The following is a 288,358-nucleotide window of genomic DNA, read 5'->3' on the forward strand; positions in this document are numbered from 1 at the left end:
AAGTGAGGCTCGACACTTAAATACTGTCTATATCAACACTTAAATACTGTCTATATCAATTTATTGGCTTCTAAAGCCACCTTTTCTGTAGATATCAACTCACTTCACTAAGCTTGTGTACAGTATAATAATCACTATAAATTTTAGCCACAAAAAAGGCCCGATTTTGGGTTTGTTATAGACCACTGTACTAGAGAAGATGACATCTGGAACAAACCACAGAAGATCAGCAATATACTGAAAAATGGCATGTTATACATGTTTATTATCAAATTTACATTCCACTATGAAACAACAGTAAGTGCAAAAAGCAGATGGAAAAAATACCATGAAAATCCCACTCTTCAAACACTGTGTGTAATCCCCTTGTGTAACAGCCAAATGAAGCCCAAATGCAATTATTTTCCTTCCCTCTCTGTTGCTATTCAACTGCAGTAGATGTTTAACTTTGATCACAGGTATTTTGAGCATGCAGGTATCACTGAGTTTATTAAAAACTAACAGTGAAACTAGAAAGGTTTAAGTTTGTGCTTTAAGACAATTGGAATAAGGTAAATACAAGAATTCCCTTCTGTTTCTTGTAACTTGCACAAGCATGGTAAGTCCTTTCTAGCATCTGTGTTTGACTCAAACCTGCAAGATAACAGAACCCTGCCAAAATGTAATTCTCAATTCCTTCTAGGTCTACCTCTACTCAAACAAAAGATCTGGTGCAGGATGTTAGCCATGTCAACCTCTCACCCCTCTTATAGGAGACAATGAAAGCCAAATCATTCCTAGAATCATGGTAACTTCTAAAATGTTTTCAGAAACACATGTTGTTTAAAAAAAGTTTATCTTCTAGGTTTTGGCACAAAATGGTAAATTTGGAAGAAGTATCAATTTTCCCTGTTACTGCAAGCCAGGCATGTATATCCAAACTGTGCATGACGATCCAAAGGCATAAATGCATGACAGAATTTGAACAACACTGCACCACAGCATCAACCCATTGGGTAAACATACACAAACACCATGGTATAGAGATTCTTCCATTTTCTTTTTGCCTTATGTAAAGTATCTGATGATACACCTCAGCTACAGAACAAACTGACCTCTCAACATCCACAGCATTGTTTGAACTGAGCCAGTTTGTATTGCTGGGCTATGGAATAGGGAAGCATCCCCAGGAGACACATGTATTTCATTTATATGCTTGTAGATTAGTTTTACCTGAACCATGGTCTGCCAAAGGAATTCTGCCTCAGCTGATTTGCTACTCTGCCGATCCAGTGCTGGAGTTATCTTATGAAGCGGTTAGAAACACAGTGTAGTACCTTCAAAAATTTATCTGTAACTCAGGTATTCCTACAATAAACACATAAAATGGACGGACTTTTGACATGCTACACACTTCTCTGTTGGTACCAAACTGTCTAAGCTTTTGCTAACTCGTTTCCCTGGAAATTAGAGATACACTGCAGACATACCCGTCCCAGGCCACTGGAGACCAACATGGCACTCCCTCCTTTCACTCTAATCTTATGTAGCTAGGCAAGACACCATGCGCAGCTAAGTATGTACAACATAAATACTTACATGAAAAAATTAAATATTTTTCACTTAAAAAACAAAATTAACCCGTATATAGTCTTTTAAATAAAATTCACCTTTTGTAAGTTTAAGATTTTGCTTAGAGAGCAAAAGGCAACTCCAGGAGTTCCAGAATATTTCTGTGCGCTGCTGACAGACAAGCTTCTGCTAAGAATCCCTGTGCAAGTTTGAAGTGGTTACTCCTTTTCCTTTTACAAAACAAAAATATCAAAAATCATCACAAGATCTAAAGAACTGTAAAATCAGAAAGGCCACGTTACAAATTTCCTATAAACAAGGTTAAGAAGCTTTCTTTTCCTGCCCTACTCCATTCACCCCTGCAGCAAAGAGGGTGCTGATTATGGAGACTGTGCCTAAAGGCAAATGCAAATCGGTGTGATTGCACTGATGCTTCACACCACACCCCCAGACAGCTGCCAGCTATGGTAACAGGCAAGGTAAACTTAACTGCTTAATCTAATTCTAAGGAAACAAATCATTTTATAATGTTGATAGGTACAGTGAAAATTTATATGATGACTAAGAAGCTGTTTCTATTCAGGTCACTAGCAAAGACAACTTTTTCTAAAGCTACACAAAACATCTGTTGTAGATTGTTCACTTATGAACCTTGGACAGGAAGGAATCAAAAAAGCAGCATGGGCAGTAAGATTTTTATAATTAACACCCAGAAATCAGATTTCTGAAATGAAGTTCTTTTTTGAGTTGGAAAGTCTGCTCCAGCTATGTTCAGAACCACACTCCCTCACTGATCACTGGATTTCAATATTCATTAAAATGCTACAAAGAACACTAGCTTTTTTCCTCCTGTTTCTATATAGAGACTGGCAAATTTTGCTCTTAATGAAATCTTTTAAACAAAATCCTGCTTGAAATGAGAAATAATTGAATGAAAGGCATAAAGTTTACTGAGAACTCTCAAATATACAGAATGTGTACTTGGCAAGACAAGAGGCAGTTTGCTAAACTTCCAACAATTTCCTTGAAGTAAATGCTCTCCATTTAAGTTTTTAAAAAGAAACCCTGAATCAAGCACCTAGGGTAATATTTCCTTTTTCAATGCTGAAATGTGCCTGAGATATTTGTGTGTGTGTGTGTGTGTGTGCACAAAACTATCCTCATTTAAATAGATGCACACTACACTTTGGAAAGATTTCTTAGCTGGATGTACACACTTTTCTGCTTCTTAATTCTTATTCATTGCACATTTCTCTGTGTGCTTTGCTCACAAACTCTGGAAAGAAATTAACTTCTGTTAATACCTACCTAACACAATTGCACTCTTTCAAAATATAAATCCTGTGTTTGTAAACGGAAGTATTTCTTTCTTACACAGAGCTAAAGATTCTCTCCCCTGCTTCTCAAAGTGAGGAGGAGTTCAAAAGAGCAGTTTCTGAAATGGAAAATAAAATAATGAAAAAAAAAAATCAAAGTTTTCATATTTTTTTGCTACTGAGAGGAACTTGGGCTGCTAATGCTGGTCAGACTGATTGTTATTTTAATATTATATTTAAATTATGTAGTCTGACTGCAAACAACTAGTAAATACTATGGGTGTATGATGGAAAAAAATAAAATGCCTACACGTACAGGTTAAAGGGTTAAAACACTGAAAATGTCTACAATAGTCTTCACTTCTGACTAAGTTAAGACAAGATGCTGAAGGGGGTCTTGAAATAAAGCTTTGGTTTTACCTTTCTATCTCCCACAAAAACCTTCTTCCTCAAACCCAAGCAATGTTCCTTTGCTCCTTGGTCCCAATGCTTGTCTCTCCCACATTTTAACATGCACATGCCTTCTCCAACACTTCTGTAACACACCTAACAATGCCTGTACTGGATGTTCATCCCTCAAATTATTTACTGTGCTCTAAGTCAAACACCTTTCAGGCCAGTTAGTCTTCCTTTAGTATATCCATTTTTGATGACTGTGTGCAAACAGGAGCTCCCAGTGCTCCAATCATGGCTGGAAGACTCTGGTTTCTTCTCAGTCCTGCCATTAAGTTGCCACCTGCATTTAAAAACCCAGCTGAGTCCTGCCTCTGCAAGCCAGCCTCTGGCCCCTGATTCTTGCCATGGTGCTGTGTTTCAGGGGGCTTGATCACCCTGGCAATGCCCAGCCTCTTCAGTCTGTCCACGAGGCTCATCTTCAGCTGGCCTACGTCCGGGACGTTCCGGGCGGGCTTTAGGCCATACATTTCCTGCAAAAATGTTTCTGCTGGCCGAGAAGCCAGGAAATTCTCTGAGTGATGGACTCGAGGCTCAAACAGAGGTGGGGAAGGACAAGGCGAACGTGAAGGAGAATTTGGTGGAGTAGAAGGAATGGGAAGAGTTCGGGAGGGTTGCAGCAAAGGCGGTTTTTCTAACATGGGGCTGTCGTAAACCTTGGCAGAGATGCCTCGTTCTTGCAAAAGTTTAGCCAGGCTGCTTGTGCTGCTGAAAGTAGTAGTTGAGTCTCTTCTGTTGGTGAGAAATTCTCCAATACTTAGTCTGTAAGGAATGGCTGGAGTGCTCACTGCTGGGTTTCCAGTACTGCTGCCAGTATTCCCCAGTGAAAATGAAGCACCCATGGAGCTGAAAGAAAATAAAAATTAAACAGAGAATATACACACATTAGACATTTTTATAATTTTTATACCTGTTCTTCATTTGCCTTTTAGTATACAGAAGACTCAAGAAAAACCTTAACTATTGCTATCAGCTGTGACAGCTTCAGTACTCATAATTATTGTTCTGCAAATGTTTTTCTGTTCTACCAATGAATTTACCTTCTGTGATCACCTATATTCTATTAGCTAAAATATTAACATACTTGTCCCATTAATAAAAAAAAATAGAATCAGAAAATAAATCATCATGGAATCTTTTTTTCCCCCCGTCAGCTGTATGATACAAGGCAACTGCTACTTAAGAGTTAAAATTTACCTAAAGTTACCTTGTTTTAACTCTCACTCCAGAGAATTCCAAGTTTTCCTTCATAATTACAACCATTTTTATTAGTAACATCCTATATGTTGCCTAACTGCCTTAGTATTTTTAAAACTGGTCCATGTATCAAAAGCCAGAAAGTAACTGTTTAATCCCATACTGCAGCATTCAGGATGTTAGCAGTCCTCATACCTGGGAGTAACTTGAGTGACATCAGATGGGTGAAGGATCCTACAGGTAGTGAAGGTAAATGTGGAATTTGTTGAAGATAGACACTTCCCTGGATTTGAGGCTGCAATGTGAAGAATTTACATCCGTTAAGGGTAAAAATAAAGACATACAAGAATGAATCAAAGTTTAAGACAATGTTATTATCACTGTTAATTTTTTGAGTCCTCTTTTTTGAAGTAAAGAACAAGAACAGCAAAGACAGCATTACCACACAGGCTAATACTTTCCATAGAGAAAAGGACACTGCTAAATAGACTCAGGAAGAAACACTAACCATGCTTCTTACCAGTGAGTGGTACTGCTGCTGAAGTAATAGGTGGCAGGAAAATCCCTGCCACTGGCTTTGCCAATGCACATTTCTTTTCCTCTGGGAAGGACTGTTGTGCTTGAAATGTTATACCTCCTTCACCCTCTTCCTCATCATCTTCCTCCAGGTCAGAGATGTGGTGCACAGATGTAGTATCATCAGACAGAGGGGTAAAGCCTTTAGTAACAACACCTGGTCTTGGGTCAAGAATGGTGCCAAGGTTGGGTCGAGCAAGCTGCTGCCAATGAAAAAGGGTCTGAGATCCTGGTGTGACAAAAGAGAAGAGATTCAGAGAGCCATTACCTACTACTGTATCAAGTTACAAGAATGCATTATAAAACCAAGTGCAGCTGGCTGGTGCCTACACTGTGGGCAATGCCGTCCAGTGAAGAAGCAGCCTAACACCAGCTTGGAGCCCACCAAATACTACTGCTTCCTGTTACTGCACATCACACCTAGCTATACACACCATGATTTAGCTGGTAAATATAAAATCCTTTTCTGATAATGAGAGAAGGAAGATCATCCTCTCACCTTCAATGGGTTTGACAATTTGTAACTTCTCCGGTAGGAGAACACGGAGATTACTAGAGCTGGCGGAGAGATCTGTGAATTCTGAGTTTGTACTTGGGGAAAAGGAGCTTTCTGTTGGTGTACTACAGCCACTAGCCTCTTCCTTCTGCTCAGCCAGCAAATGCATTTTTCGGTCCCACTCCTCCTCGAAGAACTGCTTCTCACACAGGTAGTTCTGACGACGCAGGGACAGCCTGTGCAGAGCTGTGACCAGGTCATTGTCTCCAGGGGTTCCCGGCTGGCCAGGACTGTGAGCATCTCTGTGAGAAACATCAAATAATAACAGATATTAAACACATGAAATGAACTATTTCTCTATTACACAGCAGAAGTCCAGTTCTTTTCAGAAGAAGGTAACAGGCTGTGCTTCCTACTTTAAATTCTTCTCAGAGCTGCTGCCTGGGACCATCCGTGCGTGGCTCTCCAAGTGGTGCACGCCAGACTGGAAGGGCTTTGCTGTCATAACAGCACTCGAGCGATTTGATCCAGGGATTGGCAACGGGGCAGGAAAGGACGGGGAGCGGCCACGGATGATATTAGCAACCTTGACAGTGTCAAACACTCGCTTCTGTTGATCCCTGTGGAAAAGACAAACAAGCTAACATGGTTTTCAGAAGTAAAAAAGATATAATAAAGAAAAATGTCTGAAACCCAAAGTTTGAAAAGTTTGTGGAGACCCCACTAAAAAGATGTTTAGAAAAACATGATTTTCTAAAACACTCATGTCTTCAAGAGATCTACTCTATTAAGCATCAGAATTACCACTTCTTTACCTGAAAGACCTAAACCTCTACTGATAACGGCTTTAGCCTATTCAAAAGTATATATTTTATTTCTTTAATTTGTATATGCTTTCAGAAACACATATCCAGTTTATTACTCCTTACTCAGAATTATGAGATCCAAGAACAGTCTTTAGGGTTTTGAAAACTCTTATGTATCTTTCAGCTATAATGTCAATTGTCCAGCAATTTTTCTATAAGCATTAAAAGGGGTAAAACTAGTACTGTGCATCAGAGAATTTGGATCAAAAAGCCTCAAACAATGAATGAAACAACATCCTTTTAGCAAGGATGTTATTTTGATTCTCATTATTATTATATAATTTTTATTATATAATTTTATAATTTATAATTTCTATTATTTATAGTTATATTTAGTTTTCTATAATTTATAATTTAATTCATTATAATTTATAATTTCTTCTTTTTATATAATTTTTTTATTACTTGATTCTTCATAGAATCAAATAAGAATAGCAGGTTTCAAAATTGAAAAGACTACCAAATACTACAAACCTTTTTTTATTTACAATGAAAACATTATAGAGGGAATAGATGCATTTATGAAGTCCCAGAAATCAGTTTCACCTTAATTAATACAAGTCTATGGATAAATATCAAAATAGCACATGGAGATCTGAAAACATACTTTTGTTTGGAGAGAACAGATTCATCAGACTGACTCAATTCCTTCCTCATTGTCCCTTCAATTTCTGCTGCAAGGGAATCCTAGAGAAAAACAGAAACCGTAAGAGTTGACAAATTAGATTCAAGTCTTCCTTCTGACAATTTCAGTAGAAAATATCTGTAAAAATTACTTTTAATGATCAGCATTTGTTTGCCCAGTATCAGTATGCTTTGGACAAACCCTTCTGCCTCTGAAAAAAGGGCATGTGGGACAGTTTTCCATAACTACACCCATGTGTAACCAGGATGGGTTCAGTTTTCATTAGCAACAACTGCTTTTTCTTTGTGTTTCTTTATGTACTCTGTATGTTGGTTGCTTTAGTTAAGCTACAAATTTTAAGAGCACTTCTTACAAGTGTACATGAGTGATTCTGTACACCAGAGCAACCAACCAAAACCTGAAGAATTCCCAGATATTTTGAGTATGTGACATGCTCTGTTTCTTTAAGAAACACTGCTGAGTTATAAAATTCACACCCACATCAAACAAGACACTGGCACAATTGAGCATAAGCTATAGAACATGCCAATTCCCTTATTAAACAGAAATGGCATATAAAAAGGAAAAATAATTGCAGTGTCACAGTATGTCAAGTGAACAGTTAGTTTCCCAACTAATTTCCTCAATTTCTCACAAGTGTACACACTGAAGAATTGAAAAACCAACAGATCAGCTCCTTTGCTACTACAAAGTAGTTCTGGCTGGAGTAGTTCCTTTGCAGGAACTGCTCCTAGAGCAGTGGTGCTGCTGTGCTCCTAGAGCTGCTCAGTGCCACAGCGGTGTGTGCCACGCTAGAGGTGTTGGTTACCACAGGAAATGCTCCACGGGACTGCGAGTGGCACAGACAAGCGACAGAGCTAGCTCTGCTGCGCAGCAACTTCACTTCCTCCTGGGACTCGTGCAACATGCCCAGACACTCTGCATTCCGGTCCTGAAACTCATGGAGCTGCAAGAGAAGAGAGCCCATCACATGATCTCTTCAGAGAGAAGACAAAGTGAAACTGAATGAACTCCTACAGTAACCTAGAATGGCTGATTGGACACTGTGAGATTCTTTCAGCTGCGGGGCACATGCCCACAACTAGAATGGACAACACTCAGCACCAGCACCCGTAGCAGTTTTAGTGACAAAGCACAAAGACTCAAAAGAGGAAAAATATGATGAAATTCAAAGGAAATTACATTGAAAAAATGCAAATACACTAACTACTAATGCAAAAGAAGCAAAAAAAAGAGAACTGCCTTAAAATCTAATGAGCCACAGTACTGTTGATACAATCAGTAATATTCACACTAAAGCACTCTTTTTCTCATAACTAAGAATAGTAAGACCTCCCTATTTGAAACACGCTCCTTGCCTTTTATACTCCTGTGAACTGCAAAAATATTTGTGTAGGGTTAAGTAACATAAGTATTCTTTCCCTTCAATCATATGACTTAACAGAATGAAAGATTAAAATCCTACATAATTAAAAAGCAGTAGTTCCCACTGTCTCTCTGCTTTCTTTCTCATGTATTCTATGCCAAACATTTATCTAAATGTATGTTTATAGAAGTCTTAAGTACCTCTGCTGTCAGTTGTCTCTGAGCATCTTTGGAGGCTTGTAAATGAAGTTTCAGCTCTTCCTTCTCAATTACATTCTGAAAGCACAAAAAGGTGCTCATCATTTTCTCAGCTGATTTCCCCAAGAGACTGATCCTCTGCCAGACTTTCCTGGAACAGCCACTCTCTTGCAGTGCAACCCCGTGGCTTGCCAAGTCAATTTTTGCCTGCTGTGAGCACTGGCACACACATGCTGCACAGAGACCTGTGCACACACGGACACTTTATCAGCATTCCCTTACTTCTTTGAGTTTATGCTGAAGATCAACAATCTGGGACAAAAGGGATGAGATCTCTTCCTGGTAGCGAATCACCTCCTCACTCTTCTCTGACAACTCCTCTGTTATCCTGGAAATCTGAGCATTCGTTTGCCCTACAAAACACAAAAGGAACTTAGTCAAGACCTTCTCCCACCAAAAAAAAACCCGACCAAACAAAAACAACCCCAAGCCAAACCTAAATCCCAGAAAGGATGAGTGAAAGACAACAACAATCTGCAAAACCACCAATTCTCTTAGGAAATCAATTCATAACACAGAAAAGTAGGTACTTAGAACATCCATAAGGAAAAGACTAACAGTGGGGAGAAGGAGGAAAAAAAGTTGATTTCAAATGCAGGTATAACACATTAAGAACTAAGCATGCAGAATCTGAAATACACATGATCAGTATGTGAAATGACCACAATAAAACAATATTGTTGATTTTCTAGTGTCTGTAGGCTTCAGTTTAGAAAGTTATGGACATCACCTTTTATATTCATTTTTCCTTTCTAAACACAACACACAGAGCTGAATTTGAATGCCAGAGTGAAACTTGATGAAATACAGAAACAACCTTGCACTTGGGCAAAGGGTAAGACTTCAATGATTGGCATAAATTACTGAAGCCCATTTTTGGATTCAGGATTAACTAAGAAGGTGTAGGCACCAGGTATTTCACCTACCATCCTGCCATTGCAAAATGCAGCCTGGATACTCACGGAGTTCTTTGACACAGTCATTGACCAGCTGCTGCTCCTTCTCTTCATATGTAATGGTTTCTGACTTCAGATGGCAAGCCTTTGAGAAAATTATTCATTTATCAATAACAATTTCAGTTTATCTATAATGTTATCAATTTTTACATCTAAAATTCTCGCAACTGAAGAGTCTCCCCTCTCCTTAAAAACTCTACGCAACTGTGTTTTCCACCATAACCTGTTTCCCAGAATTTTACAGATGTTTTATGTGAAAGACAGACAGACACATGAACAAAGCCTGATGTCTTGTCTCTAATAAAAAAAATTGTTGCAAAAAGACAAAATTTGGGAAAGTGCTCAGGAATGATTTGCATACAGTGACACAAAATAGCCCTGTGCTTCAAGAGAAACCCTGCTGCTGGATTTTGAACACCCTGATTATTTGTTTCACACTCAGCACATACAGCACGTGCTGTCAGTCGGACATACCTTGGATCGCAGAGCCAGGTTCTCCTCCTCCAGCTCCCTCAGTTTATCCTGCAGGACATCCAGCTGCAGCGGGTCATGGCACACAGTGAAAGACTCGTTGAAACGCAGTGGTGTGGAACAGCTGGAATCCGTCTCGCTCTCCTCAGAAGCGATGGAAACGATTCGCAGCAGGTCATCCTTCTTTGCCAGCTCATGCTGCAGCTGGTTAACCTAGGACAAGTGAAGATCACCACCACGTGAAATACACTTTACATACACAATATCATACTGTGTTATTTATGCAGCCTCTGGAACATCACCGCTCTGGAAGAGCTCACACCTCCATTTGTTCACAGGAACTTCGCAAAATCGTAATTTTACCACAGCAAGGGAGACAGAAAATTCAAGACACCACAAAAATGAACAACAGAACCTACTTTTTAAATAGTTTACTGCAAAATCATTTTCCAGCTGTCTCATACATTATCTCATTTTAACATGCTAGCTATCATTTTGATTATGACCATTACTCTGAATTGTTGAGTTCCTGGAGAAAAGGATTGAGAGACAACTATTTACATGTACAGAGTGGTACCTTCCAGTTCTGCACATTAAATGACCCATAGGACAATTAAAAACAAAAGAAGAGATAGATCTCATTTAGATAAAATTTATTTTGCATATCTACATTTTTATATGAATACCTAAGTTTATGCAGTCCTACAGCTGATTATGAGTACATCATTGTCACCAGCATACTGTTTTATACAAGCAGCTAAACCCATTTCACTGTAGATTACACTACATATTTTTTAAGAAAAAAAAAAAACAAAGAAAAGGTTAGATCGAGAATTTGTGCTTACAGGAAGAGATGGAGTGAAGATCTTGATCAGAATTCACTTTTCATTACATTTCATTTATTCATTTGTTTACTCTTAGTGTAAGCACCCCATTAACCAGCTCACTTTCTGTCTATTTCCTCACCTGTGAAGTTATGTAGCAGCTCATGTCAGATATCAATCTCTTATTTTGACTTATATTAGTCTATTTTTAGTTTAATGGTCTGATATACCCTAATGATATCTAACATTCTCATAATTTCTCAGTAATTACAATATGTTGTCTTCATATTCAATTCCTGGACTACAAAAAGTGATTCAACAATGATTAGGAGAATGACATCTAAGCACACTTCTGTAGTCCAAGAGCACAAATCACCCCAAAATTATATATTTCTCTTAATCCTCTTACCACCATCATAAATGGGAAAAAATGAGATAAAAAATGGAAAAAAAACCTAAATAAAGGAAAAAAAGAAAGAAAAGCAACTACTTACTCTGTCTAGAGTTTGTCCTAACTGTTCTTCCAGTGCTTCATTCTGCTCCATCAACAGATGGTTGCGCTTAAGGAGGGCTTGTCCAATTCGTGCTGCCAGTTCCAGGTCCCGATCCTTCTGCTCTCAAAATGAGAAAAAAATGTTTCCTTTTGATCATGTAAGGTTTAAATTCAGAGTAGCTTTAGATTGTCCTAGATTTTGCTCAGTGCATCAGCACTCTGAGATCCCCCTTCACTCTCAAATGGATCAACACTGTTAGAAAATTATTAACGCTTCATCACTTGGATCCAGAACACACCCATAACTGTATTTTTTGATACAGCATATTCTCTTCCACAGCCATTTGCAGTAACAGAAGGGGAAAGCACCAAACCCGGGGACAGTTTTGGGTTTTGTGCTGAGTACAAAGATTATGTGGGTTCTGTTGCATCACACACACATACACACACACAAACACAAAAATCACACTTAGGCCTGTGGCCTTCCCAGTGACACTTTCTCAGAACAGACTGCTCAGCCTAAAAAGTGGTGAAAGGGTGGAAGCAGAGGAGCACCAGGAAATCAGAAGAAAGCCGTTTCTTTCTTATACTCACTAGCTTCATGGGTGCCCATAGTTCTGTTACATTTTGTTTCTGAGGTTGTGCAAGCAAATGGGTGGCTTCTCATTACCCATGTGTTTGATAAGCAGCTCTTGAAATAACTGAATCAAAATGGTCAGCAGCTGAATAAAACCCTCCCTTAAACACGCTCCCTTTACTGTATTAATACAGCAGAGACAAGCATACCTCAGCTAACAGACGTTTGACCATGTCAGCTTCACCGTAGTCTTTCTGCTCCACATTATCTGTGCCACGCACTGAAGAGAGACAAACATGCTTATTTTACTGAAGGAAAGATAAGGAGATTGTGGGAAGGGGGAAAGCTGAACTCAGAGGGTGTTGTTATATACAAATACAGTACTTGGCTGATGAAGCTAGCAGAGGCTATGAAAATGCATCTTCAATTTCAGAAATGTGAAACAATATTCGTTTGGGAGACTGATAAATGAGGTATTGAACATTTGCACCTTTCAGCAATGTTAGCTAAGACTTGAGGTGCTCACATATCTTTCAAATTTAGAAAAACTCCTAAGAGCAACTTTTTGAATACAGCTAAGCAAATGAATCCTCCAGCCTGCTGGGGAGAGAAGGAGGAGTATACTGGAGAATATCCAAATATAGTTAAACACATACTTTAACCCTGAAGCAAAATTCCCACTAGGCTGTGTGACAGCTGTACACAGGAAGTACAGAGACCCCTGAGACAAGTAATGAAAATGCATTTATTAAGGGCTTGACCATCTTGGAAACAATTAAGAAGAAATGAGATCATGTATGTCTGGGGTTTTCATGTAGCAGTAAATGCTATCTTAGTAATCAAGTAACTCCAATGTTCGAAGAGTTTGCAAAACTATTAAAAAACTGAGAAACAGTAGATTGGAAAAACAAGACTGAGTGAGGAATAAGCAAAGCGTGAAAAATTTGTGACACCTCTGAACAAAACACAGTGCTGGAACTGCAAAGCATTGGTCTGCTTTAGTTCATGTCCTGATAAAAAGATGGTAGTAACAAAGGCATCTTAATTACCTTGTGCAAATTTGTGAGATCCATCCAAGGAGGAGGAAGGAAGTTCAATAAGAGCTAGAGTGACAGATAATGAAAGATATAGAGGGGAAAAAAGAGAACAAAGAAGAGAAAGAATTAAAATGTAAGGAAATAGGTAATTTTGTGCCATGCATCTACCACAATCAAAAAATAAATGCATGTGCAAACATAGTTTTTGCACTATTAACACTTTCTAAGGCCATTTAGGGAACCATTTAAATGTAATATTCTTAAAAAGCAGAATTATACATCTCTCTATCAGGTGATGAATGTTTGTGCTAAGATAAACAGCAATTTGCTATTTTTGCTTTATGAAGTCAGGATCATTAAAGTGAAGAAGGCAGCAATATAAATTTAAGAATTACAGAAGTAGCAGCTTCAACTGACTGTTTAAGTTAACCTTTTTCATAATTAATTCCATCATCACTGAACTGCAAAATGAGATTACTATAGATTTGATCTCAATTTCCTTCACTCTTTCACCTTGTTTAAACCTCATTCTTACCCTGAATACACAGTGGTATCGATTACCAGTTCTTTTCTTTGTTCTGTTGAGGACTGCAGACCCAGTTATGAGATAGTAAAGTGCCAAGCTAAAGTGCACACTAACTTTATTTATATATGTTATATAAGCTGTCTATGCCCTTTACATACATAATGCCCACAATTAACCTTTTAAAGCATAACACTACACCTATACTAAGATCAAATCCAAGTTGCATTTAAGTAACAAAAGGAACTTTTTTGTAATTTTGAAAGACAGGAGAACAGGAAGAACAACACAGAAGGGAAAAGTTTTACTGTTTCTCTAAAAGCTTAAAAGTAAAATATATCAAAGTAACAAACCAAATGCTTTTCATCAAGTAGATCAGTAAGCATAAAAACCCAACACATGCTGTTTAAGCATGCAGGAGCCTTGAACTTACAGAACTGTCACTTACTAATTGTATTTCTTAGCAGGGAAAAAATAGAAACCCTACTAAATTTTAACCATGTATCTATCAGTAGTATAAAATGCCTTTGGAAGACAATTTTACTGTACTACTTGGTTGGTGATACTGGCTGCTGAAAGGGGGACTCCAAACTCATCTAGCTTATTAGTATTTGGAAAATTAACTGCACATACATAACTAAGTTACAGCCATTACATGCAGAATATTATAGCCAGCTCTCCTGTGGTAACTGTTCTTAGCAGGTGATTTCAAGTTGTAAGTTTCTATCCAGTCCCTCTAATAAAAATTTACACTAATTCCGTACTAATCCCAAGGTTACTCAGGTAGGTAAGTTCCGAAAATCAAGAGCAAATATCCGATAACTAAAATCACAGAACCAAGAGCTTTAAAACTTAGCTCTATACAAATTCCTGTGTTTTCTCCCCGTACAGGAACAAAACTATACACAGTTTATTAAAATTCTCTCTTGAGAAGACACGCATGTGCAATACTTACCTTGCCAAGTGAAAGTTGCAATTAACTCTTCATTTTGGTTAAAATTCTTGTTATGTTGTGCCATGACCCTTTATTCACACATACAAAGTAGTTTTAAAGAGAGACCTCTCGTAATTCAGGATTTCTTATGCTAGCACAGTTGAAGCAGAAGATATTCTTCCACCTCACTGAAAACACTGCCAATGTGAACCCAGCTGACAGACCTTCTTATAGGCAGCAGCAGCCATAAAAAGAGGAGGAGCTCAAGTGCAGTAACTACTGTGTTCTTTTGGGGCTTTTTTCTCAACTAGAAATTCACTCAAACCATATATTTAGCATTCTCTCTTGGAAAAAGTTATAAAAATGTTTCCATACATATATATAGGGGGAGGAAGATACACAGCTAAAACCCCATGTCATGCTTCATGTCACATTTATTCCCAATTCCGGGCAACAAAGAAAGATTAAAATTTCACCTAACAAGTTATTCAACAATAATTATAGCTAGAATTTGATTTATATCTGTATTTGTCTGGGACTCTCCCAGTATGTCCCTGTAGGTTACTAGTCTCAAAAAAGCTACCATGATTTCAAGTGTCTGGACAATTTCTAGGTGAAACATAAACCATATTTATCTTGAGTTTACAAGACTCAGTAGTTACAAAAGTGGTCTTAAATGATACAAGAATTAGTTTTATACGTTATGCTTAACAGCTATCTTTTAATTAAATTTCAGTCATTGTTACAAAAAAACATTTAAAAATACTCAAAAAACTCCTACAAGCAGTTTTTTGTTTTCAGAGGACACCTTCTCTATTTGAAAAGAACTTCCCTCTGGGAGAACTAGGAATACAGCCCTTTCTGCAGTGCCTTCACAGCCAAATAATACACAACAGGTTTCATGAAAGCTTTGTTGATAAAACCCCTCCCTTTCCTGCAGGCTGAAAATGCAAGCTCACCCTGACTGAAGGTCCTTTGGAGCCCTGCGCTTCGTCACGCAGGTGAGGCACTGAGCCGAAAGGTCCAGCAGAGCCACGTTTCATGTCAGGCATGGATAGACTCTGATCCCACCTCCTTATAATTAACACTGACAGACAAGTGCACACCCCTCCAACCACATGACTGCTTCCAGTGAACTACAAAAGCATGCACTCGACTATAAAATCATTTATGCTTGCAATATAAATATCAGAAACAGTCTGAGCAATAAACATGAAGAGACTTTCCAATAACTTTCCACAGTTAGGAGTTCAAAGCCTTCAAGTTCAACTCATAACAAGGTCACTCTAAATTGTTGAGTACTGCATTCTTGGGAGGTGATATTCTAATCTTTGTTATTCCTTTGCTAACCACCCTTGGGAAGTTTAAACTACACAGAACAATGACAAAAAAACTCCCTTTTAGAGGTGGTGTGTACAAGGAAGAAGTAATCATTACAGATTGTACATAAATAACAAATTCACTCTTCTCTGTGGTTTGTTCCAGTAGTTCCAATATATGGAGGAAACAGGACTTCCCCATTTCTCTGAAGAGATTACAATGCATTCTCTTCACAAGAAAACAGTTAGAAATTACAGGCAATTAAGTGTTCAATTATTTTGGCAACTTTCTATTCATTTGATTTTAACATATTACAGGTTTTTTCATGTGACTGAAGCTGTCCATTTTCCTCTTTATCACTTGATAGATTTAGGAGTAAGTTACTTAGTATTTTCAGAACTGGAAGGCAGTGATCAGCATTGATCTAGTACCCACCTATCTGCCATTTATTCCTTTTCTATCTCCAGAAGAAACCACCAACAGCACTTCACAAACATTACTGACATAAAACATCACCAAATCAATAACAGCACCATCAACATTCCTGAAAACAGAACTGCTTCACACTTGTACCTCTTGTATGAGGTATACATCTCTTCTAGCACAGTTCTAGGTTCCTGCCTCTTTTTCACTATCACATGATCCCATTCTTACTTCAGTGTGTAATCTGATGATCAGGCAGTCATTAAACATCCTAAGTCAGCCATTAGAATTGCAGTGTGAACCACAAGCACGTCCCCTGAAATCAGCCTTTTCCAGATTTGACCATTTCCTAATACTAACACTAAATGTGTATGGAGATGTTTATCTGCAGTATTTGGGGCAGTAACTCCTGACTCACTCATGTAACGGAAGGAGTCCTCCTCACGAGCTGGAGAAGCCACCTCTGGCAGCCGGCCGTGGGCAGCCACGGGCTGCATCCAGTCTGCATTCTCATACAGGTACAGAGAGTCCACCCGTAACTTGTAATCTGGCAGCTGCTCTTCCAGCATGCCCACCAGCTCCACCTCAGGAAGGTCCTCACTGGAGCACCCATCTGAAAGAGTAAATGTCAGTAAAGTGCATTGTTAAATAGATGGAAAATTTAATAGTGTTGCCACAGTACTGTGCAGTTTATGTACTATAAAATGCTTCATAAATCTTTGGTAGATTTGGTAATAATTATTCTCTACCAGACAAAATACCAGAATACTTGCTGAATCAATGCTTGATTTATACTGCAATACTTGTAAGTTCCTCACCCCCAGCTGATCCCAAAACTTCCTGAAAAGATGGTATACTGTGTCCCTCCAACTTCCTGAATATAATGTATGCAATAAGTTTGAACTTCTATCTTTGCCTCTTCATTGAGCTAAAACACAAATCTACATTTTACCAGCTAAAGTCTCATTGACTTTTCATAGTTGTTACACTTCCCTTTTCTGAATGAAATTCACATTTTTCTTGTTCTTCTGTTTTATGCATTGGTTTGATAATGAACGTAGATGTAAACAATCTTAAAAGTAAGAAAAATCAATTGAATACTGCTTTGAAATCAGGGAACAAGTATAAAATTTCATTATCATCCTTTTGGAATCCCACTCTGAGAAACATTATACCAAACCCCCTGCAATCCAAGTGTATGGTACCTGGATTGTCACACAGTAAATTGTGACGAGATTAAGGTACACACAATCTATGTTGCGCGTGTACCTTAATCTCATCACAATTATTGCAAAAAACCCCACATTAATACTAAATTGGTAAAATATCAGTGGTATGCAATGATTATCTTTGCAAGATTGCCACTCAGGATGAATACTATCTGCAGTACCTTCCAATGGAAAAACACCAGTGTTGACTCTTGACAGTAAGAATTTTACGAACAGTATTTTACAGTGCACAGTGACTTTACAAGTGAGTAAATGTCACTGTTTTTGTTGCTCTGCAATATCACATAAGCAGTACAAAGAATGTGAAACATAAGGTTGTCTTCACATCGGTGCTTTATGACATGTTAGACACATTCAAGATTTGTAATAGTAATTCTTCAACTTACCAGGGATGCTGTCCAAGCCCCTGGGATCAAAACTCATGAGTCCTTCCTTCACAGTTCACTTCCTTGCAAAGAGCATTCTGTAATCAAGCTGTGCACCATTCCTTTATTGCTTTGGTAAAAAGATGCCTTTGGTTTAGAGACAGAGTAAGTGAGAGCCATCCAGCCACAGAGACTCACAAATCTGGCATCAACTCACTTCTTCAGGCTGGTTCAAACTCCAGATCTACTGCCATCTTAGGACATGCCTATTTCATCTGGGCTACTGATCAGTAGAAGTGTTTCATGTGAGCTTCACCAGCTTCTCAGCTCACCCATCACCTAAATATAAAACAAAGAGAATGCCAAGGTTTAACAGATTTCACTCATTTAAGGGAGACAGGTAAATTGGTGTGACTTTGTCTTTTTCAGTCTGAATTTCCCCTCTGTACTATAATTAATTATTAAAAAAAAGCCAAAGATGCATTTTTTTTCCAGTTACACAGTACATGTAAAAGGTACCATTAAAATATGTTTTCTCCCTGCAGACATCTCACCTTAAACATGGACTTGGTCAGATATCTCTTTGTCTGTACTATTCACCTTCTTTCATATAATATTTAGTGTATTCAGGTCATTCACTGAAATGAGGCATTTCCTTTTTATGCTAACAGACAGCAGCTCCAAGTAAACAGAGATTTTCTTCAGGCCACTACATTTATTTAAAGTGATGGATTCTAAAGGCAGGATTTTAAAAACATCATCCTTAACATTTCTATTGTTAAAAAAATATAAGTTTTACACAACCATTTGCTTGGGTCTCTTTTCCTTTAGGAGTCTGTTAATTAAAAATTGGACCTATCAGAAATTTACTTTGTGAATTGTGATAAAATTTGTGTTTTCTCTTCAGCAGGGACTCAGGTAAACCAGAAATGAAACTACTGTAACTGATTCAGATGAGCTATCAAAAGAGTTTAATGAAGTTAAAAGATACCTTTGCTTTGCCAAGACTGATGAATCACCTTCCACATAAAACAGTAGTTCTAGATGACAGATATAAAACTGAAGAGAAAACAAGTGTCCTTTTCCCTCCTTTGGCATTCAGTTAACATAAAATTCTCTTAAAAGCCTTCATTAATTTAAAATTTGCTCTTAACAGCTTCCCCAAGATCTCCAATCATCAAGAACAACAATCAGAGGTTTGTTTTGCTGTCTGCAGCAACCTCTTATTTGACAAGATTAAAATGGACAGTGCAGGAGCTTTTTAAAGCAAGCCTGGAGCCTGCCAGTTCATCTGGTTGTAGACTTTGGCAGGAGATCAAAAAAGAACTTTCTTCCATTAAGGTCAACTGATACTTGTGTGCAGTATCTTCTTGTTTTGTCATTCATTTCTTTATGTAGGTAGCCTGCTTATCAGTTGTAATTATTATGCATATTAAACACTTAATAAAAAAGAAACACTTGAGATTTCAGAAACATTTTCTATCTGAATGTGTAGATGTTTCTAGCACTTTAAAAAAAAATTCTAGAGGCTGTTTTTTAAATGGATTGCTGAAAAGCATAAACTATACATTTCCCCTTGTCTAAAGCAACTTAATACAGCATAATAAAAGCCATTTAAGAAGACTGCTGTAGATCCACACATGCAAATGACTTTATTTTGTAATAAGAAGAGTCACTATACAACTAGACAAAGTTCAGCAGCATAGGACAGTTTCTTCACAACTCTAACTCAATCTTTTTCCTTTGAGTTTTAATAATGTAAAAATGAATACTGCTACTTCTCAAGATTGGTTTTAATCTCTCTTCTCAGTGCAAAGCAGAAGCACTATTTGTAGCAGGTCAATCTCAGTTCAGCCAAAGAGAGGGGGGGTGAAAAAAAGGTGATTTGGCTAAATGTTTTCTAGAGCATCAGGCCAACACCAAGCTATTGAATTGAAAGGGCAAACTCATTTGTAAAACCTTTGAGAAGTTTACTACATAAGCAAACACCATAAAAGTTAATGCTTGCATTTCCAGTGCTTCTCATAGCTTTAGTTTCCTGTACCATGGGGCAACTTCTGTAGAAATTCAAGCACTGGGCAGTTCCACTCTGAAAGTGACTCCTTGACCCTTCTACACTGCAGCTATAAAACTATTTCCTAACTGCAGATTCCTCCTGCAAGTCAAAACTATGATTAAATACATTTAAATAAACCCCATAAAATTTATAATGTGACTTTAAAATATATGACCATGTTATAAAAAGATGGACCAGAAATTAAAATGGTTAAATCATGCAGAAAGACATGTCCAAAAGAGAAGCTAGAAAACTTTCTCAGATATTGATTTAAATCTTTATTTATAAAGATTATTTCCACTGTCAGTTTACTATATTCATTCTACACTGATCTACATCTTATCAGTTTTGTTCCCCTACTCCCTCAAAGGCCAATTTCCCATTGATGTTCACATCTTTTACTAATAGGTTAACTGAAAACAGGAAAAACAAGGCAAATTCAGATACTGGAGAATAACCCATATGCAGGGGTGGTGCTCTCAGAAGGCTTTCTTCAAGGAGGGTTCATGAGAGATGAAAATATCAGACAACATTTTACATACACACCTATCCCAATCTTAGTGCTTCTGTACTCTCTAGATTAAATTTTACTTCCCAATATGTGTCTGGCATTTCAGCTATCATTTGGCTCCAAACAGTGAGCAAAACCTGGAGTACATATAGCACACTTCTTGTAGAAGTCAAAACTATTCCTGCACCTTCTGAATCGGCCCAAGTTGCTCTAAAGAGATTTTATAAATTTTTCCTTCAGTGAGTCAGAAGACTCCAGTGAAGGTTAACTTGAACAAGCAATATGGACTAAAGTCTTAGAAAAAGATAATATAGTTATAAAGCATTGAAAATTGTTCTTGTCTTTGTAAAAGTATCACTTTGAGCAATTTCAGATGGATGCAGAAAGAGTTGGGGCACCTCAAGATAGAATATAATTCTGAAGACATTCTACTTCTACCACTAGAGAAACTCTAATTCAAATCTGAATTATGAGAAAGGTGAGGGACTCGCCTTACAACTGGAAACCACAGACAATTGTATGTGTTATTCCTTTGCTAAAAACATATGCAAAATATTGGCACCTATATTGACAATATCCAAACTTCAACATAAATAAACTGTTATTCCTGCTCTTTTTCATTTGTTGAGAGCAGCTGACTCCTCACAAGTACTCGGAAAGACTAAACTAGGTCTGCTCCTCTGTACAATTCCAGGATGCAAGACATTAGGCCACAAGTAACACAAAATTTTAACAAAGAAGGGTCTAACAACAAAGAAGATCCTAACTAATGATTAAGAGAGAGGACAACATTCATTTTCCAAAAGCAAGCCAAATAAATGAGCATACTTTTCTCAGATGCCAAATTTTAGTGCCATGTAAGTATGCAATTTAAAAAATTGTATCAAGTCATTAACACAGTACTTTTTCCATTGCTAAAATTGGAATGCTGTCAAGCCAGCTAATAGCAATCAACATATTTTGCATCTCAAGGTTAATGAAACAGTTCTATTCTTATAGCAAACATGACCACACTGAATTGCTGCCAAAACATTCCTGGGACCAGTGCTCAGAAGCAGAGGCCAAATTCTTCAATACCATCCAGCAGGAGATGAAGGACAAAGGATTATCAACTGAAAAACAAATCTATGTGAACACAAACATTGCCTATCACAATTAACATTTGCTGTGTGCCTAACACCTGCTATTTTCAGCCAATACTATCCCTACAGAAAGCTATTTAGTGCTTGTGTTTCTCTCATGTAAAGAAAAAATAATTTAAAAGAGTATGCCAACATAATCCTAAAACCAACTGCAACAATCATAAACAACCCTGCAACAGACTTTCAATCATTAAAAATGGTATAAGAAGAAATTAAGAAAACAAACAAAATAACCCCGCCCCCATCTTCTGGATTGTTTTTCTTCTGGGATGAGGGAAAGGCTTCAGAGGGGAAGCTGGAGAACACCTCCGGGAGAATCATGAATCACATGGGGATCATGAAGCCGGCCACAGCATTCCCTCATCCTGTTTTATCTACAGTTACACCAAACCAGGCTCACTTATTCTCTTTGTCTGTCATTTGTAACAGCTTATGTTCTCTGAAGTGGCAACACTACCTGTTAAATACATGTATATATGCTTTATGTACATGTATACATGAATGCTGTTGAATAGCACAGCTTGATAGCTAGGATTTAAGTCCTACCCATTTGGAGGTTGTCTATAACACCCTTAGTACAATGTAAAAACAGCAAATGCCTAATTGAAGTCTCCCTTAGTCTGAAACTATGAGTATTAAAAACACACACTAGGTTTTATTAATTCCTAATTTTTATGTAAATACACAATCAAAACATTACTATGTGTATGCATCTTTTCTCACAAATTTTCTTCTTTCAGAAGAAATGATGTATATGCGTAGTTATGTTATGATCTCAAAGGAATCAAGAACTATCATGAATTGCCTATTTGTTTGTTAGACTATAAAATACAATAAATGCTCTTAAGGCATTCTGCTAATGTCTCATTCTGCTAAGTTATCTGCTAATTTTCATTATAAAGGTTGTAATCAGCTTCTTTTAAAACTCAAGCTTATTTTGTATAAAGTATACTTGAAGGGAATTTGAATAAAATTTAACTGAAATCACCAAGTTGATCCATGGCTGATCACCCAAAAAAGTAGTTTCAGTTCCTTGACATACACCCCAGCCAGTGCTCAGCATTTTAAGTCATAATTCTGTATTAGAACTAATCAAACTCCTCTATATGACTCAGTCACCAGAATATCACTAGCAATCAAACAAAAAAAAATGATGCCTTCTTTTTTGTAGCCATATCTGTGAAAATGCTCTATTTGTGTCTTCTTGGAAAACTAATCAACAAATCACAGTTATCATTGCTGAAAGACAGCACTTCTACTACACAGTATTAATTCCAAAAGCCCGCTATTAGAGGCAAACCACCTTCAGGAAAGTCTGTGGTTTTCCAATGCTCTTCAAACTACATTTTCAGATACTCATAACAGAAATTCAATAAACAGATACCGCTCTAATAACCACACTGCCATTAGAGTGGAAAAATTTCAGGTATTGGAAAATATGGTTTTTTTAATTTCGCTCCAGTGTCAGCAATGTAATTAAATAAGTTCTGCCTATTTTAACAAAGAGCTACATCTTTTGAAAGAACACAAGTATCCAAAAACAAACCTAAAATCCACTGTTGCTTTCTAATGTTGCCTTAATTTATTAGTGTATCAAATATCTGCATCAGACTGTCATAATCAGTCAACAGGAACTGTGAAACATAACCAAGAGATAGGCACCTATGCAACAGCTGAAGATTGCATTGAAGATAAAAACACGAGCACGCCACTCCACATACATTTCACCACTAGCACGGACGACAGAGTAAACGACACTTACTGACAGACATTGGTATTCCAGTTTAATCAGCTGATAAAAATGTAACAATGTGATTAAGAAGTTGCTAGCAGTCAAAATTTCCTTCCATAGCCTTCCATACACAAGCAAGACAACAACTAAGATGTCACCGAGGGCTGTCTCGTGTTGCGGTGACACGACCCTGCAGGGAGCCCGCTCGGTGAGGGCACCCCGGGCCGCTGAAGGTCACCCCGGCACCGCCCGCGGGCACCGCCGCCCCGCTTACACTGAGCAGACGGAGCACAACACAGCGCTACGCTACATTAAAGCATCACCACCGCCAAAAGAGTCCTGTCAGTCGCCAACCCGGACAGGCGCCGGAATTCCTTCTGCCCCCGGGACCGCGGGGCCAGCCCCGGACACCGCCTCATGCTCGGGCCCCGCGCTCCGACCCCAGCCAGCCTCAGAAAGCCGCCGCACGCCCGGCGCGGCCCGCCGTACCTTCCAGCCCGGATGGTGCCGCGGCCCGCCAGGGAACGACCCCAGGGGCGACAGGAGGAAGGGTTAACCCTGCAGGGGTGTGAGGCACGGAGCGCGCCGCTTGCCCGTGAGGCGGCAGAGCAGCGCCGGCCCGGCGCCGAGTGCTCGCTTACCCAGCCCAAGCTGCGCTCCCTCCGGTACCACTCCTTCCCGCCGCAGCCCTGCATGCAACAGCGGCGACTGAGGAAGGGCCCCGATAGCTTCCGCTCGGCTCCCGCCCAGAACTACAGCCCCCGACGGGCCGCTGCCAGTGACGAGCCCCACAATGCGCCGGGCCGCGTGGTGCGGGGGGCCCCCGCCGCTGGGCCCGGCGGGGCCGGGAGCGGGGCGGGGTTCTGGCGGGAGGCGAGGTGGTGGCGCCGGCCCCCGGCCCTGAGTCCGGCGGCGGCGGGCAGGAACGGGCGCTGCCGCCCTGTAAGGCTGCTCGGCTGCGCCGAGGCTCCGCGCCGGCCGCGCCCTCTGCCCCGCTGCGGGGGCCGCCGGGCGGGCCGGGGAAAGGGAGCGGCGCCCACCGAGCTCGGCAGGCGGCTGCGGGAAGCGGAGCCCTGTCCCGGCCACCGCGGGAGGCCAGAGGGAGACGGGGGCCCAGCGAGGAAGGCGAGGTACGAACTTAACGGAGCGAGTGAGGAACTGAGGGGGAGCCTGCGGGGCGTCCTTCCGCACACTGCGGTGCTTTGTCACGGACGGATCATTTCACTCGAGATACACGACCGAGAGCTGCCTCAGTCGCTGCGAACGCTGAAGTAGGAGCTGCAGCTCAGCGTCAGCAGAACTCAGTAACGCGCGTTCCCCGTACCAGGGCTCGGCTCCGGAGCCTTCACTCTCCCCTAGCTCACAGACACAGGTTTCTGTGGGTTTTTCTGCCATGCACTGTTTGCTGGCTGAAGCTTTGGACAAAGAGCGATGAATGTATCGTTTTACCTGTACAACACTGTCACTATCTACAGTACAAAAAAAAAAAAGTCTGCGATACAGAAGGAAAAATGTGGGGACAGGGAAAAAGTTTATGTGGGGATATGATCCAAAGTCATATTGAAAGATGGAAACAATGTCAAGCTACGTAAGAAAAAAAAAATAAAAATCTTAAAATTGTAGTGTTATTTGAATAAATGTACATCACGGATGTTTCTGTTGGCTGCCTATACATCTTTGAAGCAAGCCTACAATAATTTGACTTCCCTATATTATAGTTATTAAGACTGAATTCTTTAGCTGAGCTTTCATGGTTTCATATTGCAAGCAGCAGACTAAATTGTCTTCTGTAGCAGAATGAGGCATCTTCTTTCCAGGTAGAAGGATGCTGTAGCCATTACAGTAGTAGGCAGTATCCTGAAGCACCTGCATCCTTTTTTTTTTTTTTTTCCTACTCTGCTACAAACTTCCTTAGTGAAGTTGTGAAGTTGTTTAACTCAAGCACAGATCCTCTGAAGATGCCCAGTACCTGGTAGGGACTGACTTTTACCAAATGGATGTCTCCATTTGGTATCTCTAATAAGGAATTACAGCAGATCTTTGGGGTAAAAATGTTACTGGAATGGCTTGGATATTTGGCAGTGAATGGAGTGGAGGGGGCTTGTTAGCTTTTCAAGAGTGTTCCCTTGATTAAGTAGCATAAATAATTTAAATGCAGGATATACTCAAGCTTAGCTCCTTAATAAACAAAATTATCAGTTTCTGGTATAGTTCTTCAGCTTTTATAAGTTAACTCTCCTACAAAAACTGCGTATTAACATGGAACTATTACCTGTATTTGACTTTTTGTCAGCCACCAAGTAGGATTCCTCATGGTGGCTGGAAAGCTACCTCTCAGGAAAGGACCTGGGGTTGCTGTTTGACAGCTGGCTGAACATGAGCCAGCAGTGTGCCCAGGTGCCCAAGGCCAGTGGCATTCTGGTTTGGATCAGCAGTAGTGTGGCCAGCAGGACCTGGGAAGTAATTGTCCCACTGTACTCCCTGGTGAGGCCAGTTTGCATCTCAAGTTCTGCATTCAGTTTTGAGCCCCACACAAGAAGAAAGACATTGAGGCACTGGAGGGTGTTCAGAGAAGGGCAGCAGAGATGGTGAAAGGAGTGGCTGAAGGAGTTTAGCCTGGAGAAGAGGAGGCTCAGTCAGGGGGACTTTCTTACTTTACAGTTACCTGAAAGGAGATTTTAGTGAGGTGGGAATTGGCCTCTTCTCTCACATAACAAGAAATGGGATGACAGTAACTGGCCTCAAGTTGCACCAAGGGAGGTTTAGATTGGATGTTAGGGGAATTTTCTTCACTGAAAGGGTTGTCAACCATTGGAACAGGCTGCCCAGAGAAGTGGTGGAGTCACTGTCCCTGGTAGTGATCAAAAATCATGGAGATGTGGTGCTTAGGGACATGGTTTAATGGCAGGCCTGGCAGTGTTAGGTTAATGGCTGGATTCTGTGATCTGTGAGGTCTTTTCCAACCTTAATGATTTTACTGTTGAAGACTTGCTTATGGCTAAGGTAAAATAGTCCCATTCCGTACTTATGGAAGCTTTGATATGCTTACCAGACATCTCTCCCACTGCCTAAGCCTCCAAAGCATAAATTAAGTTTGCTAGAGGAGTTTCAGAGAGGCTACTCTGATCTGTGAGGGAATTGCTTCTCTTTTTTATTTTTTTTTTAACTGAAATCCCTTACAATACTATTTCCTACCTCACTTGTGAAATGTAAAGTGCAATTGCTTCTGCCTTGCTTTTTTTGTGAGCTAGTTCAGCTGCTCACAGCCAAGCCAAGATCTGCCTAGCACAGCTGTGCTCCTTTAAAACAACAGACAATGATTTCTTTTCCAGCAAACTGCCAAGGATTCATAAGTCTGTGCTTTTTGACTTTTTGCACTTGTGCAGTTAACTTGCAATTAAATTGTTTGGTCAGAACTGGCAGTAAAATTTCTAAATCCATAAATTAAAAAGGAACACCTGAGTTGACGTGTAGTCCTCAGTGTGGAGTTTGAAATTGATATGCTACTTAAATAGAAGCAGACTTTTGCTGAGCTGGAGTTCTGGGGTTTTTTGTGTGATAGCTGACAGGAATGCCTCACAGTTCTGATTAAGGAGATTTAAGTTTATCACAGGTTTATGTATCATCTTACTTTGCCACTTTATTTTTTACTTTGCCACTTTATTTTTTTTCTAGGATAAATGGGTGTGTATGACTTTTCCCCTGATCTAAAGCGGTTCCATGTCTTGTTTGGTAAGTTTGTCTAAAAATTTTGGCTGTTTTACCTTGTTACCCAGCTATACCTCAATATGGAAAGTCCTGGTGAAATGTCTTGTTTGTGGGGATTTCCACAGTGCTGACATGTTTGAACTTCATTGTGTCAGCTTTTGGTGAAGGAGACTTTAATGTCTCTTCTCTCTAGGTCTGCCATGTGTGTGCTTTATGCTATTTCTTAACCTCTTGATTGATTGACTTGCAGCAGAAGACTTTCTGAACTGCTGCTTATAAGACCTACTTTTTTACATTTTTGCACTGCCATATTTAATAAATTGCAGCAACTGCACCAACATTCACTTGTTTCTGTTCTTAAGGACTGCTCCTGTATTCTGCGTACACCAGTTGAATCAATCAGACCAGAAGAGCTATCTCAGAGCAGCATCCATGAATGTCTGGTAAGAATAGAAACTTTAACCCCCCAGGTTAAATATAAAGGTGGTGCATATTAAAAATAGCCTTATTAGGGAGTACTTCTTGAAATGTTGACAATAAAAATAGAGAGTACTTTGGAGTTTCCACTTTGGTAGAAGACCATAGGTATCTAAGTGTTAATCTTGTGCCAGTTTGAAAACAAACACACACAAAAGTTGTAACTCATAAAACTAAGTCTTAATAATGGTAGAAGTACCGGCTTGAATGTTCTTATTTGAGTACTGGACTTTAGCATTAATAATATTTTTGTATTAATTTTAAAACTAGAAATGATTTTAAATTGCATAGTCATTTTGAGAACTGTTTCTTCTCTCTATTAGGCTGATTCTGATCTAGCCTGGATTCCCCCATCTACAGGAAAGAATGAAATGGTATTTTGCTCTTCTAATGTCTCTCATTATGAACTCCAGCTGGAAATAGGTAACATAAATGAACCTTAAAATATTTCTTCTTCCATATCAATAGTTTATTGCTAGCTGCAGTAAATATTAAGTTTGGAACATGAAGGACTATTCCTGTGTCTTCTTAGTTGAGAAAAGTGCAGAGCATTGCTTACATTTTAGTAATCTCTTGTTTCAAGATCTAAGACAAATCAACAATTACCTGAAATTGTCTCTTGATGTTTGTGCATGTACTTATGTTTTCCAAATCTGTGGTATGTGACAATAAATACAGCCTTAAGTAACATCATCATCTTGTAACTTGGGTACCCATGTTGGTTGTTCTAAGGATGGCTGCCTTAGATCCATATGCCTGCATATGTTTATGTGAATATGCATACTAAGTGTTCATTTGGATGTATAATTGATGCTGATGTATGTTCAAACACTTTTAGTTGTTCTCAAAATAGCAGAGCCATGCTTCAACTAATTTGCTGCATATATTTTGCTGCAATTACTTAAGGTCTTGGCATTCTGAAACAAAAGGACACACTGCTATCAATTGCAATTTTAAAACTGGAAAATGATCTCTAAACATGAAGAAGACCATGTGATGGCTCATTATGCTTTCCAATGTTAAGGTAGCCATTTCTGGTTTCAGGAAGGAGGTTCAACAATTTAACTTCAGTCTACCTTGCACGGCATACACCTACAGACAGGCAAGTTGCTGTAAGGATCACAGACCTTGAAAATTGCTCTGAAGAGCACTTGAAAGCCTTACAGGTAAAGGAACAGCATTTCTGCACAAAGCCCAATGAAGATAGTGAGGAATACATATGAGATTACTGAGCATAGGTAGCCTTTGTTTGAACTGGGTAATTTCAGTCTAGTATTTCCCTCCAAAGGATTAGAATATAATAAACATAATGCATGTGTAAATTTGAGAGTTGCTTTCTGAAGACCACAGCTGACAATTCCTTTAAAAATTGCTTCTGTAATTGTACAACTTATTTGAAACATCTTCTGGACTGTTATTTAACACCAGAAGTTTGGACTATGAACAAACTAGATTTACTTCTGACAAATGCAATTATGGACAAGCTATTTACATTTCTGTTGCAGGCTATGCACATCACCTGCAATCATAAATGTGTATAAATGCAAAGAAACAGTTCTCTTTACTGTTTACTAAATGTAGTTAATGCTCTTGGTAGGACTGCTGTTCTGTGGTTAACACATCCACTTTCATTTAATTCCATAGAATGAGGTGGTTTTATCACACTTTTTCCAGCATCCCAACATAATGACATTTTGGACAGTGTTTACAGCTGGAAGCTGGCTTTGGGTCATCTCCCCATTCATGGCCTATGGTAAGAACTGTTAACTGCAATTTTGGAGTAGGAGAAAGGACTGATACAAATTGGACCACGTGGTCCGTGAGAGGTTTCTCTTTAATCATCTCCTGTCTTGTAGAAAAAACAGACTCTCCCAAACCATTTGTTTAGAGATTTCCTCCCCAGTGAAGACCGGTACTTGAACTGCATTAAATTCCACTTAGCCCTAGCACCCACCATGTGAGGAGTGGTAACTGGGAGATGTACTTGACTTTCTACAGCTTCTGCTAACCTAAATAGAAGACCTATTTACATTGAATACAGTTTGGGCACAGACTTGCAGTGAGCAGAAGCATGACATGGGGCATCAGTTACATCCATGCACCAGAGTCAATATAGAATGCTGCTCTTGATGAGTCTATACAGTGAAGGAAACACAGACAAGTCATTTAATGAGACTTGTTAGGCCTAGCTAGGCTTTTTTTTTCACTTCCAGGTTCAGCTAGACACCTGCTGAAGACTTACTTTCCTGAAGGAATGAGTGAAGCTTTGATAGGGAACATTCTGTTTGGTGCAATCAGAGGATTAAATTACATGCACCAGAATGGATATATTCACAGGTAGGAGAATGTCAATAGGTAAGAACTAGGACTAGGACACAAGAATTAGAACCAGCATCTTACCTTAAGTATTCTTTCCTTCCTTTTCCTCTATACCTTGTTATATCAGACAGTGCACAAGTAACAATTCTTTCAATAATACAGCAGGATTAATTTTAACAGGAAATGTGTTTAGACATTTCTTCAAGCCACTTGTTACAAGGATTATACATCTGCCTGGCTTTGTCTCTTTGAAGCAGAAGAAAACCAGAGTTATAGAAGGGGTTTCCTTAGTTGACACCCCTTGCAGGGAAGAAGGGCCCTTCTCCAATTTCTGGCACGTTTTTCCTGATCATCTCTCTTAATAGAGACATGAACTCCATGCTAGCATCTCACTATAAGTCAATGAATTTGAAAGCTTTTTTGTTCTAGTAGTACTTAGAGTAATTCTTATAGCTAAAATGTACCACTTTATGTTACAGGAATATTAAAGCTAGCCACATTCTGATTTCAGAGGATGGGCTGGTTTCTCTCTCTGGCCTAAACAACCTCTACAGTTTAGTTAACAATGGACAGAAGTCAAAGGTGGTGTATGATTTCCCCCAGTTTAGTACATCTGTGCTTCCTTGGCTGAGTCCTGAACTACTGAGACAGGTTAGTATAAATTACACATAATTTTTCCAATTCAAAGTTAGTAGCAGTACTCGATTTCCAACTTAAGTCTGCTTGTAGAATTGCAATGAAATATGTTGAACTGTAACTTCTAAAAATATATGTACATCCTGAATTTTTAGTTCTTCTAGAGAGAACCAGTTCTAAAGCTGTTGGTAAGGTGATGCTGTACTAAATCTCTTTACCCAAACCTCCTGGAAACTACTGCAAATCCTGAAACTTGTGTTCAGTACAGCCACCAGATTTCTGAAAAAAGTCTGGGGTTTCACAATTCAATTGCTTCAATAGTGTGCAGGTTATGGGGTATTAGAATCTTGTTTTGAAGCAGGCACTTGTATTCTTGTTGGCACTGCTCAATGGCCTCAGTGATCAGTAATGTCTTTCTTCTCTCACAGGATTTGTCTGGCTATAACATGAAGTCTGACATTTACAGTGTGGGAATTACAGCATGTGAATTAGCCAATGGACACGTTCCATTTCAAGATATGCCTCGCACTCAGGTATAATGCTAAACTTTATCTCTAATTAAAAACATGCTGAGAATTTTTTTGTTTGTTTTACTCACAGGAACCAGTGCTATTACTGCTGAAGTAGTGGCTGCTTTTTGTTACTTCAAATACACATGCCTCCTTCTAGAATAAATAATCTCTCCATCCCTGGAGTTTCATAGCTTATCCTGAATAGGTCTGGATAGCTGTTGAACTCTCATACTGCTCTGCCTTCCTACTAGATGCTGCTGCAAAAGCTGAAAGGTCCCACCTACTGTCCTTGGGATATAAATACCTTTCCCCGGGGGGAATCCAGGATGAAGAATTCCCGATCAGGTGTTGATTCTGGAATTGGTGAGAGCATGACACGCACAATGACCAGTGAAAGACTTCAAATGCCCTTTTCCAAAACATTTTCACCTGCTTTCCACAACTTGGTAGAACTTTGCTTGCAACAGGACCCTGAGAAAAGGTAATGTCCTGGTGAAAACTAATTTTTTTGTCACTTCCATCTAAGACCAAGTACAACTCACAGTTTAGAATACAGTAATCAGTTGAATGCTGTTAGAGTCAGAATTTCAGAGCAGATGTACTGTGTGAAACCAGACTTGTATTGTAAGAAATGTCTTGTCTGATAAAGGAATCAAACTTTTAAAGTCATTTGGCCCCTGAATTTCTTGTAATATAACTGTTCTTTGTAACAAGTAAAATTAACTTTTAAACATTTACTTTGTCCAAGGAAAAAAACCCCAGAAATCTGAAATATATGCTTTCAATTCTATGTCTCTTTTGAATGAGGCATTTAATTCCTTGTTAAGTGGAAACATGAAAAGGCCTTTAAAAATAGATTTCTTCAGTAGTGCTTTCACTACAAATTGAGGCATAGAATGTAGGAATTGTGTGCTGCTTTTCTCATTCTTCACATTTGTCCTGTGGAGGAAAAACCACAGGGCTTAAATTTATTTCTCAATCTGGCCCATTATCCAAATGCAGTATTTTACTTTCCAAAACATAATTATATTGTTCATTTTATGATTCAGGCCATCAGCAAGCAGTTTGCTTTCGCATACGTTCTTCAAACAGGTGAGTTTACTATATTTCATTAAATGACACAGCTATAACCTAAATAAGCCACAAAAAGAGCTAGATTATAAAGTAATGAAGTTACCTGGAGCTAAAAGGCATCCTATAAGAGCATACCTGCTTCCCAATTTTTTTTTTAACAAAATGGTATTGATAGAGTATAGGAAGCATAAGATTAATCAATTTCCCCATTGATTAGGTGGACTTAACTTAACTAAAGGCAGCCTAACTAATTTAAAAAAAAACTATTAATAGTCTTAATTTAAAGCAGAAATGCACAGCTGGTTTCATTAGTCTTGAAAGGCTAATGGAGTGGTGAAAGAAAAACCTCTCATCCTTTTACTTTCAGTATTGTAACATGCAAGAACATGGCTCTGATTTCACATGCTTTTAATGAATTCAGTTGCAAAGTTAATGAGACTTTTTTGTGCAGCTTTATTTTAACTTTTTTTCTTTCTAGGTAAAGGAACAAACACAGAATTCACTACTGTCCCTATTACCACCTCCTATTCAAAATAACAGATCTGAGTTCTTGGCACTGCCCTCAACAGCAGTTGGAACTGAACTTGGACGTATTGCTACAAATCAAGATGATACAGACTGGGAATTCTAAATAAATACCAATGATACCTCTCCAGTGTTTCAGACAAGGAAAATGTGATTTGTACTTGCTGCTTTTGTATGATTAAAATACAGTTAGACCAAGTATACTTGAAATGCCATGAAGTGGCTATAATTCATTAACTTCCTCTTGGCATCACAAAATGCAGCATGCCTCACTCTCTGACTGTAAGGAAAACTGTGTATAAAGAATGGCTGAGTGCTCACCTCTCTCTTTCAAAGTCTTCCTTAACAAGAGAGTCCCTGCTGTAATCTTACTCTGTATTGTATTATCAGCTCACAGTGCTGCAGTCCACATGCCTTTCTGAATTCAGGCCTGGGATTTGGCTGTGATCTTACCTAAACATCTATTTGTCTTTTCATTATGACCCAAATCATTTTAATAAGGAGAAATCCTCCACTTCCAAGTTGAAATTTGAAATTGCACAGATTACTTGCTTATGTAAATAAATGTTTCTCTCTCAAAAGACATTTTTCTCACTTGACATGCTGTCATATTTGCCAAAAGTTAGGTATGCATCATTTTTCATGCAGTTCTAATACTTGTGTGTTTCCCAAAGAAGTTAAGCTGCTTGGAAGTGGGACTCCATTCTTAGAACAAATCTGGGCTTTTGCACCTCTGTTTATTGTTGTGTCATTTTAGCAGTTAATCTGAGGATGTCTCACTATGCAAAGTCTCAAGTTCTAGCAGGTACGGGTTCATTTTGAAGAGTCATATTAAATAATCTAAAGTTACTGTATGTATTTTTATTTATACTGTATTCCTGTTCACCACCAGAATTTACCAGAACCTAATACTGTTTTCTTAGAAGAAAAAGGCAACATGCATTAAGGTTCACTGGCCCTGCTGCTGCCAAACAACCCTCTTCTGCAAGGCACAGTTAAATTCCCATGGATCAATTCAGCCATACTAGGATTCTAGTGAGTTTACCTGTTCTAAGTCAGATGAAAAATCTGCCTTCTCCCTACAATTCGATAAAATCTGACCTCTCATACTGTACCAGACAACTCAAACTGAACAAAACCAGCTTTTTTCTTTTAAAAACCTGGATATTCTCATAGTGTTGTAGCAAAAGTTGTGTCCCAAAGGCACTAATACTTTGCTGATGGAAGCATGATGGTAGTAAAAAAGTATAAATAGATATTGAAAGGATATATTTTAAATTTTCAACATAAACAACATTCCACATAAGTCTTCAAGTCTTCCATAGCTGAGCAGGCCTGTAGCCAACTTTGAGAATACTGCTGTATTGCCAGCAGCTTTGCTACAAGGCCTTGAAGACCAAATGACTCAAATACAAGCCTGAGAGACACATAAAATTCTAAATGACCACATAAAGGTATCAGCAAAAAAGTTGATTCTACTCATGCTGTGAAGAGAGCTCTATATTCCTAAACTTAACATGTGAAACTTGATATTAAAGACCTATCAATAAACTTACCCTATCTGCCTCCATTTTTATCTGTAATTCTTGGACTTCTGTTTTCACCATAGTCCAGCCATACTAACAGCTTCTTGTTACTACAGGGAAAAAAAAATCATATCTATGTCAATCGTTAGGTAAGGAAATAGTTGTTGAAACTAGAAAATTATTCTGATTAAAAAATATTAATAACTTAATTGTCTACTCTTGGAAAAGATACTATTTTCATGTGAACCCCATATTTTTGATTCTTTGCCATTATAGATTTGGACTGTTTGCAAGGTGAATACGTTAGACAGCATCTACAAGTAACTTTTGACTAACATAGTACACGTAAAAAAAGCAAGTCAAATAAGTGAGAACACACATGAAGTTCTACATATGTTAATTACACACCTCTGAATAAATATTACTTCTATCAAAACATGTAGAAAATTTCAGGCAGCTTAACTGCTAGTATTTCCAAGCTTCTCTTGCAAAAAGTGCCGTGGACTATGAACTTGGATACTAATAACAATGTCAGTACAAAGTTATTCAAACCACTGCGTGTTCCAGTGGAGTTACTTTGCTGCCCTCTCTGTGGAAAAAAGATTAAAAACATTTCTAAACACGTTCCAATTTCTGTACTGACATTAAGAAGAAAAATCAAATATTTTAAAGCTAAAAGCCCACAAGTCTTTACTCTTAGAACTGCTTCTCAACAACTGTGTGTCTTCAAAGAAAACAATTAAGAGGCACTGTGACTTCTTAAAATAACCAGAAATACTTGAAAGTACTCCCTGGATTATATTTACTGAAAGGTTTGATATAATTTTGCTCATTAACTGTGATGCTTTCTATTAATCTATAATGCAAAATAAATATTATTAGGAAAGAAGATGTATAATCATATTTTTAAGGTTTCAACTACCTGCCACTGAAAAGATGATCTGGGAAACAATTGTTCTGAAAGTCTGAAGTTTTTGCATACAGTTAAGTTTTCAAAATCTGAGGTTGATGATCTGCATTGTTAAGATTCAAGTTGCAGAGACTTTCTATTCCAAGCTGACAGTTTTAAGCACAACAGTTTTTCCTTGGGTTGTGTTTTTTTCCAAACACTTGTTTAATCTTGCTCACACCAATGATGTGTGTTATCAGCATGTGAATTAGAATTAAACTTCGACTTGAAATTTCCAAGTATCTTGCATTTAGGCTCCATATGATATATTTTCAAAGGGGCTTAGAAAACCTATACATTTGCAAAATCTCATGGCCAATGAAACAGAAACCTATCTAATCTGGTTACTTTTGAAATACTTGTGAAAACAACCCAAATGGTTTTTTTGCAGCCACCTTTCATTATGCTAGCATTTAGCACTGTATAATAATAAATACCTGTATAATAGAAATCCTCTGTTAATTAACATTATCCTGACCATATGCTCAATGCTGTTGAGTGTCTCACTGTCTTGATCTGATACCACAGCAGTTTGTGCATGACTGAATGGATGAACACAGAAGAAAATGTGATCTACTCAGAATCAACTTGCTCTGATACATTAATTCCTCACTTTAAAGAGCATCAATGCAACAAGTACCCATTGAAGACAGAACAGTTTCTTCCACTTGATGAACAGAAATAAATATTTTTTTAAATAACAGTTTTACCATACTTCTCTCTTTCCCCTACCCCTCTCCTTCTCTTCAAGTGCTATGAAAGTACTTTTTAACCCAGAGGATGGGTAAAAATATGGGAAAGCATTTGAAAACTACCGTTCTGAATGTCTCTTGACAAGAGGAAGGTACCAAAGTAGGTGATTTACATACCTACTTAACATGCCTTTCATGCTATCAAGTAGCTTTCCTCAAGTATATTAGCTTGTCTAATAAAACTCTGAAACAACCAAGGTAGCAGTAATGGCCTGTCCTAATTATAGCCTACCCTATCCTGTATGAATGAGAAAAAAACTATTAAAATTCAGAAACAGTACACATTACAGCAAAGACCTCAAAGGACTGTAAGAACCATAATTTGAAATTAAACGATCGGATGTAACAAACAAAGAATTGAGTTTATAAAAGAAGAAACCACTGAAAATTGAGGTGGTCTACTAATAACCTGATAGCAGAATAACATTTGGTATTTAACATAATTAAATCTATCCAGGAACTTGAGGTAGGATGAAGGAAAGAATATTAGGTTTAAACAGGTGCCTGTGGAAACCTCCATAATTCCCAGATGAAAACAACTAGTTCTACTCTATAAATTAGTTACATATATGTTTTGTTTCTTATCTGAAAGACTATCCCAGAAACTTATGGAAAAATGCCCCCAAAGCCCATATGAATTTAGCTGCAATCAAGTGGCAGTTTTATTTTTAGATATGATTATAGAATAGACCATTATTACTGCATTTACCTACACACCCAGATTCATGGAATTCGGTTGTCCCCTCATGAAATCCATCTGCAATGGAGGAGAATGGATTGCTGGCAGGATGCAGAGGTTTTCCTCTGTTTTGTCAAAATTTACATGACATATGAGTCAAGAGTATCATTGCTGAGTTTATCTACTACATTATATTTTAAAAGTTTGCTTATTCTACATTCAGTATCAATTATCTTTCTAATTCTCACATTTCATGCAGTCAAAAGAAAAATATTCTTACAAGCAGATTTCCTTTTTCCCATTGGAAATCTGGCAAGTCTATTATGGATGAGTTTTTTTAAATGCTTTCCAGGTTTGAGGTGGCTGTTGTTCTACAGTAGCTAATGGAGCCATCACAGACTTGTGGAATTATATATTTCACTGGCTGTCATGCTTTTTTCTGCTCCACTTTCTGCTTCAAGTTTTCCTTATCATGGGAGAACACATGATTTTGAATCCTTGGATTCAAATGTGATGTTGAAAAAGGTGATTCAGCATATTTCCATGATTTTTCTTCACTACATTACTAGATGTCCTCAAACTAGTTTTGAGAACAAAGTAGTTTGGTTTTCCTTCCTAAATAGCATATTTATTAATATTTGACCCAGATGCTAGTGGCATGGCAATGCACATTTCTCTACATTGCTTCTCTTTTGATATCCAGTCAGGTTTTTTTGGGCAACTTTTCTTTTTCCTTATGTTGGACTTGTAAAATGACCCATTTTCGGCAGTTTGGTGAGCCATGGCCTACAAAGGTGCTCTGCTTGAATATCAGCATGACAAGCATTTAAAATGGAAGAATTTTACTGTTTCAGACTTTGTTCTTACTCTTTTACTTTGAGACTTTTTAACAATTTCAAATTTACAGTTATTTATTTTTTTCTTTTTTTTTTTTTTTTCCCATAAGTGGTTGTTGGCTGATTTGGTTTGGGATTTTTTGGGGGTTGAGTTTTATTTGTTTATTGGGGTGAGAAGGGGTGGAGAGGGTCATCTCCCCCCCTCCAAAGTACATTAATCTGTTTATTTTCACTGTGGGGATTAACTATTACATCTGGCAGTGGGTATGGATGTTTATCCGTTTATCTTGCTTTTTGTCTCTGTATCACTGTTTGAGGCCTGCTTGTGTAATAGCCGTGCTCTCATGGGTTTTTTACTGAATACAGCACAGGCAGATTGTACAGGCAATTTTCAGCTACGGAGAGCTCTACAACTTGTACAGTTTGAAGAAATGGTTACATAAATTTCAAATACAGAATTATTAAAACCTACAGCTTGCTTCGTGTTTAGGAGCACGGGAGAAGTTTTCCTTTTTTGACTGGGTTTCCCCCTCAGATCGCATTGCCCCAAACCACCGACCGACGAGAGCAGCGCGGCCGCTTCCCTCAGGCCCAGTCCGACATGGCGGCTCCGACACCGCCCCCTGGCGGCCGTTACCGCTGCCCGCGCGGCGCGAGGGCAGGGCGGGAAAACGGCTGAGGGGAGAGGGGGGCCGGGACAGGGCTGAGGGGAGAGGGAGGACAGGGGCAGTGGTGAAGGGGACCGGGGCAGGGCTGAGGGACAGCCAAATGACCGCGAGGGAAATAAACGCACCGGGGACGGGGACGGGAGGGCGACACACGGCAGGAAAAAACATCCCCTAAAGCACCTGTCCCCAGAAGCAGCAACCGGCGGGTTTCAGGCTGGGAGGCCTCCTTGCCCGCCGTGGAGTAATACAAAAGTAGTACAGTACAAAAATAACACCCAGGGAAAACAGTCTGTCTGCGAGTATCTGGGGACTTACACAGCAGCTTCAAGCACAGCCGCCCTGAGGAATGCAATAGCACCGTCCACACTGCTATGAGAAAAAAGGGAGACATGTAAGGCTTAGGCTTAGCTGTAGGTATTTACCTGATGGTTTTCTCTGATCTCCCAAAGTCTTCAGTCATTTAAATTAATTCTGCTGGAAATATACAAGCGAGTAATTCTCAACTAATCATAACCCTCCTAAAGTTTACCTCAGCAATACCAAAACTACTTTAAAAAGACACTCTGCAAATTAATGTCCCCTTGGGTTCATTTTGAGAAAACTGCCTTGAGAGAGTAACGTTTAAACCAAGTTGAAATGAACCAAATATTAAATTACTAGAACAATTTAAGTAATTAAAACAATTTAGCTTTGGCGTCCAGCCTCTGATCAGGCTGCATGGGGCTTTGTCCACCCAAGTCTGGAGCAGCCCCATACAGCCCCTCAGCCTCCCATCCCAAATCCTCAGACAGAGTGATTTATTTTAAATGGACTAAACAACTGAAAACAAGACAAAGTAGTACCATCATTTCTAACTAGTTTACAGCAATTGTTTAATATATGTTTCATATATGTAAAAACAAGAACTTGGCACCAACATATCTGAAAACTTCATTAACACAAATGCATTAAAAACAATGATATGGAAATGCACTAAGGCATTTCAGTTAAGGCTTCTACAAATATTGTGTGTTCTAGAATTAAACAATTATTTTGTAAACTTGTTCTAAGATTTTACAAGAAACTAAAAGAAAAGCTCACTTAAACTCATATTCCACTGTGAGGCTTAATGGAATGAAAAGTATTTTGTAAAATAGATAATTAGCCATCAAACTGTTTATTGTGCTTTTTATATGGCAACCTGAAAACTCATTAATTTAAATATGTATATGCTCAGACCCTCCTAAAAATATACACTGGAAAGGCAAGCCTGGCTTGAAATACTGATTACATTAAGATCATTAATTCAATCCCTGCTCAACCATATAAAAACTACTATATTTCACAATAAGAATGCATCTGGCTCTTGGCTGGCACCACTTTGTCTAAGGGATAGTTGGAAGGCCAGTTCCTAGTGTTAATGTTAGAAATCAAGCAATGATGTTATCCAATCTTTTCCTGTACTGATATGAGTACATATAGTACTTAGCACAGTTCTGCTCAGCTCTGTATTTTATGGGCAAAATTATACTTCTGACCATACCAAGATGAAAGCAAAATCATGCAGCCATGCCATTAATAATCTCATCTTCAGGAGGTGAGTGACAATGCAAGCAAACACACATCATCAGCAGAAAGCATGGTGGCAAACTATACAGGAACACTTCCTACCTCATCCCTCATCTCCTACAGCCAAATAAATCATGGCAAGAACATCCAGTGCACAACTGAAGGAGATCAGCACCCTGAATCTCTCCATTTTAATGCACAATGCAGTGCCAGCCCTAATTTAGCTCTAGTTTTACAAAAACACAGACACAAGAGCCACAGCAGTTCACTAAAAAGGCTAAGGGCTCCTTCCCACAGCAAACTGAATGCCTCAGAATGCAGCCAACAGCTGTGGAACATCTTTTAGTTCTCATAGATGGCTTTTTCCTCCCTGCCAAGATTACCACAGCATTTAAAAGATGTCACAAACACTGAATTTTTGAATAACTTAAATTTGCTGAATGGACACAAGTCCTCAACAGGGCAGCAACAGCTGCCCTGACATTCCCATGTTTGTTTTGAAGCAACTCGGGTAACAGCACAAAGTTAGCACAGAAAGCATTGAAAGCTCTTTGACATCTCCTTTCAAGTCTTATCTGGCTACTCTTAACTTCACTACTAAAAAAGTTCAGTAATTCTTCAGTGAACTTTGACAAGTGCTCCCCTTTTACAACCACCCACAGACACACTTATTAAATCAAACAAGGCAAAATCAATATATGTTAAGTAACACATACAAAGAAGTTTTGGGCTTTAGGTGATCTTTTCTCGATAAATGGTTTTCAAACTAGACCTTATCTGTTTACTAAGGAGATTGTTTCTTCCTGCAATATATCTGTATTTTTTCACATCTGCAATGCTTTCATTTTGCCACTTTAATATAAAGGAAAAGGGTGAATCTTGTCAGCAAAACCCACTGCCTGCCACAATTACTGCTACGTCACTGCATAGAAGGTGGGTTGCTGCAGACACTTTGGGTTGATTTAATAAGCATTTTCTTGTAATTGTAGGAAGAAACTTCCCATTCTATCCTAACACAAAACAACAATTTGGAAGAAAACAATCTCCATCAAAATAGGTAGGAACATTTTTAACATCTGTGAAATCCAAGTTTGTTTATAAAGAGCAGTGAATAAAAGGATTGCTCTTGCCATACCAGATGAGGAGAAATTAGAACACTATTCTTGTGAGTGGCTTTGGAATAGTTACACTTCCTGACTGTAAGAAATTACAGGACACGGATACATCCTATTGGCAACACAAAAACACCCTGTTTGATGAGAAGATGTATTTAGCTGACCAAACCTTTGCAACATTAAAACTTCTTTGTCTTTTATCTACATCAGCCTATAAGAGCTTGTTATCATCAAGATTTTTGTCAAGATTAAAAAAGTGGATTTTAATAATCCTCTTTTATAGATTATTTAAAAAAATCCCTGTCAATTTAATCTTTTATTCTAGAAAAATATTTTATGACAAATAAATGTAGATTATTTTAAGATTACTAACTTGGTGGGGTTTATGCTTGCTAACTGTTTTGTTATAAATTTTCCTTAGGCTACTTTTATTGTAAGATTTTTTTTAATCTCTAGAAAATGTTTAACCAAATCAGATAAGCTAACTGCAGTTTGCATTAGTAACAAAGCAGGTTGTTGAAGAGTTTACAGCAGTCAAAAAAGCACTGAGCACCTGATCTGCATCCCTCTAGTGTCTTTGGCTATGTAGGTAGCAGTATTTACAAAATCACCTTGACTTTATGCACTAGGGATAATCTACTTTGTAAAATAAAAACCAAAAGTATAAAAGTTTTCAATCACATTTGGAAACTGTAACATACATAAAAAGTTCAACATTAAATATATACAATATAAAAATACATTTTTTCTTTATGAAAATTATAATACATAGCTATAATATACAACATGTTGAGCCATCAGTCACAGCTACAATATATGCAGATTATTGTTCCACACTTATGGCTGGACTCTGGGTATGACATCTCCATGAGGAAATTCCTCAATTTCAGAGTGAAACATCAATTCTAAAAGAGGAAGGAGAGAATTATGTTTTCTTTGAAAACTTTCACTGAATACAATTCTATTACTCCTGAAAAGTACCCTGGCATTCCCCCAAGCCTCCTGCTTTTCTTCCCAATGATATCATCAACAACTCAGCGATGGCAAGGGCCACCAATATTTTTAGAAAACTACTGCTGCTCCCCAAAATTGACAGAATTGGTGACAATGTTAGCAGTAGATCATGTGTAGTACCATTGTGCACTCAACGTGGACACTGAAACACAACTCTGAATTAGACCGAGGGATTATTAAAGTTTTGAGAGTGTCAGACTCAGGAAGGAAAGACTTCTCTTTAGAGACTGGTTCATTTTTACAAGTCTTTGCTCTGTGTCTGACAGTGGTAAATTAGCATATCCTATCCTTAGCAGACTAAACTTTCTCTACTGTTTGGAATAAGTACTAATCAATTTCTCTCTAGAAATTTCTCAAGTGATTTTCCAGTCTTAGTAGGCACATGTAAGTATCAAAAAATTTAATCAAAACCTGAGTAAAATTCTGCCACTAGATTGTGTAGGTCTTTATTATTTATGGGTTTAAAATATGATTTAAACATCTATCATAAATTTTATCATTGAGGACTGTAAAGGCTGCCACTTAGTTGTCTGGGGTTTTTTAACTCATTAAATGATTTCTTAGAAATAAACACAGTAACTGGAGCCAGCTGAAATACAAACGCCCGTACATTAAAATTCAAAAGTAATTTGAAAAGGCCTGTTGAATCCTCAGCCTCCAAACACATATCTGTGCTTCAATTCATGGTGTTCTTAGGATACGTTTTGACTTTAAAGTTGAAACTTAGGATTTTTATGTACAGCATCCCTTCAAGTGACAGGCTGCACGCACTTGACAGGAACACTGAGTTAGGACACACCTTTTGGACCCCAGGTGGAACACAAAAGGAAGAAGGCCCAGTTTCCAGCCAAGTTTATTCAATGAGAAGAACTTGCTTCCCCCTCCTCCAGCCTGGACCAGCACAAGCAGTCCTCATCTGAAGTACTGTGCTGCAAGCACAAATCTAACTTTTCAAAGCTAGGGAGTTCCCAAAACTACTGCAATGTCCTATTGAAAATAATACTGAACTTGTATCCCATTTAGCACTTGCAGAAGGAACATTAATAACACTAGGGAGTTTTCTAAGACACACTAGGGAGTTTTCTAAGACACACATAGGATAAATACATTTCAAATACTTAAAATACTATTAAAGTATTTTAAATTATTTTTCTCGTCATTGAAAAGAGACATTCTGTAATGTTTCCAAATTCACGTTGCTTCAGACAGGACAAATAAAACTTTTCTTTTTAAATTAATGTTTGTAATACCAAACACAGACACCAGCATCCTAAGAAGCATTTGCCGTGCAAGGTTGCTAGGAGATACTTGTTCTTCCTCAGTCACAAAATTTCTCAGGACTAGTCCTGAACACCAAATGCATAGCACAGCAGATAAAAACTCAACAACTTGAATAAACAACATTTTGCCTATTAATGTGTCCTACCTTCACTGTGGTCTAGCTCTGGTCGGGAACTTAAGAAGATCCAACTCGTCCCAACTAGAACAGACACTACGAGATTCACCACAACCCACGAATGAACAATTTCTGCCTCTGTACCTGCGGTCCTGGGAAAGGCACATCAAACCATCAGTCATCACTGGTGCACAGAAACTACAATAAGAATTGCAGCAGAATAACATCAAAATAAGTTTTCTAAGCCAGATGTGAAAAGAGAGCTACTCGTACCATCTTTTACAATGCAAGACCATCATGATGGTCTTGCATTGCAAAGGCCTGGTAAAGAGAACAATTACCCAAGATCACAGAAACCCTAAACCTCCACCGCCCCTAAAAACTAACTGCCCAAACCAGCAAATTTTCACATAAATGCTTTTGTTCTACTCCTCCTGGTTTACTTTAAAAATTCCTGCTACCAGAATTTGAGTCCATTAATAGGTACTCAGAAAGGAACAGCTTTGGATGGGATCACCTAACATGAAAGGATGGTTTATATTTAAATGCCAGCTGTGTCTGCTAAGCCCATGCAGCCTGTGGCAGACTCCTTCAAAGACTGTTGACTGTCTACAGAATGTCCTGCCCTTGAACCCAAAATGGTTACTTACCTCAGTAGGGTCCCACTCTCAAACAAGAGATTCTTAAGGTTCCTGCCAGATGACATTTCCAGCATCTTTCCAACTCTTGTTTGAGGTATAATGGATTTGCAAACAACATGACCAAACTCATCCCTGAGTTTTTAGTTTTCAGTGAAAGTATCAAATATTCAGGACAATCTCAAAGGTAGGTTCAGAAATAAAATCCTTCAATAGTTTCTTACATATCTTGTACAATCTCTTCAATCTGCCAGTTTGACAAGGTCCCTAAGTGAGCTATGTTATAATTTATGGATTATTATTCCTTGTTTCCTACCAGATACTGCCATTTTCCGAAGGTGGCGTGTAGAGGTGGATTCTGTCACACGTCATCTGCTGGCTTAAGGATAAGATAAGAGCAGCAAAGTACACTGGAAGAAATGGAATTAGTAGTGTCAGATATAAATCCCAAAATGCTGTCTCATCATGACTTGGCACTAATCACTGCATTTTCTTTCCTTCTACTCCTCTGCCTCCAATCATAGTATGCTTTAATTAATTCTCTTCTCTTTAACATTCCCCTGACCTATCAAAATCTGGTTTCTGCACCTTTGCAATCCATGAACTAAATCAGACTTACATTTTGTGATTCTGTTTTTTTGCTAGTTTTGTGTTCTATATTCAGAAATGGAAAAGAACTACCTCACTAACAATCCCACTAATGCTACTATTGGAAATGCTTTTAAAAATATGGAACAAAGTGTTTATGGCCATTGCTATTATCAACTACTGAGCAAGTCATTTATTCCAAAGCAGAAAATAACCTGGGAGGAAGATTGCAGTAAAAAGAGTATGAAGGAGTTTTACATTTACCATATTTTCTGGACAGCTTCCCATCCACTTCAAATACTTACAGAAAGAAGCTAGTGCTGCTGGGTCTAGGGTCAGAAAGCCCCTCAGTGCAACTGATGCTTTTGCCAGATCAATCCTGATAACAAAATCAAGAGTCATTAACACAGCCCAGTAAGACAATGATATTGTTCCTCTAACAGCATTCTATTGTTCTTTTACTTTTTGCAAGGTATTTTTTTCTGCCTCTGTAACAGTGCCTTAATCTACAACTATATCCACCCACATGGCAATGGTTCCCGTTATGTCAATTCCAGAACGAAGGAGGATGTTCCATGAGGTTTCCCACTGCAGACCTTTCTGAAACAGGGAGAACCTGGGGACATCTGTCCCCTCTAATCCTTGCCATTCAGTTCAGTGGCCATGCTAATGTAACTGCTTACAGGAGCAAATGTGAATAACTTGGGACTCCTCCCTGCCATCCTGGGAGGGAAAGAAGTCACAATTTTTTCATAGCACCAACTCCCCAGTGGCTCATCCTACCTGTAACTAAAAGAAACATTTGTAACATCCATTAATTTAGTCTAGTTAATGACCTTTTTTGAGCTTCTTTCTTTTCATTCCCACTCTTAGTCTGTAATGCAGAAGCCCCAGCTAAGCCAGGGAAACTGTTCACTCAGCTGTGCTTCACACCTGACTAGGCAATGGATTCATATGAAAGTGAACCTGATAGAAATATTTGTTGCACTCCACCCCTTTTCAGAGTCCCACCACAAAAAACAAGTCAGCTCTTACATTTGTTTCACCACCTCATCCCACTAACAGCAGGGTGACATTGTGACATTGAAGTAGGGTGCAAGCACCAGACAGAAATGATTACCACAGGTCTGGATGCACAAGTACACCCTTCTGTGTTTAGTCAGCCATGTGAAAAATCATTCATTGAGTATATCAATTAAATCATCAACAGCAAATCAACATGTGCCAAAGGAGAAAGGAACATAATGTACACAAATTATATATATACACCTTTCAAATACAAATATGTTTTACCTGTCAAAGGCTGAGACTGTACTGATAGACAGCAAAAAGTAGAACAAACTTTGAGCTGGGTATGCTATTGTCTTATACTGCTCAAGCAGGTTAGAAACCATGGAAAGCTCATTTCCTGCCAAAATGTAGATAACCACGATGTTCCATACAGCATAACCAGCAAGGAAGCCATGGGTGAAGAGGCCCAAGACCCTGAATGGAGGAAAGAACATTAGACCAGTTTTAACATCTTGAATTAGCTATAGACAGAAAAGGCCCATGAATCCATCTATTCAACCCTGCTTTTCAAGGCCTTTCAGAGATGCTTTTTCTGATCTAGTTTAAAAAAGTCTAAGCAAGAGTTCTGTTTGCTCCTGTCACACCAGATGCACCAGAATCTGAGCACTTAAAGAAAACAAACATGTTTTGCCTTCCCTTCATTACAGCCACAGGCATCAAATACTTTCACCTGTAGCTGTCTGTAGTTTCCCAAGACCACTGTCCCTTGCACTCACACAACATTCTAACTTGTCTCCAAGGCAATCTCTTCAATATCCTCTTTGCTAAGTAAAAGCTTGAGCACAGGCTCATGCACAGGCTTCCAGCTAAAATACACCACAGAAGAACATGGCTGTTATCTTCCCATTTCTCTATTACAAAACAATTGCATATTTAAAAAGTAATGGTTTTGCTATTATGTGCAAGCTTATTCCCCCAGTTCAATTTCACTCCTCCCTCTTTCCCCCCAGCCAGGATTTTTATTTGAGAACTATCTGAATTCAGACATTTTTATTCTGGTAATACACATGATGGGTAAGTCCTACTTTCTAACACATTTCTCTAGGTAAATAATGCTTTGGTTATCAGCTCAACCCCTTGCTATTGGGATTTTGTCTGAATCTTTGCAATATGGCTTTCTTGGTTTCTTTCTATAAGCTGTATTTCACATGTGATGTCTACACTGGAAATTCATAATCTTGACAACAAATACCAAAAGCTAGAGGACTGATAAACTTTATACCTGTTGAATCCAGAACGACCATTTATTAGGAATATCCCAAAGAAATAAAAATACACCACAACTGTAGAGGAAAGACACTAATTTTCAGGGAGGAAAAAACTGCCAAAAACTCAAGCCAAACCCCTGATTTATGTTTATTTACATCAGAACATTTATCTTTCACCTGAAACTTCGGTGCACTGAGAGGGCAACATCTCTAGTAGTCCATGAAGCCTTCACATCCAAAAGTACATTGATATTTTCAGTGGTTTTAATCAATTCTGCACGGTCAGTTGCATGAAAACGCCCTGAAAGGATAAGGAGATCAGTTTTAGAGAGCTCTGTTTCCTTTCACCATCATTTCTACATTAATGCTTATTAGTGTTAAAAAGCTGCTAAGAAGCATCAGAAATTTCTTCTCCCCGCTTCCTGCCCTTTGTCAGCTTACACTGATACAGGATGCCTCTGGTCAAAATGATGCATCCTGGTGGGTCAGGTTATGGAGTTAACAATGTGCAAAGCACTTTGGGAAACGACTCAGTGTTCCCTGGGACAAAAAACCCCCAAACTAAAACAACAGAAAAACACAAACGCCCTGCAAAAAACTTCCACTTGAAAGAATTTTTGTAATTGTTTCTTCTCAAGGTACTGTGACAATATTAAGTCAAAAAAGCTCAGCTGGGTACTTTGAAACCTTTTTCACTCCCACCGTGGAATTAAAAAATCAAACAAATAGATCAGCACAGCAACACCACTATTCACTGTTGAAAAATTATCATGTGCATTTATTTCCAAATAATTTCTGATTTGGAAAACTTTTTAAAAAATTCTTCCCAATACTACAGTATTTAGATTTTAGATACAATAATGCTTCTTCTAATTGCAAGAATGTTCTTAAATTACTTAAATCACAATATGAACTCACGATTTTTTTCAACAAACACTTTGCTAACAGGCTGACTAATTCCAGTGGGAGCAGCAAACACAGGCTGCTGATCTGGGCTCTTTCTGTGCTCATCTTCAATGATGTCTTCCTCCTCCACTTCCAGCTCATTGGAGCTCACTTCGGCTGGCCGAGGTTTCCTGTTGGCACAAAACACACAGTGGGACAAAGAATAGGAGATAATGTGTAAAATCCAAAGGCTCGTTTAACATGCCTAACCTGATTGATAAGAAGCCATCAGACTATGACCTGCATAATATTATCCTGTTCATAATTTTAAGGACTAAAGTTCCCATGGAGGTAGTTGACTAAAATCATAAGATTAATTCCATATCAAGGGATTAATGATTAGAACATATTAAAATAAAACATATTAGAATAATTGGGAAAAAACTGCTAACTTTGGTATAATTAAGATAGTAAGAATGATAGAAGGCAGTTCCAAATTCTAATTTCTTCATGTCTGTGACTGAACTATTAGGCTCATGAAAATGTATTTAGAGCTGTGATGCATCCAGGTATGCATAGAATGAAGAAGTGAAAAAACCCTTAAGCCTGGAAAGAACTGTGCACAGGCTGAATGGTACTGTGGGCTGCAAGATTTTACATTTTTGCCAAATGACAATGTAAAATACTCCTGAGCCACATTCACTGCTACAGTTAGTCCAGACCATGAGCTCTACTAGTTTTGTCTCACTTTGTCCTTTTTCTCTGTTTGCGGATCACCGTTTCTTCAGCTTCAGGGACATCCATGCCATTTCCATTCTGAAATAGGGATGCCACATTCTGCTGGGTAAAAGAGGTCTCAGAATCTGAAGATAAAAAAAACACAACCCAACATGAAAGTTTTAGAGCTTTCATAAAAATGGAATACATTCACCTAAATACATAAATAGCTATGATATAAAAGGAGTGGCAAATAAATAATGATGTGAGCTTTGAATGATGTTAAGTACTACATAATTTCCAAAACTGTATATCCATTATTTTCATGGAGGTTTGTACCCTATGAAATCTGAAACCAGAAAGTGAAACTCTAAGCTACCACCGACCCAGAAATTACTTTCAGCTGTTTTAGGTAAAGAAGCACATGAAGTGTTTCAAACCTAAATACACGTGGTCCAGTAATATTTCTGTGTTCCCAAGTTTTATTCACTTCTCTTTCCCATCTACCACTATCTCACGTACCAGTAGGTACTTTCTTCTTCTTGCGTTTCCTCTGAGGAGGGGCATCAGGGGGCTCAGGGGTCAGGGGCTCGCTGCTTTCAGACTGCCGACGAACTGCTGCTTGCACAATGCCATCTACAAACCACAGGAAAAGAGCCAGCAGCCTGAACTCAGAGCCACTGAGAAACAGGCAAAAGAAAGTACCATTTACTACGGTACCTTCAACATTTACTATGTTGTCGCCCAGCTGAGCAACAACTGAGATGAAAATTGGCTACAGAAAATGTAAGAGATGAGAATCAATGATGAGAAGTAGAAATATACAAAGGTATTTCACAGTAAAACAGTATCATGTTCAGGAGAGAATTTAAGTATCCAAGAAGCTGCACAATTCCCATTTGGGCATACAGCAGAGGACTGCCTGAAAAGAATCCATCACTGGAAAGAACTACACCTCTGTATTTTCTTTTCTATGTGCAAAAATTATAATGCAAGAGGCAAGAAAAAAAGTAATAGTTTATTACAAGGTGATCCACACAGATATGTGCTAAGGCGAAATGGCATCACATCAAAGGAAAATTTAAATGCTAAACATACAGCACAAGAATAAAAAAAGGAGCAGAAAAAATCCACTGAAGGATATTTACTCCAGTCTGAGCGATTAATTATTATACTTGGAGAAATTATATTTCTATGAAAGGTTAAAATAAATCCATATTATAGTGCAGTAACATCATGATCAGATGCAGAAAGACAGAATTACTTCTCCATTTTACATCGCACCTGCTTTTTAATACCACCTTCAAGGACTGCAATTTTTATGGTAACAACTGAATCTTTATATCCACTTCAAAGTCAAGTTTACCCACCTTTTATAAACCGTTATTCTGCAAAAATGTAAAAGCAACCAGCAAATAATAATCTTTTACAGTCAAGTCTTCAGTGATAATGAAGTGATTAACTTGTGACTTTATTTGGCCAAGAGTGAAATTGAACCAGACTGGTAAATTAGTTCATTCAAAAATTCAATGCTTGACACATTCAACATAAGCAGTTTACAGCTGGAAATGTCTACTTAACGAATTATGCAAAGAAGTTAGAAAGGAAAAAATGGAAAGAATAAAAGAACAGTTTTTAGTCTTGGCAGGACCTTACCTAATGGAGTCTTTCCTTTGGGTTTCCTTTTTTTGGGACGACTGAGTGGAATTTCATCTGCATAACACAAAACAGAAGTATGGGAGCACAGCAAGGAAAAACCTCAATTTCCTTTTTATAACAGCCATCCTATTGCAAGTTAAGAAATACATTCTTTTTTACAAGTTATGACATCCTTTGTTTTTACAGGTAAGATGACAATTCACCAGTTCACACAAGGAGGAGTACAGAAGATGGTAGGAGAACAGCGTAAAAAAATCAGAGTAAGAAGTCTTACATGCAGAACAGGCACAATACATACATGCATGTGTGTTAAGTGATAAACTGAAATACTCTGAATAATGCTCTGAAAAAGAAACTTATTCTTTAAAGCACAGCGACAGCACTTCAATTACCTTGATGGAAATAGCTAACAGTAAAGAGAGCAAAGAAAAACAACAGTTCTAACAATGCACAGGTATCCAGTTTAAATAATCAGCCTGCATTCAGGAAAAGTATAAGGCTCTCTCTATCTTTAAAGAGAGAATGAGTGGCACCAAAAGGAACTACCAATGTTTGTAGCTCTCCTTAATAACTCACCTTGGCTTCCACTTCATATTGAAGAAAGAAAGTTGTTGACAAGCAGCGTAAAAAGATGAAAAGAAAGTTAGCTTTGAATCAATTACAATTCACAACCATGAAATTCACACTGCTTTATGGTTAATTTATGGTTAATTTCCTTATCCCCCTCCTCTTTAGGAGCAGATGTGTATAGCAGGGTTAAGGGTACAAAGCAATCAGCAAGATTCAACTTTGTTGGTGACTACGCACAGTTCCTTGATTGGCTAGCTGTGGATCAGATTAAAAGCTTTAATCACCTGGCTAATTAAAACTTGTCTTATTGCCTGGTATATAACAAACCAACAGAAGTTATGAAACATTTGAGCTCATACATCACTAAAAAGACATTATCTGTCGACAATCATAAAACATCACATTTACTTGCAGGTACTTTGAAGGAATTCTGAAGTACCATCCCATAAAAACTATATAATTGCTTTTCCTTTCACACTGAAAAAAAGCCCAATTTTTTCCCTATACTACATCAAACTAATAGAGACCTAACTCCCTAATAAAGAATATCTAGCCTAATTCCAGAAATTCCTGGTTTTAAGTATTTGTGATTCAAATAAACTAAAGAACACATAATAAAAGAGGGATGAAGAAGAGATTAAAGTTAACAACAATTAAGCTATACTAGACATTCAAATTGGAATATTTATCTAAAAGTTTTTAAAAGGTTTATCTCTCATGAGTATTAAAACTGAGGTAATATGGTAAAATTTCTTGGCTTTTATAAAACTTTAAAATGTTTTGCATTCCATGTAAAGCATTTTGGGACAATAAATTAGCAAGAGAAGCAATTTTACTGCTCAGATGTTGATGAAACTTATTTCTTTTAATGTTACTACTTTCAAAATCTGCATTACAGCATCATGATCAGTTCCACAGAATGCAATGATTTTACCTTGGCACTGGAGGAAGGGCACGAGGTGGGCACTGAAAGACAAGAGAGAGACAAAAGTCAGCTTCTGCCAGTATGAAACCACTTCTGAGAAAACAGCTTCAGATCAGAACATTCAAGGTATGTTTTGCTCTGTATGCCTCCTAAATGGCCAAACATTCCTAATGGAGATGTGATATAAAAGCAGGATGTAAAAGATGCTGGACTAATATGCCTTTACCAGAGTTCTGATGAGCACTGCAGTAGGAAGATACAGCTAAGCTTTGTGTGTGAGAAACAGCTTGCATTACAGCTTCAATAATTTTCACTTTTCATGTCAGGTACCACTTTCACTAGAAAGCTTATTAGTCATTCTATTTAAATAAATATAAAATATTGTAATAAATTATGCATTCAGTACAATTTTACAGTATACGACATGAGCTGAGCATTTTCTATTAATGAAAATGTAAATTCAGAACAATAAGAAATAAAAGGAAACAAGCTCACTTATGAAAATACTTTAAAATAAACTTATGAAAATACTTTATAAAATATCATTTTTCCATATAATTTTGAACATATTTACCAGCAGGTCAAACACCTAAAATCTAAAAGGATCTCCAGATAATCTGAAACTGAGCTCGTACCTTTCTCTTATCCAGAAAAAGGAGTTAACTTTCAGATTTTGTATTACACAATTATATTGGAAGAATATACACAAAAAAGTATTTCCCATGCTCAGAAAATTCAGATACCAGAAATAAAAAGGGCCGTAAACCTGGTAAGACTCAAGGATCCACAAACTCACCACTTGTTTCTTTCCCATATCATCTGAAGTCGTTCCCTGGAAGAGGCACTGTGAACTGGTCTAGGCTCCCTCACGCTGCTCACATTGAACCTCAGCTAATTCTGAACTAAAAATAAACTTCAGGCAGCCAGGATTAGCTGGAGCTGAACCCTTCTGCCCCGGGGTTAGGACCCAGAACTACTCCCATGTGAAACAAGGGCAGGTTGTTCAATGGCAGCAAATATTACTTGCACTAACAAACCCTTCACTCTGCATGCTGGCACAGGTTCCTATAAGCAAGTTTTACATTGGTTTGTTTACCCAAAGCAAAGGAGATGCTTCGTGCAAGGCAGGGTTTGTGGGATTAGACCTCAAATCTCTCACTTGGATTTTGGCCATGCTGAAGACTGACAGCAAGTGCCACTTACACAGGTAGAGAACTGCACACCCTAAGTGGCACCCTGCAAAGTGGTGGGCACTGGTCACACTATATTGGTGCACCATAAGTGAAAAAAATATTGGTAAAGGTCAGATCGCATTACTTTTATTGTTTTCAACATTCTTGTGGCAGTAAATAGTAAATATTTAGGATACTTGGTATTTAAAAAACCCTAAAAGCTAAAAACCCCATAAAAACAAACAAAAGCCACAAACCTTTTATACAGCATTCACTGCCTATGCAGTAGTAATTCTACACTCAGTAGTACCTCTTTATTTTATTGCCTTCTACAAAACAACTGGCAAGTGCATTGATTTCTGTATCATTTATTCCTTGCAACACAGGAAACCCTATGCAAGCAGCCAGTCGTAAACACTCATCTGTCCATCTGTGTGCCAGTCCCCAACTCTGCCATAGAGCTATCAGCTTTGCCTATTTGAAGTTTCACACAGAAGTAACTCACCCCAAATTTCACAGAAAGGGTGAGTTTGCGGACAGGTTCCCATGGACATTTTGTTATGGGCAGAAGAGCCGCTGAGTGCTCTAAAGTGTCCCGAAACCAAGAGACTCCGACAAACCAGGCAGCCACTGCCTCGGTCAAACCCTGTGTTTGCAAGCCTGAGCCAGGCTACGAGACAGTGGGACGCACCTGGAAACTCGGGGAAAAACAAACTACCCAGCTCCCCGGGTATCCTTTCCAGGATGCGGAGAAGGAAAGGTTTAAATGTCCAGAAGGTTTAAAAACCCTGAAGCAGCCTTCACAGATTTGTTAAAGCCGTGCAGATTTTTTTTTTTTTGAGAGGTTTATATGAAAAAATACAACGAGGAAATGCTTGTTTGCTTCCGCAACAAAGATGGACAGAAAAGTGCGACCCTACGGCCGGTTACATTCCCCCCCTCCCGCGGGATGCAGCAGGGCGGGCATGCGGGAGCCGCGCTACGAGGGCGCTCCGCTCCCGCGCCGCGCTTCAGCTCCGCCTCCGGAGCAGCAGCTGTGGCGGGGAGCGCCCCGCCACATCCCTTCAACAACAGCGCTCAGGTGGGCCAAGCTCCCGCCGCCGGACCCCCCGCGCTGCAGCCCCACGGAGGGGTTCGCGCCCCCCTCCCGCTCCGGCCCCACCACCCCCTCACCACGCCGGGGCCCGCCCGCCGCGCCGCCATGGGCCGCGCCCGCCCAGCTCCGGCTCTGCGGGGAGGAGCCGCTGCTCCTTCCGCCCCGCCTCGCCCCGCGGCTGCGCACCCCAGCGCCGGGAGGGCCGGCTTCCCTCTGCCGTGGCTGCGCGCGCGTCCGCCTTGGCGGTGTTTGGTCGGAGTGAGCGCAGCTCCGCGGCCCCGAGCGGTAGTCGTCGTCTCTCGGCCTGCAGACAAGCAAAATCAAGGGGAAAAGGGTTCTGGACTACTTCAGCTTGTAGCTAGGGTCTCAAACTGATAAATGAAGTAATCGGAAAAAACAAAACAAAGCACCAAAAAAGTAAGAAATAATACATGGAAAAAAGACAAAGAGTCGACAAATGCTGGACTAGAAAGAAGTGGGGAGCCTGGTCATGGACCACCAGCAGAGAGCTGGCTGCTATCTCACCCTCTGTCAGTACTTACCCACATCAATGACATACTGGGGCTTGGGTCTCTCCCATTTTACCTCTAAACAGGGAATACAAGCCCTGGCTCTAGAACAAGCAGGGTGACTGTAGTACTTATCTTTAAATAACCTCTTTTTAGACTGCTTAACTCACTTTTGTTGGTTTTCCTCCAGGATGAGGTAGGCCAACAAAATAACCATCCATGTACCTCAGGCAGCAAGACAGCTACAAATAGGAGGTGGAGTGAGGAGCTCAGTTGCCACAAGCATTGCACCCTTTGATGAGGAGACTGTGCTACCACAGACCAAACCAAAAAGGGAAAGGTTTTCTGATTATCTTCCTCTTTGCTAAGTCCACATTCTATCAGTTTGTACTCACCTAAGTTGATGGAAGAGCAGAAAAGATATATTTACACGTATTATGACGATAACTGGGTTTTGGAGTCATTCATATTATGCCAACACCGCTCCTAAAAAGGTAAAAAGGATTAGCAGCAAACCAGTACCTTCATAAATAACACTCTGTTGACAGACACCATGCAAAAAAAAGCACATTCTGACTTAATATAGTTTGTAAGGCTTCCAGAATGTAAAGGCATCACAGAACCAGAACAAGCATAATAAAAAGAGAGAAAAGGACCTTTCTGAACTTATGTGTAAGTAAATAACACAGATACATGCAACAAAATAGATTTTTCTTTATTCTTGTAATTGAGTACTCACAGTATTTCCTTTTTTTTTTTGTACAAAAGTGGATCCAAGTGTAACATAAAAAGCTCAAAAGCTACACAGAACATAGTATGATTATATCTCCCATTGGAGCTTCCTTCCTAATCCTCTTCCAAATCCCTCACGTACAAAGATAAATTCTTGCAATCCTGACATTAGGATTATTCTTGAAGTAAAACATAAGCTGTAATCTTTCTGAAGCTGCCTGCTGCTTAGAATTAGGGCTGATTGTCTGAGCATATCCATACTGCAGGGACCCACTGGGGCTCATCCTGTGCACGATGTACTGCAGAGAGCAGCTGCGCAGATGCTTCTTGTAAATTGTCATTCACAATCACGTGATCAAAGAACTGACCAAACTGAGCTTCCATTTTCTTAGCTGATTCTTCCATCTCCTGTAAATCTTCTTCCTGTGAGACAGAGTAAGTCCATAAAACTGCAGTGTTGTGTAGAGAAACATACCTGCACAGCATCTGCAAGACACCTTGGTCCACATAAACAAGAGGTGAATAGATAATGTCAGTCTGCTTTATTTCATTTACAGTTTGCTATAATAAAGTACCTCTGCTACAGTCAGTTCCAGGTCTCAAAAACTGAGCTGCCTGCCATATGCTTCCCAAGGAAGTACCTTGTGTCTCAGGATACTCCATTTGCCCTAAAACAGTTACTCTAATGATAAGTGCTGGCAGAGAATGTTAGGGACTGGAAGATAAATCTACTAATGCTTGTGTTCTTACTCCAAATTTTAGTTTATTTCCCCCTGTCCATGTTGCTTTCTGTCATAGCAATCATGAATCATTTCCATATAGTTATAGACGGAGGTCTCCAAAATGTTAAGATGCTAAATTTGATGATGATTTGCCTGGAAACGATTGTGTCAAAGTGCTGTATATATTCTAAATATAAGAGATGCATTTCCTACAAGCAGGATCGGTGTTTTGTCTACAGAACTTAATATAGGATTGATACTGGCACTAAGCATACATTCTTATAACTGAAAAAAATAATAATACTACTGAACAAAGCACATTCCAAGTATTTCAATCAAACAGTAAATATATGTGCTGACTCAAATATTGACACAAGACAGCTAAATAAAACAAAAATATGCAAAATAGTTTCTCCTCTAAGACATTTTGAAGCAAAGTGCCTCAGCCCCCTAGGTTACAAATTACAGCTCTTATGCTTCAAAGCCAGTCTGGAAAGGGAAAAGAAAACCCAACAAAATCCACAGAAAAAGATAATAATTAGATTTGATCCTAAAGACACAGTACTGTTTTTTTAAGAGTTAACAGCGTAGCATAGTAGAATGCATTATGTTCTAGTAACAGAATCTCAGATTAATAAACTCAATCTCTTTTATTCCCAAATCTCACCTTGAACTTCATGTTCACATAATAATCTGTAATGATCCTGGCATTTTTACGAGTCTGCCTCATGCAGCCTATGCTGGGTGGCTTGATGAATATAATGTAGGGCTTTAACTCATGGGTCCGGGCTATTTGTATACCCTACAAATGAAGAGCAAAATAAAGTATTTCAAGTGCATTCATCCCAGCTTTACTCCCATAAAAAGCCAGTTGTTTACAACATACTGTGATCCCCAGACCTAGAAGACACTTTTTTTCAGGAACACTTACTTGAAAAAGATCTCACTTATAATCCCTGGAGCAGACATTGTTAAGCAACTGTAGCACACAATTACTTAATTCTGCTTGGTAGCCTCATTAGGAGATGCTTTCAATACCAGTGAATGATGGAACAGTGTCACTAACAGATCTGTACAATCAACCACATAAAAGATGCATTTGAAACCTATTCTTTTTTGACTCTAAGGGAGCTACTTTTGGAACAAGTACCTCTCTATTGTTCCATGCTGGAAGAAAGTATCCTGCTTTCAGAATTCCTTTACTGTGTAACATTTCCTAATGCTAATAAGTATTTTTAAATTACTGCAGAGCGCTATAGGGAATGAAAAAAAAAAAAAGAAAAACTAAAGAAAATCATAGCATGTAGACTTGGTCAAACCACCAGATTTAAATAAAGTATGCAACACAGCAGTAGTTCTGCTACCTCACTGGTCTTACTTAATACTCTTTCTAATATTTTTCCTTTAAACTCGCACCCTAAAAAAAGTCTTGTCCAAGTGGCAAGATTACACACCCCACACCACAACACCCCTCTTTTACCCCTTTGCTTAAAAATGTAACAGAGGAAACCCAAAGGACAGTTTCTAAGGTGTGACCTCATCTACCTCGTACAGCAGTTTCAGTTTTTGAGTAGTACAAATCTTGTAACTTAATTTTTATTTTAAGCAGCACAAGCCACTGCCAGCCTAAGGCTCAGACACATTGGCTCTGCATAATTAGAGGGAAATATCCAAGCAATACTGAGTTATGGTGTCGCTCTTTACATTCAGTTAGAGGAGATGCTTAAACAGCATAGCCCAAACAGCTCCTATGTACTAAATACGCAAGCAATTCAGAGAAGGTTAGCAAGGTTTAGCCAGACACAGCTCTAAGTATCTTAGATATTTACAAGCTCAGGCTTTTATTAGCCTTATCTTCATCAGCAAATTCAGTGCAAAAATAGAAGGAAAAAAAATACAAAGAGAAAGAGTATCTAAGTGAAGAAGCAGGTTACTAAGTGCTGTAACTGCTGGAGAGAAATGCAGGCACAAAGGCACACTAAAATTTTCAGCATTTACTTGATTACTTTAAGTGTTGCTGCTTTTACCAAAGGGTGTTCTGAGATTGCTAATACAAAGACAGAACTCTCAACAGTAGGGCTTGGAGGAGGAATAAATCCCATGCAACAGGTGTCCATATGAAAGACTAATCCTTACTTTAAGTAAGTATGAAAATTCATTTCCATACCATCCAAACTGATAATGCAGCTGCTGGCTTGGTAAAAAATGAACTGTCTTAACATACTTGTCACTGTAGTACCACCACTGCCACCCCCCTAAGACACATTAAAAGAATAATCTGTTATTAATAAGCTCCATGAGGTAAAGTGAAAAACAAGACAAAGCAACTAACACTGTTCCAATGGCAAAAGAATGTAGAGAAAATTATTTTTCCTTCCAGAAGATTCCCTGCCCCTTTACCACTCACCTGTGGTTCTAAATCTATGACACAGATCTTCCCTGCATCAAGGACTGTTCTCACTGCATCAATACTGGTACCATACAGGTACCCTTTGTACTCCCCATATTCCAGCATTCTGCAACAGTGGTGAGGAAGAAGGAAAATGAAAGAGCATTTGAGTTTCAAAAAGATTCCATTTAAAAGTGAAATCTTCAAATACAATCCAGTGATCAGGACTGAATAATCATAAAATTCACTGAATACTGTTCACCTTTGCTCTTCCCTGCTACACTAGGCACAAAAACCATTACAATTCATGTCCAAAAACTGCATTTTTTACTCATCGTGGTTTTATGAATTTTGTGTTTAGAGGCTGTGATTTTACTTGTCAATGTTTGTCAATTTCTTTGTCAACATACTACAAATAACTTCTTAAGTCTGAAGATTTCAAAGCACTTGGCACAGTTCAATGAGTGTCTCTTCCGTAGTGCTGAGCTGGTCTGTCCTAGAGAGATGATTGATGCATAGAAAGGAGCAGACACTTGTGAATATTTAGCCCTTACAGTTCAACTACTCGTGTGTCATCACTGCAGAGATCCTGCAATGGAGTTGCAGGTCAGGAACAGGTATGATTTACTGCTCAATTTTCAAAAGCAGTCTGGTTTCCTGGAGAGTTAAACTCATAACTTACGAGCACATTTAATGAGCTCAGGACTAGAGGGCCCACTTCCTTTTAGAAGGATTCTGAGATTAATTGTGGAGGAGCTATTTGCAACTGCACAAACACAGTCTTTGAAGAAACAGTCTCAAGTAGTTTGACACAAATTTACACCACACATACACAGTAGAAGTGGAGGAGCCCAGACTTGGGATCAACTACAAAACTGTACTTCTTTGATCATGTTGCATTTTAGGTAATAAAGATGTGATTCATCTCTTCTACTCACCTGTGACTATACACCATGTTTTCAAAAGTTTCCTTCGATATGTAGTGATATTCACGACCATTCATTTCATAACTTTTCTGAACACGAGTGGTGTCTGAAGGATGATATAACACACAAAAAAAACCCAGCTGCAACTAAATTATTGTAACTTTATTAAGTGAAAATGAGAACTTCATGAAGAACTATCAATCAGTATTTTCATAAATAATATTAGTTATTTCCATTTGTTAATCCAGAACAAAAACCCCATATCCTGTAATGGTTTGCCAGTGACAAGTCATTAAAAGTTATCAAGGCACATCTGTATTTCTAGGAATGGAAGAGTAGTTTAATCCAAATAGTCGTGATTCAAAGCAATCAGGAACTGCCTTGGAACTGGTTGCACAACTCTTTATTCTTCAGAGGCAATTTTTTTTAAAGTTCATTCAGAAAAATCCCACGAGTTTCCCACACTTGCACCTTCCCCTCATCTGGGACCTTAAGTGCTGAGTCATGACTTTTCAGCTAGCTTCAGATACATAATTTGCAGTTTGGTTATCTAAATTACAAGAACCAAATAAGCACAGGTAGAAATAATTTCAGTTGTTACGTCAGAAGTTAAGCTGCATAAGTCTCATCTGAGACTAGAAGGCTAATAAGGAAAGCTGCAAAGCCTATTAAGCACCAACTTCTGTTGTCTTCGTTCTCATACCTGAGTACTTAAACCCTAAGAACTTGAAATATCTCTAAGAATTTTTTTTTTAAATCTAGGAAAAGCAAACACTAAAGTTAAACCAAATCATGCAGATAACTTTTAATCTCCATAAAGCTTTTAATGGTTTCAGAAGCTGGAACTTGAACATACCTTTGTCTGATTTGCCAAAGTGAGATAGATAGTATTTTAAACTAACCCTTAAGAAAGCAAACAGTACTGGCTTTCAGCAGAGCTGAAGAAACAGCCATAGAGCAAAGAGTGTATAAATACCAAAAGCAAGAGGAAGGTGCTTGGCATTTCCTATTCATGTTTGAATTGGGGTAGGGGAAGAAAGAAGAAAAGCATTACATACGAGGTGTGGCACTTTGAAACTCTCGTGGGTTACTTGTGATTAGCCTTCGCCGTAGCTCATTCACACCAACTCCTGCGGGACCTGGAAAGTTGGAAGAGCAGCTAATATTACTGACAGGGTAACAGCAGCTAGTGTTACTGACAGGGTACAAATCACTCCACAGCAATATAGCCACACCCAGGAGGTAAATCAGCAGTACTATTTTAAAACAAAAAACTTATCAAATACTTCCAGACTTAGAAAGGACAGTGGATTTGCCTTTACTCAGTTTGCTTTATCAGGATCATAGAACAGTGCAGAACAGCATCCTCCCTTCAGTCGCTACAATTAAAGTCTCTTTGAGAGCCTGCAGCCCACTTAATGCAGTATGTCCTACAACAAGCATTATTAAAGGTATCTTTCCATACTGTCCATATTTGAGATTGTGCTAGTCTGGAGTTAAATATTCTTCTTATTATTGTCATATCTATACATTGAACACTGGTTGTAGAAATGCTGCCATGTAAAGAATCTTTCTATTAAATTACCAATGACCAATGTTTTCTCATCATTTTTAGTCCCAGCTGAGTATAAAACTGAACCACTTCCTTAATAAAATCCATTATCAACCAGCATTCATAACCAGCTTCTTCTAAGGACTTTATTATTACTGTTTTTTACCACTCACTATCTCAAGCAGAGAAGATGATACCTGCATTAAACTTTAACCTAAATAATGGGGTCAAATGACAGTAATTCTTGAAGTGTTGCTTTGAGAGCTGCCTACACAGCCAGCACTGCCATCAGCAGCAGGAAACCCCTGCTGGAATGTGCCTGGCAAGGGTTAAGCTCTTACCCACGAGGATAATTAGCCGGTGCCGGTCTGTCGGGTGCCGCTGGTACCTGACCACCTCTTCGTAGGGAGCGGCCAGGGCGCTGTAGCAGCTGCTGGGGCAGCGGGAGTAGCAGGACTGCTGCTGGAGCCGGGCCTTCCTGCGGCACAGCCGCATGCTCCTGCGGAATCCAGCTGCAAAGGGGGCAAAGGCATACCGCTGGAAAATACAGCCCACGTGCAGGCAACTGGCTCCTTAGCCCAGAGGGCCTCTTGCTAAGGCACACAACATATTACCTCTTCTGAGGTTTTTGCAAGGTGAAGGGTAGTGAATTTCATTGCTGCACTTGATATGACAGCTTGGTAGAATCTCTGAGCATTACATGACAGCTACAGAGTTGGTAAAATCCCATTGAAAGTCACCTGAAAATTAGCCTGGAATTAAAGACTTCTGAAAGATCCCCCAAACAAGCTGGAGGAGAAGTTTCTGACTACCTGAGGCCTCCCTAGGGAACAGGTCAACTTTTTTTGATAGTGTAGGTGATTCACTCTCATGAAGCAAGTCTGGAACATTTGCTCCAGCCTCCAGAACATGTATTTTAAAGGTCACTATGGTTTAATAACCACAGAGGTAGGTTTGTTTCTCCACTTGACCATCCAACTCTGAAAACTTCACATATAGGTGCACTTTTCTAATGAAAGCCCTCATGATTATTCTCAGTGATGACAGACATTACTTTAGAGCAAAATTAATCATGAAGTCAAGTTGAAATAGCAGTGGCCAAGTCTCTGTAGAAACCTAACAGGAAGAAAGATTTAAATGGAGAGATTGAGCATTATTAGGAAGAAAGAGACTTCCTGATGTTTGCAAAACAGAGTAAGCTGTATTCCATTTAGTAAGTCTTTAAGTGATATAAAGAACAAAGATTTTTACTGAACTTCATTAAGCTAGATCAAGCCCCAAACATTTCACTTATCTTTAGTCATTGCATACCAATAAAGACTCGTTGACCAAATTCACCAAATTCTTCCTCTTCTAGAATACAAAGAACAAATAGCCATAAAATAAAAAAGAAAAGAGAAAATTAAAAGCTAGATGCAAACAATTATTGCTGATCCTAAGGAAAAAAGGAGTTTCAGTAAATATGTGGAAGTATGATGCTTAATATAATTTTAAAAGCATGATACTCTATAATATCAAAGTATTTCACATGACCAAGGACCAATTCAAAAGGGTTACTGTAAGAAAAAATAAACATAGAACATCTTCCTAAATGAAATTTGAAACTTAACATTCTATTTGTTTCATTCCCAAGATATCTACATGCCAGACATTGTTTTGAAATTGAAATTAGTGAAAAAAACCTCCACATAATTTAAGCTTTTCAGGTGAAATCTGTCTTACAAGAAGTCTTTAGTTAAAACAATAGTAACAAGTCAGTAGCTCAAAATTAGAAACAAAAACTGTGTAACTCAGTTTGTGCCCCATAGCATGTTTGGAAAATGCAACTTATGTCTGCTCAGATATTTCAGGCAAAACGAAGACCTGATTTTATTACTTCTTTTTATTGATTGGATCAGTGATATCTGCTCCAACCTGTGAGCCTAACCTCTTTCCTCTAATTCTTTTTGTCCTCGTTCTCATGCTGTTCATCATGAAGGCTTTACTATTCAGGTGAGACTTCTAAAACTCTGTATTTTTTAAAAATTAAATCTCTCATAAAAGGCTCAAACATACCAATTTTCCAATAAGCCAATGTTCAGAAAGTATAGAAACTATTTGAGAAAGGTGATTTGAAAACAAATCAAGGAAAAAAATTGTGCCAGTGTTTAGCTTTCTTTTCAAAAAGTACTCCTTATTTTCCCCTAACTACACATGTAGTTATCCAAACTGTGCATTCCCTTTACTTAGGCCTTAAAGCAAGAATGAGATACAGAAGACACAGGCATGTCTTTAAAAGCAGTATTTGTTCCAAGGAAAAACATTATTTTCATTTGCAAAGCTTGGAAATACTTTTAGCACTCTTTGATTTACAGTTATCTCATAAGCATGGAAGTATTGAAACAAAATTAGATGCATGTTAATTGCCCTTTCACATCTATACACTCTTCATTACTTGTACCTTTACAATACAGTTTTTTTCCTACATTTCTGTATGTACTAACAACTAGTTAATGACTATGGGAAAAATTCCTTATCACAAAACTGCTCATTCAGGGCAATGTTCAGAGTAATGTTCAGCTGATACATGCCCATCTATCTTCAAGTCTCTTGAGTCATCATTCAAACATGTTTAAATCTTTCTGCTTTATCTACCCTGTCTTCTGTGGTATGGAGTGCAGTGTAGAATCCTACAGGGAACAAGCAATTCAGCTACCAGGTATTGCAAGAAGAGTGGTAGTTCCTGCTAAAGCATAAACACAGATAAATTCTATTAGATTACTGCTACAGGAGACAGGGAGAAAAATGTTAGTGTTACCTTCTTTAAGCTCCTCTGCAGATTCAGATAGAGACAGATATAAAACAATTAGCTTTGAGAAGACAGTCTATACTATGTTCTAACAAAAAATCCAACCAACATTGTCCAACACATTTAGGGAATGTAGAAAACAGGTACTACAGACATTAAATCTAAAATATGCTTCTTTGAGCATGAATTCCTAGTTCCCAAAGAATGCAAGAACTGCAGCATCTATTTCAGTATGGTAGTGCAAAATCTGCAACTACTTAAAGTGGTTAAAGTGGAAGGTAGGATAGCAAATATTTGCACCTTTATTCCTCTGACTGTGTGGACACAGCAGACAGCTGACTCAGCACTGAGCAGGATTTGCAACAGTAATCCCCAAGTGCAGCTATCAGAAACATCCTAGCCTGAAAACAAAAGACTGCCCTGCAGACCTGCTGGTTATGCCTAAAAGCCTTGGGCATTGCTTGAGAGGTAGAAGAGAACTAACGCCTGTGATAAGAGAAGAAGGTGCAGAAAGAAGAACTGGCAAGTAGAGACCTTGTGGAGAAGAGCAAATCTAAGGTAAAATTACACTCTTCTCCACAAGATTACTGAATACTTCAAATGAGAAGTTTAGCAGTAGTTTTTTAGGGGAGAAATTCTGTATTAAGAAAGATTTAAGTTTTGCAGAACTGTCAACATGCTGTAAATAAGCAGCTGCTTCCTAAATGAATCAAACAACCAACCAAAAACCCCCATATCAGCTTAGTCAAATAAAGACTGCTTATTGATTGTATTTTTTATACATAAATAATGAATTTGATAAGCATTTTTCTTTCCTGTATGTCAGCCATGCCCACAATCAGGAATCCAGAAGCAGCTTTCCTCTTTACCACATCAACTCCTACAGGCACTGGGGATTCAGGCCTGCATATTACTGAAGGTAATCCAATTATCTGCTGACATCAGTGCAGCCCCTGCTGTCACAGCTTGCACGGGTACAGCTGACGAGGGTTGGATAAATAGGTCTGCTACTGATGCACGAGAAGAAACATTCACACTCGTGGGATAAGAGGACAGAAACCTGACTACTAAGGTAATCAGAGAATAAGAGGAAGACTTAAAGCAACAGGATTTTACATAATGGCTTTTCAAGCCAGAATGGCTCCTGAAGCTGAAGTGGCATTTTGGTTTTTGCCACCTGCTTGTTTCTAAGATGCTCCTCTCTGGACACCCTTCTCACAGCAGAACAATTGCAAGGAACTCAGAGTTAGGTCAGAGGAACTTACCTGACTCAAATGTTTCTTCATCTTGTTTAGTAATCCAGATAGCAAAGATATTAAAATAAATTCAAAATTTAATTCTTTTCCTTCTAATGAATATCAGAAACAGAAATCAGTTTTCCAGCTTCTGTCAGTCTGTCTCACATATACTTTCCCCAGCTGCTTCTACCCCGAGGCGGCAAAATACAGCTCACTATACTTGAATTACCTGCTTCATTTCTTTTCACACAGTCCTACAGGATCACATCCCTCCATGAGAGCTTCTCAATTACCTTGGAGAAGGAAGAATGAACTGCACTGCTTTAGGGAGCAACTCAAGCTACCAATTTTTACACTCAGTGTTCACAAGCAAAAACCTATTCTTGCTCCTTGTTCTCCCAAGATCAGGGATTTCTTGACAAGGAATTGTGTGGGTTCTCCAAGACCACAACAATCCGTGCCATTAAATATGCAATAGGCAAAAAGGTATGGTAACTTTACAGCCACAATCCAACACCTGAATCAAAGCAGTTGCATCTCATTCAAGCAAATATTTTTGTGCTGGTCAAAGCACTTGACTATAAGCACTGTACACCAGAACTGCAAACAGCTCATTTTAATACACTAATATGAGAGGAGGTTTCCAGGGTAAGAAAAATAGAGTTTGCTCCCATTAAGTTCACTAGGAGAATGAGTGGTTTTATCTAGGAAATGAAGCTTTAAACTAGCTACTGCCTTGAAGCAAATAAAATAATCTCAAGTGAATTCAGTTACCTGTTTCCACACACTTTTCGTCAATCTGCATGTCATCCTCTACAGATCAACACAAGGGAAAAAAATTCATCTGAATCAGAAAACCACCAGAGAGGAAAAGCACCCTTACAGATCTTACAAGACTGAACTCAGACATCAGAAACAAGATAGGTGAAGCTCAAATCATCTTTAGACATCTCTAAGAATTTTAACTCTTAACTCCAATTTAGTGAAGTTCTTTGTATTACAGTGAACAAAAACTCTTCAATGAGTGCTCTGAGGGCAGAGAGACAAATGCATCTAACTTGAATTCTCCTCTTGAAATAATGAAAGGTTTAACATGCCTGTCAATCTGTTTATCCAGTAGATATCTATTTATTAAGTATTACCATGAGGGAATATAATTTTCTGTCTTATAGCTTTTAAATATCTTTCCAACTTGCTACACTCAAGGAAAAGTATTTTGCTTTTTATTTTTAATTTTTATTTATTTATTTTTATTATTACTTTTACAAGGAAGAAAAGGAAAAGATCAATTCAGCTCTTTCTCAATCCCCAGACTACATCAATTTATGTCCCAGAAATGTGATCACATGAGCTTGGGCAATCTCACAGGCTGACAATACAGCTCTGTTTGTGTTTTGTTCTTGCACATCCTTCCAGATAGGCCCAGCAGGAGCTATTTTCTAGTTACAGGGCACTTGTCAGGGTATCTGTCAATCACATTCTGCCCACATGTATCCTTTAAAGAAATTCTCTCTTCGAGCTGCTCTAGGAGAGAAAGAAGGAGAATAATGGAGAAAGAGGAAATTTTGTCTTTCTTTCCTCAAAGAACCCATTCAAACTGTCACTTCCCTGACAGATAATGCACAGCTAAGGTTTCCACTTTAAGACAATGTATGCATCTATAGGTGAAAAAAGGCTGGATTTCAATTATGTTAAGCACACAAAATGCCAAGAACTTGGGCTTCTTCCACATGTATTTATCAAAATGCTTAATTCCTGACAACTTTTTAAAAAGCCTGTAAAACCATGTGTCATATTGGTTCCAGGTACAGAAATGCAGTGCTGTCCAGGTGTGATTCCCTACCTTCTTCCACAGTGCTTACTGCTCACAGCATATCCATTGAAGCAATTAAAATGCAATAAAATTATGGTGAAAGAGAGCCTCAGCTCTAGCAAGCAATGCAATCAGTGCAAGCAGAATCCTAGGGAATGTAACACATGCCCCCTGGGATTTATCATGAGAGAAAAATTTTATACTTGCATAAAGAGCCATAGAAGGAAATGGGGGCAGAAGAAACAGGAAGGACTTTTTTTCTGGGAATAATTGCATATTTACAGAAAATTATAGTTGGCAGAAGGTAATATTTCTGGATTGTTACCATGAATAAATTCAAGGGCAGCATAGCTTATCTTAGACCTCAAGAAAATAAGTTCTATTATTTTCTCAATAGCTTTGATGGCAAAGAAATATTCCAAACATGGCACTTCTCAGTGGCAGAGCTGGTATCTGTGTCCCCAGAAATCCAGGCCAGTACAATTGTCACCTCAAGACTTACAGCTAATTCTCCTTGAGAGAACTGGCTGGCCTAGTGAGGTCCCAGAACGTAGAGACTTTAGAAGAAGTTGAATTCACAGCTTCTCTTAAGGTCAGATCTCAGGTACACTGGAGACAACCATCTCCACCATCAGTACTCCAGGTACAATTATCAGTAAGTATTTTCTTTTCAGTGGATAGTTAACACAGTTGAAGGTTACAATATGGCTCCAGAAACAATGTGTTTGAACTAAGCTGAACTGCATGAGCTTTTATTTCACTGTCCCTGAAACAGAGACAAGATCTTTCTTTCCTGCTGTATTGCTCAAGTAACTTTTCACTCACACATTGATGATTTGAGACAGAGGTGGGGCTGGAAGGGCTGACACCACCAGAACTCTCGCTGCTTCCTACATAGAAATAAATTTATTACAGTTAAAGAAACAAAACAGTCCACAAGCACATTATGCTCCAGTCAGATTCACTGCTTACATGTAAGATTGATCAGTACTGAACTGAGAGAAGACAGCAAGAACTGAAACATTACCAATGTTTTAGCCCACTGCAAAGACCTAAAATAAAACCAATGTGCTATCAGAAGTATTCAAATTTCCAAATCAGCAGCCCAGAAGTACTAAGAATTTATACAAAAGTACAGGAAGATAAGCCATACAGTGGTACAGACTCCTGGAAATAGAAGAGTGTGCTACTGGTAAGAGTAGTAGTACTACTGCCTCCATTACTGCACAGAGCCTCTTGCAGCCTGAGTCACAACCCAGTTTCATTTCACCTTGCATTATACAGACTGCAGGTAAGCTTATATTTATTATAATAGTCAAGTTTATCATGTGCTAGTGCATGGCCTTACGTTATCCTGGGGTTACCACAGGACATGTGGTTAAAGGATCAGATTGGAAAGTTTGCTACAGCAGTGTAAGAACTCTGATTCTGAATTCATGTAGCGTAAAAATAATGGTCTATTTATGCAGAAAATTATGAGCAAGAGACCCTTGTTCTTTCTTGAGTGTTTGTTTTTCTCTGTTTCTGTAATCTGCTCTACTCAGTTTTGACCAAAGCTGAAGAGGTTACTCATGCATCAAAGGACATCTTTAAAAACATACTATGCTTTAAGTATCCCTCTTCCCCTTGCTTTTTTTTTTTCATCACAGATGATGGTCATTTAGTAGTCAGGGCCCTCAATTTCAGCTGCTACACTCCACCAGATGTCTTAGCAACCAGCATGGAGACTGGATAAGTGCTGCAAATTTCCTAAATGGAAATTTGAGATTATACAAGAAGCTTTCAAAGCTTCTTCTCACACAGGTGCTCTTCCGGGAAAAATAGCAAGAAGTCAGAGATCAGAAAGAGGAAAGGTGTTTGTCAGATGTCACTCTGAATCATACTGCTACAAAACTTAGGAAAATTTTGAATAACTGGCTGATTTTTGAATCAGAAATCAGGAAAATGATGATTTTTTTACCTTTTAAGAAGATGATTTGAGGGTATGAGTCCAGCACAGGCACTGAGATCTGAAACTTTCCTGGCCTGCCACCAGAGAGCATCATTCTGATCCACAATCTGGAGTATTTCACCCCTCTTGAAAGGCAAACCTGCATCAGCACATGGTATGGCAGGATCTTGCAAGGGCCAGTAATCTGCCATTGCTCGCACGTACACCTAGGAAAAAAACATACAGGAGTGAGCAGAAGCCAAGTCTAGAATGGATACAACACATGATTTACAATTTTCAGTCTAATGATGAAATCAAGTTTTAAAAACCAGATCAAGCCTTAAATGCTCTCTGTTCATTAAATGAGGAAAAAAACCCATTTATCTCATACATTATGAAAAGAACTGACCTTCAACTTGTAGATCACTCAGAAAGTGCCTTTATTACACAGTTACATCTCTTACTGTCTTTACTGCTTCAGCAACACCAACCACATTGATGTCAGCTGAGAGGCAGCCATAGAGGCAAGGTAACACTTTAGGGATTGCAACAAACTTCCAGGTAACACCATGTCTTTGTATCACACAACTGGGCACTACTGCTATCAGTCTGGGAAAAGAAAAAGAATGTTTCTTACTGTTGTTTGGTTGCTGACAGGCCGATCAGAAACTGGAATTAATTTGAACATAATTGTCCCCTGAGACAGGGCCTAAATGATTAGAAAATAATTAAAATATGGTTGGTATTCAACACAAGTAAACGAACATAGGCAAGACAGAGCATGGCTTTGAGGATACTGCAATTTTTGTGTCACAGATAGAATTCAGGTAGACAGAGTCAATGTGATAATGCTATATTTTTTCCAAAAGGAAACTCAAGAATGAAACATCAAAGTTTTGTTAAATATTTTTAAATTTAATGCAACATATGTTTCATTGTAAGTATACGTAATTTCAGCATTGATTCATACCAAACTTTTCTACTGAAATCTTATTTAAATTAGCAGCAGAGTCTGGTTAGATGGGTTATATAAAGGGGGAGGAACTTAATTTAGTAATTAAACATTTCCAATGGCGTTTGTATTTCTTATACCTAGAAATGGTACAGCCATGGCAATGGCACAGAGACTTGGTATGATTACACACAGAAATACCTCACTGGCTGGCACTTAACAGTTAAGAACCCTGAAAAACTGTGCACAAAATGACAAAACAGGGACACCTCAAAAGATTTCTTCATGAGAATTTTGACAACAATAATTACACTGCCCTTTTCTTGCAAGGTAAGGTGTGTAGCTTACAAGCTCATTTACTCTGCTTTAGTGCATTTTGTAACATGGACTCTTACTAGAATAGCAGCTTTCCACTACTTTCTTGTGGAATATTTCTGAGTGGCACTTCTAGAAAAAGTTACGAATCAGTGAAGGCTGAATAAATTAGTATTTTTCCCAGAAGCTGCAGATGGAATGGTAACAGTTAAGGTAATTTCTGCTCAGAACAGAAGTTAGATTTAATTCTGCTTTCATATATTCTGATTTCATGAGCAGTTGGGAACTTCATTCACAGTAAGGAAACATCTGAATTTTCTGTTAAAAATTCCAGGCTTTCTCATGTACAAGAGCGTGTAAAAGAGCGAGCATACAAATAATCTTAAGGTACAAAGTAGAAAACATATTTTAAAAATATTAAATACCAGAATATTAATGACTTGCTCAGGCTCAAGTCCCTCAACAGGAACTCCATTTACTTCCACCAGTTTGTCTCCAGCATACAGCAACCCTACCATGAAAACAAATATGAAAACAGCAGCAGGAGTTTTATCACAGCATGATTTATCTCAAATAGGCAAGGCAGGGTCACACAGAAATATCACAGGTTTTAAGTCAGCATTAAAATTTTCCTGCACCCTGTATGGAGGAAGGCATTTTGGATATCCAGGAGCTGCACTGCTCCTGGATAGGACTGCAGACTGCTGCAGGTCACAAGGAGCTTGCATGCTTCAGCTTTCTTAATCCTTCCCACTCCCCCATATGACATCTTTGCAATCTACTGATTATATGCCTTAAAATTAGCATAAACATTTTAATATTGCTCCATTTCTCAAAGTAAATTATGAACCTATATTAATAGACCTATCCTATATTAATAGACCATAAGACTTGGAATCAGACCCCTAAAAACTCCAGGTGCAGTGGGAGCTCCTGGGACTCCTCTCTGTCCTTTATGGTAAAGTCTTCACAATATTGTTTTCTTTTCCATGTTCCTTTAATTCAATAAAAATATTAGTCAAACTAGGAACTTAATCAACTATTTTCTGAAAGTTGAGATTTTTTCTCTATACAAAGGCCAGAAAATACTAAAAGGAACTATTTTATAATGATTGCAGTTGAATTTTACTTCTGATGTTTTACATTTTAATTACATTACATTTCCTAAGGGACATGGAACACATTCAATTCTATCACCAATTATTGATGTTTACCATTTCTCCATTAGGGAATGTGCTGCATTTCATACTACACTGCAATTTGGGATATCCAGGTACTGGTGCCAAGAACATATAATGAAAACTGGATTTCTTCATCAACTTAGTCTAAAACAGCAAATTCATCTGAAAATCTATGAAGTCAGAGTGAAAGTCACTGCAGTGCATCACTGCTTACAGTGCTGTCCCATGTGCACATCATCTTGCTCTGTAATGGCAGATTAACTGTAGAAGCTAAGGTATTGTCTTACTTCAAATATCTTATTTCAAGTTCAGTTTTATGTATCACTTTGTTTCAAATTCCACCTACCACTTCTGTCTGCCAGCCCACCATGGATCACACGGGCAACCGTTATGTCACCTGTTATCTCATGGCGTTTAATGGTGGCACCCTGGCAGGTAAGAACACAGAAAAAACACATTGATCACCAAAGGACCCCAGTAAGTTTCCTTCCATATCACAAGTCTGATCTTCAGGCTGACACAAAGATATTGAAGGATACAGCCTTTTTACCACAACATGGATATAGCAGTAACCACAGAATCACAGAATAAGCTGAGTTGGAAGGGACCACAAGGATCACTGAGTTCAACTCCTGGCCCTGCACAGCACCATCCCCAAGAGTCACACCCTGTGCCTGAGAGCATTGTCCAACTCTTCCTGAGCTCTGTCAGGCTTGGTGCTGGGACCACTTGCCTGGGGAGCCCATTCCAGTGCCCAAACACCTTCTGGGTGAAGAATCTTTTTCTAATATCCAATCTAAAACCTCCCCTTACCCAGCTTCAGGCCATTCCCTCTGCTCCTGTCACTGGTCACCAGCAAGAAGAGATCAGTGCCTGCCCCTCCTCTTCCCCTCACAAGGAAGTTGTGACTGCAGTGAGGTCTCCTCCAGGCTGAGCAGACCAAGTGACCTCAGCCACTCCTCATACAGCTTCTCTTCAAGGCCCTTCACCATCTTCCTGGCTATCCTTTGGATACTTCCTAATAGTTTCATGTCTTTCCTATATCAGGGCACCCAGAACTGCCCCCAGCACTCGAGATGAAGCTGCCCCAGTGCAGAGCAGAGCAGGACAATCCCCTCCCTTGCCCAGCTGGAGATGCTGTGCCTGATGCCCCCCAGGACACGCTTGGCCCTCCTGGCTGCCAAGGCACTGCTGATTCATTTCCAACTTGCCACTGATGTAGACCCCCAGGTCTCTTTCCACAGCACTGCTTTCTAGCACCTCATTCCCCAGTCTGTCCATACATCCAAGGTCGTCCCATCCCAGGTGAAGAATCCAGCACTTTCCCTTGTGGAACTTCACATGCTTGGTGATTGCCCAGCCCTCTCCTTTGCTGAGGTCTCTCTGCAGGGCCTCCCTGCCCTCAAAGGAGTCAACAGCTCCTCCTAGTTTTGTATCTCCTATGAACTTGCTCAGAACCCTTTCTGGTCCTGTGTCTAGGTCATTTACAAAGCTGTTGAAGAGCACAGGGCCAAGGATGAAGCCCTGCAGAACCCCACTAGTGACAAGTGCCCAGTCTGGTGTAACACCAGTCACTGTAACCCTTTTCGCCCAACCCATGAGCCACCTGCTTACCCAACCCATAATGTGTTTATCCATCTGTGTGCTGGACATTTTGTCCAGAAGGATGCTCTGAGAGACAACATTGAAAGCTTTACTGAATTCCAGAAGAATTACATTAATTGGCTTCCTCTGATCAGCTAGCTGGGTTACCTTGTCATAAAAGGAAATCAGGTTTGATAAGCAGGACTTTCCCCTCACAAAGTGCTGGCTGTGACCAATGACTGTGTTGTCCCTCAGGTGTTTTTCAGTACCTCCCAGAATACTCTTCTCTGTAACTTTACCAGACACTGAAGTGAGACTGACAGGCCTACAGTTTACAGGGCTGTAATGTTTTAGTACTAAGTCCTTCAATGTCTTCAACTTCCATCACACTAAAATAACCACACTGATTGGCAGTTAGAAATCTTTTTTATCTCCAATATTACAGCTATCTTTCTCTAAAACAGATTAGCTAAGCTATACAATGTTTGCTGCTTATAAGTACAAACTAGTTTGGTTTTATCTCATATAATGAAAATACATCTGCCAAATGTTCAAACACTGAGCAGACAAGGCACTGAACAACCTACACCCACACCATGCATGGCTAGGTCCTTTCTCAGGTCCTTTCCAGCCTCAACAATTCTTGTGATTCTGTAAAATCTGGACAAGAATGCACACAATCCCCATGACATTCCTGGGAAGAAACCAATAAGCATCCAATGCATTATTAATTCTTTCTAACTTAAAAAAAAATTGACAGACACAAGAAAGGTCCCTCACCAGAGGCTGGTTGTTTTTCACTAAGCAGACAATCCTCATAGCTTCTTCATTTTCAGGTATGTTTTCTGGCAATGGTGGAAGGGTTGGTTCAAAATCTTTCTGGGCCACAGTATCATGAGCAGATAGCAAGGCCTGTTACAAATGGAAACAAGCAAACCAACCAACCCATAAGCAAAGATCCATAGCAGAGCTTTAAACAGTGACTGGTCAGAAACCAGATATCACTGAATGTGTTCCTTTGTGAACACAGATTCCTTGCATATATTGACATTTTATTCTTTCACCAATAAAATCAAACCATGAAAGTTTTAAGAACAGTTCCTCTATTTCTTGTGGAAAACCTTCAAAAGAGGAAAGAAATATTTCTATTTGGAGCTCTTGGGTTAAGAATGCAGGTTCTGCAATTTCAAGGAAAATTTGATTTATATATCTGCATTAACTGCCCATAATTAAAAACTTTGTAAGAAATGTGTTTCAAAGACAGCTTTAAGTAAAATGCAGCCCACTGCAGGTACTTCAGATACACAGTCCACATTTGATCTCATGATCAGATTAGTTCATCATTAGTAAACTATGTCTCCTCTGGCCCCTTTACCAATTCTTGTGAACAGCTGCCCATCCATTTCCATTCCCTCTGCAGAGACCTCCATGAGCAAACTTTTTCTTTCCTTATGCAGGACTTGCCTTGAAGTGTGGAGAACGCAGTAGCCGTCTTAGCTCTTTGACCTCTCCTGACGGAGGGGCTTCATGCAGCAACTCTACCACCTGATAAATGTAAGAAAATAAGCACAGAGATGGATAATGTAAGAAAATAAGCACAGAGATGGATTCTAGAGGACAATTCTTTTAGAAAGCTCTACACTGAATGTAAAGGAATGGAGACAGTGTAAAGCCCCCCCCCCCCCCCCCCATTATGTGAATCAGGAGATGTCCATATGGTATGCTCTAGAACTGGACAATATGACCACAGCTGCACAACACTCAGCCAGGCTTAATTTAGTTCAGGCACAGTGCCATGTGCTCTAAATCAGTTTTTGCTCCCTTCTCTCAACCAATTTCATCACTAGTCTCAGTTTCTCTACTTCATCATTAACTCTCCCACTAATTAAAAGATTTAGAATTCAGCTATTATAATTAGAAAAATCTAAAAAGCTTTTCAATATCCTCATGTCAGTCTGCTTGATTGTAGCCATAACACTGAACCACAGAGTTACATGGGAAGAAAAATACATGGTCAGTGATGAAACAATTAACATGTGTGTTCATTACACTGGCCAGGATTTGCGTAGACCAAGAGCCACAGCTGTGCCCATTTCTCATGCTGCCCCCAGTAAGGGCTGTTGAGTAGTTTTACAGATGTGTAAGGAGAGTTTATATACTGTGCTTAGACCTGAGACACAGAATCAATACCAGAACACTTAACTGCAGCAGAGTGCTTTCATTTGGGTAAATAAAGCAATAAACTGTGCATAAAATCTCACCTCACGACTCAACGCACGTGCCTGCAGCGTGACTGGAGCTGGTCTTTTTCCAAGATATTGTTGGAGGCATTCATAAATCTGTTGCATGCCATGACAGACAAAACAAGGCAATGATGACATTGACCAGTTCACATGACTGTATAGATACATACATAACAGGCAATGGACAACACTATTTCTGGAAACTTCTCGGTCCAACTACAGCTCCAGAGTCTGCAATCTCAATTCTTAATATCTGACACATCTGAAATTGAGTCTTGAACTCAATGTCTTTCCATATTATCAGGTAGCTAGCCAATTACACTGTAGTTTTGAATTTTTCTAGAAGAAAAGCTGTCTACACAGGTAAATAGCCTAATAGTAAATTCTCTGATTTGTAGCCTCTTTCCTTCCTCTAGTTGAAGGCATAATTGCTGCATTTAAAATACCTTTATGAGCATTCTTATCCAGTAAAAGCTCCTCTTTAAAAATCAAAGACTTTAAAAATCCTTCTTAAAGAAAAGCAGAATTTTTACAGAATTTGTCTCAGAGATAAAATTATTTTCAAGATAGAAAGACTAGTCAAAACTCTGTTCTCTAACAATATGAGATCTTCAATTACACATCAGATGAACGGAATGTAAAATAACATACAGTGTCACAGGCCAAGAAGTGGGATCCATAGCCATACAGAAATTTAAGAACAGGAAAGACAACTGTGCAATGATGTGTTCAGTGTCTGTCCCCTGTCCTTAATACAGACAGGTAAAGTAGAAGAGCCTAAATGTCTAGGATATTATGGAAGAGAACACTTTATTTTCCTTAAAAGCATAAAAGGTTTCATCTACTGTGACTGCTGATGTTAGAACTGACATCAGGACTATCAGCACTTAGTGTAAATAAGCATTTATTGTCCTCATATGGCAAAATCAAGTGCTATTCCCTAGAGATTGTTCTGTAGGTGACCTTGCTCTCCCAGCTGTGTGGCAGCTTACCTTGAGCAGTGCTTGCAGCCAGCGAGATCTGAGCAGCTCATAGAGCATGCCCACGCCATTGACATCCCTCTTACAGAGCAAGCTGAGCTCTTGCAGCGCTAGAGTCAGAACATGAGATACACCTGAGCCCAAGAAACAGAAAAGCGCAAGACACTTCAGTACAAAGAGAACACCAACCAAAGCCAAACAGTGACCCAGACCTTTGCAATGCACCTTTCCTCAATTTGTACTTCTAAGAAATGCACAGACATTTCCTGTCTGCCTTGCCTTTTTTCCTGCAATCGGCTCTGTTGCATAAGAGCTATTTTACCACGTTATTAGCCAGCAGGTTAGGTCAATGCTAGCAATTTGCAACTGACCTGGGAAAAAGCCATGCAGGCAATCTCACATGTAACAGTCTGGGTTCAAGCTCATACCTCCTACCGAAAAAAGGTGAAACAACAAAAAACTCCTTGCCTTTATAAGCCAGAAACAAATGCCAGGTATTCTCCTCTGATGCTCTCTCAAGTTAACTGCATACCACCACTGAACATCAAGAATCATTCCAATTGTTGAGTAGTAATACTTCAGACACATTAATGTCTCTCATGACTCAATGGAAGAGTCACAGATCAATGAATAGAACTTTTTGAAAAGAGAAAGAAAACTGAAAAAGAGATGCAAAAGTTACCATTATCTTTACTGCTGACTGGTGGCACCTCCATCTTCTCCTTAATTCAAGGAGATTCCACTCACTTTGAATACTGCATTCACACCAGGTTGGTTTCACAAAGAAAGATGATGAACTAGAGAAAAGAGCACCCTCATATCAGAATACTGTCAGGTATTTTACACTGATAAGAAAGCAGAATTCAAAATAAAGGAAAGGGTGGGCAATAATTTGTATTTAAAGTGCACCATGGGTATAAAAAATAAATATATGAGTCCCACCTGTAAATTCAGCCACCCAGTAGCACCCAAGATGCAGACAGACAAAACTCAACTGCAGTATGGCATTTTAATGTCTTTATAGAATTGTCATTTGCTTGCGTCATTAAGTCATGGAAAACAGAAAGCTGTTTGGTCCATCTTCTAGCTCTCCAGTTTCTTAAGTGTACCACCATGAGAAATTGTAATTTTTTTCTAAAGACTTATATCTTGTTTTATACCCATATAGCTTGGAAAATAATCATATTCAAGGATACATTACATTTAATTCCTCTTAATATTGACACAATATTAAAACTGAAAGACTGGAGTTCCTACTGAATTTTCATTGAGCAAAGACATGATTTTGAAGAAAGGGATCCCTGTCTCTATCACTATTAGAGTTTAAGGTCTTTGAAGGATTTGTTCCACAGAGATTTCATTATTTTTCTCTTATTTCCTCACAATGAATTAAAAACCCAAAAGCCCAGAGAGAAAACCCTATTTCTTACCTTGCTGGTATCATCATCTCTCTCAGGCAATTTATAATAGGTTGTTACTTTTAGAAATAGAATCAAAGAAGTTATTTGCTAAACTAAAAATGTGTTGCTGATTTCTTTAATTACAAAAAGCAGCATATACTTATTTTTTTCTTTAGATTTTAAAATCAGCATTTTTAAGCAATGCAGGAAAGCAGCACTTATTAATTAATATGTATCCATGTTGCATGACCTTTCCACAAATAAAATATGCACCTTCTAAAATTTTCTTTCAAATTCCTTCACTCCCTTAAAATTCTGTGGCAACCTATCTCTAGCCTATAATGTTCTCTTAAAGTAAAACTGGAAGAAGTTCTTCAGTCTGCTGTTCATGGCAAACAACACAGGATTGCTTCAGAGAATTCTTTGAACCCTTCTTCTCAAAGTAGTATGGAAATTCCCCACGGAACACCACACACTGCAGTTACACCCTAAAGCATCAAGAATCTATGTATGAAAACTCGTAGGTAGTTCAAAATCTTCATTACATCCTAGCTGATTCAACTTCACACTTGATACAAGTGTAAAGGTATTGTCCTGGTTAGCAGTATTGTAGATTACTCTTAAAGAATTAAATATTTCAACTGGCTGCTCAAGAGATAACTCAAATATCTGAGCATCTCAGCCAATAGTGAACCCCCGTGTGGCACCGTGAATGTGTTACACCAAATTCTGCTAAATACACAGTAGGTTATCTCCTGGATGAATAAAGTAAAAAGGCAGCCATTTTCCTCTAGATTGCTCTGTAGACAGAAAACAGCAAAGGTACAAGCAGGAAAAGTATTATCTTGATCTGCTTACAAAAGCAGAAGGCATTACTGTCACTTTTACTGCATTTAATACTTATTTTCAGAACACACTTCCTCTCTCTCCTGTTAAATCATAAAACTGCTTTCAAAAGGCAATGGAAATTAAGGGAGAAAAAAATCATAAATTATGAGATTATGACTCAAACATCTTATTACTGAGCCTGGGCAATTAATTTCAAGTTACTTCTACAGGATACTCAATGGTACATCTTACTGAAATTCTAACCTGAAGACTGCTTTTACAATTACGATTTTTTTTTTCGAAGATCCACAAAAATATAGTTTGATCCTCCCCCAGTACAACTGGGGTTTGAGCTGCAATTACTTAATATTTTTCAGTAGTCTCAGTTCTTTTCCTTAAAGAATCTGCCTTCCCCATTTTTAAGCTTAGTTGATCTGCCTAATGATGGATTTAACAAAGCAGGACATATAAATCTAGTCATGAAAACCTGTTTCTTAATGGAGACAAAGCATTTGGAAACAAAAAACATTTCTGGAGATGCTAAAATATTTCAGATTCTGCTAAAACACAAACAAGAACATTGCCACTTAAATATTTTAAAGGTATTGATTTTTTTTCCCCATAGAGCATTGCAGCTTATGGTATCAGTACAGCTTCCATAGACAACAGATTTGGGAGCAACTTGAGTGTGTTAGCAATTTTGGACACAGTTTACCTTGAAGGTGAACCTCAGATTTCCCAAAAATCTGGGAAAGCTGCTGAAGGTTTTGCTTGCCTTGTTGAGTGAAACCCTCAGCTACAGCTATCAGAGTTCTAGGAATAAACCTTTCCATCCATTGCTGTCATCTTAAACCACAGAGTTTATGCTCACACTAACAGAAGCAGCATTTGAACATGAAAATCTGACCACCACGGCTCACCTCAGGCATAAATTAGTAGCTGTTTTGTATTTACACAGCAAAAGGAAAGCAGCTTCCAACTGTGAAGCCTGGTTTTAGAAGCTGTCAGTAGCAACAGATGCCAAAAAAATCACTACCAGAAGAGAGGAAGAGTTGCTTCTTCAGAAAGAGACCTACTGGATTGCTTGCTCAAGGGCAAAGGTCAGAGCTCAAATAAACACAGAATTACTACTGTGCCTTTATTTCCTGAGACTTATATCTATGTAGACTCCAAGGCCAGAGCTCAGGGTCTCCTCATCTAGGGATCTAAATAAATTAGATGGAAATTCTTGCTAAAAGGCTTACCTGACTAATCTCCCAGGCAGTATAAGGGCCTTCCCATTCACGTGTATTGCATGCAACTACAGACGCTCATTAATAGAAAACATTTCTCTTTGCCTGTTGGTAGAGAAAGAACTGGATATCCACACTGAGTGTGCCAGAATTTGAGTCAAAATGAGTCCGTCATCTCAAGTCTGCAAACATCAGTTATCCCAAATCTGAGCTACTCCTTCAGCAGCAGAGTATAAAATTCCTTGACCCTAATTGTCAGACAGACAAGAAGGTCTTATTGATACAAGGCTAGAGCTGCAAGGGAACCTAAGCCCTGTTTTAATAAAGTTTCAGAATTGTCTTTAAGCGGACAATTTTGCATCTTGTCAAGCCTCTGAAGGGGACAACACCAGAGAACCTGACATCCAGAACATCACACCTCTGCTCTTATACACTGCTTTAGTTAATATGTTAAACTTCAGCCTTTTACAAGGAAAACTACTCCTATCTTTACATTTGCCAAAATTAATGATTTGGTATATTGAAGACTGCAAATTAGCTTGAGGGAAGGAAACACTCTGTGAAAGCTTTTGTTGCCACTTTAAATCAGCAAACTGAGTAGGCAAAAAAAGGAGGGAAAGATTCAACAACTCAAACCACATGTCCGGTTCGGGACTTTTTTGTTCTGCATTAAATAAGCTTAATTAGGCCAGTATCATTACTGAAGCCTGACTGCTTCTTTTCTAGTCAGTGTAAAGAACCATTTTGCTTTTTGTATACTTTTTGAGACACTAAAATGTTTTAGCTAAAGCAGCAACCCCAAATATTAATGGAATAAATTGACACAAGCCTTTAAAACAATTTATCCTTATCTCATACCCAAGTACCTCTTAATAGAAGTCAGAGGCAGTAGAGTTTTTTTAAAAAACACCTGAAAAAATGTTATGTGTACACCAGGCATTCAATGAGATTTCACAGAATCACACCTGCACGTGTGAGGTAATTTGTGCTGTTACTCTCTGTACTCAGATCTATTCAGTGGTGGTTCATTCTGCCTCCCTCCAACAATCTTAGAGCTGCAGTGGAGGGGAGAGTGCCTTGTTTATATGGGCTAAGAGCTGCCAAAACATCGCTCCCCAAAAGAGCAGCACTCAGACAACACTTGGATGCAGTCAAGAGGGGCAGTCAGCTTTACCTCCAGATATTTACTGCCAACAGCTTGGGCTTACAGAAGAGAAATCAAACTACCAAAAGCCCCCTAAATAAACAACCAACCACTGTATTGATATTAGATCAACTTAGAAGTACACAGCTAGGTTGTTCAAAAAAGGATTTGTTTTACAGTCCCATATCAGTCGCACATTTTTCTACATTATCTCTCAACATACCAGAACAGGTAGTTTCCTAACCTGTTTCTAAAAACAAGTATAGTTTTGTGAAGATTAGGACTGAGGAAAAAATTCCCTTTCAAGCTCCTGCTCCACATTCATACACCCCTATAATGTTTAGTTAACAAGAATTAAACAGGTATCAGAAGTTTAAATAGCTTTGCTATAGCTATGAGAGGAAACTAATTTCACATTTACATGTGGAAAATGCATCCTTGCAGAACAATGGTTTCAGTACAGTGCAAATTTTCTTACCTGCAAACCCCACAGAATACGCCATGTTCAGCTCATGTAGAATTTCCAGAGGGAAAGAGTATTTGTTGGATGTTAGTACAGCAAGTAACCTCACTGCCCCAGCTAATCTATGGACATCCTCTCCTTTCTAATCCGCAGAAACCTAACCTTAGAACTACTCATTACCAGGGAGAAGAGAACAAATCCCCTTAACCCTTTTCTTGCATAAAAAACTACTGTACATCGTCTCTCACCTAAATAGCTTCTTATTCTCATCAACTTTCCCAGTCAATAGGGTGCTCATCACTTGGGGTCTGTCTGCAGCTACTGTGCCTGTGATTGCAGTGAGAATCTGCAACACCAGGGTTGATCTTCTGTGGCTGGTTACAGGATTTCTGCTGCAGCACAGGAAATACCTGGCTTTCCATTAAAGAGGAAAAAAAAAAGAGAAAAAAGTAATTACCCTGAAGCAATCCAGCTGGAAAGGTCCTGCAGGTTAACTCATTTCTTTGTTAGTTACAGCAATACACAAATCAAAGCTGCTCTGTACTGATTTCCTAACGCATCCCAGCCCAGATCGGCTGTAAAGTGGAATCTGTGTCAGAAGCACATTTAATCCAGGGATTCTCTTCAGCTAATAACTGAGCTATATATCAGAAGGACCAAAAATAATCCAGCCCAGACTGTCTGCTTCTCTAATTCAGCCAAGCTCAATTCATACGTGATACCACTACTTTTTCTAAGAGATGGAGCATATACATACATACCCCTCTCTGTGTTTATATATGTAAAGGCAGATGTAGCCTTTGGGTTTTGTAGTTCTCAGCTTTGCACCATTCACAGCCAATGAAGTTACACCATTTAAGTTGCTACATATTCGTAGCTACACCTTGTTCTTGAAAAGCAGAAATAATATGGAAGAATTTCTCATTTCTGGTTACATTTTTTCTTTAAGGCACAAAATCAATCTGGGACTTCATATGAAACAAAATGTAATATTAAAATCCTTTCTTCTGAAATATCCAAATTTTAAAAAAAGCTAATTCAAAGCAGTTACAGGGGAAAAAACCAATTCCAAATCTGTTTTTCATGGTTATGACTCCCACAAAAAGCAAATAAATCCTGAACTCAGATCTTCTACAGATGAAAATTGCCATTGCTTTACTCAGCTGTTCAGCATAGCCCCATTCTAAAGGGCAGGTCTGCTCCTACAGGCTTCAGTTATTTTTTTACATGGAGTTACAAGAGATGATTGCATGGAAAGGCTAAATCTAGTGCAAGATGAAGTGTTTGAATTCTGCCTTATCCTTCATTATGCTCTTCACCTCTAGTTGTGTCTTCCCCCCTTCTCAAGTTAGCTTTTTATAGCATCCCTTTTATTCATATTATTGCTTATCTCTCCTTGAATTATTCAGTATAATTTAAAAAATAAGATTAAGCCAACACTAAGTTGTTTGTAAACATGAAGTCCACTCTGTATTTTCTCATCACTATAGTCAGTTGCAACCTAACAGTAGTTTTAAATATCATCATTCCAGAATTACCCTTTCCCCTTCTCTGATAAAACTAGAAATAATTTTGAAAAGACCAACTACTTTTACTTTATTATGAAAACTACTACATTGCAGCTGTTGTTCAACACAACAGTATTTTGGCATACGGGTTCTTTCCATTTAGATGCCAATATACAAGCCATGACCACTACTTCAAAATATGATAAGCATTATCTATGGAGTCTAACATAACTTAAGCTATTATAACATTCTGTAATCTCCATTTCCCCTCCGTTTTTTATTTTTTTGAGTCAGTCCTGGCACCTACAATACTCTAGCTATCCACCAGTGTTATTGGTATGAGTGAAGTTAGCCATAAACCACAGAACACACATACACACACTCACAGATTCCCCAGGGAAACGACTTCTTCTCTGCAGCCTCCGAGGTGAAGTGCTCCAGCAGGTGTGATCAGGATCGTGCTAAGGGACTGCAGGGACCTTTCCCAAAGGGGAACACCTTGTAATTAGTGCCAGGAGAGACAGCCTAGTGTGTCCTGCTCCGAGTGGGAAGCATGGAAGCACTGAAGCTCTGCCTCAGAGGCAGCACTGGCTAGGCACAGGCAGAACCAGGAGTGACAGCAGAGTTCCAAACCCACTGGAGCAGCCACCCCAATGCAGCCTGCAGGGTGAACTGCCCAGGAGCTTCCCTGTAGTGGAAGTGCTTGGCATTGGTGCCAGGAGTTCGCTTCTGAGGCAACAGCTCTGCATGCTAAGCCCTGCTTCCCAGGAAGGGACCGGACATCACCTGCTGCTGAGGAGAGGAGTGAGAGAGGAGCCTGGTGGGCACCTGGTGTTAACCAAGGCCAACCCAGCACATCTGTGTAAGAGCACCCTTCACCCTTCTCACCTCTCCATCAGCCCACAAGGGCTGACAGGGACAGCGTCTGTCCTCAGGGTAAGCAAACTGAACACTGCACAGCATTTCATTCAGTGCCAAAATCTGAAGTGGTCGGTGCCTTTTATTTATTTCATAAACAGAAAGAATGGTAAATGCCTGTATATTTACAATTCTAGTAAATAGGGAAGTCCATAACAGTGTGATTATTTCCACAACAGCACATGAATACTGCATTCAGCAATGCTGTTCAACACAGATACCTCAAAACCGTTATCGCCAAACAGACTATAGGTACCCATTATAAATACTAACATATTTCTATTTTCTTAAATAAACAAACATACAACTTAATTCAGGAAGACCAAATGGTTCTGTGGTGCAATTCATTCCCTTTAAACATTTCTGCTGACAAACCAGGAATAATAAAAACAAACCCACTGCTTTGGAAGCCATGCGGTCCAGACTCTCACATGTGTTCTATGTAGATGCCATGCCTTTGTGCAGCACGGTTAATGTAAAAGGAGTAAATTATCTTTCTGTTAGAATAGGAAAGTATTTCTTCTTGGTAGGTACTTGACAAACCAAGTTTTTAACTTCATCACCACTTCACAGAAAGCTTCTGGCTGCAGTCTTGATTCAGTTGAATCTTAGAACTGAGAGTTCAGAAGAAATAACTGAATATTTTCATCTGTAGCAGCAAAATTATAACCAAGTAATTTCTAAGGGCCATTTCAGGAAAGAAGTGGTTATTAGTGAAGTTCCACTGAGCAGATTATCCCACAGAGGCAGGTTGTGAATGATGGTCTAGGTAAGCTTTTCGTGTTGAATCTGGTAGTAACATGCCTGAATTAAAACAAAGTTCAGATTAGCACAATTGCCAGTTCACAGCAAAGCATCACACACAAAATGGTTGATTTTTTTTCTATGCAAGAAAACGGAGGACAAGGCTCTCTACAAGCAGTGATGCTACAGTGGCACTCAACACATGAGAACCTTCTGATACATGAGCTAGCAAAATGAGCAACAAGAGACTAAGTTACAAGTTACATCCAACACCTAATCAAGCAAGATAGCATGATTTGGGATTTAATACTTTCACAGCTCCCACTATGCCGAGATGAAAGCATATTTTTGGTTACAAGTCTCTCTTTGCCCTTTGACAGAAGGACTCAAAAACAGAAAATATTTTTTACAGGACAAGGATGCAGGGATGAAGCATTTCAAAAGCACTCAGAGTGAAAAGCAAAGGTTTCCATCACCCTGACTGCCTGTTGAGAGTTATTCACTTCTTGATGCTGGTTCAAATATGCACTGGGTCAGGTCAGCCAGGATCAGAAACTTAATATAATGTCTCAGACAACATTTGCACTCATGGCGAAGTAGATTGTACTTCGGCTTCCACCATGTAGGTTCCTTAGTAAATTTGAACCAATGCAAACCTTCCTTTTTGGTCACTTTATGAAACTAATAGGTCTTTAAAAAAATCCTCTGGAACTCAACTTTTTTGAGTTTGCACAGACAGAAAATACAATCATGATAACCTAACACTTCAGTTTAAGATTTTTCCTTAAACTTGAGATTAACAGCCTCCCTCCAAAACAACACCACTAAAAGGCTCCACACTGCTGACTTGTCCCAAGATCCACGTGATAAACAGTTCTGAGGTACCAAAACAATGTATTTCTATTATGAATGTCTTAGTGTATAAGAGGATATTCTTCCAAACACATTCTCTTCCTTTTCCCATACTTAAAAAGATAAGAATACTTAATAAAATGTGGAGAGTGACAGAGTGGATTTTTTCCCCCTAAAACTGCATTCTTGGAAAGTCTTGATGTAATGTTAGACTTAAACTTTAATGGAATGGCTAATCTCCAAAGAAACACTTCATTTCAATTTTTATAGGGAGAGTAAAGCTTGGTAAGTTACAGGGGAATGACAAGTGAGCATTTAGAACACTCCAGCAGTAACCAATATTACTTTTGAGTAATCCACATTTGCACATTACACCATTTTTCTTAGAGGTACCTGCAATTAGGAGGTTAGCCAAAACTTTACATTAAATTTCCTTGCCTATCCTAGTAAAAAATTTCAATTAAAATCAAAGAAGTTATAGCCTAATGTTCATATAATTGTCCTAAGCTGATCTTCATTGCTAAAAGCTGATTATTTCCAAAGAAAGCCTTTAATAACTCTGAATAATTTTCATACCTTCAAGGTAGTGAACATGATGCCTTGCTCCCCATGCTGGAGATAGGGATCCATCAGATCTTCGATTAAGTGCACCTCAGACCCCAAATTCCTTATCCTGCCACATGTGAGAGTGGGAAAGTGAACATGGGAACACAAGTTGCCGGTATAATGCTTCTTAATTCTGAATTCGGGGCCTTTTCACAATAAAGACTGCTCAAGACTTTTTCAGACCAAAGCAAACAGTGAAATCGGAGAATTTATAGTTACAAAAAGCCAGTAACAAATCCTATAACAAGCAGCAGGAGTGTTTAACACAGAAGTCCTTGTCCTGTCTATGCTCACCACTTATGACTGATGCCACCCTTGGTGCCTACCTGGCTCGTAGCACCACATAGAGGAAAACAGGAAATAAGTCATCCATGGACCACAGAAAATCTTCCTGAAGGGTCTCAAGTACACTCTGGGAGATCTCTTCAAAAGTCTGCTGGATCACCTTCAGTTTGTCAGCTGGGGTAAATGTGGTACTGTTTGGAGAGCAAAAGCAAATCAGGATAACAGTAAGAAGTGAGAGATCTGCATCTAAATTAGGAAGGGTTTGCTGGCCAGTGTGGCCCTCCCTGTGCCCATGGAGGTCAGTCAGACATCGACACTGCAGCAGCCAGGGCTGCCAAGGCTGCACAGGACCCATGTTACAAGCACCACACCAAGGCAAACTACTGCAAGGGAGACTCTCTTCACACTTTTATGGTGTTTTAATATAGTAGTAAAAGGGGAAAAATTCCTTTCTAAAATATTCCTAATTTTCTGTGTCTGCATGTTCAGAGGCAACACTTCATTCCCCAGCAGGAGAAATTGCACCTTTACTCAGAACTGGAAGATGTCTTAGTGACTTCTCTTACAAAGGTGAACAAAAAAGGGTGACATGTAAAGGATCCCAGTCAATAAACCACATGCTACTGTAGCAGGAACAGTGAAACACTGAGAGACAAATTACAAAGAATTACCTGATTTGCTGTAAACATTCAACAGCAGAGGCAAAGCAGGCATCTTTTGTGTTTGATGATACCTGTGTAATCATGGTAAGACTTATCAGACAGGTTCAGCACCCCCACTGTTCAGTGTTGAGCCTCTTTCAACAAGATAATGATTAAGAATGTAAACTATACATTTTTTCTAATTAGAAAGTATATAATGATATAACTGTCTTAATTAAGCAGCTTGAAAATCTCCTAGCTAGACTTTCATTCTCACACTTTCATAACTGGAGACCAAGCAAAGGTCTCTTGAATTCATTACCAAGTCAGTGAGTGAGTAACAAAGCTGGCCTGATGGCCACTGTAAGAAATCACAGAATGGCTGGGGCTGGAAGGGACCTCTGGAGATCAGCCAGTCCAGTGTCCCTGCTAAGTCATTACTATAGTATTTAAATAGTAGGCAAACTTAAGGGAAATATAATAACATGGCATATCTTAAGCAAAGACCCTGGCCAAAAATTCTTTGATCACTTTGATGATTTCAGTTTCTTGAAAGAAGCACCGGGCAAAACATGTAAACAAGGCCCAATGAACATACCTTTCTACTCTCTCCAAGGATGGACACAGTTCCTGGCCAAAACTTCCTGCAAAAAACCGAACAGAGTCCACTGAGAAAACGTAGTCTTAACGTATTTTTCGCATTACAGGAATGAAGTCATCATGTTCTGAGACACAACAGCCCTTCCTCCAGGATCAACTACACCTCCCACAGGTACCCAGGAAGCTGTAATTTGAAATGTCTCTGATTTTGGAGCAACGTCAATCTTTACCTCCTTCTCATCCCTTCCACCTCCCTGTTTTGGAAGAGGGAAGGTCTGATTCACTGTCAACCCTTCTAATTAGCTTGAAGATGTGTCTAGATGCATTTAAATCAGAGAAAATACTTTAGAAAGCTGGGGCTTTGTTTTAGTTGCTTTACCTAATGACGTGCCATAACCTGTTCCAGTTTCTGTTTTGCTGTACTCACGCTTGCACCCCCAGGAAGCTGAGAAGAGCCAGATCAGTTTGTTTGTTTAGGCGCAAAACGCATTCCCAGTAAATGTCCTCCTCACGCTCGTTGTCCAAGGCATACAGCATAAACAGAGGGGGATAGAGGCGTGGCAGTAAAACAGGGAGCAGCAAGCCAAAACTGGTTACCACATAGCTGCAACAAAAAAACCACAAGGGGTGGTTTGCAAAGGAAGACATAAAAAACCTAATTATCTATAAAAATTGAATGAAAATCATTGGAACAAATCTTTCATGTAGCACAAGCCTATTCTATGAGGGATAAGAGTAAAAAAATAAGTACAAATCCATCAAATAGCAACTCTGATAAGATTGTAAATTATCTCCAGTGCTCTTATCCAAAATGCTTTTCTGAAGCCCAGGCCCAAGCCTTAACTTGCTTACCCATAACAGACAAAAGCAATTTTTGTTTTAGGTAAAGAACCACTGCACGGACAAACATGAAATGCTTATTACAATCATAACATGGAAGTTTGCTTATCAGAATCTGTCATCAGAACCCAACGGGAAGAAAAACCACTGCTTAGATCCATCAGTTGAATTATTGTTTATCTTTCTTCCCCCAAAGATGAAAAAAAAGGCAACAAATAAAATAAAGGCTTTGTTAGTTTTTATTTGTTTTTCCTTTATGTACCCTGGCTCAGGAGATTCTGATCTGGAATCAGATTTCCCACTGCAAAACGATCGCCTTCCTTTTGGCTCCGTTGTCAGAAATGGAATTGTGCTGCCCTCTTCCGGGAGATCAGGAAACAAGAACCTAAAAGGCAACACACGTACAAGCATTTGAGGTCACATCAACACGTTTCCACAGATCTCAGCACAAAGGCAAGACTAGAGAGAAAAAAGACAGCAAAAATAATATATGGTGGGCTAAGACAGCACAGGTAACACACACAGAGTACCAGCTTCCTGGAGGAAAACGTAGGAAGGCCAACCCCTACAAGGACACCTTTCCTACATTAACATCACTTCCCTCCAGATGAGGCTTCTAATTGTTAGTACTTTGGAGTATTTCTGCTTTCAGATTGGCAGGACACAATTAAAGCTGTAATTATTCTCAAGAATCTAAGCCAGCTCTTCATAGGAAGATTGTTCATCCATTGGTAAGAACTGTAATGCCATATTGGCAAGAACTTCACGGAATACACTGGGATTCCGTATCCTCACTAGTGTTCTATACCCTTTGAACACTGTCTTTGCACAGCACCAATATCCACAGACACTAAACTGTAAATCCATACTCCAGGTGAGCTGCTTACAGCCACATTTTGAAATACAATGTACGATGTAACACACTAGGTGTAAAGAGCTTAGCTTTTCCATTTTCGACAAAATATTCAAGACTCCTTAGAAAGATAGGAAAATACAAGCAACCCCCAAAATAAAGTAACAATGCCAGCACCTTTGAACTGTACAACACTAGACAGCTTCAGTACATGGGGCAGCTTTCATGAATTCAGCAGCAGTTTGACTTGGAAATGAGTCTCATTACCTGACCAACTGGAAGATGCGTTTGAGGTAGGACTTGATCTCCCTTACAGCCTCCTGCAGCAGTCGTCGATTGGCTCCTACACCAACATAGGTCATTCTGTAGACAGCCACCAGAGTTTCCACCAGCTTGCCCAAGGGATGCAGAGGAGTATCACAAGCCTGAGACAATGAATATTAATTGGCCAGTCAGATAGGTCAATGGCAAACAAGTTAAAAAAAATGGAATCCAAGACAGATGGGTAAAAGATCCAACAACAGGCTTTCAAGAAAATATTACAAGTATCTCAAAAATGAGCTATATTTAACAAATTGCCATTTGGATTATAAAATTTCTGTGTCATCTAAACACAATTTATAGGAGTCAAGACAGTACAAGAACTTGTGCTACTACTTGGACTAGTCATCTGCCCAGTACTCTTAAAATCAACATGCTAATTAGCAAGTATTTCAAGATGCTTTGCTGGGATCCAACATTAAAGAATGAAAACAGTAACTGAACAGAAAGTGACTTTAAGAGATCATTCATTAGGTATTCAATTATTTTAGTCTTAGTTGTGGACTTCAATACATTAAGTGATGAGCAAACATGAACTATGGATTACAAGAGTACAAATATGGAAGTAATTAGGAAAGCTATTACAAAGTGAGCTTGTCATGCCTTATTATGTGAGCATTTCAGTCACAATACCTTTATCAAATATTTTTTTATATTTTCATATTTTTCCAGGGTGAAGGCACCAATGTGTTGTGGAATGAACTCCAAACTTTCCAGTGTCTGAGTATGTGAGCGGCTCAGTAATTCTGGGCTGCAGTTTAAAAAGACAGACATTGTACAGGTTGAGACACACAATGGGGAAAAATCCCTGACATTAACAACTCAACTAGTAATAAACATCAGCATGTCCCTGAAAGGGTTTGTAGTGCAGAGCAGTAAGGTTATGATTTCACTTGGGATTTGCTGCTGTTTTAACTAAAACTTCACAGCCAGTTTCAAGTTTAGAGCTGAGTGCAATTGCAGTTTCCCTGTCCATCCTCTTTTGCTTGGTGACACATTCTCTAGGAGCCAACCTGTCTTTGTGCTGCCGTCGGTTGGTGGTCAGAGCCACCGCAATGTTGTCCCAAGCCTTCCATCTGTCCCCCTGGCCAGGGCTCTCACAGCCAAGCTGGTTCCAGCACTCTTCAAATACTGCCTTCCATTTCTCATCAGGGGACACTGCCAGGATCCCAAGTTTCCGCCTAATAAAATGACCAGTGGGTCTGTTAAAATCAAATAGCAATGAAACAACACATTGAGCTTGAAAACCACCCATGGCTAATGGCAATCTCATCTCTCACACTGTTTTACCAAAAGCTGAGAAACTTAACAGACTCTACTGTGAACCAAGTTTTATCACTAAGAATAAAGTTAGAGCCTACTACTAATACCTACATTAGAGGACAGCTATGAGCCTTGTTAGTTTTACTCTTTCTTGCAGCCTTCCAGGAAATGGTACAACAAAGGGCTGGTGCTTATCTTTATCACTGGTATTCATTCAGAAGTCTCAGGACACATTTGTACAGCAAGGACACAGCACAAGTAAGTCCCAAGTATCTCTCTGTCCTGGAGTGTACAAGTAGCACAGCTACCCACATAAATACCAAGGATGGCTACACAGCTTCTGACCCTAAAGTAGTAGCTACACATAATGCTGCAGGGCATGTTAGGGATGTGCTGATAGAGAGCAAAACCAGTTCAGGCATCCTTTCACTGCCAGACCATGCTCAGGGATCATCTATAGCCAGAAGAAAGCAAGAGCTCTTCTTTGCATGTATATAAAGATATCTCAGACATATAATGAAATTTACGGCTTTGAAAAGCTTTCTCGAAACAAGTGCTGTCAGGGTTAACAGGTCTATCTTGATTTAAATCAAGTGTCAGAAATTGTCAGATCTCTCATTAATATTTCTTCCAGTGTATTTGAGATGAGAACTAGCAACACAGGTAATTTCCCCATGCTGCCAGTTTCACAAAGCAGAAAACGTAGGCTCTAAGCCTTTTCAGAAATTATACCAGAAGATTTTCAACTTGAAGACAGTCAGAAGAGGATAGATGAAACCCTTATTTCACAAGCAATCCTCAAAAATATGTATATACATTTATTCATAGACTCCCTACTGGGGTAAAAAGCAGACAGCTGCAAAAGCTGCAAGTGTTCAGTTCAGCAGGGAGGCCTGCTTAACTTGCATGCTGTTGTAGGTGTCAGCACTGTCAGAAGAAATTACCAGTGAAAGCTTCAGGAAGCCAACTGACAAGTAATCTATGTAAAAATATTAGAGCTGTGTTTCCCATTTTAATCTGAAATTTCAGAGCATGTTTCCAAGATACTGAATCCCATACAGCAATGGCAAAACCATTGCATGGTGCTACCACATAGCAACATCTCACCATCAACTCTTTACTTTGCTTTCTTTTACTCAAAAATATATCAATTAGAACTTCAACATGTTTTGGTTTTTTCCCCAGAAATAATTAAGCAAATTGCCCTAAGGCATCTGCAATACAGAGGGGTTTATGGATACTTTTCAAAGTGATCTTTGCCAAGGTATTAAAATGCTCTTCAGCAAATCTGCAACCTTCTATTTTCTTACACACTGTTTGGAAGAGGTGGAGGATCTAGTCAATTCTGTCCAAATATATCCCCACTGGCATTATAAAATGACACACTTAATTCATTAATTTGCTAACTAAGTAACTGGCAGAAGGCAGGGAGGTCTGTGATTAACTTAACCATTCTAAGGGAGCTTAAGTCTTTCTCAGGAGCTCAGAAGTCGGCAGCAGCTGTGAACTCAGGTTCTATCAGTCAGCTCCAACATAAACAAAAAAACATTTAGACTGCTACAGCACAGTAGCAGCACATCAGCTGTCCTGTAATTTCATGCCACCATTTGCATATTCAAGTAGTAATTAAAACAAGAATAACTATAACAGTATGTTTATCTTACTTTATTTCTTGAGCAGCAAGAAAGAGGAAAAATGTTTTCATAATGTTTTCACTGTTTCTTTGGAAGAAGTATTTTTGACCGGTCTTTGAAAAAAGACAATTGTTCTGTTCCTAAGTAATACTGAACCATATTTATTATTTAAAATAATAATTATTTATTATTCAACACTCACAGTGCTTTAGGCTTGTCCTTCTCATTCTCATACAAACTAGGTTTGAAGTAGGTTCCTGTGATTTTTATTCCAGATCCCCACTCTCCACTGAAGAGACCTTCAATATAATCTCCATTTGGCAAGGTCAGTGTTCCCTTGAGAAAAGATAATAAAAAAATTTAACTAAAATCCATTTGGGAACCAAATGCCAACCTTTTTATTTTCTTGGATGGTTAACAGTTTACAAGTGACAACTGTAATACTGACCTTTCCACTCAGAGTCCAGTTATCTGAAAATTCCCCCTCATAGACTGTATCATCCTCAGAAAGCAGAATTCCAGTCCCCTACAAAAAGAATCACAAAGAACACAAAGCAGTAATTATAACAGAAGGGCAGACCACAGATCTAAAGATGCACTTTAGAAAACCTGTTATTAATTCTTAGCAAATGGTAATTTTTAAGCTCTTTCTGAAGTAGTCCTAGGTAAGAGCAGGAACAATAAAGGCAATTCTAAAAGCATGGGCAATAGAAGATTAGAAGAACAGAAAGCTTCCACAGCCTAACACACGCTCATGTGCCTCAGAAAGCTGCCACACTTAGAGGAGAAGTCCCTAAGCCCAGGGTCTGGTATCCAACTCACCATCATTTTGTTGCTGCTGAAGGCTCCTTCGTAATACAGTCCAAACTGAGTAACCACAACACCATTGCCTTGGCAAACATCATCTTGCCACATTCCCATATACTTTTCTCCTCTGAAGAAAAATGAAGTGGGAAAAACAGAGCCTAAATAGTACATCTCTAGTCTTTCTTTGGCTTTACAGCCACAATGACCATTACAGAAATCATCAGAAGAGCATCATAGAGCACTTGCTTTGGGTCTGTCAGTTGAGGTTCACCAGACTCTTTTTGATACAAATGAATTAGAGTGAACTTTCTTTCCCAATTCACATTTCAAATTGGCCATATCCAAGCAAGCTGATAAGCGAAACAGTGCTGCAGCCCTGTTAAGCCCACTGCACGCCCCAAGGAACTTGAGCAGCTTGTTTTGCCAAAGTTTTTATTTCTTTTACCTAAAGTCTGATGGCTCAAACTGAAGAGAATAAAAAAATCAAAAGAAACCAAGCTATTCTTCTTGGGGAATAGGAGGGAGACCTAGAAAGTCATACATGACGTTTTTGAAATATTAAGAGGACAAATATTGTAAAGAAACACATCATATTGTACCAAGTTTCTATATAACAGCCTAACAAAGGTCACAACATAAAAAATTTATTATACAATTAAAGATTGCTTACAAATAAACATCATACTCTTTCAGACTATTTAAAATACTTTTTTTCTTTATAAGTGCATAGATGTCAGGCTAGAGTTGTTTGAAACTTAGTGCAAGTCTCAAATATTTCCAAACAACCTATTTTTCCAGTTGTTCTGAAAGAGAATGTGACATTTTCCCCATGCAATTAATAAAAAATTAACTTCTCAAGGCCTTTTTTTCTGCTTTTAGAGGGAAACTAGTCATTGATTTGATACAATTCTGCTTGTTACCAAGCATTTTCCTTTAAATGTACCCAGGAAAAACTATGTTTATAGTAAAGAAAGTAAGCCAACTATAACTAAGCTCAGGAGTGTTTCCCAGCTGACTGGCCCCATAGGGTGGCAGGAAGCTTCTCTGATGATTCATCCTGCCAGCTACAGAGGCCTCTGCTGGGTGAAGGCCCCTTGGAGAGATTCTGCATGCTCAGCTACTGGGATGGAAACTCAAAGTCCCACTTGTTCAAATAACTGTTTTGCAAAAATGACAGCAGGCAATAGCGTCTGCAGATATTCCTTTTTTGTCTGGGCTGCAGAACAAGTGCAGAAAACAAATCCTGAGGACACAAAGATACACAGATTACCTCCCTGAGACCAGAAGCAAAACTACATCAGGGCAGCTCACACATGTTTGAGTAGTTCTGGAGTGAAAAGCAAATGCCACACTCCTCCTTCACCATGAACTAACATTGCATTTACAAATTCTGGAGGTGAGAGGATTTGCAAGAAAAGCTGGTATCTATTTGTCCTAGGAAAATAAATGACTAAAGAAAGTACGCAGACACGTCTTGGCACCACAGAATAAGAACAACCACCAGCCCTGAGCAAGACTAAGTGCAAAACCAACATGAGGAAATACCTAGAGATGTTACAACAGCTCTGTTCCAGAAAAACATCTCCCCTTTACACTCCAGACTTTTGCCTGCTTGGGTTTTCAAGTGGGCATTCAGTTAACCAACAACAGTTCCCTGGGCATTCACCAAAAGCTCTTTCCAGAAAAACAACCATTAAATTGGTGACAGAAAGACAGATTATATTGATGTGTGCTCAGGGTTCATTTACTGCAATATTTAGTGCGAGTCTGTCTCTGAGACCATCATTTCAGTAATCTGCCCTGAGAGGAAGCATCTTCCCTCCACTGCATTGGCAGAATAAGCCAATGGAAAACCTGAGCATGAGTTGAAGTTCATGAGCACCATTATCTGCCACTGAACAACCCAGTCTCATAGGCCTGAGATGAAAGAATACTCCTCACATGAATTCTTAACACTTTCAGCACATGCACAACACAACGCCTCAGTAAGACACCATACTCAGAGCTAGTTTTCAGGCAGGAGTACGAGAGAAAACAAGACAGAAAAAAACAGTGCAATCCCTCCACCACTCACTCCAGAAGCAGCACCAAAAAGCAGTTCCTAGACTCATTTCTTTATACCATCAGCCCAGAAAGCCCAGCAATTAAGAAGAAAGAAAAAGACATGCAGTATTCCTGGTACTCACAAACCAAATTCTTTCCTACTCTTTTTGCAATTGCATACCCAAGTTTTAAGGATTTCCAGAAGCATTACCTTGTGATATCATCAAAAACTCCATAACCACTCTTCTTGTCCATTATCCACTGTCCAATGAACATACTGGGAGAAGAAGAGGTCAGCTTCCCACTGCGCAGCAGCCCATGCCCGTGCCGCATGTTATCCTGGAAACACCCTTCATACACCTCACCCGTGGCATAGCTGCAACAGCAACAACACAGCAACAGCTAAGAGTCCTTCAGCTACTGCTCTGCTGGGGGGCTGGTTTGGGAGTTCTTGGGTGCTTCCCCCAAACAGATAAACCCTCTCTTTTTCCTTCTAGGAATTGCATTACATCCACACCAAACAGCAACTACAGTTAAAGTATGTTTGGGATAAAAGTGATCCTTGAATACAAGTCTTTGGATGCTTTATTGTTTTAAAGCCACTCTCTGCCCAACAAGCAAGGCCACTGGAGGTGATACTTATCTCTCAGAGTAAAGAATCCTCTCTTATTGCCAGGTGGCAGCAACATTAGAGCAGACATTAATAACTGACCACTGTACAAGTAGCATTTGTGAGCAAAGCAGAACATAAGCTACACTAACTACAACCACAAGTCTGCAACGTCAGAAAGCTACACACAGAGCCTTGGTCAGGGCATCAGCCCTGCTCTCCTGCAGCCATGCAGTGCCAGCAACACACGTGCCACAAGTTACCTGTACACTCCATGCCCACACATTTTGCCTTCTTTCCAGTATCCCACATAATGGTCCTCTTTATTCAGTGCTTTGTTAGGCACTCTGTACTCCCCATACCTGCCAGGGCAGAGATGGAACACAAGCAGCTGTAACACCAGCACATTTCATTAACAGAGCAGATACACATCACAGAGCCATTCTAAAATCAGAACGCTCTCTCTCATTTTTGTGCATCTACAGCAGTCACAGATGATAGTTTTTACAAAAGAAAGTAAGAATTCAGCATCACTAGATGGTCAATTTAGTCCATACTGCTCTCTGCTGTTTGATTGTGACATGTTATAAATACTGCTCTCACAGCCACAATGCAGTGTTTTTCTCAGGCCATGAGTCTTTTCAAATCATAAGACTGCTTCTACCTTTATTATTTTCTTCAGCTCTTGATAATTCAAGTACACTCTATTCCAGGGAAAGATAAGGGCATGTATTACTATAGAAAAAATTTTTTCAAAATATGCTAGCTTCTAATAATGCTCAGTGACAAGGAATTATTCACAGTTTCAGTATGCCTGAAAAGAATGAGATACACAACTGTATTTATTGATTTTCATCTCCTGAGGAGATCAAAATCCAGTTCTGAAGGTTCTCCTCAGAATATGTCCTCCCAGTATGACACTGCTCTTAACTGCTGGGACTATAACATGCATGCTGAAATACAAGTATATACATTTGATAATTTCAGCAATTACAGCTAAATACTAATCCATTTCTTTCTGGCTGGGACTTGTTTGCAGTATTTCCATCTCCAACAACCCTAAAATCTCCAGGATTAGTTACTTAGTTACAAATGACCAAAGCTCTAATCTTGTTTTATAGTTTGACATTACACCAATAGGCCAGAGGAATTTTAAAAAGCAGTCTGCAGTCAGACCCCATTTCAATTTCCCCTCCAACCCAGTATTTTGAAAATACATCTCAAAGTCAGTAAGACTTCTCACATATTTTTATCCTGCCCAATACAGGCATGTCTGCTCACAAGATGCATATAAAAATGCCTTTGGAAATAAATTAATCTCTCAGCCTCAACGGTGTTCTAAGCAGATTCTTAGCAATGAAGTCCAGAGATTAATTCAAAGCTGTGTAATATATTGAGTTATTTTCAAGTGGTTTTATTTGTTTCACCAGATAACATGATAACGTTCAGACCTTCCATTCAGCCTATTTTTAGTCTCCTCTGTACTAGTTATCTTCATCATCAAGATCACATACTCTCATTAGTTTTCACCCAAACCCTGAAGTCTCAATTCAAGATTTTGTCTCTTTGCTAAATTACTAAACCTTTGCTCTACCAGAAATATAGCAAAGAAAACACTAGAGAAGATGCATCACTATGTTGTAAGACAGGCCAGTAAGATTCACTGCAAAACCTTTAATTAAAAAGGTTTTTTTGTTTGCTCCTAAAACAAAAAGTATTTCTTGCTTGGCTCCACAAGTACTTAGGATATCTTACCCATCCTCCAGCCCAGTCCGGAAAGTCCCAGAGTACATTCGTCCATCTGCCCATTTTAGGATCCCTCTAAAATACAAACCCATGCAAATATGTAAGATAATCTGTTCATTTTGCACTTTACAGATACCTTCTGTGAGTGAGCCTACTTATTGTTACAGCAACCACCTCATTTTGGTTTCAACAGCTCCATTCCAAAGCTTTTACCTTCCATGGGGTTTTCCTGAAAGCCACCTCCCATCATAAACAGCATCCTTGAATCGAGGGTCCTTGTAGAAGGTGTATTTGGCACTACGAGAAATAGGAGGTTCCTGTCTTGGCACATTCCCACCAGCTCCATACAGGATCATGTCAGAAGTCCCTCTAAGGGCCTGATCCACTGCTTGGCTTATTGCCCTCAGCCACTTGGTCTGAAACAGAAAGTGGTTCATGACAGAATTTAGCCAGCACCTGTCTTTGCACCGGCTCTCACCTTCACAGCAAGCACAATCATGCCACTGGCACTGCTCAGCACAGTGCTGTGCACTGTAACAACTGCTACACTCAGGCACCATGTATAGCCAGCCTGCACACTTGGCTGCAGAAACATTTCATTACTGGGGAATACTCAGGCAATCCTTCTCCAAGTTTGATTTCACAGCAGGGGAAAAAGCCTCATCTGTATCACTAAAGCTCTGTTAAATTGTAGAAATGCCCACCTTTTCCTGTGGAGTTGAAGAAACAAGAACAAATTGCTCTTCAGGTGTTGTAATCTTCAACCCGTTCCTACACAGGGAAAAAATACTTTAATCTGTGAAATTCCATCCTGAAACCCCAAGGTTTCTTAGAGCATTGATATTGTGTTTTCTCTTCCCTACCCCAGCTAGCATTCCCTTTAAGTTAGCAATAAAAAGAAGCAGCAGAAAGAAGACTTGCTTCCTTCTCGACCACCTTATTCTTTCTGATGTTTACACAACTTTTTTTTAAGACACAGAAATACATTTTCTGAAACAAGAAAAAAGGGTAGATATGGCTGCAATCACTGCATTTCACTCCAAGTTCACAGTAATTGATTACAAAATGCTCATCTTCTCTCCCAAAAGATCAGACTGTTTCAGCATCACAAGCAAGAATACTCACACATTACCAGCCTCTTCTGAAAGAGCTTCTACCCACAGTGTGGACAAAGGAAAGATATGGTGTGTTGAGAACTGTAGGAAAGGAGAAGGGAAACATCACCAGTTACTGATCCATTAACGCGGCCCCATTTTTTTCCAAATGGTTTATTTTTTCCCCTTTGTTTGAGAACTAGGAAAAACTGAGCATTAGGGACTCTTTCCACCACTTTGCTTCAAGCAACAGCCAACAGAAACCATGCCAGCCACACCACAGGGCAATGCAATCAAATGTTAAAAAGACACATAATGTCAGATTTATTTTTACACTATATGAAAAATATGTGGTGTTGTTTTGTTGCTGGCTGCAAGCTGGCTCACCTGAGCATGTACCAGAGCATCATTGAAGAGGATGAACCAGTTCACAGAGAACCTTCCCGCGTGCTGCAGGGACAGGGCCCGATTGCTGCTCTCACAGATCAAACGCCGCTCTGGCTTCCGCAAGGAGTCCTGCAGGGAGGTCAACACAAAGTGACACAATCCCACTTCTCACTGACTGTGACTGAAGGCTGGTGCTTTAGTCTTTCACAGTAAAGCTTTCCAAACCTTTCCAAAGTAAAGAACCCTACAGCAACACCAGCTGGAAAACACAGCAAGTGCAACTGGGACAGCAGCATCACTAATAGACACAGGCACTAAGAGCAAGAGACTCAAGCTGCAGATGGACCAGAAATGATCACCATACCGTCATTTTCCCAGGAAAGGTCTTCCAGAAGCCAAGGGTGTATTCTGCTTCTTTCATTTTTCTGCTAAGATGGACAGCAAGGTTCTCATAACATGAACTAGAATCCTGCAGCTTCTGGTATTCTGGAGATGCCTGTAGGGCACAAGGTAAGGCAGAGCTGAGGGTGCTGCTGATCCCCTGTACCAACACCACCAACCAAGCTGCAGCACAACTGCTCATTTCATTAAATCTGCACTAAGGGCATAACAGTTGGTCTGGGTAATAAGCAGAGCAGACAGTGATTTTTTTGGTCACGTGTTCTGTTAGTGTCCTGATAGTTTTTAAAAATCACAAGAAGGTCCCTGAATGTTACAAGGAGAATGATTAATACACAATTGCATGATCTACTTTCTTGCAGCTTAACAACCTGTCCCAGAAGTAGTGCTCATAATTGCAGGAAAAATACTCCAAATTACTAATTACAATATTGGGCTAAATGTACAAGTAGTTACTGTGCCTGTTTAGTCATCTTTTATTTCAAAACAAAGTAATTATACACATCTAAATGGGTGGTAAAAGTCTACCTAATATATATGTAGTGTTTTTTGTAGAGTATTACAGCCAAGGGTAGCTGCAATGATGCCAGATGAAACTGAAAAGCAACAGGCAAACATCAAAACAATGTATTTGCAATTAAGCACTCAGGCACACAAACAAGCTCTGGCAGAATAACGAGTTTCTACCTGTCATGTGATTTGTGCAGGTGGTGTAAGATTATGCAAATAAATCTACAAGATCTTCCCTGCAGCAAATACAAGTTTGAAGTAGCTCCTCTGAGGAATAAACTGGTTTTAATTACCTGGCATTTGCTTCACACAGTTACTTCCAAGCTATAAGTTTCACGTGTTTATTTATTGCACTATAGATAGAAAAACCATCCTACCACTTCAAAACACGTGGCAAGCTTTAGCAAAGTTCTGGCATAATTATGAAGTCGTCCAAATGGCATGAAAAACAGAGCATTCAAAACTTCTACTAGCTGGAGGTTTTCCTCATTCTTCTCAGACAGTTTCTGTAACAACTCCTGGTTTTTACTCAAGAAGTCCCTAAATGATGGGACCATTGGGAAACAGAGGGATGAGAGAAGAAAAAAGACATTAAGACATCAGTGATGTTTTATGTAAATGAGCCCAGATTTCCCCTTTTTGAATTATCATAAACCAATAAAAATTGTAAGGGCAAATGCACACTGCTTATTCATCTATTTACAATTTAGTTTGAGGAAGTACAGCAGTAAAGATATGTAGCTAAAACTGCAACACAAGACTTGTTTTTTACTTCTAATTTCATATGCTCAGTCATCAAATTAGCTGAAGGAAGTTGACTATGTTGCTCACTTGGAGTATAACCAATTGCCTTTTTCCTCTTTACCACTTGATGAGTAAAGAACAAACAGGTGGGAAAGACATCCCCATTGCTTTTAGAGGAGTAAGTTTCTAATGCTCTTGATTCATGCAAGAAGGCCTGAAAGAATCCTAACTTTGCTCTAGTGCACTTCCCTGAATGTACTGAAATAATTTCTTCTCCCTCTGTTGTTCAAGGCAACTGAGCAGTTCTTCCCCTAACTACAGAAATTACATCCTTCCCTCAGAGAAAGATAGGAAATCTGTTCAATCCTCAGTCTGATTTCCAAGAGGGAGAACTAATCTAGTTCAGAGAAGAAGAGGGAAATGATTCTGAAGACAATACATTAGCACACAAACCCAGGATTTCCTCATTAAAAGGAAAGCACACCTATTTTTCCCTCTCCTTTGCTGTAGGTGTGTGCTCACCAGTGCTAGCACACAGGACAGGTGCACTGAAACACATCCAGCTGGCAAACAGTTAAACCACAAGTTGCAAGAATCAGCTGAGGCTGAGAAAGCAGGCCCCAGGGACAGCAAAACAAATCAGAGTTCACAGCAGACTCCCTAAGAATGCTACAGGATTAGTGAGATGCCATCTCACACTAACTACTGTGCCTTGTCCAGGTCTGCTAGTGGTACTTAAGAACTCTGTCACTGAACAAGCCTTAGGAATAAAGTCCTCCTTTGAGAGAAGACTGTTTTTCCTAATTTTAAATTTATGCCTCTGGACAGCTTGATATTTTTAATTTTGAGATCCTCACATGGAGGTTTCTCTGTTGAAAAGCATCAAATAATAACAGACAACACTCATTACAGCTTGTCTACTCTTTTAGAGGACTTCTCAAAAACCTGCCAACTATGGAGACTTCCATTGAAGCTGGCACCTTTTTTAAAGTCAGGACTACATCTAATGCATTCATGCTGCAGAACATCCATAAAAGATGGGCTGACACCATTAACCATTTACTTAAGACAGTACCCCTCAGGGAAGGAGTGGCGGGAAATTCATCATTAGCAGCAAAAATATTCTTAACTTTCCTTTGCAAGAAGCAGGACAAAACTTGCACACATCTCTTCCCTGAAGTGTTATTTACCTAATGAGACCCTGGTTGCAGTAGGAGAAGCTGTGACACCCAGCAGTGACAACTGATGTGATGAATTCAGCACTGGGTGATTTCAGTATGAATTATAAACAAGCTTATACTTGAACTAAGATTTCCTCTGAGTCACCCTTAAATTCCTGACCAATGAAAAAAGATTCTCGGTGTCTCTCAGCAGGGTGATTCTGTATTTAGACTTTGCAGAATCTTCTTCGTCCTAGGTACCAGCATTTCCAATAACTTCCAGTCCCATAATTTACACTGCATTCAAAGCGCTCCATAAATGTTAACCGAATTAGTCCCAGTTATAGAATTTGTGAAGAAAAGGCAGCAATTCCACAGACAAATTAAAAATTACCCTCTGTACAACTTTTTCAAAGCACTAGGGTGAGAGACCCAGCGTGATTACTTTATTTCCTAGGCAAAAACTCTACAGAAATAAGAAAAAAGCTTCAGGATCTGGAAACCTCAACTGTACTGTCTCAGGCCTTAAAATACAATTCCTTCCTCACATTTACAGCATCTATGCATGAAATAGGGCAAAGAAACCTTGAGAGGCAGAGAAGATGCACATGCAGAAATATTTTTGCATCATTTTAAAGCACTTCCATAAACTTAAAGAATTCAAATGAAATTAATTCATCTAATCTACTGGAGCTAATTTTCTTTGGTATTTTCTTGACAGCAACATTTGAAAGAATAAACACTAACACTGAATAATGATGAACATTTAACCTCATTTATCTAAAGTTTTAAAAAATCGTGATCTGAACTCTGTTTCTTTGAAGGACCTCCCAATAACAAGCTTGTTTTTCCTCCTTTCTCCACCTTCAAGATGAACTAAATGAACTCAGCAGCATTTTAACCTAAATTCTTTATCACAGTTAAGAGGAGGTAGCTTTCTCTTTATTTGAAGGAAAAGGAATTAGTGTACTTAAGTATGCTGACAGCAAGTCTCTGCATGGTCATTACTACACACATACACTCTCCATTCTTTACAGTTAATTGATAAAAATGTTCAAAAAATGGTAAAGGTTTGCTTACATTGCTGGCTTTGCAAGGAGCATAAATCCTCCCATTACGAGGAAGTTTGTTACTGAAGTACAATACCTAATATAGGGAAGAAAAAGATTTTCAATTAGAAAGTGAAAACATCCCAGAAAGCAGCAACTGTTGAAATGTTTCTGATGACCTCTGTAATATCTTTTACTACACAAGTTACACAGTACTTGAGCAATACTCTGTTACTGAACACTTGGCATTCACCTTCCACATGGAGCACTGAACATGCACTACTACACATTTCTGCTGCCATTAGCACAATGCAGAGGGCTTACTTAAATTTTATTTTTGTTTCTCTCAGATTTGTACAGAATAAACTACCTGTTTGAACCATTTAGTACTACTAGCTTCTAGTTTGAACCATTTAGTACTACTAGCTTCTAATTACAATCAGGATTGAAATTTCAAGAGAGGAATTTTCTCTTTTCCTGCTATTCAACATTCTATGACTTCTCTCCACCATCATTAGAAAAACAAAACAAAACCACATTTCTCCAAGGGAAGAGGTCTCTGCTTAGCCCATTTAACAGATTATACTTGTGTTGCCTGACTGATCCTTGAAAGATACTCATGGTGTAACACCAAGGCTCTGATGCCATACACATAAAAACATGTAAGCAATAGGGAGCAAAGGGGGAGAGCAGAAGACAAGCAGTAATGAGAACAGAGATTAGGTACTTCAGTCTTTGAGGAAGAAAAAATTAAAACCTTCTATTCTGAGTAATGAGAACCAATTTTGAAAATCTAGGTTACAAGAAAAATTCAAGTTGAAGACTAAGTAAGAAAATGAGAAAACACATATTTAGAATTATGAACAATCTATATGATAAAGATGGAAGCTTCTTTTAGGGTGATACAGCATAAGTTTGTCACTAACCTAGCAAAAACGTTCTTGGTTGTGTCTGTGTTCAAAAAAAGTGCAACTAGTTGTCCATCAAACTGCTACTGCATAACAAAGTTGACAACTACTGCATAACAACTGAAGTAGATAATCTCAAAATTTTGTTTCCTTAGATATTTTCAGATATCTGGTAACCAAGGCTACATTCAGATACAACACTTTTAAACTTTCTGTTAAACCATTATTTTTCACAAAAAACTGTAATTATTAAGTATGATGAGACTTCTGTCACATTTAAATAAAATTGTCCAGAAACTAGAAGTTACTGACGGGAAAGACAGAGAACAGGCTGACTGCACAGATCTTCTCTCCCAAATGCATTAAGCCAATAAAAACAGTAACTAGGAAAATCCAGACTTAATTCTCAGTACTAAAGCAGCTCCAGCTTTTGGGTGACAGGTGTAATGTCAGCTGTTTAGCAGGCATGAGGACAGAAGAATTTTCATCTGGAAGACAATCTTTAGTTAATGACTATTGAAAAAGCATTTTGTAACCTCAATAAACCCCACAGGTAGCTTGAATTAGCAGCCTAGCAATGGTAAGTCTTATCACATTATACTACAAGGTTCTTAATAAGAGATGAATATTTAGGCTTATAGGCAGCAATCAAAGAAGAGTCTGTACCCAGAGTTTTACACAAAGGAAGGTGAGGCTGTTCATGTGCTCCACTGGTGAAGACTGGGAAATACATCTCACTACAAAATGAATCCATTTGTGTAAAACTCCACACATTTCTAAATCACAACAATGCAACAGTCACATAGCTTTCCTTGTGACCTACTTTCCCTTAACTCAGGGCTTGTGGCAGTCAGTAGATTAAGCCTGCAGAGACTCAAGATGAGAGGGAATTGGATACTTGCTCAGTGTAACTATCCAAAAAGAGACTGGAATGCTTCAGGATGGCCAAGCTCCTGGCTTCTTTTACTCCATGAAGAAAACTACTTAAAGAAGCTCCATGTTGACCAATGAGATAGCACAGCTTGCTGAACCTGCTTGCCATTTCCTGCAACAACTGGATTGTATTTGCATTGCCCAAATTATCTGTAACAGACCAGAAAGCAATTTAGCTTACCTTATGAAAGAGCAGCACCCATTAACAGAGAGAATCTCAACATGGTGCTGTTTAGATGTTTTATCAACACTTTCATCTCATGGATACATTATCCAGAATCAGAAATTCAACAGTTTTGGACTAAATACAGATCAAATAATGAAGGTATTTCAGGTGAAACCATCAGGAAAGTGCAAATATTAACAGAATGAACACTGTCAAAATGCAACTGTCTTTCACCTCTTCATCCAAACAGGGGAGAAAGCAAGAGCTTAATTTTGTCTTGAAAATATCTTATTAGGTTTAAATTTTGCATAACAGAAACTGTAGGGGGAACAATATCAAGGAAAACATTAAAATAAGGTCTTACCTAAACCTAAAAGAGGTCTAAGAACCTGAGATTTGATCTCACTCAGTCTGAAATAAAACCTTCTCTCAGTAGCAGCCAACTCATGCAAACTGGCAATATATCCCATTACATTTTTGTCAACTAAGGCCAGACAGTTGTCACCACCAGCTATCACATTGCTTATGTACCCTATCTGAAAGATGAAAAAGAGAAAAGAAAAAACAGCAGCTTTAATGTTTTTCTTTTTACACCCCAATTTAAAAATAGAGTAATGCAAATAAAGCATATTTTGAAGAGCTAAGTGGTAGTAATTGATGGTAAGCATTAATTACCTTCAGTGACAAACAACCCATTCAATACAGGAATGACAAAAGTTGAAGATACATTTATAGCCACTGCTGTTCATTTTCCTGACTCTGACAAAACCAAAAGACAATAAATACATAAATCACCTTTTAAGGTGGCTCATACAACCATTCCATGTTTAAGAGACAGTGACCTTCAATTCCGTACATCATACATTTCTTCTATTAAATACAAAGAATACAATTTATTAGAACTATGACTGTGCTCTAGACAGGTCCTTTCTGGACCCAGAATATGCCAATTTATTGATAAGAGTCCAGTTTATTGATACTGCAATATTCCTAATAGTAGTACTTGCTTTCCACAGTAGTTCAAAGCAGAATTCTTATCTAGGGTCAGCACAAGTGCCACTGATGCATTGTGGTGCCTCATGAATTTTGGCTCACATGCAAAAGTGAGTAATTCAGAGTTTGAGCTCTACTTTTATTTCCTTGATTGCTAAATAGAGGATTCCTTTGAATCCTGAGCCAAAGAAACACTGAGCCAAAGTTGTTCTACAGGCAACCAATTCTTATATGCAAGAGCCTGCCAGTCACCCTTGAAGAGAAGGGAATGGCTAGCAACAATCTTACAGAAGGCATACAGGTGTGTGTGTCTGCATGCACAGACATAGACCCGGTGTCTAAGTCTCTGTCCCCCCTCAAAACACTTCCCAAACAGCTTTTCTGCTCAATTTAGGGAAATGGCAGTCATACCCAGAGGAGCTAAGGCAGAGACACTCTCTACCCTCACAATTCCCTTTTTGTTATCTTAAACTCATGTTGGTTTGAAACCATACACAAACTGGAAGAGGACATGTAATCACAGTTCACACTGCTACCTCATGCCAACCTCAAGGCACATGTAAGATTCAGCTTCATGAAAAAAGCTGTGAGGGGCACCTCCTGTCTCCCATTGACATCAAATGCACATTTTTGCTCAGATCCCCCTTTGCACTCATGTGAAAGGGAAGGGTAGGAAAGGAGAAGGTGCAGAATTCATGGGGACCTTCTGCCCAGTCACAAACAAGAGGCAGAATGGAGTTACAGAACAGAGCAGCCCGCGGCCTCAGCCAGTTGAGAGACAAGCAAGTGAAGAGCAGTAGCAGTGAAGCCTGGACACAAAGACTGGTGAAGCAGAGCACAGTAAAAGTGTGCATTTCTGCAGCACACACAGACGGAAGGAAATGGATTAACACACTAGAAACACCTCCTTGTCCTTCACACAGAAGGGAAGGCCAAGAAACAGGCAGGGGAGAGAACAATACTAACTCAACCTCCCCTCTGCCCCCCATCCAATGTGCTCCTCGTTTGACTACTAGGAACCAACCATGTGGCTTGACACCCTTACAGCTCATCAAGCCACCCGCACCGTGCTGTTTCAGAGCAGAGCACCAAGTATGATCTGTACTGACTTAAAGGAAATAACACTCACCTTACTACAAGCTACTAACAAAACTGGACTCTTAGTACAGCTATTTTCATTCAAATTATTTTCTGTTGATGTCTCCTGGCCACAGTAATATAATCCAGGCTGGAAGTCTTTCTCATCTGCTAAGAAGATAGAATAATCTAGTCCTGCTGCTGTAGTCCAAATACCATCACCGCACACCTAAAATTCAGGAGGAAGGAAGACATCAAAAATCATCACCCAAAGCTGGAAGGAGAGAAAAGTATGTAACTCTTCTAGTCACACATGTACATAATACACCTGCCAAGACAAACTACTGCAATAACCAGCCAATTTTTCAGCTTCAGTGTCTCATAACAAATAAACTCTTAGCACATATACTGAAAACTCTTTCCAGTTTTCTTTCTAATGGCTGATTTTTTTTGCCTTTCAGTTACAAATGAGTTTTATTTTTAAATGGGCATCAAGTCAGTTTGATTAAAGTGGAACACTATTCTCCCCTCTACATTTAACTAGGATATCTATATAAACTTGGGAGACAGTTAATCTGCTGTACATTAATTTCCATAAGGCCTAAGCAGAAAAATTATGCAGCTAGCTTTCCATTAAGATGAGCACTAGAAAACATGGGAAAGGCTGTGGTCTAACCCAAAAATTGTTACTTTGCTATTCACTCAATGTGGTGAAAAGTTCAAAACAAAGAGAAAACCCACTGCCAAAATTCTGCAAAGCTCTGGAAATAAGGAAACGAACAACAAATGGGGCTGTGGTCCAGCCAAGCTAAAAAAACTAGAAACAATTGTTTAGAATAAAAACAGAGTTCTGAAGTATTCAGAAGTTTCAACACTGCAACATCAATATCAGAGAAATCAAACATAAGGTAAAAGTGAAATCTGATAGGAAGATACAACAGTCACATTTCTCAATTCTAGAACTTCGCTGTGGTCAAAAACCAGAGGAAGTCTGTGAAAATGATTTCTTGGGTAGATTTTCACAAGCTCACCTAGAGATCATTTCACAGCATAAGCCAAAGAAAATCAAGGGCTCTATTATTAAATAGCACATAGATCCATGAACAGGTCCTTCTCAAAATTATTCTGCATTCACTTGTACAAGAAGAGACCCTAAACTGAAAGAAGAAAACCACAGAAAACAAAGTACCTTTGCAAGACGAGGGACGGTTGTTGGGGAGTTCAAGTGACCAAGCTGGCCAGAGATATTACTGCCCCAGGAATACACCTGCAAGAAGCAGTGCTGAACATCAGAACGTACATTTCTATACATGGAAACATACTGAACTGTGGTAGTACAACACATCAAGTGCAAACACACAAGTCAAGGCTATAGGAGTCATGTACTGAGAAGCATTTCCTTCATTTTCACTGCCTTCCTACATTCTGAGATTGTCTTCTCACATTCAGAAATAGAATGCATCAAATCAACTCACAGCAATCTTTAAACATAATGTTGATGGTACATGCAGAACTTGGGCAGAAATACAATTTACATTCCACAACACTTCCATGCTGCCTCCCACAAACAGGAACAAAAGTTTAGAAGCAAAAAAAACTAAAAACTAGAAAAGACCAAACATGATAATTATGTCAGAGAAACAATAAATGGTAACAGTGACTTGTACCTGGGATTTGGCAGTGAGTGCTAAGGAATGATGGCCACCAGCAGAGAGGTGAATCACTTCCTTACCATCAAGGCTTTTCACACACAGTGGCTGAAGCCTGTCATTCCCCAGAACCCATAAGGTGAGGGAAGAGGGGTAGAATGTGGGAAAAAGAAAAAATATTATCAGAGGTACTGTTAATGTGGAAACACTCAAGGTTTTATTTGCTTCCCCAAAACAAATTAGAAAAAACAAAGATATGTGGAACCTTCTGGCAATAAACCAGCTTAGTCAAAATGATCAGGAAGGGCAAAAGTTGATGACAGACCTCACCCCAATTTGGACAAAGCCAAAATATCATCAAAACTGTTACTGATTACAAAGGGTAAAATTGGAATTGATTGATGCTCAGTAACAATACAGCATAAAACATGTGACTTGGAGAAACTTAGATCACAACACCTGAAAGAACAAGCAGACACTGCATGGCAGATGTTTAAATTTGAGAAGCTGAGAGTGTTCAATACTCAAAATTTTCTAGCAATCTACTGAATAAAAAAATATTTTTCAAAGAAATCTCACCTTGGCAGAACATCACCATGCCCTAGCTGTCCTTCCTTGCCCTTCCCCCAGCTCCACACCTCTGTTCTTAGAGAGGGCAAAAGAGCATCAGCTTCACCACTGTAGGTTGGAGTCAGAGCCACAGTCCTCATTTTTGCCCGTCCTACCTTCCGTAAGAGCCTTGGGGAAACTGAGCAGAGGCAAGAATGAGAAAAATTTCTGATCATTTTGGTAAATGTATCACTCAGACTGTGCATTACACAGTAACAGCACTACTTAATAGCAAGTGATCAAAACTTCTTGAAGCAGTTTTAATTCAAGCCTGAGAACAAAGGTTGACAGGCAAGACAATAGGTTATGGATACAAAGAGTACCACAGATGCTAAAACCAGGTAGATATCAAGTAGTTTTTACCATCTTCAAAAGTATAGCAGACATATGAAAACCGTGCAGTTATAATGAAGCAAAGGAACCAAAACAAACTATACATTAAAGTGTTCTGAAAAAAAATATATCCTTGGAGTGAACAGAAGACTTCAATCCTTCCTAAACCTCCCCTCAAATCCAAGATCAATATAGAACTAAACCATATATACATTCAGAGCAATTAACAGCACTAAATTCTGTGAGGGAACAAAGTCATTAACTTTGAAGTTCAGCAGTGGGAACTGGAATACTTATAGGTCTCTGGCTCAAAACCAGCTCAGTGCAGTGCAGATTACAGACCACAGATTTTTATCTTTGGCTACAAAACCACCATGAAAGATCATTTGGCAATATGACTCCTCCAATGTGCTCACTTTACCTTATTTTAACAAGAAAGACTATTTGTAGACCCACTGTTTTTCGTTTTTTTAGCATGCAGTATCTGCTAGTCTTCACTCTCTCCACTGCTTTCAAGCCTTAAGGTATCATTTAGAATTTCATACACACCTTTGAGAGATCATTGGATTTGTGTTTAATAAATATTTGGGGTTTTTTTCACTTACAAACCTCCACATTATTATAAGTTTTCCAGTGTTTTTTCCCCCAACATGCTTGTTTACCTTGTGACAACAAGCCAGGCAGGGAAAGCCTTCGACTCCCTCCTTCAGATTCCTCTTCTCTAATATCTACTAAACTGGAACTCTTCTTCCCCTGCATGGATTCCAGCCTGACTTGCTCTTCTCGACTGTCCTTCAGAGCTTCAGGCCCCGGGGATCTGCTGCCTGACTGAGATCCCGGCTCACTCGAGGATGTGCCATAGAAGTTCATGACTTTCTTCAGGGACAAGGCTCCAGCCTCGTAGGTGGCAGCAACTCTGACCCCAACTGCTGAGGCACACGAGGCCACCAGGCTGTTCAGGGTGGATGTGCTGCTACCCGGGGGGCCAGGGATACAAGCACTGAGCTGCTCCTCTTGAGATGGCTAAAACCAAAGGGAAGTGGGAAACTATCAGAGCAGGCAGCACAGTAGGATGATGATACACATTCACTATTCAAACCATGGGCCAGACTGAACACCATATAGTATCTATTATAGATGTTTACTGTAAATTATAGATGTATTTTAACTGTATATAATATAAATTATCTAAGTTTTTTGTGCTTAGGTGTACATCTATTGCTCAGAACGATTTTTTAAAGGTAGCACCAAGCACCATTTCTAAAAGGACTCAGCTTTGTCTGTTGCACCTGCCTTGTAGCTCATCTGTAAGAGACTGTAAGTCTGCGGTTTTTAAATACCAACAAAAAAAGGATCTTTGCACACAAATATAAGAAGGGATATAATGTTAAGCTTACTACCAACTTCTCTGCCCCCAATGAAAGTGCATCCGTGAGCACGCTCCATTTTGAGAGAGACAAGTTCTCTTTTCAATACGGTAAAAGGTAAACAGCAATTCATGGATTCATTTTGCAAGGCCTATCTTAAAACCAAACTGGGCTGTGTCTCCTTACACCATTGTTGTATCCATATAAAGCTTAGTCAATAACCATCAGGTCACACAAGGGACAAACTGACTGAAGGCAATTATTAGCCCCAGCACACCATTACCTGTAATTGCCTGACCCACCAAATAAACAATGCCCAAAATGACCTCTGACAAATAGTTTGAATATTAAAACAAAGACAGCAAAGTCCCATTTTCCCATCTAATGCACAGTGGAAAATGGTATTATTGCAAGTACTACAGCTCATTTTCTTCTGCCAAAATAAAAACAATCTTTGATTTTAAAGTTTAGGTTAAATGACTGAGATTGGTTCTATTTACTTCATTCTATTTCTAAAAGGTATACCTAAGCAAAACAGGAAGGAAAACTTCTTTTGTGTAGGAAAGCAAGGAAAAATGAAGGATTTTACTAATGCTGAAACGTTACATTAGACCTCATCTCTGCTCTTCACCTTTATGTCAATAGTGGAAGATTCAGTGAATCAATTCCAGTCTTGATTCCTGAAACTGTGCAAGGAAAACAGTACTCTGGAAATATGCCAGGAACAAGGAACTGAGAAAGGAAGCATGAAACTATGTGTTTCAGTCATTTCTCAATGCTGGAGCTCTTGCAAGAGTCTGAGGAGCCCATAACTGCTAGAATGCATTCATAATAGCAAAAAGCAAAAGGAAGAGCAAATGTATTTACACAACATTCATTTCCCTAAAGGAAGTTTTTCTCAGAGTAAAAAAGCATAATTTGCTGAACTACTAAGTTACTGGACAGATTTTAAAACTATGTGGTTTTGTTGCCATCAGAGGCAGTAACAAAAATCAATTATTTTTTAGGTATTGTGAAATTTATTTCCCAGAACCACTGTGGAGAATACTTTACTGCAACTACTAAAAAAGTAAATAAATTTATGTCTGCACAACACTTTAAATGACAAAAGAAATTTTCAGTGTCAGTTTTGCAAATTAGGCCACAGAGCAGCAGGGCTCCTCACAGGACAGCAGTTAAGTAAGGACTGCCAGACTGCACTGTGAGACTCTGGATTAGTTTTCTGTCTAGTAACTTTTGGGTTCTATCTTCTTCCCTTTGCCTCTAATTACATTTTCTATTTTTTTTTCCCCTCTCTAAAAACCAGAAAACAGTATTTTGTTAGGGAGCCACAAAGCTCTTAAACCATCATGTCAAGCATTTTCTGAAGCTTACTAAGAGATGAGTACTTGACTGTTCTGCTATAGCATCAAAACAGTGTTGTTAAATCATTTTCCACACTGCAGAGTAGTACTTACACATCTCCCACCACTTACGAGTTTGTGCCACCCCTACATTATTACCATTAGAAACCTTTTGGTCAAACCTTTTAGCAATCTGCAATCCAGAATTTTAAACTGATTGAGAAATTAGATGGATTTGTGAGGGATTTGTTCCAGGTACAGAAATTAAACCTTTACCTTAAAGGTAAATGGGATGCGTACCAGTAAGATCCACTGAATCTTTCTGCCCCACACAAATGGAAACCCATGCATCAGGAAACAGAGCATGGAAATTGGCTTATGTGGTTCTGGTACTGCAGACCATGAGGAGGAGAGATTAAAGCACTGTCAAGGCTGCCCACAATGAAGGCTCACAATTGAACAACAGTGGAGAACAAAAAAATCTTCCACTTAAAAGCTGAGGACCATCAGTGAAAAAGCCACTTGGAAACTATAAAAATACCATAACTATATTAAAGTAAATTTTTCATTTGTAAAAAGAGTAATGTTGTCACACATGCAAGAGAAGTTATTGCAAATTATAACTGTGCTGTGATTTGTGATTAGGTACCAACCTGTTCAGGCTCTGTAGAGATGTTTTTATTCAGGCTCTCATTTAATGAGTTATCTGACAAACCAATTAAGTACTCTTTCCCTTCTTTTTTGTCTGAGAACAGAGTATTTCCTGAACTTGAAATTCCACTATCTTCCCGTCCATCGCTGCTGGAAAGGCCACTTGGTCCATCAGATTCTAAATCCACAAGCCTGTGTTGTTCCACAAGTTGTTTCTGACAGTTTTCACTTTGGCCAGCTGTTACACTTTTGCCTCCAGGGGTGTCCGATGAGGGACAGAAAATGTGGTTTTCTGGCTGGTTATCAGACAGTGCTACACCCAGTGGGCAGCAGTGACTATCTGAAATGATGACATGATCTTCCTTGTCTGTCATGGTAATGAGAGGCTGACTGCAGTGATTGCATCTCTCTGGGATAGGCTTCATTTCCTGCACGGGGAGACATTGTACCAGAGCCAGGCTGTGGTAGGCTCCACAAGCAATCTGGAGCACCACACGTCCTGCCAGGTGCTCTACCTTCTGTGGCTTTGTCACTGGGAAAGTTGTTGTTATGAGGCCGAGCTGGCAGCCACTCCCCCAGGCCCATATCTCTCTGCTCAGCGACAGTGCCAGCGTGTGCTCCTCTCCACATGCCAGCTGCAAAATCCGCACGGACAGCAGAGGGCTGGTTTCAGAGTCACAGATACTGACCAGCTGGGGCTGGGGCACACAGGGCTGATTGGCAGCTGCACACTGGCCAGCAGAGTTGTCCCCCCACATGTACACCACTCCGCTCTCTGTCACTGCTCCATTGTGGAAGCTGCCGGCTGCCACTGTAATTATACGATGGCCAAGCAAAGTACTCTCCAAGACAGGACTGTTAACACATTCCTCAGGTCCTGATCTCCAAGGCAGCTTTCCAAAACTGTAGACCTCTCCACCTGGGAGGGTGGAAAAAAGAAAAACAAATCCTAGTATGAGTGTGAAACCAATTGTTAAACCAATGCAAAAATATGAAGACTGCTTCAGACAAACGGACATGAATTCCTAGCTTAGTCCAAGCTTGGCAAAACTATAGCTATTGATATAAGAAGGCTGCTGGTTGCTCTCTGCAATTGCTGTTGTTAAGTTCTACACCTCACATTAATGTTACCCTGTGCATGCATGCACTATTAAAGTAAGTAATGCTTTTCTGCTAAAAATTCGATTATACTCCAGTCAAGTGAGTTAAGTGGTTTCGTTGGTCCTTTCTAATTTAAGAACATACTAAAGGACATACAAATGCATATGAAAAGCATAAAGTACAGTCCTCATCTTTCCAAACACAGATCTAGTATCACTTCTAAAAGAAAAAAACTTGACAATAACTGAAGATTGTTACTGCCCCAGATCATTACAATAAAAGTGTTTATTACCTTCTGTTAGAAGTAACCCATGATGGATTCCAAGGGCTGCCTGTAACACTGTCTTTCCACTGAGGCCTGGAAGCCTTTCTGGAGTCACAGAGCAGGAACCAGCCTTCCAAACATAGACCAGGCCTCTCTCTTTGGCTCCTTCTGCCTCTTCAGAGCTACAAAGATTGCATGAAATTGCAACACAATCAGGATGAAGTTTTCCATGGTTCAGTAATGCCTCTGTAGGAAAGGCTTGGTAGTTCAGACATTAGCTTTACTTTCAAGCCAACATATTTAAATTACTATTATCAATTTGTAAAGTAAATGCTATTTAAATGAAAAGGTGTCTTCTGTTTGAAACCATAAGCTTTTTTCTCATTTGTACTTGACCATGTACCAATTGCTCCCATTAATAGTGTGTTTAAAACATTACACCTGTAGGAGCTCATCCTTTATACACTTTCATTTCTACCTCTAGAGATAAAAACGAGGTTTTGATTGTTTGGGTTTTTTTCCTTCTTTGTAAATTCTTAATGAGTGTCCCAGATTCAAATGAGCCAGCTATTCAAATCAACTGAATCATGAAAAAACAAATATCCTGAAATAGTATGCAATTATCAGGGCTTGCAGGAGTGACTGTAACTATGCAAACTTCAACACACTGTGGTTTGAATGCTCAGTCAGCAACTTCTCCAACTCAGCACAAAGAAATTCCTCAGAATTTTGACAAGCCCACAGTTTTAACAATTTGCAGAATCCCTTGATTTAAATACAAAAAATTATGTTAAGCATCAATATAGACTTGCTTAAATTAAGACTAGACTTAAACTTAAATTGAGTCATGCTTAATTCCTTAGAATTTTATATAGACTAGACTGTTATCTACTCAGAAAGAAAATAATAGGTTTAGATCCTAATTAGACAACAGCCAAGTCACTCACTCCCTGCATAAATCAGCTCTTGCAGCTTGACGTGAACTTGTGGAATCAAATATATTAAGATGGCAAGGGAAGCTTTGACAGAATTACAGTCTTTGTCTAGAAGAAAAGGCACAAGAAATAAAATGTACTCCAAACCTGTAGCAAACCCATAAAAAAGCTATTCTGATACACAACACTGCAGGCAAACTCATGCAAGTAGCCTTATTCCTGCAGGCCATGGATTTGTTAAACTATGTATTTTGTTAACTGGGGTGCACAGGATGAACATCTTTATGCAATCTGCCTCTGAAACATTCAAGTTAAGAATAGCTAAGAAACCAAATTATCTCTCCTAGCTCCAGTGTCCATCCCAAATATCTTTATTTTTCTATAAAATAGAAAGAAAAGAAAGAAAAAAATTGAAAAGGTGACAGGCTAGAACTCTTCTAGAATTCAAGTAAATAGTCCATAAAGCAAACAGATTTAAAATGCAGAGTCCATCTTGCACTTCAAATACATAGGACTTGTGTTTAGAATAGAAGTAAATTTAAAAGGAACCAATCAAGGAATATATACACAAAGAAAAAAAAAGGCTTAAAGTTTTAATAACAATATAAGGATATTTCACCTAAGATAAAAATACAGATTTTACACAGATGGGCAAAGCACTCCAAAGGACACAAAATTATAATATTGAGAATTTTCATCAACATATTGTACATCAGATCAGTTCAACACCCGATATTTGTGCTTTTATCCATTTAACAGGTCTTCAGAAAACAGTGTAAAACAAATCTGGACAAAAAGATCTGACCTCTACCAAGTGTCTCAGTGCAAGAAAAGTCTACTGGAGGGCTACTGATCCAGAATCAAAATTCACAGGGGCAGGTACCAGACAGGATGTACTGTTCACTTGGGACTGTTACTTTCAAGTTTGTAGCCTGTGGCTATGGCTCCAGAAATTACAACCATCAGCTTAAAAAAGAAGTTGGAGTTGTAGCAACTTTAGTGTTCCAGACACAACTGAAGCGAAGATAATAATCTTCCCTTTAGTGGAAATTTTAGTACAAGTTACATAAAGAGTATGCTGATATCACCTAATTTTCCAGGATGGCCATGAGCTGCTCTATTCCAGGGAGCCTCTATGGTTTCACCTAGCTGCTGATTCTCACCTTCTTTCCTGTGAGTCCATCTGTCAGTGGCAGCACTCCATCACCACCAAATTGCTCCTCTTTCAAAAGGAACAATATAATCTTCACAAACTGAAAAACATAAAAACCAGCTATTTAATCACAAAGAACATAAAACAATAACAACAACAAACCCCCAAAAACCTCCAAAGGTTTAGCTCCTGCATTCAATAAATAAACACTTCCACACTGCCAGAGCAATTCAAGTATTTATATTTAGTTCACTCACACTGAGTTGGCAGACAGAAGCTAAACAGCCAGACTTGTCCTAACTACTCAGCTCACAATGGCTCTATTGTAAGGACAGAATGAACAAAACCTTATTCAAAGGCAAAAATTCACATCAATCTCTCTATACAATTCTCATTACACTACTCAAAAAACACCAAATTGATTCATTTTCAGTCATAAGATAGAATTCAATACTCAGCTAAATTTAAGGTGAACAGATTTGCATGAGCAGAAAATGATTAGGAGTTGAATTTGTAACTTAATTCCTGAACCAAATCACACATCACCATTAGCAGGTGTAATAGTGCCTGGGCAGAAATGCAGAAAGCAGAGTCCAAAACATTTCTTCATGCAAACTGGTAGCAGAGTGCCCATGGAGATAAAGACAACCGTGGAAGGCAAGGGGAAAAAAGTGGCTGCTCTAGCTACAATTTCATCCTTTCAGATTTTGCATTTTGCAAGTTCACCATCGCTCCTTTCCATCCTCATGAAGATAACTTTGTACTACTTTTCTTGGAACAAAACAAAGCTACAGTTAATCTTTGTTTCCTATGAGCTGTTTGGTTTCTTTTAGTATTAAAAGAACTGTGATTTGTCTTGATCTACTGCCTTACTATATGAAGTATTTCAAATTTTAGTTACGTTAATGCATGTGTATAATCACATTTATTCAAAGTTTCACATATAAATGCTTTAGAGCTGTTGCTTTATTATAGTTGTGTCTGATATACACTGTAACAAAATCAGAAAACAAATAACATAGTATAAGAATTAAGACCCAGAATAAGTCATCTGAAGCTTTTGTATGCAGAAATATATATGGCCAGTCATGAATGCAAGAGACAAAACATATTCAGACCTGTAACTCTCATACAGAAGTTTCAGAGCACACTTGGAAACAGTAATCATCAAGTTGATAAATCATTAAAATAATTAACAAAACCTCCAACACTTTCAGTGGAGTGGTGTGAATAATGAATTACCAAGGAGACCTTTACATATAGAAACAACACAGCATACAAACAATTCCAGTCCTTCAGATATAGGACCCTAAAAAGAGTGATTTGGGCTTCAGAGCTGGCAAAGAACAGACCTCAAAAAGATAAAGACTTGATAACATGGTATTGTGATAAGTCATATGCACCCTGCTCTAAAAAAACCCCCAAAAACCAGAGCATACTTTCTAGGAACACAGACACACGAGTCACCAGAAAGGTACTGCTTTCAAGACAGCCTCTCCTTCCTCAACTACAAAACCACTTACAATTGTAAAAGTTAACTTTTAAAATATTAACAAAGGAGTCTCACAAATACAAGGGAACTGTCTTGTGATGCTTCAGCAGCAGAGGTGTTGATGAAACATCAAAGGAAAATGGAAGTGAATTTGGAACCATAATGTGTTCTTGCTCAGAGCAAGTAAATTTAGGGTTTTCTTTAGCCTACTCAAAACCACCTAACTCTACAATTCATTCTCTTGAAAATGCTAGCACCTCACCTTTGTGAAGGACTCTAGCTTCAAATAAAATGACTCAGTGGATCACTGAATCAAAGAGATGAACATTTGATAGAGTAATTGAAGTATCAACAAATATACCATTTACATAGCATATAGTTATTTGAGGTTAAGGAACTGAGGCCTAAAATTCTTGACTTCTAGAATTTATGGACTTTTTTAAGGACTCAAAGAATTTTTTTCATTTTCATGAGCCTCAGCTGCAAAAAAAAGTATTGTAGTTGTCATGAAACCTTCTGATTGTAACAAAATGTTAAAGACAGGCATTTGATTAGCTGTTTTGCAAGATCTCCCTTCAAAGCCAAATTGAAAAACTATTTACATAATTCTTAAGTAAGAAAGCTGCAACAGTGGCAAATTAGAAACTAAGAGCATGATAGATATTCTTTTCTTTACAGAAGCTCATACTTGGGGTTGCATTACCAAGCATTTCTGCATATAAGGGAAAACAAGAGTCAAACTGTCTTCTTTCCACAGATGCAACATATTTAAGGCATTTTGAAATCACTTTCAAGTTCAGTTCAAGTTCTTATTCACTCCTAGGACAGCACAACATTATTCCCATTTCGCAGCTAATGCAAAATGCAAGTTGCTTTGCCACAGCTACAAACTAAGTAAAGTAATTGTAATAGACGGTTTCTTCCTCCCAACAGAAACATGTCGTTTTCCTTGTTTACTCTCACATCACTTCTACATTGTTTCCCTTCCACTAAGTTTACCTGAATTGTTATTAGCTGTAGCACTCATGGAGGTGAACACCCAGGCACAAAACAACCCTGGTGCACGGAAGCTCAGTGTGATACCAGCACCTTCACTGCTCGGCCCATACTTTTCCTGTTACATTTTTCTTTCAACGCTGCAAGTGGAAAGCAGCAAGGAGTGCCAATTACGAAATGGATTTGTGCTACAGACAGATGGTCGCTGGCATGACTCTGATGTCATACTCTCCACTTCCAAAGTTAAAGGCTAATTCTCCAGAAATCCAACGCTGCCACATCGTAACAACTGCCAGGGTTGGGAATGATGTGGAGCAAACACTTCTCTCATTATCATGGACTGTGCTCTTCGCTGACCAGTTTTAAGCAAGCACCACAGATATGAAGGTAACCTCACACTCACTGCTGAACAGCAACTGCTGGTATGCCCCTGACTTTGAGCAACACTAGAACTCTCATGAGCCTCATGTGCTTATTTGCCTTCTAGCCAATAAACACTGCAAATATTTCTACAGCTTTCGTACATGTTTACTTACGTATTTCCAAGCACATTTTTAATACATTTGTTGCATCACATTTAGCAATAACTTGCAGGACCAAGACTGCACGTTTGTCATACAGAATTACCTACTCAGGTTCTGAAGAGGTGATCTCCAAGCTTCCTCATTCAAAACAGAGTTGTCAATATTATTTACTGTTGGCAACTGCGGCTTACATACAACGTGTGACTAGTTAAAGAAGCCCTTGTGTTTTGGTCAGCATTAACCACTGCTTTTAACATTGTGTGATTAAGATCTGCTCAGAACAAAACAGAACAACTGGCTACTGAGAGACAGTAGAGATCCCTTTGGATGAGGGTGCAAAGCTTTTAACGCCAGGTCCAGTGAATACAGGATGGTAGCAAAATAAAGCAGTAAAGGAGCCAGGGAAAAAAAACCACTAACACAGGTGAAAATTATCTGCTACAGCATGCAATTAAAAATTTAAAATTTACAACACTCGTAAAGAGACAAAAAAAAATCTGAATCTCCTTCTGCCCCTTTTTCTTTCAAAATTATACCTTAATTTTGCACATTCCCATGTGCTTCCCTGTCTGAAGACGGTTCACTGTGCAGAAACTGAAAGTGGTAAGTACAGCTACTTTACATAAGCTGCTGTCCTACAACAGCAGTGATTAACTACAAATCATCTCCGACCATTCCGGTTGCTCCCTGTTTTCGTTCTGGAAGAGGAGGCCTGTGACAGTGCCAGGACACCATGTCACCTGTACAGGATGCTGCAGCCGCAGCAGTACCATCACCCAATACACTCCAAAAGCCGAACTGCATTAACCCCCGAGCAAGCAAGGCACGCATAGGGACAGGACCTTTAAACGCAAGTGGGAGGAGATGAAGGGCACGTCAGTTACAGTTCGGGGTCTCTTTCCACCAAGAGGGAGGGGACCTTTCAGACCCGACAGAAATACACCTCGATATCTGTGCTGTACCAGCCCATCACAGCGCGGTTGGAGTTGGACACCCAGGGTCGGTCAGAGTTGCTCTTCGGCTTCTCCCCAAGTCCCAGGGCGCAGCCGGGGGCAGTGCAGGGCCTGTCCCGTGTGTCTCCGGTGCCGCCGGCCGCTCCCGTCCCGCAGCGCAGGTGCGGCAGACGCGGGGAGCGCGGTCGCCCTCAGGCGCGGCTCCCCCCTCAGGCGCGGCTCCCCCCTCAGGCGCGGCTCCCCCCTCAGGCGCGGCTACCGCGCGCAGCCCCGCGCGCAGCCCCGCGCGCAGCCCCGCGCGCAGCCCCGCGCGCAGCCCCGCGCGCAGCCCCGCGCGCAGCCCCGCGCGCAGCCCCGCACCTGTTGCCGCTGCGCCGCCCGCAGCCGCGCGCTGCCCGCAGCCCCTCGCGCCGCCCGGCTGACTCACGCGGGGGCGCACGACGCGCAGGGGGCGGTGCCAGCGCCGCGCGAACGCCGACGGGTGCCTGCCCAGGACAAAACAGGCAGAGACCGGAGCGACACGTGGTTGTGTGTCGGGAAATATTCGAGGCGCAAATAAAGAGCCTGGGGCCGGCCCATGCGGGATCGGTGACAGTGACAGCGCCCGCCTAGCCCTCGCTGCTCTGCAAACCCGCCCGACACCGCTATTTAGCTGGGAGCGGGTCTGCGTCACAGCTGCCCCAGGCCCAACGTGGAGCAGCCAGGTGTGAATAGCTGTGCTGCCACGTGTTTGTGCGAGCCATGCACACACGCCTAGGTATGCTTTTCTATAAACATAGATTGCACACAATACATTTAAATATGTACACATAAATAGACCAATACCTGTATATATGCAATATGTATATACACCTATGTGTGTATATACACACATGCTATATATATATATACACTTTTTCTTTTTTTTAATAACAACAATCAGCAAGTATGAGCATGCTTTCTTCATTTATCATCTCTGGCTACCTGTCAAAAGTTGGATTACTTGTCTTTGTGACAGTATTTCCATTCTATTACCCAACTTGCAAAGGCTGGGTGGTTTGGTTGCAACAAGCCACGGGAATTGTTCCTGCCTTCCCAAGACATTTTCACTTTAAAGAAATAATTGTGCTAAAGCAAAAAGTGTTATTCTTGGACATCTAAACAGTGAAGCAAAGGGAAGATTTCATGTGATACATTCAAATGAAAACTGAAGGACCTAATAGGTCAGCATAAAAATACCACAGGACGATGTCTGCTCCCTCAGCCCTTGTCATTTTCCCCGTGTGGGTTGGGTGTTAGTCCTAGGAAGCTGCACAGTGAGTCCTGCTCATGCAGGACCGTAAGAAGGGGATTTTTGGCCATCCACATCCAGAGTAAATCTACTGTGCATTCCCTGCTCTACAGTGGGCAGGATTGATCACTTTGCTCTGGTTATTCTGACATATGGACGAGACCATCAGCTACAGCTCATTGCATCCCTTGGATGCATAATCCAGCAGGGACAGACAGGTCCCCATGCTGATGGAAATGCCAAAGCAAGGGCAGTCAATGTACAGCTCCTGCAGAAAGCACAGCTCAGCCACAGTGCTCAGAAAGCTCACCCAAGACCCCAGAAGCTGAAGTCTGAAGCCTAGAACTGCTACAGGCAGGGAGGGAAGTCAAGGTCTGCTCCTGTGTGAAACCTATCCCTTCATTATCCAACTCACTACACTGAGAGTTGCTTAACTGAAAGAAATGTGTACAAGCAGAAAGTTTGGATTTATTAATTCTCCATCTGCAGGTATGAAAAATGTTGGCTGTTTTTGGAGGGCATGTACCAAAGGAATTGAAATCAATGGAACTACTCCAGAGGTGAATTTGGACTTTCAGAAATCACAAGACTCTTTGAGGCAGAGACCTCATGCGAATCATATGAGCTGTTATTACAGACACAGAGGGATGAGGAGGAACAAGAAGAAAAAAAGAGATACAGTTTAATTTAAACAGGACAACATGGGAGACATGCTGTGTGTAAGTGCTGTCAGACCAGGATGCAGCAGCTGCTGTTCAGAGAGAAGGAGCTCCCAACAAATCCAAGGCCTTCAGCACATGGAAGCAGTGACTACAGCAGAGGTATTTATGCCATATTGTCATACTTCTGCATTGAGATAGGGTAAGCCTGGGTGCTTCCACTTGTGGGAGTGCAAAGCTGACACATTTGCTTTTAACCAGACAGCATCAAACTTTGCAGCTTCAGGCTTGTGAAGCTACTGAAAGAGGAATCTACCTTAGATGACAATAAGTGCCTTTGATGTGATGAGCAGGGAGAGAAGATTGCACTCCAGCAAGTTCTATGCCAATGAGAGATTGTACAACAGGGAGGCAGCCAACAACCTACAGTTCTGGAGGAGGCAGCATGCCACAGATTGCAAATCCTGTGTTGACAAATTATAATCCATTCAATAGAGCTGCTTGGGAGAGCTTGAAGCCTGCTTGCCATTCACTGCTATCTTTTTATGGTTGAGTAGTGTACAGCACTGTTATGCTGTGTGGGCCAAATTAACAGGCTGTGTAAATTATACAGTGGTGAGGAAGGAGGTGAGGGGTGAGGGATTAAGGGGGAGGAGAATACATAAATGTAAACTTCCTGAAATTTCACTCCTGCATTTGAGTTTTGGTCCCTGCCCTAACAGGTTATTTAGAGATGAATTAATGCAGGGTGAGGGGGAATAACATGCATTTAGCATGATGCTGGCAGAAGTACCCTCTGCAGTTAAGGCAGCTTTATCTTTGTGTGTTCTGAGTGGGTGCTACCATCTACCAACACAGGAACACACAGACAGTTGCTCCCCTTACAGCCAGTACTGGAGATCTATGACTGATAGAGAGAGAGATGAAAATGATGTGCATTGCTCAAAGTCACTGCAGTCAAGGAGAAAGAAAAGAAACTCATCAGTAGAATGGAGCTTGCCAGTGACACAGTTTTGTCCCCTTTTCCTATGCCAGCTGTTAGATGTAACCAGAGCATCCCTTTCTCTACCTCCTCTGCAGCCCCTGCAGCTCCACAGCCTCCAGAGCTGGAGGTACAGCACACAGGGACCTTGGAGTTACACTGATTCTTTCCAGGAGCAGGATGTTGTGGAGGGGTTCAAATGGGTGGGGTGCAGCATCCACAGACCCAGAAAGGAGATATTTTATCCAATGGTTATTCCAGCCATTAATCAGTCCTTAATTACTGAATGACCTGCTGGTAGCTTCTTGTTGTACCCAGCAATCTAAAACACATACCAATTTCTTCATGAAGCAGAGACAAGGCATCCCATTTGGAGCTGCCACATCCTATATACATCTAGAGAAGCTGTGTGAAGGATCCTGTGCAACTGTGTACAAGGGGATCAGCAGGTGAGCAATACTGCCTTCCCAGTGCTTGCTGAAAACACCTCCTATGGCAGACAAAGGCAAATCAAAAGTCCAGTTTTGCCTTTAACATGATATTTGCAAAGCCTCATCCCCATTTTTCAGGAACTCCTCCACTGCAGCCATGGAGGCATCACAAAGACTCTTTGATCCATAGCATTGTGCCAGGAGATTGTCTGGCTGAACCAGGGAGGGAGCAAAGGTTTTCCTTGAAGTGAGTGATCTCTGCATAGTTGAAAAATTGGGCATGAGCTCATGCTGGCATCACAGAGGGACAGGAAAGCTGTGAAAAGGTGGAGTGGGGCCACTGCTCAAAGCCATGCTCTAGCAATACCTGGACAACAGCACAGTGCTCCTTTAGCCAGGTGGGCTGGCTCTCAGCTCACTGCTAAGGAACACAGGATGGAGGAGGTCTGTAATTACCTTTGAGTTTGGCCTGGGTGGGTCAGCAAGCCCCAGAAATTTTGCTTGGGTGTTTGCTTGGGAGGTGGTTAGTGTTATCATGCCAAGCACTGAGAAGCTTCATGTGACTTTCTACTATGACCTGACAGGATCAACAGCCAGGTGGTGGCACTGAAAGTGATCAAGCTGGAGGCAGAGGAGGGAGTGCCCTTTACAGCCATTCGGGAAGGTAAGACATAGAGGAACATCACTCTTGAAGAGCATTTGTTTTAACCTGGAAAAGCTGCATGATGTCTCCCTCAGTCCTTTCTTGCTTATTCAGTGTGCCAGCTGTCCTTCTCCCAAAATTCTCAGTTTCCTTATCCTCTCATGGAGGATGTCTTCATGCTGGGGTGGACAGGCATGCAAAGGACAGAGAAGGAATCTCTAGTGTATGCACTTGTGAGAGATGCACCCGTGCCTGTGATAAGGAAAGTGCCAGCTGCAGCCAGAGCATATTCTTTCTAGCAGTGTCAGGGCCCCCTTGCACCTTCTGCTTGCTGCCTCCTTCACAGCTGCTTTCTCTCTCCCTCTAGAAACTACACAGCCTCTGCCACTGCTGCACTGAGCAGTTGTAGACTTGTTACTACTGCCATAACATTTTCCTAGCCAATTCCTGGAGCATCACAGATCCCAGCCTGAAGAGAGATACTTTCAATAAAACTGATGTGTAATAACATCTGTTATTTCAGTCCAATGAGAAATTCTTCTTATCAGTCAACTTTGTAGAGCACTGGGCAGATTTCTCAATTTCTTGGAGAAAGAAATGCTTTTGTGCAAGTACTTGATTTTGGCTGAAAGTATTTACATTTCCCTACAGAATAAGTTCACAAGCCTGCTTGACTGAGACTTCTATTTTCATCTGCTGTACAATCCCAAGAAGACCATAATCTGTTTTCTTCCATGCACAGAAATATGCAACTTTGTGCCAGTCTGTTTTATGGTATTAGTGAAAGCTATCCATGTAGGATGACACACATGAAGGTTTTTTAATTTCTTGCTGCACTTGTGAAACTAGGGTTAATCTTGTGACAGGGATGAAGAGTCAGGGACCAGAAGTGCCAGCTTTCACAGAGCAGCACCAGCACAGGAGGACTCTCATAGCAGTCAACTCAGAATAATGAGAGAGGTTACTGAATCCACTCCAGGTTTATAACTGTAATTAAGACAAGAAAGTCCTTAGTCCAATTCTGTGTGAAAGCAGAGACACACCTAAATATGCTTATTTAAAAAATGGCTTGTGTTACGTTTCCTCATTTGCTGTGGTGCTTTTGCTCTGCATTTACACTTGTAGCCCACCAGTAAAATAAACCTTAAAAGCTTTATCTGCATTGAACTAATGATGCACCAAAGATCAGCACCCCTTTAACATGCTCTACTGGACAGGCTGAGAGCCTTAACTTCATTCATTATGAGAGGAAACAAGGGTGATCCTGTGAAGGGTCTGCTTTAAGTAGGTCTTTTGTGCGCTGCTGAGCTTTGCAGCATCTGACACCTCAAATTTACAATGTAAGTCAGTAGCAAAAACAAAGCACAAGATTTATTAAGGCGGCGCATTCTCTGCTACCCTGGAGGAATGTGCTCCCCTGTCAAAGAGACGCTTCACCCCAGGAAGCCCCGCAGAGACAAAATGCGTTTAAAGCTCGGTTCTGGCAGTAGCACCTGACACCCCAGCAGGGGGTTGTAGAAGCAACAAAGTGAGGAGCAGTTCCCAGAAGCCTGATTGAGGCACAGGCGCTGAATCCTCCATTTTACTGTGGACTCTCTGTGCTGCCCCTCTGGAGCAATAACTCCGGTCATATGGAATTTTTGAGGTATCACAGAGTCAGATTATCATGTTCTGTAGCAGATGGCTCTAGCTAGAGTCTTTTTACTAGATTCATAGGCAAGTGTGAAGCATGTTTAAGGTCCATACTGCTATGCACTGGGAACATACTGGTGGTAGCTAAATGGACTAATATCAGTGGCAGAGGCAGTTTAGCTGCAGCAACACCAAGCTCTGTGCAAGAACTACTTTGCAATCCAGTAGTGGTGCTGAATCAGGCATCCCTTACTGCTCAGTAGTCTCAGCAGTGACACAGGCTTGGGCCACAGCTGTGTCACACAGTGTAACTCTGGCAGTAGGGCTTTTAGAACCAGGTGAGATTGTTACAGTCACAAAAGTCAAAGTGCTAATCCAGTATTAATTTGTTTTGCCTGCATGAAATCTCATCTTGTGTGAAAAACAAAAAAGCAGCTTTTAATTGTGACCAAAACTATGCCTCCCACAGCTGGCCCATGCTCTGTATTGTGTGCTTCAGCTAATTCAGCTGAAACAAGATTGTATGCCATGCCTTATTTGAATGAAATTTGTAGCACTGTGTGGTCTGACAGCAAACTAATTTGGTTTTAATCAGCAGCAAAAAGTGGGTCTGGAATAGCTCTGAGGCTATTCTGCTATGTCAGAAGCAGAACTAAAATCTCAAGTCAGGGACATCTGCTTTTTTGGGGCTTTGGGGCTTCTCTCTGTGTAGTTTGTGTTCCCTGTCTGTGAACATCTGGGTCAGATTATTCAGTTGTGCCAGTGACCTACAGGCAAAGTAACCCCAGCTTCACCTCTTCCCCACATTCCTCCTCTGTACAGTTACTGCTATATTGTCTCACCCCTAAGGTAGCAAATGATTAAGCTGTGCACCCTGAGAAGCTGAGTTTCTGCTGAGAAGCTCCTTTCATACGTGTTCTGCCTGGAGTCTGCTCTAACATAGCAAGCCCAATGCACAGCCATAAGGCCCAGAAGGCTGCAGCTCCTGCCTTAGCACAAGTCAGTGCTCTGCGGTCTATATGGGGCCAGAGACTCTTCCAAGTGCTGCCCCCTGCACCACCACACCCTGGATGTGACAAGGCTTGGCAAAGGCATGTCAGGACCTAAGGACCAGGGACACACAGTTGCAATGATGCTTTTGATAGTTAGGCTGAAAGAAAAGTGTGCCTAAGTTTTACAAATACATACAAGTTACTATTCACTCAGTAACTTCATTCTGCTGCATTCTGTCTCAGGGAACTCCCAGGTCCTCCCTCTCAGCATTTGCCTTGAAAAAATTACATCTCCTCAACTTATAAACTGACACATGGGAACTGTTACCTGCTCTTTCTGACAGAGGCAAGATCCCACCTCTGAGAGATGGATGGGCTTTGGCCAAGCCTGGAGCACTGATGCTTGCTTCTCTGCAGAGCTGTTCCATCCTCCTTCAGGCTCAGTAGCTGCCACTTCTTACAGAACTGCCAAGTCTGGACTATTGCTCCCCAGTTTTTTATTTTCGCTGCCTTATTTTGTGCACAATCTCCTTCCACTTCCAGCAGCAGTAAAGTTGATCTTCCTTTTGTGTTTTCCCAGCTTCTCTTCTCAAGTGTTTGAAACATGCCAACATTGTACTGCTTCATGACATTATCCAGACGAAGGAGACACTAACATTTGTCTTTGAGTACATGGTGAGTTCATGTTTTTCTAGCTTCCTGTGGAGCTAGTACTGGGAAGTATTGGGAAGTGGCTGCAGAATGAATTTACTACTCTATGAGACATCTACAAAGAAACAAGTTGTAATGCTGTAGTGCAATGATTGATTTTCCTTCTTGATCTCCTGCTTTCCAGCCACACAGCCTTACTCTTTTCTTTCTGCATACGCGACAGCTGTATGCAAAAATAATTCCATGTCTTGTGTCTACTGGGGTGACAGACATTATTTACCTCCATTTCTGCCTTGCCAACACAATAAAAGTACTGTTTTCAGCCACAGCAAGGATAGGAAATAATGATATGAGCTCACATCCCAGCTGGGGTCAGATTTGGCACTGACCCCTGTGGCTTACCATGACCAAGCTGTGGATTGCTCTCATGGGGAGACCAGGATACCAATAAAATTCTCCACTTGAATCTTGCTACTTCTCCTGCTTTTGCAGATAGTCGAACAAATGATAAAGAAAATACAGAGGCTATGTCTTCTTATTGCAGCTTTATGGTTAGTTCTGGCACAAGTATGAATTCTGTTAACCAGCAGCTTCAGGTCACAAGTGCTGGGTGAGATAACAGGTCAGCCAGGTCCCTGGTGTGGCCCAGAACTTAAGCACATGCTTGTGGGCTGCATCAGACCAGATGTTCACCCACGTGAAATAGGCAGCTTTCTAGCGGTTGCATATTTTTCCTTTTACAGAAGAGGCATTGTTGGTAGAGGCATTTTACAGCAGAAGCTTTGCCTCAAGTTTTTCTCTTTTATTTAGCACACAGATCTAGCACAGTACATGGGCCAGCATCCTGGAGGACTCCATTCATGCAATGTTATGGTGAGTTCCTTAGAAGACTTGTATCCCTTAAGGCATGAGGAAGAGTTATTTTCCACTATGTATGGTCACTGTAAATTACTTACTAATATTTGTTACCTGTATGACAAAAACTTGGGAGAAAATCTACGTTTGATGATATAACAAGCTCCCTCTCAGTCTCCAAACCTTTTTTCAGTTAGCTCCTCTTCCTATTTTCTGAGCCAACAAGCAGGCATTCAGCTTTTGAGAACAACGACATCTTGTGGCAAAGAAACCTCTCTCTACACAATTTTTTGTCCTTTTATTGTTACAACACATAATTAATCTCTCTAATTAAAAACTCTCACATCTCACTCTCTTCTCATTTGGAAATATCTTCATATTTGCAGTCATTTAAGTCCCTTTTGTATCTCCCATACCTTTTGTGATTGACTGGATCTGAACACAGCCAAACATGTACCCTTACTTTATAGACTGATGTTATAATAGTATCCTGCTCTCCCTTGTATGCATCTTCACATTTAATTAACTTTCAGGACTGCTGCTGCATGCTGGCTTAAGGTTTCAGTGCAGATGTCCTCAGTTAATGCCTGGGCCCTTTTCCTGAGCAGCTTCAGTTAATTTATCTTACAGCTGTCAACAATAACTTTGTATCTTATCAAACTGCCTATTCATCTGGCTTTGTCAGATCTCTCTGAAGTTCCTCACTGTCACTTGTTATCACAACTAATCTAAATACTTCTGTCATCTTCAAATGTTGCCACATTGTTCACATCTTTTTCCAGATAGTTGTTAAGCAACACCAATTCTGATGAAGTTTTTTGGGGCCTCAGATTTTAAACATCCTTAAAGCTCAGCTACATCGGAGATGCAGTGTAGTAGTTTTGGCACAGTTCTCAAGGGTTCTGCTACCAGACATGCTCATAAAGCACATGGAGCACATGGCTGTAATATGTACTCCCTGGCATTTCTGTGAATAAACACTAGCCAGCTGCTCTGCTTTCCTGTCCGGAATACTCACTGTCAGCAGGAACTGAACTGCAAATTATTTACTGCTCCTTCAGGAGGGTCATCTAGCTTGCTTCATTTTTGCTGGCAAATGCAGTTTGTTTTTTCTGAGTGATTCCTGTGGAATATAAGTATGCAGTATGTTACAGGGACAATTGTCTGGTACAAAAATGACCTATGGGTGTCACTGTTTTTCCTCCTCTTCAGGTTAAACCTCTGGTGAAAAATATCTTTTCTCTGGTGAAGTCTTACTACTTTTGCTTTCTATCCACTGTTAAACTTCATACCTTGTTTCAGCCCAACTTATTTTACCCCAGGCTTATTTAGACTACCATGATGGTGGGGGTTAGATATTTATTTCTTGGCTTCCTTTCTTCCTTGGTTTCCTTCTTCCTTACTTGCTTTGTTCATCATATCTGATTTGCTGTATTTTTAAAATCAGGTCCTCATGTTATCTCCCAGCTTGAAGCCAACAGTTCCCATTGCCAGGTCAGTCAGTTCCCTGCTCCACTGCTGGCATGTGCAGTGGCCATGGAACCAGTCAGCTGGTACCATGTGGCTCAAGGGGGCAAACCTTCAGCTCCTTAGGTTTTCATTTTGTTTGGCTGTGTGTCTTTGTGTCTTTGTCTTGAGCACTGCAACCAGCACAGCTGCTGTTCTGAAAGCTGGGGTCCGTGTTTTGGCAAGCTGACCTCGCTCCTGCAATCAACAGTCCATTTCTAAAGAAAAGTTAAATTTCCAAAATGAGCATTTATGGACTGCAGTTAAACTGCCCTCCTGGCCAAATATTCCACCCTGAAAACCTCAGAAAGCTGTAGGGCAGTCATAACCCACCACAATTTTCTCCTCCTCAGCCAGCTCTACTCATTTTTGGGATTTTTACTGGTTTCTTACTTGCTTTTTCTCTGCTTTGTTCCAGGGTTCTCCTAAAGTTCAGAGTTAATCTATCAATGCAAAGTCACACAAAATCATTTCAGTTTTTTTGTTGGCTTTTTCCAGCTCTTCATGTTCCAGCTTTTGCGTGGCCTGGCTTACATCCACCAACAACACATTCTTCACCGAGATCTGAAACCCCAGAACTTGCTCATCAGTTGCCTCGGTGAGCTCAAATTAGCCGACTTTGGTGAGTCACAGTTTGGATACAGCTGTATATCTGCTCAGACCAAAGCTGTAGCATGCATATAGATCTGTATCCACAGCCAATTAAGGCAGAGAAACATAACCTTTGCTTGAACTTCAGGAAACTATTTCTGTGGTCAGTCCAGCTTTTCTTGTATTTATACTGATAGGTGCAGGGATTAAACTCATTTAAGTCAGAGCAATTACTGCCATGTAAAACTCGTTCAAGAAAACAATCAGCCCCTCTCTCTTCAGAAAATAATGTAATGTGTGGAGTCCACAGCAATGTGTGACCCAAAAAGCTTTCTTGGCATTGGTTTGGGATAGCTGTTTCAGTCTCAAATGATAAAGCCCTGCAAAACACAGCCTATTACTTGATTTGATCTGCCCCAGAGGTATATTCAAGAAACACTTTCTTTGTCAATTGCTTGTAAGCTGCATTGAGATTACTTGTGTTTAAAGAGAAAATGATGTCCTGTTTCCAATTATTATCATCTATGCACTCTACAGGTAGAAGGACTGTCCTAACACATTTTTTGTTGGTTTGTTGGGGATTTTTTTGCAGGCCTTGCTCGTGCCCAGTCCATCCCCAGACAGACATACTCCTCTGAAGTTGTGACACTCTGGTACCGTCCTCCTGATGTGTTGCTTGGAGCTACAGCTTATTCTTCTGATATAGATATCTGGTACTGACCAATATCAAAGCTCTGGGGTTCCCTAGGAAAAAATATTTTTATCTGAACTAAATTAAATCAGCCAAAGTGACACTAGTTACGGTTGTAAGTAGAGGAATTAACACTTCTGAGCAGTAAATTTGTGAGCAGTGTGGAGTTTTGTAGAAGTTTCATAGAGGGTTCATAGAAGTTTTTGGGAATTATGTCACTACATCTCAGCTATGGATTGATACAAACCTCATCTGATAATATTTATGAGAGATATGCATCTTGTCTGGTAACATGTATGGAGCATTTTTGTGTCTTGCAACAGAACATTTTGCTCAATACAAGTGTATCTATGTAGTCAGCTGAGCCAGTAGTAACTCTCTGCAGAAATGGCTTTGTGTGAAAACAATGGATCAAAAACTGCACCATCAATTACTTAGGCCTTGGTAACAGAATGTGGCATTAAAGGGTTTCTCGATGAGTCTGGAGATAGAAAGGTGTCTGGGATTTTAATTATTTCTGTGATACTGTGTCCTTCTTCTCAAAGACCATGTCTCAGATGCAGTCTGTATTTCACTCAGGAAAAGGGCTGTGTCTGTTAAAGCCTTGTTTCCTTATGAGCTCTACCCAAAAATCCTGATGTGTTTGGGAATCAAAAGGAAACAAGCTGCACATTCATAGATGGGAGAGGAGTCTCTGAGAGTGGGCAGAAAATAGCAGGATGAAGGCTTTGCAGGGTCCCAGTGGTCTTTTGGACTGGCTTGAATGGTAGCTGGGCTAACTGTAAGGTTCATCAACCTTCTGGCTTACTTCTGCACCACCTGAGCCCACTTCCAACAACACAGTCCTGACATGCTCATGGGCAGCGTGCAACTCATGAAGTTGCAGGAGACCTTCCTTATTCTGGCAATTTTACATCTGTAGATGGTATTGCTGCTTCATCCTTCCTTCAGACAGTTAATCTTCTGCTTGTACCTGTCCCACCAGGACTTACTCTTAACTACTGCAGAGTCAAAGGCTGGGAAAGGGTAGGAGTGCAGCAGGCTGAAGAATGTGCAAGATGGCTGGCTAAGTTTACAAACAGCAAAGCTCCAGGTCTTCACAGGCTGTATCTCCCTCCAGAGGTCTGCAGCTTATCAGACACTGCAGTGACCCAAGTCTGGAGGGTAGGTCAGGGAAACGGAAGTTTTTAGATTGTTTACTTCCCTAGGACTGCTGCTAATTTAATTATTTAAAGACTTCTCTAAGGAGGAAAACCTTGCTAAATTCTAATGGCTTCCAGCTGCTAAGCCAGTCTAAATAGTCCTGTCTACTACCCCCACTACCTGTCATTTTTCCCTCCAGACAGTCTCTCAGAAATGTCTGCTGAGTTTGAAGAACATGTCTGCCTAGCAGATTAGAGGGCTTGTGTCAGGCATAAGCCTGTTGGTTTTTTTCCCTGAAAGCTGACCCCTGTCCAAAGGCAGCTATGCACAGAAAACATGTCATTTCTGCCTATGCAAAACCAACATCCTCACTGCATAACTGTGCTCTGGTGTAATGAATAGCAACGTAGGAGTGGTGTACAAAGATCCCAGCCCTAGCAGCACAGTGCTCTCCATCTCACTGAACTACATCCACACTATGGGCACCTTTGTTATAACGCCTCCTTATAATAACAACATTCCAAGTGTTTGCCCTGAAGAAAGATGTCACGCTGAGAGAATAGAGAGTACTTCAGTGAGCTCTATTCAGTAACTTCCTCTAACAAGAGTCATTTATTATCTTGATGTACACTGCATTTAAGTTCAATTTTTGTCTATTAGGAAATAATGTGAATTCACACAGATGTTACTTGTCTATTGGGAAGAAAGGAAAAAAACCCTATGTCCTTTGGATGCTGCAATTTACATGAAGGCAGGTCAGAATGCCCTTGGTAATGGCATGAGACAGTGGGTGTCAAAGCCTTGGTTTAAAGAAACCAATTATAACAAAATAAAACATTATTGCAATTCATGCATAGTGTGCTTGAGCAGCAATACTGTCAGTGGGAGGCACATGGGAAGTGAATGAGGCCTTGAATAGATGAAGAAAGAGATATAGAGGGAGACTTGGTCGCTCTTGCACTAACTAGAAAAGCTGCTTTAATCTCTCTGTATCTCTTTTCTCTTTCTTTCTCCCTCACTATCTCTTCAGGACTTTAGAAGATTCAATTAAGGGATTTCAGGGAGATTACACTGCATATCAGAAGGACTTTTCTTTCTTTTGTTGAAAAACACCAAGTGCTTTATATACAGCCACATTAATGGCTGCAAACATCATGAGTGCCTTAAAATGTCTTTTCAGTCAGTCTTTCCTTGTATAATCTTCCATTAAAAAAAAAAAAGGGAGAAAAAAAAATCACAGTGGTCTTCCCTGGTAGATTCATGTAGAACAGGAGTTTACATGCAGTCATTTAACATGGACCTGCCAGGCTTACTACAGCTTTCTCCTCAGCCTGGTTCACAGTGCCCCACTATGGCAAACTGGGAGATATTGGCTAAGGGCTCCTCTGTACAGAGCAGGCTTGGTGATGAACAAGAGGAACGATATATTTCTGGTTGAATATAAAATTGCCATCTCCTAGTGCCAACAAAAACTCCCAAACATGGAGGGGGAGCTGTGGGATGCCGTAGAGATATCTTAAATCTTAATCCTGATGAGCACCTTTCTGCTGTGTGATGCAGCACTGCAGACTGAGGGCAAAGTGCAGTGTTCAGACCTTCCCCGGGGATTGCAGGTGGATACAACTGTACTGTCTGAATCAGTCTGCTTATGCTCCCTGAATATCTCTGTAACGTCTCCTACTACTTTAACTGTCAATGTTTTGATTCATGTGCATATCTGGCACTTGCTAAAATATCATGTCTAGGCCTCTTCCCAAAAGACCCCTCCCTTGCCCTATCTCTTCCCAAGGCAGTTTTATAGAACTGAGACCCTCTTAAAAACTTATAGACTGGAAGGAGTAAGAAGACTTGAGAAATTAATATTAGAGGAGAAAGAAGGAAAAGGGGAAAGCAAAACAACCCCATGTCTAAGTATTTAGAAACATTTAAAATTAAATGCTTTTGAATCATCCTCATTATCAGAAGGATCCTCATAATGCCATCAGAGCTGTAACTGTCACTCTCAGAGGGAAAGCTGAGGCCTCTACTGCAAGGCAAATATGAGTACCATTACTTTCCAAAGTTCCTGCTCTTGCCAGTCTAATGGCCCTTTCTAGCTAGGATATCAGAACGCAAACTGTGGTAGAAAATCAGCATCACTTGTTCCAAAACCACAGACAGTTGTTTCTCTTCCCCCTCCAAATCAAGAGTACCCAAATTGCTTTGACCATGCACAGTTGAACTTGCGCAATGCAATCGGCCGATTACAGCAGCCCCTGGGGTTGCAAAATAGGGTGAGCCACTTGGACACATCCATCAGCTGTGAAAACAGTCTTGGTATGCCACTGGGCTCAGTAGAATCTATCTGTGGGCTCCAAAGTAATGTCTAATCATGTGGTAGTGCTGTGAAACACCAGGAAAACTCTTTGTTGCAAAAGCTGTGGATTTAAGTTTCATGATGCCTGGACTCTGCAAGAGGATATTAGACAAGCAAAGAAGCTCATGTCACAAGTCTTGCCAAGGTTAGAGCACAGGAAGCTAAAGGAAAATGCAGCAGAGATGTTTATGAAAACAGTGTTAGATATGGATCTGCAAACAGGCTTGGCACCACCTGGTGTGCAAGGATGACCAAAATAAATACCGCAGATGAATTCCGTGCCAGGGTTTCAACTGACCACAGCCAGGTGGGAAAAGCAACTACAGTATTGCAAAAACAAGGTGCAAAGGGTAACACAGGAGTACAGGCGACCAGAACAGATTACCAGTTATTGCTAAGCAAGTGAAAATAATACTTTCAGAGCTTGTAAGACAAAGCTGGGTTGTCAAGAGTTGAGCCTAAAGGACTCAAATATGATATAACCAAAGAAGAATGAGACTGAAACCTGAAGAGTTCAATGGAGCTTAGTGAAAAGACAGAAAACGTAGAAAAAAATTGAAGGAAATTATTAAAAAGTAAATGAGTGCAGTTTTACACCACATAGTAAGTGATGAGAATAGTTGCAAATAGGCAATTCTACCTTGATCACAACTATTTCATCTTTAATGCCATGAGGACTAATCCACCTTAGCAAAACGAAGCAATTTGGCAGGTGTTGGGTTTTTTTAAGCTGTCTAGTTTGTTTTAGAGCAAGTGTAGAGCAGGGGATGACATAAAAATAAGAATATTTTAACTTGCTGTTATGACCAGGTTTTTTTTGCTATGAAATCTTACCTTCAGCTTTCCAATGAAGAGCTAATTGCTTCTGAAGGAAAATGGCTATAGTAGTGAGTGCCTCTCAGTTCTTTCTGCATCTAATATATCCTTCAAGCCTATGAAATGTGTAGTACCTCCCTGTTTATCTTTCCTACTGTAAGTACTCCAATTTTGTACCCTTTTCTCATGGAAAGTCCATGCACAGGCTTCTGCCATGATCCTTTTTTCACATAGTTTGTAACAGGATTAATGGACAGAGACCTGAAACCATTTTTTGGTACTGGAAAAGAAAGATAGTGCTTAGTGGGCTTCTTTTCCAAGGATATCACCTGTCTTGTCTTGATGGTGAAAAGTGAATTTTTTTTTTTTTTTAGTGGGTGGTGCTGATGAGAAAAAGGAGATGGAAACAGACATGTATGGAACCTTGACCCCTTTGGGTTTTGAAATCCTGGAGGCATGTGAATGTAACTTATCTTTGGTCTGCTCACTTCCTGTTTCTCTTGTGCACTTGTATCAAGATTTCTGCATTTACAAATCAGAATTCCTAAATTTCCATAATTTCCATTCCAACAATTATCTCTGCCTCTCTCCCTGCCCATCCTAACAATCATAATATATATATCATTTATGTGAATGAGTTAATACCTTGGCTTTCTTGCAGGAGTGCAGGCTGTATATTTGTGGAAATGATCCAGGGTCAGCCAATATTTGCAGCAACTTCTGGTACTCATGAACAACTGGAGAAGATCTGGGCGGTGAGTAAAATACACTCTGAAATGGAAGAGAAAAGGAATCCATTGCTCCAGCCTAGTTAATTTTGAAGTCCTAAGCATAGGTCCTGTGAATAGCAGAAATAATTTCATCTAATCTGCCAAATTCATAGCAGACTTTGTAACCCATTTTATATTTGTCAACTTTCTTACAGACTCAGGAGTAAATCAAATCACTTCCTTTTGATGTTTGTCATCTCATCAAAAATTTAAAGCCAATTAAAGTGACATCAAATTGGAAAAGGCATAAAAGGTGTGCAGGTACTGCAAATTCTGTTGCTTCTTTTTAAATCCTTTACTTACTGTAGGATACAGCACACCACATTCTCTAATACTGCTCCAGAATTACCTTGAAAATAGCAAGACCCTGAGGTTTGTCAGAGATCCTTCTTCATTTTAACTTGGCACATTTTGTATCGTTCAGTTCATGGTACGGCTCTAGAGACTGATTTGGCATAATGGAAAGCGTGAAATGACTTTATAAAGGTAGCAGTGAGTGAGAGCAACGTATTTGGGACCTTCCTAAGTTGTTTTCCCTGCTGGGGAAGCAGCAACACAGAGGCACGTTCCGAGGGCAGGTGGCAGAACTGAGGCAGTCAGCAGCACTGACAGGTTCTGTGCACTCCTGGCCACTCGTGCTGGCCCTTTTACTGACTCAACAGCGAGGTCATCCTAAGCATTCATCTTAGGTCTTGCTGTAGCTATCACTTGGTCTGCTCAGCCTGGACAAGAGGAGTCTGAGGGGAGACCTCACTGCAGTCACAACTTCCCTGTGAGGGGAAGAGGAGGGGCAGGCACTGATGTCTGCTCTGTAGTGACCAGTGACAGGACCAGAGGGAATGGCCTGGAGTTATGTCAGGGGAGGTTTAGGTTGGATGTTACAAAAAGGCTCTTCACCCAGAGGGTGGCTGGGCACTGGAACAGGCTCTCCAGGGAAGTGGCTGCAGCCAAGACTGCCAGAGCTCAAGAAGTTTTTGGACCACACTGTCAAGCACACAATGGAATTCTTGAGGTGTCCTGTGCAGGGCCAGGAATTAGACTCAATGATCATTGTGTTTCTGAAACATGGGTTTTTAAAGGAGAAAGTACAGAAAAAATAAAATTCATTAAAATAATGAGAAATTACTTCATAGCCATTAGACTGCATAAGTCAGATTTTTAGACTTGAGTTCAGTCCATTTAAATAAATGCTGAATTTCTCTTTCATAGAGAGTGGGGGGGAAAAAGAATTATTGGAGGGGGGGGAAATCCATACTTGGCCAACTAACAAGGTTCAAAGCCAGGGCAGGGTCCAGCTTCTCAGAGTGCGAATGAAGGCTATCCTTACACTTATGTCTCTGAAATCTCTGGATACATTTCCTGTGGGTTTGCATTAGAGGATTATAGCATTATCGTAATTTCTCTGGTATTATAACTAATACCATGATTAACAGGATTTGTGCCACAGAAGGCAAAAAAACCCCTTATTTAAAAGTCCTGAGGAAGTTTAAAGAGCTATGAAATAATTAGTGCTTTTCACAGGAGGTTTTATGATATTATACAGCCTGGAATGAGGCTCTGTGTTAGACCAAGATTTCAAAGCTCCTTAGAGGCTTTCGATGTCTAGCATGAGAAATTTTGCTGAGTGTGAGGTTCAGAATGGAGATTCCTACTGTTTTCTCATAGTCAGCTCCTTTCATGTACTACTAGTAGAGGCACCCTGCACTGGTAGAGAGACCATCTGCATTTATGTGCATGAGTCTCTATCACCCAGTATGCTCATCTCCATGTGGGACTGTTGGTTTACACACCATATAGATACATAGTTGGAAAATCCCCATTCTGTGAAATGTGTTTGTCCTGTTGAATCATCAGGACTGACTGGCTGTCATTTTACCAAAAATTGTTCTAGAGGCAAGTGCCACCTAAAGCAGTCTCCATCTCCCATCTCTATCCCTGGCTGCTCATTGCTGGTCTGTGTCACCTCTCACTTGTGGGGCTACATGAACTGGGGACCCTGCAACTTTGTTTCCTGCCTGGCTTACTCTAAATGAGAACAGCTTCTTTGCCCTTCTCATCCTCTGGCTGCACAAACAGTAGCCCTAATGAGCACTGGTACTCATGAAGGCATGGCCCAGGAGCAGGGCCAAACGTGAAGAGAAGGCTGGCAGTGTTGGTTATGGAAGTGTGGCATGAGTGAACAGGAACTCCAGCATCTCCAGTTTGCTCATGGCATGGAGAGCAAGCAAACCTGACCAACTCAAGATTCATTACTCAAATTTTAAGAGGCCGGGCATAGGATTTGCATGCAAAAGCTCCATCTTATTGATTAACATCATGCTGAGCTGGACTTCATGAGGGCTGGATTAGGCTACAGAATGGCACCAGGGTGCTTCTGCTGCTGAGCCAAACATTGTGCCAAATGAATGACTACAAGGCTCCTCAACACAAAACATACAATAAGACTTCCCAACAAAATTAAACAAAATCAGCTAGGTTGATTCCTTCAGCTAAGTCATCACAAGAGAAGCAAGCAGTTAGAGGGCAGAGAGAAAGAATAATGATTTACACCATCTTAAAGCTCTTGCTGAAATACAAGCACTGTAAAAATGTTTCTGGCTGAAACTGTTTCTTCCCCAGTGGTCTGAACTGACCTGCACCAAGACCTTTCACTATAAAGTGTAGAGAAGTTGTTTTGTTTTTTTCTGATGACATGGACAAGAGAGTTAACATCTAGATTTAGGGTGGATACACAACAGGTAAAACAATTGTCAGAGTATAATTAATTTCAAATAAATAACTGTAACACATTGTCTGATTTGGTAAGGAATCTCACTAAAGGTCCAGGGTGGGAAAAAAGAGAAGAGAAGAGAAGAGAAGAGAAGAGAAGAGAAGAGAAGAGAAGAGAAGAGAAGAGAAGAGAAGAGAAGAGAAGAGAAGAGAAGAGAAATCATTTGCCCCATTTGTTTTCCATTGGAAAACAAAAAGAGATGCAAGTTTACAGGTTGGAAAAGTATCTTTTGTAATGAAAAGGATCAGAAAATGCAAATATACATTCATATGGCACTGAGTGATTGGTGCTCTGAACACTTTCACTCCCCAATGCAGTAAAATGTAACATTTGCTGTAATCCTTATGTAGAAAAGTATAAGCACACACAAATAATTATTTGTTTAAATTCTTCACCAAAAGAATCAGAATGCTGAGCTGACCCTGTCAAGTATGATTTTACCATGCACTGAACTTACCCAGTTTCCTCTGATGCCTGTAGAACTGATGTTTGACAGCTCACAAGAAACCTTGAAGAATGAGGGCCCACTGAGCAGGGCTTCCTGGAAAGCTAACAGGATAGCAAAAAGAAAGCAATTTCTGTATTCAAGTTCAAATTCCAACTCTCTCTTTCCTGTGCATACAGAGTTTGCTTTGGGCAGACTTGTCCTAGTCACATAATATACATACCAGTCAAAAAGGCATCCTCACCCAGTGCTGCCAAATTACCCATGGTGCAAATCAGCTTCCAACGTCCCCAGCTAGCTGAACACTGCATGACACCTTCTCTTTGGGGAGCTTTCAAGCTTCCAAGGTGATTTTACAGGTGAGCAGAGACAAGGATCATCCCCCTTAGTCTTTGCTGTGGCAGACTGAGCCCATGAACAGTTTGGAACCATGGGCCACAGCAACTGCATGCCGTGCTAACGTGTGCCAGTGATGAGATGCACACCCTGTTTGTGGCTGTCTTCTCCAGGCAGCTGCAATTGTCACAGCTGCTTCCCAGCTGTGAGTGAGAAAAATAATCAACTACCTGATGCTTTACAACTGCCACAAGCTGGCTTTATAGTTCTTCCTTCTTTAATGTGTTTTTTCACTGATGCCTGTTTTCTTGCAATCTTAATACAAATTTTGGGGAGGCCAAGTTCCCCATGTCATATATCTCAGCTCACACTTTAAGAAACAGGAATTGTCTATCATATGCAAAGGGTAACTAATGTGAGACAAATCTAGTGTTGGAGAATAGAAAGTAAATAAAAACCCTGAAACTTTTCGTGTTAAAATTTCACTGCTTTTTAAGGAAACCTGATAATTCTGGGTGTTGTCTGGATGAAAGCTTTGAATGCTTGGAGCTAGCAGTACTGATTTATACTACCAAGGCACATGCTGTGAACTCTTCTTAAATATGTGGCTTTACTGCTTTAGCACACATCATCAATAGGCACAGGGCACTTTGCATGCATTAACTAATAATAATAACAACAACACTAAACATCTGCAATTGCAGAAATCTGGATATGTCACACATTTCAGCAACTAAAATGAACTTGAAGGAGGCTTTACTGGCCCAGACTTTGCTCAGTGAGCAGCTGCTGCTGGAGCCCACAATCCTCAATAAAAGCCAAAGACACTGCTGAAGCTCTGTATCCTTCAGAGTGAGGCTCTGCACTGCTTTCTAGCTCCAGCTACTAGACCTGTCTGCCAGCTTTACTTTTTTACCTCAGAAGGCAAGGGTTTCTCTCAGAGCTCAGAGCCTGTGCTGCTGCTGAACATACCAGCTGCTGCCAGTGCAAGTGGGCACAGTAAGTCCCCAGTGCAGCTCTGGTGTGGCAGGACACCTTCAGCACTGAAAAAGGCTCAACTGTGTGACACCTGGGCTGGCAAACACAAGCAGCAGTGACACCTGGCAGTGAAGCTGCATATGCCTTCACTGATGTTCCCAGGAGCAAGAGCATTCAATCTCAGCAGGAGCCTTTCTGCTACATAATCAAGTGCTAAAATGTCAGTGCCCTTTATGCACAGTGGTAGATCCAGCACCAGCCAGGGCAGTGTGATTCTGCTTTACAGGGAAGGCCAGTCACTCTCCACTGAGAATGATTCCTCCAACTCCACACCAAGGCCAAAATGGGCAAAAAGAGGTCATTGTTCTTCTCACTCCTTTTGCAGGTATTGGGGGTCCCAACTGAAGACACCTGGCCAGGATTTTCCAAGCTCCCCAACTATAACCCAGGTAGGATTTAACTCATGAGAAGGCCAGCTTTTTCTCAGGGCCACTAGCCACTCCATTGTTGGGTCAGTAATTCTTATTATGAAAAATCCTGTGCTTCGCTGTTACTAAATCCCTTGAGCTACGTAATGACAGTGGTGTAGGACCTACAACAGGACTGGGACTGGCTTAGTTTACAAACAGAGGTATGTGTGTGCCAAAATTGCTTCACTGAGTGCTGGTGTATGTAAGTCTAATGGAAGATTTCAGTGCTCCAAGTCTTACAGTGTATTTAGTCTCCACTCCTCAGTGGAGTGGAGCAAAGGACCAATGTCTCCTGGTTTAGACTGGAAAAGTTGACAAGCACCTGGAGATACAGTTTATCTGAACTTTCCTTATTTTTATGGAGATTGGTTTGGGGACCTTTAAACCTCAGCTTTAAAGGTCACTGTCCCTGATTTTGATGTCGGCAAGGTGAGAAATCTGTGTGATTTACAAAGCTGGATTCTTTTATTTCCACATGAGCTGGTAGAGAAGTCTGTGTCCTGAACTTCAAAGGGCCAGTTGTCTCTTATTTTGATGTGGGCAGGTTGAGAAGTATGCTTTGAAAAGCTAGCTCAGTCACTCTCCCTCTCCCTCTCTCTCTCTCCCTTTCTCTCTTTCTCTTTTTGTTTAATGTTTTCTCCTGGGAAAATATATTCAAGTGTCAGTGAGGGGAAAATGATGAGCACTGATTCTCAGCCTCTCAGCAGGATCATTCTGTAAGAGAAATATTAAAGTGAAATATTAAAAACCCTAGAATGTGAAATTCAGCCATCCAAATCTAGCCATTCTCACTCACTTATACCATAGGAGAGTGGTGGGGGGAGCCTGTCTATCTGGACAGGGAAAAAAAGAACAGGGGGGAGAGGAGGAGGGAGAAGACGTGCTTTGAGCAAGAGGTTTACAGGTTTAGTAGAGCATAGTAACATCTTTTCAAAGAAGTGGGTGTTGCTCTGTGACCCAGTCCAAGATGCCCCTCCTTTGATTCTGGTGCATGAACACTAAACAGCCCCCATTTTCACATGGTAGCCGAGATTGGCTGAACAATAACCTGGTCTCACAGTCGAAAGGACTGGAATCTTTCACACAATTAGCTGAGACACATTAATCAAACCAGCGTGAAATGGGAATGTGTCGCTGTCCACAGCAAGTTTAATTTGGATAGCAAGCAAGCACAGAGCAGACAGCTGGAGGAAGCATTTTCTTCTCTAAGTTGTAGAAGGCCTGGCTGGATAGTCTACAAGTTGAGAAGAGTAGTCTGGAAAATACAGAAATGCTCATGTGTGGGAGGAACTAATCACGAAGAAGTTTTTTATGCCAGCCATCTGCTAATACAAAGCCTCAAACATACAAACTCTGAGTGATGATGGTTAGGTATCCTGGTGCTAGGTAGAGGCACAACCTGGAAATGCAAGCATTAAGGCTATGTTACCAAAGAAACTTGCACAGACAACAAAGAATGTGAAAGCCTAGAACTGCTCTGAGTAGTGATTCCCTCAGCTCTGTTTTGTCTGAGTAGCAGTGCTATCCTCTGCTGCTCTGGAGGGTGCCAATGGCAGGGCTGGGAAGGAGAGGACAGGCACCTGGACAGCAGGGCAACAACCCCAGTGAAGCTGAGACATCATAAGCAGTTTTCAAGCCTGACTTGCTTTCAGACTTGATAGAAAGTTTCCCTAGAGGACTCCAGAGGGCCAGAATTGACCTGTGCTGTGCTGTGATACTGGAATGCTGGTGCCTTTGTGGCAGGACCAGGCAGAAATGCAGGACTCAGAGGACACTTCTGTTGGAGCACCCCACAGAGCTGGCAAACACATGGAAGATGCTCTGTCAGTGTTCGGGGCAATAGCTGTGTTAGCTGGAGAGGCAATATCCCTTTCCCCTCTTGAGAGCCTAAGGGGCTGCGAGCTGTTCCAGACACATATGGGAGCCAAGCACTTGGCTCACACCTGGATTACACAAGCCAGTCTGGAAGAGGAAGGCTAGGCTGAAGTTGGACTATTTGCCCTACTCATGAACTAAATCAATTCACTTTTTGATGAGACTGCTGGTAAAAAGACAATTAGTCTCTTTGTTTAAAGTAAAATGCCATTTATATGCTTCTGGGCACTTCCCCTCTCTTCCCTGAAGCACAAATGCTGTTCCCCCCCCAGGACATGCTCAGCCCCAATACCGTCTGTGGAGTCAGCCTGAGCAAACCTTCTCTCCTGAGGTTTTTCCCAGACCATTTGTGCGAATCTGGGTGCCTGGGTTGGTTCAGATAAGCAAACAAACTTTGGAGCTCTTCTCCAAATCTGATGGTTTGAATTCTTTTAGCTAGTCCTATTGATGTTCACACTGAGCACAGGCAGCAAACAAACAAACAGGTTCCTGCCCGCGGCAAGGAATGAACACGGGCAAAACAAAGCACTGAGGTGTGATCCTATTCTCATTGAAGTTGATGGTAAAACTCCCACTGGATTCAGCAGCAGTAGGCGCAGCCCCAGACTGAGACTGTTACTGGAAGGGTTCCTGGGCCAGGTGGGTTAGTAGGAATCTTTGAAATGAAAGCTGGAAACCTTTAGATGTTTTCCTGTCACTGCTGTGGGCTTGAGCACATCCTGCTGCATCTGGAAAGGATACAGCATGGGCTCTGTGAGTCAGGCACACACAGGGCAGCTGGAGGAAAAGCAGCTCCTCTGCCTCCTCTATGGGCAGCTGGCAAGGGATGGAATGTGCAAAGGCGTTTTTGACTGCCCTGTGCCCTGGTGTCTTGCACAACGTTCAAGAACACCCTCATGCCCATTCCCTACAGTTTGCCAAAGTCTCAACCTGACTCCAGCTGAATGGGAAGGATGGGTGAGTAACCTGTTTGTGGCCAGCCCTACAGCTTGTGATGTCACCTGCTCTCTGCAGGAGTGGCACTTGGGATAGGGAATTATGTGCAGTCATAGGGCCTGCAAGCAGGTTGGAGAGCCATTCCCTGGAGAACAGGAAGGACTGGGAGAGCTCCTGCCCCACATCTCAGCACAGTTGCTGGCTGTCTCCCTGGCTCCCCGGGCTTACCAGCCCTACCCATAGTGACAAGGCTTTGCCCTGTGTTTGTTCATTTGTTCTGTTCCCTCATTTTGCTTCCCCTGAAAGAGGCAGTTGCAGCTCTGTTAACACTATTTTTGAAAGCTCTCATGCTGAGTGAGCTCAAATCCTTGCATTAATCTACTGCTGTGTTCATTTCACTGCGCTGAAAAGCAGTGAGTTTAAATCCCCTCTAAACACCATTGGTGACACCAGAAGGCCAGTGTTTTGATCCAGCCCCATTAATGGTTACAAGTTTGAATCTAGACAGCAGGGGTCAAGGGCAGGAAAGGATTAGGAATCACAGCCCATGACATTAAGCTAGTGCTTTTGCCAAACTGGGAATGCTGGAGCGCCCAATGTACCAAGTTAATTTTTATTTCCTTTTCCTGAAATTTGGATTCCAAAGAATGGGAAGCAGTGCATACCTATCTATAACCTGATGAACTGAGAGTGAGCTTTACTCCTTGATTTATTGCACAGCCTGAATGATGAACTTGCCTGTGCCAGGTAATATCACCTCACAGAGCAGATGCAGGTTTCACACAAGGCCTTTTCAGATGCATCAATGACTTTCAAATAAAACCTAGTTTTTAATTTTTCTGCCGGCTTTGTTGTGCTGAATGAGATTTAGAAGCTTTCCAGAGTCAACTTGTGCTTCCAGGTATGTTTTCAGTATCTGCTGCGTTTCCAAAATGTCACCAGCAGATGGAGGCAACAAGCAGCACGCCCTGAAATACAAACTTCCCATGTCATTTGTGAAAATGCAGATGAAGTCTGCATTCCGAGTGCTTTGGGGTTTTTTTGTAATCTCACTTTTTATGTTGATGTTTCATTTAACACATGGGATAGTTGAAAACTGAATTCTAAAACGATAAAATTTTTATTGTCATAATAAACTGCATGTGGCTTTGATCTCAAAGGGAAGAGCAGCACTGTAACTAATGTGCAATGTATGCTAGCCAGGGTGTAGGGAAACTTCCCATCTGTGTGGCAATGGGCACAGCCTGCAGTTTCCAGCCTGCCACACAGACAGAGCTCTGCTCCTGTCCTGAAGCCACAGAGATTTCACTAATGAGAGAAATTTTCTCTGTGAGCCTGCAACCCCACTGCCTTCATCCAGCAGCACTTGGCATCCCTTTTCTCTCTCTTCATCAATTAGGAAAGTTTAACTTTTGTCCTCTGGCTTGCTTGCCTCATTATCAGTTCATTAGCCACTTCCACCTGGGTTTTCAAATAGGAAGGTATTTCCTCATTAGCACACTCTACCTTGCATAAGGATAGAAAATAACAAACCTACCGTGCTACCTTTCAGATCTACTCATACTGTTAAAAAAGCCAATCGGCCCTACACAATCGCATCATTTTATGTCTACATCATCATTGTGAGAAGATTAAATCAGTAGTTCATCCACTTTTTTGAATGATCTAAATATTCCTTATCTCTTACCTTTATGGAGTAGCTGTTTACAGTGTTTTACAATTTTAGATTGCTCTTAATCTTACAGTAGGGGAAATATTTACAGCCCTGTTTTTACCCTGCTCAACACAATGGGGCCTCGGCATTCTCTAAGGATTTGTCTATATGGGGTCAGTCAGGAGATTAATCTGAACTGATTTAAACTGCATTAGTTAACTGCATTAAGTCCTTGAGCAGAGACATACTGTTTTCTTACCCATATCTTCCATTTATAATCAAAGCTCTGTATACTCAAAGTGGCAAATTTGGCAGTCCTCACTCAAGCTGAATTCTTCACTGAGAGATGAGTTTGGACAGGGACAGGAGTAGCTGGCTCGCTGGCTCTTACGCTACCCCTTGCAGATAATTATTAATCTCCAGGTTACATAAAAGATAAATTTAAGTCAAGAGGCTTGCTCAAGACAGCAAACTCTAATTCAGGTATTCCTTCCAGTTCCCAGTAAGCAAGCTGATATTTCTATTTCTAAGACAACTCTATTTCCTTTTTGGAATGTTAATCCTGAAAATACACTCTGCAAAAACAAAGCGACATTTCACTAAGATATCATTGAAATGTTTTGCCCTGCTGTTACCAACTCAACATGCATTTTTAAAATTCTGTGTTAAACTCATTAAAGAATATTAATGTTAAAAGATTTCAGTACAGTACTTAAATAATCTTGGCATTTTTACTAATATTTAATGAAATTGATATATTGTCATAAAATGTTTTTATCTCACAAATCAAATTTTTCTGACAGAAAGTTACCACATCTGAAAGTTTTTGGCCAGCTCTGTGAAGAGATAAAAATTTCTACCTCACACAGAAAAATTTTTTGCCTTTCCAAACCATTTTTAAAATTGTTTTTCTTCTATTCTGTCTGGAAACTTTACATGGGTAATTTATTTTTAAACTTTTGTTACAGTCAAGGGGGCAAAAAAAAAGGAAAGATGATCAGTGAAAATGTTACTAGTGATCCAAGAGCAATGTTCTGCCAGTCTTGGTGACTTATTTGGGAAGGGAGTATTCAAGATGCTAATATATAACTTCTATATATTGGTGATATTCTAGTGCTGTGGCACACAAACAGTCATAAATCTCATCCTAAGTTATATTCCCATTTACTGCTTTAGAAATTACCTTAGTATTTGGGTGTAGGAGAACAATTCAACTCTGAACTGTTACTTACCCTGTGAGAGGTTTAACAACCTGGCTTGCCTGGTTCAATGGTGCAAGATTGCTGCTGGAAAGGTCAAGGGCTGGAAGTTCAGTCATTTGCACTTTTTCAAGTTGTCTGTGCATCAAGTCAGACATAGGGTCTGGCACTCTGGAAATGGCCGTGCAGGCAAAAGCAGAGGGGACTCCCACCTGGACTGCAGCAGGCAGCTCCTGTCCCTGAATGAAGTGCCTGCTGCTTCCTGGCAGGCAGGGAGGGCAGATGCTCTGGAAAGGTGCAGCATTAACCCCAGCCAAGCTCTGAGGCTGCTGGCAGCAGACCAGTGGTGCTTGCCTCCTGGTGGTCTCCCTGCTGTGGGGAGTGCTTGTCCAGACTGAGCTGGAAGAGAGGTGGACACCACCCATCCTGCTCTCCTTCCCATGACTAGAGTGCCACTGTTCATTCTCTGCTGTCAGAAACAGTGCTCAGGAAAATGTAGGTGGGTAGAAATTGCAGCCTTTCTGATTGCAAAAAAAAAATCTCTGTTCATCATCTCCACGGGGAAATTTTCCAGGCTTAAGCCATTCATTCATATCTAAGCCTGAGAAAACTCATGCTTTACAATAAAGCTTTTGAGGAATGTATTCCTCTATATTTACCACAATGTTTAGAAATATGTCCTTGAAAAATATCAAGAACACAGACTTCACAAAACTTCAAACTCTGCTAAGTTCCAGTCTAATAGAGATCACAATAATCAGTGAGTACAAAGCCTCCATGAGCATGGTTAACTGGGCAAACCACAAACACAGTGAGGGCTGTGGGCAAGAAGAGAGTGGGATCAAAGTGCTTCGTCTCCATCCCCAGTGTTACTGCTGCATCCATGTAGAAAAGCCCCATGTACCCATGGGGGCAATATGTGAAGCTCAGCAGCCCCTTGGAAAGTCAAGACAATTGACTGGGGATTCAGGCCTGCAAACTTCTTTTTGCTTCCTTTGTGTGAAGGCTTTAGGGACTGATACTGCTTTTATTGATGTCAAAGCTAAGACTCACACTGTAACAGGAGGAGGTCCAAGGCCTATACTCACAGATATATGAAAGGGTTCCAGAACTGGAACAGCCTTATTAAGATCAATGCAGGTATTCAAGTCCTATAGGAATAATGTATATTTATAAACAATAAGATGATAGATTCTATAGGGCCCTTTGAAATTCTGAGCACATTTTTTTGTAGGGGCTCAGAGAATGGGTTTTGGCTTGATTTTCATTTAATCTTGTGATTGCATATTACACTTTCTAGAACTGGTTGCTTCCAGGAGACCTCAGAGACTCCGAGTCATCTGTGACAGGTAAGCTACCTATAACAGCAATGTCAAAATTGCCTCTGGGTTTATTTGTTTCTTTGTGCAATCATTTAACTTGAAATGAGCTCTTTTGGCAAGCTCAGGAAGAGCAGGGTGGCTCTGTAGTAACAAGCAGATCTAACATCAGTTAAGCAAGTGATTTTGAGAGATCTCAGCAAAGGTAGACACATAGTGGGTTTATTATTCTCAGAGGAGTAGTGATTATTCTGAGATAAGCAGTGATTCAGTGACTTTGTGTGCAGCTTTCTGTGGGGCACAGTTCGATTGAGAAGGTCATACTTTCCCAGGCTCTCTTGCCCAGACTGAGGACAGACTTCACACTGTCCCAATTTTCATTTTTGAAAACAGACTGTAGGAATGTTGCTCAACAGCAGTAAGGAAGACATGCTAGGACAGCATTTTTATGAGACAATGAAATAATCTTGTGATTAGCTAGGAGGGGGAAAATCACATTCTTAGTGGCCAAAGCTATGAGATGAAGGCCATGGTTACACTCACAGCTTGACCAGAGACACCAGCACTGCTGAATCACTCCCTAGTGTGCTAAGGGAAAGGAGTGTTTTTTCAGGCACATACAGACACACACACACACACACACACACACACACAGAGAATGTATATATGTATCACTGAAAGAAATTTATAATCAGACAAAGTGCCCTAACCTAGCTAAAGGGAGTCATCCAAATCAAATCCCCCTAAACTGACTTTGAGGCACACAGCAGGTTTTATAGATATGTAGGAAAAGACAAGACAGGATTTGTCCTCAAGATTGTGTACATGAAGATGCCAATAATCAAATATCCTTTGAGGACATAACCACATTTTTCATTGCTGTTTATTATCTGTTCAGCTGATTGCTTGGGCTCCAGCCCTGCTAGGAGGGAAGTGTGCTGCTCTTTAGAGCAGGATTTCCCAGATGCTGTTCTAAATGGCTGAACAAACATGCTAAAGTTTTCAGCAAAGCACAGGTTACTGAAATGCCAGCCATTGTCATGCACAGCTTGAGAAACACAGAAAGCTCAGTATGTCCCAAACCCTTATAATGCAGGTCCTGGAACAGAACAAATTCTCTCTCAGCCTGAACAAAGAAATAAGTATATTCCTTGTGACTGTGCTATACTGCACTTCTGCTTTTTGGCCATAATCCTTTGACAGACCCCATTTCAGGTCAAACCAAGGGGCTGGCCTAGCACCTCCATAGCAGAGCTCTGGGCTGAATATGGGCCAGCTCCAGCTCTGCCTTAGAGTCCTGGTGCTGCCATGGCCAAATAACTGCCTTGGAATGCTCAGCTTGGGAGAAGGAAAGAGCTGCTTCATACAGACTGCTCAGCCATGACTCTCCATGGACAATTAAGAAATCAAAAGGGAGCTCTCCACAGAGCTTGGCCACCACCAGGAAGCCTGAGCCATGGTGGGAGACACAGAACTGTGTTGCTGCCCAGAGTGGGAGCCTGCAGCAGCAGAGACCAGGGGGCAGAAGGTCTCCAGCAAGACCCTGCCAGGGCAAGGGCAGCCTGTCATGCACTCTAGCAAGAGGCCTCAGACAGGATGCTTTGGCTCCCTGTCCCATCCCTGGTCCCCAAGGAAGGGGAACTTGAGTTGTTTTTCTGGAGGTGAAAATTCAGCGATTATCTACCACAGTGAGGCCAGATACCTTCTACAAATTTGTTTCTCAGGGTCTCTTTTTCTCCTTCTGTCTTGGTGTTTTTTCCTCTTCTTTTATATTTTACATTTTATCTCCTCAAAACAAAAATGTCAGCATATCAAATGTCCTGTATAGGGAGGGGGAGTGCAGGAGCAGGGGGATCCCAGCTCCTGATGTCACTTGGAGGGGAAGCACCGCTGGGGGCAAGGGAGGAAGCGCAACAGGCCATGCTCTGAAGCTGAAATGTGATCAGAACAAACAAACAAAGTAAAAGCTGTAAAACTAAATGACTATTTTTATTTGTTTCCTTGTTGGTTTGTTTTTGCTCTTCCACTTCCTTGTCCCCAGCTGTGTGCTCCTCTAGGGAGCAGCCACTTGGCATTGGTGTTTGCTGGGCATGGAGCATATGTGTATTACATTTATTTTAAGCACTCATTCTGAGAAACAGATTCTTCTCTGTGAATCCCCAACACAATTTACAACCAGCTGCACTACTGGTACTGGGGTAGGAGAAGAGGAAATGGTATTTTCTTTAGGTTTATTAGGTTTGACCTCTAGTCTTCTCATTGGGCCAGTCACGTTATTTTTTTACATTTGTATTGTCACTGTAAACTGATACCACCAAACTCTGATATTACAGTTACAACATGTAAAATATAGTCTCTTCAGCATCATTTCCCCTTTCACTTACAACTTTCTTTTTAAAAACCAGAAATTGGTTTTCAAAATTTGTCTGTAAACATGAGTTTGAGCTGAATGCATATGCCCCAACGTAGTCAAACTCAGATGGAAAAGCAAATGTCCTGCAAAGCTGTGTAGCTGGGGTGGGTTTATCCAGCTCCCCTGTGTCCCTCCACTATCTTCGCCTCAAGCTGAGAAGGGCTGGGTCATGTTCTGGTTCCAGCTTTCTGGCTCATCCTCATCTCCTGTGCTATTTTTTCTTCTGTTTCCCTAGGATGAGCAGGGTGCCAGCAGCAGAGAATTTGGCCTCCAGGATGCTCACAGCCTTCCCTCGAGGCCGAATCTCTGCACAAGATGCGCTTCTTCATAGCTTCTTCAGCCCTCTGCCTCCTCATCTCTACCAGGTTCCTGCTGGTAAGTTAACTCTCTATTTCACCTCACCAAGAAAGAGCTGCTGCACGTGCTATTTACTGTGAGTTTCCTCTCTATTTTTGAAAGTCTCTGTCATTCACCTGGATGTCTCTCTTTTCTGCCTGCACTCCCTCCCCACTCCTATAAGCTGCAAAGTTTATATCCTGTGCCAAATTTGACAACTTGTTTTTCTGTTTTCTTCTACTTGACCACTGTGTTAATACTAGAAGGAGACCTTGATGGGCTGCTACCATGGTGCTCTGCAAAGCAGAGGTGTATATGCTTTGACAGGTTATCTCTCCCCCATTCTGTAACCCCAAGGGCCTGGACATTTCTCAGCTCACACTGTGTGTTCAGTGTAACTCACCCGCTGGTCCCTCCTGATGTCCTGAATTCCCATCTGCTCAGCATGGTGTGCTAGCCCCAATTCCCTCGGACTGCTCCTCCCACTCCCTTTTGATGTTGAGACAGCTGTTCCTTGTACCCTGTCACACCAGCTCTCCCTCAGTTTTACCTTGCTCCCTTCTCTTAAGCACACAGCTGCACACACAGCTGTGCCTCTCCTGGCCTGAGCTGACAAAAAATACAGGGTCTCCAAGCTGCAGTTCGGCTCCTCACGAGGGAAAGCAAGGTCCAAAGGGACCTTGCATTCCCAGTTGCCTCCTGGGCACCCTGTACACTAGTTACTTTGGTGGTGTTTTTAAAGATAGGGGCAATTAAGAAAAAGCCTTCATGGACTGTGTTGTCAAGCTATTGGAAAACCAAATTTCTGGCTCCTGCAACACATCCCAAGTGGAGAAGAAGCCAGCTAGCATCTCTCCCAGTCCCCCAAACTGCTGCCCTTCAGAAGGTGCTCTGTGTGTGTATGTGCTTGAGTGAGAGACATCTGCATTCCTTTTCTGTTCACCCAGCCACAGAGCACAAATCTACTTTGACACTTTTAGAAAAATGAAAAGATGGAATCTCACAGGAGCCTGCCTGTGCCGGGGGGGGAGGAGGGGAGCACGCACAGCAGGAGGGAAGTTGACTTTTCTTTATACATATAGGGTTTTTTCCATGCAGAGTTTAAATTATGCCTGATAAAAGGAGTTTCGTGGATGTTTCAGTTCTTTCAAACCCTCCTGGCTTCCTCCCAATTAAATGAGGTTTGTCAAAGCCACAGGGCTCTGCTGCTGCCAGAGAGGCGGACAAGCACTTCCCGCAGTGACATCTCCAATCCCCAAGGGAGAAGATGAAAGTGTCAGTGCTGAGAGAGAGAGAAAGAGGGAGAGAGAGAGAGAGAGAGGAAAAAAACAGGTACAGAGACAGACAGTGTGAGAGAAAGGGAGAGAGTGAGGAGAAAGAGAAGGAATGAGAAAACAGATTGGCATAATGTGTCAATCTCTCCGATATGCTGCCAGTGAGGGCACAGATTCCTTTCACCTGGGTTTAGGCACCATCCCATATTTATTATCCCCCATATTGCAGCAAGAAGTGTCGTGTGGACAGGAAACTGCATGGTGTTATCATAGCAACCAATGTGCTGAGAACAGAATCAAAGTGCACAGGGCTGAAACAAGTACAGTACGATCATGCAAGACCATATTCATGAGTGACTCATTAAGCCTGTAAAATTTAGGCTATTCTGAATAATTCCCCATGTAGCCATTCCAATTGCCATAATTGTTTAAGACATTTGCTCTCTTGTGTCACTTTGGCATAACACTCTTTTGGAATTTAACTGTATAATTTTAAAATTCTTGTTGCTATGATAACAGTGCAGATTTTAAATATATTCTGTTCAACTTTGTTCTGGAGGATGCTGGCTACTAGTTGCCATCCTCTGAAAGGGAAAGTTAAAGCAGAAGGCAGAATGTGATCTGGAGATGAAAGGTGAAAGAAGAGGGGTTTAATCCCAAGGTGTGTAAGAGAGTAAGAGGGAAACAAGGTTTGAAAAAATAAAAGGTTCTCTTAAAAAATTATTCTCTGTTTTTATGAAATAATTGTATCCATAACTGTCCTTTTTATAAGTTGTTATGACAAGCTGGAAGCTAGAGGATATTTTTCAAAGGTCAGTTCCTGGGAAAAAATAATTGGAGAAATCACTGTTTTGAAGTTAAGTACCCCTCCAAATAGCAGGTTTCTGATTCCTAGGGAGAATGTTAATGGTGAGGCTGGCTGCTGCCCCTGGGAATGGGGAGAGGGAGCACAGGGCTCTTTGCTTCCTCGAGAGCAGCTCCTACAGAGTGGAACAGGTTGCTGTTGCTATGCTCATCTGAGCACAAAGTGCTGGGAAAAAAGAGTAGCCCGTGCTCTAAGGGAAGAAGAAGGTTCTCTGTCCTCTGAGTGGGACTGGCCCATAGATGGGCCTCTCCCACAGCTGCTCATTCCTGTGCCTGTAGCTCTAGGAGGGGATTCCTGAGGTCCAGGTTCAAACCTTGCTCATCATCTCAGTGGCCTTAATTCTACATGTGCCACCAGCACCTCTGCATATAAAAAGAGAGAGAGGTGCAGGGGTTTCTTCAGCTTCCTTTCCTTTAGGCTAGTAGCCTAAGGGGTGGCAGTGATGACCTTTGTAAAACCGGAGCATTTGCTGTCCTTTTTCTGGCCAGAGCCAATCCTGAGACAATTATCTTTGTGCAGTACAGCCCTGCATTGCAGCAGCTCTGATAAAACTTCATTCTAACCCTTTGCCACCTGCTAAAGCAGAATGTTTTCTGTCCAATTAATCCCTCCTGGAAGAAAGATGAGATCCTTGAATCAAGAAAGCATGAGCAGTGCTCTCAACTCAGTGTCAGTCCTGAAGTGCAAAAGGGCCTTCTGAGGAGGTATCTCACTCTGTTGTCAGACAGGTCAGACACAGTAACAACTGCAGCTTATTATTCTTAGTTAGAGATTAGGTTTATTTTCCCTCTCTTTTTCCCTCCAATGCTTTAGAACAGACTTGCAAGAAGGGAAGGTAAGCAGTGGGATTTGGGGTTATCAACAATGCACTCCCAAGAAAACACACTGCAAGAAGAGCTCTGGCCAAACCTCACAGGCACAGGGGCCAGGGAGGCCTGAGCTGGCAGCTCAGATCCTTTCCCCACCAGACCAGTGCCCAGTCTCACGAGAGACCTTTCTCTCAGTGTAGGAGATGCTCAACCCTGGCTGTACCCTCAGCACAGCAGTCAGTAAATTCCAGTACATGCTCCATCAGGATTGTGTGTTGCATGGATGGGATCCCGGCTTTGACGAGGAGGTACTTGCTCTTTTGGGTACAATTGGTCTCTAATTGTTATCGCCCCAGCAACACAAAATCAGTGCACCAGGTGATGAAGACACCATACCATTTCTGCTGAAACAGCCCACTATTCAGCCTTTCAGGGACAAGGAAGAGGAGGAGGGAGGCTTGATGTTGACAGTCATTTTAATGTCTGTTGCATCTAAACTAAGACAAAGCAAGTCAGTAAGTTTGGGCAATGAGGAGGTTAAGGCTGCAAGCCATTGCCTACTAAAAATCCCATTACTGTTGGGATTAGCCAGCACTGGGAAATGTTATCGCAGGGGACATATAAAGAAGAGCTGGCTTTCATCATCCCTTGTTTGGGTTGGCTGGTTTCCCTCAGTTCTCCTACATAACTAAAAGGTTCATACAGTTCATACTTGATTTTTTTTACCACTTTGCTTTGTGACCTCTGTACACAGCAAACAGATATCCTTCACTGTAAGTCAGATACAGACACCTAGAAAATTCCTACCAGGTGTATGAGTCTGGTTTATAATGTGTTTTAATATGGGAATAAACCAAAGCTGGTGATGAGCAGGAAATCAGCTGCCCCTCCTAAGCCAGAAGCATTCTTATCTGTGAGGTGATAAAACAAATCTTCACTTAACTCAGGAAACCACCCCCCTTCACCTGGTGTGATCCCCACAGTGGAAGATGTGCTTGCCTTCATACTGACAGGACATGAAAGTTTTGTATTGTGTCATTAAACCACCACCCTAGGAAAGAGCTGTTGCAACATCACAGCAGATGCTTGCCAAGTGCACAGGGCCCTGGACATGTTGCCCTGTTGAAGCTTTTCCCTGCATGCTGTCCTGGGGCAGCCATTGTGTTGGACACTGTTTAGGAGCACGGAGCAAAGGGGAAGATGGGAAAAGGAAAATTTCCTTTGCTCACTCCCCAGCTCCTGCTCTTGCAAAAGCAACTGGCGCAAAGTTTGGCCCACATGACTTGTGGAAACAAAGTCCTACAGACATGGATCAAATGCTCTGACTCCCATTGATCTCAGGCCAGAGAATCTCTATAAAGGTCTTATTGTTCAGGGAGACAAACCACTCTTGGGGGGAGTGCTGTTAATACCGTTCGTGGAGGCAGACACTATTGCATCAGAGGTTAGCAGATGTTTTTCTGTGTTTTGTCTAATTGCAAGTTATAGCTGAGGTTTCTTTAACTTCCATTTTCCCTTTAACACTCTTAAATGCAAATCTGAAAAGATTTAGTTGTCTTGTTTGCTGTGAAAAGACATCCAGACTGGAAGTCTCACATAGTCATTTCCCATCCTCAGGTGCACTTGTGACTTCACCCAGTTATCAGCAGAAAAGAGTAAATAGGGAGGTAGTGATCAGATTTCTAAGGCACAAAAGTTAAAGCTAAGTTTGAGATTGTGACAGCAAGCAACCATGAGCATAGGAACTCAATTAGCCTGAAAGACAACTATCTCATTATCTTTCCTAAAATGATATAAATACATAAGAATATAAAAATTTAAAATAAACTCTCTATTGACTGTCTAGATGACTGAATTTCACTGCTCAATTTCTTTAAACACCCACTTTAGTATTTATTTATTCTAAGCGTGAAGCAGCTACGATAATTAGACTGTCAGATTTGGTAAGTTAATGAGGAGTCACTGGAGTGGAAGGTTTTGCATTTGTGAGATTGCTGAAGGAGAGAAGCTCTGTGCCTTCGCTCTATCTCTTTTTTCTTTTTCTTTTTTTCCCCTCTGCTGGGTGGGAAGGAGAGAGCTTGGCAGTGCGCAGATCCATTTGAATCCTTTTGATTAGTGGGTTGCATTCCTACCACTGTTCTACCAAATAGTATTTTGCTGGTTGCTCCAAGAAAAAGAAAAAGAAAAAAGAAAAGAAACTGCAGATGAGATTTCTAGAGAAGAGTGTCTAGATTAAAGAAATAATTTTCCAAAAACAATCAGAAGGAATGCAGCTGTAAGAAATGAATTCGTTTATATTGCAGCTAATGTCACAGGAGAGCATTAAGAAAGTAGCACAATGAAGGAAAAGGACCCTTTTGCAGCTTTCTCTTTAACCTGATTTTTCCACAGGACAATCAGTGCTCACAGTTCCAGGGGTGAGACTGCAACCTGAAATCTGTGACCTGTTTGCTTCTTATGGAAAAGGCCGTGTCGCAGGAGGTTTGAGCAAGTTTTGGTAGAAACCATGGATGATTGAATAATTGTTGGGTAAGCATGTAGTTGCCATTGTCAAAGCTGCTGCCATCACCCTTAGGACATGAATTCCTTCGTGTATTGAAGGTGGGAAAACCGATTTGATACTCAGGGCACGATGATCACATCCAGAGTGAGAACAAAGTGGGAAATTTCATATTCAGAGAGAAGAGATCAGCAAGCCAATGGCTCCCAATGAACAGTGTTCAGTGGTATCATGGGAGGTTTGGATTTGTTTTGTCATATTGCCAAGTCTCAGACCAGTGCCCTTTCCTCCAATGCCTCTCCAGTCAAAGTATTGCTTCATTTCCCCATTGCTTAAACTGACCAAATTGCTTTGTTCTCCTTTGTCCTTGCCTACTGAGTTCACATTTCATACCTTACTTGTTTTGATTTCACACACATTGGAACTTGAGTGGAGCTAGGCAAAATCTCCTTATCTTGTAATATCTTTGGTTTTAATTAATCACTATTTTAATGTCAGGTTTCAAAATTATGCTTCAGCATCAATATTTTTCATCTTTTTGTTACAGAAGACCTAAAGGTCGCTTAAAATCACTGTTATTAAAAGAAATTACCAGAAAATATCCTTTTATTATATCCTGTCTCTTTGTTTACTTTGTGCATTTGTTAGCAGCGTGTGTCCTGTCAGTGCCACTGCTGGGTCTGTGCTTGCAGGGCAGACCTGGAAACTGATTTTGAGGCCAAATTAGTTTGACTGTGTTATTGTCTGCCAAGCTAAGAGGCAGCCTTAGGATAGCAGGACACACCTCAGCTACCCATCTGTGCTTTCAAATGCATGTAGATGCTGTACCTGCTATAGGATCAGGTCCCAGCACACAGTGCCTGGTCTCACAGCCTCTCTACCCCTTCTGCCCACACCATGTAGACAACAGCAGGCAGAGGGGCCAGTCTGGAATCCTTTGAAGAAAGACCTGACATTGCCAGTGCTGTGACCAGATTGTGTTTTGGAAGCAGCTTGAATGCCTTCCCTGCTCACCTGCTCAACTGTGTGCAGACAGGATTGCTTTTCCCTCTCTGTGATCAGAGAGGAACTAATCCTGCCAGAAAAGCTGGCTGTCAGTTCCACTAAGGCTTCTGGGGCAACTCACTTGAGGAGGGCACTCATGCATCAATGTTCTATGAACTTGGATTTGGCCCATTTTAAATGATTTAGAGAGCATTTCACAAATATATCATTTAAAATAGTGAAAGCTTGCAATAGTAGGATAAACTCTTAACATTTTTTGTTATATATTAACCTGTCCTCAAAATGATTGTGTCCCTTTTTTTTAGCTGCTTACAAAGCATGCTAGACAAGCTTAAATGTCAACTCAAGTTTTCTTCTGCAGTTCATTGCAGGAAAACATTCTATATGTGATGGTGTTCATATTATTAATTCTCTTTTTAAAAAAGGTATCTAGATTCAGACATGCAAGCAAGGTCACAGTATTTTTTCTGTCATTTTAATAGGCTACCAATGGAAAGTGGGGGCTTCTGTATGCTTTTTCAAATCTAATGAGAGGCAGATAGGCATCTAAAGCACAACAGCCTCATGCTGGCACATGAGAGAATGGAATTTCCTGGGAACATAATGAAATTGGCCAGCCTTCCTTCCTTTGCCAACCTAACTTAAGTTACAAAAATAGACAAAACCAAAAAACTAAACATACTAGGCTCCATCTTGAATCCATGGGCCCTGAGCAACACAACAAGGGACTAAACATCATCACAGACTCCTCCTTGTTCTCCTTCTGGTTTCAGGAAAAGATGAGATATTGTCAGTTGTCTATCCCAGGGTGATATATACTCCATGCCAACACTCCACCCATTTTCTGCCCTATTCCACCCACCACTTTCCCTCTACCTGCTGAGGAGGAACATATGGGTCATTGGAATCTGCTACTGTTCTCGTTCTGCCTCTCAAAATAAATATTCAGATATCTAATGCTGCACCTCCTACATGTGTGTGATACTGTACCAGCTAAGTGTAGTTGAATCTACAGGAAGAGAAAAGCCTGTTTTAAACCAACTGTTGACAAGCAGAATAACTGAAGGCACTAGCCCTGCAGAATATTTGTAATTGGGATTTATTTTTCTTTTTGATTCAGGACTTAGGCCATGGATCTTTCCCCTCATAGAGTTAGTTCCTCTGCAATAGGGGCAGATTGTACCCTCCCTTACACCAAAGACCTTTGAAATAACTCCTTATGTTGAGAAAATGAAGAAAAGTCTTTGAGATTATAAAACAAGGACACAGTTTGAGGGGTGGGGTGTGTGTTTTTCAAAAGTCACCTTTCAGTAGAAGGGAATGAAATTGTGCAGATGTCCTGCCTTTTGTTTTTCAGAAAGCAATGTCAGAAGGATTGACTTGGCAACGAAGAAGCAACAGCACAGTCTGGACACTGGACTTGCAGAATATACTCAGCCATGTGTCACTTAATAGAGAGCTCCCTGGACCAGAAGATCGATGTACAAACAGGACAGATGGGGACTGACAATTGAAAGAATGTAGAGGCTCATCCAAGGCTTACAGAGACCTGTCATTCCTGGGGTATGCCTACAATCTCCTTCAACAAAAGAGCTCCTGAGGGAAGGAGGGGATTAGTCAAAAGTTGAGTGAAGTCTCCAGGGAAGATGGTTTCTTGGATAGAGTTGTCAACAAAAGGAATTGTTTAAGACTATTTGTGATAATTTCCTAGAGGGAGCTTCTGCCATTACTAACAGGATTACCAGCATACTGGTTCCACACCAGCAGAGCATTAGACATGTGCATTGCAGACTGGTTGCTTAGAGCTGAATTCAGGGGTCTTATACAGCATCCCAAATGTGTGCAGGTGTTGATGAGCAGAGGGGAGATGGCAGAGAATTAAGATGCAGCCAAATGCAGTCCATTTTCGGTCCAGCTGTTGCAGAGAGTCCTGGCTCATTAATGAGTTTCCACAGTGTTTTAATCTCCTTGATCTCAAGGCTGCTGACAGACCATAAGAAGGAAAGCTAATCTGAGGTGAGTGCTGATGGGGATACATGGGGAAATCAGAGACCTCTTTCCCAACTGCAGTTACTGTGAAATTTCTCATAGAATTCTTCCTGGAAGAATTGGGAAAGCAAGTAATTTACTGTGTTCAAGTACTAGTCTGCTTGGTTTCAGTTTTCTCAGATACTTTTTCTTAGCTCTGGGACATAGAAACCAGTAGCCTTGGTGTAACCTCACAGTACATCTGGGAAGAAAAGGAAGACAAAGATAAATTGCCGAGGTGCAGACATATAAACCTTCTTGGATATTTTTATTCATCTGAGTAGTGTGTCACTGGCATGGCTGGAAGAACTCTGAGCAAGAATTATGCAGAGCTTTGAGGCACTGGAACAAAACCAGTCAAGGAGCCATGAGTGGCAGCCATAGAAACAGCTGAAAGGTGAAAAGCTGAAAGGAGCTTTTAGTTAAGAGAGCTGCATCTCCAGCCCCACTCCAGTCCATCATTTACCAAACACACACTGCAGATCTGGGCAGGAAGCATCACAACAGTTTATGTTCCCCTTTGCCCTTGCTACAGGAATGTATAGATTAGCTATATTAAGGGGGACATAGACTGTCTGCAGGCACTGCTCAGTTAAGAGGACAAAATTTTCCTTAGGTTATGTTCTTTAAAATTCTCTGCCTTGATGCAAAGGCAAGCTATGTCCCAAAAGTCTTTCTACCTGTAGATTGCATGGACTTGGATCTCCCAAACTTGGATCAGCCACTCTCAATGACCTGACCTCTCTTTGCAATACTGAACAGAGCAGCTGTACATGATGCCCAAGTTGGGATAGAGGTTGTTTTACATTGCTTTCGCATTCTTGGAGATGTCTGGACTAAGAGCAGTGAAGAAGCAGGGTCTCCATGGTCTGCACTGGGCTGGTTGTGGCTGAATGTCTGCTCCTAATTGAGAGCAACTAAATGTTCAAGATATGTTAAATGAAAGGATTTGTTATGCATGGGCAGTGAGGAATCTAATGATGAGAACTGAGTCACTTTTCCTCATGGCCTATCCAGAGCATCAATTGTAAATTTCTTCTGCCCTGAAGCAGTGGGACAGAATGGCTTTGCTGTTTTACATAGCTGCCACCCCATAATGGCCATGCCATTGCTAAATTTAGCCATATGCTAAATTGCCAAAGAGTCAAATGATACCTTATAATTCTGTATCTAGAGGGGCAGAAAGCCAGAACCACCCTGGATATGCTGCAACCCAGCAGTCTTCTGTTCATTAACTCAACACTGTAGGCCCAATGCCTAAAATATGCCAGATCAGACAGAAACTGACTCCAAACCACTCCTCTCCTCAACTAATGAGAATACTATTTACATCAGGAGTACTGTCTCAGTAGATTTTCCATCCCCTGGCCTGCACAATCTCAGGGGCAACAGCCTTCGGGGAAAATGGCTGTAGTGTTGTAATGAGTCAGAAAGAGTAGGAAACAAGAAACATGTCTGAATCCATGTACCCAGTTAGTGCCACCCAAAAAGGCACTTCTGCTTCCCCCGTTTCCCTCCCTGCTTCAAGCTTTACAGTCTTTCTCTTTTTCTCTCTGTCACCTTTGCAAGCCCTTGAAGAACTGATTTAATTCACTAAACAGATGGAAGACTATGAACTCTTTTGCTGAGTTAGTTTTTCATTGTTTTAGTGAGCTGAATCAGATTATGCAGGGAGGAAATTACGAGACTTAATCATGGATGAGTGGGGAGTCAGAAAGGAGGAGGTGGAAAAATCCATAAAGTTCATATTCTCTTATCTCCAACCTGCTCACATCTAGTTCCTGTAGTGTGATCATCCCCTGTCACATTTGAATGTCTGATGTTGTTTTGAGACAACTGAATGGGTTCTGGCAAGTAAGTGCTCAGTACTGCTGTCATTTATGTGGGCCCACCTCAAATCCAAATGTTTGCTGTTGAATACCTCACAAGAAGTCCCAGACATTAGCAGAGAGGTTCAGGACTGACCTTTACCTTTTTTTTTTTTTTCCCCAGAAAATATTTTCGTTTGGCAGGGGCAAGATGCTTTGGTAAAGCAGGTGAGAGTTTATAAAGTGCATGTAAATGGAGATCATTGTGCTTAAGGGTCATCAAACTGTTCCTTCTCATCACCTAATAAAAACCCAAAAACAAATCTGAGGTTTTTGAGAAATCCTTTAACATCCTCCTTTATGTTAAGAGAATTTAACATCAGACTTAAATATTTGGTTTAAAAACATCTGGAAGTAAATGAAATAACTTCTTTCCCAGGCAAGGATTCTGTTTTGTTTCAGCCTGGAGCAAGTTTGTTGGCCAAATTATATATGTCCAAGAAAAGATCCAAGGGCTTTAAAACTAGCAAACCCCCGTCTGCAATGGTGCAAGTGGGCAATGCTCTTTAAAGTGTGTGTGGGGGAGGGAAATGCCAGGAAAATCCCCCTCACAAGCCAGAACTGCATTTGGGGAGCCCAGATGAAAGCTCTGATGCGGGTCATGTGACAGGTGTCACTTCAGTAATGATATTGGGGCAGAGATAAAAGTGCTCGCCGGCTGGTCATGTGACATCGCTTCATTACTGGCACAGCAGGTGGTCGGAGAGACTCAATGCCTTTATTTTTTATTATTTTTTAATTTTTTTTTATTCTGTGATAATGAGAAAATGTTTAAACTTCCATCCCCGTGTTTAAACACTTCTTCATGCTGACAGCAGCAGGAGATCCCTTGATCAGCTGTCAGATGGGAAAGTGCAATTTTTCTGGAAAGTAAACAGCGTGTTTGCCAGTTGGAAATCATTTTCTGTTTGTTGGGACTGCTAGTCGTGGTGTGATGGAGCCATGTCACAGCATCTGACAACTCGGGAGTGGGGAATAGAAAACAGGCTGAGAAATGGAGTTTAGACTCTGCCTCTGATAACAGCAGCTTGAGATTTTTGACACTTCGTTATTGTTATTGTGTGGAAAAAAACACAACTTACGGTTGCTATGAAACTTCTAAAGCAGCAGCTCAGTGCCAGTGTGAATGTGTGGGACCTCCTAAAAGAAGCTCCTGCATTTTAATAGAAACTTTCCTAGGAGAAAAGCAAAAAGGACACAAAGGAGATGAGTAGGTGTGGAGATATGTGGGGGTGAAGGTGGTCAGATCTCATTCCTGGCTTGCAAGAAGAAGCAAAAAAAAAGTCTTATTAGAAAACCTGACATGGTTCTGATGTCAAGTAGGCTTGGGTAACCCACTGGGAATTCCAGGTACGAAAAGGAAGGCAAATGTGGTCACAGGGTCATGCAAAAGAGCTCAACCCCACCCTGAGCCTAGCTGAAATCAGAGGTGTTATGGTCTCCTTCGGAAGTACCCTGGAACCCACTAAGTAACTTTAAATGCTAATCACATTTTTTTAAATTTTCCTGTTAGGCAAATACCCTCTCAAAATCAATTCCTGTTGAGAAAAAGGAGATACAGATATTATACACATAATTCTAATTAAAATTAGAATTATGTGTATAATTAAAATTGAATGTGCCTATGCAGAGCCATACGCAATATTTTTCCTAGGCAAACACAGACAACATCTTATGTGCAGAATCAACAAATCAACCTGATTTCAACACCGGGAAAGTTAATTACTCATAGCACGGCTCGAATCACTAAAAAATATTTGCAGCAATTATGTTACATGAAATCCTTGGTAGCCTCCCAACAAATGCTTTCCTCTGCTGGCTGCACTGCAGCATCCTGCCTCTTCCTAGAGATGCCAAATAAATCTTCCTGCCTGTTACACCGGCCGGTGGCTCACCCGCACCCCAAAAGGCTGCCCTGGAGCCTCAGTGCCCGGCTGTAGCTCCGCTGGGGCCAGTGGGGCTGGGGGCCAGGCTGCAATCAGGGACTGGGCCCGACCAGCAGCAAAAATCATCCCAAGCGAAAAGATCAGATCAGAATCTGGCCCCCGTTGTTAGCAGTCATTAAAAAACATTGCACTTTTAATAGGAGCTTATTCAATTAGCAGACTAACAGGCTCCATCAGATAAGCTGGGGATTTCCCCGGGAATCTGAGTCACATACGCTGAAGCTGCTCTGCACTGTATGATTAACCCTCTCCATGCAGAGCCAGCATGAAGAGGCCAAATCCCAGGAAAGGGATTATTTTTGGGTTTTTAAAGGAGAAGAAGGAGCCCTCCACTGCGCCTCGCAGCCCCCGGAGGTGCCGGTGCCGAGTGAGTCACACACGCTGCAAGGACCCAGGAGGATCACGGCACCAAACTCGCTGCTGCAGACAGGAGACTCGCCTGATCTCCGATAAACACGCTGACATTTGGCAGCCTGACAGCTTCACAGTCCCATAAGAGGCTTCCTAATTAGAGCCTGGGTGAGAAATAATCCACAACTTGAAGTTTGTCTCTAGCTTCCTTGCTGTACTTTTTTTCTCCTCCCTTTTTGTGCCTCTTTTCCCTTTTCAGTGTTTTCTCTCACACATTCTCAATACATCCCCTCCCCGCAGGCGGAAGCTGTTTGAAACACCAAGCAGGATAAAGGGTCACTTTTGCCTGTCCTCTCAGCTCAGAACAGCTCCCAGCAAAAGCACCCCTCTTACATTCCAGCTTTGCCCTTGAAGGAGACTGAGATAACGCAGGGGAAAGGACAGTGCATGGTGAAGTTTATAATGAGGCAAAGTAAAACCCATCTGGAAGAAAACCAAACCAGTCCCATTCATTCCTAGTCAAGCAAGTAAGCCAAAACTAGCACTCCTGGCGGCAGGAAAATAGGGACTCTGGGGCTCTCTGTCTGATCCAACCCTGAACTTTGCTTTCCTCTTCAGCAAGTGCCCCAAACAGCAAGTCATGGCATCCTGAGCCCTCCAGCGGGAGCCACGATCTGAATTTAGCACTGTCTTCAAAATGTACAGTACCACGATGCTGCTGTATCAGGGTAAGACATCCAACCAGCTGGTCATACGATGAAATACACTTTTTAGCAATATGTACTGGTACACAGCCTGACCTTTTAAAGGTAAATCATATTCTACTAATTTACCCCATCACATGTATGTTCTCTGAATAATTCCAGAATAGTTCTTCAATTGAAATACCCTATGGAATTGAGATTATATCAATATTGGCTAAGAAAGACAAGTATGACTCTTTTACTGTATTTATCTCTTAGAGGAATATTTGCTGATAGTGGGACTGTTCTCTATTTAATATTCCAAAGTCTTTTCCAGGGTAGTGAGACAGAGTAGCCAGGCTCTTAAAATACAAGTCATTGTATACACTGCAACAGTTTGAATGCGGATACAAACATCAGAATTCACTTTTTATTAGGAGGTTGTTCTCCATATGCCCTGGATAGCCACCAGAAACAGGCAGAAACTTGGGATTCTCCATTCTTGGCCATACTTTACATCAGACAGCTCTGTATGTTACTGGTCAACAGGATTCTGGATGATGACATGGGAAAAATACCTACAGGTAGTTGGCCATTAGCTCTCTCCAGAGCAAACAGACTTCATTCAAAATATGCAGTTGAAGCTATTTCCAGGACAAACATATTTAATGCTGAGATACACTGGAAGTTCTCCATCTAGCATCACTAGAGTTCAAAATGCGTCTTACCCAGAGGACTGGGGGTCCCTGGGGAGTACCTTTCCTTGAAATTTCACTTTGGGGGTTTGATTAGGATTGCTGATGCTCAAGTGCCTCATGTATTGCAGATGTCTATGTATGGTGCAGCTGTGAGAAAAGAACTGTGGTCCCACACCTTTGTACTGGGGAGAGCAACCCTGCACAAAGACCAAAAGGACCATATGATCATCTTCACCTGTAACATCTGTACTGCTATAGTGCTGAGGCTGAGAAAATTGTTTATCAGAATGGTATTTCCAACAAACAGATGTTTGTGAAGTAAGCAGAGATACCTCCTGAGGATTTAATATTAATAAATTCTCAGAACAAATTGTAGTTGTGTGTTTTCTACCATCCCTCCCTATAAAATGAAGTTTGGATCAGTATTTATAGATCCCAGCCCACCCACTTGCTTGGAACACCTCTGAAGCTTGTGGGAGATGTTGCTGCATTCACAATCAAATGCCATCTGCAGGGTCAACACAGCATCATGGCAGAATTCTGCCTTTCAGCATGGTAGAAACCATGGAAAACATTAGATGATGTACCGGACCTAAAATATCTGGCTCCATTCCTGCCCTGATATTTTTTGCATGACAAATGGGTATAGACACGAAGAAGGAAGAGAGCATAGAAAAGGGGAAAGCTGTCTTGGAGGATTGAGTGAGGAGGAGATGAGGCAGAGCTGTCCCTGAGTGACTTGTTCCTTGGGTACATGTATTTCCTTGTGGCTGCAAAGTGGGCACAGGGGTCAAAAGAACAGCATTATATATACACATGCCTGTTTGAGATGGACCATTTTAAAATTCAGGAGAATCAGGTGTCAAGAGCAGGTGTAGTAGCACAGGAGAAAAGAAAAACTGTGATTCTTTCCAATTAAACCTCATATTTCCTGGGTTTAGAATTTCAGTCATTTAAATCTATTTTAGATTAAGTCTTAGAAATAGAAGTTGGCAGCCTGGAGGAATTAATTTTTTAATAATTTTATTTTAAGAGATTAACTCAAGTTGATAGATTTAGAGCATATTTTAAGTTTGTTGGTTTCAGATGTTTAAAAAGAAATTTAAAATAAACAAACAAATTCTAGTAGAAAATTTGGCAAGGGCTGAATCCTTTGGGCAAAATTTTCCCAGGAGAAACATAGATCTCTGATAAGCAACAGAGGAGATGCTGTATTTCACAGCTGCAGTGCAGATCTGAGGCCTCTCCAGAGACTCCCACACGCTAAACAGGGATTTCTTTAGTTTAAATGCCAGATCCACTTTGGTCCCAGTGAAACTCCAGAGGGGCATTATCTAGGAAAATGGGGCATGCTTAATCCACTTTATCATTAATGCAAAGAATAGTCTCAATATTTGTGAAAATCAAAACCATGTGTTATGGAAGGTCCTTCATATTTTGAGTGGATTAGGCCTTATGTGCCAGCCTTGGCTGGGCAGCTGGGCCATAGTTTGTCTGTTTGCAGTGTCTCACAGCAGAGTCTGTAATGAGGCAAGCATAAGCCAGATTGCTGGCCTGACTGGGCACTTCCCTGAAGGATGTGCTGGAAAATTTATTTCAGTGACTAAGGCTGGAAGTGTCACAGCTGCCAGAGGAAAACAACAACTCTTAGCAATGCAGTCTCACTTTGGTTTCACCCTTCTCATCAGTAATAGCTGTTGCATTTTCTTTGCAGAATTTTCTCTGCTAATTAAATCTGGACCATTTCACACTTTGACTGGATTCAAAACAAAAAGGTTGAAAAAAATTATGTCTCTGAACAGAGCTCTTGGGTTTATCACCATGTGACACTAGTGCCAAGGTCAACTAACCCCATGATGAAGTCTGGGAACAATTCTTATGAGCCAAACATGATGCTGCTGCACAGATCACCATGAGATGCTGGTGAGCTGAGGGCTGAGCTGCAGGACCTGCATGCTGCTGTTGGTTAAAAGCCCCTAGATAAACCACACCATGCTTCAATGGGAAAATGCTGGAGGCTTCCCACTTGATTAGATGTCTGTTTTATACAAAACCCTCTCAGAGCCATTCAGCTGGACACAGACCCGAAAGATTTAATGACATTGAAAGAAGATGGTCTGCAAGAGACCTGGGAGCAGGGATGCTGACCATCCATTGCAGATCCTGTGCAAAAAGAGATGAAAGATGATGGGAGATAGCTGTGAGCCCCAAGCTTGGGACCATGTTTGAGGCTCCTGGAAGCAGAATAAGGATGCTTTGGGGGCTGAGTGAGGAGGCAATCTGAGAATGTCTTTGAAGGTGGCAGAGAGAAACCCAGGAAAGCAGCTGCCCCACTGAGGCAGAGGAGGAACCTCTATCATTTGGACATGACCAATGCAGGCAGTCAGGTTTCTAGCCATCACCATGTCTTCAGGGAGCTGTCTGCATGTGCCAGGCTGCATCACAGTCTCTGCCAGGGCAGGCTTGCTCCCTTAATACAGGTGAGGAAAAAATGGGAGGCCTGGAGGGAAGCAGTCCATGAGCAGTGAGGGTTGGACCCTTCACATCCAGCAGTGCCTGAGGCAACTGCAGAGACAGGACCCTGAAGGGGCTACTCTGGGGCCGTGGCCTGGGGGGGAAACAGCCCCTTTGACCCCAACCTTTAGTACCCTTTCATAGCAGGCACTGCTATGCCAAGTCCCCTTTGGTTTGTAAAGTGAGGGAGAGAGAACATAGCTTCATCTTACAGATTTCCACCTGCCTGCCCTGTGGCTCCAGATGAAGTTTTGGAGGGAAGTGGAGCAGAGAAACCTCCCCAGTCGTGAGTGTCTCTGGGCAATGCTCTCTTTTGCAAGGGGTGCAGAACTTCTGCAAATCTGCCCATCTTTCAGAAGGAAAAGCCACATCATCCCCTTCAGCTGAACATTCTCTTCCTTCAGACAGATCCAGCTGACACTGAAAGGCAGCCTTAGGCGGCTTTTGAACCCACCCAGCATGATCACCACATTTATCAGGCCTCCAAACTGCTTTCAAGGGTCTGAAGATATCTTCCATTGCTAGTATGATTACAGCTCTAATGAGATTAGGAGCAAGCTGTTTCTTCTAAACAATGGTGCTATCTCATTCTAACCCATTTAGATTATAATCTGCTCTTCCAGATATTAATATTTTCATATTAATGTAGATCCTTTTATCCCTGTAGCTTAGCACTGGTTTCTGATTTATTAAATAGCTGGCTCCCTCTGGACTAGAGGAGCAGGATGCTGTGTTGTGATGAGCTTAATAACTCCCTGCTCCCTATTAGTAAATCACAGTCTAGTGCTTCAAATTTGCAGAGAGAATTGGGTTGACTTTCCCCTCAGTCCTTGAAGCATCTTAGTCCTGTTGTGCAAAACTACCTACTAATGATCTTTCTTAAATGAGCCAAGTGCTCTAATATGGGTTCAGCCCACTCGACTGAACTTTTACCAGCAATCTGGGGAGTGAGGGCAAGAGCAGAGTTAACAGATTTCACTGGCTTTTCCCATCAAATGGTGCCAGGGCACTTTTCTGGAGGCACTAGCAATATAACATCCAGCAGAATTAGTGTATTTATTATTTTAGAAGAGCTCATGTTTTTTTAATATCTCCAGGTTTGAAGAAAAGGTTGAAAGTAAGGGCAACCTATTTGCATTGTGAATAAAGTTATCTGCCTCCTCCACCCCTGCCTCTGCATCCCTGACTGGAATATGCAGAAATAAATGCCTTCTAATGATCCCTGGGGGGCTGAAGCTTTGATATGGATCTTGCCCGGGGTATAGTGGTTGGGAGAAGTTCTGCCAGACTGAAACCCACATGGAGTGGGGGAGCAGGCAGTCTTCCTCTGAGTGGGAAAGAAGGGAAATTGGATTATCTTGCTAGCAGTTGGTGTTTTTCTGTCTGCAAGAATTTACAGATGAGAGGCCCCAGCTGGGAAGTTAAACTCAGCCCTCTGCAGACAGCAATGTGTGTTTTCCTCATCTAAATAAAAGAGATGATCCCATCCAAGTTTTGGAAAGGTTTTTTTTCCTGCTTTGGCTGTGTGCAGGGCAGGTGGGTAGAGAAGCAAAATTGCGGGATTTGAATTTCAGTTTGGTGGCTGTTGAAAATGTAGAGTATGTGTGGCCATGTGTTTGTAAACACAGATTACTCTTTGGATGTGACATCTTGCTTTCAAGGAGCTCCCACAGTAGGCAGAATCACAGGAGTACACACTTCAGTTCCCTCAGACAAATCTATTGTAGGACACTATTTTGCAGTTTACAGCACACTGAATAAGCTCAAAAAACCCCAAATGCAGCTGAAGGCTGTTAATAGAGAAAACCTGTTTAAATGGGCTGCTTTCTGGGAACAAATTGTTGAATAAAAAGAACACCCTGGCAATGGGAAAGTTTTCTGTGTTGCCAAGAGGTTCCATAAAAAGACTATTTTAGAGCGTTAACCCATTCCCTGTAGAAGGCAGAGCACAGCAGAGGATCACATGCTGCCTGGGAAGGGGCAGCACAGAGATGGGATACAGCAGCCAGACAGGGCTCACAGCCCCGGGCTGTGGCTCAGGTGGGCTGGTGCCTGGGGAGGATGCCAGACCAAGCAGCTTTTCCCCTGGGCTGTAGGCACAACACCTTCCAAACAGAGGGGATACCAGGAATGTGAGCAAGCTCCCAGGCACACAGGATGTGCCAGGGAAGGAGCAAAGGGAAATACCAGATTTTTTTCCTCACAGAGAACGACAGGATTCTTCAAGAGAGCTATTATAGACTGAAAGGAACCAAGACATAAAGTGCTGCTGTTATTTTTCAGTTTTAGGATGCCTCACAGTAAGTTTCCTAAGGCTCCAGCATCCTTATGCATCAACTGCAAAACCCCAGTGGCAGCATTTTGGGATGATTTGCACTGATTACTCGAGAATTGCTGAAGGGGTTTTGAGAGAGGCATTTATTCCCCTTGCTCCTTCTGTGCAAACTGTAGGTCAGGCCTGGCACACAGGAGAACACTGGGCAGGCTGTGGTTGTGTTTTTGGAATCAGGGCTACTTACATAATTTTAAGCTATCCTGCTCCCCTTCCACTCCCCGTTGCTTCCTTGCCATACCCTGCACCACCAGATATGCCAGCATGCTGTCTGTGTAGCACATGGTGAATGAGACCAGAGAACTCATCCAGATAAAAAACAACTCTAGGGAAAAAAATGTTTATTTTTCAGCTGTATTGGTTCATGCCCTGGGTCACTGCACAGCAGGGAGACTCAGGGATGAGAGCAAGTGCTGAGGATGGGATCTGTAAACTGTCAGTAAAGGTCCCCACCATTACCGCAGCTTTCTACTCCTCTGTGTGGTGGATTACAGTTCATTTTACTTAGGGCCTTTTCTTTCACCCAAGTTTAGTTTTCTAACAGTTGCAGATATGTGATTCAAACTACAACAAGAGCTTGAGAGTCTTCTTATCTCACATAACAACCTTGGAGTGTCAGGCTACATCTCACTGTGTGGCTTGCTGCAAGGATCCCCAGGATCCCAAAAACTTAAAAAATTCTGGGGGGGATTTGGACTATATGGCCTTTAAAGGTCCCTTCCTACCCAAACTATTCTGTGGTTCTATGTGCCACCATCTAGCAGCACTGTGTGTGTAAATCCAGTCACAGGAACAATAGAGCCCTCTTATTAGCATGCTGTACAATCCATACATAGCTCTTTCCTTTTCAGCTTGGTTTCTGGTCACAGGGATGCAGCAGCTCTGCTCCCAGCTCTGGGATTAGTGACTTCTGGCAGTGAGTGTAAGGGTCTGCCCCATTCTCTGCTGCAGGCAGAAAAACCCCAGTCAGATCTCATGAGGCACCTTCTCACCAGGCTGCACGAGACTTGTCTGCCTTCCATTGCAGTGGGCTACTTTTAGCACCAACTGCTTCAGTACCAAAAGGTGTCATGGAATTTTAATGGCCACAGATGGCCACAGCTTCTGTTTTACGTCTTATCTGAGCCCCCCACCCTCAAAGCAGCACCACAGCAGCTCCTCTTGGGACAGGAGGGGGAGAGAGTGGACTCAGGTGGGTGGGAGCTGCCAGTTCAACATCTCTGCTGCCTGCAGCTCAGCCTGGATTTTCCTTTCCTAATACAGAACCTGTTGGCTGCATGCAAATATGATGGAGTCAGGCAACAGAAAACTGTAGGTGAATATCAAATAAAATAGTTTTGATCCATCTCCTCGAAAACATTCCAAATCCATGTCCTTAGGGTCTTTGAGGCACATATTAGCTTGAACACCTTCTTTTTGTACTGTATGATTAGATTCCCACATTTTTCCGTAGGCAAAGGAAGCATGCCCAGATACAGTTCATAGCAACTGTGCAAATTCATTTTAAGTCATGGCCAGATGTTGGCAAGAAGAGACTGAAGAAAAGCTCATGCTATTTTCTCATTTAAGTATATAGGAAAACGGATCCTCCTATCCAGCTGTGAGCTTTTCCAGAATACACCCCAGAGTGCAGCTGATGGATGTGCCTCCCACAGCACATAGGGTTTGATGCTGTTCCAGACATGCTTCATGGGGAGTATTCCATTCAAAATAATTATCAACTTGAATAGAGTAAGTACCAATCTATGCAAAACCCACTTCGTCTGTTGCCTGGGAAGAGATTACAAAGCACATTTGGCTATTGTGTGCATGCTTGTAAATTTTAAAGTCCTGGGTGAGATCTCTGTATCTGGAGAGCATCAGAGGATCTTGAGAGCACTAAGGAAATGTGGAAACCAAGTCTTTCTACTTCTTCCTCCCAAAGGAGTCCCAGACTGTATTCAGTAGAAGTCACCACCTTCAGTAACTCCTAATAAATCCTACACTGGCTTTAGATTTGGAGAACCTACACAGGAAAAACCTGCTCCCAAACTCTCATCTCCCATCTTGGTTACATTAATTTCTCCTTGCTGTCCTTCCCCAACATCCATAAGGCTCCACCTCCAGCCCGGACAGATCAGTGTAGTGCAGATGTGACTCACACAGCATCACCACTCCCTTGCTCCCAGTCCCTCCTCTGTGGCACCACTTTCATCACACCACGGGCGGGGCCTTCAGGCTCCTCACTAACCATGCTTTCTTTTGTTCTCCCAAGAGATCTTCTGTTCCACTGCCAGTGGGATGCAGCTTTGCTTCTCCAGTGCTAGTTGCTTATTTTCCTCATTGGCCCTGGACTTCCAGCCACTGTGTTCTTGTTTCCAGCTGCAATTCCTCCCCTCAGCACAGGCCTTGGAAGGTCTGCACAACAGGACCTTCTTAGATACCAGTATCCTTTGCAGTGACCATAACAATCTGCCTAAATTAGTCCCAGGCTTCTATACTTCACTTTGCCAGAGGTTTTCCTTAAAAGAACTGGAACAGTGGCTTTTGAGGTGTGTCTCAGTTTTAAAGACCCTGAAGGCAAATGAGACAACAACCTATGTGTAGTTTAAGCCCACAACAGACTCATCGAAGACACAGCAGGCTGGAAAAGTCCCCACTGTGCTCTGAACATGCTGCCAGCTGAGTTGCAAGTACAGATTCCCCACACGTGGTTGAGGTCTGCAGCCTGGGCCACCAAGTTTCAAGCTTTAGGCTGCGGTTTGATTAGAAAATAAATCTGACTTGGGGGTTCCTGTATTGATCAAAAATGCTACAGCCATATGACATGAAACATGGATCTAGCACTCCAGCAAGTTAAACACATTCAGAAAATTTAGACCAGTCAGTTTTTTCACTACAAGGTGTTGGAGTAGACCAGTTCCTACACCACACAACTGTCCTGCCAAATCAGCTAAAAACTGTCTACCACAAGTAGACATAACAGCATAAAGTTGCATAAATTCTGTGTTGTGTGCTTAGACTTCTTTGACAGAAATGCACTTGTGTGTATGGGATTGACCCAGGTTAACTGGGGACTGCTGGGTGATATGTCAGATCCCACATCCACAGTGCTGGTAAAACTTCACCCTTAAGAGCATTGTGGGGTTATTTCTTGCAGGACAAGGCATGATTTTCAGTGTTTGCAGCTGCATAGCTAATCCTGCTGCAAAAGCTGATGCAAAGAGGTTTGTGTGGGCTGTAGGCAACTTTGAGATTCCAATAGGGATACTGGAGATGGCAGCTGTTAACATTGAGAAACCTCCTTCTGAGATGAAAACTCTTTGCAGGCAGACTGGCTGCTCTAAAGCACGTCACATACCGTGAGTGAACTGTGCAGTCTGCAACAAGAATATTGTAACCAGTCACAAACACAGGCAAAGGTGAGAGCCCTGTGCCAGGAAACAAGCACAAGCAGCAGAAGGGGATGTGTTTTAAGGATGGGAAGGTGAGTGGGAGGAAGTGCCCGAAGCAAGGGATGTTGGGGTGGGTGGGGTAGTCGGAGGAAGTGGGGCAGCCAGGCAGAATGGGCACGTAGCTAGGATGGGATACACAGGAATATGGGGTTCCAGGATAGGATTGAGCACTCAGGAGGTCTGGGGCTGCCCAGAGGGGATGGGGTGCTCCTCCTCCTTTCCCCGGCAGCGTGGGAGAGGGCTGCAGAACTGCGGAGGCAGCACTTATATCTGCAGGGAAAGGAAAGGGTTAACTGGATTCAGATACCCCCCCTCTCTGTTGAACTCATTGATTCATTTTCTCTGTTCCTATTTCTTTCTCTCACTTTCTTCTTCTCTCTCTTGCAGACTGATTAAAAACTCTTTGAGTTTGAAGGTTTTTGTGTCAAAACAGCTCAGATGCCAGCTGGGTGCCAAGCAGTGAATATTCATGGTATTTAAATGTGACAGTGCGGTGGGGGCTAAAGGACGGGCTAGTTAGCTCTTTTTAGATGGAGATTAGCTGCCTCTTTGCTCCTAATCACCACTGTTGTTGAAATATTACAGCTTCTGTTACAACTATTAATGTCCTAAATGAAGAACAGGCTCCTCTGAATAACATCAAACACAAAATGGTCACTTCCAATTTTAGCCTGTTTCTCTCCTCTTAGTTAATGTGTGTTTTCATTTCTGTCTGGGGACCTGTCTTGGTACCATACGGTGGGTCAGCTTCAAACCCTGCAGGAGAGGAGCTAGCCTGGCCGGAGGAGCTGCTAGAAACCAAAGGAGCATTCATGTCTCCGGAGAGGTCAGTAGCTGGCCAGAGGCTGTTATTTAGCTCATGAGGATGGGGGCTGGTTGGAGTTGGGAATGGGCACCCAGCTGCAGGTCAGTCCTACATGGACAGCCATTCAGCATCTTCAGGTGAAGCCCCTGTGCCCTGCACAGGATGGATGAAAGTTATTTTCCTGCACTAAACAAGAGTGCAGGGAAATGTGAGTTGAGGCCCATCACTGGAGTGGTGTGCAGGAGGGCACCGTGCTGTATTGCTCTCAGGGCTGGTGTTTGCCAGGGCCAAAATGAAACCCTCAGCCCTAGCTTCCACCAGGAACATTGTAAATGGTGAGGTAAGCCAGGCTCCTATTTGAGCTGTACTCAGATAAAACTTCCACTAAAGTCAGAGGCTGGATAAAATCTGTGACAGGGTGGTGTGAGTTGGTCCTTTCATGGCAATATCTGGAGGGAAGCCTGATGGAAAATACTTTGCAGCAAAAGCTGCCCAGATGTCCAGTGTGTGTTTGGCCATTTGGAACCTCTCTGCATTCATCCCCAAGAACTGCCTGCCGTTATCCGAGAGCATGCCTGGCAGTGTGACGAAGAGGAGGGAAAACCCATGTGTGGTCCTTAGGCTCTGGCAAGAAATAGCAGAGCAGAACACCAGGCTATTGATTTCATGTTTGCTTTAAAAACAACCTAAGTGCATTCCTGGAGCAAGGCTGGCCTGGAAGCCTAAATAAAATAATATTCTTCAGCCTTGAAAACTGACACTAGACTTCAATGGGTGCTTTAAAGTCCTGCCCCCAGACTAAGACTTGCACATTTCCTAAGCTCTTGTCTACACACAAAAATGGTGCTACTTTAACTAGATCAGTGTAGCTAAAGCAACACATCTCTCCTCCTTTCCATCCCTTTCTCTTCCATGCGTGAAAACTGTTAAAAAGCATCCTTATTTGACAAAACCTTCCTTATTAGAGGGAAATATCTTTTTACGAATACAAAACTTATTAGTGTCAGCACATCTAAGTAGGACTAGAGATAGCATTACTGTTTTGGTAGCAAAAAATCACATCCATAAACAGCATGCTTAGTCTGTCTCAGAAGGGATGCACAGAACAAGCCTACAGAAAAAGGCAAGCAAAATTGCTCTAACCCATCTTCCTTATGTCCTGCACTCCACAAAGTGCAAATGATCCCATCTGAGATAGTCAGGGACTTCTGGGACTCTAACGAGGCTGTACAGTATCTGGATAAAATGTGTGCACAGTATTTATAATGTACAGGCAACACCACAGAGCTCAGACCTTCCACAGCATAAGCAGATCAACAGGAACTGCATGTTAGCTAGGCTCACTAGAAAGCAAACAAGAAATCCTCTAACAACCAAACAGAGGCCACAATGCATTCACAGACACAAAAAATAGATTTGCACTCTGGTCTGTGAGAAATGCTAATTTCCATGGATGGTATCAGAAATATGTGGACCTGACCCTTTGAAATTTTTTCCTTATAGGAAAATTGCATTGGCTACCAGTGGGCTCCTGAAGAAAAAGAAAAAAAACAACATATAGGCTATAATACATTCCCTTCTAACAGAACATCAGGACTATGGATTTCAACAAATTGGATTTGATATTCAAGACACTTTTGAGCAATGCAGTAGTACAGGAAAACCAATATGATTTCTTATTGGTACCTTTGTAAAGGCAGACTGGTAATAATAATAAGAAGCATCATCATCATCAAACTTCTAACTTCTCTCTTGATGCTCTCAGGATTTTCCTGCACCAACCCTATTCCCACTCCAGCTGAGCAACTTCGCAAATTTCTAAACGCTGTTATTCAAGATTCACCAGTTCTGATATCCTCAGTAATAATATCAAAGTTCAGGTGCCCTATCCATTGAAGTTAGCATGACCTGAATGGCATTAGATTTCCCCTTCAACAGTGGTTGTTTCATACTTTACGAGTAAATCAGATGGTACTTAGTACATAATCCTGGTGGAAGAAAAAACTAAAGACAGATGGATGTGGCTCCCAACAGGCAGCAGTTTGAAAACATGGCACCAAATACATCAATGGTCCCAGTCTGCTCTCTGATGGAGAGTCAGAGTGCAGAGTCGGAGTGCCTGAACATGCATATCCACATCTTTCTTTCACTACAGCCATGCAATCTCCTCTCTCCCCATTTTCTAGTTCACCCAAACCACACAGTTGCCTTCTTTGCTTCTTTACAAGTCTCATCTTCCCTCTCTCCGCTCCATCTGTCCTTCTTCCAGACTTCAACTGCTGACCCCATGCCCTGTTCAGTGCCTTCCCCTTCCTGCTCCCTGGCTTCCTTTGTGTCCTTTCAGCAATTCTGTCTTTATCATGCTGATCTCCACTCTGCAGCAGAGTGCTACAAAGCCTTCCCCAGCTCCTCCAGGGGCACCACTCTTTAAAGCAATCACTTCTCATCGCCAGGCTCTTTCTTTATCAAATGCCTCTTGAGTGTTTGTTTCACCTGCCTGAATTGATAGGTGCAGACCAATGTCCAAATTTGATTTCTGGAAAGATTAATAATGAGGAATTTTTTTTATAATGTGCGTGGGTGTACATTACAACAGACACAATTATGAAGCTGTCTCAGGCCCCACTGTCTCCTGGTGTTCCAGGTAGCCCAGCTAACAGAGCCTTTCCTGTTCTGTTTGGCTGGGAGGTACATGTCTTTTCTTTCTGCTCTGAAGCTGGCTTCAGGCTGGGTACTTGCCCTGCACACTGCAAGCTCACTTGGCTGTTGGCTGAAGCAAAACTCAGTTTAGCTGGGAGAACTCACACAGAGATCCCTGAGCTCATGGTGCTCCTGCACTGAGCAAGCTGCAAACTGGCTCTGCGGAATATCTGAAGATTAATCTCATTAAGGCCTTAAAGACCATCTCCTTTATTTTCCAACTTCCAGAAGCAAAAAAACCACTTGTCTGTTAACAACTGCTGAACTACTTTAACATTGGGCTGATGCAAGTTAAAGCAAGGGCTGAGGCCACATGATACAGGAAAGTTTCTCATGAAAAAAGCTGGAGGTAATCCATCTCCTCCTAAGTGAAAGCTGAGAATAGGTGGTAAATATACAAGCATCTCTCTCCTTTACTCACAGCTCAAAGCATCCAGTTGCCTGCATTCCTGCTCATCCTGGCATCATGCCTTCTCCATGTGCATCTCCAATGACCCTGCTTCCAAGAATGCTGTACAAACTGACCTACTGTTCATGCACTCATTTTTAGAAGTATTTTCATGAAAAATCAGAGAATAGAGGCTACATGAATGAATATTTCCAATCATTCACCTGCACCATATTTTAATTTTCTTGCCCTGATCACTCCTTTTGGCTGTCTGGCACATGTCTTAGCACAACAGAGACTGGGGAAGGCTGAGGTGAATCCCCCCTCACTACAGCTTACCTCAGAGGCTGAAAGGACTTTTCTGTATCAGAGCACATAAGATCAGCACTTCTGTCCAGTCCATTCACCAGAACAAACAAGAGTATGCCTCACACCCAAAACCCCACTTGGGTATCTGTGGCAGAAGGCACAACAGTGACAGAGGTGACAGACCTCCCTGGTATGTGCTTGTTTGCTGACTCTGCTAGTGTCTGTCTGCTCTTCCCTGTGCATGAACCCCCAAGCCTGGCCCTTCCCACCAATTCAATGATCAGCTTCATCTTCATTTTCAGTCTCTATTTTTATTTTCCTCTTGCTCTTTCTGCCAATCAGGACACTGGTTACTTAATAAACCTATTATTTCAATTTTTTAGCAGAGTTTGTATCCTCTTATGGATTTGTTTAATAACATTACCTGCATTTGCAGGAGGGCCAGTTAACTTCTCAAGGCATTGCCTCACTACAGATCTGCCAAGCAACATCAAGCAAAAGCAGGAAACTGAATACAGGGATTCTGGATTCTTTTCACAAAACCAAGGGCTGGCTTTTCTCCAGGGAATACAATGTCTCCACCTGTCCCTTCTGCCACTTGGACCTACAGCCGGGCTCTGCAGGGAGGAGCTCTGAGTGAAGAAGCCCTGCTAACAGAAGGTTGGTAATGGCACAGCTCCTTAAAGCAGACCCAGCTTCAGGATCTAAACCCTGGACAGGATTAATTACCCAGCAAACAGCTTGTTAGAAGCTGTGTTGGCACACAGATAAGGAGAACTGTAATGGAATCTGCCAATTAACCAGCCGATGGTGCTGAACTAAATGTGACCCCATCGTTAATTGTGGTTGTTTCTCAGCAGTTTTCTCATCACATTGGGTGCTCAGGAGAGGGGAGAGAAAGAGGGCTTATCCAGGTGCTTAATTTATTTCTGCTCACAAACAGGAATCATGGGATATAAACTTCATGACAATTACATGGCAGAGCTTTAAATCTTATTACATCTACTCTTCCTGAAAGAGAAAAGAGATGAAAGTCTTGGAAAAGCAGAAAATCCTCACACTTTTCATAGAGTAAACAGCTGTCCAATATAATGAAGCCTTCTTAAAGTAGTTTACCTGAAGGTAAATTTTCTGTGTGAGTGGTGTGTGAGAGGAATTCCTCTCACTCTATCTTCCACATGGCCTGTGGCCCATCTGCACCGTGCAGAGCAGAACAGAGCCAGTGCTCTCAAAGAAAGCTGACATGAAAAGCTCAGGATGGCCTCGAGCTACAGCTGTGGATCTGGCTCCAAACTTCCCCTCAGTTCAGAGGTGTTTGAATCTCAGCCCCTTGCAGAGCTTTTCAGCCAGATGGAAGATCCAGGAACGACTTTCCTTAAAAGTTCAAGAGGGTTCAAGAGGTTTTGCTTTAAATCCATCTCTAGGGATGACCTAAAGCAGTCAGTGATGCAGAACAAAGGTCTATCTTCTTGTGGCTGCTTCCCTAAAGGAAATGCTTGGACAATTCTTTGTAAGGAATTAATCTCACATGCTCCTGAACAGCTAACTCCTCCCTGGAGTAGGACTGTATTGAAAGAGTGTCAGTTACAAGAACTAGCACATTAATTGCTAACTATGGCTTTGCTTCTTGGAGGATGTGGAGTCTGCACTGACCTAGCCACAGCTAGACCCCTAACATAGCCTCTGCTATTGCTGCATTGGACTTTAGGTCTGTCTTCTGCATCCAGTCTGGGCAGTAGCCAATGTAGCAACTTAGGGCAAAACACGGGAGAGGAACAGGATGGAAATCCCCCCAGTTTCTTGCAATACAGAGCAAAGAAACTCCTTGAGCTGGAGGTTGCATCCCAGTTTAGCATCCCTATTTAAACTACATTCATTTTTCCAAGCCCTTTGAACTCATTTATTAACATGTCACTGACTTGTGTCCTGTGGTAACCAGTTCCAGGTTTGTGCATGCGTTGATAAAAAAGCTGTTCTTTTTTCTTTCCTTTAAACTTTTTCAAGAAAACTTTGTTCCTTGTCTCCTAGCTCCCATGCTGTGATAAATAGTGAATGATCATTCCTTATTCACATCTCTGCGCACATCACAACTTGACCGATCTCCAGTGTAGCCCCCTCAGCTGTCACTGTTTCAAGCTGAAGAGCTTCGTTACTGTCCCTTCATAGGGGAGTAATTTCTTACCTGTTGCCTCAGTGTTTGTCCCTCCAGACCAACAGCTCTTAAAAATGTCACCCTGTGGCTGCTCCCAGCTCTGTCCCTGCCTCTCACCCCCAGCAAAAGGCCCCTGCCACCCTGCAGCACTTCTGCCAGCACTGCCACACTTTCTCTCATTTCGCTAAGTCCTCTCTCAGGGAGCAACTGCAGGCAGCATTCAAGACACATATATACCATGGATTTATACAGCAGTATAATGATGTTTTCTGTTTTGCTGCCAGTTCCTTTCCCGGCTGTTCCCTCCTCCCACCTCCAGTTTGACTGATGCTGCACAGTTTTCCTCCCCAGGATGGCTCCAAATCTCCCTTCTGGGTGGTAATAGCTAATAAATACTCATCCACTTATCATTGTTTTTCCCCACATTACTTCTACATACATCAACATGGAATTTCATCTGCCATCCTATCACCCACTCACTCTGTATCCTGCAGCTCTTTGTTCATTACAGCTTATTACAGCAATCTCATGGAAAAACAAGCTCATTATGGCCGAGAAATTCACGGGTTATTCCACGGACTGAGGGGCTGCCTGTGTTGGAGGTGGCGCTGACTGCTTGAATTTCTTCCCAGCTATTAACAGAGGGCCCAGTGTGCACTCCCATCCCCTACCCAGAGGGGTAGGACTGATTGAGGCTCCTTCATCAGCCAAAAGGGCAAAGGATCACATGCACAACACACCATTATTTCCCTACTGCTGGCAACTTTCTCCCTACAGACTGCTAATGGCAGTCACCTATCCACATCCCCCTCCAATGCTACCCTTTCCCAGCACCACAGCTTCTCAAGAGAGGGAGAGAGATCAGCTGAAGCAAGACCCTTCCCAGCACAGCTCAAACCTGCACATTAAGGATCCACATGGAGCAAGGAGAAGGGAGGTGCTCTGGGCAAGGCTATCAATATTTATCATAACAGAAAGGTAAAGAACAGCAGGAAAACCTGAACCCTTACTGCAGCAGCTACTTGGACCCATTAAAATGGAAGAGATCAGTGCCAAGGATGCTTTCTCCAGCTGTGTATGCCATGCAAAAGCACTTCCTCACCTTTTTCCCAGACACTTGTATGTGGGGTAACCTGGGGAGCAGTGACCTCATATTACTCTCAGTTATGTTTTATAATTTTATGCCACTATTTCTGGTTATAGCCTGTTATAACCACCTAAACTGTTACTCTATTTTTTGGAACTCACAGCTGGCAAGCACATGGGCATATATAATCTCATTTTTTTTCAGGCTCCTTGTTATCTATGTTGCCTTTTTTTTTGTCATTTTCTTCACCAATCAGCCTCTCCAGTCCTACAGTACTACATTTCAGAGCCTCCCCCTGTATCCTCATGGATTTATCTATACCTTTCGACTGTGATACAGCCCAGGACTGAAAGCAGTATATTTTGTTTGGGATGTCATCAGGCATTGAGAGGAACCAGTGCCTCCCTCAGCTGTGGTTTGATGCCTTTCCATACATAGATAAGAATCTTGTTTGCTACTTTTTTTTTCCTACCATAACACACTGTAGACTCACATGATTCAATTTGCTGTCTACTATCACACTCCCATCTCTTTTAGCAAAACAGCTTTTCAAGCCCCTCTTCCACTAAATCACTCTGGGCCAGCTGACTGAAATGGTGAATTGCATCAGTTAAAGACTTGGCCTTTTGTTTGGCATAAGTCTTTTTGAGGCTAACCAACCTTCATTCCAGGCCAAATCTCACTCCACTTCTTGCTCCAGTTGCTAATCTTTGCAGTTTCTGGGGCATTTTTCTCAAGGGAACAGTCATAACTCCCCATTCTGATATCATTTGTGCAATTCCACCCACAGAGCCCACAAGATGACTGAGTACCAAGCACCTCTAGAAACCTTTCCCCCTAGAATATTGCATTTCATTTCCATCTGTTTATACACCGTCTGTACATGGTGTACTTCTACTCAGCAGTCCAAGTATGAGAATTGCTTTCCAGAATGACTGGAAATGTGGAGTTCAAACAAAGCCATACCTGACTTTCCACTTCTCCGCTTCTGGTTTCAGTGGTGGCCACGCCAGTGTGGAGGCAGATCCCACGAGTGTCACAGCAAGGTCTGTAAGAGCTGCTCCATAGCTCATGTCCACCTCCATCACGTGCTTTCCAGGTTTCACATTTCATCCAGTCTATAAAACAGGGCTAGTCCTACAAAGCCCTTCCAGAACTAGCTCTGCAGTGCACATGCCTTTTTGCCAGATGCCCAAAATATTGCACAAGCGTTTCCAGGATTTAGACCCAGATAACAAAATTATCTCAGCCTACATCTCCTTACCAGCAGTGGGAGGCTTCAGGGAAGTGGGAGACTTGTCTCATTGTGTTGTTGACTGGCTCTTTGTTGCCATGAAACCCTGAGATTAGCTCAGTCGATTAGAGCATAGTGCTAATAACATCATGGTCAGTGTTTGATCCCCATATGGGCTGTTCACTTAAGAGTTGGACTTGATGATCCTTGTGGGTCCCTTCCAGAATATTATGTGATTCTGTGAAAGGATGAGATGTTATAAAGGTGTTTTACTTGCTCTTGGAGGACTGCCATTCCCAGATGAAGTGAAGAGTTTGGTAGAGCCTCCTAGCCACACAATACAATGATCAGATGGAGAGCTGGCTGCAGTGTGAAAGAATAATGGGGGATGACAGAGGGGACAAGTTATCTAATCACCTTCTTACCATGCTTGCCCTGAGAAACAAAGAATCCTTCCTAGCCCATACAGTAGCCAAAGATATGTTATCCCCTTTATATCAAAGAAACACCCCATCCTTCATACAAGCTCCAAAACGTTGTGTTCGTATTGTAAAACAGCTGCTGCAGATGTAATAAAGCATATTGGTTCTGGGACAGGCAGAGGAGTTAGAAGGATCAGCAACCTGTGCTGCTGGCAGGGCAGGGCTGAGAGGCCTGACAGGGTGCCTGCAGGCTCCTCCTCCTGAAAATGAAAGTTAATTGTACTGTGGTCACGGCTTGTGTGGCTCCTGGGGAGAATGTCACCTGGCTGTGCAATGAAAGACCTAACACGGGCAAAATTTATTTCTCTGGGTCTACTCTTTGTATTTTCAGAATGGCTAGGTTTAAAAGCAAGTAAAGAAATTGAAACACATGGGTTTGAAATGCTAAGCCTGACTCTGTGAACAACTTAATCCAAAATAAGGCAACACAAGTGGGGAAAAATGTGACTTTACGCAGTCATACACTTCCTGATCAGTTTTTAAGCTGTCAGGAGCTTTCTTGGTCTTTGCTGAGAGTTAGGGCCAGCAGGAATTGATCACATTAATTCTTGGGCTGCCGAAGTGACCACGTGAACTCCGCTAAACTGAGAGGCACCTTAGCTGTACTTGCTGGTAACTTCCAGAGCAAGTCAGCTGTATGGGTTTACCAAGGAATTCCAGAGATTCCTGTTTACGTTCCTGTTTATCATGCAAATCACCTTAACAATAATTAGCACAGATAAGACAGATAGTGTGGGACAATAGATTTCCTCCACAGATTTCCTTTATCTTCTGCAAAAGGTAAAAGGTCTGTGAGACTTTCACACCTCAGTCTGCTTCAGTCTGTTCTCAATACCCATACAAAGACAGTGCACAATGTTACTGCTCTTTACAGCAGCTGTGGGAAGGCCCTGCAGTCTGTGCCATGAAGTTGTTTCAGGATCCAGACTCCCGCTTGGACTATGGCTCTACAGGAAAGCAGACCCAGCTGGAGGGAGCCCAGTGCCAGTTTAGTGTGAAGCACAATTTACCAGAAACACCTGAGATGTTGTTTGTCAGCTCGAATTTACCCCAAAAAAGAAAAAAAAAATAAAAGAGGGAATTTTGTCCCTGTAGATTTGATGCTGGATCAGGTACTACACTATTTCCCAAACCTCCTCCTCCTTCCCTGCAGCTAACAGAGGCCAGTACCACGTGCTGTGCAATTTAACTTCCTAAGCAGAAAATCATTTGGGCTCCCTCCTGATGCAGACGCAAGTCGTGCAGCCTCGGGAGGCATTACCGAAGGTACAGCCATGCTCTTAAACTAAGCACCTGCATGCTGTGCAGCTGCACTGGGCGGCTCCTTCCCCGGGCTCCCTAAAGTCCCCAACATGTGTGATTACTTGGTAGCAATGAAGGGCTTCATCCCCTTCACGATCTGGCTCCTGCCCCCAGGGGCTTAGCAGAACATATTTTAAAAACCCTCCTGGGAGCTCACTCAAGCTCTCTGTTTACACAGCAGATTGGTGGCTTCTCGTTTGAAGTCAGGATTTAAGCTGTTCTTTCTAATTACAGAGAGACTCTGAAACCTGAGAGATGTCTGCTGCTGAGGACTAAGCACAGAGACAAAAAAAAAAAACAACCCAGTTGCATAGGCAGAATAATGCTACATCCAAACCCTAGAGTTTGCTATAAACAGAAGGCCCCTGCAGCAAAATAGGACATATGCTGTTATTCGTCCCCTATAGTCTCTTTTCATCATGCTATTTTCTGTTCATCACCTCTGTTCCTTGCAAGTATCACCAGCACTCAAGGACATTTGTTCCACTTTGTCTACTACAGAGGATAAGGGATAGTGAAAATATCTAAATCCCAGTGAACTTCCCTAGACAGATGAATGAAAGCCAAAATGAGTCCTCTCCAAACTGATGGCTGCCATGGGATATAGCTACATTAATAGATTGATTATACACTGAAATTCATTTGAACTGATCAGTCACTAATGTTTCCATTAGGAGAATAAAAGAGAATATATTACCACCCCATTTCAGAAAGGCAGTTAGTTTTTAAATGATTCTTTTGTAACTCTTGTATTTCTAAGAGGCAGAAAGTTATGCCCCAGTGCCCCAGTTCCTGTGTGGGTGTTCCTTCACTCATCCTTGCAAGAAGGGCAGGATGGAAGATTTGGGGCAAGGTGGGACAATGTTCACTCCCTCCCTCAAGAGCCCCTTGTCTCTGACCAGTGCAAGGCTTCAGCCCTTCATTACAGCATCCTGAACCTGCCTGGAGCTTCCAGACACTGCTATCAGCTGTGCTGAGATGGGACACTACGTCGATTCCTTTGCTGTCACTAGCAAGTGTGATGTTTTGGCAGTTGACAGAGGAGGCAGGAGGTGGAAGCAAGGTGAGAAAAGACTTTGGGAACTTTCCCAGCAGCACAAATCCACGGCTGATTGGTTCCCATTTCACCTTGGGAGTGTGAGCTAAGTGGGGGATACGTTAAATGGAAGGTAGAAAGTAACACGTTTGAGAAAAGCTGAAACACAGGGGTCTAATCACGTTCTGAAAGCAAGTCCAGTCCTTTCCTCACGGAGTCTCCTCAGCAGAAGAGAATTGCTCTCTGCTGCCTAAGGGCAGTGCTTGTCCCCTTGGCTCACTCTGCACTGAAAGGCCAGCACTTCAGTAATCAGATTAAGAGCCTCAAACAACAGCTGTGTTTGTTCTCAGATTTAAAGGCAAAATAATTATAAATTATTGTTTTCCTGTAAATTAAAAGACTGTTTCCTCTTCTCCTGATTTCCAATTTGTTCCCTGAATAAATACATCACAGCATTAACTGCTTGGATCATACTGATCTGTGCAGGCTTCATAACACTTACAATCTCTTATCTGAAATTATTTAAGGGAAGGGGCTATAAATCCCTTTGAAAGTGAATTCCTTCCAGTGTTATCCACCATTCAAATGGATAGAGGTTGAATAATTGGACCTGATTAATTAAAAGCTGCAGGGCACCAGTGGGAAAGACTAATGTAGGTCTTCACTGAACACCCTCCCCCTACATTTCTGCATTATTTTAAAAGACACAACCCCCACTGCTCTGGCTTCATTTGCTCCAGACCAAGTGACACCAGAGCAGGATACCTGTGTGCTGTGCATGACATGTTCCTTTTGCCCTGCAGAACAAACGCAGCAATCACCCCACCACCATGGCAGCACACCGTTGTGGCAAGGGCTTCTCTAGTCAATCTGAGGGACTCCTTGCACATATAGCAAGTGATACATCTTAGATTCTTTGCCTCCTCAGAGCATCTATCCAAAAATCATTACATTAGCAGCCAAAAAAATTATGACAGGAACTTACGTTCAGTGTCCCATCCAGATCACGTGGTGGACACAGCTGCAATACCATCTTCCTGCCCACTGGTACGGCCTGAGAACGTCCCTGCTGCAGAGAAAACACCACTTAAGTGTAATGGTATTTATGTGGCTGAACCAAGACAAACCATGAATTAAGGTAACACATCTTGAAGGCAGTCTCCCAAAGCAGTTATCAATAGAGCTACTGAGGATAAATGGGATTTGAGTGTAATCTGCGATGCTGAGGCAAGGCTAAACTCACATCCTGGTTCTGCACACCAGGGGTGTGTGGAGCCTGATGGGATCAGCTCATGCAGAAACAGCTGCTTTCTAATTCTTTTCTTTTTAGGAGTGAGCTTTTCTGCTCTCTGAAACTGTAGATAAATTCTCATCGGCAACAACAATATCAACAATTAACACTGTAACACATTCAAATCCCTGGATCTTCTTGTGCTAAACAGGACTCTGCCTCTTCAGCATGTGGGTGGCTCAGTAGACTTGGCATAAACAATTGGCATTGGTGGGGTATCACAGTAGGGCATCATGTTGCTGCTCATCAACTATAGCAGCTTCCACTGTGTGCCACAGGAATAGGCAGGAAAGTGTCTCATTTCATCCAGTTTTTGTGTGTGATTGTATCAGCATTTTTCTGAGATGCAGTTAGTTGGGTTCTAGTAAAAAACTGTCACTCCACCTTTGAATAGATGATAGCAACATTTCACGTATCTCCAAAGAAAGAGACATTTGCCAGAGATTAAATCATAAACCCTGTCACCCTCCAGTTTTAAAGTGCATGAAGTAATAAACCCTGCATCTCTCTGGCAGTAAACAGCATGGCAATCAGCACAGAAAAGTCTCCCTGAAATACTTCTTGTAAATTAAATGACTGGGACCTTGCCTCAGTCTAAAAAGCATGACAGAAATAGACAAGAAGGACCAAAGGCTTTCCAGTGACTCTTTCCTAACCTTTGCACACAGTCCTTTTCCTACAGACATGGGAGTGGGAAGAAGAGCACTGAGTCCCTGCCATGGAAACTTTTTGCAGTGCTCTGTGCCCCAAGCAGAGGAGAAGAAGCCTCCTGTGAGCTACCAAGGGACCAAGACTGCTTTGATTTTGCTGAGGCAAATGTACTACCTTGATAGCTCCCACACTTGCTACAAGGGCTGCGCTGATTTTCCATGAATCAGATAAATCAACACCACCAAGATCTTAGCCCATTGCTTCCCTCTGCCCCTGGTTCTGACAGCCCAGCACAGGCACAGCTCATTTTGTTTCCCCTCACAGTGCACATGGGGTCCTGGATGGCATCTAGATCCTGTTTCCCCTGGTTTTCTTCTTTTCAGTGAGTGATCTTTTCTTTTTCTGCCTTTTATTTTTCTTGTATTTAAATCAGCCTGAACCCATGACAGGCTTCTTGCTTAACAGTGAATGACCACTGGATGTTTTTCCATGTTGCCTTGACATGAGCTACTAGATTTTGGTGGATGACTTCTTCTATCCTTATTATTTCTAAATCTCAGTACATTTGACAGCTGCTGAACATACTCCACATGCTTAATGGCTTCAGAGTAAGACAGAAGAGAAATTTCTAAATATGTGTTTAGAAGCCACCTGGAAAAAATGAGTAGCTATTTTACAAACCAGTTTGAGTAAGTCCATAGATTTCCTTCACACTCAAAAATATGCAAAGAAATAAAAAGAATTAGCAGTTGTGATCACACTTATGAAGCAAATTCCAGAAGCTGGAAACAGACTTGCTGAGTTGAAGCAGAGCATGCACTCTTTGAGGGCTCTATATGTGATTTATAATATTTGTCTTTAACTGCAACAAATTTCAGCTCCTAAAATGGGTAGTTCCTGAGAACCCAAAGTCTAGCAGCAAACAGCTGGGCAGAAACAGCAGAAAAGCCTTCCTACAGTGTATGTCATGCAAATGAAGCAATTGAGAACTTTGAAAACCAGAAAAATACATCAGCAACATGGGGTGTCCTGCCAATGCCACTGACACATGGCATCTTAAACCCTTTGCCTTCAGATACAGTATTTGAGGCCCAGACCTGGGGTGCTGAGGGAGCTGAGAAAATAATCAGCAAGGCAAGGCTGGCTCCCAAACCTACCTCTGAGCAACTCTCAAGAAGGTAAGGATCAATTAGATGGATGGTGGGTGCCGTAGAGATCTGCTGCAGTCAGGAAGAGAGAAAGCTACAAGATTACAAGATGTAGTCTCAGCGGTAAAGTGCTCGTCAGTTAGAATGGTTTCCCCTCTCTTCTCATCGGTTACTCCCTGCTTTTAGTCCTGCTCCTGTTGCCCAGCTCACCCTTTCACAACCAGCCATAGCCCTTAGGCTACCTGCCAGCAGGCTATTCTTAATCACAAGGAGGTAAAGAGAAGGCACAAAGCCAGCCAGTCAGAGGCATATTAACCAAGCCTCACAGGCAGCAAGTCCCTTTCTGCCCCCTCTGAGTCCATTCAGGACATGGATTCTTGCTATGCAGAGAAAGACCTTCGGTATTTCAAAGCAGAAAAGGCATCTGTGCTTTCTTTTGTCTGGGGATTTAAGCACCAGTTACATGTTTGTCCCAAAAAATTTAGCCAACAAGAGCTTTAGTGAACAAAGAAACACAAGCCAACCTGGACTGGAATGAGGCTGGAAGGAAAGCAGATTGGGTTTCCACAGCAGTTATGTAGGAAGCCATCATTAGGTGCTGCAAAATGCTCTCAGAATTTCATGTTGGAGCTGAATTCAATATAATCAATGCCAGCTGTTCCATCAGTTTCAATAAGATACTTGTCAGGCCCTTTGAAAGCAAACCATAAATTGGCACCAGTTTTCCCTTTCTGAGAGCAGCTGATGCTCTTTTTCCCTAACACAGGTTCTCATTTTCTGATGGATGTTGGGCTGATAGCAGAGTCCTGGTGGTAACTGGTCAGTTGGAAAACCTAACAAGAGACAAAACAGGAAAACCTGGCTTTCTACACTGATTACTCCCAAGTGAGTTGCTGAGACTCAGGATTTCCAGCAGCTTACCCAGTGCTCAGCTTTCAAGAAAATGCAGCAGGTGCAATTCTCTCTGTCATGCTACAGCACTTGCAGTAACATCAGCAGTAGTAAAAATGGGAGGGGTGGTATCAGCAAAGTAACCAACCAAAACCAGTTGGTTTTGAGCATCCTTTCCTTAGGCTATCCTGTCTTTGTTACCTGTCATGGAGCCATCCTGGTTCTTGCTAAGTAAAGCAGGCTGCCTGGATGGTGCAGAGCTTCCTAGCCCTACACTCTGTTTAGTTTGCCTGCCAAGAGAGATGCCTGGTAGCAGAATCTGGGTTCAAACTGATGTGTATCCAATGTGACTGGGGCTGAGAGGCTGGAGCAGTACAGCATGGGTGCACCAGGTCACCCAGGACACAGAGAGGTAAAAGCAACATTTTTTGCTCAAACTGTAGAAGCACAGGAACAGATGCTCAGTCACACTCCAGTTCCCCTGTGGCACACAGAGTTGGAAATGTAGCCAGATCTCCACTCCTAGAGGAGAAATCTTTACAATTTCTGTAAGAAATCTTTAGGAGCAGCAGTGGCTCTAATACAGTGTTTGATTCAGGCAGGATGTGCTGTGGGGCTGAGGAGAAAGGATACCTGTAGTAGAAGAAATCACCTGAATTACCTCTGTAAAATCCAACTACTCTGGACTTTACAGAACAGGTTTTTGGACCTGGTTGTGATAAGGAGTGTTTTGTAGAGTCATCCTGAGACTGTTAAATGACAGTAGGATTTAGCAAAATGGTACAGACAGAAGCTCTGCATGAGAAATCTCTGTTTCCAATTAGGACAAATGTTGAGGTCCTTCCCCAGAGCATTCTCCCTATGATTCTCATAACAACTTTTGTGACTGCCTTTTCACAAAGACTCAGGGATTTAGGTACCTGCTCTATTACAGATACATTAATTCCTATGACTTTGGAAAATCTTGACCACCATTGCAGTTCATACAGCACTGAAAAGCTGAAATTATACAGATGACTTAGTTACAGATACAAATGGTATTTAATGCTTTAGCCAGGCAGACTAGGCAGTCTAGGTTAGAAAGGCCTCTCAAGAAGACCCTCACACCTATTTACATCCATTCTGCACAGGTAAAAAGGCCTTATAATTTTATGAAGGAGCTATTTCCTCTTAGAAGGCTCTGAGTCTCACGTTCCCAAGGGTTGTTTACCCAATACTGCTCACTGGTTTGGTCAGAAGGGTGCATGAAATAGATCAGCCTTCAAGCCAAGGCATTCCATAAGGTCAGAGTAGTCACAGGGATTTAATAATATAATTAAAAGCTAGTTTGCTTTTCAAAGCAGTTTTACCACTACTACTCCTAGTTTAGATGCCACTAACTCTTTTTTCTTAATATCTTAACATAAACAGGCCTTAAAATCCTTTTCCTACAAAGCTTTGTGCTGGTCCTGGGCTCTTTGCTTCCACAGGGTGTATGTCTGCTGCTGAACCTTGTGCCAGGGAAGGAGCACTAGGAAGAGCAGGCTTAGCAGAGTGCCAAGTGTCACAGCCCGAGAAGAAGCTGGTCACTGACAGGGATGAAGCAAGTCGGATGGGAGCTGGCAGGGCCCAGCTGCTGTGCCAGCTGCTGAACAAACCCTCTTCACTTCCCTTTGCTGGGCTGCCTCCCACACACTGTGCTGACAAGGGCTGCATTGCTACATCCAACACTTCATTCTGTGCTTTGAAAGTCCAGAGTAATTGAGTGACAAAGTCATTCTGCCTTGCATCTCAGCAAAGGGTTTTACTCTAAAGACCCTTTCATCTTCTGACCTTCTCCTCTCTGCCCTTCCTGAAGCCTGGCTAGCCCGAGGCCCAAAAGGGCACATGAAGGGGCAACTGAACCTTTCCAAAAGTACATCCTGTGCTCTCCTAGCCTGAGCTCTGCCAGTGCAGTTGGTACCTGGGGGAAGCATATGGCTGGGAACCACCAGCATACCCAGACTTCCTGAGAAGAAACTACCCCCTCCACAAATACAATGGCAAGAGCCCTCCTGTTCACAGCACTCCCATCAAAGCACAAACTCTTCTCATGCTCCACAAGCATGTCTGGATTACAACCCCGTCAACCAATGCTGTTCCCAAGGGCAAAAAATCTAGGGTCTTACAAAAACACTGCAAACACATGACCTGGCAAGGTCCCTATCCTTCCCTGCTTCCATATTGGACACAACATTAGACAAGCTTAGAATAAAAAGTGGAAATGGCAAGGATAATTATTTCAGGAAACACATAACTCTGTCTGCCCATACTGATGAATGTTACATGAGTCAGTTGCCCAACTTCTTAGTTCTGATGAGGCAATTTCTTAGAAGCATTAAGAGTAATAAAAGTTTAAAAATAATTAAAAATATAGAACTGTCACAAAAAATTAGGGGAATGTAGTACGGTCCTTAGGTATACAACTCCCTGAATTTACTATTATTGCCAGTCTTGCTAGAACAGTAGACCAATCCCTCTTATACTGCTTTGGTTTCAAAAACTTTATCATTCACATCACCTCCACAGAACTCTCCCTGCAGTCTTGCCATCTCTTTTGACATATGCTCACATGGAAGGGAGACAAAAAGCAGGAGAATTTTGCAACCATCAGGATTTCCAGTGATGGATGCCCAAGTGTTTTTTCCTTAGAAGGCATGTGTTTTCCTTCCTAATCTGCCCAAGTATCCCCTCCTTTCTCTCATGATCCTGGACTCAGCAGTTCAGCAGAGAACAGTCCTGTGGTTGAACACACCAGAAGCAAAAACAAGCAGTTTCTGAGATATCCCCCAGCTGGGCTACTGCTGACTAACTTTGTGGTGTTTTCCCTCCACATTGCACAGACAACCTCAGGAAGTGTTTTTATGTTTGTTCATGGTTTCATTTTAAAATGCCCTGTTACATTCTCATGCCAATATGTGAGATTCCTCTCTGCCTCCCTGAAATCCCCATGTCTTTTAAACTGATTTAAACCAGCCCAATCCACCCCATAGATGATCTGTCTTCCAAGGTAGTTCCATGTGTTCTGTGGCCTTTCCAGAGGAGGAGGGGGGACAGGCTGCCTGGGCAGAGCAGAGAAACACCTCAGGAGTAAAGGACAAGTGTTCCCTGTGCCTGTGAAGAGCTTACAGCTCTTTCACAAGGGAGGAAGGGGTGGTTGAGGCCATGTCTCTTCCTATGCTCAATACAGAAAGCAAGTGCTCTTCTACTGTTACAACCTGGGTCCTAAAAGGCAAGGCTGGACTCGCCCAGCCTCAGCTATTAGATGCAATTATGACATCAGCATAAACTCCAGAAATGCCTGCATTTCATGGAAGACATCATAGATTTTACCTTTGCAAATTTCTATGAAGAAAAATGTAAGTATAAATTGCAATATACCTTTATATTTATGTCTTATGCAGCACTATATTACTTGCCTAGTAGGTATGTATTCATAATACATATTGAATATCATACAATCATAAATATTAGAGATAGAGCTAACTAATGTATAGAAATTACTTTTCTCTTGCAAGGAAGCTAATTATTATCAGGTGAAATGCAAGGGCTCTTTTTACTAGCTTATACCATTCTGGAATGTGAATTTTAGTCTAAGAAATGATGGCAGGATCTGTTCTGAGGGTATAAGGCTACTTTGCTCCTCATACTTTATTCTGTGTAAGCATCCAAAAGAAGCCATCTGGTCCGAAAGATGGCTATGCTATCAATTATCTGTGAGGATATATTTTCAAGGGAAATTATATCCTTTCAAGGTTTGGCTAGTTTGTTTAGACAAATTTACCAGTGGAGAATTTGCTTTTAGGTGCCTTAAGTGTGTAAAATTTCAAGTCTGAATATTTGTGAAATAACAAAGTTTAAAAGGTCAAACAGGAAACTGAAAGGAAAGCTGGCTGTAGTCTGTATACTATCAATGGTGTACATTGTTCTGCCAGAAATCACTAACTGGGAGGTATTCAAACCCCTAGATAAGTATAGAGAGAATGCCACAAAGAAAGACATGTCCCCTGTTAAGTTCCTGAAGAGCAGAAGCCCACAGGGTAGGTGGGGAGACAAACAAAGGAAAAGTAGAAATAAGGATTCTGCTCCTATATGCACTGCTGGGAACTGCTCAAGGAGTTCAAGTGCTAATACAGCCTCTGGGTACAGTAGCCCAGGGACATTCTTCTCCAAAACATGGCCAACCTTAGCTCCAGCATCTACAGTCACAGCTCAATGATGTCAGGGAAAAGAGCATTGCACCTTCAATATTGACTGCTGATGTCTCATCTCTCCTATCTTCTTTTGGAAGACTGAGAAGCTGAGGCCCTCAGCACAAGCACAGCTGGCTCAGCTGGGCCAGGTAACAGAAAAACTGAGACTTTGAGATCAAGAGTCAACTTTGCATGTTCTCCAGGGTGCCATCCCTGCCTGTTGGAAATGCCCCATTAATCTCAATATATCACAAGTGAATATAGTGGTGACTCTCTGCATTTCTTAGTATAATAAATAAGGCCTCTTGGCCAGAAGGTAGAAGGATTCTTTTTTTTTCTAAACTTTTTTTTTAACTTTTAGTAATTCTGATCTCTTTTTTGGTTGTTTAGTTTGTGGGATTTTTTTGTCATCATGCAGTACAGTCTTCAAAACACTGATAGCCAAATATTTCTGTTGAAATAAACAACCTGGTTTTTAGCAAATACCTGCAATCTCACACTCTACACATCTACAGCACTCCATGAAAACTAACTGACACGACTGCCATCTTGTTCAACACCAGCTGGGAACAGTCAGCTGTAGCTCTGCACAAAGAATAGTAAAAATGAAGAGTAAATATCAGTTTTGAGAACTTAATAGAGCCAGGAAATTATTAACTACCTCTAATTAGTGATACATATTTATACCTGGAGCTACTAGCTACAGCTGCTTCTCATTCTCGTGTCCTGGAAGAACTATACTGCTGCCATCACCTTGGAGTGATGAGCACCAGCACAGTCCTGAGCAGCAGCACTGCAGCTTGACAAACCCTCTTAAACCGCCTGTTATCTCCTGGGAGTTTTGGTGAGCCCTTGCTGCAGAGCAAATAAACATCTCTGTGTACTAAGATCAACCATTCACTCCACCCAGATCTTGCAAGCACAAAGTTTAGGTTCTGCCTAAAGATCTCTTCCTCTGAACACAGTCACTTACCTAGCTCAGAATTATTCTCAGAATATGGAAGTACATGTGGTTTTAGGGCTCTGGACCAAAACCACTGCAGCCACCTAACTTAAGATGCTGATCTAACATGAATTTACTCTTCAAGCCTGAATTGTTTGAAGACTTACGGAGGTTTATCTTCGTGTGAGCAAGCTTTATGCTGGATCAGGTACTTTTGGTTCATGCCACTCTTCCTCCACATGAATAAGACATCACATTTCCAGAATAAATTAGGGAAACATCTATCACCAGTTCAGTTGGGTGGCATGGCTTATCTGAATCAAATGTCTGCTCTAACCTATGGAGAGACCAAACCATCAGCAGTAAAACCCACCATACTCCCACCTTCTGACCTAGCAATGTTCTAAGATATTGTTTCCAAAGACTGAGGTGGTTCTTTTCCATGCCCATCCAGAGCCTATCCTGTGAGTTTTACTGCCATTAGCTATTGCTACCAGCAGCCATCAAACACAGGTCTGGCCAGGTGATCAACTTGAATGTATTCCATCCACTGCCTCAATTCTCCATTCATTAACAGTGTGCAGCATCTCTCACTCAAAGTCTTCAGTCAGTACATCAGATCTGGAGTGTACAGCACCCAGCACTGACCTTCACAACCTGATGAGATACAGCAGGCAGGAACTACAGTATTTTGCTCCTGGTCTGACACCAGTTCATAAGATCACCTTGGGAAAGCCATGTCACCCCTCCTTGCCTGAGTTTTCCCAGCTGTTAGATATGGATAATAATGTTCTTTGAAGTCTGTCCAAATCCTTTGATAAAGGTCAAAGATTTTAAAACATTATTCTTGACTGAACAGTCTTCAGGACATGAATTGCATCTTTGGCATGGGCAACCTCTAACACACCACAAGTGCTAACACTGCCTAAAGAGAAAACAACAAACTGCACTGGCTTATCACTACAGGCACTGGAAAAATACACGCTGGCTGCTGATACACTCTTGGATTTTGGCAAGTCTATGTGTTATTTCTGAACACAATCACAACTTGCTTTGAGTTCAAAGAATTGTTCAGCGCTGCTCAGGGTTATCTAGGAGGCAAGTCAACCTCCGGCTGTATTACCCTGTGTCCTTGGGAATATTCCTCTGGCTTGATCTGAAGCTGAGTGGATTGTGAAGACACACAGCTGGGTTTCTGGGCATCCTCTTGTACTATACATGCTCCAGTCAATGTATTTTACTTGCCAAGAGAGTTTTAATTTTCTTATTTAGAAGAATGAATTGTGGTAATGGGTGTCTACATTGGCAATGTGCAATCTTTTTGTTTGTTTGTTTTCTTCCCTTTGCTGAAAGGTCATATAATATTTGTACTAAGCAGTAATGACCAAAGGAGCATACACAGCTCTAACTCAGAACAGAGAGGGTCCTTCTTATGTCACTGCTGTCAACTTAGGACAAAAACTGCGATGAATAGGAAAAAATAAATAAATCTTTTGTTTTCAAAGCTAAATAGCCAAAAATGCAGCTAGAAAAGTTCCATAAAGGTTTAGCTTTCAGCAACACATAGCGGAAACAAAGCTCATTCCTCCTCTTGCTGTGCCCCCTGACCTCAGAGTTTTATATGTCACTGCCTAGAAGGCCTCTAGTCACGGCAGCCTCTGTGCATGGCTTTCCCAGGACTTTAAGGGTTTTCCTTGGGGGATGCTTGAGTGGGGGAAAAAAGGGTTTTAGCACCAGCCTTCGATTTAAAATAGCAGGGGGAGTTTACTGATTAATATTCATGAGAAGGGAACAGTCTGCTTTTTGTTACTGCAGTCGTTTCCCATGCAAGGTGGGTTGAGAGGGAGGAATACATTAAGGAACATATCCTACTGTCACAAGTACCACCACCTTTAGAGATACAGAAATCAGGAGTCTGAGCAGAGCTCAGATGGTAAATATTTAACAGGGAAAGGACTTGCCTCCTCTTTCTGCCTGTATATATTAAACTCATTCTTTCATTTTAACAAGGGAACTGTGTTTTCCTGCTCTCTCAACCCCCACCCCTGCCCCTCACTTAAATTCTGGGACTAAGTGGATAGTTCACAACATGCTATAAATCCCCTCCACCAGTAAGCCAACTGAATGTATTTCCTTGTTTGGTTGTTTTCTAAAGTCATTACTAGTCCTTCTCCAGTGGGAGATGTGCATTCTATTCACTGAGGCACAAGGAAGAGCAGGCCTGGTTCCCTTGCACTTATACCAGAAAACTGGGATAACCTAGCTGAAATCCATGATTCTTACACCCATCTAAAATGGGCATATGAAGAAAGCACAAATGAAGAATAGTTTTTCAAACACAGATGCTGATTTGTGGTGCCTCTGAATTGTGGGCATTCAGCTCAAAATGCTGCTTTTCATGTGCCAAAGCGCAGAGCATGGTCTTTGCCTTGACATCCTCAGTTCTTCTGCTGTCAACTCCACCAGCACCTGGGTTCAGGGATCCCAGAACCAAGAATGATTTCTGAAAAGTACAGTGAAGGGTTCAAAGCCTCCTCTATAAAGATAAGCAAGGACTTATTTTCTGTGCTATCGTGGGGAAAATACACCAGCTCATTTGGCAAAGTCAGCTTTATTTAATAACTCCTTAGAGACAGGAGATTGTGCTACACCTCCAGTTCTAACATCAAAAGTGGATTTGCACAGGAGCTGACAGACTTCTTTAGCAAGAAACTTGTATCTGTACTCATGACCCTATAATAGCAAGGCAGTAGCAAAGTAGCTGAGCATTACCATTTGACATTTTCTCTTGCACTGAGTGAAATAAACTGTCCTGGCACAGCCACACTTCAGCTGATGCAACCGGCACCAGGCTGAGCACCAGAGCAGCGAATATGGGAACTCCTGGGACCCTGCAGAAAAGAATGAGCCCTGTGAGCTCATACATTTGAAAATGAGCTGATCATGAACAAACTATGGCAGTGCACAACTTAAATCACGTCTGGATAACAAGACAGCATCATCACCCTGACTGTAACCTTCTCCCTTACCTCCACAGAACAAAAGAGCATTAGCAGATCAGAATGGCAACGCATGTGGCCTGTGTAGGGACCCCTCTCTCACAGAGGGCAGCAAGGGCCACACTCTGAGAGCCAGGTTAGCTCTGCTGCCAGCTGCTGGCAGGGCCTGGGGTCAGGCTGGATTCGGATGAACTGTGATCCCAGATCAATCTCATTGTTTTGACAGATGTCCTTAGACTAAGTACAGTGAAATGGATTAGTACAGTCAGTTTCACCTGGGGGAAGGATGGGATAATGAAGAAGAGAGGAGCAGAGAGGAATGACCAGTTTCACCACAACAGCTGTCCCTGTCCCAAAGACCCAGTGCAATATCCCTCTATCTCTTCAGCATCCAGCTAAAAAATTTTGCCAGTGGAAACATGTCAGCTTTGCACTTTTGTGAAGATAAAGCCATGAGATAGCTGTACCAAGAGAAGTGGTTTTGTCTGTACAGCATCTTTTCCCTGGGAACTGAAACATTTCACATTGGCAAAGGACATCTACTGTCAGAAGCTTCATTTCCATTGCTTGTGTAGCAAAATTTCAGTAACTCAGATAAAGCAGATAATAAGGCCCAGAGTTTCTCACTGAAGCCAGAGAAGTGAGGTTAGGATTTGGTTTAAAGGTGGCATGACGCATGAGAAGACATTGCATGGAGATGGGAATTTGATAACAGCCAAGAGGAGTTGTTATCACCATGCCAGTCAAGGCTAAGAAGAAAGGAACTTTCTGAACATGGCTGGGGAAAGGAGGGTCTCCCTGACCTTGGCTGCAGTGTGCTCACAGCCCAAGCAGTGCACGCCTCGCTGGAGCTCTTGCTTTGAAGAACTGCGCCTGACTTCAAGGTGATTGTGAATGCAGAGTATGACCCATTTTAAACAGGTAGGCCAAGAAAACCTCCATCTCTCTGCCTTTAGGGACCTGTTTCAGAATACTGAGAACTTACCTTGAAAATGTTTTCCATACTGTTTGATGTTGTGGAACAGTCAGTGGGAATACTGACAGCATTAGATGCCTGGGTGGCTTATCGATTTGTTCTAGTTTTATTAAATTGGCCAAAGTTCATTCAGAAGTCTCCATTCCCCACACACAAATACTTATTCTGAATGTTGCCTTGAGAGGAGTAAATGGGAGAAAAAAAGAAGGGAACTTTTAAGTTGAAAAATTTATCTAAAGAAATCTGTGATGTGAAAATGAACTTCATAAAAAGTATATATTATTTATATCAATAGCATAGTCTTCTGGGTTCAATACCTCTAGCTACTTAACTTCTGCAAAAAAGTTGAGTTGCTGTGTGCATATTTCTAATGACATATGCACACAAATGTGTGTGTCTGTGTTCAGAGGGAGAGACTCCTGAAGAGAAAAATGATTCGACCACAGAAAGAAATTTTCCTTTTGTCAACCAAGTAACTAAAGAAAAGCTTAGACCGATACCCTATTTTTGTAAGAAAATTGAGAATTGCGCTCTTGGTAACCTATACCCATGAAGTAATGACAGACAAATTAAATGGCTGAGGTCACGCAGGACCAGTCCAGACCTTTCCCCTTCCCCCAACAGTAAGATGAGAGCCCCAGGCAATTTCCAAGAAACTTCACAAATTGAAGTAGAAGCTGTGAAAATGGCCAGTGCCCAGCAGCTGAGAGAAGGACCCCAGGATTTCACACGGACAGGGTGTGAATGGCTCAGGTCTGGCAGAAGGAGCACGGGGGAAGAAGAGGCACAGTGCTGGTGTTGTCAGAGCCCAAGTGCCCCTCCAGTGCAGGTGGGACAAAGGTATCCTACATATCTCCTTGGATCAAACTCCTGATTTATCCATTCTGAGGTGATCCAGAGAAAACTGTCAAAGGAATTATATCTGCCAGAACAGATAGGTAGAAAGTAGAAGGTAGAAGACCTGAATTTGATCCATCTCTGCTTCTGTGCTGAAACAGAAATTAATTTCCATGTTACTAACTCTAATGAGACCATGTTGTTATGGTCAGATTGAGACATCACGAGAGATTTGGAGACTCTTTTTTCCTTAAAAAAACCCTTCTACACCACCTCTGGTTTCTAAGAAAAAGACCACAGATTTAATCTGTTAAAACATCACTATTCTTCTCTCAAAAAGTAGTGATGTTAAAACAGCTTATTACCCTTCAGCAGACAATTTAAAGGCACAAATAAGTTAAAATGTATAATTCTTCCTGCTGTCCAATTCTGGATATATTTTAAGATGCATTTGTGTTTGAACGGGATCTTTTAAAAAGATCATTAATTGAAGCTGTCTGGCTCTGTCATCCTGCCCTCCCATTCTCCACCCAATGAATCAGTAAATTGTAACAAGAGAATCTGGCTAAACAAGTTCCTAATTCAAACGCCATCTTATGGACAAAGAAGTCTTTGAAAATAGTATCCATCATCTGGCTCCTTGCGATGGAGCGGAAAGTTGTTTTTATACTGTTCACAGAATTCGTCTCTCCCTTCAGCGCCGTCAAATGTTGAGTGTGGTGCGGTATGAGAGAGGGGAGTCCAGGGAGAGCAGAGGGAAGGGGGAGGCCTCTGTCAAAGAGCTCAGGGCAAGCAATTTCCTGCCAATTAACACACAGCTAGTTTTAATATTTCTCCCAAGAATAGAGTTTCAGATAAGGAGAAATTTTATACTGGTTGATTCCAGGTTACTGATAGAGCTTCCTTTTCTAAGGTCCAGTTGTCTTCTTGATGGAGTGACTGGCTCCAGTGCAAGCACTCCAGGGTCTCAAAGTGTGCACAAGCCAGGCCGGCTTTGATCACAGGAATGAGATGATGGGCAGGAGAATCCCACTTCCCAATAGGAGAGATCTCAACAGCAGCCCCTGAAGCTGAGCACACAACTTGTCATGGCTGTTTTTGTGTGGGTGTCACTAAGCTGTAGCTCTCCCTGCGAGCCCTGATTCATAAGCCTCTGCATTCATAAGCAGAGTTGCAAAGTTCACTGTGCAGTACTACAAAACTAAATTAATTAATCTGTGTAAAATGATTCAGAGCCAAGCACTGTACTATCCATGATAATACACTAACCAAACAAAATACTCCTGACTAGCAATCTACACAACTGATTTCAAATGTGTTCATTAATGTCCTTATAAGGAAAACTACTCTTGGCAAGGTGGCAATTTAATATGTTTTTCTTTTCCTTTTCAGCTGTTGGAGTACCTGAGAGCAACAGAGCACATGGCATCAGAACAAAAGACATTTGTTCTAAGAATAAATGCACAGGGCATTTTGTGAGGAGACCAGACCCTTTTCCTTTACTCTCCTGCATCTTGTAGCTTCTTTGAGGAGGCTGGTGGGAAGAGGTTAAAGGTTACCTAGAGCTGCCAGTGAGAGTGAAAAATGGTGGATAGCACCCCTGTTCTTGACTGTGAGTTCCTTTATTTTCTTTTGTCATGGCAATACCTTCCCAGGGAAGGCCTGAATGTTGCAAATTAGTATACCAACTTATCTTTATAATTACCTCTTCAGGTGCAATACTGAGCCAGCTGCTTGCATGAACAAAAGAAACTGCTCAGTAGTGTCTGTGTACTGGTATCTGCCACAAAGTTTTTTTTTAGGCTTATCAAGTATCTGGCTCATTATTAAACAAAAACACTAACAGAATTTTACCCCTTTTTCTGGGGAAGTAAAGATCTTTCCCTGAAAACTTCAGCCTGATACAAATTATTCTAGGAAGAAATCTCAACTTATACCAGTATATCTAAAGGTGATACAATTAGAAGAACATCTGATAAAATCAAATATGCGAACTGAGTTTGAAGAAGCAAAAATTGAGTGCTGCTACAAATGAGAGAGAGATGGGGCTTGGGGAGAGTGAATTCTGCCAGAGCTGTGTGAACAAGAGCTGCAGCTTTTATTTCCTACCACATGCTTCTTGGGCACAAAGGAAAGCTCCCTCTGATAGGAAAAGATGATGATTTTGGTGACTGTGCATGAGAGAAGTCTCAGGAGAAACATTCAATTCTTGTGCTTGTTCAGAAAAGAAACCTTGGAAACTTGAAACAAATTCCCAGGAATGCTGTTGTCTGTTGTGCTCAGGCTGCCTCCAAGTACACAAGTCTTCCTGGGAAAGAGAGTGCTGCCATGGAAGACTCCTTCCAGGTGAAAAATGCTGTGGTGTTCTGCAAGAATTGTCACCAACAAAGAATTGCAGAAACTCAAAGGACAAGACAAAGAGATAATAGACCATTGTTCAGGACTCTATATGTAATCATAGACAACACAACTTGAGCAGGAACTGAACCCATCCTGACAGATGGTGGTCCAGCCTCTAGTCAGGACAGGGAGATTAGGTTAACCCAAACAAGCCTGGCCTAAACAAGCTGGTAAATCAGGAGGGCACATGAACCAAGGCATGAGATCTGATTCAAATCCTATTGTGGTGCAAAAATTTCTTACTCACTATCATCAAAGCTGACTGAACAATATACACACAGACAAAAAAAAATATATATTTACATGGGACTTGTGGCCAGACAAGATCCTTATCAAGCTATACTGAAGTATTTAGTGTGAGTTGCAGTGAGGTGAAAAGAGCTCAGTGCAATGGACCAAAGAGGCTGCCTTGGGTGCATGACTAAGTAAAATCTGAATGGCTGGGGATCTGGATCTAGCTAGAAATGTTGACTCCTTAAAAACTAGCCCTCAAGGGGGTTTTTTGTGAATCTGGCCAGTGTAAAAATTTTCATTTTCAACACTGGAAAATCCTGTCACTAAGGAACTATTCTCAGAAAAAAAAAAAAAAAAAAAAAACACAAAAAAACACAAAAAAACAAAAAAAAACAAACCACAAAAAAAACCCCAAAAAAACTTACAATGTTAATGTCAAAACAGACCAACCAACCAACCAAAACAGCTTTTAGGTAACAGAAAAATGGAAAAATTTTTTTCTGTATTTTATTTATACTCCAGTGTCTATGGTAGCATAGTGGGCCAGAGCAGCAAATGCAAATCCCCTGTGCACCCCAGTGAGTAGGAACTGGTTTACTTTGCAGAGTAGTTTTGGTGTGCACCAGCCCAATTGCTCATGGAGAATGCTAAGCCAGAGCTGGTTTGGATGCACAACTGAATAAGCTGCAGTCCATAATGGAAACCTGGGCATCTGAGTCAGTGCATGGTTCTTTGGAGAGCTTCAAACCACAGCCTTGGTGGGAACATTTGGTTCAAGCAACCAGACCACTCATCCAAAGAAAAGCTCCCAAACTGCCAACAGGTCAGATGAAGGGTTTGGGACCAAGTAGCTTCCGTGTACTGATCCACTCATGTTGCAGTAAATAACTTTAGACACAGCCTGACTGACTCAAAAGATGCCAAGTGTTTACTATTCCCTAATGAACAGTTCCAGAGCTGTTATTCCAGCTCACAGCAAATTACTACAGCCAAAGTATAATAAATAAATCAGTGTTTACACAAAGTCATGAGGAAAAGTGCAGCAGATTAGACACTCATTAGAGATTAATTTCCAAACTATAGACTGAACAAAGAACTGATGTGATAAAAAGTTTTCACTTAAACCCACAAGGTTTTGGTCATATTATGAAAACAGATAATGCATTCTTATTGGCTTTTCATGTTTAGCCAATCCTGAATAAATTTATTAAAATTAGAGTTTTGCTGTGTATTTTCTGTTTGATTAGTAGTGGAACACTATCACACTATCATTTTGCCATGAAATAAAAAGGAAAAGGTGAAATTCAATGTGATTTTAAAAGCTGATTTCAAAATCAGCTTGGAAAGGTCTTTGACAGGTTCTGGTGCTGTGGCACCTGTGGTGATTCAGAGAGCTGATCAGTCCATTCAAGTCCACACTCAAAATGGTTGTTTTTCCTCCCTCTCATAACTAAGAAAGAAGTCACTTGTCAATGTCAGACTTTATATGTAAAAAGTAAAACACTGCACCAGAGACAGAATTGTTCTTCTGGAAGGCAGAGAATTTTCTTCCAACTATTATTACATAAATGGGATAATAAAGACATCCCAGAAAATTCAGTTAGCTTCAGTTATTATTTAATACAAAATACTGCAAATATTTCTTCAGCTATTAAATATTTCTTCAGCTATCAGTTCTGCATCATACCCCCACTATTTTGTGTGTTTACACAGTTCAAGCATGTGTGTTCACACCACGTGAACAGATCTGGTGCCCACACGGGGAATTCTTTTTCCTTTTTTGCATATTGGATTGTTCCAGTTGCTAAAAGCTACAATCTGCTGAAGATGACCTATATTTACTGTATTATTATACTGTACATTGCTCTTAGAAGGCTGGAACATTGCATAGTATAGCAGAGGTAGGTGTGTGTTTATATTATAGATTTCAGCAGCTTAATTCCAGTAACAGAAGGCAATAGAATGGTAGCCAGGTAAGAGACCTGTTATAAACACGTTACCTGAAGAATAAAAAATAATAGTCCTTGTTCTTTCAGTCCCAGGGAGCTAGGGACGTGATCCTATTAAGCTACATACAGTTACTTCATTTACATGAGACTGTACATCTTGATACTCAAGAGCCTCCCTCTCTTTGGTGCAGAAAAGCTGTATGTCCAGATGATTTCAACAAGAACAACAAGGGCTTTGCATGTCATAGACTCAACCAGCGACCAGCAGTGTGAAAATGTAAAAATGGACTCTGGAGAACATAATGCTGTCCCTACAAAATGTCATTAAGGCAGGTAAATTCTTGATACCAATTTTACACAAAGATGAGAAAGGAATTCAGATTTAGCTTTGTTCCAATTCCACATGCTTCTGTAAGAGGCTGGGCTCTAGCTAAGCACTTTGATTTTTTTAATTGGAAGGTGATCTCCAGTGAACTGATCATCCTCATCTTTTCCTGCCTACAGAAACCTCTGTCCTTCTTACAAAGAAGAAAAGCTGAGAAACAAAAGGCTCTATTTCCATTGTCTTAAAGCAGAACACTCATGATCTGAGAGTAGCCATCTGCAGGGATGAAAGGGAGGTTGGGTGAATGAATCACGTACAGAACAAAGCCAGCCAAAACTCCACCAGAAAGTAATGTTTACACCTGAACAGAGCTGCCCAGAGAGAGGAAGGAACAGACTGAAGGCAGAATCCCTTTCCAGCCTGATCACTAATTAATCTAATACTTGGAATATGATTTTTCTCTGTTTCTGAGAGACTTAAGGTGGTACATTCCTCAGAGACAGTGGAGGGGTCTGGGTCAGGGACCTCTTTGGCAGCACTCTGGCAAGAAGGGCAAGTTAGGGCACCCCAGCTCTCCCCACCCCAGCTCCGGGCAGCAGCCACAAAGCCAGGCCCTCCCCTTCTGAATGACCCACAGCTGTTCATTCAAGTTGTCTTTTTTGAAAGCCCCAGCTGTGATCTGAATGTAAAATATAGAGGAGAAGTAACTTCAGAGGCATTTAAACCAGGAAATTCTTCTTTGAGATATTTCATGCAGGATTTTTAATTTGAGTGGGTGATATGTCACCACTTATCTGAGAGAACATGAACTAAGAGCAGGGCATTCCAGCCCTGGGAAGGTACTCACCCCTCCTAGTTAGCAGCTAGGACTTTGGGGAGCCTGTAGGAATGCCCTGTCTCTGGCAGCCAAGTCGCTGTGTGGGGCTGCAGGCTGACTGCAGAACAACAACGGGCTGGAAATGTTGATTTTTTTGTCATTGTTGTTTGATTTGTAATTCCAGCAAGCAGCCACACCATAGCCCAATGAGATTCCTTTAGTGCCTTCTGACTGAGTAGCCGAAAGCCCTACCCTGGAGCCCAGGACAGGTGACAGTGCCTTTTTTTTTTTTTTTTAATCCTTCTCATTTAGGGAAGTTTCAATGCTGGGATGCTGGGTGGTTGGCCTGATCCAATCTCCTGGCTACTTGGAACTGATCAGTTTCAGTAAGAGAATTCAGAGTCCCAGATACTTTGAATGCAAATAAATGAAATTTTTACATACAAATTTGCCACTAAGCAAACACAGTGACTTAAGAGGAGACTATAAACTGGGAAAAAGGAGAACACTGAGTGGGAGAAGTATTTCAGATGTTGATCCTGTGAAGACCTTTACACTAATTACTTTTGACAAACACTGAGAATGAAAGGCTGCATCAATATGCTAACATTACTCACAGCAAAGTGTGGTTTTAGACTGCCACACCATTCGTCTTCTGCCTGATCTCTCTGCATCTTGCAGACATCCAGCAAACAGATTAGAGCATGGCTAACATGTCTGGGTTTAATTGGACATGCCCTCTTCTGCCCACAGATTCTGTCTGGAAGGAAGGGAGACTCTGAGGACCTTCATCACATTTATGTGATGAATTTCTACAGGTCCAATACCCAGCTGGAACTGCTACGTGGTAGCAACCCCAGGTAACTCAGTGTCCAAAAACCACAGATGTTTCCACAGGATCTGCACAGATCAGCTGTGGAGACCCTGCAAGCTGAGTCCAACACTTCCCACAAGTGTCAGAGGGGCTTGTGGTGCAAGTTGGAATCAGCTGTGAAGCCAGGGCAAAGTAAATTCAATGTTTCCCAAACCAGTGGGCTTGTGGTGCACGTGCAGACCATCTGTGAAATGCACAGATGATCTTCTGGCACTATCTTGTTATGTTTTTTCTTGACAGTACTTTGCCAGCATTCTGCAGAAATACATACAGTAGTTCTGGACTAGAAAAAGAGCCCAAGGAAAAAGATCTGATATGAGCCCTGGCCACTATTTTTGCTATAATTAAGAATATATTTCTAAGCTTGGGTCCTAACAGATACAATGTAAATACATATGCACCCAGAAGTGCCAGAAGCTTCAGGCTAGAAATCCCATCCTGGTACCATGAAAGCTAGCTTGGTATGAAGGCTGCAAAAAATATCCTTCTGGGAATCTGTTTGGGAGGGATAGGGGATGTTTAGCTGATGGATATGAACAGAAAGAAAAGGTTACCAAGTTTCACTTTTGTTAGAAAGTAAAATGCAGCAGAATCTGATTTTTGGTGGACATCAGGGTGAAAAGGAAGATGCAACTAAACCTTTCTAGCCTCTTTCTTGCTTCTGAAATAACTCAAAAAGCCACTTAGAGAGAGAAGAAACTGCAGGACTTTTAATCATCACCAGCAGGTCTTTAACCTCACAGGAAACAGAAAAGGAAGGACATACTGTAAAATATCCAGACAGACTAAAGGTCATTCTTCTTTCCCTCGGGATGAAACATTGCATCTCGCCTTAAGGACAAATATGCATCTACTATATACACACTGTCACACAGAACATCCACATCTCTTCACTGGCACTCGACAGTGGCACAGCAAGTTTACACTTTAAAATAGAGATAGCACAGCAGCAGTGAGCAAGAAAGCAAGCAACAAAATAGGAAAAAACCCAAGACACTTCTTCACAGTGACAGAAAGATTGACCCAAGCCAGAAATATTTAGTGGCTGTGTAGTTAAAATCACATATACTACAGCAAAATATTATTCTTGTGGAGTCTAAGTTGAGAGGTAGGAAATTAGTCTAATTAAGCAGCCCAGAGGAGAATACACTTTCTAGACTCACCAACATTTTCACAGATTTTTGGCAATTGACAAAACCTGCAGGACACACAACAACAGCACAGAGTAACCAGGCTGGCTGGGATAGTTACAGGAGGCTGAGGGGCAACCAAATATGTTGCCCTTGCCACACCTTTCACTGAGGGAAAACATCTTGGCTGAAGGACAGCTGGACACTTTCCTGTCAAAACACATTCCTTCACCCACAGAAAATTTCTTTAGGTTCTTGCAGTCAGTTGATTCATTTTTCAGCATCTAGTCTAAGACCTAGGAGGGGCCACCAGCTAAGAGTTTGGCTGCAGATAATTCACACATTTTCCTCTTTCTGTCTCAAAAGCCTGAGTGCCAGCAAGGGCTGGTGGTGCTCAGAACCCAGTGCTTGCTCCCTCAGGCAGCAGGGACTGACCACTATAAACAGGGCTGCTGGGATCTGCTTGCCTTTCTGAGGCCACCAGGTCTTTCAGGGAACCAAAAAGGCTTCCACTTTCCATAGCTAGAGGCACAGAAGAGAGATTTTCATCTCCAGCACTTTGTGCCTGCAGGAGGATGGAGATGGGCCTTCCAGCAACACATCACTGCAGCTAATGAGAAGGCACGGGGGCAACTGTGGGCAGAAAGGAGGAGGTTGAACACGAGGATGGTTCTTGCTGCAGCACTTCAGGACTTGTTGCTTATTCTTACATGCTGGTAATTTCCTTAAGCAGCAGGAAAAAATAATACCCTGTAAAGCTTCTCTTAAATGAGATATTATCAGCAAACTTACTCTTTGACTAATTACATTAGTTGCACCAGAGGGTTTAGGTTGGATATCAGGAAAAATTTCTTTGCTTGACAGGGTTATCAAGCATTGGAACAGGCTGCCCAGGGAAGTGCTGGAGTCACTATCCCTGGAGGTATTTAAGAGACATGTAGATGTAGCACTTCAAGACATGGTTTAGCGGTGGACTTGGTAGTGCTAGGGTAATGGTTGAACTCTAGGATCTTAAAAGTCTTTTCCAATCTAAAGGATTCTGTGATTCTATTTATAGACATAAGAAATGATGATTCAGAACCACTAAATTAAATTATCAAAACCAGTAAAGGGTGATGTCCTACCAGCTGTGGGCCCAACTCTCACACCCTTGTGCCAAGTCCTGCATAGGAGTGTGAGGGTAAGCAAGCAGAAGCAGGTTACAACACCCTTAATACACAGAAAAACTACAAAACACCAGGTTCCCAATCATGCCTAAAAAGTACTTGAAATCCTGGAGCTTTGCCTTAGCTCAACCACCCAAAACATGAACATTTCAAAATATAAATTGTCAGTGATGCCCTTATTCTACTCTGAGGCTGGAATCTGTATGGTCTTCGTTGGTGCCTTGGACAAAGGTGACCAGGACTCAGCTGCACACTCCAAGGGAAGGAAGCAACCTAGGAGAGTCACTGACAAAGGCTATCTTGAGCAGATGAGCTCAGGGACAGAGGCCTTGTCAGAGTGTGAATAGCCCATAGGAGATACTGCTCTCTCCACCAGTGCAACCCCACTGTGCAGCTGCTGTCCTTACACAAAAGGCATGCACCATCCAGGCAGCTGTGCCAGGGAGTGTGGAGACAGCTGTTCAGATGAGCCCTAACATCTGGGGAGAATGGCAAAACCCATTCAACACCCCCCTGTCACGGAGAGGAGAGGCAGCTCCCTCCTCCTCCTGTGCGTTCTTCTCCTGCAGGGTTTACAGCTTAGGTGGGTTCCTCTTCTCCTGGCTGGGAGAGCTGAACCACTCACTGAGGGCTTTCAGGGAGCCAGGGCCATGGCCTGGAGTGTGGGACAAGGCCAGGCCAGCAGAGGGAGGGCACGGGGCCTGCTGTTCTAGCAGGATTGAGGGGATGGAGCTGCTCAGCATTCCCTGCCCCGTCACACCTTCCCTGGGAGCCACAGGCTTAGGGGCTATGGAGACAGTGGTGCCACCAGCAGCCGGTGTCTGCCGCCTTTGAGGCCGGGTGCCATTGTCCCAGGGACTGGCACCGAAGCTGTTAACTCTCCCTGAGGGGATGGCGAGCTGGGGATTTCACATCTTGAGGAGGCTGGGCTTTCAGCAGCCACACCGCAAAGGGTGGGGGACACAAATCCCTTTAGAGAGAGCCTGAATTGCAGCACTGCTGAACAGCTTGAGCTGCAGAGGGGCCAGAGGAATCTCTCACTACTCCACACCCTGTAAATCCTTTGCTAATTGCTTTATTGCCATTATTTGTGAAGATAAAGGAAAAGGATTAATTAACTAAGAAAGAAGAGCACACATCTCACTAGATTGGCTCCATTAATTGATATGGGAGGGAGAAAAATCAATTAACAAATTCTTTTACCTTCCTGATCAGTCTGGAAACAGAGCTGTGTTGCTTTTTGGAAGGCAGCATTGAGAACAGTAAAAAACCAGTTCACTCTCCCAGTCAGCTACAGTTCATTCATCTGCAGTTTGCAGTTTACACCACTTAATCTGGTGTAAAGGCTGTGTTTTGCAGATATTTTGCAGTTCTATGACAAGAGGCTGAAACATAACAAAGTCAGAGACACGAAGCTTATGGGCACCAAGTCTCTAATTTTGCTGCCTCGCTCTTAGCGGAAGAGTACTTGATTGTATCACAAAAAAAAACAACAAAAAAAACCCCAAAAAACAAAAAACCAAAACAAAACAACCCCCAACCAAACAAAAAACTCTAAAAATAATTTTAACATGGACTTTGGTGTCCCCTGGCATTGTAAGTTAGATCATGATTTTCTGTAATGTAAGAGAAGGAGCAAAAGAAGTAGATGACAAGAATACCACATTTTGCTTGTCTTCTTGAACCTTTGCACAAATTCAGAGCTAGACTGAGATGCAGGAATCTACCCAAGATTCCTTTTGTATGCCATATTAGCTGAAGGAATGGTCCCCCAGGATAAGGCCTCAGAGGAAAGGAAGCATTTGATGAATGAGGTTAAAAAGGTCTCCATGTAGCTGTGTCATGCCTCAGTAAGGGCTTCTCCAGACAAGAATGATAGTGGTTTCCACTGCCTACACAAACAAGGGAGGCTATTCAGCATCTGTGTTGCAATGCAATAAAAAACAAACAAATAACAACCATCAGAAACCCAGCTCACCCTATTTCTACAGTTTCATCTAAAGCAATCAGAGTAAACTAGATATAATGTATTCAATTGTTTAAGCACTATAAATCATTACTTTGTGTTAAAAAACAAAGATGGGGGAGAGTTGTAGTTATCAACTGGGAATTACACAATTTGATTCTGATGTCTTGGGCAGCGATTCTTAAGTTTCACTGTCACTGTCTCCCAGGGACGAAATTAGTGAATAAAGGAGAAAAAGACAGTACAGGCACTGAAACAGAGAGAAAAAACTGCAAGAGAGGGACAGAGCAAGCTAATAAATAAAACAAGAGCCTGAAGGGAAGAGCTGCTTTGTCAGAATATAAATATTTCCCTTCCCCTTTTATCTTTAATGTGGTGCGAGGAGCTTATTAAGGGGAAGTGCAGCTCCGTCCCTGGAGTCCATCCACATAACCATGTAGGGAGCTCAGTCCAACACAACCAATGCAGCCACACACAAACTCTTCTCTGCTGGAAACAAATGTAATGTACCAAGTAATAAAAGGGAAAGCAGGAACCCACGGTGGTCATTACAACACTTATCGTGCCGGCCCTGGGGCTGCTTTACATTAATGGGCACCAGTGCTGCCCGGGGCCCTGGTCAGGGAGCTCAGCTCTCCTTGGGTCTCTCTTGCAGCCTGGAAGAGCAGACCTTATCCTCCCGGTACTGCAACACAGTGAGAAACAATGTGGCAGCTTATAACAAAGCGGGAGGGTGTGAATGAGTGTGCAAAGAGGGAAACGCTGCAGTGTGAAGAGCCCACACTGCACACTAAGCACTGAGGAAGAAGCTTTTCCTCCTAACCATGGCTCAGCACAGCTGTGGCTGGCAGCCAAGGCAAGGCCTGGCCTTCCTGCAGCGCTACACTAAGTCCCATGCACAGAGAGAACAGTAAAGCATAAAGCAAAATTTGGTATTAATGGCTCCTCTCTCTGAGATCTGGTTTCCAATAATGACTTGGTTCCCCTTCCCAATGCTGGCACCAGCTTCTCTTTGCCAGCCCTTCAAGATGTTCGACCATATGGCTGCACAAAGCTGCACCATCAGTCAAAGCCTCCCAGTCAGGAAGGGGACAGTTTCAAATTGCTGCCAGCAGTTCCTTTCCCACTATTTTCCTTGCCTGAGCTGTCACAGATACAGGTGTCAACCTGGCTTCTTTACTGCTTCATTCTTTTCATCTACCCTTAAAAAGAAGGTGGGGGGAAAGAGCAAAAAAGAAGAGCTTTGCATTTCCTCTACTCAGGCCTTAAAATGGAAAAATGAAGGGAATTCATTATTGGTGCTTGCTGATCCCTCCACCCCTACTGTTGCACCATTGCAGCCCTTTGAGCATGACAAAATGAGCTCCCCAGGCTTGATTATGCAAGCCACTAATTCCTCCTCTAGGCAAGGGGTGCTTGAGTTCCTTGGCTATACAATTTAGGTTTACCCAGCTTTTGGTTTTGCTTCTGTTTATAGAGGCAAACACTTGGCACGTTTGCATTAAAAATAGACCTGATTCTTCTTTTAGCCGTATGCTAGTGAGCAGGAAGAGACTGTCACATACAGACTGCTTTCAACTATTTTTCAGAAACATTTCAGGTTTTCTCCCACGATGCTTCCACATGAGCTCCTATCCCAATTATATTTTTTTCATCATGTTTGAAAAACAGATGACTTCAATTATTATCAGTAAACTGAATTTTCTTGAAAAGGCTTTCAACAAGTAGTTCTTTTCAAAAAAGTGATTTTGATAAAAATGTAATGAAAACCACGTATTTTTTTAAATCAATACTTGTAAAGATGGACAAAAGCAATAACAAATTTTTATACAACCCCCATGCCAGCTCCTGGATTTTTTTTTTTGCTGGCCCTGTTAGGAAACAAGCTCTCATACCCTAGGGAATTATTTAGCAAAATACCATTTGTGCTGGCTCTCAACTGCCTGACTTCAGCTGCAGCTTCCCTGGAGCTGGTAAGTGGCCTAGGTTTCCTCACCACCCACAGCCCTGGTGGTGAGCACCCAGAATCTGAAAGCATCTTAAAGGGAGAGTTGGTCTAGCTAAAAAAAACAAACAACAACAAAAACGGACCGGTTTTAAGACATGCTTTTGAAGCAAATCTAATTTTTTTAGATCTTTGATGTCTTAAGCCCAACTACCCTAAACATTCTTGGTAAACAGAGCACTTCTCTGGAATTCTGCTTAGCAAATTTGGGGTCTGGTGAATAGCTATTTTTCAGCTGCTCAGGTTGCTTCAGAGAGCCCAGAGTCACCATATCTGTGCAATACCTAGGGACCAATGCCTATAGACTTCATTCACAAAGAGCTGACCCTCGTGGTCAGGGAGAGTATTGAGTCACAGACACAGATGGAAATCAGATGGCTGCTGCAACTCCTAGCACCTTGCCCTGCCACCCTTCTGCAAGTGGCTGCCCCTCTTGCAGGGATCTCTGGGCCAAAAATAATGTGGTTCCAGGAATCACCTCAGTTTGGAGCTCAAAGAAGGGGAGTAACCTGGTGCTGGTGGGAGTAATCTGAACTGCCCCAATACAGTGAGGCATAAAACAACAGTCCTACAAAGGCTCTGAGCTGAGCATAGATGTTCTCACTCTGGAGAAAGCGATCTCCAGCACAGAGCAAGGATATCTGGAGACAGTCACCATTTCATCTTTACACAGGCTGTTTCATTAATCATCATCCTTCTCTACAATAACTTGCATTAATAAATCTCACTTGGCAGAAAATGCCTTTACTGTTGTGCCTAGGAAAGCACCAAAGATGACACTGCACTTGGATAATAACAATGATAACAATGCAATGGTGCATTTTAAAAGTCTACTGTCTCCCGAGCCAGGAGCCACTGATATGATGCTACCTCATTCAAATTCAGGTAAAAACAATTGATAGCACCCCACAAATTCCCAGAGATCAGCAACCTTAAAAAAATATTATCAATGTCTGTTGTCATATATTGCAAAGGTTCCATGTTGCTAGAGTTTTATACCTCCTTGATGTTTCTTGTAGGCGGCTCCTCTAGGCACCTGCCTCATCCTCCTTCTTCTTACAGCAGCCAACTAACTCCCATTCCCCCTCAGCCAACCAATCTACTTTTTTATAACACTCTTCTTATTGGCTACAGGTGTGGCCTGTTAAAATCAGGCCTGCTCCTAATCTTTAATAATTAAGCGAGCTGCAACTCTTTAGGGCATAAGATTACTTTCTATACTACCTTTATTTACCTGTAATCTATTCCCCTACAAATGTCCATACAGAGTTTCCAGAATTAGCACTCCTTCACCATCACCCAACACACCATGTGGGGAAGCTTCAGGATGCTAATGGAGGACTTGTTTGCTTTGCCCAGAAAGTAATTATTTTAATATTAGACCTCATTTCCCTACATTATCCCCTCCCTCCCACCCCCCAGCAACAGCCTTTATGAAAATAAACCAGTAGGAGTTTGGCAAAGACACCAGAATTAACATTTCTCCTTCAGCAGTTGCACTTTAATAGCTATCAGCAGTTGGAATTTCAGTTTTCACACCCCAGGCAAAATCCTGCACCTACAGCAGCACGGAGCTGGGAGGCAGGGTCAAACAGAGGGATGCCACATATTGCTGTTCCCAGCACCACTTCCTACAGCACAGGTCTGGCTGCGATGCTCACTCCTCGCCCCACGGGTGAGACCCGCCCCTGCCCGACATGCCCGATGCCCTCGAGTGCAGCCCCGGGAGCAGCACTGGGGACGGGAACCCGGGAGCGGCACTGGGGACGGGAACCCGGGAGCAGCACTGGGGACAGGCTCTCCCGCCGGCCTTGCCATGACCAGCACATGCCTGCTCACTCACATCAGAAAGGAAACAGCAACCTGCCAACCTTTATAATTTCCTTCAAAATCCTTTTTAATTTTCTTTTCTAGGGGTAACTTCGGCTCCAGGTGAAACCCTCAATCCTGTTTTTAAACACTCTCGAGTAGCACAAGCTTCGAACACTTTGGAGTGCTACAATATGAATATTTTCAGAGACAGTGAGTGCATATCTTTTCAATTTTAAAACTGTTGCTTTCTAAAATGGCTCATGAAGACTCACTCTGTAGTATGGATCCCTGCCTATTGAAAATTTCAATATAATTATGAACAAGTCCACCATTAAAATCATGGCTTTACTGGACATGTGTAGCAGCTGACCAATATATGGCTTTATGACTTTCTATCAGGTCAATAAGCTATAATCATTGAAAGAAAATCAGCTCACCCCAACAACATATTCAACAAAAGCCCCTCAGCAAACCACATCCAGCTGCACTCGTGTAAGGAAAGCAAACGAGAAACAGTTAAAATTTGAGCTTGAGAGCTGTACAGCTGTCTTTGAGATGCTGTGAGTTTTCAGTTCTCTCTAAACTTAAGGGCATCAGCTGTGAGAGCAATGAGAGCAGGATGTGTTATTTTTAGAAGTCAGGAGTGAAACAATCCACTACATCAAGCACATAAGAATTTGGCAGCAAATTAGGATTTGAGAGCTCTGATTACCTTCTCCAGACTGAGTCTGTGGATTATTAAATACTGTAATGTGTTTTAAGTCACAAGCATTTTCCTAGAATTTTATATAATTTAAAAACAAACAAACAAAACAAAAAACCCCAAACAACAAAACAACCACCGAAATCCTCCAAAGATTGAGATAAAAACCTAATACAAATATACACACATTCACAAAAAGTAACTGAATGCCCATTGTTCCAAGCAAAGAAAAGAAATTGTAACTGTGGTACAGGCAGATGTAGGGTTGCAAACAGCATGCAGATTGAGACTGAATTCAGAGCAGAATTGCAGATGTTACTTTGAATTTCCCAGCTTTGGTAGGTGCAAACCAGACATATGAGCCCATATGAGAAAATGTTACATGCAGCGGAAATCTATTTCAGACAGCACTGTTTCTTTAGCAGAATGGGATTTCTGTGATGCTTTGCTTTGCTCCATCTGCTTCTAATTATTGCTCAATTCAAACAGCTATTTCTGCATTGACTTGCAGGAATCTTAGAAGGCACCTTCTACGTAGGCAAGAAGCATAGCCCATAAATAATTTCAAAAAGTATTAAAGAGGGGAAGCTTCATAGCTTTTCATTCCAATCTGACTATGTGGTATTTAAATAAACCTCTGTGGCTTTCCAGTAACATAGTAGGAACTCCCAGGTGGCAGGGCTGGGGGAAGAGAGGGAGGAGAGCACTAAACATACTAATGAACATGTAATTAAGAAAATGGGCCCTCATTCCCTGCAGAGACTCCATGAGGAGGGAACTTATTTGAAGTGCTGTTTTCTGGTTCCCCTTCCTCCATGGAAGGAAATCAGCTGAATATCTCCAGCACCAGTCACAGTACCAGTGGTCCCAGCTCCAAGAGAGTGCAGTCAGTGCAGGCTGATACCACGGTAGAAATCATAGTTTGAAAGCAAGTGATTAAAAAAAAAGGTAAAGGAGAGCATTTGATGCTGGACCATAAACCCCAGGATCCCCCAGTTTCTCAGGAGAGCTGTCTGTGAACATTGGTGTTAGCCCTCTGCCCCTTGCCCTTAAACAGCATCTCTACACTGAAATACAGTTGGGTCACTGCAGCCTGGGGGCCCCTGTGGAAAGGGAAATTCTCCACATGGCAGCATCATCCATCTCCAGGCTTTGCAGGGATGCAGCAGGCAGTAGCCCTACACAGCCAACCTTCAAGTGCCCTGGAAACAGAGAACCACCACAGCAAGTGGGTCTCTAAGTATGACTGCGACCAAAGGAAAAAATAATTCTTTATAACAGCTTAAATGTAATTGTGGAGAACAGGGGTTCATTTGTGCAAGCCCATTAAGAAGAGGGAAAAGTAATTAAAATGTTTGTTTCTCTTTCCAATCCAATTTTGAAAGTGGAGTCGTTAAGGAAATTTCACCCTAAACATAGGATGGTAGCAGTGATTGGTAATTTAAGCATTCATGGGAGGAGACAGGATTTTGTAAACAGAGGCTTAGGAATTCCTCAGCCTCTTTAGACATCTGGCAGATTCTGTATTGAATAACAGCTCTTCTTCTCTTGTTTTCTAAGCTTTGGAAACAACATGTTTTTGGAGGCTGCACTCATCTTTAGTGAGTCTTAACCAAGCAAAGAGAAACCATTTGTTTGAACATCAGGCAGTGGCTTCCTGCCTGTATGATTATTAGATGGTAGAACCACATCCCAAGAGAGATGACAAGAGTACCATTATTCCAGGCATTTAAAATTAGACTAATTATACCACTATCATAGTAATAGCAGGACCTAAAAGATATAATGGATCTTTCCCATCTCGTATTTTTGGCTAAATCCAGGTCTTCTACCTACATCAACAAAGACAGGCTTTGATGAGTATCCTGCTGTTTCCATTGAAACAACTGAAAACTCAAACAGGAACTGCAACCCTTCAGTCTGTGCATTAAAGGAGATTTAAAATATAACCTCAAATAGATGAATCTATAGAAAGACAAAATGAAACCCAGGTTGGGCATGAATGACAAAAGACATATCACAATGCATCTGACCATTGCAGCAGCCCTCACAACCAAAGGTTATCAACAGGACAGTGATCAGAGCAACCAGTCACTAGGTCCACACCAGCTATGGGGCTAGAAGCAATACACAATTCAGTGTTCAAAAATATTGTGGCACCATCTGCAGTGAGCTGGGAAAATTTATGCATAAACTTGAGGAACTTGGCTGTTTTTCATTAAAGTTTTACATACCTCAGTTGTATCAGCCTTACACTGCTAGAGCTGCACACAGAAATGCTCCCTGGTAAGAGACTGGTTGCCTTAATGGCAGCTGACAAATGAGACAGCTCTATGGAATTGGTTGCCCCAGGGAAGGAGAACCAGTTTATTTTAGCTTTTCTGCAGGGTTTTGTAATGGTGCAGCTCCTTCAGGAAGGACATAGAGATCAAGTGTTAGCATTTGTCTTTGGCCTCAGAAACTGAAGGGGGGTTTATAGAAGGTGGAATTGCACAGAAGGAGCAAAATCACTGGGTTTTGGAGGAAAAAGGGATGTTAGATAGATAGTCCAGACTAGGTCAAGGATCCATAGTATGGACAAGAGATGTGAGGGAATATTGTTCTGGGAAGAGGAGCCTCAACCACAAAGACATTAGTTAGCATCCTGAAACACATTGCATGGCTATGAGAGCAGGTAGGTATGGCTATATATATTTTTGCTTGGATCTCTATTAGTTTTAGAATTATAAAGCAAGGAGTGCCTCTGCTAGAGACCTTTGCATATCTGTGAGTCATTTTCACAGACACTGGGAGAAGCTCAGGATAAACTGGAGCATCCATGAGACTGAGACTCCTGCAGAAACCAAGAGGAGGTGGCCAGCCCAGGGAGCCTGGGGCAGGTCCATCCCAAGCAGTTCTTCTCCTGGTGCTGCCCAGGCTGATAAATCACATATCCCAGTGCATACAGAATTGGCCAAAATCAGCTACAGCAGACTAGAAAGTGTCTAGCCAACACACTAGGTCAGAAACACCTTTTAAGATTTAAAGGATCAGCAAGCAAGTTTGCATGTGCCTATGCTACATCCAGATTTTGTAAAGCAGGATCTTCCTCGCTGATGGAAAGACGACAGCAGACACAAATGTCATCTTTTCCAACTGTTTCTGGAATCTTCCTTTCTTCATACTGCCGTATATTGCACCCAGACATAATGATGACAGGGCCTGGTGGGTAATACTGCTGCCAATAGAGAATTTGTCTTGTTCAAAAGGCACCTAGCCTGAGAAACTGACATAGGGAGGGATTTCTAGGGTTCTATACCAAAGGCGTTCTGCAGCCCTAAACCCTGAGAAAGCACATTAAATTCAGTTTAAAGAAACAGGGGATTTCAAAGTATCATGAAAGGGTTAAAATGTAACTGATGTCCTCAATGAACTGCTGAGTGGGGGATGAGCAGATCAGGTTTTGTTTTCTTATTCACGGATCTTAGAGATAAAGGCAATCATCAGCCTGATAGCTCATCCTTGTGAATGCTTTCTAAAGTTTCCCCCCCCCCCCCCCCCGTGTGACCATAAATGTGGAAGACAGTGCTACTTCCCTGTATCCTTTGGGATACTACTTCATAAACTAATAATTATTTCATAAATCCGTGATGCAAAGGGCTTTTACCTTTCTCGCTGTGGGAAGCCACATCGCCTCCAGCAGCATCCCCTTCCTTTTGTCACCTGTGCCCTCCCCATATGTTCTTTTCAATCAGTTTCTTATGTCTTCCATCTAATTTCAAATTAAGGGTTCCGTGGTGGGCGGCAAGGTTTTGCTTTTCCCACTCCCTGCCCATGAAATACGAGGCTCTCCCGTTTCACTACAGAAAGACTGGATTTCTTTGATGAGCTCCGACAAGATGTAATTTAGACTAATCTATCAGACTGATAGAAATGCAAGCAGATATAATACTGTGAACTTATTTTATTTCTCATTATGCAAATAATTATGTAAAATAGGCAAGTGCATAATTTCCCCCCCAGGCTCCAGGCATTTCTCCAGTAAGCTTTAGGGAGCGCAAATTTTGATGTTCTTAGCTCAATAGCCTGTCTGATCATGTAAGACTGTATGTAAGCATGCTTCAAAATGTCGAGGTTAAAAGTGTCATAAAAGTTATTTACTAAAAGTAACTGGACAAATCTCACAGCTCAGGCGGTGGCACCACACTTTGGCAGTGTTGGTTAGCAGGAGGTCAAGTGAGGTTCGGTCCAGCAAGTTTCAGTGGGTGGAAAGGACAAGGGGAAACCATGGCCTTTGTTCTTCTGAGGGCAAGGAGGACTGAAAGCCTTGCAACAGGTAGTCTGAAAATGTTCTCCCTCAGGCACACAAAATAAGTGGTGGGGCAGGGAGGGGGTGTTTTGTTTTGATTTCCCTCCCCTCATGGGAAGAGTTTTCTATCAGATGGGATAGGAAACAATGAAAATTATATTGGCACCATCGAAGGAGGCTTTAAAAGAGCAGGAAAAGACATCATGTAGGGATGCCACTCCTCACTTTGACTTAGCTTGGAAGTTGAACTGGATTTATTTTTAAATGAGTAAAAAGACAGATAATTGTTAGTTCCTAACAATTCCTCCCTATGCACAGTAGTCTAGTCAGACAACTCCAGAGCTGGTATCAACACCAGAGACTGTAAATTTATTCTGGAATCTAGGACACGCCAGGATTTTGCTTGTGAAGGTTTACTGCTGGCAGACCATGCAGTGTACTTAGAACATTAGCAGTTAGGAGATTTTTAGAGAAAACTTTCTGAATTGCTCTGTGGTTGCAATAGACAACTTGTCAGATGCTGCAAGTCTTGTGCAGTGTGTTTGTTCTGGGTGACTGATAACCCGGCTGCTGTGCTTACTGTGCTGACGAGGATCCCTCCTGTTGTGAGAAAATTTAAGTAATTTTGCAGGTTGCTGTTTGAACTGTAGTTGATGGTACTTACAGAGGTTCTGGATTCTTTGGACTAACCTGTGTTCCAGAATCATGAATTCAATTCTTTTCTTTTCTTTTCTTTTCCTCTTTCCCTTCTCTTTATTGTCCCCTGAAATTTGTCAGGATCTCTTAGATCAATATAGGAGTCTGGGATTTTCTTATACCACAGTGTGTTATTGTGAGGCAACTGCCATTGCCTCTCTCTGTGACTGTTTCCCATCTCCCCGTGGGTCTAAAGAGAAAAAAGATCTTGGAATTTGGTAACATACCCAAGAGACTTTCTTCATCCATTTTAGTAAATCCTGTTGCACATTCCTGCCACCTGGGATGCCTAGCAGCATCATTCCATGTGAAAAGTTTACTCTCTTCTCTTCCTAAGAAATAATCTAGGACATTATCCTTCTTCCTTTCTGCCTACCTTTTCACTTTTTCCCCCTTTTGCTTCACTTTGATTCTACATTATATTCATAAGTGTAAAGGATGTTTTTGTAGCACGTATCAGAGATCACAGTCATCATTTTGGTCATTCCATGGTTTGGACGAACGACTCAAACAAAAACTGAGGGAGTCACTGATGCCCTTTGCCCTGTCTTGTAAATAAACGTGCAGTTAAAGCCTTGCCACTTGATTTGACCCACCTTACTCTGAATAGTTCCTGTCACTGTCTCCCCATTGCTGAGAGGAGTTTCTTTACATACAGAAATCAGAATGAGGAATCCATGGGGGCAGAAAGTTAGAGGTTGCTTTACCTTCTCTGCATTGTCATTGCCTGCCAGTGAAACATCTCATATCATCCAATGTTTTTCCTAGTGAATATCACAGAATGCTTTGTAGAAGAAGACAGTCATATAAACCAAAGCAAAAAAGAGAGGCTTTTAGGTGATTATTACAGATTGAGGGGGTAGAAGGGGAAAGGAGGAAACCAACCCCCCCCCTCGCAAACAAATGAAGTCAAACCAAACCAAAAAAAACCCAAACAAATGTACAAAAGACCCAACAAAAACCAAAAAATAAAACAAAACCAAACCAAACCAAAACCAAACCAAACAACCAAGCCAAACCAGATCAAAACAAAAAAACTGCAACCAACCCCCAAAAAACCCCAAACAAAACTATGGAAAGAATAATTTTACTGAAAGCTACTAGTGGCCAAAAACCAAACAACAAAGCAGACAAATTCATGTCCCATGCATGGTTATTTAGGTGAAGAGTATCACAAAAATATCCTCAGTCAATAGGTGTAGGAAAGCAAGAAATTTTGATAAAAAGCCTTAAAAATCTGAAAAAGTGAAGTTCCTCTAAGGCACTCTTAAACAGCTAAAACTGAGAGAGTGGAGAAGACGTTTCTTTTCCAGAAAGAGCTGTTGCAGCCATGACTAGCTAGTCCTTCCCATATATATTTTTTTATATGCACAGTATTATTTTTAAAAACATCTCCATTAAGAGGAGTAAATTCATTTTAGCAAGCCCATTTATAACTGTCAACTTCTCTTAAGAAATGTAACAAAAGCTGCAGCACCATGGTCTTATTGGCATGAGTACACATTGTTCTTGAGCAGTAGAGGATATGGAAAACATTTGTCCAACAATTGCTGTTGGAGCTCCCTGAGCCAAACAACCAAACCCTGCTCTCTTTAACTGCCCTGGAGGATGGTACGGATCGTTGTCTTTGCTTAGCTGCTAACAGAAGCACAATCCTGAGCAAAGGAGTGAAAGTAAGAATTTGAGTACTGCAGTTCAGGGGGACCTGTGTCCTCAAAGGGAAGGATAGGGTAAGTGGAATAATACTTAGCTTGGGCCTGTGTGTGAGCACAAACTCTCATGGGTCAGTGAAGCAGAAGCAGGCCTTGTTGCAGAGCTTTTATCAAGCACAGCCCTTCTGTGCTGCCGAAGACACGCTCTGCCTACACAGAGGCTGGACGGTCCCAGCTCCCTGTGCTTTGGCAGCGCACCCCAAAACACAGCTATGCTGCAAACCCCACATTCCTGTCCTTAGCAAATGTATGCTGGTGCCTAGTTCTAGATCTTCTTGGCCTAGCAGGCCAGTAACAGGGGTCTCCCCACCTATGCCATTTTCTCTCCTGCAGGCAGGGTACTTTCACAGAGGAACTCCTGGGTTTTCACTGTTTTATTGAGTCTCTTAAAGAATCGCAGTAGTGCAAGTGGGGATTTAAAATTTCTCCTCTTTGCTTAGGTAACACTGGACGTTTAAAAAAGAAGCTGCCTTCCCCCAGCTAGGGCTTAGATCTGCATGAATAAAGCGTTTATTCGCCAGCAAAAAGCAACGGTCATGCTGTGATAACAAATCAAACCCCCCACGCTGGGGAGGCGATGGCGCACAGACACGAACATCCCAACTACGCAACAGGATCATTCTGCAAATGTACTCGGGCGCTGCGTTTGGAGATTTTTTCCCTTACTCTATTTTTTTTCCTTCTTTTTTAATAACTCCGGGCACAGGCAGCTGTTCGCATTTTCAAAGCCTGCTCAGAAAGCAGCCAGTTAATTTTAGTTTGCTCGGGCCACCCTGAGCGAGCTGCCCACCCCCCGCCTTCCCGGCTGTGCGGGGCAGCGCGGGGGGTGGGGGCCCCGGGCGGCTCCTCCCGGCCGGGCCCGGCGGGGATGGGAAAAGTTGTTCCCAACTTTTTTTCCCCCCTTGGTGCGAGCTCCTCCCCCTCCCCTCCCCCAGCACGGCCCCACCCCCCCGCGCGGATTGGCGGGCGGGCGCCGCGGGGCCCCGCCCCCGGCGCGGTTTGTGAATGGGGCCGGCGGCGGGGGCGGGGCCCGCGCGGAGCTGCGCCTTTTTTGTGTGCCGGCGGCCGCGGGCCGAGAGTCGCGGAGCGGGTGGTGTCGGCGGGGCCGCGGGCGGAGCGGAGCCAAACGAGCCGAACCGGGAGGCGCACGGCTACCCCGGACGCACAGCCCGCAGCGGTGTCCGTCGGGAGCGGAGCGCAGCCAAGCCGCGGGGAGGACAGCGCAGTAATTGGATTTTGAAAGTTATTTAAGCCCTGAAGTAAAATACACGGCTCAGCCGGGCGCGGTAATAATCCATTTAGCCGTAACCTAAATCCCGGGGCCGTGCAGTCGTGCAGGGAGCAGCGCCTCCGCCTCGCCGCCGCCGCGGGACCCTGCGCGGAGCTGGCCAGAGCCGTCGCCGGGCTACACTCGCGCCTCCTGTTTCGCCGCCGCCGCCTTCTCCGGGGAGAGCAGCTCCGGAAACTTTCGCCTAGACTAGCGCCGCCGCCGCTCTGTGAGCGCCACCGCGTCGGAGCCGAGGAAAAAAGTCGCGGAGGTCCAGCGCGGAGCCGCGTTCCTCCCGTCGCCGCGCTCCTGCCCCACCGAAGGGGCCCCGCCTCCGCCCTCTGGTCGCTGATGCCCCTGGGGCGCCTCGCCGGCCGGCTCTGAAAGACTCCCCGAGGCTCCTCAGGCCCCCGGCCGCCCCGGCGATGCAGGCTGGACGAGAATGCGGCGGAGCGGCTGCCGCCGGCTGCCCCTTGCTGGGGCTGGCCACGCTGCTGGCCGCCCTGCTGGGGACCCCCGCGGGTGCCACGGCGCAGCAGTACCACGGCGAGAAGGGCATCTCTGTGCCGGACCATGGTTTCTGCCAACCCATCTCCATCCCGCTCTGCACGGATATCGCCTACAACCAGACCATCCTGCCCAACCTGCTGGGCCACACCAACCAGGAGGACGCAGGGCTGGAGGTGCACCAGTTCTACCCGCTGGTCAAGGTGCAGTGCTCGCCCGAGCTGAAGTTCTTCCTCTGTTCCATGTACGCGCCGGTGTGCACCGTGCTGGAGCAGGCTATCCCACCCTGCCGCTCCCTCTGCGAGAGGGCCCGTCAGGGCTGCGAGGCCCTCATGAACAAGTTCGGCTTCCAGTGGCCAGAGCGGCTCCGCTGCGAGAACTTCCCCGTTCACGGTGCGGGTGAGATCTGCGTGGGGCAGAACACGTCGGATGCCCCACCAGGACCTGGTGGTGCGGCGGGTCGGGGGGTTACTGTCCACCCCACAGCTGGCTACCTCCCTGACTTTCTTACCCCACCACAGCCACCCTCTGGCTTCTCCTTCTCTTGCCCGCGGCAGCTCAAAGTGCCCTCTTACTTGGGCTACCGGTTCCTGGGGGAGCGGGACTGTGGAGCCCCCTGTGAGCCAGCCCGGCCCAACGGGCTCATGTACTTCAAGGAGGCAGAGGTGCGATTTGCCCGGCTGTGGGTGGGCGTGTGGTCTGTGCTTTGCTGTGCCTCCACCCTCTTCACCGTGCTCACCTACCTGGTAGACATGCGTCGTTTCAGCTACCCGGAGAGGCCCATCATCTTCCTCTCGGGCTGCTACTTCATGGTTGCCGTGGCCTACGCAGCAGGCTTTTTGCTGGAGGAGCGGGTGGTGTGTCTAGAGCGCTTCTCTGAGGATGGCTACCGCACTGTGGCCCAAGGCACCAAGAAAGAAGGCTGCACCATCCTCTTCATGATCCTTTACTTCTTCGGCATGGCCAGCTCCATCTGGTGGGTCATCCTGTCCCTCACCTGGTTCCTGGCTGCCGGCATGAAGTGGGGCCATGAGGCCATTGAGGCCAACTCCCAGTATTTTCATCTGGCTGCCTGGGCTGTGCCCGCTGTCAAAACCATCACCATCTTGGCCATGGGGCAGGTGGATGGGGATGTACTCAGTGGGGTGTGTTATGTAGGTATCTACAGTGTGGACTCTCTGAGGGGCTTTGTGCTGGCGCCCTTGTTTGTGTATCTCTTCATTGGCACTTCCTTCTTGCTGGCTGGCTTTGTGTCCTTGTTTCGCATCCGCACCATCATGAAGCACGATGGCACCAAGACGGAAAAACTGGAGAAGCTGATGGTGCGCATTGGTGTCTTCAGTGTCCTCTACACAGTGCCTGCCACCATTGTCCTGGCGTGTTACTTCTATGAGCAGGCCTTCCGTGGCACCTGGGAGAAGACGTGGCTCCTCCAGACCTGCAAAACGTATGCTGTGCCCTGTCCCAGCCACTTTGCCCCTATGAGCCCAGACTTCACTGTCTTCATGATCAAGTACCTCATGACCATGATTGTTGGGATCACGACTGGCTTCTGGATTTGGTCTGGCAAAACCCTTCAGTCCTGGCGACGCTTCTACCACAGACTCAGTACCGGCAGCAAAGGCGAGACGGCAGTATGAGATCCCCGTCCCCTCTGGCACACACACTCTCACACATGCATACACGCAGAGGATACTCAGCACAGGGCTAGGGCAATGGTTCCCTGAAAAGGGAGGAAGGGAGGCTTTTCCAAACTTTTCCTTCCTCACAGAAAGTTTGAAAAAAAATAAATCATTGCATAAAGGATCAGTCAAACTATTTCCAGTGGTGCTTATGACCAGCTAAGTGGGAGAGGACAGAGAAAGAGGCCACTGCTGGGACAGGAGAGTCCTTCACCCAGAAGTCTCCTTACTTCTCTCCTGCTACTCCTGTCGAGGAAGAAAAATTCCAACCCAACTAAAATCATCCTGCCTTGCTTTGGACAAGAGGGAGCGGAAGCCAGATCTGTTGAGCCACCCCTGCCAAGAAGTAGCCAAATGTTTTCTGAATTGCCGGGGCCAAACTGCAGCATGGGCAGGGTAACACCCGAGCCTGAGCTCGCTGCCTGCTCCTTCCAGCTCGGCAGAGCCATCACGTGAGTACTGCACAGCCGACTACAGCCCGATCGTGTGCTGGGGAGATGCCTCTATTCTATCAGCTCACAAGTTCCTTTTTACCTCAGCGATACCTGTTGTAATTGTTTTCAAGTAAAAATTTGCCCTCAATCTGTTGTTCTTGCTGCTGTGGGGAAGGAGGGGGTTGCTATTCCACACCCTGAAAAGAAATGACTTGTTGCTTTTCAGCAGAAGGCTTTTCCCCCTTGCCTTTGTTCTAGGAGACAAAGGGGGAAACAAAAGTGTTTTCTATGTAGAAAGGCATAAGCATGGGATCGGTTTTTATGGGCAAACTAACAAAAAGAAGTCGTTGAGGTTCACCCTTGGATGTGAGGAGCTCACACAAATAAACATTCCTTTTATGAAAAAAGGAGGAGGCAGGATGTTTTCCTACCATTCAATATGGGTCACTTTTCTAAGCTGAAGGAAATGCAAGATTTAGAGGGCAAGAAGAGCTTACCTGAGAGCACCTGCCAAAACAAGAGCTACTAAAATATGTAACGTAAAGATAGGATTTTTTTCTTTTCCTCCCATAAACCTGCTTTCTCTCCTGCTTTGCAGTAAGCTCACTGCAGAAAAAAATCAGTCGGATTCTGGGGACAGGAGGAATCATTTTGGCTCACGACTGGCCCTTTGCCTGCTCCTCAGGTTCCCTGAGCTGCATGGCAATGATTCTTGGTGCAGGTGGGGGGGCTGGGGTTGGGGTTTAAAATCAAGTAGTTTCTGCAAGTGAGGAGCCTTCTCATTTCAGCTAAAACACAGCTGTTTGAGTTTCCAGTGATCAGACTTTGAAGGAAAAGCATTCAAAAATTTATCATCAAATGCATTGTTTTCTTTTTGAAATGTGACAGATTTTTCTATTCTGAAAATTTTTATGTTGACTTGTTCATATTTTATTTTTTGCATACTACTTTACCTTTATATTCACTGAAGGGTTGTTTTTACAAGTATATGTGTGTGTGTGTATATTCTTGCCTAAGGACAAAATAGGACATTCTGGATTTTTGGCAAGTCTCCACCCTATAGCTGCTCTTCATGTTTTTGGGGGGGAAGTGTCTAGAATGAAAGTTTAAAAAGAAAAAACCTGTCCAGGGTGAGGTGGCAGACTGCTGCTGTCTGAGGGTGTACCAGTAGTCTGAGCATGAGGAACGGGCCCATCAGCCAAATCCTTCAGTGGCTCTGATGTCAGACTCGCAGGGCTTGGTTTGTCTTTTATAATGTGCACATGGAAAAAAAAAAAAAAAAACAAGCGTGTCAGACGAGTGCAGTATGTATATTTTGTAAATCTCATTTTTGTAAGAAAATATGTATTTATGTTTTTACTTGATTTTTTTTGGAAGGTCTGTATGAGGCCCTGCTTCACCCCATGTACAGATCACTAAATAAATAATTTTTAATACAAGGGCTCTAATGATGTTTTTTCCATCTTTGAATACTTGGCAGGTTTTAGAATGGGGGAAGCTCTGAAAAGTGGTGTCTTCTGCCCCACTTTGTTATGGATAATGCAAAAGACTTTCGGGTGAATGCAGGCTCAAAATTCAGCTGTGGCTTGAAACTGTTCGCTCTGATTACCAGCCCCTCACAACAGGAGAGCACATTTTGAGACAGCCGGTTTCAAATGTCTGCCCTCACTTGAGGTACTTGCATCCTAGCCAAGTTTTCTTCCAGTCTCTGCTTCTTGCTGAGGGCAAGCTGATAAACCAGTTCCTTTATCTAGAAAATAAGGATAATGCTCTCTTCCCATTCCAAAGAGACTTTAAGATTGAGAACTGGAGGGTGCTATGAGTGCTGTAAATTAGGTCCTCACTTTGATGGTGGAGTGTAATAGGGAAACACTAAGGACTGGGTCCTTTTTAATGGCTTTCAACGGGCAGTATTATGAACTAGTGCTTTTTTCCCATAGCACCTTTCCTTTCTGCAATTTTGTTCAAGTGAATTTTCCTTTTAATTTTAATAGCTAGCCTGAAGCCTACATTGTTTCTTATCACAGCCATCTGAAAACTTCAGTGGAATGGTCTATTTTATTTAATTTTTTAAACTGAAATGAATGTTTAGATCTCAAGCTGTGTTGCTACAGTCATGGAAAGTGCCCCAACAAACAGAACTGTACACCTGTGAAATGATGGTATTTTACAGCATTTCTTTCACAAGGATTTCAGCCTACTGTCTGCATTCATCACACTTCCTGTACCTTCAGTTATGCCAATACTAAAATTTAAGTTACAGAGCAGAGATAGATCTAAGATGCCTTAGCTAGATGCCATCATAGTAGCTGTGGTTGCACTGCAACATTGTTTCATTTACTAAACATAGTGTGTAATAGGTCCACTTTGAGGGCAGTATTTTTTTGGACACTGTGCTCTTAAACTTAACCTTTTACAGTGTATGAACTACTGATTTAAAAGTTCTTTTAAGAGCTGTCCCCATTCATGCTGTCTCTCTGGAAGATCCACATCTTTTATTTGAAAACACCTCTTGCTGCTCCCCAGAACTGCTCACTTGTTAAGTTTCCTTTTTGAAAAGACCTTTGCATTCCTGCTACAGTCAGGCTGCTTCAAACTTCTCCCTGACATGAGCTTGCTGATCACTTCTGAGGGGGGTTTCATTCCTCTCATTCAGGAAACCTGAACCTTTCTATAAACATTTCCTCCCATTAATCCAGAGCGATGGCACGGCTGGAACAGTGTGCGCAATGCAGGAGTGGCAGCCGCCGGGAGCAGTGGTGTGACTGACACCCCTGTGCTGTGCAGCCACAGCTGCATTGCTAAACATGCAATCACTCCTTACTGCAGCATGAACTATCCAAATCCTGCGATTGAAAATAATTTTTAAAATTTGAAATTTGAAGCAACTAGTATTGACTTTTAAGCAGATGTGACTCACATCAAGACTGAATTTGCTCACAGTGGAAAAAATTTGGAGAATTTCAAGTAGTGATAGTGTCTGGCCTTCTGGAATAAAAATGTCTATCACTATTTTGATAACAAAGTAGCAGTTACTTTCATTATGAAGTACAATTTAAAAAATCTTTTTGAAGCTCTCTGGAAAAAAGGATGGAAAATAAGCCTTTGCTAATCACTGCAAAACAGTTTTCTCTGACTAATATTTAAGCCTACTTAAATTTTTTTAAGTTTTAAGAAAGGTTGCCTCACCTTTACCTTTGTCTCTTGTCTATGCAGTTTTGGTTCACAAGAGCTTAGCAATAGTTATGATTGATCCATGTCCCTGTAAGTGCACACCATATACTATATTGTCATGAAAACTATAGAGACACTATAGTTTTTTTATAGTTCTTCAGTTTCAAAGACCTTTGTATTACTTTCTAAAATGAAGGATTATTGTTTCAGGCAAGTTAAAGAGGAGGCTTCAACAGTTCTAGAGTTCATGAATAGCAGCAGCAACTGAATGTTTGTCTCCAGAGAAAAAAGCACTTTTATAATACGTTAATGTTTGTTTGGGTTTATTTTTGGTGGAATACCCACACTGACGATTGAATGTTTTTGTCTAAGTACTTCACCCGCAACCAATAGCTTTGCATGCAAGTAAAAACCACACATCCCTGTATTCACCAACTGGCAACAATAAACATTACTTATAATTTCACATGGGTTTAGAAGCCAAATTACTAGCCTGCATTTCAAATAGCCTCTTTTTTTTCTTCATCTCATTCTCATTTCCTTCCAGACTTTACAGGTACTTCATACACACTTCATACATGCCTTCTACTCCTTTTAATTTTAAAACCATGACTCCAACAGAAAGAAATTTAGCCACTTGCTTGGAGAGGAAAAGCTGACACTGAATCTTCAGCACTCTAACTGTTCATTGAGGAAGACTATTGCCAAGCCTGCCCTATATAAACCAGGATAATTGTTTCCTGCCAACATGTGTGTAGTTCTGGCAGAAATAATGCACAAATAATATAGGATTGGGGGAATAAATACAGTCATGGCAAATTCCCAAATGCCCCACTTAGAATCAACTCATTTTGACTAAAGTGATGCCCAAACTGTAAAACTAAAATATGCACATCAGAGTTTAACACTGCTCAGAAAACCAGTTTGTGCTGCAGTCAGAGAAGGGAGGTACAGGGGAGGGTTTGGACACTGTTTAAACCCAAGGTCCAAGGTTGCCTGGTTCAGGTGGCTGGGCACTGCTTGTCTCAAAAGCAGATCAGTGGAAGTAAGGCACAGGCAGGTGTGGAGGTAAACACCAGGCTCTAGCACAATTTTACCATAGCTGCAGCCAGATGGGATTCAACTGAATGATGCCAGGACAGCCCCACACAGGGTCATGAGCACATACTCCTTCCTCTGCATCAGCTGCTCCCTTCTGTACAGCCAACCTACCCACACCAGGAAAATATGGGACTGGGATAAATGAGAATATGAACAGAAAGCAGGAATAAGCAGGGCCTAGAGCACATTTTTAAATAACAACTGTAAATTGGAGGACATCACTAACCCAGTCAAGATCACTAATATTAGTCAAGAAATCCTGATGCAACAGTTTGTTCATTTTGGCTGCCCCAGCTGTATCACAACTTGGCTTGGTAATAGGCAACCCTCCACTTGAGCATGTTATCCTTACAAATACACATAAAAAAGCCAAGTCTGCTGTCTAGAGGAGTAGCCTATGTGAGTAGACTTTGGCTGCACAGATCTTGGAAATTAGTCTTGTATGTGGCTACCAAGGTAGCTATAACCTTGCCATTAAAACTTCAATCCCAAAGGTCAGGGTGACATCTAGAAAGAAGAAAAAAAAAAAAAAAAAAGAGGCCCAGTTCTCTGCTACTGCAATTCTAGCATTGTTCTCAAACCAATCTGCAGAAAGGCAAAGTCATTCTCAGGGCAGGAAAGGAGATAGATTATTCCCACTATGCTGTCCTTTTCCTTAGGCTAACATTCTGAGGGACTTGAAAAAGCTTGTGGTGAATAGGGAATTCTGCCAGGAGCTACAGTAGAAGAAAAACATGTTACCTGGCCCAGATGGACACAAAAAGGTGTTCTAGCAAGTAGGAACTAATCTAAGATTTGAAAGACAAGTGCTTGATTACCTGCACAATCACAGATGGCGGCCAGATCACATACAGCCAGTCTTCCAGTAGTATTCAGGCAGCTAAAAATGGAGGCAGGTTACTTGGAAAGCACTCTTCATAAACATTTAAATTTCCAGGTGCAGATCTAGAAAAATCTTGTCTCTGTCTCTAATTCCTTGTCTATAAAATTGGAGCAGTGACACTTCTGTATATTATATGGATGTTAGGAGAATGAATACTCTCAAAATCAGAAGAAATGGACTACAATTATAATAGAGTTTGTATAAATACCTCTGTCCCACAGTCTGATATTTTTCAAGTAGATTTTGTTTAAGAGAATGCCAAATTAAACCACCAGCTAGAATAAATTATTTGTATGTTTTGCAATATCTTTCTAAAACTGGTCAGGCTGAGCACCTACTTTCACAGGAGCATCATCTAGCCAGCCTCAAATATAAAGTGTGAGAGAGTATAAAGAGGCAAACTAGGTAAATAAAAAATTACACTAAACTAGGCATGCACATCAAACAAAATGGACTCGTGTTATAGTGGTGCTTAGACAGAACAGAGGTAAGGGTTTGGGCCTGTGTTGCTACTACAGGGTTCTTAACTCTTCCAGTACTACCCAAACTCTCATTTGCTGTATGTTATAAACACTGTTGTCATCAACAGGTTCAATGACAACTCTGCTGTTCCTCTTTAAATAAATACTGTTCACTTCTGCTTGCTGCAAGTGCACTCTAAATCTTAGTAGTAGGCCTAAAGCAGAATTGACCAAGATTTCATCCAAGCCCATGGCAGTGGGAATTCATCTTCCCTGCCATGTTTTTACTTCATCTCTTAGTTCCTCGACAGTTTCCTTCTGCTACCATGACCTCAAACAACATCTTTCTCATTACTAATGATATCAGGCCAAGGAGGAGGATTAGTTGGATGCTTGGACATTTTCCTGCTTTAACAACAGGGAACAGCATGAGGCTATAACACTTCTTTCACCAATGAAATACAGAAGTGTCTAAGCTGATTGGGGTAAATGTTTGTGTCTTGCCCCGATGCCAGCCTTTTCCAGGGCAGACTTCTGCACCCATTCACCTTCACCGCACATCAAGTTTTTGTTGCTAAATAAAGTAAACCAATAAATGAAAAAAGGATTCCTAAAAGCACCAAAGCATACACTAATTTATAGCTTACCCTCCCCAGCAAACAAAAATGTAACTTATATATTTTTCATGGAAGACAGTCAAAGGAAACTACTTCCAAAAATATTTACCTAAAGCACAGATCAGATCACTTGCCTGACACGCCTACCTTCCACAGATTTTCCATGTATATGTGTGTGTGTGAGCACATCCAGCACAGTGCATGTGAGTGTAACAACTAGAAGTTACAACTGTAGGTAAATCTCTCATCAAAAGCCCAATGAAGAGAGAAAATCAAAAGGCCCCTGCCCAATGCAGCTGTCTGCTAATTAAACACTGGTGTTAATTGCAGTAGTGTGGCTGGTCCTCATTCTGTGTTTGTTGTGGTGCCTGTGTAAGCTCCGGATTGCTCAGAACTTTGACATTTTCCCAGAAAATGAAACTGTCTATAAAAGGAATGAAAGGCTGTGATATGTATATATATCTATAGGGCTATTTTTAAAGAAAAAAAAAGATTTTTTTCTGTGTGTTAGTTCAAAGCCAGCTTTGATTATCTAAAGCAAGTCAGTCTTTAGAAAGGGTAAAAAACTAAAATGTAAAGATGGAATCTTTTTTTATCTAATCCATGATGAAAAGAGCATTTATTATTTGTCATGCTCTTGCCTCTCAAATTTTTAATTTTATTTTTTAATTAACGGCAAAATGTAGACGTCTCAGGCAGTATTTCATGCCCTTACTTTACGAGATGTGCAAAGAAGCATTCCATTAGGGCCAACAGCCAGTTAAAAGGGATGTCATTTGACACCCTTCCACAGCTATGCATACCAGGCTGGAACCAAGCGGGATTATGAGAGTGGATAGAAAGCCCTTCTAGAGGGAGGATTTACTCATACTGTTTTTCTTTACACATTCTGCTCTCTGAAGATAATAAATCAGCTATTGGATTTGCAGAAACAACTCTCACGACGGTTAAAGAATTCCGGCACAAAGCAGATGAAGGCAAAGATCTGGCTTGTCTAAAGCAGCTCAGAGCGATCACGGGAAGCAGAGACCGAACCGCAGCCGTGTGCGAGGGGACCGAGCAGCGCCTGTGCCTGAACCATACTGCTCCCCAAACAGGGGGAGAAGGTGGGCTGGGTTTCCAGAGCTCAGCCCAAACCTCACTGCAGCTTTCTGCTTTTATGGTAGGCTAAATCTCTAAGTTCGGCATTTGAGCGCTGTAAGATTTAAAAGTCTGTGCTTGACGGTTACTTTGAGCCACCAACTGTCTTTTCTGGTAAGAAATCCCTGATTTGCAAGGACTAATTAATCTGTGGATTGTTTTGCAGTTATGAAGGCACAGAACTTTGTATCATTGCCCACAGACAAGCATCTAGTTTTCTGTCTTTGAGAGTTCTTAAGACTTTTCCACTTCAACTAATAAAGTCAACATAAACAAAGTTAATGCTTTAATTCCATGTCCTTCATTTTCCTCAAGCAAAGATCTTCCTGCACTGAATTCTGAATCAAATCTTTATCAAAACCTCTCAACATGAGAATTGAAAATAAATGTTTCTCAGAAAACAATTTCAAGAAACTCAGTAATTTCACTTAAATGACTCTTCCATTTTGCTATCAATTTTCATTAAAGCTTTATTAACTAAGTGTACTTTCCTCATCATTTCACTATAGCACTGAGATGTAATACATTAAATGTATTAATTGAAAACAGACATTAAAGATGTAATAACAAGTTATACACATAAAAATAAGCCAATGGAAAACTGTCATGAGAACTGTTATTTTCACAATGTCCACCTCTCACATCATCCATGGCTTCATCTTACTTAGCTGATAAAGTTCTTTGTAGCAATACCAGGCTATTTTATTTATCCTTTAATGTAATTCTGCACATACAATGACACTTGTATTAGTAAATGAGAAGCAGTGTGTGCCAGCAGACAGGGCACCAGACTAGAAGTCAGGAGACAGTCATACTTTTCCCAAATTTGCCCAGGGTCTGCAAATTCTTCCAATCATCCTTACCTCCATCTCTTTTTCTGCCCTTCTCTAAATAGGCTCATGCTCTTTGGGACAAAAAAAGGTCTCTATTGTCCCCACATATGTGTTGGTACTGTTCCCATCTTGTTGGAGCCCTGATCTTGATGGGGACCTCTTAAGATTGGGCACAATGCAAGAGGTTCCAATTAAAAATAATTGATCATTAAGAGACAGAGAATAGCAAAGAGTGAGCTGGCACTTTACTTTCTAGGAGGAAATAGTCAAACACTAGTGGCAAAGTAGAGACATATGTGATGACACCAAATCTTCCCAAAGAAATGAAAGTGGGAAGTGTCACTCATCACCTTTTGGGCTTTTGTGTAACATGCATAAGGAATGTTCCCTTCTCTGAAGAGTCTCTGGGGACTCTTCAGATGATGGGATTTACTGTCACATGCCCTCTTCTCCCTGTCTTTTTTTGGTTGTTGTACAAAGTGTTGCCATGTGGGGTCTGTGTGATAGCACATACTGCAAAACATCTCCAGCTGAGCAGAATCAGTGCTGGCCAGTAAGATTGTTAGTTGGCTGACTATTCCCTAAGAATGAAAACCAGACACTGAGGAAACTATCTTGTTCATAAAAGGAAAATATTTATCTGCAATGAAATTAAAAAACCAAACCAAAACCAAAATAACTACCTGGGTATTTCATTAAAATATCACTAATGAAGTGATTAAATAATTCAGCAGCAGAGCAAGGAGGAAGTGCACTACTTCCCCATGCACCCCAAAAATATGGATTTGAATTAAGCAAAACAATTTTTCAGTTAACTGTGAACTGCTTCAATTGAAGAAGAAAATAAAGGGGAAAATGTCTGAATGCTTTGCTAAAATGCTTTTTACATGAAGCAACCCCAAATTTGAATTTGAAACACACCCGTAAAGATTGAAAAACATTACACAACCTTATCAGGTTCAGCTGGAATCAAGAGGGAGACTAAGAGATGGACTAATGCTGACATGTGAAGGCAGATAGCTTGGCTTTGGAACCACAGGGAGTTTAAAAGAGACACAGGAGTCAGTTTTACCTATAGTTTGCCCATAGCACTGAAAAAGTCTAACCCACTTCACTTGCACCATGTAGACCTGGTAGTAAGGGACACAAGGCAGAAAGCTGAACATTTTTCTTAATGAGATTAAAATGGCACGTAGGGAAAAGAGTTTGTGGAGAGCAGAGAAAGAGCAATGAAAACTGTAGGGACTGAAATGTGAGAAGCTTGTGGACACAGCTACAGCTGCACGTACGTTTGCTTTTCTTGTGTTTCAGGCTGACCAAAAAGAAAACTGGTGTGAAGGCTTGCTTCTGTGTCTGTCAGGCCCATGCTCATGCTGACTGGCCCTGTCTGCTGGCTAATGCAAGGGCCTGGCTTGTGGACTGGGCTGGCTCATAGACACTCATCCCAGAGTCCATGGAAGGTGAAGGTGTGACTGCCTGCCCCCGCCCAGGCAGGTGTTGCTCTGGAATTCTTCACACTGCCTTTTTAACAGAATATTCATAGCAAAGTACTCCCTCTGTCACCAGTTAAGTGTGGTGAAGTGCCCAGGCTGTGAAGGAGCACTTAGTCATACTTCACCCCAGCAGCATCTTCAAGGCAACAGAATTTCTGACTTGTAAATTGATGTCATCAATGTGAATGCTCAACAAGTTATATTCCTCCCATACATTTTCAAAAGTATTAAGTTTGCTGACAAAGAAATTCATGAAGGTTGCCAGGAGCATGTAGTGTCTTTCTAGAATGTCAGTCCTAGCTATTCCCTTGGAAACCAGTAAATAAAGAGTTAAGGAATGAGCAAACACAACCATAACTGTGCTGTTGGAGTGATGCCCCAATATGGCCATAGCATACAGAGCCTGTGCTATCTCAAAGGCAGAGTGCAAACATTTGGGAAATAGGGCACATGACCACAGGACAGAGTCTGAAGCCTTCTTTCTTGCAAAGCAAGACTGGTCTGTATGAAAGCTGCAGGGACTGAGGACAAGGGGAGTGTCAACAGCAACATTTCCCAGGAGACAGCTGGTCTCCTCCTCAGGACTTGCCTCTACTCAATTCACAACCCTGTCCTCACAGACTGCCAAGGGAATGCTCCCTCCACCCCCAGCACTGAGCCCACAGACCATCCCACAGCACCTTTGTGCACTTCTGGTAATTCCCCAGGGGAAGAAGAGTTCTAGGCACTGCTATTACCACAATTTACGAAGTCAACACCAATAGAGGACAGAGTAGTGAGGGACATACATGACCAGAGGAGGCAGGGAAAGAGGCAAGCCACCTCCCAGAGAGACAAGGCCTTTCTCATGTCAAATCTCAGCAGTTTCCTTGTGTCACAGCCACATAGCAGCCAAGTGCTCCAGCTCTGCCAGCTGGAGCAAGGCAGCTCTCACAGCTGACCTGCCCCAACCCCAGCAAGGGCATGGGGAAGGTTTCTCAGGCCCTGCTTTTGAACAGGCTGACCGCATTTGCTAAGATGGAGAGGCATAAGAGCCTAGCAGACAGCTTTGCTTCTGTCTCAGTTAAGTGGTTTTCTGGCAGGGATAGGATGGCAGAGAGTGTCAGCTATGGCACAAACACTGCTCTGAAATGCAGCGCCATAGAGAACCCTGCTCAAACACTTCCTGTCATGGAAGGGATACACTCAGAAGTGTTGCATTGGCCCTCTTCTCTATTTATTTCTCATTCTCTGCTCCCTAGGAAACAGAATTATATTAGCATCTCCCTCTTTTTTGTCCTACTTTGAATGTCAAGCAGCTAGCACCCATTATTCTGTGACAATGTCCCATCTTACTGACATATCTTGAATATGTACATTTTCATACTGCTTTAATAGTGCTATTTTAAACTTTAAAGCCTGTCACTTTTCCTCATGAAAGTCAGATGGAAAATAACACTATTCTCATATTTTTCCTGGCCTTAACATCCAAAGCAGCAGTACCTAGAGCAAGCCTCTGTCCTGTTGGTAAGAATTTCTGTAGCCAGTTTGCACAGTGCTGTCCTGCAACTACAACTGAAGGGCAAATCCTAGTACTACAATTACTGCACATCTACAGCATGTGAGGACTTGTTCTGTGATCACTTGCAACCCCTTGACTGGAAGTTTTGTCTGAGCAATACATACATTATCAGTTGAGAAATAAATACAGAAATTGAAGACTACAAAGATAAACACCAGGCTGTTCCCACCCTTGTGTGGACACAGGCATGTACTAGTAGTAGTACAGTAGTATGAGATCAAGAGGTGCATCACAGAACTGTCTTGAATCCAAACCTCTAATATCAGAGACCCAGACACCAGTCTCAGAACACAGGAACATTCCTGCAAGTTTTTTTCCAAGATACTTCACAAGGAAGAGCCTTTTCCATTAACATCTACCAAAAGCCAAAGCACATAAGCTGTCCTACAGCAGACAAAAGCTCATGTTCTGCAGAAACACTCTTCTGATACAGGGATGTGTTTGCAGGGCTGCAGACCCTGTGCTTAGATCTGAATGCTCTCAAGCCTTGAGACCAAGCCCCAGGTGCAAACATTTGCTGCCTGGTTCAGAAAAATCAGGCTAAGGCCTGTTCTGCTTGACAAAGAAATGCCCTCTGGTTGAGCTCACTAGAAATGACCAACATAACCTGTTCACATTTCATGTGCTGGGAGAAAAAAGTTACTGAAGATTGCACAGTGCTGACAGAGCTGCCTTGTGCTCTTCCTAGTGATAACCACTGCATTCTCATCAGAGCATTTGTCACCAGCAATTTAAGAGTTAACCAGGAGAGTGGACAAAACAGCATGTATCTTATTTGTCTCCTTTTATAGCTAAAAAACCCCTCTTAGATGCAGGTGTAAATGTCCCTTTTCCTGACCTACAAGGTATTTGCCTACTGTCTGTCTCTAGGGTTAAAAAACTCCCTGACAGTAAGGCTTCTGTAAACACTCCCACTTTATCTGCAGAAAAGGAGAATCCCAGCAGTACTAGAAACAGATATAAATGGAAACTGTTAAAAAAAATTAATAAAAAAAATCATTCAGCATGTGTTAAAAGTAGCAGCGATTTCTGGCAAGAATTAATTAAACCAGATGAAATCCTTCTGATATGATTTGTGTGATCAGATCATTTAATTGGTTCTGGCTTTTAGTTCATCAGTAACAAGCTTCTGTGAGGGTGAAAAAGGAGTAATTGTTTATTCAAATGGTAATAATTTGGGTTTCTTTAATTGATTCCTAGTGTGAAAGCATTGATTCCTGCTGTTTTCTAAAGTGCAGGATGGAAAAGTTCCAGCATGATGTCCAGTTCTAGAGGGCACCAGGTCCATTCCCCAGCGCAGCCCCCCATTTGTGATCTAGTCTGCTACAGCCATATTGCTTCTCCTGGCTTGTCTGTACACTGCTGAGCAGCGAGCAGGGCTTAGCCGTTCTGTAGTGCTTGTGGGTTGATTAAGTATTCCTGTGTGAAGCTGATGATGTGCTCATAAATAATGTTTCTGGGACTGAAACATGTTTTCTTTACAGCAGGCTGGATATTCTGGAAAGAAAATGTTTTAAAAACAAAAAAAAAAAAAATCAGACACACAGAGCATCTAAAAGTAAAGAAGTTTTAGATAATATAAAATCTTCCTTTAAAAAAAAGAAAATATGTGATTTTTCTTTTCCTGTGCCTAAAGTTAATTCACCAGTTAATTCTTTGCCCAAGGACCCAGGAGGAAATTGACTTTGTTTCACTGCAAGGATACAGTGTAGTGATGCTGTGGAGCTTACAAAGACACATACTAGAAGTTTTAAAAGTAGAAGTGGTAATCCTGTTTCTGCTCATTGCTAATTTGGTGGGTGCCAGTCAGTAAAAAGGCCATAGAATCCCTGCTGGGTGAAAGGTGGTACAGGATGAAGGTATGCAAAGCAACAACCACTGAAAAAAAAAAGGCATTTCTGCAGTTTGAAACTCCATGGAAGCATATTGCAGATTTATGCCTAAACCAGTGCTGAATTATGGGTCACTGCTGTAAAACCAGAATTCCTTAGATTACTTAATCTAATGAGGTCTCTGAGAGAAGAAAAAGTCTCCCCAGTCTATAAGATTTAAGGGGTTGAGACCTTATCTGCACACTTTCCTGTAAAGCTCCAGGTGCGCTGAAAGATCTATATCATCAGTTCCATGCTAAAAACGATGTTGTTTAAAACTGAACAATCAAAGGCTGAAAAGCAAAGCTCTCAAGTATCATGAAACAGCAAAGCAAAGGTTGCCTAATGTAACCTTCTTCTGCCTCGGGGTTGTGTGGTATAATGTACTGCTTCAGTCTCTGACCAGGTACTGCCCCCACATTCATTTTTTTGGCAAGAGCTCTGCTTCACTCCAGGCACAGGCCTGACAATGCTCTGCATACAAAGCAGCTCTTCAATATTCTTTTTCATCTCAGCTCTTCAGCGTGGGGCTCTGGCTTCATCTCCTACAAACTATCGCAACACTGCATGAACAATGATACTTTCCCATTCTGTGCTGCTGCTTCTCTGCTGTTCAGGCCCAGAGCCCTGAATGCTTTGCACTAGTTAACACATTTATTCCCAAAATGTCCCTGTGAGGTGAGGAAATATTATCCCTAGCTTAAAGAGTAAGATTGAGTTACCTTCTAAAGAAAAGTAGAAAAGAGGCAGGAAAAGCAACCAGATCTCTAGAGTCCCAATCAACCACCTAAATCATCATTTTTACAACAGGCCTCTGGCCTTTATTCACACCACACAACTTCTGCTAGAGGTTAGGCAGCAGTGCCAGAGACACAGCCCTATTCACTGGTATAACATAAATCTACTACTGTGACTCCAGACCAATATATTATATGACCCTGTTCTAGGTTTACTTAGGGTGAAATTCACTCCTGCAGAAAGCAGCAGCCAGAAAGCCAGCATTTACATCCTATCTCAGGGGTTTGCAGTTGTATGTGCACCTCATGTTTACCCCTCTGATCTTTTTTTTGAAAGAAAAAAAAAAAAGTTGTGCTGTTTATCCACTAGACACTTTGATAACATAATTAAGCACATGTGTACAGACTGTCATTAGAAGGAAAGGCTCCTTGAGAGCACTCTGATAATCTAAAAAGTAGAAAATAAAATAACACAAACTCTACATTAAAATAATTTTACCCAGTGAATTAGGGAACAAAACAATCTCCTTTCAATCATCATCTTTATAGCAAGAGTCTGTTCTGTATACTCAAATACCTTCTATGTGCAAATTAAGAACCTTTTATCTTATTCAAATGCATATCTCACTGTGTGAAAGAAAAAGCCTCAGGTTTTTTCACAGAAGTACCTGTGCTCAGTGCTCAGTTTATGTGATGGGGAGGACTGAGACAACACACTGGTCTTGTTCCTTCTGCACGTTGCCAACTTTACATATTTTCAGCTATCCATCTGTGTGGCCAGTGGAAACTTGTGAAGACCCCTAAGCAATGCAAGTTCCCTGTCCCTTTATATCTGAAAGTGATTCCCAAAACTCCTTTGTTCCAGAGTTCATGGTAAACCAGTACAAATAAACATTTTCTGAAATCATATCTAAACCAAAGCAAATCTGAGTTTCACCAGAGCAGTGAAACCTACCAATTACCCCTCTGAAGTCATATTTTCATTGCCTACCTTGAGGCCCATAAATTAGTCAAAAGGTCAAGATTGTCAGTGCAGCAGAAAAGTGTACCTCCTCACACACATACATGCACACCCCTGGTCTTTGGAAACATTCTGAGAAGGAGGAAGCAACAACACTCCCCACACACAGTCTCCAAAGCAAATTTACCAAATCATTAATGACATTAAATGTTCTAAACAGGTTGTTTTACAGTTCTAATACCTGCCATGGTCTCTTTTTTTACTGAACAGCTGTTAATAAGTTTAAATAAATTTAATTAATGACGGAAGACAACAGGCTTACCATATTAGAATGTCATTTTTTTGCTGCCGTGATTTCTAATTTCAGCTTTTGAATTTCTTACTTTAATATATATCTGATGTTTAAAAACATGCATAGGCCTTTCAGGGAAGCTTTTAGCCACATAGCTACTAAGTATCTGTCATATATTAGGAGTAATATTTTTAAGAACCTAGTGAATGAAGCAAGAATTATTCCCACTTTGCAAATTGTGCAGCTATTGGGGCCTGTGTGATGTTTTTGCATTCCAATCCCCTGCTGTATTACTGTGGTATCTGGGGGAGTCAGGATACTTGGGGCTGTAGCAGTGTTGACACAGGAAGCAAAGGTACTCCAAGCAAAGACTCTGGAGTTGGACTAAGAGTGAATTGGACACGTGAAAGTCAAGACAGAACAAGCTCTGGGCATCTCCTCTGTGTGAGTTTTGCTGTCCCAATACAAGGGGCTGGTGCCAGCCTAGTGCTGGACTTACAAAATACCTAGACATAATCTCAAAAAATCTATTAATACAAAGACCCAGTGCTGGCTCAGAAATTAATTGTTTTAGTTGTAGAGTGAATTTTGGAGAACAGTCATCTTAGTCTTGCTGTTATTACTCTCCTCTGGCATCTGTAGTTTAGCAGAACTGGAGATTGACTTGAGACTTACAAGTCCCCCCACTCTGACTCAAATCACAGTAGCTCTGCTCTCACATTTGCACTGCCAGAACATTTTAGCCACAGAGAAAGGCTAGGGCAGAAATGGGAATGAGAGCTGGGGACTGAGCCTTGCTCAGTTGCACTTGCTGCTCCAGCTGCCTCTGAAAAGATGAAAGGGCTGCGGCAGCCAGGCGTTACCCTGCTGGCTCTGCTTCACCCTGGCAGCAGCAGCTACCAAGGCAGCTCCTCTGGGCTCTGCCACAGCCAGAGGAGTCACCACAGCTTCACTTCTGGTTTGCCTGCCCTTGGTAAATGTCTGTTTTGCCTATGACAGACTTCCCCAAGGCCACACAGAGGTGGAGGCTACACCCAAATTTCAAGTCTCAATATAGTAGCTTAACCACAAGTCTGTCCTCCCTATCTCCTTTCTCAGGCACATATTGCCACAGTCTCTCTATGCCAAATACAACACAGTGTCTCACAAGACAAGGCTTCCTTCTCCCCTCTTCCAAGTTTCTAATGTTCACTTACTGTTTTCAAACAAGAGATGATTTAAAATAGCAAAGAGCTCTATCAGGAGACTGCAGTTTACCTTAAAACCTAACCAAAGCAGACACAAAATCAGTGTAATATTCTCTGGCATGGTATTTCATGACTAAAGCCACGCTGCTGAAGATGTCTGCTCTCCAGCCCACATTCTTAAATCCCTGTTCACTCTCCTGCCCAATAGCACAGAGATAAGCAAGGGAGGGGGTTGTCTGGCCTGTGTGCTTTGTCTGGTAAACAAATAACCACTGTAGCACACGGATTACAATGCACACACTGTCTCTCCTTGTGCTTAGCCTCACCTACATCTCTGCTCCAGCTGCATCATTTCTGTGGAGTGCAATGGCCTCTGATGGTTACAGAGCACCCCTCAACATAGTCTACAAGACTAGGAAAATAAGGAAAGAATTTCTATCAGCTGCCAAGTCAATCAGGACTTCATTTTTAACAGCCATTTCATCATGAGGGCAGCATTTCTAGCAGTGGAAGCATGATTCCTGAGCATGAGAATACTCAAATTTGTTGATCACTCTGTACCCCAAATTCTGTGAAACACAGGTAGAGACTGATGGAGATTTTCTCAACTTTTATGCAAAATCTGAATTCTCAGAAACCCCAACATATGTAACCCTGGAGGAAGCTTAACATGAATTCTTTGCTGACATTGTCCTCCAATTCACATGTTGGGAGACTTCTTCCTGCTTCCTCCTTGTCAAGGAAGACAGCTTCAACAATATGGATTTTATTGTACACCGCCTACATCCCACTTCTTCCCCTTGTCAATAGCACAGAGGCCCAAACGCCACCGTCTCAGCTGCAAGGAGGAAATGACTATTCACAAGACACAAAGGTTTATGGATTTCTGCCTAACAAAAGATTATTTCTAAGTGGACTCTTGGTGTATTGCTGCCTCATCTCTGCCAGTGGGAAAGCAGATGCCTCAAGTATGCCCAACAGCAAGGAGTAAGAGCACTCTCCAGGGCAGGTGTACTGTGCAAGGTAGCCTCTTAATCTTCTCGCATGCACAAGCATTATTTTTCATACCAGCTGCATCTTAAACACTCAGTTAAGATGGTGATTAGTGGTGGTGGTAGGGTGTCACAGTGGGAGCTTTCTTAAGAAGAAAAGGCTTTGATTGAGCCAATGAAAGCTGTTGCCAGGGAACCAGATGCCATGAACACACCACTCCAGCAGAGCAAGAATACAAACCATGTGAGTGCTGGACTGAGCTTTAAATGCATTTGCTGGTTGAGGTCTGAACACACCGTTAACTCTTTCAGTACCTGAAATAGTTCACACAATGAACTGGGAAGATGGGAATCTGTTACAAATGTAAAGGAACAAAACATCTCCTGACATTTCTCTCTAACACCCTGTTGATTCAGAAGAAAAACAAACGGGGGAAACTTTTGACCTTTAGTTTTTTACTGGCAAAGGACGTTTGTTTGTTTTGTAAAATGTGTAAGGAAACTTCTCTTCAAAGCAACATTTAGTTTTACACTAATGTGAAAAGGAATCAAATGAGTGCTCAGATAACCCTATAAAAGTACTCATTTTGTTTTTGTAGGGGGTGTTACAATGAAATTTGGTGTGCACACAGTGCGTTCACTGGTCAGTTCCTCTGCAAGAGGAAAAGAATAGCTTAGATTCCATTTTTCCCAGATCTGAGCTGGTTTCCAACACAAATGTTACCGATTTGAATTTTATCTGATCAGTTGCCAATTTGTTTCAAAGTTAACTTTCCACTCTGATTACTAAACAGCCTTGTACTCTACCGACAGAGCGTTTTTTTCCTAGTGTAAATTCCACAGTGCTCTGCAACCCTACCAGTAAAACGCAGCTAAAGCTCTAATTAAAAATCATGCCTGCCATATGTCAATTCATAAGAACTAAAATTAAACTAACAAGGGGCTGTAACCAAAACTTTTTTTGAACACAAGAGTCTGCCTGCTCTCTTTTGAAGCAGAACATGTGGAAGTCTGGGTAGTTCTTGCAGGACAAGGCCTGGCCCCAAACATTTTTATCTTCAGGCTTCCAGTTTGAATCCAGTGCAGGTTGCTAAGCATGAAAAGCCATTCCCCACTCCACAGCCTGAGTGAAAGCCCCTCCATTCCTGCACAGCCTGCACTGGCTGTGTAACTGCTTTGATCCCACAGAGTTGGTAACTGTGTTGAGTAAGTAACATGTTGCTGGCAGCATTATACTGAACTCCCCCTCAGTCTCCATTCCAGACTATTTATATCCTGAGGTAATACCAGCCATCTAGTGAGCTCTGAGTCGGGATCCAGTGTACCACTGCCTTTTTGTGCCTCTCCCACAGTGCAGAAGGCCTGGGGGGAAAGGACATAGCAATACCATTATAATGCTTAAGCGGCCATAAAGTCCCAGTGTGAGTCCTAACAATCTGAACATAAGGGACAATAAACCTTGGGCCCCTCAAATTTATTCTAGGGAATTGGCAAGAGCAGGTAAAGTTAAAAGCTGATTTAGTATCTTCACACAACTCCCATGCCAATTCCAGCCCAGCTTGGTGATGCTGGAAAGCTGGGCTCCCCTGTGCCCATTAGCCATCTAAGTAGGCAGAGCATCACACCAACAGGACAATGCCATTCACTCTTGGAGTCTCAAATAGCAACTATTGCATGGCTATAGTGCACAGCTGAAGGGCTGGGAGAACACATACACCAAAATCAATGCTGAAAAATATGCCCCATGTTCATACAGAGCACTTTTGCCTCCCTGGATTCTGCAGTGATTGACTTGAGGGTTCATTCTGCTGTGGGCTTGGCCCTGAGACCCCTCATTAGTTACTACATTGCTGTGAAGAGGGGCTGCCTGGCTGCTTACAAATTAACTTCTGGGTTTAATCTGCAGATACAGCACATGCCAGGCTTGCTGCAGTTGTTCCCACTGCAGAGCCCATCTCAAGCAGGACACAACCGCTTCTTTACAAAAGTTCTTGCATAACACATAAAACAGGGACAAGCAACACTGCAGCTTAGCACCGAATAAGTGAAGAAGTGGAAGAGATTTCTAAGCAGAGCAGGGTTATCTAAACAACTTTGGTAACACATGAGGGCTAAGAGCCCAGTTTTCTAACTAGTTCCATACAAAATTTCTAGCAATCAAAACCAGTCAGCATCTGTGCTTTATATTTTGAGCCTAAACTTACATACACAGCTAAACACTGCATGGTGGCAAAGGAAGCCATTGTGGTGTGCTGGCTTAGTGGGGCATCAGTATGAAAGCATTGCTTACTGAACAAACATGGTTCCACGGCAGGTCAGTGACCTCGGCAGAGCCCCTGCCAAAGATCCTATGCAGATGTGATCCTGCTCAGTTTGCAAGAGCAAACAGAGCTGCAGTGCAAGATGGTGCTCTAATAATCCAATCACTGCACCACAAAGAGGTGCAGATGTATCAAAGTTACCATGCTGAAGAGTGATATTTAACACTGCCTATTGCTGTCCCTCTCCTCACCAAAGATTATCACCAAAACAGATGTATTCCTTACACTTATGCTCACATGCACACACTCATGCTGCCATGTTAGAGGAACTTAACTGAAGACTTCAAAGACTCACAAACTGGAGATTTCAAATATGAAGTGCAGGATGTAATTACATAATTTTCAAAACACATTTCCCTCCTTCCCATATGCCTCAAGACTGTGCAGTTATGTCAGCTGAGGCATATTCTCCCCACACTGAGTATCCAAGCCTCAGTATGAAGATTACACCTGCTCCCGGACAAAAGTGGCGGTGGACTCTAGAACTCCAATACATCCTTTTTTGCTGTAAGTGGAACATGTACAGTTTGTTTCCCGACACAATGGGAAGACATGAGAGTTTCATGGACTGTGGGAACCGAATGCTGCTCTGAACAACTGTACTCAGACACCAAACATGGCATAGAATCCCTGTGCTCAACACTCAAACTCTGTAGCCAGTCCAGAGCCACCAGCCTCTGCAACAAGTCCATCCTCACTCCACCCTACTGCCCACTCAATCCTCAGTCCTTCTTTCCCTTTTTCTCCATGCCCAGAATCCCCAGAGCTCCCAGTGCCCTCTCCTTGGAACTGGAAATATTTTCCATTTCCTTCCTCAGACCCTACCTCTGTTTCCCTTGTTCAACTTTTTTCCTCTTTGCTCTTAAGCCCACCTTCACTGAGATGAGCTGCGGGTCCTACTTTGAGTAAACTCATCATTTTTTCCCTAAAGAAACCTCTCATTAAAATCACTGCCTCTGATACTCACTGAAAATGCATGTTTTTCATAACTACAAGACTGGACAGTTTATTTCAACAATACATTGTTCTGAATTTACACATATTTCTTTTAATGGCATTTAAAACAGATCAGATGTAGCACTCAAAAGTGCTGAATTTTTAATTATAAAATATATCTCCTTTTATGACACAAACTAACAGTACTCACAAATACAGCTGACAATCATAAAAAGCAATTACCAATACAGCGCCTTCCCACATTAACAAAATGTAATTAAGCACTGCTTAAAAACTATGTCATAGGGTGCTGAAGAAAAATTGCTAAAGGAATGCAAAGCAGAGAATCAACAAGAGGCTTTGGGAGCAAATTTAGATTGATACTCCCACTTAAATCTCTATTTTCTTAATTTATGTTTGGTTCAACTCATTATAAAGTCATGAAGAACAATCATGCTTGGAATTAAGTTATCTTAGCTGGGGAGAATTCAGAATGCCTCTGCCAGTACAGGCTCATTTCTATTGCTATTCTATTGTGGAAAAGTGTCATTTTTGCCGTCTGAAGAAAGCAGCTCCTCTGTTTGAAGACATATTTGTTTTGTACATTTTCTATTGCTGTTTGTATATTGTAAAGCACTTTGAGCACATGTAGAATGAAAGACACTGTATGAAATACAGTTAAAAGTTGCCGTGTTGTAATCTGCTGTAAGTCTTTGTACATGGCAGCAGGGGGCACTTCCACAAGACGATGCTGAAGCGCAGTTGACAGACTTCCCTGGTTTCAAGGCCAGGCAGAAGTGCTGCTCACTGTGTTCACATCCCACTTCTGAAAGCAGAGCATGATTGCACTGAGCAACAGCACCCACCCTTTCTTGTTCCTACTGAAAACTTTCAAAGCAAGTTGAGTAGCTTAGTGAGAAAATTAAAGAAAGAGAAACATGATCCTTTGAATGAAGTAGGAAAAGAGCAAAGAATCGCACACCCAAGCACCAAAGAAGTAAATGTCTGAACAGGTTCTGCCATCCCAGTGCTGGTGTGGGGGACAAAGAACTGGAAGTCCATCACAAGGGTCATGAACATAACAGGGATATTGGGACTCTTACCTTTGCAGTTACCTAGAAATTTTTAAATGTTCTTAAGCTAAATTTCTGCAAGAAAACAGTTAACAATCAGAGAGGAACTCATTTGGTAATGGGAGACCTACACAAACCCCAAGAGGATAAGTCCTCTACAAAACAATCCCCAAAATTGGTCCCTTCCAGCTCTGTTTTTCTCAATTTTCAGCTAATAATGAAATTTGGAGGATGTCACAAAGAAAATACAATAGAGCAGCTTGGGAAGGATGCTATTTGGTCACATTGGGGGATTTACTGCAGGGGATTCCCTGACTCTGGTCTTTGGAGTATTTCTGTGCTCCCTCGTATTCTTACTAGCTGATATGAGGATCCCAATTTCTGTTTAACATCATAGCAATGGAGAAACAACCCCTGACTACAACGAGATGGGTGATAGTGGTGGCTCAGAAATCCTAAGATGTTAAAACAACCAGAACAGAGAGAACAAGAAGTACACAGGACAGGCAGGAGGGGGAAAAGTAACCAACAGCATCACATTTTTCAAAAGCCCAGGATGCTAGTCTGGTTTTTCCGCTATTTGGAGTTGTGTGCTAGGAAGACACAGAATAATGAATTAGTGTATTTGTGAACAAAGAGTCTGTCTGAGCACTCAGGCTCAATGCTTGATCTCTCCCTACTAAGATGCGGCACTGGGGAGGTGTTGAAAAAAAGACCAGGAGAAACTGAAAGTGCCTTAGGAACCAGAGGTGAGTTGCTGTTAGAAAATTCTCTATAGTAGCTCTCAGAGATTAAATATTTTCAGTTTCAGAATGCTGTGTTGAGATAACAGAATGACAAATGATTTTAACAACAGTGTTCTCCTTAATGAAAATCAAAATATGGTAACCAATGGCATAAAATAATGAGAGAGATTTACGTCTGCTGTAGCTAAAATTGGAACATCTTTACAAAATCATTGTTTGGGAAGGCAAAACACACACAAAAAATAGATTTTAAAGGCAAATTCATTGTCTCTGTGTTGTTGTAGATGTCAGATAAATGAGTAAACCTGCTAGGTTCTAGTATTTGTGTATTTTTTTCAATCTATGTCTGTTATAGTGATTTAAAATAATACTTTCTTTGGATATGGCATTGCATCAGTTTCACAGTGGCTAAAAAAGAGACTTATTTATATGATGCACTTCTGTGTTGCCATAAAAACTGAATACATTAGAGCCACAGATAGCGCTTTTTCCTGTGAGTTCACACTGAAGGCACACTGCATCAACCCTAACCTGACTCACTCTGTCTTCAGAATTATTTCTGAAATAATCATCTTTTGATCCAGGTACACAGAAAAACTGAAAAAGCCTGTAGGATGCAGATCAAAATTTATCCCAAACTTCTCTCCCAGCTTCAGCACTGCAGTTCTACTAGAGCCAGAGGGACTAGGAAGAAAGCATCAGCTTTGTGTATTTTTCATCCTGCCTTGAGGCAGATTGTGAATCTCTGCTCTACCTCTCACAAGAATCATGACTGCTCACCCTGTTTAGCATTGCTATTAGAACAGCTCTTCTAAACTTTTGGTCATTTTTGTGACTTTTGGTCATTGAGAGCCAGAATATGACATTCTAACTTTAAATCAAAGAAAGTATGTGAGCACTCTAACTACAAGAATAATTTGGAATACCCTGCCTTCATTGCATTCAAGGTACCAGTAAGTTTCCCTAGAGAAATGTTGTATGCTTGTTATCATAGTTTTCTCTGTGGGCTGGAACAACTGATCTACCAGAGCCCTTCTTGGGCCCTGTCATTTAAGGCAATACCAGTGCACAACACTCTCAAAGCCTCTATTTTATCTATACCTTCCCTAGGGCAGCCATCCCTCCAACCTCTGAGTGCATTGGGATGCTTCTCAGGCTGGGATGGATTCTCACAGCTAAGACAGCACAACCTGTTGGAGATGTCGTCTGTTGCTGCCTTTCCTGCAACAAAGCATACTAGAGTTTCTGAGGGAACCCTGTGCTTTTTTTATAGTCCCCATATTATGACCATTTTACAGCAACTCCCTCTTCATCATGCAATTAATTTCTCTGCTGCTGATGGCTAAAGGCTCACGTAAAGAACAGAAAAATTTCTTGAGCTAGGATGGGCCAGGTTTATGTATTCACAGAAGATACAGCATAGAAGAATCATGGACTGATTCAAATGAAAGCTACAATAACACAGTAGCTATCTCTAGTGTAGCAACTACCTATCCCACCTGAAGCTAGAGTCATGTTTCTGTTCTTGGTACATCCCCTTTTCTAAAGAGAGAGCAATTATACAAAGAGAAAAGGAAAGGGGGAAAACATTTTAAACTGAGACAAATTGCAAGCTGCATTTCTTTTTTATTCCTAAGACATTTTATCCCTATACAATTACATATCAAATTCATTAAGTTGTCAAGCATGAAAAAAGAATGTGTTTCACAGTTATAGTGGTCATAGATGAGATGCAACAAACCAACATCAGTACCCCAGACTTTGACCTGCAGTTGAGGAACCAGTGTGATACAAACCATATTGAATACAGGTATGGAGATGGCTCTAGTATGCATGCTCATAAACAGACACCTTTATCACATTTATTAGCAATATACTATACACACTGCTTGTAGAACACTTCCAAGTGTGGTGTGTACTGCTCCTGCAGTTCTCCCCATGGTTAGGGCACTTCTAAGATCCAGTCAGTGGTATTTTAAAAGGACTTTATTTTTCAATTTGTGTATTCCATAGCCAATGAAACATACTGGACTACAGGTAAAAACTACGAAGTACCCCTGAAACACTTCAAATTAGTGATCCTTTGTAGACCTGTAAATTCAGAATACTGGCCACAGAATTGTTCCACCTGCTCCTCAGCACTGCAGGCAAAACAGATTGTTCTCAGTGTTGAAGGGCTGCTGTGGCTGCAGGAAGAGGGGATGGATTGGGAAGAACTGGGAAGAGAAGGAAGAGAAAGCTCTGCAGATATAGTCTTGCTGCTCCTGTTGTCACTAGGATAAAAGGAGGAAAAGCCTCAACTGCCACTGTCAAATGAGACTCCATTTGGTGTGGTGGCACAGGTGGCAGCAGCAGCCCGGCTTTACCTAGTCTGGTTTTAGGCTAAGTATGCTGCATGCTTACAGTCACTGCTCACAGTCACTGCCCAATGCATCTGCTGCCCTGGGCAAATGCTTATCACATCTTTGCCTAGGGCAAGACTTGTCTGGACCTAAGCAATAAAACTCTCTTGCAGTTGAGAAGAAGCTGATGAAAGTCCCCACTGAGGTAATGTACTGTGCTGCCAGATTAAAAGCGGGCAAGATCTTGATGAGTAATTCCCAGCCTGAACTCTCACTTTTCAGTACTTCCTGCTGTGGCTGGTCTGTTGTAGAACACCTCATCTCAGGTCCTAGTTGTGCTGCACAGCAATTCTTAGGCACAGACGAGTTTCATTTGATAGATTTACTGATGATAGCAGGTAAACCACAATGGAGAAAGCACGTAAGGAAAGACTAATTTTCCATGTAGCTAATAAGCCACAAACTGACAAACTTCAAGCTGATTAAAGGTTTTATTTTGCTTTTTCCTCTCCAATGTCTATGTTACTTTATCCCTCCCCTGTTTCAGGATTATTTTAACTGGAAATCTCATGAAAGTTACTCCCACGTTAGCAAGACTTCAAATGCAAAGCACTTCATGAAGGACTGCTTGGGTCTGTCCCCTTCCAGAAAAGGGAAAAGTAGGAAAATAGGAACACTTATTCTGTACTCTGAGCCTTCATGGAAAAAGGGAGGTAGGCAAATGGGCCTATAGGGCTACTGGCATAGAAGAAAACTACAGCTGGAGCTACACACCCTCCAAGACTTGACAAGAACCACCTTGGCCGAGAGAAGAGAGCAGATCAGAAGCCACAGATAACACAAAGCTTCTGGCTCCTGTTCCTTTAGATGTTAACTACCCAGTGACTCCATGAAACCTCAAAATGACTACTGCTGTTCACTGATGGTGCCTGTGAGCAGGCTCTTAATAAAATTAACCTGATATTCAAACATGTTCTTTAGTATCATCTTCCTCTCTTGGCTTTGAAAGATACCAGCTATAGTCAATTTGTCATGATTAAACCTGTACCTGTGCTGAGGCTTTAAATGGTGCCAACCTGGTCTCTGGGAAATAAGTCAGCCTTTGTGGAGGCACAAACACCTTGACATATGGAGAGTTGCTTTCTTTGAAGTCCACACAGAGCTGGATTTTGGTTCTTTATAAACTGTACTGGAATTTTGCCATCAGCACCAATGGAGCCAGTTCATGTGTGGACTTGACGTCTACAAACCCTGACAAAGAAAAAAGCTACTTTACTTCTATTCAAGTAGAAGAAGTTTTCATGCTTGCTAGCAAGGGGTTTGGGTGTTTTCTCCGTTGGATTGGAAAGTGTCAGCCATCCTGCATGATATTCATCATTGCACTGGCTCCCACATTTCTCAAGTCAGGGTAAAATAACCAAAGTGATTACATAATAGCATTTTGTATTCTGCATAACTCATTGTTATTAAAACTACTAAGCCACACCCTTGCCAATGACATGATTTTTTTCTGCAATGCAGCACTTCTGCTTTAAAAAAAAAAAGGTGAAAAAGCACAATGAGAGCAGGAGAATTATCCATTAATCTCTGATGGTACAAGATATTGTAGAGCTGCTACTGACATTTGTCTGGGAAGATTTTGCTTAACTCATTCTTGGCTCCATCATTAATGATATAATGAGTTCATCCCAAACTTGAGGCGAGATTTTTTTTTTTTCCCAACATCCTACATCTTTATCTGTGCTATATGTGTACACCCATGATACATTTACAGATGTCTATGACAGTAAATTCTGAAACTAAGCAAGTCATTGCTGTGTGACGTTCCTGATGACACAGGATATTAATAAAGATGTACATCAAGTAACAAGTATCCACATCCAGCATCATATATTTCATACTCCTACAAATGCTTAAATACTACTTGTTTTACACTGAGGGACAAGTCAGAGGTGACCAAACAGTTTAAAAGCCAACCACGGGTTGGTTTTCCTTCCAGTCATTTCCTAGTAGTTGTTAATTTCATTTTCCTATGACTCTGTCTCCACATTAAAAATCAAAGATTTTACATCAGTCTCTACAGGAGATAACAAGGACAAAATATTTTCTCTTCATCTGTACTCTACTTCATGAACTGGGTACCCAGCAGCATGAGGGCACTGACATGGGTTGATAATAGACTATAAGCATATAAGTACTACAGCAGCCCCGATGGTGAGCTGTGTCCAGTTTCTCATGTCACAGGAAGAATCATGCACAAATATGACTTAATGCTACCTTCGTAGCTCCTTAATCCTGGAATTAAGTGGTTTAACCATTCCCAGCATAACTTACTTTGCTGCTGCCTAGCAGTCTAACTCTAATGAGCTGGGGGAGCTGAGGATTTTGGCAATGCCTTAATGTCCTGACTAAATCCTTTATTCTCTGGGGAGGAGACCAGGGATACAGTATCTTGACAATATAGCACTTCACTCAGGTATTTCCAACTGTGAAGGTATTATTCATTATCCTTTAGAAATCAACCAACCTTGGAGATCAGGTAAAGGGACAAATTTAACTAGACCTGTGATTTCTTATTCTGTCATTGAGGTAAAGCAGCAGAGTAGAGCTAAGGATGTTTCACAGTGATCTGAAAAGGTCAACATTTTCTTGTTTGTTAGAGCCTCTCTGCAGTTCCTTTTTGGAGATAATATTGCAGGAGGCTGGTCTTAAGATTTGAATGAGGCATAGGTTAGCATTTTGGAAGTGTACCCTGAGGGTTTGGAAGAATGTGGAGGAAAAAGCAAAGATACTGCTTTGCAGAGACTACCACTAGCAAAAGCTCTGCAGAACCCAGCTAACACAACCACCAGGCTGGCACTGCCAGACCTGATGTTCAGAAACATTCTCAAGCCCAGCTAGTCATCAACAACTGTAGATGTTCTGAAAAAATTCCAACTGCTCAGAGTAGATGTTTCCTGAAAAACTGTGCTGGAAGGAGGACTTCAACTTTTAATAGGGAAAAAAATTACAACACAATTATTTCTCCTCATGTCTGTGGTCACAGCCCCTAGGGTTTTCTTTCTTGGTCAGCTATGTATCCATGTTATTATTTATTCTGTTTCACTCAAGAAGAGTGACCACAGTCTCAAAATTCTGGGAGAGGAAAATGGCACATAGCATTTGCACACTGTTTGCCTGCTTCCATATGCGTATGTGGTATATCTGTATAGAACTGTATGGGTGGAAAACAGAGCAATTTTCTTCCTCTTTTGTAAGTTTGCTGAAGTTACTTGATTTGTTGAAAGTCACACAGAGCAGGACATAAAAAATACTGGGCTAGGATTCAGAAAACTTGGGTTTGAATTGCCGCAATCACTGAAATACAGAGAAAAGACTTGGCAAACCGCACCATTTGTGCGAGCAATCTGGGAACAAGCAGCAAATCTGTGATAAATCTGGCAAAGCCAATTAGAAGTTAGTCAGCAGGCAACTCTGGAGTAGAAATAGCTGGCTTTGTCTTAATCCTATGATACACTGTTACTGTAATACCTCACTAGAAGAAGCCCTGCTTTGTCAGTCCTTGTAACCCTACATCAAAAAGCACCAGCCCAAGAAGTTTTCCAGAATTCATCAAATCCACGAGCCCAAAGAGCAACTTCAGTTACTTCCGCAAGGGGCACTGCTGTCATCTTATTGCAAAGGTTCCCTTACCTTCTCAGTGATTTCTCATGGACATCTCCTCACAGCACTGACTCCTTCTTCACCACAGCCAACAAACTCCAGCAGCTCAACTCACCCAGCTAACCCACTCTTTTGTAGCACTCATCTTCTTATTGGACACAGCTGTAGCCTGTTAAGGGCAGGCCTGTTCCTAATCCTTTGTGATTAGTACAGCTGCAACTCCTCAGGTGTGAGATTGCCTTCTGCACTATTCTTTTACATTCTATCCCTCCACAACCAAAATCAAGACTTCTAGCCTGTCAGCTATAAAACAAGGTACTACCTATGCAGTATTTGCAATGGAACAGCTAGATTTTTTTTTTAATTATTATTATTGTTGAATAGTATAGAGATTGACTTTGGCACATAAAGGATCAACATTCCCCCAGGGTCCACAAGCTAACTTCAGAAGCAGGATACTAATGCTTCAGAGCATGGCCTCCCTGCAAAAGATTGTCAATAATTATACAAACTATCTGTTCAGTGGTGCCTGGACCAATATGACCACTTACTCTTGTGTTCTCTTTCACATACTAACAAGCACACTCAAGTAATCAACCAGCAGCAGCATGGTTGAGTTATTATTAATCTGACCAGAATGGAAACAATCAAATCCCTTATATGAGAACACTGACTTCCATACAATTTCTTAAAGCTCTTTACTTTTTGTTTATTTCTCATTAGCCCACAAGGTGTTTGTAAAATGATTCATGCACAAGGCAGCAAACTACAAAATCCTGAAGAATAAAAATTGAAAGCTCCATTTTTTTAGGAACATCATCTTGGAAGATCATTGGGAAGCTTTGTCATTTGCCTTCTGGATATTTTTATTTCTTGATAATACCAGCTTTTTATCTAGGTTACAGAAATATACATCACCCATATTGTGGCAAGCACCACACAAACACATAATGAATCAATGATCCTTTCTTCTAAGAGCTTATATACAAACATGAACACTGTGAGAAATTTAAAGGCATTGCCAAAGCTTAATACTATTTGTAGGTAAAACATTAGGAAGAGCCTAGGATATTTCAGCAGTATTGCTGTCGTGTAGTTCAGACTGAGCAGCAAGAGCAATGTTTAAATCACAGGAAGCAGTTTGGCTGGTCATAATGATCTCAGATACCAAGTATTCTGAACAAAATACTTCGTATCCCAGCAACCCCCAAATTGCTGTTAAAATCTTAATCCTATTGCTTTACATATGATATGAAAACTTGACCTTTCATACTAATAACACCTGATGAATAGGCTGAAGTTGCAAGAAAATTCCACACTATCCACATTTATAAATTAACATTTTTCATGTTACTAATTAAGCACATTTTTAAAAACATGCATGTGCATTTATATGGGCCTGAATAACTATGCTCACATACACAAATATTTTTCAGCTCCAGCATTTGTGTGAGCTTTTAGCTAGCTTTATCCTGTCTTATATAGTAAAGATATCTGAGGAGATAAAGAGTGAACCTTTACAAAGAGAATGCCTTTAATCAGTCTTCCAATCAGAGTTTGAACTAACGAGGAAAGTCTCAGTGCAATTGAGTTAGCTCTTGCTTAACTGCATCTGACATTTCAGAATAGATTAGGTTCTAATGGTCTATGGTAGAGCTTTCTCTTTAGAAACCTTGGGATGTCATTAATAAATATTGGCCATCATATAGGGACTCCACACCTCTGTAGTTGAGACAAAACATCTTATAGGAAATCACTGCCTACTGTGTCATGAACCACATCAGTGAAGCCAGGCGCAACATCCATCAAAGATTAAAAGAGCAGAAAACGAACACTGCTGTGACCAAACACTTGAAATCATGTGCCGACTGCCACAAACAATTAGAATTCAGCAGGGGTATTCTCAGGCATTCACAAATCATGACTGCAGGAGACCTCAGGAAATGGGGCCACGATTAACCCATCCTGCTGTCCCCAGCCAAAACAACGGGCTGGTTCAGGGAAGAAGCTGCTGGTTTTCTTGTCACGAAAAAGCCTAATTTTACTAAAATCTCACCTAATCATGATGTGAAGCCTAGTCTTTTATACACAGAAACTTACAGTTACAGAGAGGAAGAAATCAGAGTGCAATTCTGGATATTTGAGCAAGGAAGGAGATCTACTTTAGGGTTCTCATTTGGCAGCAAGAGGAATACCTCCAAGGCTGCAGGCTTGGGGTCTCCAAGGAAGGCAGCTGCTCTTGTCCTCCAGTGTCTAGTGACAATCCCAACACATCTTTGTGGAGCACCAATAGGCTCCATCTGTTAGGACCCATCTCATCCTTATGGCCAAATCTGTTTACTACAGGAGACAGGTTGGAGATGACATTTGCTGATTGTGGGTAGGTAAAAGAGAGCAGAAAGCCCTTTGAGCACAAAAGCGTGTAAAAAAATTGTACAAACTGAAGAGTGAAATTCCCAGGTTTTAATAACATCACAAAAACAAACAAATAACCCAAAAAAACCCCAAAAACCCAAACCAGAAGGCCAGACTATTTGGAATTCTATAGACACACAAAATTTGTGTAAAAGCTCCTCTTTTTTTCCTACTTTTTATTTTAAAATGGGTCAGTTAAATTTAGCCCTTTATTCTCAAGAATAAAGCCCTTTATTCTGCTGCAAGACTCCTTGAGACAACCTGAGAACTGAAACGGGAATTTTCTTACCTGGCAACTTTCTTACCTAACATTTGAAAAGAACATAGAATTGGATTTTCAACAAAACAATAACTCCAAAGGGCTGGCCTTGCTGGCTAGCACAGACCCGCTGCCTATCAAGTACCTGTCACTTCCCTTACCCCATCCAGCCATCTTTCCTGCAGCCTCTTTACAATCTGGTTCATTGTAGGCTCCTCCTGCAATGCCTCAGTAGCTGTAGCTGGCTGCAGACCTGTTCAAGACAGGAGCTTGCAGAAGAAATAGCTTTGTTCCTTCTTGAGAAGTTTTATAGTTTTTAATGTACATTTAAAGGTTCCCAATACTCTCACATGCAGGCATATTTGTTGGGAAAGGCCTGACACTCTGCCTGAATCCAGCTAGAGCTGAGAGCACCCAGTACCTTGAAGAGGTATGCTAAGAGGGCTCTCAGGGCTGGGCAGGCTCAAAAGCAATGAACACCACCGATGTCAGTGCAAGTTTTCCACTGCACAGTATCAACCTGTTTTTTACAAAGGCACTCGCTAGAAAAAACAATCAAACGGTGAGGAGAGATATATACAGAGATGTAGGCAAAGAATAATTAAATGCAGTAATTGGCTGTAGTGCAAAGGAACATGGACAGGCTTCAACATGCCTCCTATATTGTGAAACACTTCGGCAAGTATGGGGTGGTTTGTTTTGAGAATTGCCAATAACTACATTCCACAGATCCACACAAAGTAGATGACTAACTGGCAAACAACATTAGAGTTTTATAGAACTTGCAGTTTATGGAAATGAGGCCTGTTTAGAGCTCTTATTTCTACAGTTCATTTATTTACCTTCTAGGAGAACATTTGATTTTCTACCTATGTCCTTTCCATTCTTTATACACCTGTTCACTGGGATGTAGGGAAACCAGATCTTTGCAGGCCATGAAGATTAACAGGTCTTTCCAGGTTAGTTCTTCATGAGCCACAGGAGTGATGGGACACAGACTCACCCTATTTAGGGAACAAGTATACAGAATACTTGAGATAAGACGCCAAGATCTCATTAACTCATTATCAGTTCTTACATTGCACAGCACTATGAATTGTTCAGATCATGGCTACACACAGCACAGAGGCAGAGCCTGGGATGAGGGCCAAAACCAAAGAGCTGGCTAAAATCAGAATACACTGAAAAGGTAACTGGCTACATCATTCACCAGCTCTTACTGCCTGGGCTGCTTACCTAGAGGCAGCTTCATAAGCACCTTCTGAGTTATTGATTAGAGCCTGTTAACTCAGCAGCAGCAATGTGGTGAAGTCCTCCCACATGAATTACTGCTGCAGAAGGATTGCAAAGGAATGCCACAGCCCCCACTTCCATTTCACAAACCTGATAGCCAGACAGACCAACAAATTTGCCCAGGCTATTTCTCCAAGAGGATTTACCTCTTCAGGCTCTCTTGAACCTGGGATCCTGACATATAAGGCAGGCAGGCTCAACTGTACAGGTCAGTGGCGTTTAGAATTAAATTACAAGGTAATTACACTGACTTTCCTTAAACCAATATGTTTGTGCTTAAGAATCATGCAGATGTTTCTGAAGTTATTGGTGGGGGGAGGGAGTGAGTGCTGAAAAAAACTATTGCATTACACAGAGGGAATTAGAAGAGGAAAATGAATATTCATGCATGCATTCCTTCCTGCTTGAGTAAAAGGAAAATAGAGTAAACATTCTCCTGATAGCAGGATTCACAGGTTTTGGAGTCCAAACCAACTTCCATTCAAATCAGTGAATACATATCAGCAGGAGTGTAATCAGACCTCAGATTATTCTTACTATTTATATACAAAATAATAGTACTGCATAATTGAGCCTGGTAAATTAATAATTTTAGTACTTGGGACACAGGAAAGGTACACAAATATGTGACTTTTCCAATTCATATGCTCTCATTTCTATATAAAGGCAGAACTGTTCATATTCTGAATAAATGTGTGTTCCCAAGATTTGACATATAAATTTTGTCTCTGAAAGCAATAGCCACAAAGGTAAGTATCAAAGTGATAAACTTCCAGACCATTCAAGCAGTATTTTATTTGGAGACAGTGTTATGTGATGTTCTAACTGGGGGCTCTCTTCCCCAGTTCAGTGTTTAAACCAGTTTTTGTTAAACTTGTCAACCTGTACAGATTAATGTAATTTCTACCCAATGACATAGCTGAGCAGGAGCAATTCTGCAGCAGATACTCACATTTCTGCCATTACTGGTAGTGACCAGAATAGTTTCAACAAGAAGTTTTGAATGAAAGCAAGTCTATTAAAGAAAAGCTGTTTCAAATATTTTCACTTTCTCATGCTGTTTAAAAAAATCCCAGTTTTCAGTCTTTTGATTTTTTTCATGATAACAAAATGAAAGTGAGGGGATCACAGTTAATTTCCTTTCAATGTCTGAGGCATTGGAATGCACTGAGCCCTTTAAAGTTCCATTAATTCCCAAACAATCTGTAAACAAATACACTTATACATTAACAACCTGGTTTTCTCTCCCACACAAACATTTCTCATCAATTATTGCCAACATGATTAACATTTTCCACTTTCCTGCCCTAAGCCATTTATCTCTCTATTTGCAATCAATCCAATCCAGAGTGTATCAGGAATCCACTGCTGCCTCAGGAATATTCCAGAATTTGTGAGAAGACACAAGAGGACCTGTCTGCTCTTTCTGAAAAATATCACTTTTTTCTTGTACTGCCATATTTCTGCAATGCACTAAGCCAACAAATGCACTTCCATATTGCTCAAATATCTTTAAGTAGAAAAATTGGTCCAAGTCATAATCTATAATTTAAGATCAAATCATAAAAAGCACAAAGGAAATTAATAGGCAGTTTATTTGGCATTTTGCTAAAACATGGAAATGATGGGGCTTTATGCTTAATCACTAGGCAGATGGGAGAGGTTTCTTAACACTATTCAGGTTAGCTGTAGAACTCATTGCCACAAGATATGGATTCTTGAAATGCACTGTTAAAAAAAAGAAAAGAAAAAAGACAAATCTATGTGTGAGAAAAAAAATAAAATTAGGGACTATTAAACCTACCAACCCAGCCATCTGCTCCTTGCCCAGCACTGCAATAGTATAGCAGGAAAGCAGTCAATATGCTTCTGTTTTTCTCCTAAGCATCCATTACTGACCACAGAGAGACAAAGGGCTGGCTGAAAGGAGCTCTGGTGTGCCCAAGCAAAGCTGTTGCCATACAGGCGGATGCCCCAGCCCTAGCTGAGGCTTTAATGTCTTACAACAGGGAAGCCTGCCCATAGCAATAGCACAAAAATGCTGAAATTCAGTGACTGTCTCCCAGGCCAAAGATTTCTTACATGCTGCAGCTGAAGTAATGGAAAGGCCATAAAAGCTAGAGAGCATGAGGAAAATTCCTGTACAATGTGCCTCTCCCTACATCTGCCTCAGGCTTTTAAAACTCATTTCCATAGCAATTTCCTTCTCAACTTGACATTGCTTTGCTCCTAGTTCAATGAATACTTCCCCTGTTTGGTGAAATTCCTGCTAGGATTCAGGATGTGAGCACTTAATACAGTTTGCATTCAAATTATGTTTCTATGCCTTCTTTGGGATACATAGTTTTAAATTCCACAGTACTGGTCAACAGAATTACTGAAGCAAATAATCACTTCCTAGAATACAGTATGAATTCTCAATTAGTTATAACTTAACATGTGCCCATGCACATTAAAAATTAAACAAGAAGCTTGCCATGCACTGCACAAGAATCAAATCTCATTGCTGTCCTTGAGTGTAGGCTGCTCAAGCCCAGCCATATAAATTTCTTCCTGATTTCATAAACCAGCATCATGCAGTTGTCACTGGATGTATCAGGAGGGATAAAGATTCTTGCAGCCAAACCTACAACCTGTGATCTCACACAGTAGCATAGTTCTCACTGTTGGACAGACATGTAAATCCATAACATTTCAGCCTGAAAAACGAGACTTGCCTTGATCTTCCATAGATGCTGCACTTCTGCCTCAGACCTTCCAAACTTTTTTCTTGTAGGACAGTGTTATTTGTTTCTAAGGGAGCCTGAGTACAGAGAAAAGCTTATAAAAAAGCTGTGGAAGCCAAGAAACATCTGGCAGGAAGAGAGCCCAATTACCTGTTTGGGCATTATCAAGAGAATGGAAGCTGGAGGCTGCACAGGACACTATCTGAACCCAAACTTCTCCTGCATAGTAGACCCACAGATACTCAGTGTTGGCTGCTTTGCTGCCTCTCAGCCAGTTCCTGATCAAAACCTCTGAGTCCCCTCAGACACCCCATCTATTACACTGAAGTCACTGAAAGTCCTGCCAAAGCCCTCTTGAGACTAAGCACAAATCCTTTGCTGAATTGTATATAAAACAGAAAGAAAAACTGTCAAAAAAAAAAAAAAGAAAATAAAAGGTTATCTATTGAAGCACTGCAGCTAGAAACAAAGAATAGAAAAACTTACAACTTATTCCCTCTCTTTCCTGCTCCAGCCATACACTCCCATACACTCTTACTCCCTTTGTGTTGGCTGTGGTATTCATTTCATTTGTGGAAGAGCTGATTCAGCTCACTAAACCAGCTAAAATATATCCCAGCCAAGGAACAAACATGTGAATAGAACTCAGACATTAAAAAAAAAATAAAAGAAAGAAAAAGAAATTCCTTCTGTAAGAGATCACTTTGAAAGCAACTGGATTTTGGACTATGCAAAACTTCTTGAGAGTGTCTGCTTTTTGCTAAACAGTTCAGGTTTGTCAAAAATGAAGACTGTCTTCAAGTCAAATATCAGAAATTCAAAGAAAACATGGAAATCAGCCCCAGAAGGGATGGAATAGCACACTGTTCTGATCAGTGCTTCCATGAAAGATTCCTTCTCTTGCTTCCTAGAGCACACAGCTGAAAGTTCTCCAGGTCACAAAGGCTGCTATGGCAGAGCACAGGCACAGGAACGAGCAGAACTTTAGAGAATATTCAAGGCACTTGAAACTCTAAACAAACCCACTACTTGTTAAGAACTGATGTTAAGAACATTGCTATTAACATATCTCATCTTCTGAGTGAGAAATCCTATTCCACTTTCTATGGAAGCTATTTCCCTGAAAGAAAGAAGCCCTATAATTATAAGAAACATGTATATATTTTGCATGCCACATAGCAAGCATTGTTCTGAACTTCACAGATTCCTGAAGAATGACAAGGCTTACAAACATGGAGAATTCAAGGAAGCATTGATTTGACTGTCCCTGCTAGCTGTGACTACAGGCCACAGAGAATCTCTCAAGTATACACGATCCAATGTTTGTAGCTGTGTGTGGCAAAGCTCTGTAGAAAGGAAGCACAGTTGCAATGCAATCCATTTAAAAGCATTATGAGGAAACATTCCTCCCCCACAGGGGCATCTGGAGTGCAGGGACTTTTTTCCATGATAAGTCTCCCAGTAGGAGGCACTGACCTGTTTTTATCTGCCATTCATCTTTGGGCCATCTCCCATTCTTTCAGAGCTAAACAAGGATATGTGAAGAGCCAAGATGTTAAAGTAAAAAGGCTTAATGCAAATAGCTTTTTTTCCTCCCATCCCATCTGCCACAGACTCAGAACAAGATGTGGTAATAGAAGAACATAGAAAGGTCAGAGGATTTTGGGAGGGGGTGGGGGTTTAATGCCTCTGTAGTCGGAATAGCTTGTGAAATGGTCTCAGGGGTCATAACTTAAGCATGACACATAAAAGGTGTACAACTGAGACAAACCAGTGATCCATCTGGTCCAGGATCCTGTCTCTGACAGTGGATAGTATTGGACACTTCCCAGGAAGGGGCAAAAGTGGACAAATTACAGAGTTATGAGTGTTCAGCTAGTGGACTGCCTGGTTTTAAGGAAAAAGTTATTTTTGAAAACTACTAGTTAAAGATTGGTCTCAAGCTCAGGGTCCTAGAATTAAAATATATAACAAATACCTATGTGCACTTTTTTAGGAATTAAGTTTTTAACTCTGTGAGTAGTTAGTGATTTGAAAATAAGAGGAAACTTCAAAGTGCACTATTACTTCTTTAGAATTGCAGAAAACAGCAATGTGCTGAAAAAGCTATGCAGGGGCATTTGAAAGTTCATTCCTGGGGCTGATCTAGGCACCTGGGATAATGACATTTTAAATGCAACGATAGCAAGTGGTGTGACTAGAAATATGCCAAGGAAAAGCACATAAAGCCCCACCCCGTGCTGCAGGATGAGCAGGGTTGTTCTGTGACATTGTTACCATGCTGTAACTGGGCTGCATGTCTAAGGCTATATTCTTGTTAGAACATGATCAAGGTCTCAGCCACACTGCATATTTTAATCGTGCTGTAATTGCACCAGGGGACAACTGTAGGAAAACCAGGTCCTATGATACAGACATTTTTGAGGTGGAGTCAGACAGAGAAAGAGGATATCCAGGAGTAGAAAAGACAGCACAGTTGAAGTGCCTTAGGGGAATAGACTCATGTCTGCCAGAAAGTCAGAATAAAATGGGGCTTGGATAAAAATCCCATTATAGATTTGTCAGTGCAACAGTTTAATAGGTTTACTTACAGGTACAAATTAGTTGAAACCCGCTGTGGTTAAAAATCAATCAAGTAGTATGTCTTCTTGTGGAAGGAAAAGAAGGGATATATATAGATAGATAGATAGATAGATAGATAGATAGATAGATAGATAGATAGATAGATAGATATGCCCTATACATATAGGCATATATATATATATGTCCTATAATAACAGCAGAGAACTGGTGAAACTTCCCCAAGTCAGTATCAGAGACTTTTTGACTTTCCTTACTACAGTATTCCTCTGCAAAAGCACAGGTCTCAATAGCTGACTATTCCCTTAAAAGCACTGGATCAATCTTTATCATCTTACCTTTACCCAGTAGGCTGTTCCTAGTATACTATGGTGCCACTCTTCTCCACAAAACTGTTTTTACAAAAAAAGTGCTGCAGAAGGGAGTCAGATCAAATAACCTAACTGTGCTCAAAAAGGAAAAACAGGGAGAGAAAAAAAGAGGGGGAAAAAAGAAAAAGGATGCAGAGATAAGAATTCATATCATACAGGCTAAGGCATTCCTTTGAAAACAATGGAAATTAAATTCTTCAGACATTGGATCAGGCCAAATGTGCTGTAGTTCTATGGTGCTAAGAACTTGACAGCTATCTTTATTCACTGTCATCTCTGTTGACCAGCTACTTATTCATTAACTGCTCTTCTATGTATTTATCCTCACTCTACTAGCCAAAGGTTCAATTATTTATCAAGCTGAGATAAAAGTTAGATTTCAGGGTTCAATAAAAATCATAAATAGAGCTAATACATGACCAAATTGCAGCCTTGAGAATTATCTCCAAGTTCCAAAACATATGAACTGTCAAGCAGGAAGGAGTTAACAGCATCTGATTTGTCTTTGTGCAGCTTTTCAGCAACCCATACTGCCATCTACACAAAGAACTAAACCCAAGTAGTAATGCTGTTGTTTTTATGTTTAATGTGCAAAAGTGCAAATACAGGATGCAGGATGACAGAATATGTTGGCAGGAACATCTGCATTACTGTGATCCAGAAGCAAATGCTAACTTAGGAAGTTCCAGCTCCTAATTAAGAAAGTACTCCAATGTGAGGTTCTTCTCTCATATAGAATATAATTTTTGCTCTTTCCCTATGAGTCCATTATTGACCACAGACTGAGATAGAATTCTGGGACAAAGAGGCCTCTTGATCAACCTGATATTGCTGCTCTTGTGCTGGTAAGTGATATTTATATGGATTTTAAAAGAATATGAAAAGCTCTTCACTCAACTGAACTTTCTTTGAACAAGACTACAAAGCAAGAAATAAAGATGACATAGTGCAGGACACTTGACACTTTGGCTTTGTATTTTACAACAGATACCAGAAACTGAAGTCACCTAGAAATCTCAGAAGAGTCACCCAGGGTTTTTCACACTTCCCAAGAGACATCTGAGATACAGTGAAACTCCAAAAGAACTTCTCATCATGCCTTCACTTGCTCAGATGCAGACCCAGCTGAAGAACAGAACTTAGAAAGGAATTGCTACAGAGAAGTAAGCTACATCCAAACATCTTGGGAAGCATCTAGCCTAAGACTGGGAGAAAGGGATTGCTCCAATCCTGAACTGCATCCAAGCAGAGTCAGCTTTTGAACTCTCAATCTGAAGGCAATTCAGAACAGGTGTCTAAATTGCACCCAAGGGTGTGTCAAAGCTGCTTCCTCAGCTGTCCGGGTCAAAGTGAGGTAATCTCTTCCCATACTGGACAAACTTTTTAAAAATTGTATCAGATAAACCACCCCAAATTTCAGACTGTTTATCCAAAGCTTGCCTGAATGAGCCAGGTCTCTTTAGCAAGTAAAAATGGGCTTGAATCTCTTGCAACAACACCCTTACTTGAAGCAATCAGCCACTTCCAGAAGTTTTGCCCACTCCTGAGCAGCATGTGAGGGCAGCCATCACAGAGGAAGAAAAGGAAGCACCTGGGAGAACCTAGACACCAAAAACATATTCAACATGCTGGGCAATCATGCTATATACCAGAATCCTGTTGCATTGCTGTATAAGATAAAATAAGTTCCCAAAACTGAAGGGCAAAGGAAAAGAAAAATAAATAAATAAAAAATCAGCTTCTGGCCAAAGCTGCACCTACTTTGTGTTGGCTGGAGCTGTCTGCAGCCACCCTTATCTCAAATACTGAGGTGTGGCTCATGCAGCCAGCACGCCCTGACATGAAACTCACATCAGATCTGAGCACTTGCTTATCAGATCAGAATGAAGCACTGCTTGCTGGGACCTGTAGTCTCTGAAGGCCATATCTCTTTTTTAAAAAAGACAGACAGCCACAAGGCACATCACAAAACTGAGGATTGCATGTGGCCCTCCCACGGTTAGTTTCCAACATCATACACTGCCAGAAAAAAAAGAGATCAGATTTGGAATCTGGGCTGCCAAGGCTACAAAGACAAAAAATGTTATGAAGACATGTTTCTCAGCTTAGGCAAAAGTGAGGAAGAAAACAGCTGCGATAAGCAGGTCCTTCAGCAGCTACATTGCACACTCGTCCATTTATCCACACACATATTACCAGAGCAATAGCCATGTCTTTCATTGCAACCAACATTGACACAAAATAAAGAAGGGTAAGGAAATACCTCTGCTTCCACAAAAAAGCCCCAAAACAACCAAACCACAAAAAAAAACAACTTTTACTTGCCAATCTAATCATCTCCTCCTTTCACAACAAAAGAGTTTAATATCACCAGTCCAGAATATTGGAGATATGTCTGCTAATCCTCAGGGTCACAAGCAATAGGACAAAAAAGAAATAGTCCTGAGTTGCACCAGGGGAAGTTTAGATTGGATATTACAAAAAATTTCTTCACAAAAAGGGTTGTTAAGCATTGAAGGAGACTGCCCAGGGAAGTGCTGGAGTCACCATCCCTGGAGGTATTTAGAAGGGCACATGTGGCACCTTAGGGACATGGTCTAGTGGTGAACTCATCAGTGCTGGGTTAATGGTTGCACTCAATGATCTCAAAGGTCCAACTTGAGTTTTCTTATCTAAACAATTCTGTGATTCTATATCTGCATCTCAGCTCCTTCTTCTCCAGATAAATAAGCCCATCACTTGAGTTCCGCATCTGGTAGTATTATATTTGGAGTTTGCCAGAGGTTTTTTGGTTAGGTTTTTTTAAAACAAGCTTTAGATTTAAATTAGTTTTATATAGATACCTTGACAGCTTTTGGGATATATTACTAAAGATGTATGGGGCTTTTTACCTTTTTTTGTGAATAAGAAAATAGAAATACCTCGGGAAAGCTTATTTAAAGCTTTTCCTCAGTAATCACTATTTTATGCTTAGATGTTCTCCCTTTATAATGCAAAATTTAGCAACTATTCCTCTTGTTACTTACTTGAAAAGGCAATGACTTTTCCCAGTATATCTACCTTAAATGCAACAATTGGACCACAGATACCATAAAAAAAATAAAAAAACCCCAAACACCTAAACAAACAAACAAAAAAACAAACAAACAAACAAAAAACAGCCAAAACCAAAAACAAAACAAACAATCAAACAAAAAAACAAAAACCACCCCAACAAACCACAATCAGCAGTTTGCCAACTGGAAACAGAGCAAGAGAGATTTTCCATGCATACTGCAGTCCTACTTTTGCCTTTAGTTCATCTCCTGGCCTCCTCAGTTTCCCCACTCCTCATGCCTGTGCTTTCACAGAGTTTTAGAACTATAGAGGACCATCAGGAGCCAGTTTCTCAGCCTGCAGCTATTACATAGGTCAGAGTATTTAAGTCTTTGCTTGTGCTTTTCCTTCCCTGCTTTTCCTTCCTCATCTCCCTGTATGCTCAAGCACACTTATTCAAGAGGAATAATTGGCGTGAGCCTAATGACATCTACTCCCAGAAAAAGCACACCAGATCAACAAAAAGGAAATTCACAGCTACTTTCTTAAATATTTTGACATATTAGAAGAAAAGGAAGGTCCAGAAAACATAATAAAAATACTGTAGTATGACAATGGTTATTACAATCATCAGCATAGTCAATGAGTTTGCAGTGTCACCTAAGAAATCCAGCAGAAGAACCTCATTAAATAGGTGTTCATCCTCTCACAATAATTGTGTCAGATGTATATCTAGAAACAAAAATTAGAGGCTTTAGGGCTGGATTCCACACACATGCAATTCCTGATCAACTTTATATGAGTGGCATTCATTGACTGGTATGAAAGAAACTCCAGTTCCTTTAACAGACATTGCTTATTTGAATAAAATGCCTATTATTATTTACTAATCAAAGATAGTTAAGAGAGAAGAGGAAAATCTCATGTGGAAAAGCTCATCATGAAATGGAAGAGGAATGGTACGTGGTCATATAGGCAAGATACACCATTTCTTCCCCAATTTCTAAGATTAGAAATGCTAAAACAAACATTAGCAACTGCTCCTAATTTGACTCCAGCCTGGTGAGCAATTCTAATTGGCAATTGCCAGTTCAATGCTGCACAAGGGTGGAAAATTGTATTTTATTTGTCAGGTTCCTAACAGCAATAAAGACTTGAAGATGCCACTCAGAGTTATTGTGTGCCTTTTGACTTGGCTGAGTACAGTCTTCTCAAAACAATACAAAAGGATACTATGAACACGGACATTTAAAAATTATTTTTTCCAATAAACTGGTTAAGGGAGTGCAGCACAAAGACACTGACTTGTTCTCATTTCTTTTGCTTCTGGAGCTCTCTGTTACACATACAATCCAAAGACCAGCGGCCATGAGAAAATGCTGATCTCATTTCTGGGCCAGAAGGTCCAGCTAAGCAGCACCAGATGGCCACTGGAGGCTGTCCAGGCATACACCAAGGCAGCTTCACCTGGTCCCCAACAGGCAATCAAGGCTCTGGAGGAGAGGAAGGCAGGAGAAAGGATGAACACAAGCATGACAAGAAAAGCCAGTCAGCCAACATCAAAGAGACTGCCTTCGCCTAATGTTAGTCACACAGATTTATTTTTGGTTATAAATCTAACAAATTTCTACCTACTCACAACCAAATGCCATCCCTCAGCAAATGGCATCTGATTGCAAGCACATCAGAGAGTCCAAAATAACTATCAATTACTGTTCAGATGACAGCAAAATCTAATTACCATCTCTGCTGCAGCATTAGTTGATACCAACGCTTTCGAAGACTCAAGACACTAAACACATCTAAAAAATAAGACTTTATGTACATGTAATGCTTTCAAATGTTTGTTGAATTGTACACATTTCTGTAATATGCGAAAGGCATTGCACAAGCTTTTAATGCTGCACTGTACCAGAGACGTCAGGGGAAGTTTCAGTGGACAGAATGCACAAACTGACCAGGAACTAAGCCAGAAGGGCAAGTGCTCTGTATGTGCCCTATTGAATGGCACAGCATCCCTCAGCAACTCAATTACATGCATTTTACAGCTTTTAGGAAAGATAAATCACAAGCAAAACTATTTACACCATTCAAATTAACTCATTTAAGGCTATTTCAAGTGTGTTTGTGCTCCTATACAGCTATTTAGGTGACTGAAATCCACACAGATTTTCTATAAAAATTAAGTGGAAAACCCTAGTAATTAATACTGCCTCATTAAAACTTTTATAATAGCAAAAAAGTTGTTTCTGGAAATGAAGCCCTGGCTGAGAATAGCCATATAAGAACAGTAAGAGTGGTTGTGCACCTAATACTTCACAAATATTAAGGTCAGTAAAGCAGCGATTGTTTTCATAAGTTAGTGATCAACATTAAAAATTCAGTATTCACCAGTGCACACGTTACTCAGTGGAATATAAGACAGAACAGTTCTTATTTCTAAGAGCAAAGGAAAAACATGGTGTCTATTATCATTCTCTAAAGGATACAATAAAAAATACCTTTCTACATGCCCCCATAAATCCAGTAGCAGATCCATGAGTTCAGTTTTGCAGTAATACCACAAATGTTACTTTTGTTTAACAAACACTATTTGAATCTCTATTAAGTTACTAAAATTCCTCATCTTTTCAGATGGTTAATTGTTAAAGAAAAAGCCCCACCTGCAAATGCCTGCAAAAGTAGAGATTGATGAGATAGCCACAGATAGAGATTGGCTATGTGGAAATCCCATGTTACCTTACATATTTATTAGTTTCTAAAGACCTTAATTGCACTATTAGTTATTTGCTTTTTCTGTTTAGAAGTGTATCATTTTATGCAGCATTTCTTTATTTTCTCTGCTATGCCCTTTCTGCTGAAGATGATGAGATATACACCCAAAAATAACCATTCCAGCATTAGGTCTCCTGCCACCTATAGCCTAAGGAAAGACCTGGCATGCCAGGAAAGCAGGCCCAATGTTAAAGCTCCCAGCAGCAGTGATGTCCTTCCAGACAGTACTCCCAAAGCTGTCCCCAAAGTCATTGCAGACAGGGCACTGTCTGCAATCCCTTAGGGGACAGCTTTGGGAGTACTGGAAGAGCAAAAAGTAAAGCCACTGCTGTATGTTTATCCTATGAAAGAAATCTATAATTACTTCTTTTCTTAAAGCTATGGAGATTAGTGCGATACTTTTAGTAGGAGTCCTGGCAACTTTAGGAACTGGTTTGTTTTTTTTTACTTGTATGCAGAGGGGAAACAGAGTGGGGACTTATTTCTGTAAGTTCACATGGGCCAGATGCTAATGAAAGAGCAGGAAACCCAAGAGGATTAGAACTCCTTTATATACCCCATATATACACACACCTTTTTGTATTCCAATATTCCCATTAGCACAGTTGTAGGGCATCCAGCCATGGGTTTGAGTTTTCCCTTCTGTCCATGGCACAAAGCAGAGTACCCCAGCCCCCAGCTCAGTGCTTGACCCCCTCCCAATGCACAGAACTGCCTGAGGGACACATGACAGCATCTTGCACACAGCAAGCCCATAAACAGATCCATTGCTACAGGCTGTCACGTGCCAGGTAAAATACCTGGCACATTTGGTGTGGAAGTGGGGGTATTGCGTGAGAAGCAGGAAGCCAGCAGAGCTTTCCTCCATATAATGGACGAAAGCAGGGCTGGTAAAAGCTGCCACATTTACTGCAAAGTATGTAAAATTCTGGCACAGAGTCAATTGCATATCTAATGCTCGATGTGCAGGGCTTGGCAAATCTTGGCAAGAAAGGGAATAAGTCACTGAGGAAAACAACATTTTCCCTCCTTTCTTTTCCTGGTATTTTGCATTATCCTGCCACTGTACTGACACATACTTTGTGTTGCCTCCTTATACTGGTAAAAGAGTTTGTTCTGAGTTTTAACAGGAGGAGACTGGGCAGTTCATATAGCAAAGCCACATGCCACCAAAAACTGTTTTCTCTGTGTTTTTCAAACTTTATCAGTTACTTGGTTTGGTACCTCAACATCAACTGTTCACTTTTTTTGTATCACTTGCAGTGGTGAAGATCTCAAAGGTCAAGTTATGCCTGCAGTTACACACACAGTTCATGTTCCACACACAAATGATACAGGGAAAAACTCAGTGGGGTAGGGGAAATGGTGCAATGTAACAAGCTGTTCTTTGTTACTTCCCCGAGCAATGTGCAAAGCTGGCAGCCAGAAAGTCTGTTTTAACTAAGTTTCTTACAAGACCGTTTTCTATAATTCAAAGAAAGTTCTACAGTCAGTGATAGTCAACATTTTCATGATTTCTATATGAATTCTGTACATTTTTCTGTGTTACATGGGTATATGTGTCTATGAAAGATCAACTTGGCTTTTCTTATTCCATACAGAAGGGAAACACTTGCTCCTGAACTTTGACTGAGAGAGAGTCTCGCTCTAGAGGCCTGGCCCCACATGCAGAGAAGAACTGGAGTAAAAGTACAAGAATATTGCTTTCCTTGGCCTCTGCTGAAGACAACCTTTACCTGCAAGCACAACATCCTCACAAATCATTATTCTCCTACAGTCTCTTGCAGTGGGTTTCAGAAGCAAAGAACAACTGTACAACTTCTGTATTTGATATGAGGGCCTTGTATGAGCTACAGATCAGTTAATCACAGAATGCTTTTCTGAATACAATGAAGTGTCCTTTAAGACTTCAAATTCTTTTAAAGGAATTCAAAGGGAGAGCATAGATGCTCTTCTCACTCCTCACTCGAAGCATGAGAAAGCATCTCAGTTAATTTCTGTTGCATAAATGAAGTCAGGCTCATGACAAGCAAATGCACTGACAGCGTCTTTACCGAAATCTCTTAGCACACAATCAGCCATCTTCTAGGCTGCACAGGATGAAAACATATGCTCTAACTGTATCTGGGGGAAAGAACTCATTCAGATCACAATACATACCTTTTTGTTGCTAGATGTTATGTTCCAAGTTAAAACTGTATTACCAAAAATACCAAGCCTTATTAATATAGCCTACAAACAGGCAAAAACAACCAGCCCTAGAAACCTCCCAGCAATATCTTTTTAGCAGAACACTTGAGAAAAACATTTATTTTAGAAAGAGACAATGTAACATTTCAAACAACTCTCTTAAATGAACAGGAAAACAAATTCTAGCACTCTTAAAAGTGTCCCCTTCAGTAAGAAACGTCACGTGCATGACATCTTAAAAATACATGAATGTAAACAGCATTAGCTATTTCTTCTAAAAATAAGGCTTGGAGGATAGGTATTTGCCAAAATAATACCTCTGCCACTATTTAAACCATTTTGAACCATAATTACAGCTGAAGATATCTGACATTGTGTAAAATTATTAAGCATGAATGTTATTTTGCAGCCAGGATTAGTGCTGCAGAATGTTGTTTGAGATAATAATAAAAAAGAGACAGATCTTTTTCAGATGCCTGGTTATGGAAGTCAAGATCCTACAATCATTCAAATATTTTTAAACTACAGCAATAAACCATAATAGGGTGTGCCTTCTTAAACTACTGGAATGTAATCCCAAGTAGGAAAGTACTCTGGACTACAGTGGAAATTGGGTTAGACTCTTGATGCTCTGCAATGCTAAAATAAAAAGCATCACCATCTTATCATTTGCTAAGAAACATCTTTTAAAAGTGCATTAAACTGTAACTTACGAATTTTCAAGTCTCACATGCGTATGAATAGTAACAGTGAGGCTAGGGAAAGCAGCCTTCCAGAAGATGCAACCCTGGCAAAACAAAAGACAAAAGACATAGGAAAGCAGTTAATGGATTTTCTACAGCTCACGTTTACAAACATCACTGGACTATGTAAATGGAAATTTCTTGAAGTCTTATAACTTGACTAAATTTGAGGGACTTTTCACAGGTACAGCATGAGATACACTAATAATAAAAAAATTACCCCTTCAAAAGAGGCAATTCATCAAAAGATATCAGGTGTCTACTCCAAAATGCGAACACATTACAGCTTTGTGAGAAAGTGTTCTACATTTTTTCCCCTGTGTTTACTGTTGGAATAATGCATTACAGCAGAAGAGGGTTTAGGTGTTGAAAAAATTACAAACCCCAATGTTTCACCAGTTTTCAGTTACAAGCTGTATTCCTGTAAGTTCTTTAATAGCGAAAAACCCCTCCAAGTGTATCAAGTGTTCAGGGACCCAACATTTATTACAGAAATCAATTTACATAATTTTTTAATGCTTTTTATTCTTTAAGTTATATTTGAAAATGTTGAGTTACATTTCAGATCTTTCCCCTAAACTAAATTAGTATATCAACAAATAACAAACATGGAAATCAGCATTCCCATAATAAATTAAAATCAAGAATTTTAAGATTAATATTTAGTGAGGTAGAATGTGATAATATGCAAATAAGTGACTGGAATACTTTAAGAGTTGTGTATAGTGCACATATTTTCTTCATTATCAGTTTTTTCTAGAAAGTAGAACTTCTCTCTTTGTTTCAAGAGAGAAAATTATTCTTATTGTCCTATTTGTCAATTAAATCATATGTAAAATCTTAAAACCTTTTCAATAATTATTTTAAAAAGTAATTATTGAAAAATTGGTAGTCCACAATGCATGTACCCTGGAACTCTACGATCAACATTGATTATATATTTTTTGTTTCCAGAAATGTTTGTTCCCAGGTTCCAAATTTAACATGCTGGTCAAACGATCTCTCAAATTCAATCCTTTTGAGCACAAGTACAAAAACCCCACAAGCATTTTTACCAAAACCAGAGAAGTTAAACATTGCAGGCTTGATAACAGCTAAAGTACACAAGGCAGCATTTTCTCATTATTATTACCTTATTATCCTATTTTCTCATCAGAAAATTTATTCTTTAAATCTAAGTGATAATGATCATGTTTGGGGAGAAAGAAAAAGCTGGAAATGGTTTTTCTTGCAACAGTTATCACTAACTGAACACATGTCTTTCATTTCAAGTTACCATAGGTACTGTAGAAAAAGCTCGAAGCTCTGAGATTGTTCACCAGAACACAGATTTCTCTGATCTTAACTCCCAGGGCAAAATTCTGGCCTTGTGAACCCAATGGTAAAACTGCTACTAATGCAGGAAGGTGAGGAGTTCTCTAAGATGGTCCTTGGGAGACCTTTTGAAGCCTCTGCACCACCTCCTCTTTGAAATGCACTTATCTAAGCAACATCTGAAGTCCACTCATCTCTTTGTGGGACTGAAATAGTTTAGCTGTTTCTGTCCTCTTAACTACACATTTGTCAACAATCATTTGCATTATTCCCTTCAGACTACACAGATTAGGGTCTAGCACCCAAACACCACAGGATGACATTGCACATTTCCGACACACATTTGTCATTCAGACAAATTTGTCCTTTGGTCATCAAAGCAGACTTTCCCTCCAAAAAACTCTTCTCCATGGTCTCTTCTCTTTCACTCTGTGGTGCAGAGGAAAGCCCACCTGATGCAGGTTTGCTCACAGTTCAAGTATCATCATCTTTTTACCAGTCCCCTGAGGTGAGACATTGCTATCATCTCAGTTTACCTTCCTGTATGTTTGTACACAGATCTCAGCCATATCACACCACAGGCAGCTTTCAGTACTTTCCATATTCTACTCTGCAGCAAGAAGCCACTCAGTTTCTGCAGGATCCAAAGCACCTGAAAAAGCAAGAACATCTCCTTTAGAGAAAAGTTCCTTAAAAATTAAAGCCTTCCTGCAATGGTCCCAGCACTGAAGGCTCTTGAATGGACCTCAGAAGTCAGGGAGACTGCACAGATAGTGCTTTTTGCCTTCAGATACCACACCTGTCAACTCTACAGAGGGATGTCCGTTCCTGAGATAATGGTTTTATATTTCCAATTATGTGCTTATGGTTTAGTTATTCTACATATGTGCAAAAAAGTATCTGAATTTTATGTCAAACTGCATCAAAACTTCATTTGAGGGGAAAAAATCCTAACAGATTTGTCATGGAATAACAGAGTAAGCTAGAGCCAACATCTTAAAACAACTGGCTTGCAGGTCAATCACAGTCTGAACATAGATTTTCTTCCAAGTAGGAATAAGAAAGCTGTTCCAATTTTATTTACAGCTTTTAAGTATTCAGAAGCAGTCTCTACTAAAGAACAGTGGAAGGTTTTTTTTTTCCATTCTAACCAAGAGATTCACAGGGGATTTTTGAAGGCATTTTTTAAAAACAAGTAAGAGTCAAGAGGTCACAGATACCAAGTTGCCCTCTTACTGCAAAAATGTTAATGCAACTGGTCTACAAGAATATCAAGAGTTTCCTCATTGCACCACATATAAAGCAAAGTCTTTCTATTTACTGTTACAGGATAATCAGCTACAGGGCAATCCACTATTTTAGAGTGAAAGCACATGAAATTTTTAGCAGCCATTCTCTGGAGGGAAATTTCAAGGTGACTAGAACAGTGCTTTAAATGAATAAAAACAGAGTTATAATTAGAGCAGACTTCTTATATGATCATTTTGCATTTCTTATTTGTGTTAGCAGATTGCAGAAAAGGTATAGATACTTGAAAAGGCACAAAATCATAATTGAGGTTATTTTAACTCTGAATTATAAAGAAACAGCATATATCATTCTGTTTAGAACTAAAAAGCTTCACTACTGCCTCCTTAAAAGTCTGGACAGCTTTGGCAAGCTACTCACTAGTAAGTAGACAACACACAGAGCTCTCAAGTTATTCCTGACTTTCACAGCAGCACTTGAATATTATCACACAAGATGCACTAAGTGAGTTTATGCAAGAATTTGAGAATTAAGAGGACTCAGGCAAAAGAGGAAAGGTAAGCTCTCCTTCATGGACTGTCACATTAAAATTGGCCAGCTAGAGTTCTGAGTCATTCCTCTAGGAGTTTGTGACTATGACCCTGCTCTGGGTGCAGCCTGCGCTTTAGCTATGGAGCCCACCTGTGTAAGCACACTCAGACAGCTGGAGACAGCTGCTTTCCCTCAGCTGATAACCAAATCTCTCAGTTCAGCCTCCTCTAAAAGAAACACAGAGAATGTAACCTACCCCTGGCATTGCCTGCACACACAGGAGAGAGAGGGCAGACCCTCCAAAGAGTTCCAGGCCATTATCTTTATTTCACAGAGTGAACTTACCTGGACCCTGGTCAGTCTCACCCTTGAGCCTACCAACACACAACTGGCCCTGCCACTGCTTCATCACAGCAGCCCAAGATCCATATTGACCCTATCCTATTTCCAGATATTATTATGTATTACTAGATTTGTGTACCTGGGACCTGGCACTGCTTATGCTGGCCCCCAACTAGGGGGGAGAAAACAAATTAATTTATGTTTCTGGGGCTATCAGCCTAGCCAGTCTAGCTTGCTTGCTTACTGCATTTGTAATTTTGATTTTTAAACAATAATGCTACTAAAACTCACAAATTATATAGGCCCTGATCAAGCTGCTCTCAATTTCACTGTAGAAGGTTTTGAACTACCTTTTTAAACTGGATCCAATCTTCACAGATATTCACATGAAATTGCTTTGACAGAAGAAATGAGTAATAAGGTACAAGCCACATCTCCTGCAGTATGAAGCAACACATAAAGCATTTATCAGAAAGCATAAACAAAAATTTCATGAAGCTGATAGTTAATCAGGAGACCTGGAAAAGGGCTTGCAGGTCCAAAATCTTATCTATTCTCTTTCCTCCCAGTTATATCAGTCAGTCTAATAAGCCAACCTGCTTTTCCCTGCAGATTCTCTCCTGCAGAAACTTGGACTTATTTTTTTCCAACAATATGCTGGTCATTCCCCCTGCATACACCCTTTGTAGTTTGTGCAGATCATCTAGATTAGACTCTGCCCTGTCACATTGAGGAGAAAATGAAATTTCAGTGAACTTGCAATAAGAGCCAGTCCTGATGATGTGGAATACAACAATCACTGACTCTCAACTGAGGAAGCAGGTTTTTCCTAATCAGGTTTGTAGATCATAACTAGCCAGGTTAAACAGAGACAGACATGAAGGACAGTGGGCAGGAAAATGGACCTTAAGACAGAGGTTTAAGCAAGAATGCTTATGGTGGAAGTTGTGCATGATCCTACACAAAGATTAGAAGGTGAAAACTTGTCTAATTCACCACAAGGATAAAAAAGGGGACAGAAAAACAATATTGTCTGTTTAGGCTACTTCTCTTTCTTGCCTTGGGCTTGCTTTACATACTCAGATTTTTTTAAAAAGTATATATAGTGAAGCCTTTGAAATCAAGCATATGAAATACTTGAGTTTTGCTGCAAACTTTCCAATGCATCGTGCATTATCACCCTAAGTGTAGGGCAGAACTCAGGCTGTGAAAGGAATCTTTTTTCCTCTCACTGTTTTGCTGTGTCCATCCTGGAGCTTCACTTGGTCTCTCAATCTACTAAATTTCTACCAGTCACGATTCAGTCCAGGTCTTCAGGTAGGTGTTACTGGCAAGGCTGCAAAACCTGACAATACAAGCTGAAGTATCAGGATCAGTTGCCTCAACACAGTTCTTATATAAAGAGTTGGCAACAAAACACATCAAGCTTACAAGCAATGCTTGAAAAGAAAGCAGTCTTAAGAAAATTATCTCATAAAAATAGTTATTTCTCTCCCCACACAGTTTCACCTATTCTAACCATCATTAGTCTGAACTGCAGAATTTTGCAACAAAGCAAATACTTGACTGACAGCAGAAGGGTGGGGGGCTTATTTATTTCTATTGTGGTTTTCGTTTTTTTTTTACAGGAAGTTCCTGGTATGAAGACTAGTCATTTCAATCTAACAGAGAACTTGTGAGCAAATAGCTACTGGAAGATTTTTCAGGATTTATGGAAGTAACAGCTCTCTACAAGAGTTAGATTAGAAGGAAGAGAAGATCATCCTCAGCACAGCAGCAGGAAAACATAACAGAGGTCCCTGTCACTCTAGCCTAATATTTAAGTTTGTTACTTTGCAATCAAAAATCGATGACTGCAGTTTTAAGTGCTATCCTGGAGTTGTTCATAAAATTAATCATGTGCATAAGTAGTCCCACATGGTTCAGTGGGTCTCATTACGTAAGTGTTAGCAGGGGTCTTAGGTCAAGATACTGCATTCCTTAAACCAGACAGATTCCCACTGAAGTGATTAGGAGCACTTCATTTGCCAAATAGGAAGAATTCTACAGGTATTTGTTTGAAGTGTGATACGAACTTACTTTAGCCATAGTTCCACCTTTCTCTAATGTTTGCAGGAAAAAGTTGAGTGCAGAGGTATTACTGACCAAAGCAAATTTCAGACAAGCATTTGTATTCACAAGCATTTGCATCAGAAGTTTGGGCATGCAGTACTACCACATACATTTGTCATCTGACCAAAGCATAACAAAGCAGCTACTCAACTTCTGCCTCTCTTACACACATTTACTGATTCCCAAAAACATGCGGTTTTTTGTTATCTTTTATACATACAAAGAAATTGTTGCCCTTTTGAAACTGAAAGGTGGACTACATTCAGTGCCAGGTAAATAATTTGATCAGTGAGCAAGTGCTGCAACAGTGAAATGTGGTAAATTCAGCAGATATCCCGCTAAATCAGCGGCAAAGGATTGAACCCTTGGTGTTATTCACTACAAATGGATCTATTGGATTATGGGTCATTAGTTCAATCACTTTTAGCAAGTACAATCAAATTGGAATGTTATTAAACATTTATCTTCGGGGGCAGATTTACGAGTGAAGATAAGGGGATCGTAGAGACTCCATTAGCACTGCCTATTTCAGCATGCATTCCAGTCATAAGCACCTTTCATTCATAAAAATATCTCTGGAACCCAAGGCATCCTACGGATGTCTGCCTTTACATGCTGGTGACTGCACCCCGGCACCCTCCAGAGGCTGACCGGTTATTTTCAATACACATCTTTTGAAAACCTCCTGCTGCTCTCCTACTCCATGCTGTCAAGACAGCAGGGGCAAACCTTTTTTTAAAAGCACAAATCAAAAGCTGGATTTCCAATATTCAGTCAATCCTAAGGACACTGAGACATCGAGCTTGCATCTAGAAGCAGGCCGGTCAATATTTTTTGAAAACCTGAAAAACTATTGTATACCTAAATTTCTTTCTCCGAAAGGTTTATTTTAACTCAGCCCGGGTGTCCATGTCTGACCCGTCTCCTTCTGACCCCCACAGCGGCTAGAGCAGGAAGGCACAAGGCAAAGAACAACGCCTGCCTGTGAGTCCCTCGGATGACTTCCGAAAAACCAAGACAAAGAAATTCTCCCAGATCTTTTGCAGGTCTTAATCGCAGATTGACAAGGCACTCCGAACAATGGCACCAACAAAAGCGGCAGAAAGAGATCTCCCTTTACAAGAATGGTCAGGACACGGACGGAGAAAGAACTTTAGAAGAGAAACTGGATCAATGTACCACATTGGCTGTAGAGTGAAATGGTTCTTACTAATGCAACTGAAGTCATCACCTTCTTGCTAAGAAAAAGGGGCAGATACACAAAAGCAGTCTCCTTTCCCTCAGAGGTCAGTTTGCGTTCTTCGAAAGTTTTACCTGGCCCCGTCTCGTCTCGTGCCATTAAAAAGTAAGGAATTAACTAAGCAGGAGGAGAGTTTTCACCACCCTGGTCCATTGTTTCAGCCCATGAAGACACTAACATTTGTCACTGCTACAGCTGACGTTCCTCCATATTTGTGGTTTCCACACAAGAAATCCAAATTATTTAAATTTTTATTTAAAGGTCAAATTCCAGAAGAAAATAATCACATGAGAAAGGATGGGTTGGGAGAGTTTTTGTTGCAGGTTCTGAACAAGAATGCAATCAAAGGCAGAGTGGAGTTAGCTACCTTTGCCTTACCCTGATTCTGATCATTTCCTCATTCTCTTGAAAGAGGGCCTTATCCTGATTTTAAAAGCTGGGTTTAACACTATGAAAGGAGTAAGAAGCTTAACTATAATCTCAAATTCTTTGCATTGATAGGTAAGAACTAGAAAGCTGGGCGATAGAAATTGAGCCTCTTTTAGTTATGATTAAAACAACAAATCTCATTCTACCGCAACTGATACATTACTTAAAACATCAATAATTGTTTTTGTTACAAAATAATTGTGACAACAAGGTTAAACCAACACTCGAGACTACGTGTCAAGTATCTAGAGAGCCAAACTTGGCCCTGATTCTTATAGAAGGAGCAATAATCTGAAAAAGCCTTGTTTCCTAAGAGTGGATCTCAGGCCTTTTCATATCACTTTCAGTGGATCAAGACTCAGGCAAACTAGATTGTTACTCCATTTCAAAGTCTCAGCCCAATTTTTAAATAGTTACAGAAATACAAAGACTGCATGTTAGCCAACCTTGTGATACGAGGGATAGCTAGCAGACAAAGAGGACAAACCAAAACACAGCATCAACTCTTGAAATTCCCCAACAGGCAGCAGATTTCACTGCTGAAAAGTGCATTTTTATGGAAGGGTGTTGGCTCTGTTATCAACTGCCATGCCCTTACTAGCTCTTAAAAGTAGAACAAATGTTAGGAAAGGTTTTATGACTGAATGGGGAAAGGCAGGAGACAGACTATTAAAAAAAGGCATGGGAAGGAGTTAGCACAGAGCCAAAATAATCTTGCAGCTGCATTACATTATCCCAGTGGGATGTTGCCAGGCTGGCAGCAAAGTTAAACTCTGCATTCATGAAAGGGAAGCACTGATACCACCAGCTACAACTTGCATTAAATGAGCTTCCCACACCTCAGTGCCAACCCAGCTCAATCCTGCTCTGCAACAATTTTGCTGTTTCAGCCCTGGGCCCGTTTTACACATGGCTGCCAGTCAATCTGAACAAGCCATACATCCAAACAAGCTACACCTCCATGTAGTGATTTACAACTAAGCTTCTTTCAGACCATCACAAGAAATAGTGAGGATTGTTCTATGTTAGCAATAGCCAGCAGATAGTTACTTCTCTGCAATCTGCTTCCCACCACAACACAGTCTGAATATAAGGCTTAAAGTCTATATCCCAGGAAAACTCCCATGTTATTCACACTAATTATTCTACAGCACCACAAATGTACACAATACTTTCAAAATTACGAAATAGAGATATTTTCTTTTCAAGCTGGGAGAGTTTACCATATCTCAGGGTAACAGCTTTGGAAAGGGAATTTATAGAAGAAACTGGGGTAAGAAAAGATATCTTGGAAAAGTTTCATAAGGTCAAGCAGATCAAGAAGTTGTAAAATGGATAAATATCAAAAGGATAAGCTATACTTAAGTAAGAAATGGCAGAAAGCCTGGAACCTTTTCATGTCCTTGTCAGCATAAGAGAGACTCAGGGTGCCAGCTGAATATTTTCTTTCATCTGCAACTGTACCACCACAGCCACCCCTCAGACTTTTCAACACTGTCTAAAACCTACTGTATCCAGAGACTGACAGAATTTGTTGAGACCTTCTCTGCTGATGGAAAAGTGAAGACATGATGCAAACAGCAGTGTGGAACCAACAGAAACATAACAAATGTATGTCTTCATTCTTTCACTGGGACACAGGCTATGGAGTTGGTTTAAAGTTGCACAGTTCCTTCAGGTTACACAAGCTCTCATGGAGGCACAGATGTTGGAATAGTAGAAATTTCTATGCCATTTAATTCAAAGAACTTTAAAAACATTAATAAAAACAAACCCTGGGCTATAAAAGCACCTCACTAGTGAAATGCAGCTGTATTTGCCATGCAAAATTGCAGCTAATGGTTCATGGTGACATTACACCACCATCCAAAGCCCAGAAAAGGACAGCTTTGAGGCCACATACAGGAGCTAACTTCTATTACTTGCAGTTATGAGAACTATTTCTAATAATTCATACATTAAATATAATTCATAGTATGTTGTGGCTTTTCTGGTCATCTTCACAGAAAACTTGACAGTCTTCGGAGAGAGCTGACCAGAAGAAAAGAGTATGCACCATTTATGTGAGTGAGAGGAATGAGAAACACTGTGGAGGAAGAGGACTTGAGTCTGTCTTCCCACAAACCCATAACCACTGCGGAGTTATATCTGTCACCAGAACAATGATATTTAGCACTTTCAAAACGTAAAGAACAATAGAGAGTCCAGTTTATGCAGTCTAAATATATGGTTAATATTCCTATGGGGAACAAAGTCCAAAGAAAAGGATGCATCCTTTCAATTCCTCACACTGACCCCCAGGCCTCAGCTGAGCACTGCTTTTGGTGTTTCTGATCTTTGAACAGTCCAGTAAATCGGCCAGAGTTAACTCGTCAGTGTTGGTGAGCGAGCTGATCAGTCTTTGGTTATAGTTTTGCACTGTCTCCAAACTCGAGTAGGCATTGCATCACACTGGCTTACATTAAACTGTTTTCCCAGGGGTCTTTCAATATAAAAAGAGGGGATTTTTTATTAATAGATTATTCCAGAGCAGAGTTTAATGAAAATTGGACCATACTGTAAATATAGAAGACATGGAGCCCTTCATCTGTAGTGAAGGAAACACAAGGAGACACTTTAGTGTAGATTTCTGTAATATATATTGGGTCTACTGCCCTTTATGGGGAAATGCAGATACCTTTCTTTATCTTCACCCTCTCTTCCAACAGAAAATTCCCACAAAGATGCAGAACTATCTAGGCAAATAATTTAAAGATTTTTCTTAAGAACCACTAGGGAATATTTATTCACAGACAAAGAAGGTCCCCAGTTGTTTTGTTTTTATCTTCATATTTCCCTCAACATCTTCAGCATCTACAACAGAAATTAGTATCTTCTTTTGCTAGGTTCCATGTAGAAGCACAGATTCCCTCTCAAGAGCAACCAGCCACAACACAGCAGTGCTGGGGGGAGAATTTTTTTTTAAAAACAACATCTGTATTTGTAGAGATCTATAAATGAAGAGATCACTCAGTTGATACACTGTAGGTCAACTCTTCCTTTCTTTAGTGTTCACTTTTCAGCAACTGAAATCACAAGGCATGAAGTCAATAGATATTTAAGCTATTTAAATAGCACCAAGGATAAAGGTCATGCCTCTGATGTGATTTATCTTCACAGGAACCCTACCAAATATTGGAAACCACGGCCTTGGAGATAGGAGATTCTGGAGGCTGCATAGATAAGGGGCTGGTGTATTCAAACTACAGATAGCTTTTTCCAGAGTGTATCTAAATAGCCTAGAGCAAGGTCTTAGGTAAAAACAAACAAACAAAAAAACCCAAAACCTTCCAACAATGTGATATACTCTGGCAACTGCCCATGAAGTTGTAGAGAATTGCTCTCACCTGTACTGGCTGAGAGTCTGCTGTTTTCCCAACTATTACACAGCAGAGGAAATCAATAGTTAGGTCCTCCAGTAACTGCTGTTTCACAGCAGCTGCAAGCTAGCCCAGCAAAACAAACAAAAGAAAAGGTACAAAATAATAATAAGAGTAGTAGTAATAATAAAAATCCTGCAACAAAGTAGCAAACTGAATCACTCAGAGGTCAGTCAAACAAGAACTGATATGACTGAGAAAAGGGAGAAGGGAAAGCCTGGAGCTCCCCATAAATATCTCCAGACACCAGCTCCTAAAGAGGGAGCAGAAATAGGCAACTCCAGCACTACAACTGCACAACATCATGTAAACGTGTCAGCAGATAATTTAGTAAATATTTTTTAAAAGTAGTGAAACCAGATAAACAGAGAGGAAAGCCAGTATCTCCCTGAACTTCTGTGCACATTGCTGTACACATGTGAAAAAGCTGCTCACATGACTTTTTAAAGTTTGACCAGTCCTGTGAATTCTGCTACAAAAAAAAATCTCATTTTTGTTTCAAATTTACTCTATGAAACAGAACTCCAGTTTGTGTAACAGACAGCAATAGCACAATTAAAAAATTCCACCTGAGGCCAACTCTGTTCAGCCACCAGAGAGGAAGAGAACTAATTAAAACCATGTTCTCTAAAATCAGAAGTGGTTAGCTGCACATACCAAATAGAACATAGTATCTGTCACAGGCAACTGACCTCAGAACAGGGGAGGGAGCAAGGGAGGTGAATGTAGTTACAACAAAACACACAGTCTGAAGGAAAAAGTGATTTAAGAGCGACTAGAATCACCAGTATTTGTGTTTGGGTGAAAAGAACAGCAGATGTGGAGCTAAAGTAGATACTAAGGGCACCTTCAGGCAATCCTTGCAGAGATAAACCTGATGATATAATTGGGAGTTCTGCCTATTTTCTTTGAGATTGGTGTCTCAGTAATTTATTAAGCTCTCTTAACCAGTAAGTCCAGATAGGAAGGATTTCAGATTAATTAACTACAGATTTAAACCTGCAAAGGGGCATTCTGTATCTCAGAGACCACCTCACACCCCTGCAGGAGGGGAGGTATCTTTTCAGAACAAACATGGAGGCCATTAGTGACCAATTTTGAAATTTTCCCTGCATTCCCCCAAATCTCTGTAGACTGCAGCAAGTACCATTTTTGCTTCTATGGCAGTCAGAAAGCTCTTGAATCATTAACATGGGAATAATAGCATTGCTATTATGCCCAGACATTTCTTTCTTCACTTTTCAATGTTTTCTCTGTGTTATCTGTCGTTACCTTATTCTTTCATTTTCCTTTTCATTAACAATTATTATTCAAAGGAGGAAATGTAGCACAGACTGAGAATTCATTCAGCATGAATGGACAGAGACATTTGGTCTAGCAACTTCAGCAGAGGATCAGGAGTCAGGCTGCTTGCAAGACCCAGCCTGACAGTCTCCCTCTTGGACTTTGTGCAAGTCATTTAAGGTCAAGGATTTTATCTTCCACACAGACACAACTTCAGTAGGGGGTCAATTCCTTTGCATAAAAGAAAGGGTTAATTACGCTAACACTGATGCTCCTACCTGTAGCTATGCTGTCCTTGCATGAAGAGCGGATGCTTCCTTTAGGTTTATCCTCATCACAGTTACAACACAGGAGATCATGAGCTCAAATATTTTGTGATCACATCAATGCATAGCATGGCTTTAAAAACACCACAGGCAGGGAAAAGCTGTGTGCACTACATCAGCTGGTCAAGGCACAATTTGACTTGGATGAGAGCCTTCTCCCAGCATGACTGAAATAAAGGACATGGGGTTTTTTCCTGATCTGCTCTAGCTGCAAGTTTGTGTTTGCAAACATCACACACATCGGTCCCCAGCAATAACTAGTGTTGACTGGTTCATCACAGTCAACCTATGAAGGCAACTTACTGTGGTTGACATCCAAGTCACATTTCTTCTCCTTTGGTCTTAGGGTGTTGGGAGTAAGAAGGAACTCGACAGAAAGGGGCTCTGCAGTCAACAACATGCGTGGACTCCAGGTACAGTTCCCCAGTGAGGATCCCAGCCTTCCCATCAGATTGCTGTATCTTCTCTGCACACAGATATGACAAACAAAGCAGCAATGCTACTTTCAGCCTGCTTTAGTTCTCCAGCTGGATGGAATAATTTTCACTTGTTTAACAATGGAGTTGGGAAAAAGACAATACTTTACTTCAGCATTAATGGGTTTGTGTTTCTTTTTACCATACAGAAGAGCAGAACCTGACAAAATAGATCCTTCTCAGGAAATGAGTCAGTTAAAAATAAGTTGTGTGAAATTCAGCCTAATTCATGTGGCACCATTTGTTAGGTGCATGGACCTATAATTTGTTTCTCCCTCATTTTTCTTCTAGTAAACAAGAGTACTGATGCTGAATTCAGAGAGCCTCAAAGTCAGGATTGTCTCTCTCTGGAGTTTCAGATTAACGCAGGATAAAGAGATTAAGTCAGACTTTGGTTCTCTGCTGCATTCCTCTGACATACCATGGATACCTGAGGCAGAACAACAAGGTAGCATCAATTCTGTGGAAGGTGCAAGATTTTCCATCAGTTCCTAATGTTTAAATACAAGCTTGTACATTTTCAAATTAATAAGGGCGAAGGAATTTATTTTCTAAGGTGAATAGATCAAGTACAGATTAGACTGAATTAGCAAGAATTTTGTCTCCTATTCCCCTTTTCTCCCAAAACCAGATATTATCTTGAGGGTCATTGCTGCACTTTTCTTTCCAGGTTAAGAGAAAAAACAAACAATATCCCATTTTTCAAAGCTTCACCAACAGTCAGGTTTCCTTGCCAAATTTTTATTACAAGAACTGCGAGCAAACGGAGGGTTCTCCAGGTGCCTTACACCTTCCACTGATGGTTTCAAAACACAGCAAACTGCAGCACTACCACAAAAAAACGAAACAAAACCCACAGATTAGGGCCCATATGTCCATCCTCCCTCATTTATTCCTCTTCCATGTTCTCACTCTGATACTGCCTCATCAACATATGCCAGCAAAAGCATTTACTTGAATGGATCTGAGCTTAAAACTAACAAAGTAAAAAAGTAAAGCAAACCTCAATGTAACCTCATTAAAAAGCCATACATACCTTTTGGTGGGGCAAAGGATGCAGTTCTTTAGTGTCAGCTGCAAAATATTAATGAAAATAACTCTCAAAGAGTTATACTGAAACCCTCTGATCTAAACTGCTACATTCTCAAAGCTTTTTTGAGAAGTGATATACAGAGACTTTTGAAAACATGCTATTTTTCTCCCTTCTGGAGAAGCAGAATCACACTCATCTTCCTGGCCAAAGTCAGAACCCCACTGAACATCCTCCTTAGTACCAGTACTAGCACCTCCTCTCAACTAGTACTTCATATCAAGTACTAGTTGAGAGGAGGAAGTTCGGGTACAAGTTTAGAGGGCACTGGCTATTTGGCATTCACTCACCACACAGGCATTAAGCAGAATGTGATTTATTTTATTTTCAAAGCTGAATGAACTGCCATGGAGAAAGGCACCATTACTGTGTGCTAAAAATATCCAAGCACAGGGGGAGCACAGAGGAGTTGGTGCACTGTAAATTCATATTCCGACATATTGCACACTAACTTTCCTGTACAGACAAGCCCTTAGACTAATAGGCACCTGGGAGTCTTCAAGTCTGAGTGCCCAATAAATAAAAAGCCTATTTTATTTTATTTTTTTTACTAGTGCTCTGGAACCAAGCTCTGATGTCCGTACTCAGACAATGCTTCCATTGAAATCAACTCTTGGTCTATTATTAAATACTATTCCTTTTTCAGCTGCAAGCTTTCCAGGTTAGAGGATAGGGATTTCATATCAAGTCAAATCATTAATCTCTGTCCAAGGGAATTCTGCAGACATTTATTTTGATTTTATATAGGTACCTTGATACTGCTTGATTCAACAGACTTGTGCTGGTGCCTACTAAAGTAACTCCCTGCATATCCACCAACTTCCAATTCAGATGAACAGAGAACAAAAACAAAGCAAAACAAACAAAAAAATTTCAAAGTTGATCTCCTTTTAAAAACTGTTCCAGACTCAGATTTGTTTTGGATGAAGTCAAGGACTATGTTCGAAAATCATTAACACAGCTTTCAGTTCTACTCTCCCAAGCTATAAGAACATAGTGAACACTCAGAGCAGAAAATGGTGTGTGTTTGAAGGCTCCACCGCACTGAGTTCAAAGTACCTTGAGGCTCAGTTGTGTGAGCTGCCTCCCCCAACCACAGCCATCTCCCATACTGACAGACAGGCTTGAGTAGAGCCCACTGAACTCAGTGAAACAGCTAGACAAGAACTGCCAAAAGTTCACAACCTGATTTATCAATTTCCCAGTCCCAGTGAGCAGTCCTGTTTCAGCAAACCTGGCTTCCCATATCCAGGCACTACCCAGAATTATCTGCAATTCTGCGATTATCTGCAATTCTGCACAGCTGCAGGGAAGTGACTGTAAAGGTGAGGCTTGGGCTAAAAAAGCAGACCTGTCCAGCATCTGAGTGTTAGCTCTAGCTGCAAGAAGATGCTCAGATTTTGACACAAGAACTCCTTGAGGTACCCAGGGAGCACACAAGGAAAACAATCACATCCATGGTATTTTAACTTCCTGCTATACTTTCTGCTTTTTTAGAATGATGGGTCAATGACAAACATTTTCCTTCTAGGCGGTTCACTCATTTTTATAGTGGTGTTCATGGTAAGTTTGACAGCTTTATCTTTTCTCAGCTGCTTACAGCTGCGACTCCATTACTTTGAAGTCAACTTGGATTTGGTTGGAATGAAGTGCAGACATCAATGACTCAGGCTTAACATGTCACCTGCATTTGTTATCTTGCAGTAGACAATTTAATCAATTATAGTTTTTTGTCTAGGCACCAGTACAAGACAAAAACGCTGATCAGCATTTCACTGGGTTGTTTCTTCACTGCTAGCAGGCCATTTAACATCTGATAGACCATATAAAAAGGTCTTCCCAGGGGCTTAGAGTGTTTGGGCTGTTCTTTTTATAGTGCAGAAGGTCATTAATGAGCAAGCAAAAGCAGTGTGGAAATAGCTAGACCAGTCTTGTTGAGTTAATAAGAAACTGTCATTCTGCTTCAGTACCTTCTCATTAAGCCTAGCAGTGTTCACGTCTGGGACCGATGGTACAAATCTATTTTAATGCTCAATTTAATTCCTCAAGACTTGAATCAAAGAAAGTTTACCACTCCCTTTTTTCCCTTGACTTTATCTGTTCAGCAATTTCTGAGAAAACAAACTCATTATTTTCTTTTACAAATGCAGCTCAAAAGCTGAAATTCATATTTTTAAAAAGAGCTGGATGTACTTTGACTTTTCTGAACAGAAGAACAGTTACCACAAATTTTGTCCTCTTGTTCTCATAAAAGTCTATAAAGATAGACACCATATTATCATCCCATGCATATTTTTATGCAGTAGAGTCTTAAAATAGCTTAGTTGTTGGATTTAAGTGTCACACAAATTAAATTCTCCATTGCTTACATAGGATCAAAGAACAGATACCACCTATAATTGAGTAAGAAGAGCAGCTCGTCACGCAATAACAATAAAATCAGAAAGCCAATTCTTGCTAAGAACAATAAAATCTTTATTAACTCCTTAACTACTCTCCTATGTCCCGCTTAATTTTGGTGCTCTGACTAGAATCTTAACTGCATTCACCTGCCTTTGTTGTTACCTTCTGCAGAGAATCAGCTACCTGCTGTTCAGAGCTTTTGTTGCCAGATCCATTTTCTCTTAAGCAGCTTTCACTGCTGTGATAACTATTCCAAGGAACTGACTTAATAGAAGCTCAGCATCACCCAGATGCCAAGAAAATGCTGCTCAAATGCTTAAAATTATGCACAAATTATTCATGTGCAACAGAGGTTTCCCTCAGCCTGGTCATACAGCTCAGTTAAGTGACAATGTGGGGTGAAACATAACATCCTTGCTGTCCAGTTGCTGATGCTTGGTCACTACAGGCTCAGTCTGTTCCTACCATCACCTCAGATCAGGCACAGAAAGCCATGCTGGCACCAATGAAGCATTTGGCAACTTTGGCCAAGCTTTAGGCATATGGATGTCCAAGAGAAGAGGGAAGGAACAGATTAGAGAGAAGTTCATCAAAGGAAATTGATGGAAAAGAATCACATGTTCCCTTTTGTACTTTACATGTACAAAACTTTCATGTGTGTATCAGGCCAGAACTGCTAACACTGAGCAGGGTGAGTTCTCTCCTGCTGTTTTGAACACTAAAGAAAACAGTCCAGTGCATTAGTGAGGGAGTTTCACTCTCTTATCTGTTATTCTCCAGCATTTGTTAGCTGAAGCTCTTAACTCTCCTGGCTACCCATTGCTCACACCAGGGAAGTTCCTAAAGCACACCTTTTCACACAGCATGGGTTTCATCTCATAGTTGATTTCTCCTTTCTGAACTCCACACATACAGAATTTCTTGTTAGTAAGCCTGTAACGACTGTACATCCCAGCTCTGAAAACTCCCTCCAGGGCTGTTTCCACAGAACTCATTTTTATGTTAGTTTCTTTTCCTTTTCTTCTCCTTACAACAACCTTCCAAGAAGTCCCTGGATCTTTCAAGGCAAAGCACCACTTCCTGCAGTGCAGATACTGTGGTAAGGACCTGAAGTTGCTGAAGATTTGAAACCTCAAATCATGAAGGTCATAGGAAGGTGAAAAGCATTTGAAAGACTTAAAAAGAGGTGAGAAAGATAAGGTGCATCCCAACACACCAAAAATATTGCAGGATCCCAATAATGTAAATAAACAGCTTTTACTATAGGCTATACTGGTTTTGTGGGATGCTTTAGAAACCCACTGATCTAACTTCAGAGAACTCTCCCATTACTGTAATTCCATGAGTGTTTCCCGTTATTCACTGTTGCAGATA

At 41.2% G+C, this 288,358-nt stretch overlaps 7 protein-coding genes across 23 annotated transcripts; 3 read left to right on the plus strand and 4 right to left on the minus strand.

Moving 5' to 3' along the window:
- Positions 1 to 235: 235 nt before the first annotated feature.
- On the minus strand, positions 236 to 24,092 carry TRAK2 (trafficking kinesin protein 2). 4 transcript variants are annotated; one of them, XM_077181261.1, is made up of 18 exons: positions 23,959 to 24,092; positions 18,094 to 18,215; positions 17,898 to 18,006; positions 16,701 to 16,895; positions 13,095 to 13,148; positions 12,255 to 12,325; positions 11,470 to 11,586; positions 10,155 to 10,364; positions 9,687 to 9,765; positions 8,947 to 9,077; positions 8,668 to 8,742; positions 7,910 to 8,047; positions 7,063 to 7,142; positions 6,006 to 6,209; positions 5,593 to 5,891; positions 5,038 to 5,322; positions 4,713 to 4,812; positions 236 to 4,166 (listed from the first exon to the last, which is right to left on the minus strand). In XM_077181261.1, the coding sequence occupies exons 3-18, from the start codon at positions 17,932 to 17,934 to the stop codon at positions 3,488 to 3,490; spliced, it is 2,754 nt and encodes a 917-aa protein (XP_077037376.1). In that variant the 5' UTR covers positions 17,935 to 18,006; positions 18,094 to 18,215; positions 23,959 to 24,092; the 3' UTR covers positions 236 to 3,487. The 4 variants fall into 4 exon arrangements, with proteins under 4 accessions (XP_077037376.1, XP_077037374.1, XP_077037375.1 ...); XM_077181259.1 differs by having other exon boundaries at positions 17,898 to 18,215; XM_077181260.1 differs by lacking the exon at positions 23,959 to 24,092 and adding an exon at positions 23,807 to 23,913 and having other exon boundaries at positions 17,898 to 18,215.
- Positions 24,093 to 24,154: 62 nt separating this feature from the next.
- Positions 24,155 to 34,123, plus strand: STRADB (STE20 related adaptor beta). Of its 4 annotated transcripts, none has more exons than XM_077181262.1 (12): positions 24,155 to 24,447; positions 26,993 to 27,049; positions 27,388 to 27,468; positions 27,826 to 27,925; positions 28,547 to 28,668; positions 29,177 to 29,255; positions 29,716 to 29,839; positions 30,301 to 30,472; positions 30,886 to 30,990; positions 31,221 to 31,450; positions 32,019 to 32,061; positions 32,522 to 34,123. In XM_077181262.1, exons 2-12 carry the CDS (start codon positions 27,038 to 27,040, stop codon positions 32,672 to 32,674), a joined length of 1,221 nt encoding a protein of 406 aa, XP_077037377.1. In that variant the 5' UTR covers positions 24,155 to 24,447; positions 26,993 to 27,037; the 3' UTR covers positions 32,675 to 34,123. The 4 variants fall into 4 exon arrangements, with proteins under 4 accessions (XP_077037377.1, XP_077037379.1, XP_077037378.1 ...); XM_054636426.2 differs by having other exon boundaries at positions 24,157 to 24,447; positions 29,147 to 29,255; XM_077181263.1 differs by lacking the exon at positions 32,019 to 32,061 and having other exon boundaries at positions 24,156 to 24,447; positions 29,147 to 29,255; positions 32,522 to 32,694.
- Positions 34,124 to 38,825: 4,702 nt separating this feature from the next.
- On the minus strand, positions 38,826 to 53,702 carry TMEM237 (transmembrane protein 237). The gene is made up of 13 exons (XM_077181265.1): positions 53,658 to 53,702; positions 51,322 to 51,353; positions 50,394 to 50,404; positions 49,815 to 49,871; positions 48,681 to 48,794; positions 48,190 to 48,304; positions 47,475 to 47,632; positions 46,734 to 46,857; positions 45,571 to 45,762; positions 44,583 to 44,656; positions 44,006 to 44,099; positions 43,082 to 43,203; positions 38,826 to 41,546 (listed from the first exon to the last, which is right to left on the minus strand). The coding sequence occupies exons 1-13, from the start codon at positions 53,685 to 53,687 to the stop codon at positions 41,479 to 41,481; spliced, it is 1,191 nt and encodes a 396-aa protein (XP_077037380.1). The 5' UTR covers positions 53,688 to 53,702; the 3' UTR covers positions 38,826 to 41,478.
- Positions 53,703 to 54,783: 1,081 nt separating this feature from the next.
- On the minus strand, positions 54,784 to 76,171 carry MPP4 (MAGUK p55 scaffold protein 4). Its single transcript, XM_054636600.2, has 21 exons — positions 76,117 to 76,171; positions 75,447 to 75,568; positions 74,473 to 74,550; positions 73,676 to 73,756; positions 72,992 to 73,123; positions 70,974 to 71,055; positions 69,872 to 69,957; positions 68,817 to 68,888; positions 68,210 to 68,406; positions 67,075 to 67,139; positions 66,280 to 66,297; positions 65,211 to 65,249; positions 64,464 to 64,484; positions 63,208 to 63,222; positions 61,722 to 61,763; positions 60,752 to 60,922; positions 59,917 to 59,997; positions 58,871 to 58,964; positions 57,951 to 58,059; positions 56,211 to 56,345; positions 54,784 to 55,244 (listed from the first exon to the last, which is right to left on the minus strand). Exons 1-21 carry the CDS (start codon positions 76,148 to 76,150, stop codon positions 55,053 to 55,055), a joined length of 1,866 nt encoding a protein of 621 aa, XP_054492575.2. The 5' UTR covers positions 76,151 to 76,171; the 3' UTR covers positions 54,784 to 55,052.
- A 6,820-nt stretch (positions 76,172 to 82,991) lies between these two features.
- On the minus strand, positions 82,992 to 120,046 carry ALS2 (alsin Rho guanine nucleotide exchange factor ALS2). Of its 4 annotated transcripts, none has more exons than XM_054636285.2 (34): positions 119,924 to 120,046; positions 115,609 to 115,698; positions 113,538 to 113,692; positions 112,147 to 113,063; positions 109,446 to 109,806; positions 108,421 to 108,589; positions 107,860 to 107,956; positions 107,382 to 107,459; positions 106,245 to 106,421; positions 104,487 to 104,658; positions 103,926 to 104,106; positions 102,147 to 102,212; positions 99,540 to 99,702; positions 98,618 to 98,749; positions 98,254 to 98,382; positions 97,898 to 97,968; positions 97,477 to 97,543; positions 96,986 to 97,188; positions 96,782 to 96,847; positions 95,290 to 95,388; positions 94,628 to 94,792; positions 92,389 to 92,500; positions 92,015 to 92,092; positions 91,769 to 91,902; positions 89,683 to 89,850; positions 89,303 to 89,420; positions 88,616 to 88,773; positions 87,758 to 87,880; positions 87,083 to 87,259; positions 86,654 to 86,699; positions 86,086 to 86,147; positions 85,456 to 85,605; positions 85,100 to 85,196; positions 82,992 to 83,731 (listed from the first exon to the last, which is right to left on the minus strand). In XM_054636285.2, exons 2-34 carry the CDS (start codon positions 115,626 to 115,628, stop codon positions 83,693 to 83,695), a joined length of 4,950 nt encoding a protein of 1,649 aa, XP_054492260.2. In that variant the 5' UTR covers positions 115,629 to 115,698; positions 119,924 to 120,046; the 3' UTR covers positions 82,992 to 83,692. The 4 variants fall into 4 exon arrangements, with proteins under 4 accessions (XP_054492260.2, XP_077037381.1, XP_077037382.1 ...); XM_077181266.1 differs by having other exon boundaries at positions 89,683 to 89,871; XM_077181267.1 differs by lacking the exon at positions 119,924 to 120,046 and adding an exon at positions 119,554 to 119,758 and having other exon boundaries at positions 89,683 to 89,871.
- A 1,433-nt stretch (positions 120,047 to 121,479) lies between these two features.
- Positions 121,480 to 161,853, plus strand: CDK15 (cyclin dependent kinase 15). 6 transcript variants are annotated; one of them, XM_077181269.1, is made up of 13 exons: positions 121,480 to 121,654; positions 122,826 to 122,923; positions 123,490 to 123,569; positions 126,753 to 126,847; positions 127,634 to 127,696; positions 129,683 to 129,806; positions 130,368 to 130,488; positions 135,443 to 135,536; positions 140,466 to 140,529; positions 147,515 to 147,563; positions 150,182 to 150,321; positions 155,622 to 155,759; positions 158,093 to 161,853. In XM_077181269.1, the coding sequence occupies exons 1-12, from the start codon at positions 121,535 to 121,537 to the stop codon at positions 155,729 to 155,731; spliced, it is 1,158 nt and encodes a 385-aa protein (XP_077037384.1). In that variant the 5' UTR covers positions 121,480 to 121,534; the 3' UTR covers positions 155,732 to 155,759; positions 158,093 to 161,853. The 6 variants fall into 6 exon arrangements, with proteins under 6 accessions (XP_077037384.1, XP_077037386.1, XP_077037385.1 ...); XM_077181271.1 differs by having other exon boundaries at positions 129,683 to 129,782; XM_077181270.1 differs by lacking the exon at positions 155,622 to 155,759.
- A 59,281-nt stretch (positions 161,854 to 221,134) lies between these two features.
- Positions 221,135 to 231,719, plus strand: FZD7 (frizzled class receptor 7). Of its 3 annotated transcripts, none has more exons than XR_013183018.1 (2): positions 221,135 to 224,016; positions 231,137 to 231,719. XR_013183018.1 is itself a non-coding variant. In XM_054636303.2 (1 exon), exon 1 carries the CDS (start codon positions 221,801 to 221,803, stop codon positions 223,520 to 223,522), a length of 1,722 nt encoding a protein of 573 aa, XP_054492278.2. In that variant the 5' UTR covers positions 221,135 to 221,800; the 3' UTR covers positions 223,523 to 227,636. The 3 variants fall into 3 exon arrangements, 1 of the variants encoding a protein (XP_054492278.2); XR_008534584.2 differs by having other exon boundaries at positions 231,164 to 231,719; XM_054636303.2 differs by lacking the exon at positions 231,137 to 231,719 and having other exon boundaries at positions 221,135 to 227,636.
- Positions 231,720 to 288,358: the final 56,639 nt, after the last annotated feature.

Source organism: Agelaius phoeniceus, chromosome 7, assembly GCF_051311805.1.
Source record: "Agelaius phoeniceus isolate bAgePho1 chromosome 7, bAgePho1.hap1, whole genome shotgun sequence".
In the NCBI taxonomy this organism is placed as follows: Eukaryota; Metazoa; Chordata; class Aves; order Passeriformes; family Icteridae; genus Agelaius; species Agelaius phoeniceus.

Bases quoted from the DNA above. Each gene is read 5' to 3' on its own strand.
- STRADB (XM_054636426.2), top strand. The intron at 29,256-29,715 runs GTAAGAACTGTT...TTTCACTTCCAG, and splicing joins CTCCCCATTCATGGCCTATG to GTTCAGCTAGACACCTGCTG. The intron at 31,451-32,018 runs GTAATGTCCTGG...TTTATGATTCAG, and splicing joins CAACAGGACCCTGAGAAAAG to GCCATCAGCAAGCAGTTTGC.
- ALS2 (XM_077181266.1), bottom strand. From the start codon at position 115,628: ATGGACTCACAGGAAAGAAG. The intron at 104,659-106,244 runs GTGAGTGTTATT...TTCATCTTTCAG, and splicing joins TGTTAGTAGCTTGTAGTAAG to ATAGGGTACATAAGCAATGT. The intron at 97,189-97,476 runs GTGGGCATTTCT...TTTCTGTTTCAG, and splicing joins CTTCAACTCCACAGGAAAAG to ACCAAGTGGCTGAGGGCAAT.
- MPP4 (XM_054636600.2), bottom strand. From the start codon at position 76,150: ATGGAGGTGCCACCAGTCAGCAGTAAAGATAATG. The intron at 73,757-74,472 runs GTGAGATTTTAT...TACATTTATCAG, and splicing joins CACGTGCGTTGAGTCGTGAG to GTGGTAGAGTTGCTGCATGA. The intron at 68,407-68,816 runs GTAAGAAACATT...TTTTTTTCCTAG, and splicing joins CTGTCAGCAACCAAACAACA to GTGTACGTGCGAGCAATGGC.
- CDK15 (XM_077181269.1), top strand. From the start codon at position 121,535: ATGGGAGACATGCTGTGTGTAAGTGCTGTCAGACCAGGATGCAGCAGC. The intron at 122,924-123,489 runs GTGAGCAATACT...ATGACCTGACAG, and splicing joins GTGTACAAGGGGATCAGCAG to GATCAACAGCCAGGTGGTGG. The intron at 129,807-130,367 runs GTGAGTCACAGT...ATTTTTTTGCAG, and splicing joins GCTCAAATTAGCCGACTTTG to GCCTTGCTCGTGCCCAGTCC.
- TRAK2 (XM_077181261.1), bottom strand. From the start codon at position 17,934: ATGAGTTTTGATCCCAGGGGCTTGGACAGCATCCCTG. The intron at 9,766-10,154 runs GTATGTCCGACT...ATTTTCTCAAAG, and splicing joins ACCTGGCTCTGCGATCCAAG to GCTTGCCATCTGAAGTCAGA. The intron at 5,323-5,592 runs GTGAGAGGATGA...TTGTCACACCAG, and splicing joins AATTGTCAAACCCATTGAAG to GATCTCAGACCCTTTTTCAT.
- TMEM237 (XM_077181265.1), bottom strand. From the start codon at position 53,687: ATGGCGGCGCGGCGGGCGGGCCCCGGCGTG. The intron at 44,657-45,570 runs GTAAAACATATT...TTTTGTTATCAG, and splicing joins ACAGTCTCAGCCTTTGACAG to GATTGATCTGGCAAAAGCAT. The intron at 44,100-44,582 runs GTAAGTATTTGA...CATTTCTTCCAG, and splicing joins AGCAGCACTAGCTTCTTTCT to TGTACTTTGCTGCTCTTATC.
- FZD7 (XM_054636303.2), top strand. From the start codon at position 221,801: ATGCAGGCTGGACGAGAATGCGGCGGAGCGGCTGCCGCCGGCTGCCCC.